This window comes from Phlebotomus papatasi, chromosome 1, assembly GCF_024763615.1.
Source record: "Phlebotomus papatasi isolate M1 chromosome 1, Ppap_2.1, whole genome shotgun sequence".
NCBI lineage: Eukaryota > Metazoa > Arthropoda > Insecta > Diptera > Psychodidae > Phlebotomus > Phlebotomus papatasi.
In genome coordinates, this window is record NC_077222.1 from 107662383 (window position 1) to 107946186 (window position 283804).

Here is a 283804-nt window from a genome sequence, read left to right on the forward strand (position 1 = left end):
TAACATTTTTGATTAATGTGTCTTAAATCAAATTCTTTTTTTCTTTCATAAAATTGCACGTCAATGAAATCATGAACTCTTTGAGAAGTTTTCCGTTTTTCTTTGTGCTGTGATTTACGCTCCCTGAAACTCAAGAAAAACCACAAAAATATAGGAGAGAATTGCGGAGAGAGAACTTGTTTCAATTGTTTAAAACTTGTTGATTGATAAATAATTAGTGTTGATATTGAAAAGATATATTAGAGGTCATAAATTTAATACATGCGGATAATTCCAATGAAGAAGCTCTGAAATTTGCATAGAAGATTGAGGTGGATCAGCAAAAAAAAAACGATCATGGGAATTGTGTGGTGACCCTTTAGACAAAATGTCAAGATTTTCTTTTGGGCTCTGGTAAAGCCTCTCCTGCGGAAAAAAAATTAAATAATGTGTGAGCTTTTTCTTAAAAGCTTATAACGCCAGCAATAAAAAAAGATCAACAATTGTGGATAGCTCAAATGCCTTTTTTTCTGTTTTTCATTCAAATCCAATCCGGAGACATCTCAAGGTTCCTCTCCATGGAGCAAAATTAAATTCATAAAGTCTGAGCAATTTGTCAAGTATTCCCCATTATAAAGTAATTTTCTGCCCTCCCTCACATAAGAAATCTTTTCTTTTCACTCTCTGTTAGCTGACTTTAGGCCAGAGCTTTTAAAATAAAATTAATAAAAAAAATACAGGCTTCACCAGAAACACATGTACCTTATTAGCGGGCAGGAAAAAAACGAGCAATCTTAATTGAATTAAATTGTAGAGAGGAAGGAATACAAAAAAAATGCAGAAAATATTTAAACCATTGTATGACACAATTTTAAAGAGACCTTCTGCTATTGTTTTGCAAAACTCCCGGAAAATCTCATTAATTCAAAAACCCATCTGTCCAATAATTTATATTTTGTGGCATTTTGAGCGTCATATTAATCCACTCAGTCTTCCTCCTCTCCGCCCATCGAATCCTCCCCCGAAAAGTACTCCTCCTCTGCCCTAACCCTCTCTCCATGGCCCATCATCATGGCACAAAACTAACTCTGGAAAAGTTTCTCGGGGAAGTTGTGATAAAAACCGCGCGTCGGCAGATAGTAAGACATAAAAGGTGTTGTTTTTTTTTATTGCAAGAAAACTCATCATAAAGTTATAGTAAATTTGTGCGATAAGAATATTATTCACGATGAGTGTGTGTCTCCATTTGGCGGTAAACATTTTTGTCCCATGAGAGACAGAGAGGAGGATTTTGTGGGCGCAAAAATGATCTCCCGCCATGTGAAAACGTGGCACGCGACCTACAATTTTAACCTCTTTCGTAATTGCGATGAATTGGACATTGAAAATCTCATAAACTGATAAAAGCACTGACTTAATTGGGATTCCTCATATCTCTTAGCCCCTTGCTATTTTCTAAATGCTAAATTGTTGCTTTTTTCTGTGAATAATTCACATACCAATTGCAGTACTACGAAATCTTTAACGGTTCCCAAATTGAAACTGATTCCTTGCATTCGGATTTTGCTTTTCGAAGTTAAAAACCATTCGAAATTCCAGTCGAAAATCTATCGAAAATTCAAAATGAACTTCACGTATCTGCCGCTTGAGCGTTTTTATTATTTTATTGCCAATAAGCCCAGTAAGGTAACATTTCTAATTGGTAAAATCAATTGGAACGGGAGACAGGAAAAATGTCTGCCTCCACCCAGATTTTAACAGAGAACGATGCGATGAAAATTGGAGATTGGGTGTTCACTTTTTCTCTCCGAAACCAATAACAAAGTACTTATACCGAAAATAGACACAGGCTGATCCTCTACAATACTAAGTTTTATAAAAGTCGATCGGTGTTCAAAGTCGAACTATGAAAGATAGCTTCATCAAACAAACACATGTAAAGTTGATCTGATTCTTAAATGTCTACTAATATAAAATTCCTTTACTGTAAATGGCTCTGTTCAGTAATAATCTTTGGAAGAGAGAAAACCACTCCAAAACCAAGCCAAACTTATTCAAAAATCGACCGGAATTCTTAAGTTCAAGGTCACATATTCGCCGCTTTAGCGCTGGCTGTTCTTCCATTTCTTCTTCTTCTTCTTCTTCTGTTTTATGTAAGGCTGTCGGACTCACTCGGGTCCATATAGCCAATTCTTCCATTTCAAATTTTCGATATTCTTGACTTGACAGTTCAATCAACATCATTGACAACGGTGCTAAAAAGGCTAACACTATTATAGTGTGTAATCTTTCACACCACTATTGTAGTGCTAAATTTGGAAAAAGTGTTTAATTTATGACTTTTGCCCAATGAAAAGCATCTCGACTGAAATATAAGTCTTAAATGGAAATTCAACAATTCTTACACAATTTAAACAACATTGTTGAAAATTTTTCAACTATAATAGTGGTTATTTTCAATCACGTGACAAAAAATTACCAAAATCTTGTGTATTTTTAAATTTATAAACAACTAAAATGGTCGATTTTGCACTATTATAGTAGTAAAATTTTACACATTTTTTACTGTGATTTTCTGCTAAATGTGAATTTTTGAGTAAATTTGTGATATTTCAGGATTACAGAAGTTTGAATTTCAATTTCAATAAATGTCCTTCTCGTGAATTTATTCACTTTTGTGCAGCTAGTCGGTTTAAATTTTCTACCTTCCTACGAGGTTTCAGATGAGTTCTTTCTGATGTACAAACCTAAACCGGAGAGAGCGCACTCAAATCGGGAAGTTTATTACTGAATCCTCTCGTTCAGTGATAACCTTCCCGATTTGAGAGCTCTCTGCTGTTGCAATTTTTCTTTTACCGATCCGAATGTATATCAGAAAGAATTTACCTAAAAATCCGTTGGAAGTTCGTACATTTAAACCGAGCAGTGCCACAAAAGTGAGCACGTTCATCAAAAGGATATCTTAATAAAATTGCAATTAAAACGTTGTGCAATCCTGAAATTCCACAAAACTACGTAAAAATAAACCTTTTGCAGCAAAATTTTACACACTATTGTTGAATTTGTTGACGATTGAAGTGTGAAGAATATCGAAATTATAAATAGCAGAACAATCAGCACTAAAGCGGTGAGTACGTGAATTTGCACTTTAGGCTTCCGGTAGATTTTCGAATAGGTTTGGCTTCGCTTTGAAGTGGCTTTGTCTCTTCGAAAGGTTATTCTTATTACTGAACGGAACCAATGTAAGGAATATTTCATAATTTATCGTTTATTGCCAGTAAAATAGTTCAAATTTGACGAATGGACATTTGGCAAAATAATATTGACCGAAAACTGCGAAAGCCATTTAATATAATCGAGAAATTATAAACTCAAGTTCATATTATCTGACACCTGAACGCTACTAGCACTTTTTGTTCAAATATTCATTATTTTTTAATAAGTAAACAAATACTTATGGTGATAGATTTTACACTCTTGTGGCATTTTCTTAGCTTTTTCATGAAATATCGCATTCTTTTTTATTAAAAGAGACTATAGGAGCACATATTGCTGCATCATAATTTGATGTTTTGATAGAATTGAGCAAAAAAGTGTGTCTTTTTAGCTGCTGATGTTCGTTTAAGTGTACTACATCAATTCAAATAATTCAAATTTTCGAACTTTCAATGGTTTTTTTTTTACTCAATCTGAATTTCTTTTAAAAGGTGTGAGGAAAAGCCTCAAGCGAAGAAAAGACATTCAATCTTTTCATTCCATCTTCTTTAATTTCGAAACATATTCTTCCCATTCTGAATTGGGGTTTTTTCGCGAGAAAAGGATATTCGAAGATTAGTCTCGAAGAGCTAAAGAAGACATTTTTACTTCTCGCTTTGTCCTCGTGATGCCTGTAGCATTTTCTATATGAATTTTAAAGTGTCACGAGTGTAAATCATCATTTTGTTTTAAGCAAAACGAAATTAATGAGGCTCGTAATATTTTCTTTCTTAATTCCCCGTAAAATCAAATTATTATTAGCGTGGCATTTCATAAGCTTTTACAACTTTTGAGAAAATTTAGTTCGAACGGTTCAAATTCCATTTTGTTTTTAGCCAATACACTATAAAAAAGCTCTTTTTGGTTTCGAAACTGATCTTCGTACGTCTTGTGGAAACTCTTATTGTGAACACTTGGATAATGCAGAAGAGGTTTGCCTTGATCTTTCGCATTAATTTAAATGTGAGTCGATAGAGCACCAGAAAATAGTGTAAAACTAACCCTGTTTTTTTTTAAAAGCAAATTTTGTGAAGATTTAAGAAAATGTAATAGAAAATCCATACCTTGAACTTTCTGAATTATCCAGAATTCGATTATCGAATACCAGCAGCGCTCAAGCGGCAGATTTTTGAGTTCACGTTAGTAATTCCGAAAGCTCTTCGAAAAAACTTTCGAAAAACAAATGTAATTTCGAATGGTTTTCTTCTGAAGAAGATTCCTAATGGCTCCGTTCAGTAATAACCTTTCGAAGAGACAAAGCCACTCCAAACCCAAGCCAAATCCATTAGAAAATCTACCGGAAGCCTAAAGTGCAAGTTCACGTACTCGCCGCTTTAGCGCTGATTGTTCTGCCATTTCGAATTTCGATATTCTTGAATATTCTTGAAAAGTGAATTTTTGTGGAATTTCAGGATGGCAGAACGTTTGAATCTCAATTTTATTAAGATAAATGTCCTTTTCATGAACTTGTTCAGTTTTGTGTAACTCGTCGATTTAAACGTTCGAACTTCCAACGGGTTTTTAGGTAAGTTTTCTCTAATTTACCTTTGAATCGGTAAAGGAAAAACCTTTACCGGAAAGAACTCTCAAATCGGGAAGGTTATTACTGAACGAGAGGAATGAATCCTTAGACTCAATCTTAATTTTCTCAAAATTGACTTGGGGGAGCTTAAAAGATTTTATAGCACTTTTTTTAAAAATAAACTTAAACTCGATTGGCATAAGATTTTCATTTCCAATATAATCAAATCATTCTTCAAAGCCTAGCATGAATAGTTTTTCAGAAACTCTTATCTTCTGTTTTAAAAAGGAATTGCAAGGAACAGATGTACCATAAAGTGATTCAATTAATTTTTTTTAATAATTAAATTCCTCCGACCAATAGGAAACGATTTTTTTCAAAATGGCTGACACCTTCTAGATTTCTATTGGTTCTTTTCGTTGTGGTTCTGTTTTTAAGGTCAAAGAAGACTTATCTCGTAGAATTCAATCTGCTTTCTATTGACTAATTGGTTTTCAAGAAACCAGAAACTTGTTTGAATGAAACAGAGGGATATTGTGGGAAATCTTCTTGCTTATTGGAGCTTCAAAAGACCTCAAATATATTCCTGCTAGTCTTTCAAAGCTTCTCAGGTGAAATTTTCCAACAAACCTCATTATTACTTTAATAAGACACTTGTGGATGTTCTCTCCCTCATTTTTCCTTCCCTTTCTCTCCATTCTCGTGGTTTTCTTCTCAATAGCGTATATAAAAAAAAACAATTAATTGATAAAATTAGAAAAAAAAATATTTTTAGAGGAATGTTAAAGACATAAAATAAGACATTCTTAGTATACAAAAAAACTTGAGAAATACATATGGCTGCAAGAAGATTTTGTTAAGGTGTCTCTGAGTTTTGTCACCTCCGGGCACTCTTGTGAGGTTCATCCTCATTGGCGAGATGGAGGCTGTTTCAGCATCCACCGCCAGTGGAATTGGGCGGAAGGGTGGTGTAGGTGGTGATTCCACTGTCGAGATCGGTGAATTGGGTCTCAGTGCCATCGGCCAGATTGATAAATTCGGACGTGGCACTGAGGAAGTCCGCCTTGAGGAGGGTGTTTTCCACAAAAGTCCCACAACTTCCTGTGTAGTCATTGTTGTTGTCTCCGCGGATGATGTCCGGCACCCGGTCAGCATCGAAGTTTTCGGTGTTTTCAAACAGGAAACGATCTGCACTCTGAACAGATGTGTACGGACTGGAGTCTGTGAGTTCTGTCTTGAGCATGAATTGCGAACAGCCAAGAACAGCTTCCTCGCCACTCTCGCAATTGGGAATGTATTCATTCTTCATGCCCGGCGAATTGTACGTCACTAGATCCAGATCCACGGGAGATTTGAGGGCATTGCACCCACTTTCTGGACTGCTGTAGCATGTGGTATTGGAATCACTCGTGGCAGATTTGCAGGCGTACGTGTGCGTAGTGTCAATTTCCAGACCCTGAGACTGTCCATCGTTTTTTATCATTCGGCAATTACTGCCAAATTTGCACTGACTCTGTTGGTAGCAACTACTTGGCGGAGAATACCCACCAGGACGAATGCAGGAGGAACTATGCGACTGTAGGGCTTCGAGGAGCTTCCGTCGCTGTGTCTCCAGTGCACGCTCCTGCGTCTTCAGTTCAATATTCTGCTGCTCAAGTACCTCAGACTCCGAAACGAGATTGAGTGTCCTCTCTCTCTTCTTCATCCGACACTTGGTAGCAGCTATTTTATTCCTCTCTCGCCTCCGTCGGCGCCTATCCTCATCCTCAGGTGTCAACTGCTTTTGGAAAGACTAAATTTTACAATATTGCACCCCTTATTATCCCATCAAATCCACAATCGCACACCCAGACACACTTCAACCGGAAATGGTGGGCAACTCACCCCATTTTTTCCCATACTCTTCTCCTCGGTATCTTCATCACTGGTATTCTCCTCCTTCTTAGCCATCTTCCCGCCATGCTCCATGCCACTGTTGGAGTCACCAGCACTGCCGCCACTCATCTTCCTCTTGCTCTGAATCGACAACTTGAGACCAGCCTTTATGAGAAGTGAGCACGTCTGTTGAGTTAAGATAATTATCAATTTCTCTGGGACACCTTCTCCGGCCACCTCGCCACATCCATTTCGCAATAAGCACCCCGGTCAAAGTGAACATGCTCTTTCAGGCCACACTCAATCCACCCACTCTCACCCATTCTCCATTTCCATATACAATTTAAATTCATTATCACTCCTCCACTTTTCAATATCTCATCTCGCGAACTCTCAAGCGAGCCAAGAATCTTTTTTTCCGCTACGTTTGTCCACTGCCGTGATGGAATTTTGCAAACCATCAATACCCTGCCTGATCATTTCTTACAATGTATTTATATTTTATTGAAATTAATGAATAATTCATGCATGAAAGATCTTAAAGTGCAGCTTTTAATACTCTTCGCAATGAGGTTCTTGAAAGAATGGTTACAAGATTACAGTGGTTTTTTTGTTAGGAAGTTATATTTATGGCCATCGCCGTCTTAATCATAATCAACTCTTAAAACAAAAATAATTATCGGTTATTACCGGTTCAAATTTCCTTCAATTGAGACCGGTTTAGATTTAGGGTAAATTAAGCTAATTCAAAACCTGCTCCAAATGGAAATTTTTCGTTACTCCAAATGGAAACATCATTGTTTTCACGATAAATATAGTACTAAATTATTATATTCATATATTTTCTATACCACAGTTTCATTATTTAGTTAATTTCGTTCCAAATAAAGCAAAAATCCATTCATATTCACAAATTTTAATTTGTTAATTTCTCAGAAAAATTAAAAGTGTATCTCTTCACCATTGAATTTTTCATCGATCGACCATGTTTTTCTAATGAAAAACGCAATAAAGTGACTGTTGTTTATTCGTTTTGTTTAACATTTAAGTCATATTTGTGGATAATTTTAGTTAAATTAAGTGCTAATCTTTATTGTTAATGGTACCTGAAGTTTTCAAATGAAATAATTACCTATTTCGTGAACAAAAAGGGTTTTCCTGAAGTGTCTGCAAATGCTTCAATAGGAAACCCTGGAAATATGATTTTTTTGGAGAGATTTTCTTATTGTTTTAGATGGGAAAGGAGAAAAGATCAGGAACAAAAACAAATCTTGCACTCAAGAGCAACTCAACAAGGTTTTGGAAGCCTTTCGTCGCGGTTTCAATTACACTGTTTGTCTCCAATTAGAAACTGTCCCTTGTCTCCATTTGGATTAATATGTTTCCAATAGAAGCATTTAACGCTCGCGTATTTTTCTTGTATTTAAGAAGTTTTCAAATTATATTGGATGTTTGCAAAAGTTCGTAGGACTCCCAAATGTAAATTTCAACAGATAATTTCTTTTAGAATTATTATTTGTATAATATAGGATATAGTCTCCATTGATCTTAACATTTGTCCTCGAAAGATGTGTAAGCTTATCAATTCCATTTTTTAAGGAAGAGCCTGTTTTTTCTTGAAGAAAGCTCGCAAGGTCGTTTTTGATAGCTTGAGCAGAATCCATATTTTTGTACACCAAACTATTCTGCAGAGATTGGAACAACCTGAAGGGTCAATATCTGAAGAATATTCCAACTTCTGGAGAATTTCCTATTGCAACTCCTGTAATTTTGGCAGCGTTTGTTATATTAGTCGCACAATTTAGTGTTGTCATTTTAGAAGATCATGCCTTTTCTTTTGACCAAAATCGGATGTATTGTCTGTGACAACTCAAGCTTCGAACGATATTTTTTTCAATATGTTTTCAATTAATTTGAACCCAATTAATTTCAGCAACATAGAAAAGATATGAGTTGTCTAAAGCTTAAATCGTCCGAAGGTAGCGCGCTTTCCCCTAACACTAAGAGCTTCTTAGTGAGATGTTTCATAAATTTATCCCAACGCGTGCAAAAATTTTGTTTGAAAATTCTAAAGTGATTTTGAATTTTTCGAACATCAAAGACTTTTTTGTAAAAATATGGTTCTGTTCATTAATAATAACCTTTCGAAGAGACAAAGTCACTTTAATATCGGGCCAAACTTATTCGAAAACCTACCGGAAGCCTAAAGTGTAAGTTCACATATTCGCCGCTTTAACGCTGGCTGTTGTTCTATTTCGAATTTTCGATATTCTGCAGAAGTAAATATTTGGAAATTTTTGTGAAATTTTAGGATGATAAATCATTTGAGTTTTATGCCCAACGCACAATAACTTTTATTTTGTAAACATGTTTGTGACATTTCAGTGAGAGCGAATGAAAAGTAAATCTAGTCATCTCGCTCACTCTCATAGAAAATTTTGAAAACATATTTGTAAACAAAAGTTATTGTGCGTTGGGTATTAATTTCAAATAAATAAATTCTCGTGAACTTATACAAATTTGTGCAACTTGTCGGTTAATTAAAACGTTCGAACTTCGAACAAGTTTTTAGGTGAGTTCTCTCTGATATACCTTCGAATCGGTAAAGTATAAACATAAACGTTCTCCGAGGAAAGCACTGAAATCAGGTTTGATCACCTTAAAATTTTACTTTAATTAAAATTTTGCCAAAATTAAGAAGTAATTTCGATGTTAATTTAAATATGGAATAATAGTTCAGTACTTATATCTTTAAAAGACATTCTACAGAAGTTGCGGAGAATTGTAAAAAAGTTTTATTTGAGTCAAAACAGAAAAAACGCCAAAGACGTCTTTTATCTCCTGTTTAATGTTAATTTTCTCGCAATTTGCATATAAACTAAAGAGGAGGAAAACATTTTTAATTTTGCTATGTATTCTTTTTCTGTTTTTGATTATTTTGATAATCCTTAAATATTTATTTCCATGTATATTAAGAGACGAAAATCCGAGTTTTTGTTAGAATGTTCAGGGCTCTTTTAATATTTGCATAATTAAATTAATTTCGCTCTATAAATTGTGTTGAATGAAGCTTTATTTTTACTCAAAAAAAGTTTTGCGGATTTTCTAAAATGAAGTTAAGAATATTTTCGTATTAAATGGACCTAATTCTCTTATTTGGCCAAGAGGTTAGTTTGTTAATTCAGGTTATATTAATCATAACCTTAAAATCCTAAGTGGATATAGTTATGTTTCAATTTTCGTAAATGGCCTCATTGCAAAAATTGTTCGGGAAAAGATTCGGCAAATTTTTATGGTTAGAAGTGAAATTTATTACATATAATTTATCCTCAGTTGTTCAAATTTTTGAAGTCCTTCAGGTTTCCCAATATAAAAAAAACAGAATCGATTATATCCTGTTTATCGATCAAATGTTTAAAATAGTGATAAAGTCGATAAAGTCGCGTTTAGACTAAAACTTTGGAATTTTCCTTACAATCTAGCTAGGCCAAACATAACCTCAAATTTATTTTACTGAACAAGAGAATATGGCCTAATATCTATTATTTTTAGGTTTTGCAAAATAACTCTAGTATATGCTTGATATATTTAGATCTCCTCCTTCTCTTCAAATTAAATTTCGACTGATCTTTTCAAAATTATTTAGAAAAACTATATCGATACAATTAAACCTAAAAAAATCTACTGATTTTTCAAAAAAGCTTGCCAAATTTTTCAGATATTTATACAAAGATATTATATTAGACAAGTTATCGAATGAAATGTCTTTTTAGATATAAGCTAATAAGATTCTGCATTTTATATGCATCTTTCCTCTACGAAAAACCACTGCATTCAAATGAAAGTCGACATTTTTCAAGAAAAAAAACTAATCTCACAAAATTGCTTCTGTTTTTTTTTCTCTAAATACAATAAAAATTATCTTAAAATAAACTACTTAGCCACAACGATCCAATACATTTGAATGTGATTTCAAATTTATTGGAAATAAATTTTTCATTTGGTTATAAAGTCAAATCTTTCTGCATTAATCAATTTATATCTACGGAGTGATAATATCACTAAAAGTTTAAACCTTGAAATAAACAAAACCATTTAATCCCATCATATATCAAAGTAATAAAACTGAGATTGGAATCACAAAAATTTAATTTTATATCTGTTTTCCTAATCCATCACTTTTTTTTTTAGGGAAAATATTATTCGACTGAGTAAAACACTATTGGACAAACTTTTCAAAACTTGCGGCTTTCTTAAGAAAAACATGTGTGTCATGTTATCAAACAGACAAATCGAATTGATTTTCGAGCATTTTGCGGTTGTACTGATAGTGTTTGGACAAAGAATTACTCAACCCATCAATTCCGCTTTTAAGCTATTTTTTTTTTTTTTTGAGAATTGAACCAAAGTCCGAAAAGGAGTGATAATAAATCACTTTTTGAGCATATTGAATCACATTTCTTTTAACTGCTTACTACTGGAATTTTGCATAGAGGTTAGAAAACGATATCGCGTCTCCTAGCGGTAATTACGAGAACTTAGGATGTTCCAAAAAGTTCCAAATAATTGCTGTATCTTTCGATTTCACCCTAAACGAAATGAAATAGTCAATAAAATGGTTGACATTTGTGAAAAGCTTATAATTAAATCAAAATCCAAATTGGAAGGAGTGATAATGGAGTGCCGATTGATTGAATCACAATTCTTGTACGATAATTTGCTACTCGTCTAAAAAAGTCAATTAACGACACGCACAGTGAATTCACGTAATCGACGTAATCAATGGGTTTGTGTATGCTTCTCTCAATGAATCTCAATCTCGAGTGTTTTTTCTTCATTCACCCAAAAACACACAATGAGAAATCCTCGACATTTTTACCTTTTGTACACTCGGAGGCGTTGTTTGTCCGGCTGGAGAGTCAAGTGTTGAATCCGAACAGCAACTATCAACATTCGACACCTGAAACAGAACATCAAAAATCAGGGTTTAAATCCAATTGAGATGAAAAGAGAGAAAAACTAAAAGAAGCATGATGATTTTGGTGGATTTTGTGACTGTCGTACCCAAGAAGCAAAAGCGCAACATTATGTAAAATGACTACTTTTTAAAATGATATCTTATTGGTCTCTCAAAAAGCCTACTGTAAGAATTTCAAGCATTTGCAATTATTTTGACAATTTGACGAATTTGCATGATTGATTTCTGTGCAATTGATATTATCCAAATTGTTGTCGAGAAAGGATTTTTAGTTATTTTTCTTCAATGGCATGAAAAAAATAGTCCGTCACGGATAACCTTTTGTTTTCCTTTTCTCGCTTTACGGAAATTCATGCTATTTTTGCACAAAGCGATGTACGGAAAATTTGACATCGCGCCGATTTTGATGATATTTTCCTTCATTCTCTTTCCTGATTTTAATTCTGATTGACAAATACACTTCTTAGATAGTTACACAATTTAAATAAATGGTGTTTAAAAAAATTAATGTTGAGAATTTTAATTCGGTGATTAGGAAGGGTTCGGTATCATCTATTAGCGACGAAGAATTTATTCCAAAATACGAAAATTTTATCACTTGAAACTTTTTGAAGAAGAGATTTTCTATTATTAATATTTTAATTATATAAGTCTTCAGTAATACACATAGATAAAGAAATATAAACAACAATATTCTAAAGAACAACACAGAATAAATAATTTTGTAAACTTTAAATCAGAGGTGTGCAAGAAACCGTTGAAACTGAATTAACGTCAAATGAAACATGTACGTCAATGGTCAAAACGCTACTATACAAACTTATTTTGACGTTAATTCGGTTTCAACGGTTTCTTGCACACCTCTGCTTTAAATAAACTCAATCGTAGATAAAAATTGACTATAATTCGAGTAAAAGAAAATACTTAAAAGTACTATAGAAATCTTGCGTAAATATGTGTACTAGTTATCTAAAAATCTAGCAGTTTTCTATCAGTAAAACTTCATTTACTTCTAGGACTGCTTCCTTGGTCACAGTAACCCTTACATCAAAAACAAAAACAGTACACTCTTTTGTGATTTATATTATTTATTATTTTCTTTATTTATTTTGATGTACCAGGCTTTATATGCCATTTTGTATTAGAAATATGTCTCTTCAGACGGTTCAATTATTTACACCGGGCGGGACGAACTCACAACTGTGATAATCGAGTCGGGGTTACAGGATAAAAACGCTCTAGAGATCGTATTTATCAACCGAATGGGGTCATACTTGGGATGATTGGAAAGGTTTTGGAATTCCTGACAAGTCTGAACTGGTTTCAATCGGATAAGCAATTTGTATTACGAAGATCACAAAATCAACAGTATTACCCCTAAACTATTTCTGGTGATCTTTTGAGTGATTCAATCAATTAACTAACGCCTAAGTCACGACATGAGTTCGAGCATTATTCGACCGCAGTTCGAGCGAATATTTAGGGTGGCCTCAACAGAACATTTATTGCTAAAAGGCGGTAAATTTAAACTCTACAAAGCGGTCTATGTTTCAGGTTCTTCGAAAATACATATGAGTTCCCAAGAATTTTTCAAAAAGTTCCCAATCGTTCTCTTGTGTTCCCAACTTTTTACAAAATATTTTTGAAAGTTGCTCATGTGTTCCTGATAAATCCGTGGTGGTCGAGTGGATTTGTCAGCCGATAATATCTAAAAAGACTCAATTTTTAGGGAAAAATGTTATACTTTATTTCAGAGACATACTTCTGAGATGTTGACTCTTCAACAGTTCAGCTACAAGTGGACTTTCTAACTCTTTCACTCTACACTAGTTACACTATGTACAATATTCAGAAATTTAGTACATTTTTAGTACGTTAGCGGTTACCGTACTTTGCTAATTTCAATACAGAACAGTTCCAAAGTGTTCCCCCGGTAAGGTTCCGATCGTTCTTGAATTTCCAATGAATTCGAATTTAAAGTTGTCTAGGACAGTTTGCAAGTGTTCTCCGGAATTCTCGCGACCTCCCAAATATTCCCTCTATTCCCAAAATATTCCCCCTATTCAATTTGACATTTTTGACCGAATTTTGACGTTTCCGCCTACAGGCGATTTCCTTAAAAAAACATTTTCTGACAAAAACTGCTTCCAATATGTAGGCCTTTAGGTTCCTAACCTTATTATTATTGTCTTTATTTGACGGGACGTCATCCTATATGAATGGTTTCCCGTAGTTCCCAACCTTATCTGTCTGTTCTCAAGGGTTCCCAGTCCCGGGATCCTCATAAGTTCTCAATTCTCATGCATGTAAGAATTTCATGATATCCCTAACATTCCCAAGGTTATCAGTGAACTCCCAAGTGTTCCCACACTGAGAAAAAAACGGGGGTGCGATTAACTTTTTTTCCTCATAACTTTAACACTTTTTAGGTGTAAAAATATATCAACATTTTTTAATGTTAATTTTACACCTTTTTAAGTGTAAAATTAACATGAAAATGGGTACCTTTAACCCCTAATACACCTAAAAAGGGTAATATTTACACCGATTTCGGATCAATAATGCAAGGTAAAATTATCATTTTCGGAATGTTATTTTAACTTCTTCGGATTTCTCTCAGTGACGGGTTTTTGGATTTTGGTACCCAAGTTTCTCAAGTTTCTATTTTATTATTGTTCTTAAACCTGAATAGTTCGAGTTACCCTTGATCCCATTGAGTTTTTAAATTAGTTAGAGCTTTAAGGAGTTAAAATATTCAATGTTTTAACTAGTCAGACAACGCATTGGGGCTGAAATACATGTTTTATGAGACTAAATGTTTAATAACTTATGGAAAATGCTTTATTTACCAAGTTCATTAATCATTGATCAAAAGAAATGGGATAACAATTTTAATGTCCATTCCTTCAAATTACATTTAAGATTTCTCTAAACATTTCTATAATGAAATTTATAGAAAAGTATAAAGTTTCATTCTAAGCACTTCAACAAATCCCTGATTTTTTTATTAGTTCTTCTATAAATACTTAATAACTTAATTAATTACAACTTAATATTATAAACGTACAAGTACGTTTCAAGAAAACCACAAAAACTATATTGACTTTGACTTTTCTAAAAAAAAAGAAATGATACGGTTAAGAAAATGTTACTTGGGTATTAATTCGATTTTCAATTCATGCTTCTTAAGTGCGAATTTGTGCTTAGAGGAGCGTCAAATTAATTTCAATGAATTTTCGTAGCAGAATTAATTTGACTACATTAGCATGGGAGAAAAGTGAAGAGGACATAGAGGTATGAAAAAAAATCGATAACAATGGCAATTTCGGGATGGAGGAAGCTCATGTGTGAAAGAATTGTTGGTGGGACAGACAAATTTATGATTATTGCGTGTCTTCCGGTGCTGTAAGTGCCCCAAGGACCAACTATTTAGGTGTGCATAGTGCGCACAAAATGTACACACTTTGTACCAGGCCGCCTAGAAAAGAGCTTTAAATTGCCAAAAATTACCCAGGAAGGTCTCAAAAGTTAGCAAAAGACAAGGCAAAATGAATTTAAAAAAAAGCCAGTCAAACAATTTCAAATGGACAGAGAAAAATGGTGAAAAATATCTATTTGCAAGTGATATGAGAAAAATTCTCTATATAATGTCGTGTGTGTGCTGAATGCATTAAACCATGAAACACTTTACAATATTTTGCCATTGATTATGCAGAATAAACACTGTGGAGCGGCAAAAGAACAAAAAAGCCCCCTCATTGATGGGGATTTGATGTGAAAGACTGCGATAGATGAATGTGTAAGTTGAGTTGGAAGGTCACTTGAGAGATCTTATTTGTTCAACACTGAAAATTACACGATAATTCATCATAAGATCAATTATAAATGGGAAAATGCTGTCTTTTGTGCGGTAGCCAAAAATTCCACTTTAAATATCCCTCCCACAATAATGTTCACTTTAAAATCAACACCATGATCAATGGTTTCAGCATGATGTTTGGAAATGCTTTTTTACGATGGAAAATCTCCTAATTCACCTTTACTGAATGAGAGGGAATCCTTTTGCTGCCAATTTTTCGCGAAAAAAAATCATGAACAAAGCGTCCCAGCTTTGCAGAATACTCGTGCTCATACCTTCAATGTTATGCCAATAAAATTAGTTTAACGATAATTTTTTGAATCAATAAAGTTATTTAGCGTCCAATACCCGTGGAGTGAATTATCGAGTACACGAGTTTCAGTATTTCACAAAATTTCTAACACTGTGACGTAGGGGAAGCTGGGGCACCACCAAACACGGGGTACCACCAAACACTGCGATTTTTTAATCGGATATTCGACTTCAGAGGATAAGACCTATAGGAATTTATAGGCACTTTAGGGATGCTTGTCCACTGAAGGAATGATCGAGATAGTCCAAGTAGTTTAGAAATAAAAATTAGTGTTTGGTGGTATCCCGTGTTTGGTGGTGCCCCAGTTTCCCCTATAGAGTTGTCGCAGTGTATCCTCAGAAATAACACCCAAGTTTCCTTACCAAAAGTTCAAGGGAAAGACACCAAATATGAGATTTTCATTCAAAGATAAACTTCATGTGAGAAACACCATTGAAAGCGATCCACCCTCAGATTCAGCAGAGTTGTATACAAATTTGTAGAATCCGTTTTTCCGAAAAGACGCCAACGTCCCTCAATGAGAAAAGCATCAATTGAGAGTGAAAAGTGAAACTCCTCAGTTCTCCAGATTTTGCGGCGTAGGGGAAATTGAGGCACCACCGAACACTGCGGTTTTTTAATTAGATAAATCGTGTATACGAAAAATTTTGGCCAACACTTGATATAGTCAATCGCAGTAGGCTTTGGACTTTGTTTTTTTTTTCTTCAGTTTTGTTTTAAGAGATTTTAATGAGCTTTCTTTTGGTGAAAATCTTGTTAAAAAATATTAAGTTTTGGCTGAGTAATTGCCAAACGATGGAGACCATGCGAAGATTAAAAGTTGACAATTATCTCAGGAATCCAAAAGCGAGCTATGCTGAAATCGCGAAATTGATCGAGAAGTGAGCCACTCTACTATTCGGAAAATTATAATTCGGTTCTAGAAACTCAAGACTGGTCCTTAGAATTCAGGAGGAAGTAGCCGAAAGCCTGGAATTCAGGACAAGATGATGGAAAAGAAAGTGCTAGAGCTTTTCGAGAAGCAAGTCAATCTTTCCGTGTAAGATGTTGGCAAGAAGATGGGAATACATTGGAGCTTAGTCCATAAAATCAAGATGAGGTTTGAAGATGATGGTTTGAAAACCTGCAAAGCTCAGGTTGCTCGCCATCGAACCGATAAAGAGCGTTAAAGTGCTAAAACACGGTCACAGAAACTCAACGATCATCTTTTCAAAGGATTCCAGGGCTATGAGAAATATGTTTAACCCGTCCTGCACTCCAGAAGATTGAGAAATACTGGAAAATTTTGAAGACAATTGAGACGGGTTTGTCAAGTCCCTAATGAAGGGAATTAAGTAAAAGGTTCGAGCATTCGGCAAGCAGCCATTGGATTTAAAAAAAAACCAAAATCCTATAAAAATCCCAATAAAAATATCTTTCAGAAAATACATTTGTTTTTTTCCATTACTGTCCTTAACATGTGAGAGCAATTTTTCAATGGCCAAAATTTATCGTATGCACGCTTCATTAGACTTCAGAGGACATGTCCTACATGAATTCATAGGTACTTTAGGGATACTTGTCCACTAAAAAAAGTGTTCGTCATGGTTCAAATAGTTTAGAAATAAAAATCACTGTTCGGTGCTACCCCATGTTCGGTCAGTGGTGCCCCAATTTGCCCTACTGCACGCCTTAGTCAGTGGCTACAGAGGAGCAATTTTTATTGGATTATTTACATTCTATAGGGGAAAGTACTCTCCTTTCGAATATTCATGCCTTCGAATAATATGTGACTTTTCTTTTGTTTTTCATAAGAGACTTACACATTTCCATTACATAATTAGATTATTATCAATTAATGATAATTTTGTGATAATTATGTGTAAATCTCTTAGGAAAAATAAAAGAATTTCACATTATTCGAAGGCATGAACGTTCGAAGGGAGAGAACTTTCCCCTACTAAGGAGCAATAGAGGAAGGCTTTCAGGCTTCGCACAGACTGTGGCTTTGAACACTTCATATTTTTTCTCTATTCCTTTAATAAATCTTACCTAATTTTTCCAGGAAATTGTATGTGACTTAATATGAGAAAAATATCAAGTGTTCTACGCCAGAGTGTGTACGAAGCTTGAAAGCCTTCCCCTACGCCGAAAACTTGATAACTGAAGAGTTTCACTCTGAATTGATTCTTATCTCACTGACGCTTCCATAAGCAACATTTGTGTCCTGTATTCATCTTACAGTTTACTACATCTGTTCCAAACTAACTTCTAGACAATTATATTGCTCAAAAGTGTTGCTCGGATGAAGTTTAGCTTCGTTTAAAAATGTCTTGCTCGGGTGCTTTTTTCTCACATTTTAAATAGAGGATTTTAAGTGTCTTCGCAGGGGGTGTTCTGGTACAAAATTAATGTGAATCGATTCACAAATTACATCAATTCCTTCCCAATTGCTTAGAAGTAGTACAGCATAACCTCTTCATCTCTAGCTTGTAACTGTCTGGAGCTGATTTAGATTTCGTCTGTTGCGTCTACCTCTGTCGTATCTGCATTTGTCTTGTATCTGCATTCGGTGCAAGCTACAATACAGACGTCCCCTCTTGCGTGAAATGCTGACACAAAAGAAATGCAGATACGACAGAGGTAGACGCAACCGAGGATTTATCCGGGATTCAAAGACCTTTCAAATAAGCCTCAAGTTATCACAATCGGTTAAGAAATACGGTCTCCAAAACCTTTATGATCCTTGATTTTGAAAAATCGTTAACATGAAGTCGCTTAACCCTTTAAGGCCTCTACATATTGGGAGAAATTTTCGTCAAATCGTCTACACTGCTGTAGGAAGAACCGTCAAAATTCTGTCAAAAATGCAATTTTTGACAAAAAAATGCTTCCAATGTGTGGAGGTCTTTAAGGACGAGAGGGCAGAAAATTGGGGATCAGAGAAATCGCTTTTCTGACTTCTTAGAACAAACCATAACTTAAGAATGCCGGAAAAAAAACCTTTTTTGGACACCGGTGTTCCGATTGTCCTTTAAGAGTTAAGCTCTTTTAAGATACACCCCAAAATATGGTTTTAGAGGGCAAACGAAAGTAAAGGAAACAGTTAAAATTGATTTATGGATGGGTCCCTCGAATCGTGCAAGTTACTATCTCTAACCATTTGGGCTAAAGCTTTAATAGCCAACAGACTCCCTATACGGTCGCGAATAGAAACTTAAAGATATCAAAATCGTACAGTTCGAGCAGAAAAGCGCATTTTGTGAAATCTGATACCAACCGATCCCACCTGAATATTATCTCCATCTCGATAAAGTGCATATTTTATTAATATTCTAAGCGCACAGAAAGGAGTGTTGAAATATCATTTTCATTGAAAATACAGTGCAACTGTATTTATTGCTAAAATAAACTCTCTTCAATTGGAGGATGTCACATGACACTTCAAGAGCTTTCGTACATCAGCAGCTTTGGGTTAAAATCTCACGATAGAGACATACATAAATAACATATCGTTTGTATAATATTTGCATCTAAACAAACTTTGCTGCCTTTTGAATCACTTTGAACCCAATACATGAAGCATAATATTATTCTGCAAATATTTTCAAAGAACAAACTGACATCAAGAAGGATTTTACTTTATAAGTTTTCCTGAAATTCAATAGTTCGTTTGAGTCATTTCATACTGTCGATGTTGAAGAGATCGTTGAAATTTAAAGAGTTAATTGGCGTACGATTTAGGCGCCATCGTACATAATTATAAGAACTTTTCATGTACTTTGAAAAAAGTTGTGCAAAAAATGGTTAATTTTCTTCTTTTTGGGCCTCAAATTGAAAAATCTGTACATTTACAGGAACGTAAAATTCAATATTCCCCTGTTCAATGTATTGAAAATATAAACAAAACTTGATCGATAGAAAATGAATCCAAGCTTTGGATTTCAAAAGTAGCAGCTAAATGGTTTTTTTTTGGTATATGTAGGTCGATAATAGACCTAGTTCTCTTAATTGCTATAGAGATTAAGGCATCTACACACTTGGGAACAAAATAAAAAATCGTTAGGAAGGAACGTCAATTTTTTTTTTTTTTTGACAAAAACTGCTTCCAATGTGTAGAGGCCTTTGTTCTAGAACTTGAGGTTATGTGTGATCCAACTTTGAAAGAGAAAGTCGTATCAAAACAAGAAGTTTTCAATACGAAATTTTTAATCTGTTTTCTAAATATGGTCCTTAGGAAAAAATCAATTTTGACCAACTTTAGGCAATATACACATTTGTTTAATTATTAGTTAGCGTCTCCCGAATATTTTAGATCCGCTGAGCACGAGTCCGTTGCCCATTTTATGATATTCTGAATAGTTTTCTCTCATTTGACCAGCTTAGTTTGTGTCCAATTCGCCTTTTCTGTATCTTCTAAGTCACTTTGATTTGAGAAGAACATTCCTCGTTTAGATAGTGAAACATGATCTTTAACAAAGTTGTGAAAGAATATATTCCTTATAAAAATACATCAACTATAGATGAGCCTCATTCTTTTGTTTAGCCAACAAGTTAGTTCGAGTAGTTTGAGGTTATATTAAGCCTAACCTCAAAAATGCAGGACATTTGCTTTGTAGAGAAATTTTTGAGCAATATGTTCAGAAACGAAAGAAAGCACTTCCAAAACATTAAAAACTCTTAAACAAAAATATTCAATCAAATGGGAAACTTCGACTTTAAATTTAAACCTTTAAATTTAAAGGTTAGGTCATACATAACCTCAAATTCTACAATAACTTATTCGCCAAATAAGAGAAAAATATTGGAGTTGAAATTATCAGGTAGACTAAGGGGCTCTAAAGAGCCTAGGTGTCTGATATCCTTCTAACTCTGGTACACTTCGTTTTTTATTTATATCTAAAGGCAATTGATCTAACAAATTCTGAAAAATCACTAAAATTGGTTGTATATTAGAAATTCTAGAACTCAGGGAACTGGGTTAAAGGGACTCCGGTATTTCTTTTATATAAAAGAAGCTGTAATAGAGCATTTTTGAAAGATCAAAACGAACATTTTCCATAGGCGCATAATCTAAGGCAAAGTTATGGAGAAAAAAATATCCTAGAAGAATGTATTGATAAGAAATCACTCAGGTCTACATTTAGTGCGAGAATGCAAATTTCTCTCACTCATAAGCGTAACACATTTGGAAATTCGTTAAATATCGATTGATGGTTCCATTTTAATGAAAAATTAACATTTTTTTTAGCACCTTACTGTTCTCAATTGCTTCTGCATTATCGACTTTTCTTTATATTAGTTTCTGTCTCGACTGTTTGGTAGTTTAAGAACAAGGCGAGGACTGAGGAGAACATTCTAGACAGGCATCAATACAAAAAAAAGTAATTAATGTAGAAGCACTTTAGAACAGTAAAGTGCTAAAAGATACATGAAAAGGGAGAAGTCTTTCTCCTGAACATATTTTAGAACATGACTGTTCTCAAGTGCTTCTGCACTATTGACTTTTCTTTGTGTTAGTTCCTGTCTTAATTGTTTTCCCAATCGTCGTCATGATTCAAAACCGCCAAACTGTCATGACAGAAACCAATAAAAAGAAATGTCGATTAAGCAGAAGTATTTGAGAACAGTTAAATTCTAAAAAATTAGAAAGGGGAAATCTTTCTCCAGAAATTTTTTTAACACGTAACTGTTCTGAAGTGCTTCTGCATAATTGACTTTTCTTTGTGTTAGTTCCTGTGTTAATTTTTTCCCAATCGTCGTCATGATTTAAAACCGCCAAACTGTCATGACAGGAACCAATACAAAGAAATGTCGATTAAGCAGAAGTATTTGAGAACAGTTGAATTCTAAAAAATTAGAAAGGGGAAATCTTTCTCCAGAAATTTTTTAACACGTAACTGTTCTGAAGTGCTTCTGCATAATTGACTTTTCTTTGTGTTAGTTCCTGTGTTAATTTTTTCCCAATCGTCGTCATGATTTAAAACCGCCAAACTGTCATGACAGGAACCAATACAAAGAAATGTCGATTAAGCAGAAGTATTTAAGAACAGTTGAATTCTAAAAAATTAGAAAGGGGAAATCTTTCTCCAGAAATTTTTTTATCACGTAACTGTTCTGAAGTGCTTCTGCATAATTGACTTTTCTTTGTGTTAGTTCCTGTTTTAATTTTTTCCCAATCGTCGTCATGATTTAAAACCGCCAAACTGTCATGACAGGAACCAATACAAAGAAATGTCGATTAAGCAGAAGTATTTGAGAACAGTTGAATTCTAAAAAATTAGAAAGGGGAAATCTTTCTCCAGAAATTTTTTTAACACGTAACTGTTCTGAAGTGCTTCTGCATAAATGACTTTTCTTTGTGTTAGTTCCTGTGTTAATTTTTTCCCAATCGTCGTCATGATTCAAAACCGCCAAACAGTCATGACAGGAACCAATACAAAGAAATGTCGATTAAACAGAAGTATTTGAGAACAGTAAAGTTCTAAAAAACACATGAAAGGGGAAATCTTTCTCCTTAACATTTTTAGCACAGGACTGTTTTCAAGCTTTCCTGCTTTCAAGCTTCTGTGTTAGTTCCTGTCTTGACTGTTTTCTGAATCGTTGTCGTGGTTAAAAACTGTCAAACAGTCATGACAGGAACCAATACAAAGAAAAGTCGATTATGCAGAAGCACTTGAGAACAGTAAAGTTCTAAAAAAACAAGAAAGGGGAAATTTTTCTCCAGAAAATTTTTTAGCACATAACTGTTCTTAAGTGCTTCTGCATTATTGACTTTTCTTTCTTGGTTTCTGTTTCGACTGCTTTCCTCAGCCCTCGTAATGAGTTTAAAGACCACCAAACAGTCGTGGCAGGAACCAATACGAAGGAAAGTCGATACTGCAGAAGGTTTTGAGAACAGTAAAGTGCTAAAAAACGCGAAAACAGCGAAATCTTTCTCCTGATTTTTTTTAGCACACGACTGTTGTCAACTGCTTCTGCATTATTAAATTTTCCCTGTTGGTTCCTGTCTCGACTGTTTTCCACAGTCCTCGTCACGTCGCTAAATAGTCATGACAAGAACCAATACCAAGAAGAAAATGTTTAAAAGAAAGATTTCCCCTTTTCATTTGTCGGATAAATGCTACTGAGGCGCCACTAGCGGATATCATAAGAATGTACTGTATTCTAGAATGTTGTAGGTCGATATTGCGTCTAATATTTGAAGGATGAGACCAATTGAGGCTAAAGAGTCTATATAACGATTTTACCATAAAACCGAATGAACAAGTAAATTAAATTGAAGATTAATCTATACTCATAAATTAATTTAATTAGTGTAATCAAAGACATTTACTATAGTAACAATTTAACGAGACACAAATTAATGATAATTCTCTCTAGCAACATAGAATAGAACCATTGACTTTGAGGTGAAAAAAAAATTGAATCAAAAGAAAAAAAAACTATCAACCCACAATTTTGCAACATCCTCTTTTATGCTCAGCCAACGTGGAAAAGACAGTTTGCAATTGATCGTTTGATGAATATTTAATGATAATGAGAATCAGCAATTAATGCATGATGATTAATAGTGAATTCGATGGAATCTTCTCTATGCCATTTATGGCAAATCTTCTAAATACCTCCCAAGTGTCCTTTCTCACGAGTAATCAAGAAAGAGCAGTTGTGACAGAAAAAAAAGCATAACTTTGTAAATAATATTCTGCAGTAAATGTGCTTTTGTCGTGAATGGAGAGATGGAAAAAAAAATTGCAAATATTATTCTGTTGCTGCCAATGAATGAAACTAATGATCAGAGTATTTAATGATTAAATACAGCCAATGGGTCGGACGGTTAAATTAAATGACAAAGACAATTATTTAGTCATTAGGGTGAAAAAAAGGAGAGTGTCCAATAAAATTTTTTGCAATAAAAAAGTTTGCATGACAAATTTGCATTCAATTGGACAATTGAGTGTGAAATTCGATGGAGAAAATTGATTAAAACAAACCTGCGATGGACGTGCCGAAGAATATGAATACTCGAGGGGATTCGTGATGTCAATGAGTGAATTGAGAATTTCTGGTGTTCTCGGTGTTGTACACACTCCACTCCCGTCAACTCCAAGGAGTGGAGCTCCTGCCAATCCCATATTCAGGTCGAACATTTTCACAAATCTCTATGCCTTATTCACTTGCAGATACACTTATAAATTCTCCCGAAGAATGATTCTTTTTGCACAAACACTGAATGTCTTTTAAAATCACAGTTTTTAGGAGATACTTTCTTCCTCCTTCTTTTTTTTCAAGTCCCTTCTTGTCTTAAATAACACTTACAACAAAGTTACAAAAAAAAAATTTCACAGAACATTTAGAAAAAGAATTGGAAGTAATAAAATACTTTCAAATTATATCACGAAATAGTTGTGGTGTATAAAAAAAACTCTTGTTGAGTCCTCTCTCTCCTCTTCGAATTAATTCTTCACTGTCACTTGGCTTTTTTTATGTGCTGCCTATTCTAACACAGCAGAAAATCTCTTTAGCAAAAAAAAGTTGTTCTCATTCACAAGAAAATAAAATATTAAAGCAGACACATTAAATTGATAATATCATTTAAGAGGTGTAAAAAAAATAGACACGAACAATATATAAGGCTCTCTCACTTTAAATAAACACAGATATTTCTTTTTTTTCTTCACTTAAACGATAAGGCAACAAAGTGCTACAAGTTCATTTGATTCTTGAATGCACTCCCCAACAGCAACTCTATCTTGCCGATATTTTCCACTTTTCGCTAATTTCACTGGAAAATTTCAATCGTTGTGACTCATTGGAGTCAAAATGTCCAAGTCCAACTGACAAATTGCTAATTGCTTGCTCCTCTCGGCAATCCAATTCAATGGTGAAGCCTGTAAAAAATAAAAAAAAAAAAACAAAATTGATAAGAAGAACCTCTAATTAGTGTGATTAAATAATCCCTATAATAACAGATAAGAACCAAAGAAACATTAAATAGGGGAGAGTGGAGCAATACTAAACAAAAATTTTTTTTCGCTGTGCTCAAGAGAGGATCAAAGAACTGATAGAATAGAAGAACTGAGATAGTGGGAAGTGCCCATGCTTCGTACTATCCCAAAAGCTTTGTAATGACTAATTTTTTTCTATGTTTCTCAATGAATGTACATCATCGCAGGCATATTTTGAAAACTAGGGGAAATTGCCGATACACATTTACTAATAAACATAGGAAAAAATGGAAGAAATAGTCATTACGAAGCTTGAGATTGTAGAAAGCTTTCACCTAGCTGTAGAACACTTTCTCCTAGCTGTAGAACACTTTCTCCTAGCTTTTTGAAGTTCATAGAAGGAAAGGAAATAATGAGCCTTGTGAGATTATTGTAAAAAGTGTGGTTATGCTAATTAAGGAGCTCACAAGGCAAGTCCTCCAACTCGAAATCGAGTTAGTCAATGAAACTTGGTATATTCCCTAATTTGGACTCAAGGAATTCATTGATGATAGTCTTAGATTTCAGAGATTTTTTGCTCACCTTATGTTGAAAGGTCAAAAAGGTCAAAAATGCGTTTTTCGTGTGAAGACGCTAAATGGAGAGAGACAGTAGCTTGGAATATTCTTCATATCCCCCCACAAGGTGACCCTGGGAATCCAAATACGATCTTAATTTTCCTCCCACACCCTCCTTTCCTCTAAAAACGTACATTACTATCTAACATATCTCAAAATAAACAGAATCCTATGCATCGTTCAAAAGATATCACGAAAAAAAACATATTTTTATCATAAAATTTATCAGAACCTCAGAAATTGTTTTCATAAATTTACCTGCTTGAGGAACGAATAGAATAATTTTAAGTTTAAATTGAAAGTTTCCTCTATTAATTGAATAATTTTGTTTAAGGATCTTTAATGTTTTTAATGTGTTTTCTTTTTCTAATGTGTTTTTGTGTAGGTAGGTATAATGCCCAACCCACAATTTTGTTGGTAAACATGTTTTTGACATTTCAGTGAGAGTGAGTGAGATCTAAATCTAGTCATCTCGCTCACTCTTATAGGCAGTTCCGAAAACATGTTTACAAAACAAATGTTATTATGCGTTGGGCATAACTCAGACCAGAAAACTGCTTTTTAATTTTCGCATTAGGGCTTTATACTGTGAGCCATAAAGATATTACTGGTAAGACATTTTGCGGTTGCCAGTAATGTGCATTACTGTGAGTAGTAAACTTCCAGCTAGAAATTCTGTTATGAATTTAACTGGGATCGAAAGACTTATCCGCCCTGAAAGGGAATTCTGTAACAGTATGACAATGTCATATGACAATTTTTTGTGGTAAAATTCGGGAGCACGACAACATAAAAGCCCAGTGAGCATCGAAGTTTCAACTTTGCTCACTACTTCAATCACTTCTTCAATTTGTATGGAGAACTCCTTATATTTTCGGAATTTCGGAAGTGTTTTCAAATCGAACATTTTCGACATTCCTTGCACTTTCTTTATATCAAAAAGCTTTATTTCTTTTAAATGTTTACATTCATATGCTAAAAAATCGTAAACACTAAACTTTACAATATTATGTGTTAATACAAATGTGTATACCGAAATGAAAGAATGTCCGATAGCGCTATATTTAAATAAAAACCATAGTACAATGTAATCTATAAATAACCCCCTCAATTCTGAGATAGGGAAAGCTTAAAGAATTAAGTCACAGCTTTAGTATGAAAATTAAAGATTTCCTATTCTGAGTTTAAGTCTAATGATACGTTATCTATTCAAATTATCTGTCAAAATTTTCTATTACTTGAAGGTTCAAAAGGCCAAAACTTTTCAGCTTTGTTATTGTACAATTAGATCACTGAATTTAGATTAATTTATTACAAACTCTATTGATTTAGATAGAGTAAGTGTCCAAGAAAACAAATTGTCAACCAGAACTTAGATCAGAAAAGGGAATGAAAGAAATTATTATCAAAATTAACGCAATGTCAAACTTTCTGTAAGACAACCAAATGTATCCTTATCTCTGTCGGGCTTTCAAAGCTGCTAAAGTTCAAAGGTGCAGCACTTACCCCCCCCCCCCTCCCAGTAATTATTTCTTGATTTCACTTAAATTTTTTTTTAAATATTTAAAATAAATAGTAAAATTTATGTTGAATTTTCCAAAGCATGGCACTGCGAATAGATCTTAAAGCCAAGTTAAGAACAGTCACGGTGAAAATGGGAACAGTCACGGCGAAAATGGGAACAGTCGTGGCGAAAATGAGAACAGTCGAAGAAGGATGTTCTTAAATTATTCATTATTTTCTAATAAATCCGGGATATTTAAACTTTTCCACTAAAGAGTTTGTGTAAAGAATATAATCTGTGTCAAATGTAGCTCCTCTCTCCCCTATCATAATGCTCGTGAAAAGTTGAAATCGCTGGTGAAGTGAAGATATATAAACTTGACCAATAAATTCAATCAGAAACCTTCCAAAAAGAAGGAAAAAAATCAATTTAAATTGAGTGAAAAAAGTCTTTAAATATTCATCGTTCTCTCTCCTTCACCCCATATGAACCAAAACATTTTATTGTGTCAATTTTATTTATTGTTGAAAGAAGAAGCAAAAGGCGCGAGAGAGAGAAGACGAAAAATGCTAAAGAGCACTCAAAAAGACAATTTTTTTTTCTTCTTTGGATTTTGTGAAGAAAAAGTTGAATAGTTATAAAATAAAAATTCAATGCCAAATATTATTATAGCGTGTAAATTTATTTTATATTAAATTATCGTCAATTTGTCCATATTATGGGGATTGTAGAGAAGCATATAAAATTTTCTTCGGTTCTTCTCTATGGACGCAGAAACAGTTTTAAAAAAAAAACTATTTAATATGAAAATAAAATGTCAAATTTGGTAAAAAAGTGCTAATTGTGACAAATATTTCGCAAAAACATCAAAATTAAATAATAGCAACACCCTCGGGTGAAAATGAACTAGGAGACCGAGAAGGTTTTCTTGGCTCAAATCTTCATTTTCACACTTTGTGTGCGGGGTTGAGCTCCGAAATGACGCTCTTTTCATCCTTCTACATCTCAATTCACATTGTTGGACTACCCGCGGGGGGACAGGGGGACAGGGGGAATGGGAGAGAAGCATCATGTGGTGCGATGTGATGAGGAAAACTTGGAAAATCTACAATAGAAATTTTGGCACAAAATCACACTAAAAACACACACACAAGATGTGAACAAGAAAAATGTTTATAGTTTGCATGAAGCAATTCTAAATAACATAATAGCATACAGAGAAAACGTGCTAAAATATAGATTGAGGGAGAGAAGTTTATTAGAAAAAGAACCATTATGTATAAAATTATTACACATATTTCAAACAGATGTTGCAATAATTTTTTTTGCTGTCCTCTCACTCTCTTTCATCTCAACTTTTTTTTTTAAATATCTTTTTACTAGTTCTTCGGGGGACTTTAAAATCATTTTGCTCTATTTTATTATTTATTTATTTATTCAATGGCACAAACATTCATTCACAAGTGTTATTTGAGACACTATTTACACCCATTTCATAAGCATATACACTATCGGTGAACTACATACATTTGGGAATAAAATTATTTTAGATCTAGAGAATCTTTGGCTCCATATAGACTTTCGCCCATAGTGTATCATATTAAAGTGAAATAAATTATCCGCTATGAACCCATCAATATTAAAAGATGCTATTCCAACAAAAAATAATCATCTGTTTTTAGCACATAATTGTTCTAAAATGCTTCTGTTTTATCGACTGTGTTGGTTCCTGTCTCAACTGTTTTTCTCAGTCCTCGCCGTGTTCTCTACCGAGCAGTTGTAACAGACTCTAACGGCGTTATCACACTTGAACATTAAAATTTTAATGTGATTCACATTAATTGTCGCTTGTGAGCGTCCAAATATGTTATTTGTGTCTTTGAGTCACTTAATATTTGGGGTTTTTCTATTTATTGATAAAGAAGTGGACTTGACCTGCAAAAATAAGTTTAAATTTACCTAAAGCATAAATATTTTTCACATTAAAAAATTAAAGAGAAAATCGCATTAATGCTATAAATCAATTTATATCAAATTTTGCGGGCCAAGTCTACCTTTTTATCAACAAATAGATCAAATTTTGAATATAAAATGATTCAAACACACAAATTACATATTTGGACTGTCACCAGCGACAATTAATGTGAATCATATTAAAATTTTAATGTGCAAGTGTGATAACACAGTAATACAAAAAAGCACTTGAGAACAATAGTGCTAAAAAACGTGTTCATTTTTCATCGGACTAGCACAATAAATTAGTAGGGGCTGCAAGATTTTTAGCATTTTTAATAAATTCCGTCAGGGAAAATCAAATTTGGTAGACTATTACATTTGGATTATAGCTTCAGCATACCTTTTAGATCAGAAAAGTTTCATGAAATCGAAATTCGCGTCCTTTTATTTCTCAAATGTAAATAACCCACAATCCTATTCCACAATCCCACTCTCTTTCACACTCAACTTCTTCTTTTTTTTAACATCACAACAAATTTAATTTAGTTAAATTCAATTTAAGGTTGATCGAATCGGACAGACATACGTAATATATTTGTAAAAAGGATCTGTATGTATTATACGGGCTTCAGACCTCAGGCTTAGCCATGGCTTGACCCTCTAACAGTTTCCAAGTGTCAAGGCACACATCGAAAACACATTTTACTGCATTTAAATTTAAATTTACTCCATTTATTTACATTTTCTTTCAGGAGAAATGACTGTAAGATTATAACTAAATGGACAAAAACAACTTTAAATCAATAGAAAATTTGTAATCGCAGTAAATGTGAATTTTTTGATGATCGTCTTGAGACAATCTTACCTGATAGTCATAGTCAAGATATTTTAAAAAATTTAACTTAGGATTGGATTATTAAAGACAAATGACCTAATAGATTCTGAAAGAGCAATAAAATTGGTTGCCATTTAGGATTCTGAGACCTTCCGGAACTGGGCTAAATCTCTATTCTGAAAACCACTTTAGGGTAAGGCATTTTAAAAAGGTTCAGAGTATTAATTTTCGGTTAGAGACTGAAGGAAGAGGGGATCTTGGCGATTTGAACTATATTTCTCAGACTTTGACGGACGAGGATTTGTGATGATGCGATGGTTAGGTCGTCACAAAAAGCTCGGAAGAGCGAACATTTTACTTGTTAACGGACAGCCCCGAAGGTAGCTCAACGACCCTCTTTGTATTGTAAAATTTGTATTTCGATTTAATAACATTTTTCTAATCTAAATGGTGTGCTGAAAACATTATAAAATTTATGTCAACTGGTCGTCACAGCAAAAAATGCTGCTTTTTTTAGCTAGCTAGAAATTTGTATCTGCAATCGTAGCAAACAATACGTCTTGACGAGTCGTTAACAATAAATGTTGATACAAAGGAAATGCATTTAGAACAGTTTCATTTTGAGAAGACATTGCGTGTGTATCCTACTGTTTTCACTCTTATTCTTCTTTTAGGCGTCACTCCAAATTCAATTTAGCTCAATTCAAATTTAGATTTTGAAAGAATGCGACAGACATATTATGGAAAATGTTTGAGAAAAGGGTGTTAATTTTATTTTCATGCAATTTTCCAAAAGGTATTCCGCATGCATAAAGATTTTCTTGATTTAAAGAAGTTGAGGATGTACAAGTAAAATTTTCCTCTGATAAAAATGCAAGAAAGTACCTCGGATGGCACAGTGTACTTGCTAAAATGGGTTGTTTTCAGTAATTAAATTTCATGATAACAACTAGAAAATCTCGAGAACAGTGTTACGAATTTATTTATTATTTGTAAACTGAAATTTATAATTAAAAACAGTCAATTCGATAATGGAAACAGTTTGAATAGAGAAGTTTAGATGTAAAATATTCAATATGAATATTTAATTTGAGTCAGAATAATTTAATCTAAATCATTATTTCTATATAAATGCAGGAATTATCTATCGTACTAATGAAATCTATGTAGTACGTTGACGCAAGAAAATTCTGATTCATCCTTATACACCAGATGTCAATCTAATAATTTTAATTAAAGTTTCTGTTATGAACAAATTCTTAGTCAGATTCGCAATTTACTGTATGAGTGATGAGTTTCGTTTAATTGTGAATAATTTAAATAAGAATAAAATTTTGCAACGATTTACGACTAAATCTATTTAATTTTTAATTTTATACAAAATTACTGTCAAGCAATATTGATTTCTAATATTTTATACATGAGGTAATGTTCTCAAATTTAGTATCTCTCTTCAAAAACTTGTCGTATTTATATTTTTTTCTTTAAGAAAGTTTTTATTGACTTACTGCTTTTAAAAATAATCCTTCAAAGTCCCATATACGATGGGATTTTATGTGACTTTCTCCGCAATAAATATTTTACACTAATATGCGCTCGTACATTCTGGAATAATTCTCAAAGCCATTTCGCCTTTCCTGAAGAATCCGTTACAGAATAAATTTTGCAGTAACAAAAAGAGTCTCCTCCTCAATGGAAACTATACAATAATTCTTTTTCTTCCTTTTCCAATAAATTGCAATTAAAATGCCCAAAAGAGACAAATTTGGCACTCACGGATTTGTGTGGGGAGCAAGAAATCGTCGTTACAATATCGAAGCATTTTCACATCTACAAATACCAATTCACCCACAAATTGCTCAATAACATTTTATGAGTGTGCAAATGAAGATTAGGGGGAGGCTTTGATGTTTCGCACATACGCTACCATCGGACACTTCGAATTTCTCCGGTATTACTTTATAACTTTCACTGATGGCTATATATTTTAGTAGCTAGTCTTAAATCACACCTTTCCTGAAAAAATTGGGAGTCTAATCCTTTTCCCCTAGTTTTAGGAAACAAAAATTAAAAACAGGTCCAAAACTGTAATTTTGCTGTGCAATATTTCATACGATTGTGCACAATTAATATCACTTTTCTGAAAAACTACTATCACACAGGGTAGAAGGGTTATTAGGAATCAGATTTAAGTAAAAATCTTTTAGGCTGAACAGGCACTTTTTGTGGGTGGAACAAAATTCACAAACTTGACTCAGATTCATCGATCGCACATAGAAGACATGGCTTCTCTCACATTTTCCAAGAAACTTCATTTTAGATGCGATCCCTCATATTCACATCTATTGTAATCTACCGATTTGATCCACCACTAAAAAGGAAAACTTAAAAATCGTAAAGTTGATAAACAAGAAGTAATTTGACTCAAATAGGTTGCAGTTGAGTAATTATTAAGCAATTTTGCATTTCTTTGATATAAAAATATTTTTCAAGCTTGCACAAACTGAATGTGCAATGAAAGAATCACATCTACAATAAGCTCACACAGTTTACAACTGGTTTTTGACAATCTTTGACATAACCTCACTATTGTGTTGTTTTTCATGTCAAAGAAAAGAAATTGTCCGTGAGAAGCTGTTTTGTGAAAATTTTAGCTTGTTCACCTGCTGAAGCTCAATATCTGTGCTAAATCCCGATTCCTGCAGCTGCAGGAACAGGGAAATCTTCAATGATGCGCATTCAAAGGTTTTTGTGCATATCCGGCTCCGTGGAGGAATGGTGGAATCTTGTGTGGTCTTCTCGCTTGCAAAGTTTTAGTCAATTTTTAGCTTTAAAAACTTATTGATTCGTGTAAATTTGGTGATATTTGGACTTTTCAAGAAAGTATTCATCAGATTTAACCGTTTCCGGAGTGAAATTCTCGTAGAATCAAGCAAAAAAATGGTTTTTAATGTCAATAAAACATCTCTCATAAAAGTTCCAAAAAAGTGATATTAAAATGTTTTATTCCTTATAAAAATGGTTTAATCAAGTAGATTAGAGTTCCCTTTAAACAATGATGTGCAACTTTTAGTGTCCGGTGCAAAATTTACGGTGAAAATGGGGTGTTCAATGATGGCGTGAATCGTGTGCGATAATAGAAACTTGATTCATCTATCGGACAAATCGCCATTCAATTTTCATTTTCCTCTGGAGGAAAATCTAAGGATTTCCTGGGATTTTGTTTGGTGGGATTATGAACCTTATAAGTAAGACATTTTTTTGGCATAGTTGGAGAATCCATACGGTTTGCATGGTAGTCAGAAAAAATCACTGAACTTGAACATCATTTTTGTGTGCGAAAGTTCAAAGCCTCCCCCTATATCCCGCTGGAATAAAAATTTTATTGCATTCTCCAGTCTATTGATGGAATTCTCCAGTGATATTTTGCATTTTTTCTGCAGAAAACATCCGGAAAATCTTCATATGGCCGCAAAATTTTAAACGCAGAAAAAAAATATTTGTCTTTTTGGAGCTTTCGCTCTTTTTTTCTTCAATAACTTTAAATGCTCTTTCGCCGTTGTATATTTTTCCATTGAGCCCTCGCACATTTTTTGGGATTGTGTGTGTGTTTTGGAAAATAATATTTATTTTTCAACATCTCCATTGACTCCCAATCTTGGAGAAGTTTTTTTTCTCTCTCTAAGCCACATCCCCAAAAAGGAAGTTGCAATATATGGAAGAATCATATTTACAAGAGATTCATGGGCTTTAAACGTTAAGCTGCAATGAAAATTGCGAAATCTGCTGAAAAATTCGTGGTAGAGGGTGTGCTAAATGAGTAAACTTTTGTCTCTTTTTTTTTTAATTATTTGTAATTAAATTAACTATGAATGAACAAAAGATTTTTTCATTGTATTTGGTACAGAACTGAAAGTTTAAAGATACACCAATTACAATGATAAATCTATGCCTTGTTAACTTTAACAGAATTATTTTTGTGAAGTTACACAAATGTGTACTTCAAGTAAATGTGTAAATTTGCAAAAATGTGTAATTTTTGTGTACTTCTATACGTAATGTCTATATACATTTGGTGTAAAATTCGTGTAATTTTTCTAAAATTGTGTAGTACAATTTTAGAAAAAAATAGCAACTGATTACACAATTGTGTACATTCTGTTACACAAATTACAAAAATATTATACAAAATGTGTAGACATTGCGTAAATGTGTAGTAATACACAAAAATTAGACATTCATTCAATTTTAAGACGAAAGTTATGATATAATAACCAATATTTTTTTTTACTGTGAGTCATATGAATGTATTTTTTTACTTGTGCTTTTATTTATTGTGAGTCATTTTGTGGCTTAAACTTAACCCTCTATCAGGTAAGACCGTCTCCAAACGGTCATCACCAAAATCACATTTACTGCGATTACAAAATTTTTATTCACTTAAAATTGTTTTAGTGCATCTAGTCTTAGTCTTACTGACATTTCTTCTGAAGTTAAATGTGAATAAACACAGTGTATAGCCAATTTTAAATGCTGTAAAAGTGTGTTTTTGATGCGTGCCTTGACACGTAGTAACTGTTAGAGGGTTAATAACTAATGATTTTTTTTTAATTAGAAGTAATCACATTGCTAAAAAAATATCACATTCACAATACTGAGAGGTTAAGTGTTACAGCAGCAACACGAAATGAGGGTTGTCACAAGTAAAGTCCAACACTCGAATCAACCGAGCCAAGCAACTCTCAGATGAGGCTTGGGGTTACGCCCGTGGCTTGTTTCAACACTCATGAGGTTATTTTCAAGCCTCATCGAGTGTGAGGATGATTGTTTTAAACCTTATTGAGTATATATGAAAGCCTTACGTTTCTGTCATTATTTTTTGACAACACCATAAATTTAAAAAAAAATGAACAATTTTCTATTTTGTTTTCTTTTCGTTATTTTCAATTTCTTTATATTGCCTTATAATCTCTTTACTTTAATTAACTTTTTTAATTTACTTTATGTTTTATTCTTTCTCTTTGAACTCAAGGACCTTAATTGCGAGACTCTCAATGAAACATTCCTAAGCACATTTCTATTTGATTAAGTGTTTTGATACTGTGGAAACGTATGTGAAAACGGGATTGAGATGGACAAGTTGTACCTTTTGGAAATTAAATGCATATTCTGTATTAATTTTTCCAACGGAAATTATCTCGACTGAAGTATATCGAAATTAAATGGAATCTTTTAGTGAAAAAATAAATAATTTGAATACGTAAATAAAAGAAATAAACTTATCGTATGTGTCTTGAATTATCATAAAAAAGAGGTGACAAAGCGACCGAGATTTTGCAGGCTGTTCGAACTCCCGAGAAATAGATTTGTCTTATATTCTTTTTCACATTTTTAGGATGCATCTAAGATTAATGGCGATTTAAATTTCCTAATTTCTTAAAACTGCCTTGTTGATACTTAAAAAATCATTATCATTTTAATTTTAATTAGATAATCGACCAAATTGGGTGGAAATTATAGGTTTTTTGACCTCGAAGAATTGAAGATGGCGATTTTTCCGGTGAAAGGTGTCGCAGGGCGAAATCTTCAGCTGGACTACCTCCAGAACCTCCAGAACGTATCGAAAAATTTTGAAATAAGTCAAAAAATCATGTTTTAAGTCGGGACAGAAAGGATAGGGGTAATTTGGGAAAAAAGACAGAAAGGGTAGGGGTAATTTGGGGAAAAAGACAGAAAGGGTAGGGGGGTTTCCGAAGATCGAAAGTCATTATCTCCTTCCGTTTGGAATCCAAGGGGGGGAATTCTGTAACCCTGTGAAGTGATCACCTGTCAAAATGGGTGAACGCTTCACTAAAGTGATCGCAAAAGAGATTCTGTAACTGCGATACCTTCACGTGAAGGGATCACTTTTAGGTTATGTTTTTCACTTGTCAATTTTTCGGTGAAGATGATGTTATCACTCGGTGAAGCCAATGAAATTTTTTTTCATAATCAGCTTGAAAAACAGCACTACATCATTTCTAATACTCAATTCTAGTGTTTTCCATTGTTATTTAGTTCAAATATTGATGAAAATCTTAAATTTAATAAAATTTTCAACACATTTCCCCTCTCTGCTTCACGCAAAGTTACAGAATAACTTTTCTAGCAGTCGTGAAGAGAAGCCTGTGAACCTTTCACTAGTGAATCGTTCACTAGTGAAGCGTTCATCGAGTTACAGAATTCCCTCCCAGGATCGTGTGAAGTTGAAACAAAAATGGGATGATGGAAACTACTCTCACGTGGAGTTCGAGCAGTTAAAAAAAATCTCTCTAAAAAAATTACGATTACTCTTTTTTTGTCGAATTTCCTCATTTTACGATATTTTTCCTAACAAAGTACTTAAAAATTTTGCCATGTAGGGTAGTGGTACAAGTTGGACAATGATGGTACAATTTGGACAAGGCTTTTCGTCTTGATAAATTTAGTACTTCATTTTTATTTGTATATTTTTAATGCTTTAGTTTTATAATTTGGTTCCTTGAGCTTTAAAACAAATTTTGTACTGTATTTATCAAGAAAAAAAGCCATGTCCAAATTGTACCGGCGAATTGTCCAACTTGTAACACTAATTCCAAATTATATCACTTTACCCTAGGCGATTGTTATATCCCTCTGACAAACAATTACCTATTAGTGTTATAAATCTATCCTTTTAGAATTTAGACTAATACTACGCAGTAGAAATTAGTTGAATTTTCCTGAGTTAAATTCCTAAAAATGCAAGGATAATCGTAGTAATCGTTCACAGTGAATATAAAAAATTACTAAGGTTATCTTAGATAATAGACGTAACACTTATAGTAATAGTATTTACAAGAATGATTGTAGCAAAAAAAATATTTTTTTTTAATGTGAACATTTATTTTACAACGATTCTCTATTGAAATTTCAACTCTTCGGTTCAACATTACAACGATTGATCGTTGTATTTTTAACATTTCACTTTGTATTTACTATGTCAACTGATTTCAAACAAGTAGAATATATTTTATAAGATTCCACTGTCAGTTAAGAAACTTATTCTTTTTTACGATATTCGTGTTACTTCCATTATACAGGATAATCGTAGTATTTTCACTCACATGTTACTGTGTTAAAAGGTTTCCAACGAGTATGTATAGTTAGACTCTACTTTCGGCTGAGAAATGAATACTTTTCTTCGATAATTGTGTTATTTCTATTACATAAGATAATCGTAGTACATTTTACAATGAATATTAACTCACATCGTACTATGTGTAACATACAATTAAAATTTAATTGAGTTTTTCTAAAAGTTCTTTCGTTCTATTTTAATTATGATTCAATTTTTTACAAGCAATTAAAGTACCTCAATTAAAAGAACCCAGAAGAAAACTAATTAAATGTTTAGCGAAATTTTGAATTCTAAACTTAAAGAAAACACCAAAGATTCACGACGTAATATTGGGTGCTAAAAAGACGAAGAATAAATTGTGCAATGCACCAAAATTTAATATTTGGCATTCAATTTGAGAAGTTTTGTGGGCATTTGAGCATTTACGCGAATCTTTCCATCTTCTTTCCTCCTTTTAGCAATTGGTAGAAAATCCTACACCACATGGTCACAAAAAAAAATTGAAGATGGAACCAGAAAAAAAATCAACAAAAACACATAAATTAATGGTGAAGCTTTATGTTTGCACATTTTTTTTTGGGGGCCTCTTCTTTCTGCTTTTTTTTTTTGGTTTCGTATCTCCTCCTTTAATCCACACACTCCCAGTTGAAGAAAAAAAAAACGTAGCGCGTTTTTCTTGCGCTTTTGGTACGAATTGAAGGAAAGAAAAAACTTTATTATTTATTTCCTCCTCCTTTTTGGCTTAATCTCCTTCCTTCGTTTTGGCATTATACGGTGAGAATGGTAAAAGAAGCCATTGGGATTTCGGGTGGCGGTGTCACGGAATCTACGGAATCTTTTCCTTGAGTCTCTTCATTTTTTTCCCTAAAGAACGCACACCGACGCACTGGGTGGGATATTTATTTGGAAAAACTAAACACTGTGTGGTGAATTATTATTTAAGAGCGACCTTGATGATATTAATGGAATGCGCGTCTCTGCGTCTCGTTGGCTTTTTTTTCTAGTACGAGTATCACCCCAGTGTTTTGTCCCAAAAAACTATTTTTTCTTATTTTTTGGGTCAATTTTCTGAGAAATAGCCACAAAATTCAAGAGAGAAGCTGTGGCTTGTGAAGATTCTCTTGAATATCAAAAAGGAGCACGTTTAGTGCCAAAATGCCATGTCTTAATTCTAAAGTAATCTTGAAGATTTATCTCTGAAAATCCACAGTGAGAAGTGGATAAAAGTGTGGATGGAACTGGTTAAAAAAAAAGTGTGGAATATTTAATTTAGAATTTCAATATTGATTATATAACACTTGAACCGACGGTTTTGTCTCTCTTCGCTACTTCATTCTATTTGTGCAGATTTTCTTTTTATTTTCCTACATTTTTTTTATTTTATATATATTTGCTGCTGTTTATAATGGACATCCGTTTCACATTTTTATTTTTCTATTTTTTTGTCTTTTCGCATTTTGTATTTTTTCATTGAGTTTCCTTCACCACCCAATTGGGTGGATATATTAAAAAAGAAAAATAGTGTGTGTTTGCCAGGAAGGAAGAAAAAAAAAGTTGTATAAAGAATAAAAATAACTCAACAAGTTTTCTCATCTAATCTTCATCATCTTGTTCATCATCTCTGGGTGGAAAATTGCAAAACAACTCTCTACGGAGTATTTTTCTATTTTCCCACCTCATACTTCTTTGGCTATTGGGAGTGACACCTGTTGGTCCTCCTCATTGACCCACACACCCAGAGAGTGCTTGAATACACAATTTCAGAAGTGGGATCACCATATTAATCAGTGTCATATTTCCCACTTTAAATTTACCCTCGAATTAATTGATAAAATCTTTCATCCACCCTCAAGGGGATGGATTTTATTCACTCTCTACCTCGCACTCTCTCTCTCTGTAAAAGCACCCATATTCCACATGTTACGTGAGGACAGAATTAACCGCCTGGTAGAAAACGTGCCGCAAAAAAATATGGTTACAACAAAAAAAAAGGCACAGAGAATAAAAAGAATCAACTTATAAATCACAAGTCACACCTTTTTTCGCGACAGTCACAGGAATGAAATACAAAAAAAAATCAATTTAAATGTGTGCTAAAAGAAAGAGTAGCGGGCGTTAAATTCCAGTATCGAACTCTTTTTTTTTGCGCTCTGAGGAGCGGTTTTGTCAAAAAATAAAAATTATATTTATAAAATATATGGGTGGGAAAATTGAAAAATAACCCACGGCAATGATGTATACATAGGGGAACATGTGATTTGAGATTAGAGGAGCAAAATTTTCACCATGGTACATTTTCCTCAATCCCTTTTTACCACCCCGCTCTTGGCACCAAAACAGCACCTTATCAAACAACACACATTCACCCAGCACACACCTGCAAAAACTCTTTTTTCATCCGTTCAGAAAAAATTTTCGCACCTTGTGTAAATTTTGGCTGTTTGCTCAATTTTGGCGCTGTCCTTGTGACAATTGTTGAGTGATATTTTGTAGAATTCTTCATAATACACAAATTTGCACAGTATCCTGATTTTCTGGGCACCAACACTATCAATAATCTCTTATTAATCCTTTTTGTGCTCTTTTCAATCAAAAGTCAGAGATACTCCTATGTTAATGCTTCAAACTCTGTTGTTCTTTTTTTTTCTACCAGGACTATCTCTTTGATGTCCGTACCACTCAAAGTGCGCCAATATACTGAGCGGCGAGTGTCGAATGTAAAAAGTTTGAGCGGCGATATTTGCCGTGTTGTTTTTTCATCTCCCTCATTCTCACACCAAATCATCCACAAACTTAAGTATTCGCAAATGTTGGTGCCCCATGTGGCTAAAAATAGAAATGTACTCATGCTTTGGACCCCATTCATTGGTCAACTATGATGACATTCACTTAATAACGTGTCCTCATTGGTTGATGCGGCATTTAGTGTGTAAAAAAGCTCTCGCACCATCTCATTCACTCTTACACATGAGACTTCTTTCAAATGGCCCAGTGTCGTGACTTCTAAACTCCTCAATATTTTAATACCCACAAATTCCACACAGAGAATCATATATATTTAATTTGATGTGGTCGGCACTGGTTCCTCGACGCCACTGAGAGTCCAGTATCTCTTTCACTCTCATCGACATGGAGTCTCTTCCATTGAATATATCTTTCAATCTTCTGCCCTGACGATTGCTAGCGAATTAGCATTAAATAGCCAAGCACTTTAAATTCAAATAAGCTAAGTGGGTGTGGGGTATGAGGTTCCATCTGGTAAGGAGCTTTCTCACTAGACACCACTAATCCATCTCCCTCTCACTTAATCACTCTCTCGATGCCATTTTCACCGATAAGAGATAAGATTGTCTTGTCAGATGATACCAAGACCACAATCAACTATCTCACTTTATCTCCTTTGACATTTGAAGATATTTATTACTCTCACTTTAGGTATAGCTATCAATAGAATAAACTTCTTCGGCAATGCCGCTTGGTGTTTTATCTCTCTCACACCACTTCGCAAAAAAAGCTTCCAAATGATCGAGAGTTAAAAAAGTTTACTTGCTTATGTCACATGTGCCACTGTTATCTGTATTTGTGAATTTTGTTGTCAAAAGAAGCACGGCTTATCATTAACGTGTATTTCGTTGTATCATTCTCATTGTGCCATTGCCAATAGCTCGAGATATTTCGGTTGCTTCCGACAATTTTCCCAGTTCAGTAAGAAAAGTGAAAATGATCCAACGATGTGTTCAGCACTCAACAAGGATATTCATGCGATCGAGGATACTTCTGCAATTATCTAAACAGCAGGTTGAACCCAGCTCGTTTTTCTGACCACATTGACATTGACACCCTTACATAATCTTTCAAATTGCAGAGAAGTCTCACGACGCAACTCGATAAGAATGATGTCAAAGGTGCTGATGGGAAGAGTCCAAGATTTCCAGGAGCAACTGCACCATTCACATCCAATCCCCAACTTACGCATGCCGAAAATGTAGCACCCATTCCCATCTATCGTATTATGGATGCTGATGGCATTATTGAAGACAAGACACAGGAGCCCCAACTTGGGCAGGAAACTATCCAAAAAATGTTCCGTGACATGGTGCTTCTCAATACAATGGATAAGATTCTCTATGAATCTCAGCGACAGGGTAGAATATCCTTCTATATGACGAACTTTGGTGAAGAAGCCTCTCACATTGGAAGTGCAGCAGCCCTCACGCCGGATGATCTTGTCTATGGGCAGTACCGTGAAGCTGGAGTCTTGGTGTGGCGAGGTTTCACCATATCCGAGTTTATTGATCAATGTTATGGTAATGTTGATGACGAAGGCAAAGGCAGACAAATGCCAGTCCACTACGGATCCAAGAAACTCAACTTTGTAACAATATCCAGTCCCTTGGGTAAGTTGGAGGGCTAATAGAATGGAATCCTTTATCCATCCTGTATTGTGTATTCATAATTCGAATACATCTCCTATTCCTGGTCTTACTAGAACTATACATAACATCTAGATCGTGCTTAATAGTTTGGCGTAGATAGCCACAGTTAATTTCCCATTTATGTCATATCCTCATTTTTGGAGTAGATCTATCTATTCCATATACAATCACTCTAAATCTTTTTCCGGATAGTTCATTCTTTTTTTAGGGGTCCATCTGGAAGATGATTGTCCCGAGTTAATTATTACTAATTATTATCCTTCTCGTGCAGCCAGTTGGCGTTGTATGACAATTGGTGGCAGTGAGTCCTTATTTTGAATTCACCAAACGTTTTTCCGCGTTCTGTTATTTTAAATCCCTAAAGACCGATTTGGTGCACAATGTACCTCATCATGTGCATCTTTAAGAAAACCTATTAGTGAACATGCCTTCCGATGAGCAGAGAGCTAGTGTGTTTTCTTTTAGCTGTACTCCTCTTCCTGCTTTCCAAGTCATAGGTTATTTGAATTTCACAATTCATTCTTTCTTTCATTCGCTTATCCGTTTTTAAGTTTGCGTTCACAATTTGTCAAATATGCTGACCACACATCTTCATCTGCCTCTGTCTAATGGAATTGGCCTGGGTTCTATATTTGGTCCCTTACGGTTTCCTCTCTTCATAAACGAAAATAACCTGCCAGGTACACAGCATGGCTGCTCTTATCATTTATATGCGAATGATCTGCAAGTGTATTTGAGGAGTGATCCTTTCAATCCAATCCTTCCTTGGCATTTGAATTTATGAATGAAAATCCAGCACGCATCGAGCACTGATCGTCCATGAATGGACTTCTGCTAAATCCCAAAAAGTTCCAAACCAATTGGTATCTTTAAAAAGAAATCAGCCAATCCTCATCCATGCCCTTTCCTCCTTCACAGAGAAATGATTCCGTATGCTGATCAGGTGATGAACCTTGGTATTCTTTTTTAACAAAATTTTATCTTGATCTGATCATGCTACTTCGATATATCCGTAGGTATTTCCTTGTATACGACTTTGATTATAAGACTTCTTGGCTGATTGTGAGCCTATAAATAATAAAATACTGGTCGCACAACGTTAGAGAAAAGAACTTAGGCCTTTCCGCAAGCGAAGTTCGGGACATCCATTATTATTTTTTCATATACAGGGTTGGGGTTGTCAGTCCCATACCCTGTGGAATCAAGTGCAATGAAGCTGATTGGATCCAGTTCAAACACCTTTAACGCCAGAAAAATTCCTGGTGACCTGGTGACAGGAACGTTTTCTGTTGGTTGTGATTTACCATCCTTTCTTCAGATGCGTGCCGTAGTTTATCTGTAGCGTCTGTAGCGTTTGATAACGCGTGGTTGTCCTGAATTTCCTAGCTTCCCTTTTGACAAAGGGGGATTGCGTTACTGTTCGAGGATTTATAGCTCTAATAGCTTCACAGGTCACTTTTAAACGCACACTCTTTGTCAAAGGTATTTCCAGCCTGGACTTCGTCATTAAACGTTATAAATATTTACTTAACCGGCGCTACAACCAATTGCTGGTCTAGGCCTGACTCAGGACTCGTCGCCACTTGAACTTGTTACGCACCACTGTTCTCCAATTCCGCATCCTTAATAAGATGGTGTTCTGGTCCACTCCGTCGGTCTATCGGAGGTTGAGTTGAGTCAGCCTAGTTCCCTCAAAGCATAGAATCCGCTCCCAAAGACTTTTCAGGCTGTCATCCTCATCCTTGAAAACCAGATGACAAGCCTACCGGAGTCTATTGAGGCGTATTTGCTTGACGACAGTTACCTCTCGGTAGCGCTCATACACCTCATGGTTGTATAGGCTCCGGAATCGTCCCTACACACATACGGGACCAAAAATCCGTCGTATTATCATCCTCTCAAACGCGACTAAGAGTTCGCAATTCTGTTTGCTGAGGACCCACGTCTCAGACGAATACGTGAGGCTGGAAGGATCACAGTCCCATACAGTAATAGTTTAATCTTTATGCTGAAGGTTCTAGACTGGAAAACTCTTGATGGACTGAAATAGGCCCTGTTAGCTTTCAGCAGCCGTGCGCCGACTTTAGTTGATATGATGATTGTTGACCGAAGATAAACGACGGCGTCAACAACTTCAAAGTCGTAGTCCCCCATTGAGAACTTAGTTTGACCGGCGACTATGATGATCTTTAAAGATATTGGGCGTTTTCACAGGCCATAAGAAACCTGTGTTAGAGGTTCTTATTGGTTTCAGTATGAAAAGCCTTCATCATCATTTTTAATCGCTTATCCCTATTGGGGTCGCGGGCCTATGACCTAGGCAACCTAGGATTGTTGAAGATGTTTGGGTTCGATCTCAAGGCGGTTCAAGGCAAGATTTTGAATTTGATCCAACCACTTTGTCCTAGAAGTCTGCGTCGAGGTCGACGCCTCACAATGGCTTGCATGCCTTACTGTGTTATCACACTTGCACATTAAAATTTTAATATGATTCACATTAATTGTCGTTGGTGAGAGTCCAAATGTGTAATTTGTGTGTTTGAATCATTTTATATTCAAAATTTGATCTATTTGTTGATAATAAGGTAGACTTGGCCTGCAAAATTTGATATAAATTGATTTATAGCATTAATGCGAAAATTGATGCGATTTTCTCTTTATTTTTTTACTGTGAAAAATATTTATCCTTTAGGTAAATTTAAACTTATTTTTGCAGGCCAAGTCCACTTCTTTATCAATAAATAGAAAAACCCCAAATATTAAGTGACTCAAAGACACAAATAACATATTTGGACGCTCACAAGTGACAATTAATGTGAATCACATTAAAATTTTAATGTGCAAGTGTGATAACGCCGAATAGCTTTTCTAGGGAATCTATGAAAGGCTTTAATGATGAATCTAATTAATTTTCTCTATTTCAGCTACGCAGATTCCTCAGGCAGTTGGAGCTGCATATGCACTGAAACTCAAGGAAGGAAACGATCGCTGTGTGATTGTCTACTTCGGCGAAGGCGCGGCATCCGAGGGTGATTGCCATGCTGCCTTTAACTTTGCCGCTACTCTAGATGCCCCGGTTATATTCTTCTGCCGCAACAACGGTTTTGCCATCAGTACACCATCTTCAGAGCAATACCGTGGAGATGGAATAGCAGGAAGAGCATCTGGATATGGAATGGCAGCCCTTCGTGTGGATGGAACAGATGTCCTGTCAGTTTACAATGCCACAAAGGCAGCTAGAGAATACGTAATGAAGACAAATAAGCCCATTATCTTAGAAGCAATGTCCTACAGAATTGGCCACCATTCAACATCTGACGACAGCAGTGCTTATCGGAAACCTGAAGAACTCGAAGTTTGGAATACTGTTGAGCATCCGATCAATAAATTGAAGAACTTTATGCGGTCCAAGGGATGGTGGAATGAAGAAGATGAAAATGCCTTTGTGAAATCTATTCGTAAGCAGGTTCTCTCGCAAATTTCGCTGTCGGAGAAGAAACCCAAGCCAGACTGGAGGGAAATGTTTAATGATGTGTACTATGATCTTCCTGCACACCTTCGGTGAGTTATTTGATGGAATTTAGTGTGAAAATTTTCCTGCTCAGGAAGGACGCTTTGTAATTTCTCCATTTTGATTTTTTGACAGAGAGCAACTCAAGCAGATGGAAGAACATGTTGAAAAGTACAAGGAGCACTATCCACTGAAGGGATTTAAGCACTGACCAGAAGGACCAGAAAGATGAGGTGTCAAGAGAATGAAGAGAGAACTTGTTACCAAGGGAAAAAGTGCATTTACTAGATTTTAATGGGCAAAAAAAATTGTAAGAGAAATACAATTTGAACGCAACGACAGATGAATTTTTATTTTATCCAAGAAGTTCCTAATATTTCCGCCAGAGGCATTAGTGCAGTTTCTTGCGAAAGTCAGCCGTGTTTACGCTTTTCTGCAACGTACTCTCTGCAAATTTTCTCAATTTTCACAATGTCCAAGCTAGAAATTCCCCATGTAGATAAGGAATTGGATCTATCGAATGCAGGACGGGGAGTTTGGTTGGTAAAAGTGCCAAAGTACATAGCTAATAAGTGGGAAAAGGCACCGGGAAATATTGAAGTGGGTAAATTGAAGATATCCAAAGTTCCTGGCCAGAAGGCTCAAGTATCCCTGGCTCTATCAGAAGCTGTGATCAATTTGGATCCTGCTGAGAAGATCCCCAAAGACCACAGACTCGATGTGTCCGTGGTCACGAAGCAGACCCTTGGGGTTTTCTCACATGTTGTCCGTGAGTTTTTGTCTCTGGGAATTTTTGAAGGGCAACCTGTAAATTGTCCCAATTTTCCTTGCAGCCGGAAAGTCAGATGAAGTTGTGCCAGAATCCGAGAAACTCTTCATGGAGGGAAGGATAGTGCAGAAGCTGGAATGTCGTCCATATGCGGATAATTGCTACATGAAACTCAAACTCGAGTCAATCAAAAAGGCTTCGCAGCCTGTCCGGAGAGTTCAATCCCTCGAGAAAATTGTCCACAATTACAAACCCGTCTCAGATCACAAACACAATGTGAGTCATTGGGAATATTCCTCAAGTTTTCTCGATAATCCTGGCATTCATTTTTGCCTTTCAGATTGAGTACAAGGAGCGAAAGAAGACAGAAGGCAAGAAAGCTCGAGATGACAAGAATGCTGTTCAGGATATGCTTTTCAATGCCTTTGAAAAGCATCAATATTACAACATTAAAGATCTCGTCAAGATTACAAGGCAGCCAATTGGATACCTTAAGGAGATTCTCAAGGAAGTGTGTGACTACAACATGAAGAATCCCCATAAAAATATGTGGGAGCTGAAGAAGGAATATCGTCACTACAAGACAGAGGAAAAGAAGGAAGAAGTTCCCCTCTCAGACTCCGATAGCAATTAATTTTGATAAATTTCCTTCTAGTGTATATTTTTCCATGTACAATAAATATAATTGTGCCTCATTGCTACTCACCATTGTCTACCACATTGCCCTCTGGACACCCGAGAGTTTGTTGTAGTCCGCCTGTAGTCTCCAAACAATCCGGCTCATCCTCCAACGGAAAACTATTCCTCTTGGCCTTGAAGTTATGCAGCAACGCTCTCGTGCTCGATTCAAACAAGAATCTCTGGGGAAGGCATTGATCTCTGCGTCTGCAATTTCGCGAATTTCAATGGGCAGGATATCATTCTTCCTCAGGGAATTCACTCTCAATCTCTCCACTGCATGTGCAGCAATAACCTGACGACGTTTTACATCTTTTCGCATCCGATTGTCCGTGTATTTCGTCCTGATGGACAAAACCTGTAATTTTAAATCATTAATTAGTCCCTGTACTATCTGGGAGGATGAAAAAACTCACTCTGGGCAAGAGATTATTCAGAGAAAACAAAGAAAATTGAGAAGAAAACAATCTGAGAGCCATTTTTAGGAAAAGTGAGGTTATGTCGCACTTGGATAAAAAAAAATTTCCGCCAGATGGCGCGGGGTGTCGATGTGGAAGCCAGTGATAAGCCTAGATCAGCTTATAGAGGTGTGATTCCTTCGTTGCAAAATCGGATTGTGGCAAACTCGAACGATATTTATACATAAAATTGTATGAGAAATGCATAAAAGTGTCTGAAAATCTTTAAAGTCGATTATCTCGGAAACTATGAGAGATAGAGGCCTCAAACTTTACATCCGTTTGAAGCCTCTTTCAGGCTTGATATGTGCAAAATTTCACTGGAAAATTAAGAAAATTGGACGAGAAATGTATAAAAGTGTCTGAAAATCTTTAAAGTCGATTATCTCGGAAACTATGAGAGATAGAGGCCTCAAACTTTACATCCATTTAGAGCCTCTTTCAGGCTTGATATGTGCAAAATTTCACTGGAAAATTAAGAAAATTGGACGAGAAATGCATAAAAGTGTCTGAAAATCTTTAATGTTGATTATCTCGGAAACTATGAGAGATAGAGGCCTCAAGCTTTACATCCATTTAGAGCCTCTTTCAGGCTTGATATGTGCAAAATTTCACTGGAAAATTAAGAAAATTGGACGAGAAATGCATAAGTGTCTGAAAATCTTTAATGTTGATTATCTCGGAAACTATGAGAGATAGAGGCCTCAAACTTTACATCCATTTAGAGCCTCTTTCAGGCTTGATATGTGCAAAATTTCACTGGAAAATTAAGAAAATTGGACGAGAAATGCATAAGTGTCTGAAAATCTTTAATGTTGATTATCTCGGAAACTATGAGAGATAGAGGCCTCAAACTTTACATCCATTTAGAGCCTCTTTCAGGCTTGATATGTGCAAAATTTCACTGGAAAATTAAGAAAATTGGACGAGAAATGCATAAAAGTGTCTGAAATTTCGCGATCCGCGAAAATCCACGAAAAATTTTGCGACCCGCGAAAATCCGCGAGAAAATTCGCGCCTCGTGATGATCCGCGAAAGACATCGCGGATCGTGAAATGTATATGCCACCTTTCAAATCTTCGGATATAGACTCACCAAGTTGAGAGGGGGATAGAGAGAAAGGGAGAGTGAGAGAGTGCTATATATATGGGGATAGCTTGTCCGACGCCGTTTCTCCCGCTTTTTTTCCCGCCTGACGCTAATAGCAAATTTTCTTAAAAGTGAAATGTTCAAAATGAAATATCTCGAGAACCGCTAGACGAATGTCCTTAAATTTTTTTTTTAAATTGGTCTAAATTTCCCGTCTGACACAAGGTAAGGGGGACCCAGCGTTTAGTCATTAATTAACACCCAGCTTTAGGCACTATTTTAGCCCTCTTAGGCAAGATCCGAGTGGTAGGCCCAAATTAAGGACTGGATTTTGCCACGTACATCAATGGCGGTGGAATGAAACTGTCAATTGCACATCCTGATTTCACCTTCGAATTTTATACAAATGATAGGAGCTACAAAGATAGTGATATGTTTTATTTAACCAGTATGAACGATTTAACACTTTAGAAAAGCAAAAACCATTCTGAAAAAAAATTGTCTCCTAAAAATACCCCCGAAAGAAAATAAAAACACGTATTTCAGGGTTGGAAATTTGTTTATCGTTACCACGACACCTTTCCCTACACGACACGCACTCACGCACATTTATTATTATTAAATAAACACTAAAAGCACTGAGAATCTTTGTGAGAATTTTAAAAACAAATAAAATGTTTTGGAAAATATTCTATCTTGTCACTGACAACTGAGCAACACGGCCGGCAACATAATTTTCGTAGTTCCGCTCTTCACCACCATGAACGCAAAACAGTGTCCTTCACATATATTTGGTAAGGGGTATTTTGTATGAAAGCTTCTTAAAAGTAAGGTATGAAAGATTGGGGTTAATTGAGGCTATAATCCACGCTTATCTGGTCAGACGGGTTTCTGGGCTACAAAACATAAAAAAATTCAAAATTGCATAATAGGATTTCGAGATAAACAACAAAACGTGATTTTTAACCGGTTTAGAACCGGTTTTTCAAAAAACTAATAGGACAGAAATCGTCGTACGCGCGCGTAGATATATTAAAAAAAAATTTATGAAGATATCTCTATCCAATCCAGAGATAATTGCGTACTACGGACGGCCAGACGGCCGGCCGGACCCAAAATTGCCGGCTTATGATTTTCGGCATCAGGGATGTTCAAAACATATACCCTGTGAATTTCAGCTCGATCGGAGCACTTTTAGAAAATCCGAGGATTACAATAGCTGTGATTAGAAGGAATCACACCTAAAAATGGCACCGGCTCGACAGAGAATCCTCAGTCGGAATTCAAGTGAAAATACTCAGGGAAGAAAACCACCAGCAAAGCTAAGAGTAGGCGGAAAAGGTAGTAAGGATGATACAGGAAAGTCCAAGAGTAAATCCTTCTGGAATTCTTCGAAAAAGAAGTGAGTTTGAAGCAGTGGAAGTTTTTGTTGTCCACGTCAGGAGATGTTTTTCATGGTTTTTTCGCCCAGGGATGCCCCTCCCGTCTCATCAACCAAGTTCCTGATCTTCGGTCATGATTCTGCCATCAAATTGCTTTTTACTACTCGCCTCTTTGCCGCAATTTGGTCACACATCAGTGATTGCGATGAGACTTTCAACTACTGGGATCCCCTTCACTACATGATCTACGGAAAGGGCCTCCAGACATGGGAATACAGCCCGGAATATGCCCTAAGGTCGTACACGTATCTCATGATGTGTGGCCTACCTGCCTGGTTCTACAACAGCATCTACATTCCAAATCCCATGCTGATGTTTTACTTTGTTCGATGCATCCTGGGAATTGTTTGTGCCATTGTGGAGTTCCATTTCTACAAGTGAGTTCCTGGACATTTTCTTGAAGAAAACTTCGGTAAGTCATGAGTTTTGTGGTTTTCAGGGCTGTTTGCAGAGAATTTGGCATACATGTTGGACATGTCTGGCTTATCTTCCAATTTTTCTGTGCCGGAATGTTCATCTCCTCAACAGCCTTCCTGCCCAGTTCTTTCTCCATGTACCTGGGCAGTGCAGCTCTGGCTGAATGGTGGTTCCAGCGATACAATTCCGCAGTGTTCCTTACAGCAATTTCAGCCCTTCTAGGCTGGCCCTTTGCCGGTGCTATAGGACTTCCAATAGCCCTGGACATGATCTTCAGGCAGAAAATGCTGAAGAATTTCATCGTATGGACAGGGATATCAGCTGCGACAATTCTCATTCCCATGACCCTCATAGATTCCACATTTTTCGGACGAGTCGTTGTAGCTCCAATCAATCTCATCATCTACAATGTCTTCTCTTCTCATGGCCCAAATCTCTATGGAATTGAATCCTTCAAGTATTACTTGGTCAATGGATTCCTCAACTTCAATATCGTGTGGTTTCTAGCCTTGGGAACTCCCTTTCTCTTGACTATTTGTCACTATTTCGTCCCGGCCAAGTCCAAAAGTACCCTCTACTTACCCCATTGGCTCAGCCTAGCCCCTTTCTATCTCTGGCTCTTGATCTTCTGGCCCCAACCCCACAAAGAAGAGAGATTCCTCTTCCCAGTGTACCTCCTGATAAATCTCTGCGGAGCAATATCCCTGGATGTCATCCAGAAGGTCTACTTTCGCATCAAAGGACTCCTCCGGGGATTCCGTCCAGGAAGCCACTACTGGGACGAATCCACTGTCATCGCGGGCATTTTTATCGCAATAGCCACCCTCCTGGGAGTGTCCAGGATCTTCACTCTCTACCGCAATTACCATGCTCCCATAAATCTCATGATAGAGTTCAACAATCTGGCCAAAGACAAAACCCTCCAAGTCGAGGGACCTGTTAATGTCTGCTTCGGGAAGGACTGGTACCGTTTCCCCAGCAGTTTCTTCCTGCCCACAAATTACCGGGTTCGATTCATCGAATCAGAATTCAAAGGGATGCTCCCAGCCTACTTCGATGAGACTGCCAATGGAACCCAAATAATTCATCCTTACTTCAATGATCGCAACGAAGGGAATGATTTTATGCTGTTCAACTACACAAAATGCCACTTTCTCATCGACCTGGATGTCGGCAGGTACTCAGACCTCGAGCCAAACTTCCTGGAGAGAGACAAGGAATGGAGTCTACTCAAGCAATTACCCTTTGTGAATGCTGAGGAATCCCACAACATCTTCAGGGCTTTCTACATTCCCTACTTCAGTGACAAATACGTCGAATTTGGCTCTCTGAATCTCCTCAAGAGACGAAAGCTGAAATTCGAATGAATCTGGAAGCAATTGTGGTTTCATCTCTCTAGTCTCAGTGTCGTGTGAATTTTTTGAGTTGTACAAGTGAATCTTTTTTATGAGTAGCAAATATATAAATATATTAAACCGAATTTAAAAACTGGCTTTTACAAAAACCTAATGGATTAATATAACATCTTGATTTTGAGATATGAAATATGAACCGTATGGACCCTTACGCTGCGCAGAGGTACAAAAAAAAACCTGTTTCTCTAACCATAAGAAACCAAAAACTCAAAAACCTTTGCTAATTCTGGAAAGGACATAGAAGACAACCGAAGATGAATCGGTAATTAACAAAAAAAAAACTGGAAAAAGCCTGTAGAGGAAAGTACCCTCCCTTCGAACGTTCATGTTTCCGAATAATGTGAATTTTCTTTTAGTTTTCCTAGAGACTTAGGGTAAGTGTGCCAAATTCCGGCCAGCTTGCAATTTCGGCCACCTTTTTTGTTCCTCAAATTTCCATGAACTTTTAGATTTTACGTACTCTAGAGATTATACAATGCAAAAGAATAACAAAAAATGTAGCTTCGACAAACGAGATGACGTGAAAAAGATATTGGAAGAATTCCCGAAGGGCAAGGAACTATGAGAATGAAGGTGGCCGAAATAGGGCACCAAAGCTATGTGTATATTTTTATTCATTTTAAAATGTATTAAGAATGATTTTAGAGTAAATAAAGACGGTAAACTCTTTACAAGGTTCCAAGCAACACTCTTATAAAGAAAGATTAAAAAAAACAATTTTTATTTTAAATATTACATTTCAAACTTGAGACTTTGACGCTTGCATGCAACTATGCCGAAATTTGGCACACTTACCCTATACATTTCTATTAAATATTAGTTGGTTTATCATCAGCTGTTGATAATTCCGTGAAAAATTAATGTAAATCTCTTACGAAAAACAAAAAAAATCACATTATTCGAAGGCATGAACGTTCGAAGGGAGAGCATTTTCCCCTAGTGCCTGCAAAGTAATAAAGATAGTAGTAAAGATTTGAACGAATTGATTCAAATGATTCAAATCGTTTAAAATTAAAATTAATTCAAAATTATCCAAATCGGCTGAGAAATATGCATTTTACATTTTACGTAAGCGCCAGCTGGCGGAATATATTTGAAAATTTTATTATGTAATGCGGTAATGCCCTCTTCCGGCAAATTTATCAGTCTTTTTGTAGTATGGCGTGATGTACAGTTGTGAAATACTTTTAGGAAAGGAATTTGCTTAAACAAGGATATTTTCTCGCGTTAAAAATCATTTAATTTAGTAAAATTTATTGAATAGTTTTGCCTGAATTCCTTAGGAGACGATCAAGCTAAGTTCTGAGTCAGAATAAGGTGCTATTTTACTTAGTAGATTGATATAAAATTGAGAGTTTCAATATGGCGACGGGGTGAAAATTTTAGCTAAGATTCTTTGCAATCTTAATTTGATTAAGCAAATTGTAAAAATTCGTGAATTAGATTGAGGTGGGTGGAAGCAGTTGAAGCCAATGGAGTCCGGTAGGTCCTGGTACACTTGTTGAGTGATAGAAGATTGAGAGGATAACCAACCCCAGTGGGAAGTCACGAACCTGAGGCTAACGAACAAGAGATATGGTCCTTCTAGAGACGATGAGGCAAGAGCCTAATAATCCCTCCCCGTAAAAGCAATATTGTTACGAAAACTCGCAAGGAGCCTCCGATAGGACAGACTTCGACACCTATCTTTTCTAATAGGGAACCGCGGGCAGATTTAGGATACCTTTATCAGAATTTGTTTACTAGTGAGAGAGCTTTGACAGGGCAATTTATTCGAAAAGAAATCGTGACGTAAACTAGACGTGGCATAACTCAATCACGTTACCCAGAAGTTTTAACAATTTTTCCAGACAGCGGATAGAATTCTATGTTTTTAATAAGGACCAAAAGCATATCACAAGTCGCAAAAGAACAGATCTTCCAAGCGAACGCGGCTTTATTTAACTATTCATTTGCCCAAGATTTTCCAGTGATCCATTCCCAGTGAGTGTGGCATTTGGCATTATTTAATTACGGCTTTGATCCTTATGTGACTACCACCGGATAATTAGAACCGGAGATATAAATTTTTGAATTTTAGAAAACAGCAAAAAAAATAAATGCATATTTATAAAAAAAATCTAGACGTGACCCGGACAAAGGGACTTCAGATTTAAGACAGTTAAATGACCCTCTAACAAGTTTTGGCACTTTCGTCAAAGACGCCCACAACGTGTCGCACAGTGTATCAGATAACATAACTATACAGTCAAAGTTAAGCCTTTGTGGTCTTTGCTGTCCGTCCGCAACAAGTGGAATCCGTTGATAAAAATACAGTCTGCTATATCTTGAATTTATATGACCTATTTGACCCGGGACGCAGCGGTTCCCCAAAAGCAAGAATTTTTCAAGGTCATTGGCATGTATCAACGGAAATTCATCCTTTATGATGTTTATGATCCTTAAAGCACGAAACAAAAATGTACATTAATTTCCAAAAAGAAAATCACGAAAAAGAAGGCCGAACATCTTTCCTGTTTTATTTCTAAAAATTTTTTTTTTGTGAGGGGTGTAAGGGCGTCTAACAGAGCAGCATACTTAAGGTCGTAGGGCTTTGGGAGCAATACGTACTAAATTTAACAGCAGCGACACGATCAAATCATATCACAGGGCATTAGCCATCCTATCATTTTTTTTTATCTTTTTAACTTTCTGGCTCTCGATTTATCGGAATCAATCATGGGTAGCAGTTAAGGCAATGACATTGAAGCGAACCTCCTCAGGATCGCGCTGCATGAAGATCTTGCATACCTTAGCAGCATCCTGAAGAAAAGTCTCAGCTGACGTTGGTCCATGTTTCACTGGGAATTCCTTCTTGCTGCCATCCAGCTCAAATAACTCATCATTTTTGTTGACAAAAGCCACGAAATGATGGTTAATCTTCTCTCCGAGATTCGGAGCTTCAGTTTGTCCCTCTTGAGCCACTTCTTCATGAATCCTTATGAACTCTTTGTCTTCCTCAAGAATTCTACCACGCTCCTCTGGTGTCATTCCTCGGGTTTTCTTGAGATATTCCGTGAGGACTCCGCCGTCCTCTAACGCAACATCTGGGCTGTTAGCAATGCTGTGGATTAGAGCAATTGTCCCACAGGCATTCCGAACTGTCTGTTTCATGTAGAACAAATCACTTGGGATTGTCTGGGGATTGGTCTTTAATTCAGCGTTCTCCTGGCTACGATGAACCTCATTCTGTCAAGAAATAGAATAATAAGATTATCTTATATGCAAAAGGGAACGAAACAAAAATATCTTTTACCGCATCTGAGCAGGGGAAGAGAAGGATAACAGCCTGCACTGGTTGTGGAACCCATTCTAGCATTTCAGGGTCCAGGCTTAACACATCAACGATACTCCATTTTTTAGATACTCCCAGGGCATAAATGTATTTATTCAGAACCTATAACCATTAGAAGGATTAATAACGAGGAATCCTTCTAGGAGTCTTCCCTTCTAAAGCAAAATTGATGTGTCACCCGGGTTAACCTTCCTTATTAAAATTCATTAAATTACGCAATTTTAATCAATAGAGGATAAAACAAATTTATCAATAGAACCTTCTTTTTCATCACAAATTAAAATTAATTTATTACAAATTATAGAAAATGTAGAAAATAATGATTAATTATAAAAAATGTTTGACCGGAACAGCTGATTCAAATCAACAGAAATAATGCTGAGGATTTAAAAAACAATCAAGCAATCCCTTACCTCAGGGTTCGATTCCAACGGTACAACCCAGACTGTCATTCTAACAACTTTCACTAGAAAATTATAAAGATAATTAAATATTTTCCACTGTATAAAAAATCAACTGTGTCTTTGGCTTCGCACTCCGCCTCGTAAACAAAACCAAAAATATGTTTGCTTGAATTTAATACGAAATTATTCCGCAAAGTGGCAGCATTTTCGCCTCTGAGAATTTGTATCCGAATCCGAGGTATCCAGGAACGTTTTGGCGCTTCCGGATAAGATTTTGAAAACGCTGAGAGTACAAGACGGCTTCAAAAGGAAACCAAACAACCAAACTGTTTCCGTAAATAAAAAAAAATGGAAAGGAACTAATATCTTCTATTCTAATAGGTACAATTTTGTTCCAAAAAAAATTTCTTCCAATAATTTGGTCATACAGTAGCCGTATGATTTTACCGTGTATTGTATGTTGCTGGTATACTGGTATACAGTGGGTAATTACGATGCTTTGGGATTGGAATTGCAGTCGGGCAAAGAAAAATGCAGGATGATGTTTTCTTCAAATGACGACGTTTCGATTTAGTTTTAAATATTCCAATTAAAAAAAAATAATGTGCTTCAAAAGAGTGACTTATATTATGAGCAAACTTTTACACCTATTCAGGTCACCATATTGCAGAAGGAATAAAACCCGCCATAAGCAACAAATGATCTGCTTTGGCAAAATTCCTGCTCTTTCGGGACAATAGTCTTCTTCCCGGAACCAGAACCAGGATGGCGAAGACGACTGTCAAGCGAGTATCTTATAGGACTATTAGCAAGGATTAGGTATATGAGTAGAGAAAGGGAGAACTCTCTCCTTGGTGGACCATCGCCCGTCGTGCAGTGCAGACGTGTTTAGGAATAGTTCCTCGTGGACAGTCTGGGGCTCACCCGGTATTTGTTCATAAGCAGGTCCATTATAATTATAATAATAATGCTGTCACAACATTCCATAAAGGAACAAGGCCTTCCCGCAAGGGGATTTCTAGACATTCATTATTATTTTTTCTTGTACGGGATGAGGTTGTTAGTCCTATGCCCGTGGAATCAAGTGCAGTGGATGGAGTGGATGCAATCCGAACACCTTTAACGCCAGACTGTTTATAGACATTGATTCCACAATATTTAAAAAATCTCTCGGCAAAAAGCATCGGACAACACAGAATCACAAATATCACAAAAACTTTAACTGTTTAGGATATTGTTTCCTCGCCGTCTCCCAGATGGCTAGAGTAGTAGCCACAGAGTTGGAAACCCTCTACTCCCTGATTCACACAACCAGAATCCCGGACCCGGAGCCGGTTACGCCGTTGCATGTAAGCTATCTCCATCCAGTCCAAATGGCGGGAAATTTTGACGCAATCGAGAATCTGAATCTCCTCGAACTTGAATGTGTGATCATGATCATGCTCTCTCACATACCGCACGAGAGGTAGACTCCTTAGCAGAGACATCTTTCAGAGATAGTCTGTGCTGCCTGATTCTATTGATGAGCTTCTGAGAGGAGTGTCTCAGATAATGCCCACATTGACAGGGAATTCCGTAGATCCCATTAGATCTATTCATCTTGTCTGTCGTTTCCTGTAGGGGAATTCTTTAACAGTATGACAATATCATATGACAACTTTTTGTAGTAAATTCAGGAGTAGGACAACATTAAAGCCCAGTGAGCATCGAATGATCATTCCAAGTACATGAAACTTATAGTAACTGATATCAATCGGATTTACGATTAGTTCTTCCTAATTTACCACAAAAAAAAATTAAATTTGTCATATGACATTGTCATACTGTTACAGGAATTCCCCTACTGGAGCTTGGAGTATAGGAATTTCGCTGTAAGGAATAGAATACGAAGTCACAAGCCAGAAAGCGGAGAAAATTCCTCTCTGGAAATCAAACCCTAGTCACTTCGTATAGCCCTGGAATAGCGACTTAACACTACGGCCACGAAGGGTCTTTGGTCAATTTCGTCAACTTCAGTTTCAACTTCCGGAACCTCAGCAAAACATTTTATTTAGTAGGCTATTCAATAATGATTTGTTGCTTTTTACATGATTTTCAACCTTTTCAACGCTTACTTTTTTATAGCATATGGAAGTTTAGCAATAATTCGCAGATCGATTAGATTAGATTTCTCAGTCAGATAACTCTTCCTGGACCCAAACATCCTGCCTTTTCGTGTATCCGGCGGCTTTTAAATGCCTGTGAACGGTTCCAGTACTCAACTGGAGCTCCATTGCGATAGTTTTGATGCTCAAATGTGGGTCTTCCTGGATTTTTTGAATTATTTTACTTACATCAGTAGATCTAGGCCGTCCACTAGGGACAGGATCTGATGTGTCGTTTCTACCGATCCTAAACCGACGGAACCATTCTTCTGTGGTTCTAATCGATACTGTACCATCTCCCAAAACAGCGTTAATCTTACGATGTGCTTCCCTTGCAGTCTCTCCTTGCACGAAGAAAAATTTCAAAATTGCGCGAACTTCTGCGTGACTAAATTCAAGATTAAACTCCATTGAGCGAATTTGTGTGAACAAAACGTCAGAAAATGTACGCCATCGAGACTTTAAACTCCCTCTAGCGAAAAAGCAGCAAGTCATTACTGAACAACCTTACTACGATGTGGTAGCTGTGTAGTAAATATATTATTAAATGAAATTTCAGCACTGGCTTTTACAAAAATTCACATGGAAATGTATCAGGATCTTCTGGATATAGTGCCATTTCCTCAAAGCAATTCAAATGACGCATAATTTAGATTTAAAGCAAAATAAAGAACCATAAACGGATGAGACTCTCCCAGAAGGAGTTAATTCTGAGTTGCAGTTAAGGCAATGACATTGAAGCGAACCTCCTCAGGATCGCGCTGCATAAAGATCTTGCATACCTTAGCTGCGTCCTGAAGGAGAGTTTCAGCTGATGTTGGTCCATGCTTCACTGGGAATTCCTTGCGACCGTCGAGCTCAAGGAGTTCACCGTCTTTGTTGACAAAAGCCACAAAGTGATGGATGATCTTCTCATCTGGATTTGGAGCTTCAGTCTGTCCTTCTTGAGCCACTTCCTGGTGGGTTCCGATGAACTCTTTGTTCTCCTCGAGAATTCTACCACGTTCCTCCGGTGTCAACTCACGAGTTTCCTTGAGATACTTCGTGAGAACTCCACCATCCTCCAGCTCAACATCGGGATTGTTAGCGATGCTGTGGACAAGAGCAATTGTGCCACAGGCATTTGGAATTGTCTGTCGCATGTAGAACAAATCACTTGGATATGTCTGAGGAGTAGCCTTAAGTTCAGCATTCTCCTTGGCACGGTGGGCTTCATACTGCAATAAAAGACAACCAGGGAGATTTATTGACTTATCCTTAAGGCAATACACTGCAGCTTCCTTACAGCATCTGAGCAGGGAAAGAGCAGGATCACAGCCCTTACTGGTTGGGGAACCCATTCCAGCATTTCAGGTTCTAGCCCAAAGATATCAACAATGTTCCATTTCTTCGACACTCCCAGCGTATAGATATACTTGTTGAGAACCTATAAATCCCAAAAAGGATTACACTATGAGGCTTCTTTCCGGAAAATTCAAACAAAATTGATGCGTCACCCGGCTTAACCTCAATGTTTTATTGAAAATCGATACCAAGTGAATTATGCATAATTTCTCGATAAGAAGCAAAGTTAATGCTTTATCTGAACATTATCTAGAGACCCAGATAAATATTTCACTGTGTAAAAGTGGTGAAAAAGCAAATATTTGCAGCATTTTTCAGTGCAAACAAAAAATGGGGGAGCCCCTCTGAAAAGTTTTCCAACAGATTGCAAAGGGGAATAACTCACCTCAGGATTTGATTCCAATGGTACAAGCCAGGGAGTCATTTTTGCAGCAATTTCCTTTGGCAAACACACAGAGATTAAGGGTATTAACACTGAAAAATGCAAATTATATTTTTTCCAGACAAAATGCAATCTCTCTCCCTTGAATTTTTTCGTTGCTTTTCTGTTTGCTGAGTTTTTCCGCGAGGTGGCTCTAGCATCGCCGTCGCCATTTCTTTTGGATTATTTCCCCACAATGACGAGTGTTACAGCAAAGGTAAATCTTACGTTTTCTCTGGATTTTTCATCCCTAGATTAGTAAAAATAGTCCAGGAATATTCCTAGATTGTCCAGGAAGTAGAGTGATGTGAAGGATTTGTGAATAAGTGTGCCAGAAAACAGTGGAGGGATGTTTTCATTCGAGGGCAGTACACGTGTGAAAAGTTAACCACTCTCTGTAGATTTTCTTGGAAATCTCTGAAAATATTGATTATTCTAGAGGAATTTATAGATAATCTCTCATTGAATATAGGCAGGAGAGTGTAGGATCCGATATCAAGTAGAAAATAGATAAACTTCCTCTTCTGGGAATCAAAATGCAAATAGATGCAACATAACCTCAATTAATGTTGATTTCTTTGGTTTTTTTTTGCAGCCCGCTGCAGCGCCTGCGGGCGGTAAGACGCAGGGAAAGAAGATCAAGAGGGACAAGACGAAGAATCCCATGCGAGAGCTTCACATCAGGAAACTCTGCCTCAACATCTGCGTGGGAGAATCTGGTGATAGGCTTACGCGTGCCGCCAAGGTGAGTGCATTTCATTCCATTGCGAAATTCTTCTTTAGGGCACTACCGGTTGCACTATTTAGAGCTGGAATAGTATCCCCGACCTGTGGGTATTCCAGTTGTACCATAGTGCCAGAGAAAATATCTTCTTATTTGCAACAGTTGCCTACTAATTCTTTAGCCAAACTAGGCGACTTACTTCGAGTTGAGACAGTTTTTCCTTTCCGGAAAGGCGTTTTTCTTGGATTTTCCACTGAGCTGATTGGGTATTGGGTTTGTTGTAGGTGCTGGAACAGCTGACTGGTCAGCAGCCCGTCTTCTCAAAAGCCCGCTACACCGTGAGGAGCTTCGGTATTCGTAGGAATGAAAAAATTGCCGTGCACTGCACAGTGCGAGGTGCCAAGGCTGAGGAGATCCTCGAGCGTGGCCTCAAGGTGCGTGAGTACGAGTTGAGACGCGACAATTTCTCCGCCACCGGAAACTTTGGCTTCGGTATTCAGGAGCACATTGACTTGGGCATCAAGTACGATCCCTCCATCGGAATCTACGGTCTCGACTTCTACGTCGTACTCGGACGGCCAGGTAAATCCCCCATCTCCCTCAAAATTCCTCACGAAATCTTTCGCATACAATTAAGTGTTGAGGATTTAAATAAATGTCCTCGGTACTCAGTCACTGTGCGGAGAGCAAAGTTTAATTTCCCAGCCAACAGAGAAATACATGTTTTTTTGCAAAGAGATTTCCGTGGCTGGAGATTTACACTTCCCAAAAAAAATACTCAGGTTTTTCGATCTCTAATCTCCCGACTGTTTTTTTTTCAGGATTCAACGTTGCTCACAAGAGACGCAAGATGGGAAAGATTGGCTTCCAGCATCGTCTCACGAAGGAGGACGCGATGAAGTGGTTCCAGCAGAAGTACGACGGTATCATCCTCAACAGCAAAAAGTGAAAGAGTGCGTGAGCCAATTTTTCAATAAATCACTTACACTCCTTAAAAGTTCTTTTAGATAGAATCACTTAGAATTAAATCCCATTTTATTCCCTGCCAAAAATTGAATCAACTGAATTTGAAACTTGAATTAGGGTAAGTGTGCCAAATTTCGGCATAGCTGCATGCAGGCGCCAAAGTCACAAATTCAAAATGTAATATTTTATATATAAATTGATTTTTTTTTGTTAATTTTTCTTAAGGAGTGTTACTTGGAACCTTGTAGACAGTTTGTCGTCTTCATTTCCTCCAAAATCATTTTAAATCTATTTTAAAATGAATAAAAATATAGACATAGCTTTGGTGCCCTATTTCGGCCACCTTCATTCTCATAGTTGCTTGCCCTTCCGGAATCCTTCCAAAGTCTTTTTAACATCTTCTCGTTTATCGAAGCTACATTTTTTGTTAATTTATTGCATAGTATAATCTCTATAATATGCAAAAACTAAAAATTCATGGAAATTTGAGGAATAAAAATGTGGCCGGAATTGCAAGCTGGCCGGAATTTGGTACACTTACCCTATTTCCCGGATTTATTAATTTTTGATACCATTGCATTGGAGAAAAACTGAAGCAGATTGGGCAGTATTTTAGTGAAAATTAAATTTCTGTTCTGTTTATTTCTTGAAGAAATATTCTCAAAAAAATACAATAATTAGGTTGCTGAAAAATTTGGCATGCAAAAATTACGAAAGCTCGACTAGAACAAGTCCTTTCCGAATATCTAGCTAAATAAAATATCTTGATTTCCCTACGGAATAATGATTCGCAAAAAAGAGACATGGATTTAAATAAGGCCTAGGGTAAGTGTGCCAAATTTCGGCATAGTTGCATGCAAGCGTCAAAGTCGCAAGTTTGAAATTTAATATTTTAAATTCAAATTGATTTTTTTTATTCTTTCTTCTGAAAGAGTGTTTCTTGGAACCTTGTAAAGAGTTTACCGTCTTTATTTACTCTAAAATCATTCTTAATACATTTTAAAATGAATAAAAATATAGATATAGCTTTGGTGCCCTATTTCGGCCACCTTCATTCTCATACTTCCTTGCCCTTCGGGAATTCTTCCAATTTCCTTTTCACGTTATCTCGTTTGTCGAAGCTACATTTTTTGTTATTGTTTTGCATTGTATAATCTCTAGAGTACGTAAAATTTAAAAGTTCATGGAAATTCGAGGAACAAAAAAGTTGGCCGAAATTGCAAGTTGGCCGGAATTTGGCACAATAATTATTTTAAAACTTTTATTTTCAAGAAAACCGATCTTTTTTAAATTATTTCCCTGAGTTTTCTAGATTTCAGATGCTATAATAAAATTATAACTGCACGAAGGACAATTTTAGGTGAAATTCGTTCAAAATCATAGCTTCTGTAATCTTCCTATTTTGTCGACCATCTCCGATCGGTCTTATATTAATAGGGTAGATGTTTTGAACATCAAAGAATGAGCAGACACCTCGGGTTCGACCGAGAGGAAATCGCCATAAAAAAGCGTACCAGGGTATGAATTCTGACATACGTGAGTTTTTCACGTGAGAAACTCACGACTTTTGGATCGTCTTTTGTAAGAGTTTCGTTAAGTTTTCATGTTAAGTATCATCATGTGAAACACTTAATGCACCTAAGAATTACACTTTACAGTAGTTCTTACAAAAGCTTTACAAAACGCTAACTAAAGGTGATCTCAGAGTCGTGAATTTCTCACGTGAGTAACTCACGCATCTCAGAATTCATACATAGGAGGAATTTCCCTACTGATTCTTTAGAAAAATTTCACCATGTTCTCAGTGAATTTTCACTCTATATTCTCGTTCACTTCTCATATTGGGAATATTTTAAGAAATTACCTGTATAGAGCTGTGGAAATTTCCCATGGAAATCACAAGGAATTCTTTATGAATTTTCAGCCGAGGAAAATTCGTTAGTCTCCTAGGAAATTCCCAGAAAAATTTTTATGGGTTATTTCCTCTGGAATTCCTTGGGATTTGCCCCAGAAATGTCAATGTTTGAGTGGTGGATTTCCCTCCAAAAGTCTGCAAGAATTCCCTTATTGGAAAATTGTGGGGAATTTTTGGAGAAATTACCCTTCCGGGATGTGGAGATTTCCCAACGAGATCACAGAAAATTCCGTTAGAATTTTCATAATTAGAATTCCCACGAAATTCCCAAAGAATTTCTTGAGAATTTTGCATTGATTGTTTCCTCTGGTATTCCTTAGGATTTTCAACAGAATTTTCGTTATTAATGGAATTCTGTCATAGAAAACCCCGAAAATTCCACACATAGAAATAGAAATTTCCTATGGAGATCCCAGGTATTTCCCAAGAGAAATTTTGATGATTTCTTGTGCAAATTTCCTCAGGTAATTTTCTAAAGAATTCTCTGGACTTTCCTTCAGAACATTCTATGTTGACTTTAAGAATTTTTCCTTAGTATTCTCCCATGTATATAGAAAAAAAATAAGAATTTCGTTAAAAGATTCATAGGAAATAATTTTTCACTTAAGAATATACTTCAGTCGAGATGTTTTTATTAGAGAAAAATCATATAGAACATCGAATACTCAAGTGAAAATACTAAAGTTTGTAGAGAAAAGTGTGGGAAGATTCATAGAAAATTTCCAGCAGAGACAGGGAAAATTCAATAGGTTTTCTCCGATAAATCTGTATGAAATCTATTTTCACTCAAGGATATACATCCAGTCGCGATCTTTTTATTGGTAAAAATTCATATAGAACATCGAATACTCTCGTGAGAATAGTATAATTGGGAAAGACCTCTTCTTTTTTCCTACATTTGGACCTAATTTTTCGGGAAAATTTGGGAAATTTTGAGAAGCAGATGGAAATAATTAATCAGGCTTTTCCAGGTATATCCGTGGAACAAATCTCCCTGTTTTCCGAGAATTTTACTAAGATTGTTTCTAGAAAATCTATGGGAAATTTCCCTAGAAAAGCGGGAAGAAGTTTATTAACCTTTCCTAGGAATCACCACGGAAAAAAATTCACCACCCGTCAAAAAAATTATCAATATTTCTAAAAATTTGCTCAAATTGTATGAAGATTATGTGCGTAAATATAAAATCAATTTTGTTAAGACAAAAAATTCATTTTTGTCTTAAGAAAAGCAGCATACTTTTAGGTCAGGAAAATTTCGTATAATTAAAATTCACATCTTTTTCACTCTCAAACGTTTTGCATTATGTCCATCTTATTTTTTTCCACTCAAAATTGGATGGAACTAAATTAAATTTGGTGTGATGATCAAAAGAAGAGGAAGAGTGCGAAAGAGTAGGATAGACTTACGCAGATCTTTTTAGAAAGGGTTGTAAATTTTGACTTTTGAAAATTTTCCATTATGCCATTATGCCTTTGGCACACCTTTTAGCTTAGTATAATTTCATAAAATCAAAATTCGCATCCCTTTCTCTCTCAAAAGATTTGTAATCTGAAATTCGTCTGAACTAAATTTAATTTGGTGTGATGTTCAAATAAAGAAGAAGAGTATGAAAGAGTAGGACAGACACATGCAAAGCTTTTAAGAAAGAAAGGAATGTGAATTTTGACTTCATGAAATTTTCCTGATCTAAAAGTTGTGCCGGAGCCACCGAATTTTTGCAATAAAGGATCACACCATAAGCCGGTTTAAGCTTATTTCTAGTTAACATTAGCTTGATGACTAAAACGGCTTATTCCATCTCTTCCTTGACCCTGTTGCTCTGACATCCCAATTTTATTTTTCGATTTCATTCCTTTTGCTCTCTCTGATTTACTTACGAAATTTTTCAAATTAATATTTACCTTTTGTGAAGGTTTCACGAAATTTTTCGAGCAACTTTTCCTTTTTCTTTCAATAACTCACCCCTTTGATTTGAGGCAATCCAAGACATCTCCAAACTAAACTGGCTCCCCTGGCTCCCCTAGATCCTCGCAGTTGCATTAAAACCCCAAAAGCGATTTTTTCTTTAAATTCTCTTTATTAGTACAAAAAATAATTTGAATGAGAAAACATCGATGTGAAAAATGCGCAAGATGAAGAGGATGAGACATTTTCCAAAAAAAAAATTCTTACAATTACATAAAAGATGAACAAAAAAATTGCTTTGGCACTACAAAGATGCGCGCGAGAACATTTAAGAGATAAGTTTTGTTAAGTGTTCAAGATTGCATTCTCAGGAGGAATTGTAATCCACTGGGATTTGAGTTGAATGGCGCGAGATTCCTCGGTTTCTTTTAGTAGAGAGGCTACGGCGGCCAGGGTACATTCAGAATTCATCGTGACGTGTTAGGGCTTCACCGAAATCTGTCGCCTGGGAACCCACAAAGAGATCGTACTTTTCCAGAATCTCATCTTTGGTCAATTTCTCGTCGGCATCTGTGTCAGCTTCGTAGATCAGGTGACGAGCTTCGGCTTCGGCATGATCGAAGTCTGATGGGATGATCCAGTCACGGACTTCTTCGTTGTTGAGGAAGCCATCGGCATCTTTGTCGCGGTACTTTGCGAAGGTTTCTCGTTCATTCTTCACCCAGTCGGGTTCTTCCTCGCCATCTTCGCTGGTTCTGTACATGTCACCGATGTACTCATCCACGGATACCTTTCCATCGCCATTTTTGTCGATGTCTTCAATGGTTTCTGTGATGACGACGTCTCTCATTCTGACACTGTCTTCGGGATGCAGGAAGTCGGTGAATTCTTTCCGGGAGAGATGATCATCACCGTCTTTGTCTGCAAAACTCCATCGCCTGCGATCTCGCGTGAGCATGGCTTTGTAGGAGAAGCCTTCATCCTCTTTGTCCAGATCTCGGGGATCCATGTCATCCATAAAGCCATAAACGGCTTTTCTGTAGGCTTCCCAGGGGATTGTCTCATTCCCCGTGGGATTGTGCTGCTTCCACTGACGCTCCACGTCATCCTCAATGTACCGCCTCTGCGTGAATTGGATCCAATTCTTCAGTTCACCCAAATCCACCAGACCATCACTGTCGGCATCAATTTTCCCAACAATTACCCTAAATTCGAGAGAGAAATGCATGACTATTGCAATTATCCCGGCCCACGCGTAGCTGACATCACTGCAATTTCTGGAATGTGCAACTGCCACTCACCCCAATCTCCTTCTGCTCTCCTCCGGAGGCAACTGATCGAACGTTTTGGCTTCCTCCTTGCCCAGGAAAGCCTCATGATCGTACTGTGTATTGTGCTGCTCATTCTGGAAGTGCTGTGCATCTGACAGATCATAGTCCACCACGCGCTTCTCTTCTGGCTTGGGAATTGCCGAAGCAGCCAGAATGGTCACCATGAAGAATGTTACACAAATTTGTAGCATCATTTCTTTTTTTTTTGCTATCTCCCGCGTACAAAAAATAGTCCACCTAGATAGCAGAGAATTTTCTAGATCAGCCCCACTGGGACAGCACAAAAAAATTATCAGGCTTCCGGACTAGCGTCTTCAACGGCTGCACAGATACTGTGCCGAAAAATTTTGCCTCTCCCAATCTCTAGCCTCAGGGAATTATGCTAGAGTGGTGGGAGGATTTTTAATAAGACCACCAGTGACATATACTCCACAGCAGAAATTCCGGAAGCTGGGACGCAAGAATTGAATTGCAAACGCGCAATTTGCATTTATTTGCAATGCGGAAAATTAGGATTTTATTGGTTTAAACTCTAAAGATCGAGGGGGATTAACACACTAGATAGAAGCAAGAAAATCTAGGAGATTTTTAAGAATTTCAGCAAAAAACTCCCCCGCAATGCCCGCAATGATGCCTGGATTGAGGGAACTTCCTCATCTGACGATTTTACACACGATTTAATGGGATTTCTACTCACCCAGTGGTTGAAATGCTGGAGGAGGACACTCTGGATACTAAATATGTCTTTACTATCACACGGTTTGGTCAAAACTAGGAATATTCTGGAAGAACTTGAGGGATCTTCTTGAATTAGGCTCCAACAACTTCTTGAATGAGTTGGAACCCTTTAAATTCAGTCCCTGGAGAGGAGTATTTTTGGACAAATCCACGATTATCCAGTGGAGAATTCAGTAAATAAATATTTTTCTCCATATTTCCCCCAGCGCCTCTGGCGGAAAACTCAGCAAACCTTCTTTCCATTTGACGTTTTCAGTGAAAACCACGAAGGTAGTAAATATTCCATATTTTTCCACTTTTCTCCTATTTATCTGCATTTTTCCGCATGAAAATCTCCTTTTACTTGATTTTAAGTATCCTGGGGATATTTTAAAAGTATTAGACAGAGTTCAAAAGCGCGAAATTGGCAGAAAATGGGATGAAAATTCTGGGAGTTCTGCACGTGGCACATAACCTCAAAAACTAATGGCTTTCTTGTGTTTATCCGGCTATTTCTAGGTCTCAAGATGACAAATTCAAAGGGATATCGCCGTGGCACCAGGGACATGTTCTCCCGTCCCTTCCGGAAACGCGGAGTCATCCCCCTGTCCACATATCTAAAAGTCTACAAGATCGGGGACATTGTTGACATCAAGGTAAGTTCCTGAGAATCTCCTTACCAAAACACATCATCAATCCCATCCTTCTTCCGGATTTCAGGGCAACGGTGCTGTCCAGAAGGGTATGCCCTACAAGGCTTACCACGGCAAAACCGGCCGGGTGTTCAATGTGACAGAACACGCTCTGGGCGTGATTGTGAACAAGCGCGTGAGGCATCGTATCATCCCCAAGAGAATCAACGTGCGAATTGAGCATGTGAGTCACTCCAAGTGCCGTGAGGACTTCCTCAGGCGCGTGAAGGACAACGAGAAGAAGATCAAGGAGGCCAAATCCACCGGCGTCTACGTCAACCTGAAGCGTCAGCCAGCTCAGCCTCGTGGTGCCACAATCCTCAAGGACGCCCCCGAACCCATTGTCCTGGCGCCAATCCCATATGAATTCATAGCTTAAAGTTTGGCCCCAAATAAAACTCCGTGAAATATGGCTAAGTGGCTTTTGTTTTCTTCATTGCTGCATGTGATCAACATAATTTTACAAACATGTCTAGTAACAGGCTTATTTCACTCTCTACAAAATGCTCTTCATTAACAGAAAAGGAATCACCATCTAAACGCGTGAAGACAATAAATTAGAGGATACTTTCTTTTGCAATAAATATTAGAGATAGGAGGGGGAAAGGGATTTGAGGCTGGGCAGAAGGGACTTTCAGAGGCAATCCCGTGACTGGTAGAAGAGAATGTAGCCAGTCTCGGATGATTTCTGAATGTCTGAAGTGGGCAATCCATAAAAATCTTCAATGGTACACGCCTCGATTTTCTGCAAAAGAAAAAAAGATGCTGCAATTATTCCTTGTGAAATATCAAAAGAAATTAAAATAATTAAGAATCAATTCATAAAACAAATCGATAAATTCTCGTTGAAATCACTTTTAATTTCCTTCTCTTAATTATTTAAAGTAAAAATAAAAGAATCTTAAATCACTTATCAAATTCCAGTATAAAAATTTATATTTTTGCGATTAAAAAAAAGTCTAGAATGAGAAAAATAATTCTGTATAAGAAAATCGAAGAGTAAACTTGAAAACTAAGGCCGGCTTCAGACTAGAGGTTTAGTCCAGTTCCCGAAGGTCTCAAAAATCTAAATAACAAGCAATTTTATTGATTTTTCAAAATCTAATGGATCATTTGCCCTAAATATCCAATCCTAAACAACGATTTCCTAAAAAAAAAATAATGCCCGATAAGGAATTAGAAGAGTTAACCCAGATGGCTAATGCCCTAGACACACTTACGACTTAAGCCGAGAGACGACTTAGTGGAAAATAATGGAAATGTACTTTAATCATTATTTCGAATATAATTACGCTAAGCCGTCTCTCGGCTAATCTTCAGGTGTGTCGAGGCCCTAAGTCTTAGGTCTGAAACCCGTATAAGAGATGTAAAATCAAAAAAGGGTGGCAAAGCGTCCCATTTGTTCAGAAGTGCTTGAATTCGTGACTTAGGTCCTTGACACACTTGAGACTTAAGCCGAGAGACGGCTTAGTGGAAAATGCTAGAAATGTGGTTTAACCATTATTTCGAATATCATTACACTAAGCCGTCTCTCGGTTAATCCTCAAGTCTGTCAAGACCCTTAGATGCTCTCCCTCAAAGCCCTCGAAAGTACTTTCACATAATGTACCGGTTCTCAACCGATTTATCCCGATTTGTAAATCACTCAAAAGATCCCACAGAATAATTAAAGCTAGGCAGATTTCTTGTAAGCCGAGAAAATATCGGAAACTTTCGGGATATTCTCGTTAATTTTCGCAGATTCTAGGGAACTTTCGTTAATTCTCTCGATCCTGCGTCTTGCCGCGCAGTTTAGAGGCTGATCAAAAGTATGCAAATACAAATAAATATTGAATAACTAATTCTGTCAAACACACCCGAAAATGTTTGTGTCCAGGCTCACCCGAAAGCCTAAAAGCCGACAAATGGTTTTGGACTTGGCTAGCACAAAAAGCGCACCAGTCGAAAAATGGTGGGTGTGTTGGCTAATGAATAGGCCTTTTCGTAATATTTTTCATGCAAAATAAACACAAATCGCACAAAAACATATTTCAACTTAAAGAATACTCTAAAAAAATTCTTATACACAAAATTACAGTGAGTGTCAATAGTTTGTTGCCTAATGGATGTTCGAGAAATCAAGTGAAAAAAATGATAGAAAAAAATACTTTTCCAAATTTTTCTTTTTGCAGATGAGTTCCTTGTAATCCGTAGATATTATTTATAATTTCAAAAAAAAATAATTAATTTTATTTCATATCAAAAATAATTGTTTTCCAAAAGTTGGTCATTTTTGAAAAATCAAAAGTTTGTTGCCTCATTAAAAAAACTAATTTAAAATGGTGAAAACGTACAACCAACTTTATGTAAACCGGTTACATTTTGAGCTTATGTCATTTGATAGGCAAATGGTGGATTTGTACATTTTTAAGGCTGTCAATGTTAAATATATAGGTGTAAAAGTGATGATAAATAACAAGAAATAATCAGTTTTTTGATAATTCATAATTTAGGTTATAATGGCAAATTACAAAAAGTTGAAAGGTGGGATATTGTCCAGAGATACTGCTGAAAGGAATCGGCGTCGCTTAATTGTCAAATTTTATGGAAATTCATGAAAAGTTATACATAAAATGGTCAAATATTATAGTTATGAGGCACGAGTACATCTGAAAAACGCTACTGGTAGACCCAGGGTTTCGACTCAAAAAGTCGATAACCGCATTCTAGGTATCTCTGATAGTAACCCCATGATGTTTGCTTCAAAAATTCAAAGTCGGCTGGTTACAGAAGGCATACAGGCTTCAAATGCTTCGAAAATCAAACTCAAAATGAAAGAAAATATAAGAATAGGTACTTGACTCGCAAGATTCCATTGGTAAGCAAAACCAAACTGCGTAAGAGGTTGTATTTTTACGTTTTTAGCATGCTCCAAGTGAATTTACAACCTTTTAACCAGATTGGTTTTGTTTACCAATGGAAACCTGCAAACCAAGTAATTATTCTTACCACTTTCATTAAATTGCGGTTGGTTTTGAAGCCTGTATGCCTTCTGTAACCAGCCGACTCTGAATTTTTGAAGCAAACATCATGGGGTTACTATCAGAGATACCTAGAATGCGGTTATCGACTTTCTGAGTCGAAACCCTGGGTCTACCAGTAGCGTTTTTCAGATGTACTCGTGCCTCATAACTATAATATTTGACCATTTTATGTATAACTTTTCATGAATTTCCATAAAATTTGACAATTAAGCGACGCCGATTCCTTCCAGCAGTATCTCTGGACAATATCCCACCTTTCAACTTTTTGTAATTTGCCATTATAACCTAAATTATGAATTATCAAAAAACTGATTATTTCTTGTTATTTATCATCACTCTTACAACTATATATTTAACATTGAAAGCCTTAAAAATGTACAAATCCACCATTTGCCTATCAAATGACATAAGCTCAAAATGTAACCGGTTTACATAAAGTTGGTTGCACGTTTTCACCATTTTGAATTAGTTTTTTTAATGAGGCAACAAACTTTTGATTTTTCAAAAATGACCAACTTTTGGAAAACAATTATTTTTGATATGAAATAAAATTAATTATTTTTTTTGAAAACTATAAATAATATCTACGGATTACAAGGAACTCATCTGCAAAAAGAAAAATTTGGAAAAGTATTTTTTTCTATCATTTTTTTCACTTGATTTCTCAAACATCCATTAGGCAACAAACTATTGACACTCACTGTACATTAGAATTTTTTATTTAAAACATGAATTTCTCTATTCACTGAGAAAAAAAACGGGGTTGCGAGTTGCGATTAACTTTTTCCTCATAACTTTAACATTTTTTGGGTGTAAAATTTTTTTTTTTTCAATTTTCAATTTATATATTTTCTCCTCAATTAATGCTTGGTTGCGTCTGCCGCCGACTTACCACGACCGATCTCATCAGGTAAACGGCAGAAACCCTGAATCATAGATCGTATATGCCATATATCAATATATGATATATATCAATATTTTTTAATGTTAATTTTACACCTTTTTAAAAGTAAAATTAATATGAAAAAGGGTAACTTTAACCCATAATACACCAAAAAAGCATAATATTTACACCGATTTTGGATCAATACTGCAGGATAAAATAAACTTTTCTGAATTAAATAACATTTAAAATTTTTTTGGATTTCTCTGTGTTTAATTCAAGCGCGTTTTCATGTTTATTTCTTGAAATTATTACTTTATCGCTGATCCCAACGAAACGCGAAAAATTCTATGGCTGATCACAGCGACTGAGCCGAAAAAGGTTGCTGCCTTGGCTACCTGTCGCTGATCACAGCGACGCGTTCGAAAAAATTATTTTAATGCATTTTTCCACAAGGAAATACATTAAAATTAATTCTTTTGATTAAAAATATCACTAACCTAATTAATTTCTGTCCGATTTAAATACGTTTGCGTTTTCAATTCATAATAATCACTTTGTCGCTGATTCCGGCGACAAAGTGAGCCAAGACACACACCTTTTTTTCGAGTGGATTTCGGCTAAGTTCAACTAGGGTCTTTATTGCTGATCCCAATGGCACCCGAAAAATTCTGTCGCTGATCACAGAGACTGAGCCGAAAAAAGGTTGCTGTCTTGGCTATCTGTCGCTGATAGCAGCAACACGCTCGAAAAAAAATATTTTAACTGAAAAAAATATTCTAATGCGATCTTCTAAACAAAATTATACATTAAAATTAATTCCTTTGATCACAAATAGCTTTACCTAATTAATTTCTTTCTAATTCAAGTCCGTTTGCGTTTTTATTTCATGAAAATTCACTTTTCCGTTAATCTCAGTGACACCCAAAAAATTTCGGGCGCCGATCTCACCGACACACCCGAAAAATAATCATTTCCAATAAAGAAAATATTCCAATGGGGTTTTCTTCGTGGAATTACATTTAAATTAATTCCTTTGAAAATATCATTTTCTAATTACAGTAGACTCTCTCAAATTCGGGCATATGGGGTCGAAATATCAGCCGAATAAGGCAGAAATTCGGGCGACAAACTTTTTGAAATGCAACGATTTTTTATTCATGTGCATATAGATATTGAGTTTAGGTACTCATATATAACGTAAATTGCAATTGATCTCAGCGACACACCCGAAAAAAGGTTGTTGTCTTGGCTGTTGTCGCTAATCACAGCGACTCGTCCGGAAAAATTATTTTTCCAATGAAAAAACGTCCCACTTTGAATATTTTAGAATTCTAAAGGTCTTTTTCTTATTTACCCTACAAAATTTTGTTAATTTTAAAGAGCAGACGAATTTCAGGAAGGCTTCCAATTATCAAAATTATTATTATCATTATAGCAGGGGCCTCTCGACATTTCATTTTTCCATACGTTTTTGCATAGAGTCACTGAAGACTATTGGCAAGTTTTTTCCTAAAGAGTATTGACTTATCACTCTGATATATTTCGAAAGCGTGCATTAAAAGCTATCCCAAAAGATATATTTTATAATGTTCGCCGAAATAATACAAGAACTACGAGCAAATTTGTTTAAATCGCAGTGCAATATTTGCAAAATTTTTAAAAGGAATAAGCTAAAAATAGCTTCAGTTTTTATTAGGCTTGATGGGCCCCTGCATTATAGGCTTTACGGGCGCGCGACGGCCAGGGTCATATATGCAATTATCAAAAATTAACAGGGATCATTGTCTTTTAACTTTTTTTTAAGATTGTCTAATAGGATTCTAGCTTGAAGAAAATAAAAGTTTTTGTACTCACATCGACCATGTCGTCGTCAAAGAGCAGCCAGAATCCGTGGCTCTTGACGATGGAAATGTAGTGACCGCGATTTGGTCCGGATCCACAGTGAATGACAACAGCCATGAGATCGTAGAGTCGATCAGGATTGAGGGCATCATCGGACTAAAAAAAATCTCATCAATCGCAGGAACCTTGCTAAACAAATTAAAAGAAAGTGAAAGTAAAGAAAAAACACTCACCGTGTTGAAGAGTCTGAGTTCGAGTGGAAAGACCACCCGATGGGATACTTTGATGTGTCTGTTGTATTGCTCCATGTACTTGAAACGCTTGAGATGCAGCGCCAGGATCATCGGCAGCTTCTTTACGCGCATCCTCTTCTGAGCTTCCTGGTAGCTGCAGCAATTGTCACATTTGAACTTGTTGTCACTGCAGAGGGTTTCTGTATTGCTGAAGCACTTGAGGCAGTGCGTGATACTGGTATTCTGATCCACATCCACCTGCAGATCGAAGAAATTCTCATCTTTGCTGCTGACTGTCTCGCAATTGAGGCAGCGCGTCTCACTGGTGAGTATCCCCTGAAATATCTCATGGACCCACGTTGGCTCTGGCGGAGACTCCGTATTCCCCCCTCCCTTGCCCTTCCCGTGCTGATTCCTCTCCGCCAGGATGATCTCATTGATGTGATTGATGAGAAAATTGAGAAATTCATGAGCATCCTGCTGCATGTAATTGTCAAATTCCTCCTTCTCCTTCCGCAGCCTCGCGATGAACTTCTTCGGTGCTATTGAGCCCACTTTCTTCTTCTGGGTGGCAATGCTGTAGAACAAATCCGCCAGGCAGGACAGCAGTGTCTCCTTGGTGCGTTTGTTCTTGGCCTTGTACTCCAGCACCTTCTCACGGAAGGGACGACAGAAGTAGAGGGCCTGTAGCACAGAATTGCTGTAGCATGTATTGCCAAACTGTTCCGGAAATGGAAATGCACAATTAGTTTTCCGGTGACCTTCAAAGTTACACACAAATAATCTTCCGGCCTCTCTGCACTTACGTTAACTAGCCCAAAGTAGTGCTCATTGGGTGGAAATTGATCAGATCCGATATCACGCTCAAGCTGGGAGATATTTGCACCCTAAATACCACGGAAAAAAATCCATGAAAATGAAGAAAATACGGAAAATTTGGTAAGGAAAACAATACCATTTTTGATTCCTATTAGAACATCCATCAACAATCAACAAAACATCCCTATCTAGCCTATTTATTTGTTAATTGACTAATGATACTATTTGGGAATTTCTTCAAGAGGGTTTTCAGCGGATTTTTTACACTTTTCCGCACCCCTATCACTGAAAAAATCGGGAAATGCAAGGGAAAACACAGAATCAGAATGCGAAAAATAAGATTCTATTTTGGTAGAGTGACGTCGTCTAATTTGTTGATAGATGGCGCTACTGTTGATTGTTTTTGTACGCGTAGAAAATACATGTCGCCTTTTGAGAGGGTATTTTTTCTTCAATTTTCCTGCAAAGTAAGAAGAGTTTATTATCGGTTTTCATGTTGAATACCCTATGGAGTGCCTAGAATTCATAGAAGTATGAAATTAGGAGATGACATTGCGGAAAAGTGGGAAAATTCTGCGAAAAATCTAATGCAAAACAGTTCGCAGCGCCACCTTCGAAGGGACACTTGGAGCTTTGTTTACAATTTTACCTTGCTCGTTTCTGTAGAAATCGTTCACAGCTTTTGGATTTTTGCAGAAAGTTTTTATACTCTTGATTATTCAGATTATCTGTGCCGTTCATTTGTAAAAGGTTTATTAATAATAATAATAATAATAATAATAATAATAATAATAATAATAATGTATTTATTCACAATAATAGGATCATCCCTTTTACAATTGTGAAAGAAAAAAAAGATAATAATAAAAAAAATAAAATAAAAAAGGATAAAAATGAAAATTAAGAGAAATAAAGAGAGAAAAGAAGAGAAAAAAAGAAAAGATTTTCCACATCCCAAGCTTCTCAGGCTTCAATTTGAAAAAATTGGCAAATGGCTGCAGCAGAAGTGCGCTTATCATTCGGTATACTATTGTAAGCAGTAACGCCTTTAACAAACAAAGTTTTATAAAGGCAGTCACTGCCCACTCTAGGCACCAAGAGCCCCCGAACTCTGGTTCGGCCAGGGTTATAAAACTTTGTTTGTTAAAGGCGTTACTTAAAGGCGTTTATTAATGAAAAGGAATCCTCAAATTCCAGAGCAACTCAGTAAAATCCTCAGTTTGTACTTTAAAACTCCCTATTCAGTAATAAAATTTTGACATCAAACTTTAAGGTGTCTACACATTGGACCTGATTACATCAAGAATTATTTTAAAAAATTTTGAAAGAAAAATTCATATTTTTGAAGGAATTTTTGAAAAAAAATCCCTCCACACTGGGTTTTTTATTTTCCATCAAAAATTTTTGACAGATTGCCATCATTTCCAAGTCTCTTACTCTTCTGACTGTTTTTCACGAAAATTTGTTGTTTCACTGCTGAAAAAAGTGAGAAAAGCGTTTGGTGAAGTTCCTTGGGGTAGTATTTAGTGAATTTCTGAAGAAAATCTTCTAAATATGCAAGGGAATAGTGTTTTTCTGGAGATGTTGGATTTTACTTTAGATTTTTTTTTATTTCTCATCACCTTTTCATGCACTACTACTCAAACTGGGAGTCCCACGGAGGAATCGAAGGCCTGTGGCTATCCAGTTCTGGTGTTCTCGAAAGGAAGCAATCCCACATAGTTCCTAGTGGTTGAGAAAGTGAATGATATAAAAGATTATTCTGATGTTCTTCTGGGGGTTCAAGTAATGGCTTCTGGTAGCTCCGGACAGCTCTCGTTTGCATTGAGATCACATCGGTGGCTCTGGTTAGCTCTTGTTTTAATTGGTAACCAAGGCATATAGAGATTCCAAAGTGCCCGTAAATTTTCTCCTTTCCATCCATTTTGCAATCCATGGAGTACGAGGCCACTGTACCGTGGAACACCTCAAGAATACACAGATGGATTAACTTCCGGGAATTTCCGGAGGAAAATCACAGGAAATGTTCCTTCAAAGGCAGGGTTGGATTCCACCAGGAACGACATCTCCAGAAAAAACACTATTCCCTTGCATATTAAGAAGATTTTCTTCAGAAATTCACTAAATACTACCCCACGGAACTTCACCAAACGTTTTTCTCACTTTTTCCAGCAGAAAATAACAAATTTTCGTGATGGTATCCTTCAAGAATTCAGTCAAGAATGACTGATGAAATTTATTCCAATGTGTAGCGGATAGTTTCTTTCAAAAATTTTTGATGGAAATTACCTTCAATTGGATATGATTTTTGAAGAAATTTGTCTACACATTAGACAAATTTTTTTCAAAAACCCATCTTTTTGTCAAAAATTCTCACCAATGTGTAGGCAATTTTCTTGAAGAACACTTCTGGAAGCTCTTTTTTGATAGAAATTTCTTATAATGTGTAGACACCTTTAGAATCATTTTCCAAGTAACAAGCTTAGCCTTCATAACTAGTTTTTCATTCAGCGTGATCCACCCACTATTTCGGTGAAGGAAAACAAGAAATAAAGAGTTTGCTGAATGAGCATTTACACCTTGATCAAAGCTGTAAAGATGCTCTATCAACTTGCTTGGTATATTTTCTCATTTATCTGTCACATCTGCCACATCCTCTGGATACTGTACAATGTTACTCTGGCGGGCATCCCATGGCTCACGTTTGTCATCTTGTGTCTCTGTGTGGCCTCCTTCTTTGCCAGACTTCCAAGTCCAAGTCCCAAGGTGCTGGCTTCGATTCTGGGCGAAAAGACTGGACAGCTGTACTATCCAGTTGTTCACCGTGGAGGAGCCTTCGATACACCAGAAAATTCCCTGGCAGCTCTCAAGAAAGTGAGTCTCCTTTAGGCATAATTCCCAGCAAATTCTGCAGTAATATTCTGTTTTCCAGTGCGCCTCCCTCAACTGCCCTCAAGTTCTCCTCAATCTGGAGATGACGGAGTGCGGAGAATTGGTGATTCTGCACAAATCCACTCTCCAGAAGGCTGGACATTTTGCCCAAATCGACAAGATAAAATTTGAATCCCTTCAGAACTTCAATATTTCCGAGCATCATCCACTAGCGTAAGTCTCCCTCTATTCTTCAGCTTCATGGAAAATATTCAACATCCCCTTTATACTTTCAGAAGCCAATTCCCTCCCGAAAGGATCCTCACCCTAGCGAACCTCATTCCCCAAGTTGAGAGGCTCAACTTGACAGTTTTCCTCCTCCTCTCGGGCAATTCTTCCATCGTTTCTGCCCTCAAGCAGATCATTGCGAAGAATGAGAATTTTCCTCGCCACCGCATCATCTTCTGCAGCAAGTCCCCTCTGGATATCTACCAGGTAAGTTTCCTCCAAGGTCTCCCTCTTGGAAGCATAAACAAATTCTTGACGATCCTTTGCAGCTGAGGAAGCAATTTTCCGATTTGATCTGCGGCCTGTGGCTGATGAAAATCGAACCTCCAAAGGTGGTTCCGGCTTTCTTCTCTGCCCTCTTTACTGCGATCTTTGGTGCTATTCTGCGGAATGTGATTGTCCCGATGATTGGAATATCAGTGGCTTTCATCGACAAGAACGAGTTCAATCAGTGAGTACAATTTCTTTTGTTAAATATAGTTTGTCTCATATTTAGGGGGAGATAACCACGGTTCGCCAATGCCAATTTAATTTATTTGCTGAATGCTGCAATTAATCCTTAAAGATGAATTTAAAAAACGATGTCAAAGCGTCCCATGCTTTGCGAGATGCTCGAACGCGTGACTTAGACGCTATAGGGGGAAATGGGGCACTTTTGAAATTGGGATATTTCACCTATTTTTAAATAATTAAGTCTTATCGTGATACAATTTAGCTTCTCATTTTTTTTGTGCAGCTAAATTATATCACGATAATGCTCAATTTTATTTAAAATTAGATGAAAAATCTTAATTTCAAAGGTGCCCTACTTTCAAAAGTACCCCACTTCCCCTCAAAAGTACTTTCGCATCATTTTCCGTTTACCGGTTCACAGACGATTTATTGAACAGATGGGTTATGAATCAGTTAATTACCGGTTCAGAACCGATTGGAACCGCTTTAGGCTTGACATCATTTCTAAGACAGTTCTAATTGCGAAAAAATAAATGATCAATATAAAAAGTTAAAAGTGGTCAGTAAAAAATTAAATTTGATCAGCAAATAATTCGAAATGATCAGTAAAAATATTCAATTTTGTCAGCAAAAAGTAAAATTTGGTCAGCAAAAACTTCAAATCGATCAGTAGAAAAATTCGAGTTGATCAGTAAAAAATTAAAAATTATAGATAATTGTTTATTTTATGTCATAAGAAATAGAATTCTCTGAAAGAAATGGACAGTAAAAAGAAAATATGGTCAGTAAAAAAATTAAAAATGAGCAGTAAAAAATTAAAAAAGTGCAGTAAAAAATTAAAACTGATCAGTAGAAATATTGGAATTGATCAGTGAAAAATTAAAAAGCGATGGGCAAAAAATTAAAATTGAGCAGTAAAATATTAAAAGTGATCAGCAAAAAGTTAAAAATTAGCTGTAGAAATATTCGAGTCGATCAGCAAAAAAATAAAATGAGCAGTAAAAAATTAAAACTGATCAGTAAAAATATTGGAATTGATCAGTGAAAAATTAAAAAGCGATGGGCAAAAAATTAAAATTGAGCAGTAAAAAATTAAAAGTGGCCAGCAAAAAGTTAAAAATTAGCTTATAGAAATATTCGAGTCGATCAGCAAAAAAATAAAAATGAGCAGTAAAAAATAAAAATTGATCAGAAATAACTTAAAAAGAAGCAGTAAAAACTAAAAAGTGGTCAGTAAAAAATAAAAATTGGTCAGAAAAGGATTAAAAAGAAGCAGTAAAAAATAAAAACAGGACATTGTTTTTTACTGCTCATTTTTAATTCTTTGCTGATCACTTTTTATTTTTTACTGATCATTTCGAATATTTCTACTGCTCGTTTTTAGTTTTTACTGACCACTTTTTTTTTTACTGCTAATTTTTAATTTTTGCTGCTAATTTTTAATTTCTAACTACTCATTTTTAATTTTTTACTTGTCAGAAATTCCAAGACCTTTCGAACGAATCCAAATTAGATACTACTTGGTTGAGGAATACGCTCTCTAGAGCCTTTTAAACTGTTTACATTGGAAAATCGTTATTAGGAATGATTTAACGGAATTTTCGTATAAGGGCAAATGGGACGAAATGTCCTTCTCTGGGCAATCTCTTGAAGGGTTGGGAAAAATGAGGAACATGTTGCCGGTCTCTATGACTGTGAGGTCTCGGGTTCAAAGCTGAGCAGCAGCAGAAAAGATTTCTCATGCCATATTGGCTTTGAATTCGTCCAGTGAATGAATGAATGGTGCAATAGACTCTCGCTAATTCGGCTCTTTTAAGATCGGGCTACTCTTTAATTCGGGCGGCAATTAAATTCGAAAAATGTTTGTTAACATTTTCAGATTTGATTATGATTATCTAATGAAGCAAATATCCTTAAATTTGCCATGGTTTGTCTTAGTTATGATGTCATTTTGCAATATTAAGGGATTTTCATGAAATTTACAATAATTTATTGTTATATCTTTTGCAAATATGGCGAAAAGTGGTTAATCCGCCCAAAAAATGAAGAAAAAACACGCGAAATGACCTATGAGACAATATTTCCGGGTCAAATTGTGAGATTTTCCATGTGATTTCTCTTTGAGGCAAGTGCTGGACTTGTGGCGAAATGTAGGAGTTCAGCCAATTGTGTACACTGTAAATTCGCCAAATGAGAAGAGATACTTCCAGAGAGCCATGAAAGTGCAATATCTTACGGATTCTCTGCGATCTGAGCCTGATCTGTTGATCAGACAGGAAATCTCATAAATTCTACAGACTCTCCTTGTCTCTATCTTCAGCTTGATGCAATCTTCTCACGCATTTATAAACTTAAAGATCTCTTTCCTATCGACAACAGGATATTTCTTAGCAATAATTCGTCAGTAATAATTTTTATTTCAGCTGAGATTTTATATAAGTATGATTATATATAATGAGAGATTATAAATTAATTGAGGTCAGTGTTTCAAACACCAAAGAATTCGAACAGATTTTGTTTAAATTTAATACAGAGAATTTTTTAATTTATTACAAAGATTTTTTTTTACGAATTTTCCATCCGTGAAAGTACGAGTATTATTATCTAGTTTCTGTGTTTTTTTTAAAGTAGATTTAACAGTAGATGCAGTTCTCACCGAATAATTTTAGAATTAAGCTTAGCATTAAATGTAAGAAGTGAAATATACAAACTTTTGTTCAATGCAATAAACCTCTATTTCTATGCTTAAGTAGGTTCCTGACTTCGTTTAGCCCTTGTTCTTCAGACCGAAGGCTTAACCATATGCGCCATAGGTTAAGATGGGGTAATTTGTTTTTGGAATCATGTCTAATTTAGAACTTTAAGATTTCCTAACTATGATGGCAAAAGAGAAAAACAACGAAGAAGTACTCTCGAATCTAAAGACTTGTACTTCTTCGTGATTTTTTTCTTGGACCATCTGAAACAGTGAGAAAATCACAAAATTCCAAAACAGTCATGATTCCGAATTACCCCATGTTACCCTACTTTACCCTACGACGCTTAGCGTCGTTCACAAATTACTGTGTTTTTGGCTTCCACACAAAAAGAATAAGAAAGAAATAAGGAATAAGAAATAAGGAAAACCTCATTGGCACAGATTAAATTTGTCTATGCTGTAATGAAAACGAAAAAGATAATATTCACATCCTGTGCTACTCTCTGGCATTTGGAATAGAGCGGAGGACATTTCTGGCAACTGTTTGTCCCGCCTCCGTCATTAAAACGTCCCAACCTGGAGCTCTATTATCTTCTCTCTTAAGGACGTCAAACATATGGAATCAGTACAGAAAGCTGACCAGTCAAGGTACCTGGGCCACTTTTTGGAACTACATCTCGAGATGTTATAATAACTGTTGAAGGACAAGTCCAGGGACAGTTCTGAGGAGAGTCACGTATCAAATTGCTATGGGGTTGGTTTTGCAGCCAACTTCACGCGCTATCTGTCAAATCGAAAAAATCTTGTCACGTTTTGCTCATCCTAAATCTCTCAAAAAATCTTTAAAATCTCATTTGTTATTCGTTGTATTCTCATTATTGTTTGAAGGTAAATATATTTTGTTTTGAATTGACACTTTGAGATTTACGCTGCAGTGGTAAAAACGACGCAAGTGAAAGATCGAAAATTGTCCTTCGGAGCCGAATGATTAGATCTTTGCGTCTTTCAGGTAAAAGTCAAGGAAGAGTGCCCAGCCATCAGGAAGTAGAGCAAATCTAATCCAATTTCATATAATCCTCAGGTAAATTCACACCAATAACAATAATAGTATTTGTTAATATCAGTAACGGTTTTCCTCACAAGGTGATATTCTCGTATTCTCTCTACACAAATTTTCTAAATCATCTCTTAAAATATTCGTAATTTCTGCTGAGCTTTAGAACTATTAACAATTGTTTCAATTGCAAATTTATTTAACATCGCAATTAGAAAGGACATTGACAAAATTAGTGGCTTAGACACGTTTTGGTGGTCAAATGTGATCATTTAGACGCCGGTAACATTATTGATCCAGTCGCGAATAATAGGAGCTCCAACACGAGCGTACACGCCGGGGAAGAGGGAGTCAGCACACCCGTAACCAAAGGAGACAATGCCATGTTGGACATGATCCATGGTAGTCAATGGACCACCAGAATCACCTAAAAAACACGAAAAGAAATGAAGAATGATTATTGATTCTGAATTCTGGACAAGAAAAGTTGATTTTTCGATCAAAATAAAATTAAAAAAATATATGTCACCTTGACATGCATCGCGTCCTGGATAAGCGGCGCATAACATGCTGTCTGTGATGGAGCCGTATGCAAAGTCACAAATTTCACGGGAGATCACATTAACTTCAGCCCACCTGAGTTCAGTAGTCGAAGGTCCCTGATACGAGGTGGCGCCCCACCCTTTGATAAGGGCACGATCACCGTTATCCATGTCACCACCGCTTACAGCCAGAGCGACTGCTTGAATGCCGTTTACGATAAAAGAACTAGTCACATGTACAACAGCAACATCATTGTTGTAGTCGCTCGGGATATAATACTCTGGGTGGATGTAAATTTCGTCGGCTTGGAAGGTGTCACCTCCATCATAGAGGTAGGCAGTACCACCAAGAAAGCTAATCTCATCCGAGGAGGCGTATTGGACACAGTGGGCAGCAGTCAAAGCCCAACGATCAGCTATTACAGAAGCACCACAGATGTGTTGAGAGTAGGCCCTCAAAGACAGCATATACGGGAAATCCTCAATGTTAGCTTCCTGACCACCAACGATAAATCCGTCGATGTCACGGTAGAACTTGGGGTATGCATCTGTTCATAATACAAGAAATAGTTAACGCCAGAATCACTTTTACGAAGGTACAGAACGATCTCCTCACCAGCCGAAGCAAACACCAGAGTCAACAGAATGATCAACTTCATGATTACTTTGTGTATTCACGTATGTGCCACTTCCTTCAGCACCTTCATGTTTTATACTATTTGTTTCCTAAGTGCGCACATTGTCTCGGAAGAATCTCTTATCATTTTTAATTGTGGAAAAGAAGAAAACTGATTAATTGGGATTTGTGTCACTATCGATGTAAGGAAGGGGTTTCAACTTAAGTAAGATACGTGTAGCTTGGTTAGCAACCTCAAAAGCAGTGAGATTTCGCTGTCTGTGCATTGGTTCAACGAACTGGTATTGTAATCTGTTAGGTAAGCAGAGCAGTGAGGTAAGCAACGATTCGTCGGAGCAAGATTTTGCGAATGATTTTCATGAAGACAAATTTGATTAGTTGAATTCAGTGATAGTTGATTATGTGAAGGATTACATATATTTGCAAACTGTCGTTCGAATTGGAGAGATTCAGTTTTAAAAGGCTCGACTTAAAGAAGACTTAAAGCAGAGTAAGAATTCTGAAGGAATAAAGGAAAAGGAATGGATTGTGATTACTGCGGTTTCAAGTAGTGGAGGAATATTAGTTTTCTCGATACACCTAAACGACCTAAACCAACAGGACCAATAATTTTAGAGAGATCTGTTAAGTTTCTGGATGAAGGCGGGGGTTTGTGGAGCCTGTTGGACTGCGGCCGTCCGAAACGGCTGCCCACAGGGCGCGGTACTATTTCCCTGACTTTGGTCCATTGTTGTCAACAGCCTATTGGTAGAATGGAGTGGCTGGTTTCACTCACAGGACTAGCAACATATCACAGATCGTCAGAGGTTGGCTACCACAGCCATTGGTTACGGATAAGTGCGAGGTTTCTGCCACAGTGTTTGGAGTGCTTGAGGCCGGCGTAAGAGGAAGGAAAATGCAAATCTTTCCTGATAACAAAGCCGTGATTCTTTTTATATTTCGATGGAACACGCAATCTGCTCTTGTTTCCAAAAACCAGGACCATTCGGAAATCGACCTCGCAGATATGTAAGGTCCGATTACACTGGGTGGACACAGCGGAATTCCATAAAATGAGGAAAAAGACATGCTTTTTTGTTACGGGAGCCACGATTGATTACATTGGTACCTGAACCAGTATTACGGCTCTCCTCACAAGTAAGGAACACTATAATAACAGAAGACATGTGCAAGGCCCTTCAAGCGAATTGAACCGGGAAAACTATCTGTCGTATGTTCAGACTGTTTATGATCAATATTGACAAAAATGGTCGGATTGTGTTGTGGGTGGCAGGATGTCGACTACATCAGATTCTTCACCGACCGAATATCACAGTCGATAACTTAATAGCACACATAAGTGCAATAAATTAATTCAACAATCAGCACGGCTGATAAGAAAGCTTGGACATGCGTATCTCTAGTTGTTCTTCATAAGCAAAACGTCTCAAGTTCATGCCATCTTAGGCCTGATACTGTGATTGAGAGACGGTCATTTTCACCAACCTCATGGGATTTGTAAGAATGCTGAGCTTCTTTTCATCTGCACTCTGGTTGTGTTAAGTCTGTTTATCGGTAACAAACAACTGATACACCAGTGATTTTATTTTCTCAGCATTGCTACACTTGTAGAACCTTAAATAGATGATCTGTACTGCATCTTCTAAGCTGAAAACTCACCTAGTACTCCATGTTCACTTTCTAGGCGTACCATTTTAGCCCTGTAATAGTACGCCCATCACTCTGTAATTGTTACAAATCCAGTATGTTTGCTTTCCTGTGTTTCGAAACAACAGCAACCATCCTCTCCGACTGCCAGACGTTACGGATAAGACCGTGAATGCTGTTGTACAACTTCTCTACCCCATATAATCAACTCTATCGAAATGCGTAATTCCCCCGAAACTGGAATAGGGCTTACCAATAAAAAGAGTCTCAAGATAAGTGTAAATCAATTCTCCAGTCTTGTGTAAGATTTCATGGAAATCAACAAATCATAAAAGAACATTATACTCTAACGTTTATCAGGGCAATTGTGTTGCATATCAGAAGGGGTTTTTCCCTCTGAAAACTCTCAATGTCTTGGTATTTCTATCAAATGAGCTTTCATTCAATGAAATTTGATTGATGACCACAGGAGACCCTGTTCTCTGATAAAACCTTCGTCGTTTTTTTGAAACTATTAAAAATATATGAAATGCAAATTTATCAAACAGCGCAGTTAGAGAGGATATTGTAAAAATTGGTGGAAATTTATTGAAGGTATTTTGGTAGTAAGCATTCGTTTTTAGCCTAGACGCCTGTAATATAAGCAATATAAGTGATCCAGCTGCGGATAATAGGAGCTCTGATAAGGGTATACACTAGGGCGTTTCAACAAGGAAAAAAAATTTTTGGCACTATTCTCACGGTGCTGTATTTGATGAGACAAGAAAATTTTTCTTCGACGACCATTTGATCAGACGCCGTTTAGAGGTGGCTGAATGACCCTCTCTGTAGAACATTTTTCTGATTTTACACTACAGAGAGGGACGTTCAGCCACCTCTAAACGGCGTCTGATCATATGGTCGTAGAAGAAAAACTTTCTTGTCTCATCATGTAGAGCACCCTGAGAATAGTGCCAAAAAATTTTTTACCTTGTTGAAACACCCTAGTATACACTTCGGGGAAGTTTGGATGAGCACACTGGTAACCAAAGGAAAATAATACCAGGTTGGACCATTGCCATGTTTACCAATGGCCCGCCAGAATCACCTAGAAAGCAGGAAAAAAAGTTAACGAAATAATTTTTCCGATTCGTTCAGAACATGGTGTGGTCAACTGTCAATTTAAAAAAAATATATAGTTAGGAGAATTTCCGCAAAACGGCGCTCTCGATAGATTAGGACGAACGAACAGACAGACAACGACATATTGAGACAGATCGTCGAAGAATGAAGACCGAATAAAGAGTGAAAAACCATCAGGGAGTGTCTTATTGAGTGAAAAATGGAATCTGAAATGAAAAATGTTTTCCATTTTTACACATAATTCTAATCTTGGGAAGTGTCGCGTCCGGGATGAGTAGCACATAGCGATCTATGACTACATTGCCGATCGTTGCATAGGCGCATTGGCAGGAAATGCGGGAGATAACACCAACTTTAGCATACGTTACCGCATGGGACAGAGATACCTGACACTGAGTGTATCCCTAACCGCTGATAAGAATGCGGGTACCTACAGCTAAGTACGGCTTCCTGTCAGATTTGATGATATTAACCATGAACTCCTTGTGCAAGGAAAAGTGTCTAAAGAAAATCTTGAAACTATGATAGAACGATCGACAGCTATGAGTCTTTACTACAATATTGAAGGATCATACATAAAAAGTCAAGTACAGGATTTCTACGTTCTAATGGACTACATAACGCTAGAGAAACGTAGGAATGAATCTCACGTAGTGAGCATTCAAGCGAGGCGAATGTACTTTTTGTTTGCAAAGAGTTGGTTGGTCATTTCTCATCTTGAGAACCAGCTAAAGAGGATATTCACGTCATTGCGTGCGAACCGTGACTACATTTCCCAAACGCGTTGTCTTCTGCAAGGTGATTGATGAATGGTGATGGTTTGCTATTTGTTTGTTGTACATAGAATTGAGCTGAAGAATAATATACATTGGTTGCATCAGCAACTGTGCTAACTGAATTTGCCTTTGTAACAGTATTCGAGGATATCTGGCGACGAAAAGTCTTTTACTTAGTTTTCTTGTTCCTCCCAGATCACCACGTAAACTTATCACAGGGAAACTATGTAAGTATAATCGCGAGATTTAGCGAGTGTAGTACCTCCTGAAGGGCGGCACTGGCCGCACTGGCAAATTTTAACAAAAACAATCATGTATCACTGATGGAAACCGATTTGGATAAGGACTAGTGCAGAGTTAACTCTTTCGTCTCCTTTGGGACACTGGGTACCCATGGAAACAATAATTTTTTTAGACTATCTAGAATCGATAAAAATCCGATTCTTCTGGATAATTACAAACTATAAGGATGTCCAAATCTAGGATATTTTTTGCAGGATCCCAATTAACTCCTGAGCTAAGATATTCTTGGTCAAAAATCGTGAATTTTCGATTTTCTGCTTCCTTGCACATATTGTGACTTTTTTCATATTTCTAGACCCGAATAAGGAAAAACCTCTCGGGGCCAATAAGTATGATAACTAACAATTACAGATTACATATATTCGAAAAACAATTTTTTCATAAATTTTCAAAAAACTTGTTCAAAGTTGATGGGTACTCTCGTCCCCAAAAATCTAGAGGTCAAATGTAAGGTTATCCCGCCAGTGCCCGCCATTTGCTTTTTCCCAGCAACGAAAGTTCCCTGTTTGAACATCGTTCAGCAAACGCGTTCGGAACAGGGTTCGGTCCAATGTAAATCCTTACGGGCTGGCAAAAAGCGAACGCGGTTGAAGCAATAGTTCTCTTTGATGGCCACCACTTTCTGAACATTTGGGAGGCCGCCACCGTCGCGACAGGTCGAACAGGGAACTCTTTCGTTGCTGGGTTGACACCAACCTTGTAAGAAAATTCAAGCGGGAGCGAAATTTTTGTCAATATGGCCGATAATTTTGACATTTGGCAGCGAAGGAGATTGCTTTCGGGGAAGTTTTTCCTATTCTTCCAGATTTTGGTGAATTCTGATTGTCCAGGAAGTGTTTTTTTGGCTCTTGAGAAAGCTTAATGTGTCTGCAATAACATCGTGTTGGGGGAAATGTGTATTAAAGTGTTATTGTGTGAAATATTTTGAGGGATCTGTTGGCAAGCAGGAATTTGGTGTCCTTTTTAGCACTTCCTGGACATCCCACAAGATACTGATCAATAATTCTTCTTGTTTTAGTGATCAACATTGTAAAGGAGTCATTTGACATGCAAAAATAATTCACAAAATTGATATTATTGGCTTTTGGAAAATTGAAGTTTGTCTAAGTTTCTATCTTTTGCGTTCTTTAGGGGACGAGAGTTCCCATGCGTTTTCCAATTTCCCAGAGGCGGAGAAAATTCTTTCTCTACAAAAGTATCATATTTGACCAGTAAGACTTACAATAAAGTGAGTTTTACTGAAATTCGTTCGCTGGATATGTTGTGGTCCGGAAAGAGTTAAGGAGATGTTTTATGCAAGAAGTCCCAGTTGTCACGGATTTTATTGTGAAGTAGTCGTGAAAAACAGAAAGCCCATGCAGATTGGAGAGCACAGAAATTTAATTAAATAATTATCAAAGCAAAATGAAAATTCAAAAGGCAGATGGCTTGTAGTCTTCTGGAGTGGTAAAACAAGAAACCTAGTCCACAGAACCAATAATTTCAGAGAGATTTGTCAAGTCCCAGGACCTTGTAGGAGATACAAGGACAATAGATTGGTTTGAACCGTTTGAACTTTGTTAACAGGATTTGTGGATGTCCTGAAATGTCCGACTTGTCTTGTAAACTAAAGACACTAAAGAATAGGAAAAGAGATGTCTGTAAAGACACTAAAGTACAAACCAATATATATCTTCACTGGAGTTTCCGTGATGAAGAAAGAACCACCTACTAGACCATTCACATAGCACTTTGTGCTTCCTAGTCGATACCCGCTTTGGATCTTCCTGAATCTATAAAACACTTTTTACGATCTATCTCTATCACTCTCAACACTTCCTCTATGTTCAGTAATCATCGTTCTCAATAATACTTTCTTAGCACCTTCAGTAAATCGAGTTGATTTTATGCTGCAAACATTTTTAAAATGACCGACTTTTCCACGTTTTGCACATATCTTAACTGAACTTAGGACATTCTATGATGCTTCTACACTGCCATGCGTATGTTTTCAATCTCAATTGATAGTTCAACGGGTTCGACGCTAATGATGAACGAACTTGCTTGGATTGTTATTCGCTTTCAATAAACTGCTTCTCAGAGGATCTTTGAATTAAATCACAGAAAAATTAGAGAGTTAAATTGCAAATTTATTAAACATCGCAGTTAGAGAGGACATTGTAAAAACTAGTGGAATTTGTTTTGGAGATATTTTAGTTGTCAAATATGGACATTCGTTTAGACGCCGGAAACACTGTTGATCCAGCTGCGGATAACAGGAGCTCCAACACGGGCATACACTCCGGGGAAGTTGGGGTGAGCGCACTGGTGACCGAAGGAGACAACACCATGCTGAACGTGTCCCAAAGTGGTCAATGGGCCGCCAGAATCACCTAGAACGAAGGAAACAAAAAGTTAATGATATGATCCTTAGTATGATAGTTGAGTCGCCTTTTTGAAAAGTGGAGTTCATTCTCACCTTGGCAGGCATCGCGTCCGGGATGAGCAGCGCACAACATACTGGCTGTGATGATGCTTCCGTAGGCAGACTGGCAAGCAGCACGGGAGACAACGCCAACTTCGGCCCATTGTAGATTTGTAGCAAGAGATCCCTGCCACTGGGTGTGTCCCCAGCCGTTGATGAGAGCGCGGGCACCAGCACCCATATCACCACCGCTTCCGGCCAGAGGGACAGAGCGAATGTTGGTTCCGGCAAGATTGGCAGTCACACGGAGGACAGCAACGTCATTGTTGAGCTGGGATGGGCTGTTGTACTGTGGATGGCTGTGGACCTGATCGGCCTGGAAGAGGGTACCTCCGGACAGGCGGTTGGAGCTACCACCACGGAAGGTCATCTGGCTAGCAGGGGCACCGGGGACACAGTGGGCAGCGGTCAGAGCCCAGCGAGCAGCAATCACAGAAGCACCACAAATGTGGCCACCATTGCGCCTCATAGACAGGGAATAGGGGAAGTCAGCGATGTTGGCATTCTGGCCACCGACGATGAATCCATCGATGTCACGGAAATACTTGGGGTAGGCGGCTGTTCACAAATTAGAAACAGAAAAAGAACCAAACACTTAGCACCAGAATCACTTTTAAAAGAAGATGATCTCACCTGCCGAAGCAAAGACCAGAGCCAACAGAATGAACAGCTTCATGATTACTTTGTGCACTCACGAATGTGCCACCTTCGCCAACCATTCCATCTTTTATACCACCTGTACTTTTGGCATTTCGCGGGGGCGCACGAATTGTTTCGAAGAAATCTCTTATCATTTTTTTTTTGTTCAAAAGAAAAAAACTGATTAATTGGGATTTGAGCCACTGTCGATAATTTTTAACAACACACATAAGTGCAATAAATTCATTCGGCAATCTGCGCGGATGATAAGAAAGCACAAGTCTCTCTAATTGTTCTCCATTTTCAATGAACTGCCCGGGGATGACTTGTTGTATATCGGAGGACTTTGAAGTGCGCGAAAATTTACTAGGTGGGATTCCAATTGGGTTTTCCCAAAGTCATCCGAAATGCTGGTCAATGAGTTTGATTTTTGGGATATCTAGAACGTCTATTAATCAAACTCTGATATCTTCACAGGATCTTTTATAATTTCACTGCATTCTTCAAGTCTCTCAATGAAACATTTTTAGTTGGATGAACCTTCGGGAGGTTAAGGGAATCAATCGTCGGATCAAGTGAGAAACGAAGCCGTTTGTGAGGATCTAAGAGTCTCGTGTTGAGAGATCACAGCTTCGATAGTGATCATGTTCAACGAATGAATGAAGGAAGATTCCCCAGAAAAGCTTTGAAAGCCGTTGTAAGGAAGCGTCGACTTCGAGGCAGCCCTGGGACAAGGTGGCTGAAGCAAATTCAGTGTCTTGCATTGGATCGTCTTGGGATTTATCGCGAAAATCTTCCTAAAGTGACGAAGGATCAACAGGCGTGGGTTATGCTAGCCTGAGTGTCCTAAGCCAGCGACGCCGATTGGAACGAACATTAGGTACAAACGATTTTGCGGGCGCCAAGAGATTTTGGCGCCCGGGGTGAGTATCTTGTCCAGCGTCCCTTAATCTCCCGCACAAGATGATCAAAGCTTGGAACTTTTTAGGGTTCAAGAGCAGTTCATTAGAACTAGCCCAGCAACTTACTCAGCTTTAGGAGGCATTTCCTCTCGGAGAAGCAGACGTCCGGAGCATTATTATTGCCAAAACAATAAATTTGCAATTCATCTTACGTAGAAATAAAATTTATGATTCCCAAGGATATTGGCTAGATCGTTAATATAAAAAGGGAAAAAACAGTGGTTCGAGAACGGACCCTTGTTCAATTCCTTTGGAGGGAGGTGCATGTGAAGAAACAGAATCTTCCCTTCCAAATTAACTGATTGTGTCCTAGTTACCAACATAGTAAGATTCGATTAATTTAATGCTGAGTGAAGAGAAAACAGATTGAGAAAATAGAGTCTGGCCTCTTCCGGAGATTTGTCAATTGGTTTGATAGAGTGACAAATGGTCTTGCGAAACTTCAGCCTTGCTCTTGTTTTTTTTGTACCAAATGTAGAAGATGCTTTTAGACATGTCTCTACACTACATCGACCAATGACTTAGAAAAGGTCGGTCAGCAAAGTGTAAGATCCCGGTATCCAGAGAATTCCGAGCCATTGAGCAGTACAGCACATCAAGCCTTACAGGTTACCGGAGTCAAACGCCTTTGACAAATCCACAAAAAGGACATTAAACGTTCATTTCAGGTCGGTGGTGTAAGAGATCATTAAGCCTTCCAGAAAGCCTCCTAATGCCGGTTCAGACTGGAGGTTTAGCCCAGTTCCCGAAGGTCTCAAAAATCTAAATAACAAGCAATTTTACTGATTTTTCAAAATCTATTGGAACATTTGCCTTTAATATTTAATTCTAAACAACAATTTCTTAAAAAATCGTGTCTGATAAGGAATTATAGGAGTTAAGCTAGATGGCTAAGTCTTAGGTCTGAAGCCCGTATAACGTCGACGAAATCAAATTGTGTAGTAGAGAGAGTATCGGTCAAAAGTTTCTTGTCAAAGCAATGTTCGAGAAATTAGATGAAAAAAATATGATAGAAAAAATTACTTTTTCAAATTTTTCTCTTTGTAAATGAGTTATAAATAAATTTTGACGATTTTATGTATATTTTGTGGGTTTTTTTCATAAAATAAACAAATAGGGTAAATTAAGCTAATTCAAAATTTGCTCCAAATGGAAATTTTTCGCTACTCCAAAGCAATTTTGAGTTGACTGAGTTAGAAGTAATTTTAATTACATAAATATTACGTTTTACTCACGTTAAGTTTTAAATTTGGCAAGAGGGGCAAGAGATATTACTTGGCTGAGACAAGTTGACCTGATTAAGCGCGGCTTTATCCAAAGTATTCCATGTAGCAAACCGAAATATATTTTGCAATTCATCAACTAGGGTAAATTAAGCTAATTCAAAACCTGCTCCAAATGGAAACGTCATATTTTTCATGATAAATACAGCACTAAATTATTATATTTATATATTTTCTATACCACAGTTTCATTATTTAGTTAATTTTGCTCCAAATAAAGCGAAAATCCATTCATATTCACAAATTTTGGTTTGTTAATTTCTCAGAAAAATTTCGCTTTATTTGGAGCAAAATTAACTAAATAATGAAACTGTGGTATAGAAAATATATAAATATAATAATTTAGTGCTGTATTTATCATGAAAAATATGACGTTTCCATTTGGAGCAGGTTTTGAATTAGCTTAATTTACCCTAGTTGATGAATTGCAAAATATATTTCGGTTTGCTACATGGAATACTTTGGATAAAGCCGCGCTTAATCAGGTCAACTTGTCTCAGCCAAGTAATATCTCTTGCCCCTCTTGCCAAATTTAAAACTTAACGTGAGTAAAACGTAATATTTATGTAATTAAAATTACTTCTAACTCAGTCAACTCAAAATTGCTTTTGAGTAGCGAAAAATTTGCTCCAAATGGAAATTTTTCGCTACTCCAAAGCAATTTTGAGTTGACTGAGTTAGAAGTAATTTTAATTACATAAATATTACGTTTTACTCACGTTAAGTTTTAAATTTGGCAAGAGGGGCAAGAGATATTACTTGGCTGAGACAAAAAAGTGTTTCACCATCGAATTTTTCATCGATCGACCATGTTTACCAATGAAAAACACAATAAATTGACTGTTGTTTATTCGTTTTGTTTAACATTTATGTCATATTTGTGGATAATTTTAGTTAAATTAAGTGCTAATCCTTATTGTTAACGGTACGTGAAGTTTTCAAATGAAATAATTGCTTATTTCGTGAGCAAAAAGGGTTTTTCTGAAGTGTCTGCAAATGCTTCAATAGGAAACCTTGAAAATATGATTTTTTTGGAGAGATTTTCTTATTGTTTTAGATGGGAAAGGAGAAAAGACCAGGAATGAGAACAAATCCTGCACTGATGAGCAACTCAACAAGGTTTTGGAAGCCTTTCGTCACGGTTTCACTTACACTTCCCGTCAAATCATTGCTCTACCTGCCGATTTTACTCGGAGGTTTTTTGAATTGTAACGGTATATTCTAGTACATTCAGAGAAAATCTGTAGATTTTCGGCAGAATCTCTACCTAAAAAATCTGTAATTTTCGACAGAAATTCTGCCGAAAATCTGCAGATTCTCGGCAGAATTTCTGCATAGGAAGTCTGCATAGTCTCCATTGTCTCAACAAAAATATTGTTGATTTATCAAGAAACTGTAGAAGCTACAAAGAAAATGGTATGCTCTGCTTAACAAGCATTACCGATTAAACATTTTAGATAACTAAAAAGATGCGAGCAAAAATACTAATTTCTTAAAAATCGCCAATCGAATGATACAAAAACATGAAATTTAGGTCGACACTGTGTTTAAAGTTATCACTTCACTATTCTCTACTTATAACATGACGTCGCAGAATTCTTTAACACTGTGATATATCACCAAGAATCACTCTATGAATTTTGCAAACTCCAGTGAAAAATATTCCATATTTTCAGACACAGCTGTCTGGAATGTAGAAAAAATCTACAGAAAATCGGCAAAATATCTACAGAAATTCGTCAGAGTGTGCACCAGGCTTTGTCAGAAAATCTGCAAAAATTTCTGACGAATTTTGTCGCAAGCTCAAATAAAATTCGTAGGAATATCTACAGATTTCTCGGCAGATTTTTGGCAGAGGTGTGGATATTTTCTGTTAAAGATATCTGACGAAATTATTTGACGGGTTTGTCTCCAATTAGAAACTTTCCCTTGACTCCATTTGGATTAATATGTTTCCAATAGAAGCATTTTACGCTCGCGTATTTTTCTTATATTTAAGAAGTTTTCAAATTATATCTAAAGAATTTTCACTAAACAGTAACATTATAGAAGAGTTAGCGAACAAATTTATGTAATTCTCTTCAGAAAAAATATGAACTTAATGTGTTGAATCTTCTGTCAAAGTTAAAGCGTGTGGAAATGGTTTTGAATTAGGACATTTACCCTAATTCAATTTAATTCAGATTCATTCCGGAAATATTTTTGGAAGATTTCCTTTCTTTTAACTTCTTGTAACTCTCCATTTTAATCTTAATTATAAATTAACAATAAATACATTATTTATCATTACTTTTACATGCATATATTGACCACGGATAACTTTAGAAATGTGCAAACCGGCCATTTGTCTCTCAAATAACATAATTTGATAATAACAACTGGTAGCAGAATGTTGATTGAACGTATTTGACCATTTTGAGCCACTTTTTCAAATTTGTCAAGAAACTTTTGGCCGATGAAAAATATTCAACATTTGGCAAAGAGTTATTTTTGATATGAAATAAAATTATTTAATATTTTTAAAACACATAAATAACATCTATGGATCAAAGGCAATTCATTTACGAAAAGGAAAATTTAGAAAAGTAATTTTTTCTATCATATTTTTTTCATCTGATTTCTCGAACATTGATTTGTCAACAAACTTTTGACCGATACTGTATTTTGTCAGTTCAAGAAAAGACATCATCCTTGCGTAAACAATGCGCTCTATTGTCTTGGAGATCGAAGATACCAGAGTAATATTCCGGTAATTATTTGGCAATCTTCTATTACCCTTCTGGAAGCTAGGGACCACAGAAGAACAGTTTAATACTGCAGAAAAAATTCCAGGTTCGACTCTTATAATTGTGAGTTCAAGTCCCGCCCGGTGCAAACGACTGACTGAACTTTACCCCAGTTTCTGTTTATATTTTTTATTATTCAAAATTTGTCAAATTATTTCTGAAGGCAATGAAGGGTTAATTTATTAAGCTCAAATCTTAGAATTGTCAAAAATCTCTAACTTTATCGTATCAGAAGATAAATTTGGAAGAAAATGAGAAACATAAAACATTAAACCATCTCCCATCTAAAGTTTGGGAAATACGCTGCGGGCCTTGATCTAATGAAGGCCTAAAGGTATTACCATTGATATTTGATAAGGCAAATACGTCTTTGGAACGCTCAAAAAGTCATCAATCATTTTATTCGAAATTCCCCAACTCGTCTGGATGCTGATGTCTCACAAAACTCCATACATTTCCTCTTTGAAAAAAAAATGAAAAGCATATTTTCTTTGTCACTGTGTTTATTAGAAAAGAAGACAGAAGGGAAACACCATTCGGTGAGGGTTTGATGTACAAAAAAAAAGACATTTCTTGTGCAGAAGAAAAATCCTCATTGGTTTCTCACCAATTTTTGCAATAAAAAGAAATAAATCTCTCGATGTGTCCACTAAATAAAATCTATCTAATCTTTAAAAAAAAAACAGAGACTTGCATAAATAAGACTCTACTGTAGAAAATAAAAATAATTTTACTTAAGATTCTAATATAGATTTGTAAATAAAGTTATGCTTTCATCAGTTGTACACACTGAAAAAAATTAACGCTTCAAGAGAAATGCTCGAATTAAGTTGATTTTTTTTTTAAGTTTACAATCGCTGTTCCGGCTTAAAGTTGCTCTTGAGAAGTTTATCTTGGTCAATTTGGGTTTTTCCTTACGAATTTCCTACATTTTCTCTCTCTCGATCTCATTAAAAAACCATCCCCTTTATTATACAGATTTTTTTCTTAAATTCATTATTGCGCCCTTGATACGTTTTTTTTTTCTTTCTTTCATTCGACCTTTAAGTTTTTTTTTTTGTTCTATCCGGCAGATAAATTATTTTTTGCAAGATTTTTCTTTCCTTTACAACTTTTTAAGGTGTATATTCTGTAGACGTTTTTTTTGGATTACATTTTTCTTGTTAGACTTCTTTTATCCTTGTTTTAATTACACTAGATTATTTTTAAAATTTATTAAAAAGTCCTCCATCCGGGCAGCAACTCAGGATATTAGGCAACTACTTTTTTCCTGTGGATTTCCATTGCTGCGGTCTATTTGTTGCAAGAGGGAATGAAAGATATCGGCCACAGACTGAGGTAAAAGAAGAAAAGATGTGATTCAGCAAGCGGAAATGGTGACACGCAAAATATAAATTAGGATCATGGACTAGAAAAGAAAAAAGAGAGCTCAACTGACCTCATTTTGTTTAGCAGAAGTCTCCAAGAATGTGGCTTTCCATGCTTCAGCCATTTTTTTGCCCTCATCCGTACTCACAGCGCGTTCCTGGTGCAAATCAGTCTTGTTCCCAACGAGAACAACCGGTACGCTAGAAAGGAATTGCCATGTTCTCAGTAGATTTACAGAAGAGTAGCTCTAAATTTAAACGTATTAACATAAATTGAGAATGATATGACATTTTTTGTGATTTTTTCGAATATTTTTTATTATTATTTAATCGTCTCGAGGGATAAAATTTACTCCGCAGGGGACAACGGACAAACAATCAAGTGTGGAGTACAGTAGACTCTCGCTAATTCGGCTCTTTTAAGATCGGGCTACTTTTTAATTCGTGCAGCGGTTTCATTTGAAAAAAGTTTGTTGTCATTTTTCAAGTTTGATTATGATTATCAAATGAATCAAATGTGCTCAAATTTGGCATGGTTTGTCTTAGTTTTGATGTGATTTTGCATTATTGAGGGATTTTCATGCAATTTACGTTATATATGAGTGTGTAAACTCAATATCTCACTGGTAAAAAAAGGTGGATCATTTTGATTCATTCGCGATCCATTTGGTGAATCAAATATGATCCATCATTTCAAATGTATCATTTCGATCCTTTTTTGAAAGATCGTTTTGATCCATTGCAAAAGAATCAAATTTTGATACTTTGAATGGTTCACTTTGAGGAGCTTTTCAATGGATCAGTGAGCGATACTCTAAAATTGATCAAATGGAACTTTTGAAATGACAATTTTAAAACCCTAATAACAACATTTTAAATAAAAACTATCGTAGGGGGAAGAAGTGGGGCACCTTTGAAATTGGCATTTTTGACCTATTTTTAAATAAAATCGAATCTTATCGTGATATACTTTAGGTGCACAAACAGATTGAGAAGCTAAATTACATTATAATATGGCTCAGTTCCACTTAAACATACACAGTAAAAAAAAATTACAAAGATAATCATTGGTTTGCTTTTTTACTACGATTATTCTTGTAAAGTTACACAAATTATGTATTTCAACAAAACGTGTAAGCTGAAAATGTGTAATTTAAATTTTATGTAATTGTAAACCGTGTAATCAACTGGGAATGATTACACAGTTTTGTATATTCTCTTACATATTTCGTGTAAAATTACACAGTTTTCAAACAAAAAGGTGACAAATTACAGAGTTTTCAGACAAAATGTGTACATATTACACAAATGTGTATTAGTACACACGATACAACGTTTAATGTAAAATTTACAATGAAAATCATGGTAAAGCCGCCAAAAATTTTTTACTGTGTAGGAGAAAAATCCCAGTGCTATCAATTAATAAAATTTATCAGTATTAAGGAAAAGCGCGCTACCTTCAAACGACTCATGTTTCGGACGATTAATTTTTTTTTCAATGTTCCTGATGGATTTGACTCATGGTTTGTATGAGGAAATTTGAGGTATTCGACTAGTTATTAAAATATAATATGTTAATGGGTCAAATTCATTTATAACGTGTTGAAAAAATGAATTGTTCGAAGCTTGAGTCGTCCGAAGGTAGCACGTTCTACCCTAGTTATCATTTTATTTTTTTGGTAAAATTACGACAAATTTCCATAGAAAATTTTCTCTAATCAGCATTTGCCGTAACTTTTTTTAGCTCACTTGTTTTACTTTTGTAGCAATATTGAAATATTTTTCAATTAGGCAGTGTTAATAATGTGCTGATAACATTTAACGTTAACATTCCAATTTAAAACATTTTTATTAAATAATAATTTGTAAGATTTATTTAATTAAACTTTAGTTAATAAAAGTTTGTAGGAATGAGAGCATGGATAGTCTGGTTAATTTAGTCAAATTATCGCTATCATCGCTAGAATAATTCAAATTGATATACTGTGTTTTGTCAAATCGTCGTAACTTTTAAAATCTCCATACTAAAGTTTATAAATGATAGAAGGAGCGATGGAAGTTACGGTAGAATCTTATTAAATTTCTTCACGCATTTCTATAGCGAAATGTAGGTATTGTGCGCACACAGTCAATCAAAAGATGCGAATTTTCTCTTTTATTGCAATAAGCTAGTTAGTCATTTTTAGCCATAAGATAGATAATTATTTTCCTCATAAAACGAGATGAGAAATGGTAAAATAGCTCTTTAGAAAGAGAAAATTCACATCGTTTGAAGGTTCACTCTGTGCGGACTATGCTTACATTCCCCTATCTCAGCTCTTAAATTTTTTTAAATATTTTCTTCAGTTTACTTATTAGCACTATTTTTTCATTTTGATTCAAAACTAATATTTCACTAAAGGCTTAATTTGAAGAAAAATAAAGCTTAGCTGAAAATTTCGATTCCTTAAAAGTTGTCAAAAGGAAGTTACGACAAATGCTGATTTAACTGACGATAGTAGTATAATTGATTCGGGTTGTGTGTAATTGATAAACATCCTCCTCTTTATTCCTTGAAACACTTATCAGATTGCTCCGGTCTCCCCTAAGCTGGGTTCTATGCGTAGATTCCCTTGTTTATTAAATTGAATAAAAGTTCATAAAGATTTGAAGAAACAGTCTTAAGAAAAAATTGGCTGGATTACCCCATTCTCCCCTATAGAATAAACTAAGCTTTTTTCTTCTGTCTTTATATAGATAACAAAATTTCTAATTTATGCAAAATCAATGATTTTATAGCCTCATGATCAAAAAGTTCTATTTTGCCAAGAAGTGGACATCCCACCCTAAATGATCTGCAGTGCAGTGTCTGTAGTTTGCAATTTTTTCACCTTCAAGGTGAGCAATCTCACGTCAGAGATACTCAAAACTGCCTTACTTAAAAATGTCGTGGTGTAAAAAAATTCTATTTGAACCGACTTTCGGTAATTATTTATTTATGCTCTGTAAAAAGCATAAAAAAGAAACAAGTCAATGTCCCAAAAATAAACCATTCAAATGTTCACGGGACTTTAGTTCAAATAGAATTCAGAGGTTCTTCGAGCCCGGGTAGCTCAGTCGGTAGAGCATTGGACTTTTAATCCAAGGGTCCAGGGTTCAAGTCCCTGCTCGGGCGGACTTTTTTTTACTTTTTCTTTTTTATTTATGTTTTTTTCACAGGATTTAAATATAATGACAATATTCTTTAACCTTTTGCTATATATTTTAAGTCTACTCGGGAAGAGAGAATATGAGTTTTTAGTCTGGAATTGTGATTCTCCTGTTGTGCCGTTCAAAGTTAATGGGTTAATGCTGACTGGAGCAGTGTGGAAATTTAGTCTGAAGTACTTGGAGGTACTTAATAGGGGTTTCCTGGGTGGAAAAGACGTGAAATCTTCCCTCCTAAATGGCAATAACATTCCTTTTATGCTCCTATGCTAATGTGTTTGCCACGTTATGCTTGAAAATTTGACCTCGGATAGAAGGGTGAAGGTCAATGACCCAGTTTGAAGCGTAGATTATTTTTAATCACTTCTTTTTGGGTTAAGTGATGCTTGTGATATGATTGGGGACATCTCTTTGGGAGTTTTCTTGGAATGAGTCGCAAATTCGGGAAAAACTAGGACATGCTTCTGGGAAAGTGGGTCAAGCAGGCGGTGAAAATTCTGCTTTTTCAGGTAGGACTTTTGTTTTTGGGTGAGAAATAGTTTGAGAGGCATACTTACTGAGCACTTCCCATGACATCACTGAGCTTTTCGTAGATGATTTGAATGACTTCAAAGGACTTCCGGCTGGTGATGGAATAGACAAGGACGTATCCGTGGAAATCCATGCTGTACTGAGCTGGGAATATGCTGTATTCGTCCTGTCCGGCCGTGTCCACAAGTTTCACCTCGTAATCAGTCGAATTGACCCTGGTGAGCTTTGTGAATGCTAAAAAAAAGTAAATTGAAATATTGATGAGATGCCTGGTGATGCCATCCTTCAGGCTAGACACGCAAAAGTTCATCCCATGTGGGTTAAACTTCTGTGGAGTTTGATTTATTGCGTAGTTTCTCTAAAAGCTAATTTCTCAACTAAATTCAATGGATATTTCAGCGAGAGAGAGAGTCAATGAGATTTGCATTTGGGGAGGTATTGGAGGCCAGAGAGACATCGCAATAAAATGAGCATAAGGCGAGACACTAAAATTCGCAGATAAGATTTTCCCACTTACTATTTTCAATTGTTGGATCATAAGAATCGACAAATTGACCTTGTACAAACTGGATGCTAAGCGAGGATTTCCCTACAAAAAAAAGAGAGAAACGCATTAAATTTCCAAAGGATACAAGGTATCAGCGTGAAAACTCGAGGAAAATCCCCGTGTCCTCAATTGATCTTGTGACAGCTGATTTTTCATGCCCAAAGATTTTTCCTTCAAACACTTACCAACACTTCTGTAGCCCATCATGGCAATATTTCTCTCCTTGGCTGGCATTGTGGCTATTCAAATGATCCTCCTAATCGCTACAGTGTAAATTGTTCAGTGTAAATTAATGTGGAAGATGGGAGAGCACTTTGGAATTCACAGTGAAAACACTTGGGCAAAATTTCTCAATATCCTCCGCACAATTTTCCAAATACGCCATTTGTTTGGCATTTCTTCGTTAAGTTTCCCACACGAGGTCGTTCACTTTTTTTTTCATTTTGGGACACTCAATAGAAAAGATTGCTTTTCTACGCGTAGTAAAATGTAACGACATTTCATCACGTGTAATAATTTTGAAACTGGAAATTGTTACACCGGTCATTGGAGTATAAAAAGTTTTATTTATTTTTTAAATTAATTTAGATTTAATTTTTTCTTCAATAATTCAAATAGATTGTTGTAACGATCTGAGGGGTGTTTAAAGATGGGAGAAAATAGCGTAAATTTACACAGTATCCTCAAGAATCAATACTATACGTATTATCTTGAATAACTATTATTATTCAATATGAATCTTTTCGAAAATCTTTCTTAGATTTTAAATTTACCTTAAAATACTTATAAGGATTTTTAAAAAAATCCCATTAAAAAATCTACATATTTAAATGCTAATATAGCTCTATTTTAGTGAAAAAAAATCATAATATTATGCTCTGCTCCCAAAACTCAAATTAACATCAGCATTTCGTTCTAGAATCAGAATTAAATGTCTCATAAAAGAGGATATACAGCAGAGGTGTGCAAGAAACCGTTGAAACCGAATTAACTTCAAATGAAACATGTACGTCAATGGTCAAAACGCTACTATAACAAACTTATTTTGACGTTAATTCGGTTTCAACGGTTTCTTGCACACCTCTGATATACAGCATTAGCCAATTTGGACTGCAACTAAATTCAGATCGCTATAACTTTGATGTCGCTAGTGACAGAAAACTTATATTTTCGGCATAATGAGAGTAAATTTTATTGGCTACAAGCGCTCATAAAAGCATTTTCGAACATATTTTGATTTTTTTTATCAGTAAAGGAGTTCATAAACCATGACGGATGGAGTGATTCCGCTGTACTTGAGTGAAAAAGAACAAGTGTTAATATTAAAGCCTTTCAGCACTCCTAGTCGTTTTGCGAAAAAATCAGCGACATAGCTGAGACTAATGGTCCCTGAGATGCTCATTTCGGAAACTACAATAATACTAAGTTTGGTAAAAATCTTTATATGAAGTCTAGAAGATCCCAAAAAGGACAAGACTAAGGGGCTTGACAAACCTGAGGATTAGCCGAGACACGGCTTAGCGTAATTATATTAGAAATAGTGGTTAAACTACAATTCTATCATTTTCCACTAAGTCGTCTCTCGGCTTAAGTCGTATATATGGTTATGGCATAAGGCTCGAAAAAAAAGTTAGGCTTGATAGAGCGGAGGAGTTCCTTTGCTTGTATTAGAAATGAGTTTCCAAATATTGTCTTCTTTACTGAATTTTTTTTACATCTGAACAATTCGTTAATAAATAAAAAGATCATTTCTTCTTTAGGAAAAGGGCATACGATAGGACTTTGTGAGAGATAAGAACTGTATTTTATTAATATATCAATAATATAACAGAATTAATCTTAGAAATAAAGACACAAATAAAATTGAATAAAAACATTGAATTGAATTGAACTGATTGTATGGGGATTCACCTTAAAAGAAGGTCAATGAACGGGATTAAGTATATGATGCAACTACGTGCGTGAGTCTGGTTGGAGTTACCTTAAAAGTTAATGATTGGGCGTTAGAAATGTACTTCTCCTGCCTCTCTTTCTCTCCTTTTGTCAATCACTGAATTACCTGCAATGATTCTTGGGTTATCCACTTGAAAAGGGCGAAGAAAAATCTCCTCCCCTGTCAAATTAAACTTTTTTCCTCACTTTTTTTTTGCACTGTAGATGATCTCTTTATCAATCCTACATAAGAAAAGTGGAAGGAAGTTCATCTCCAGTGTTCGCTGAGAGTTTTGGTTTTGGCCTTTGCCCACCGAGTGACCAACAATTTAACAAATTGTATATATTCTAAAATATTATACATTTTGAAATATTGTGTGTAAGACTAATCGGTTCAGCGACTAAAGTCCCTGCCTGATTGAGTACATAATGTGCCTTGTCCCTAAAACTAATCCTCAAAATGGGAAGTGAAAGGTGTAGCATTTTTAACACGGAGAAAGAATGTGATTTTCGGTGATATTAAACTCTATCTGGGCTGACAGTTCATCCTGAGTGTTTTCTAATTATGTACCCTTTACAAGAGTTTTCGTTGATCGGTTACCCCCATCAATTTTGCTTTTGACCCACTCCAAGTTTTATTAGCTTTCTTCTTACATGTGGAAGTCTTGGGCGAAAATAAAGAATATAGAAAAAAAACAAAAACAGAGGATAAGAAAACAAAAAGCAACTAATCAGCTAGGGAACAAAAAAGTTCAGAAGAAGTCTGTCTCTCATCATTACTTGGGAGACTATTCCAAATTGTTCATTTCACCTATTATTTTTCAGTTTTTTTCATCTTACTTTCCGCCTGATAGCGAAATAAACTCCAGCCTAGGCCTTCTTTTTTCTATTCGACGTATGCGACCGTCACCCTATCCCTTAAGCTTTTCTTTTAATCCTACAGCAACTCTATCTTTGCCATATGGGAGTTCTTTAAGGGCCTTATCAGATCTTTCGCCAGGGAGCTCTTCGATCATGGAAATTTACATTTTTGAACTTGTTAAATTTCTTTTCTTCTCCTTCTGAGGATTAAAAAATTACACTTTTATTTTCAATTGAAGGGATTTAGAATAGATTTCTTTTAGTCAAGGAGTAAAAAAGTCCTACATTCGTAATGTTTTTTTTAATCTTGTTTAGCTTACAAATCCGGCATGTTAAAAAACCGAAATTTAATTTATATTGATTCATTTGCGGTCCGATATTACGATATCTTCCTAATATCGGTTGGTAAAGAAGCTGAAATTACCATAGTATACTTCAAGTGAATTTAGATGCTATTTAATCTACCATTAAAACAATAAAAATTAAAATAATCATCTTGAAAATTTCCAAGAGGTAAAAAACTGGCTTCTTTTTGATCATTTTTAGAACAAAAATATTGTTTTAATTAATTTCAATATTTTTAGGTAAAAATATTTTTAACAAAATGGAAATAAAGTTTAATTACCATTCAATACATTATTGTACAAATAAATTACATTTTATACACTTACGCATTATTTGTCCCAAAAAAAAGCCGCCGGTGGTGAAAACTTAACGAAGGCCGAGAAAGTTTGACAATTGTGTCGCCGCGCTTGTTGCCGGAATTACCGAGTGTTTGCAAGTGATTGTGATTTTCCTGGAAAACTAGGAAAATTTTCCATCCAATCTCTCCCACTTGATAAAGGTGGTGTGCCTGGGAAGAGATTGAGTGTGCAGAAGGCTTTCCAGGAGTGCTGAGTGACACGCTAGAAGGCAGCAAATTATGGCTTCGTCCCCGAAAAAGGCCAAAACTGAGGATGGCAATAGTCGGCAAGAGATGAATGAGGAGGAATCTGAGGCTCTGGAGCACATAGATGCATGTCAGAATGAGATTGATGCCCTGAATGAGAAGGCCAGCGAGGAGATACTCAAAGTGGAACAGAAATACAACAAGCTGAGGAAGCCATTGTTTGAGAAGAGAAACCAAATCATTAAACGCATTCCAAGCTTTTGGGTCACAGCTATTGTCAATCATCCGCAAATATCGTCAATCCTGGAGGAGGAGGAAGAAGAATGCCTCCATTATCTTGAGAAATTGGTTGTGGAGGAGTTTGATGACATTAAATCAGGCTATCGCCTCAAGTTTTTCTTCGAGAAGAATCCTTTCTTCGAGAATGAACTCATCACCAAGGAGTTCTGCCTTGGATCAAGTGGTGGGTATCACTTCTGGTCAGACCCTAAATTGAGGCTGTTTTAACTGAGATTGATTGGGATTTTCAGATGGGCCAACATCCACAAGTACCACAATCACCTGGCGCGAGGGACGAGATCTGCTGAAGGCTCTTCAGTTTAAGCCGGCTGGGAACAGGAGAAAGAGGAATCTGGAGTTCAAATCATTCTTTGACTGGTTCACCGACAACTCAGATCCCATCAACGATGAAATTGCTGAGGTAAGTCACTTTATTCTTTGGTAAATTGTAAGACAAAAATAATTACAAAATTTCGCATTGGAACTCTAAAGTTTTTTAAAAGGGAATTTTTATAATAAACTTTTTGAACTATATTTCAAGTTCTTACTCAGTAAACAAACTCGTAGGAATTGGATAGAATTTGATAATGTTGGGATAGTGCTCAGTTTCATTAGAAGACTACATAACACTGATTACACTAGAGGAAACGAAATGCAGAATATCTTATCACTTTTCTTCCTGTATTTTTCTAAGGAATTATTCTACATATTAAGAAAAATTCTTTGCATTGGATATTTCAATATTTAACATTTTATTAATTAATAAATTATAATAGGATCGTATTATTTATTTCTTGACTAAAATAATTTTTGTTAATATTCCTTTTGTTACAAGTCCTGAGAGTAAAAACTTCCAGAAAGAAATTAATTCAATATTCAATTGAATAAAAATATTTTTATTTACAACAATTTTACGAATTTGTAGATTGATTTTACCAGATTTTATTAAAAAGAATTATATTTTTTAATACAATTAAACTTTGTCGTATTTGCGAAGTTCTTTCGTCAGTCACAAGGGGTCTTCTTCGTCATATTTTTAGGCACAATTACGGTGGAATGATCACTGTCTGGTTATATGCAGGCGTCTACACATTGAGAGCAGTTTTCGTAAAAAATTGCGTTTTTGACAGAAATTTGACGTTTCCCCCTACAACGCTACAGGGAATTTCCTTCAAAAAAGCAATTTTTGACAAAAATTGCTCCCAATGTGTAGAGGCCATTCTTTCCAGTCATTTTTTTATTTGAAATAAAAAAAACTTTTTAATTAATTAAAAAAGAGCAAGAAGAAGAGTCCTAAAGGATCGGTTAAACATTTAGTTAATTCGTTTAATTATTGTAAAGTCTACGAAAACCCTTTAGTTATGATAAATTACAACTCAACTAAAAAAAGCATATCCACAAACTTGAACACATTTGCTTCTTTCGATAATCATGCTTTAACTCGAAAAATGTCAATAAACTTTTTCCAAATTTAAACTGTAACTCGAATAAAAAAGTAGCCCGATTGTAAAAGAACCTACTTACCCGTGAGGGGCATGACATTTCCTATGTTTCCCATATGTTTCTAGCGAGCCGAAAAAACTTTTGAGTTTATTAGCTGTTTTCTGTCATTGTAGAATGAATTAGAAAAAAAATACTAATACAAAATAAAAGTCAATTTAATAACGAAGAGGCAACCGAAAACCCCAAATTGGCAACCTACGTAGTTTTGAAGATATCTCGTGAAATGTGTACGAAAACAGGAAAAAAATTACACTAAAACTGGTCGCATTTTTCAGAGCTAATGTCGCCCCCCTGTATTTAGTATAGCTATTAAAAAAAATAATTTGAAGTTGTAATTATTTTGGTTAATAATTGTTGTTTGGTTCATTATTGTTTCTTACGTCTTAAAAAATCGGTATTTTTAAAACTAAATATTTTTCTGGGAAAATATGAATAAAGAGAATAATTGAAAAAGATTTAAGGCGTTTACACATTAGGAGCAATTTTCGTAAAAAATGCATTTTTGACAGAATTTTGACGTTTCCACCTACAGCGCAGCGCCAAGAATTTCGTTCAAAAGAGCAATTTTTGACAAAAATGCCTCCCAATGTGTAGAGGCCTTTATCCAGACGAATATTTCGCCTATTCTTACTATAGGAAGGCCAACAACCACCGTTCATTCCTTCTAAGCTTTCTAATAATTCAATTTCAAAGGATTCTATAATTTACTTAATCCATAATCCAATACTATGATAAAGATAGGCAGCTTGCAGCTTTAAGTTTAATATTCAGTTTAGTTAAATTTTTAAAATAGAAATAATTTTTAAGTTTTAATTATTTAGCTAATCATTTTTAACTGCTCGAATTCCAAGAGAGAGCAGTTTTAACAATCGTGTTTTTTTTTCAACTTCTCTCCATCCTGGCTGACAAACGGTAAGAGATATTACCTTCCGGTCTTCGATGACCCCCCCATTGTTATCATTATTTAATTTTTATTAGATTTCTGTCCTGAGTTAAGTTTTTCGCATCTTTTGAGACGCTGAGTACTCAATGGATGTTCTGGCAAAAACTTTCTTTTTTGTATTACCCCCAATGGCAGGTAAACTTGCATAATTGTATGTGCATAATCTCGTCAGGTGCATAATGCCGGGACTGAGTGTACAAGTTCACACCTTTTTAGCCACTGAGGAAGTCACGTTGAGGTACCGAAAGCTTTGGCAAAGAATTTAGTATTTTCCTGTCTTGAAAGTATTGCATCACCTGACGCATCTGAATCCGGAGGGCGTTTATCTCCTTAATTTTTTTTTGTGCTAATTGTTGCCATTTATATTTTACCAAAAAAATTGTCGTATCCAAGGTCCTAAAGATCTCATAGAATTGAATTGAATTTATTTCATCTCATTCTTGATCTTTCCCATCTCTCAATGCGTCCACCACCGTCTTAGCGTTGATTTCAACCTCCAGAACTAAACGGTGGAAATGTCCTTTCACTGGTTGTATGTTTCGGTTTAACAATATGTTTACATTTGATTGGGGCTAGGTTAGTCATAAAGAGAGAGCAAGTTTGCCAAGCTAATCTAATCAGCTGTATGGCAATTTATGAGAATAATTTATAGGAATAATTTAAAGATTTAAAGATTAAAGCATAGTGTGAAGTAGGGCTACATTGACAAAAGATTTCTTTCGCATATTTTCTAAAGGAAACGATTTTCTGAATATTTCTTCTACCTAGTTGAGTTCAGTGGCAACAGCACGTGCGTCTCTGAAGTCCGTTGTCACTCAATCCCATATCTTGTGCTTTGCTCTTCCCCCACTTTCCTTACCATGCCAAATGAGTCTACTCAAACTGAACATCTAAGTTATAATTAATTTGTAATTTCGTCGGTTGCGGCTACCTCTGCCGTATCTGCATTCGGAGCAACTACAATACAGACGTCCCCTCTTGCGTGAAATGCTGACACAAAAGAAATGCAGATACGACAGAGGTTGCCGCAACCGACGATTTATTGAGCTGATTTAGTTTGAGTTGGCTTAAACGGTTACTGAACCAGGGTTTCTGCATTTTACCTGGGGAGGCCGGGGAGGCCGGTAATGGTAAGTCGGAGGCAGACACAACTTAAGCACACTTTTGAGAAGTAAATAAATAAATAAATAGAACTAGGTTTTAACGTGATCTAACTCTGAAAAACAATTGTGGAACTAAATAAAATCACTGTAGGTTCAGCTTCCTTTAGAAATATGCGAAAAAAATCGTATAGGGGAAAGTGGCCTGCCTTTGAATGCGGCAGACTTTGAATATTTCAATTTTTCTCTTATTTTCCAAAGTAAAACCCCAAAGTCAATACAACTAATTATTTTCTATTAATTTCGATTAACTCTTTCGTCTCTTTTGGGACTCTGAGTACCCAAAGCAGCATATGAATATTCAGTGAAAAACAATGTTTTTTAATTATTCAGGACTGATAAAAATCCTATTCTTGTGGATGATTACAAACTATAAGGATGTCCAAATATAAGATATTTTTTGTAGAACCTCAATTAATTCCTGAGCTTTTAGATATTTTTGATTAAAAAAAGATGAAATTGGCTTGCAGCATATGCTGCGGTCCGGAAAGAGTTAACGAAATAGAATATTTCCTTTGGGAAATAAGAGAAAAAAATAAATGTTCAAAGGCAGACCACTTTCCGCTATCAATGAGAGCCCTACAATCCCGTTTTAATTAACTTGAATATTTCTGGGTTTGAGAAAATTAATTTATTAAAAAATCCATATGAACGTTTTAGAAGTCGATCTCCATCAAAGAATTTTATTAATCCATTAGAGAATTTGAATGAAGCATATGCATCATGCGTCAATCCTATTACAAGATGGTTTTGAAGAATATCTCATTTTCAGTCAATTTTAATTAAATGCTCGCCTTACAAATTCATTTGAATCATTCGGTTTAACAAGCGAAAAATTGCAATTTATTGACTTCTCAATATCAGTCACAACTGAAGAAGCTTTTCCCCATAAAATCCAGTCAAAACTGCAAATCATTTGCTTTCGCGTATTGTAGCAAAATCAAAAGCAACATTTCTGGTAAATTCCGGTTACAAAACATGCTCATTCCACTAATTTCTTATTTACTTACAGCTCATCAAGGACGATTTGTGGCCAAATCCTCTTCAGTACTACCTGGTTCCTGACATTGAGGTTGAACCGGAGGAAAATGATGAGAACAGCGAAGAGTATGGGGAGGAAGAGAATTTTGACGAGGACGAGGAGTCCACTGAACAGAAGTAGAGAGAGAGATGACACATCAATTGGGGAGGGCGCGGCAGTATTTCAGCATTTTCTGTGTGTTTTTAGTGACAAAAGCAAAGTTGAATTTTTAAAAGGGTTACAAAAAAAAACATTTTTTTTGTTTTTGCAAAAAAAAAACCCAAAAATCTATCCATTCTCTCTTCCTTCCAAAGTCCTTTTATTTTTTTTTGCGTCACAAAAAGGAAATGAAATCAAAAATAAAAGGAGAATGGGAGGCAATATTCCTCTTGAATCCATTTCAGGTGATTCTTCAAAAAAAAAAAAAAAATAGAATTGATCAGTGGAACAATAAATAAAATTCTCTGTGTCCAAGAAAAAATTACTGTTTTTTTTCTTTCTTCAATCACCTCAGCTACATTTTGAGCAACATCTTGGCTTTTTACACTGATACAGAGGTTCAGAGGGAAGGGAAAGAGCGGAAAGGGTTTAGGGAAGGATTGAAAGGCGTTGGGAGTCGAAAAGTTGTAAGGATAGGGTTAGAAGAAGATGATCTTCTTTGGTCAGTTTCATGAGATTCGACTAGAATGCAAGGGATGCCGCGGCATTCAATCTTGCCGACAGTAGCAGTACTTTCGCAGTTCAGGCTGGGTCTCCATGATGCACCTGGCCTGATTCCCATACTGATTCACTCGAGATATGTCTGACATCCTCACGGAGAATGCATGCATGGTGAGATCATGCGTGACACTGGCCTCGTAAATTGCTCCTCCGGGGCTCGTGGTCAGCTTTATCTGGTACATCTCCGTAAAGACTTGCGTTGTCGAGGACAGATCCGCCAGGAAGCCATCAAAGTCTTTGTTCTGCTTGAAGCGCAGCAAATTGTCATGAGGAGCCAATTTGGCTGCCCAATTGATTTCACTGAGTGTCAGCAAACTGCAGAGATTCCGATGTTCATGAGTAAAGAGATTGATCGTGTCCACGATGGAGACAGCTGCCCGGACGACAATGTCCAGGGAAGTGTCATTGATCTGGCGCCAGTTCAAGCAGGCACACCAATGGGGCTCGATATAGGCATCAGCACACGATCGCGTCTCCGGAATGCGATCAAACAGGGAAATAGCCCGAGAATGCTCCTGTCGGGAATCTCTAGTGCCTCCAGATTGCAATTCTGCAAATTAAACAAAATGAAATATTTTCTTTTAAAGGTGAGCTCTTCACCAAAAAATATCCTCATTAAAATTGATAGCTTCCGCGTGAAAATTTGGGGGCGTATTTGAGTCTGAAAATAACTTCTTAACATTATTTATTCATTCTAAGAAGTAGAAAAGGAAGGAGAAGCTATTTAGCGGTCTTTATTATCTACGTGTTAAGAAACTTTATTCAATGCCTAGCCAATCAATATCACTTACAGATTCTTGCAACACAAATTACCATATTAGAAGGAGCAATCAAGGGTCATGGGGAAATATCCCCTACACGATACTTAATAAATTAAAAAAAGTATAACTCTAAATTTCATTCAAAAACACTTAAAATTAAGTTCACTTTAAGGCCATTTCCATCCAAGAAAAGCTCCTTTACTGGCATCTTGAGTTTTATAAATTTTCCAAAATTCCTAAATAATTCAATTTGAATTAAAAATGGATTTATTGTGATTTATTCTTAAAGATATATTGTACAAAATGTTCATTTTAAAAACTCCCTACAATTCTTTTATGAGAACTCTTGGGAAACTTTTGGTTCCGGTCAACTTTTCTAAAAAAAAACTACAATTTTGTTAGAAGAGATTCTTGAAATTTTTTAAGCTTTCCAAAATGTTTCTAAAATAATCAAAATCGGTTTGGTGAATTTTTTGAAAAAAAAACTGCAGAAAAAATTTCGTGAAAAGTAAAGAACATTTTTCATTCAATTTTTGACTAATTTCCTGGCATTTTCTTCAAGAAATTATATTTTTAGGGTCTTTAGTAAGCTTTTAGCTTCAGAAATCCACCAAGTTCACCAAGACTGGGTTTTAAAATTAAATTTTTAAACTTATATTTCTTTATTGTAATTTCCACCAAAGAAAAGTCCCTTTAGAGATTTTTTGGAAATGTTTTTATCTTTAAAAATTTTAATTTGAGATCGTAAAAATAGAAGTAGAAATAGATTTATGGTGAAATTTTAAATAGAAAAGGCTTGTTAGATTAGGCGAGACTGGGGCAAGACTTATCAAAACGCATATTTAATTCATTCACGAGCTCTGAGAAAACTTAAACGTTCTATAATGAGCATATTCTTATAGTAAATTTACTGCTCTACAACATTGCAGAAGACTATTTTCCTCTATCTCGAAAGAAATGTGATTTTCGAATCATTTTCTAAAAGTAGATTTTATGGAGAATCTCAAAATTGCTGGGGCAAATTTTGTCAGTCTTCGGATAATTTGCGACGTTTCACTCTCGCAAACGTTAAAAGTATCAAATAGACATATTTCTATAGGAAATTCATTCTTCTACAACTTTGTCGAAGATAATTTTTGTCTATCTTAACGAGAAATGTGCTTAAATTGAGCTAATCAGTAGGGGAAAGTACTCTCCTTTCAAACGTTCATGCCTTCGAATAATGTGAGTTAATTTTATGTTTCCTTAGAGATTTACACATAATTATCACGTAATTACGAATAATTAATAATAAGCTAACTAATATTTAATAGAATTGTGCAGGGGTCTTAGGAAAATTAAAAGAAAATTCATATTATTCGAAGGCATGAACGTTCGAAGGGAGAGTACTTTCCCCTATTGATATTTTCTATAAGCCAAATATTCCAAAAACAGGTCTCAAAATTTCATTATTTTTTATTTTACAAAATCCTTCCTCGAATCCCGTGAAACTTTGTAAGTTTAGGAAGGTTCATAGAGGCTATCTATAATAAAAATTTCAAGCCTCAGTCTCTTTTATTTTAGAAAATAGTGAATATTGAAATTTTCATTTTGACAAACTTTGCCCCAGTCTCCCCTACTTTTCTTTAAAACAAAAAAAAATAAATAAAGATAAAATTCCCTTTTTCAAATTCAATAAAAAATTTATTTTGAATATAGTACCACTTAAAACTATCTAAATCGGATTTAAATAAGCTTTATGATAATTTTTCAAGAAAACCTTTATTATTTAGGGGAAACTGGGGCAGAAATAAACAGGGGGTAGTTGTAAAATTTAAACACTGCATTTTTTTTCAATTCAGATATTAGAATTCAGAAGACGATATCTATATCAATTTATAGATATTTTAGAGAACGTAGACCACTGAAGAAATGGTCGACATTACTTTTCGCCAAAGCTTTCGGTTCGGTGCTGTATAGTGCGCCCTTCTTGCCAAAAAGTAATTTAGTCTCTGAAAATTGTCTCAATTTCCTCCACTGTTCCTATTGAGGATACACAAGGGAATTTTGGGATTCTTCTGCAAGAGCACTTCTTTGGTCAGGAGGTTAGTTGATCTAAATTTTCAGAGATAAAATTAATGTGGCAAAAACAAAAACGTTAGATAGGGGGAGGTTGGGTTACTTTAGGCTGTAAGGCAACATTGATATCCAACTTTTCCGTATATTTGTAAAGGAAACTGGCTTTTATCGGAAAGTAATAGAAATCTACAAAAAAAAAGTCGTGAAACTAAATAAAATAATTAGAAGACCCAGCTATCTTTAAAAATTGACAGATATGCCTAGACTAGATCATTGTAGGTGAGATTCTTAACGTAAGCAAACAAATTTGGAACTAAGATGAGAGATATTATACAGCAACATGGGATCAAATTTTTGAAAAATTGCAAACTTTTTATTTAAATCAAAATATCTAAGGTGTAAATGAACTGACAGATAGAGTAAGTGTGCCAAATTCCGGCCAGCTTGAATTCCGGTCATCTTTTTGTTCCTTAAATTTCCATAAATTTTTAGTTTTTGCATACTCTAGTAAATTTAGAAGGGTGATTTAGAATCTAAATACCCAACCCCCTGGCAAGTTGACCATTTTATATTGAGCTAATTTGAAGCCAATTTCCAAAATTGATCCCGGACTCAGCTCACAGTGCTCCGAGGAAAAAATGTTATATTTTTTCCTCCGCCTCTTGGCTTAAGTCGTAAGTGTGTCTTGGACATTGAAATCTTTGGGATATAACAATTTTTGGCGAACAAAAAGTTCAATCTCAATGTCATTTACTTACTCAAGAGATCCTTGAGGGTAGCGTGAACATCAAAAGGAGTTACCAGCCTCTGAGTGTTCTCCTTGAAATTGCTATAGGCCTCCGGATATTTCTTCTTCCACCATTCGGGAAAGACAAAAGCGAAGAAGGGCAATCGCTCTTCTTGCTTTCCCTGCAGCGTATTCCTGACTTCGGCAAAGCGATTGCCGTGATCAGACATCACCACGAGAAGAGTATTGTTGAGGACACTGCGTGAATGCAACTCCTTCAGCCACGCCGTAAAGTCCCCATCAGCCACTCCCACCAAATTGATGGAATCATGAGACAACTCCCCATGGAAGCTGAACACGAACCTTGGAGTTTTTGTGTACTTCAGCATGAACTTTGGGAGAGTAATTCAGATTATGGGAGTAATTGAAAATTAAAGGATTAGCAAATTTTGTACCTCTTTTGTGTACTCCAGCATGGTCTTGTGACGAGGTTGATGGCCAACACAGAGCTTTCTGTACTGATTGAGTTCACCCTTGATGGCCAGATAGTAGGTTCGCATGTAGTGATGCGTTGGTTGTTCATCGAAACCATTGAGACGATAGGAAAAAGTGCCAATGTCTGGAACATCTTCATTGAAAGCCGTCACATATCCTTCTTCTTCGTAATCCTTCCAGATCATTGGGTAGACATTGACAAAATTGGAGTTTCTCATTCTCTTTCGCGTCTCTGGAAGTTCCAATTCTGTCAGCCCTGTAAGAAGTGGGATGAGTGCTTGAGGAGTTCCATCCCCAACAACATTGTATCCCATCAGAACATCCCCCTGGAGTTCTTCTGTGAGATATGCAAAGGACTTTGGCAGTTTTCTCATGAAGGCATTTCGACTGAGTGAATCATAGCCATAGATGAGGACATTTAGCTTCCCATCCATCTTCCCACCCTCAATATTTACTGAATCCCTCACACCTAAGACAGTTCCATGCCATCTCTCGCTCCTGTCCACTTTGTGGCACTTGACTCGTGCAAAGTCTGACTTTGAGAGTTTGTAGGTCTCTTCCGTGGTTACTGAATCAGCCAGTTCGATGCGGAAGTCATCGATGCGCAGAATATCAGCAAAATCACAGTGTATCCGGCCTTTTCGCACCATCACAGCCGGCCGGATGAAGCATGTGGATCTCTCACACTTCACCCAGTCGTCACCTTCCTCCCCGCAGTCAATGAGAGGCTCATCATGGAGGAAATTCATCATTTCCGACGGATACAGTGGGAGATCTGGCATTCGACATTGTCCCTGATTCTCATCCGACTGTATACCCTCCTCAATGAGCTCCCTACAAGAGATTTTCCCTTAAAACTTTCCGACGATAACCGTACCATAAACAATTTACTCACAATTTCTGACGATTATCCCCAAAATTGTCCCGATTGCCAAAAATGTGCACAAGCAGGAAGTAAATTCCACAAACGATAATCACAGAGATAATATGGCGCTTCGAAAGTTTCCTCAATTTGTTCATCTTCTCCACATTCAATAAATGCAAATTTGAGGATAATAGAAACTCAGTCAAAATTCAATTTTCTTCTCTCAATTACTCATCCTTATTCACCCTTTCAGCCCTTTGGAACCAAGCTCCTCCTGTCCCACCTCCTGCAATGAGACAATTGGGGATTAGACACAGGACTTGTGTTCCTCATTCCCAGAAATTCTCTCAGCCTGGTGTTAATTCTCAAAACCACTCGTCACGGGGAAGGAGATTTGCATATTTTAGCACCATAACATGAAATTCCTCAATGCTAAGAGGAATGATGTTCCTATCTACGAAACATATCTCTCAACATTGCAGATTTCTGGCCTACATTTTCCATAAGTAATTTCCATTTAGAAAGCCATCATTTTAAGTGACTTCCTAATTTCCTGATGTGTCGAAGCTTTCTCGCATCAAAGGGAGACTATAAAAGTTTGAAATTGCGATTTTATTGAATCGTCATGGCGAGATTTCCATGCCACTTCAGCAAATTGGACAAACAGCTCCCATTCAGAACGGATTTCAAAAGGATTATAGGAAAATCAGGCGGTTGGGGCATTTTATTGAAGGGGTAGTGCAAATAAAAAAAAAACAGCAAAACAGTAGAAAGCTTATTGCATCTTGTACAGAGAGGGATTCTAAAGCAGATCGTAGATGTGGGTTACTTTGCCCCATGATTTTCGTAAGCTTTTCCTTAATAGCACTTAAGAAAATGGTCTTCACCGATCCGATCTCTTATGTCCGGTCAGTCAAGACCATTCCTTTGAATGCTAGAAGATAGGACAAAAAGCCCAGTTCAAAGGTTCCTCAATTCAAAGGTGCCCCACTTACCCTGTGCATATTCTGTGGAACGATTTCACTCTTGACCTTGAAAATACGTTATTACGAATGATTCAAGGTCAATTTATTAACCCCCAGTTAGCTGAAAAAGACAGCGTTTTCAGCATATTTTTTCTGGGTCGATCAGCAAATATATGCTGATCGGTCATAAGTTCTTGAACAAAAACTGCTAACCAATATATGGAAATGGAACTGTCTCCCGAAAGTCCTTTTAAGGTTAACAAACTTCAGCTGAAAATACATGTCTTCAGATGAATTAAAATCGGTGACTTAGATCACGCATTATTTACTGTTTACCGGTTCTCACCCGATTTAAACCGATTCATAAATCATTCAAACGATCACCCAAAATAATTTTAAGAGTAATAAAATTTACTTTTGGTTCATAACTGGTTCATTACCGGTTCACAATCTATTTAAACCGATTTATAAATCACTCAAAATATTTCTTAAAATACACCTCAGGGGTAATTTAATTGAATTTTGTATAAAAAAATAATTATCGGTTATGAACCGGTCCATTACCGGTTCAAAGCCGATTGGAATCCATTCAGTTCTGTTGAAAATTCCAAGACCTTTCCAACGAACCCAAATATGACTCCATTCGGTTGATAAATGCGCTCTCCAGAGACTTTTTAACCTTTGATCTTGAAAAATCATTATTAGGAATGATTCAACGGGATTCTCACACATGGTCAAAAATAAATTGATTAAAGTTATGAAATTTTCTTCCAATATTTGATGAATAATATTTTCCATCTTCGCAAGCTCTCTGCACCAAGTCCTATCACTTGTACGACTCAATACGAACTCATGCCTGTATTCCCTGAGATTGCACGATTGACTAAACTCCTGGTTTAAACTCATTCACAAAGTGCCTATAGATGTAATTTCTCTCAAATCCTAAGTAAAAATTTTTCCAAAATACTCGCCATTTCGTAATCATACAAGTTAAGCTATGTAAGCTATACCTTAGGTCTGAATTCTGAATCTCGTATAAAACGGTATTCAGACTAGTCGTTTAGCCCAGTTCTTGATGTTGCTAAGTTTCATTACATTTTCAGAATGGATCATTTTCCCCCTTTTCCCTAATTCAACATTTCCCAAAAACTTCACTGATAAGAATTTAAATAAGTTAAGTCAATGGCTAGGCTTTAGGTCTGAAGCCCGTATTGCCCTAGACACAATTACGACTGAAGCCGAGAGACGGCTTAACTTAATTATAATTAAAATAATGATTATATTACATTTTCCTCAGTCTATGACTAATCCGTCTCTCAAGTTAAGTCGTAAGTGTGTTTACGGCATAAGGGTAACGCGACTTGAGGTTAGGCCGGTTAGGCCCAGATTTGAAAGTTCTGAATTTTGTAAAAAGTCAGATCTATTTCTCTTAAGTCACAATTCTGAACAATTAAAATTTACAAAAGCGTTCATGATAAGAATTTTGAGAATTTGCACTGTGTGGATAAGGGCCTTGACAGACCTGAGGATTAGCCGAGAGACGGCTTAGTGTAATTATATTAGAAATAATGGTCAAACTACATTTCCATCATTTTCTACTAAGTCGTCTTTCGGCTTAAGTCGTAAATGTGTCTAGGGCATAAGCCTTGGGTTTAAAGCAAGGTTTAAAGTGTAAAGCCTAAAAGCCATTTACGGATAAATATATCCAGACGCGATTTTCTCTGTTTAAAGGTCTTTAATGTTAGTAACAAGATCTAGAAATTTTTCCAAATTCAAGATGTCTTATTTTCAAATTTAGATTTAGAAAGATATTTTGTCGACTTCAGAGCCACAAGCGGTACTCAAATGAAACTGAAATGTTTCGTAGAGTTGTAGTTTTTTATAGGAACCATTGTCTTTGGATCTAGATCCAAAGACAATCATAGGAACTTTGATTTGTACCATTGATAATTAAATTCTGGAACATAGAACGCTTGAAGCAGTACAAAAATAATCGAAAGCGCCATATTTTTGTGTTTTTTAACTTCAGTTTTCTTTTTCAAACTCTATTTTAGGGCTCACTGGATAACTTCATGTTTTGTAGCAATTACAATATATGTGAGATATAAAAATCTGATCTAAAATCGTACGAGCGTCTGGAAATAGCTTTTTCATTCAGTGTAAAATCCAATAAAGTCGGATGTTTGATGAAAAACATATAGAAGAGGTAACTCAAAGGCAAAATATATCAATATTATATTCATTTTTTAAGTAGAGACCGGCCCCCTTTTTTCCTCCAATTATAGGCTCGAGCTTTCTGTTGCATGAATTTTCCCGCCACTTTTCCTAACCCATCCCACAGTTTCCTCCCCCATTTTATGCTTCGGCCCTTTCCTGTCGCACCCCTTTTCAGGTTTTTTTCTCCTTGGGCACAAAACTCACGGAAAAATAGTATTTCAGTTACGGCACGGTTTTTTTTTGTGCTGATGCACAAGTTGAAAGTCATTCAAATGAAAATTGAAAATTTCACAATTCAGAGAATTCCTGAGTGAACTCGTGACCTTTTGCAACAAACAGCATCATCATTCTCCAAATGAAATAATAGCTAAGAGCATACTATTCAGTCTACTTGCAAAATATTTTGTGCAATTAGCACTAATTAAAGAATTGCTGGCACTTTTAAAACCCAACATTATATCACTGTCTGAATAGAACTCTTGCAGAAGTAGTTTAATCCAGAAATTATATTATAAAGTCCGATAAGACAATAGAAACATCATGACAAATACTATTATAAAACCAGAAACTATATCCAAGTTAATGCAGAATAATGATAACGATGAATTAAATTAAGCTTAAATGGGAGTTATGGTTCTCTTATACTTATGTCATTATATCAACAATGTTCTGCCTGCATTTTGATTATTTTCCAAGAAGCGGATAATTTTCATTTCAAACAAAATTTAGCCTTGAGCAATAAACCAAGTATCTCTTGTCTAAACAAAAAAAAAAAAATTGTACTTTTATATCGAAATTGAATTATTTTTAATTCTAGATGTATTAGAACAATTACAATGTAATAGTTCTGATTGTGTATCTGCTATCTCTGTGATGCTTTTTGGACTTAGGACAACTACTGATGCATGTGACATCAAAACACTTGAATTTCTCAACTAAAAACCTATTAAATGTTGTGGGTGCTTTAAAAAGTATTAAAGAGGCGAATAAAAAATTTTATTATCCAAAGAATAATTAGTTACGTAACCCGGAAATTTGATTTTCACGAAAATACTAAAGATATCTGTTTTACTGCTTTTACACAGAGAGAGAGAGAGCAGTTTATAATACGTTTTTTTCAACTTGTTACAAGCTAGAGGTCAAACCGTTAGAGATATCAACTTCCGATCTTCGGTGACCCCCTCTAAAAATACATTAATTTTAGACGTGTTAGGTCCGTTAAACGGTCTTCAGACTAGAGGTTTAACCCAGTTCCCGTAGGTCTCGAAATCCTAAATAGCGTGCAATTTAATTGCTTTTTGAGAGCCTAATAGCTTATCTATCTTTAATGATCCAATCCTAAGTTAAATTTTCCCAAAAAATCATGATTGATAAGAAATTAGAGCAGTTAAGCCATTTGGCTAATTCGGATTAATTTTATCCGAATTTTTTATGTATCGTATATATTTTTAGACCTAGAGGTTAAACGGTAAGAGATATCGACCTTCGATCTTCAGTGACCCCCCTAAAAATACATTATCTTTAGACGTTTCCTTTTTTGGTCCCGTTATCCTCCCTCCTTTCAATACCTTGCTTTTTGGGTTTCTGTTTTTTACAAAAACAGGTTCTGCGATTTCCTTTAGATAGATAGATTGTATCTGGAGCATGGTACGATCTCTGGATGTGGACTGTAGACATCTAGGCTCTATTTGAGCTTATGTCTACCCAACAAGCCTTAGGGGAAGTGCTTATAATTTTGGACAGTCTGCTTATAAGCATCGAAGTTCCAAGTTTGAAGTGCGATATTTTCTATACTAATTGGCATTTCTTGTTACTCTCTTTTCAGAAGAGTTGTTTAAATACTTGGCAAGCTTTTAATCGTCTTATTTTTACTAAAATTAGTTTTAATACGTTTAAAAATGAATTGATATGTAGAGATGAACTTGGCTCTTATTTTGGACAACTTGGTTATTAATTTGGACAACTTGGCTGTAAATTTGGACAGCTAATCCGCCTCAATAGGGTGCCCATTGTTCTTCATTTGATGAACCAATCTTACCAAGTCCTCTTCCTGTTCATGTAAGGGAAACGTAGAATGTCACAGAAGCCCGGAAACTTTCCATATCATTCATTAAAGTGAGTTGACTTCTATACTCCAAGTACGTGCGGATTCGCTCATTCCCTGACCTTTCCGGGAGCCTTTCAAGGCATTTCTCGCTACATCTCTTTCGTAGAGATGATGCTCCTTTGTTTCTCCAGGCATTTGTCCAACCTAGTCATCACAAAAGCTAAAACTTCATGAAATTTCGTGAGAAAAACACCTGTCCAAAATAAGAATCATCACCTCACTGGTGAATGTCTTAAAAAATTTCCCATTTTTCACACGAAAAATATAATTCACAAGGCAAATCTCACTTCAGGTCAAATGTACAAATCATCAGTAACGTGAATCAACACAATATTCAATGAATGTTCAATAATATCACTCAAAAACAGCGAACAAACTTTGTTAGTACTTCACCAAAACTAAATAAGACTGAAGTAAGCCACGAAGTTCTGTCATATTTCTCGTAAGCAATTGCTCACACTGAATTTTCAACAAAGCAATTTCAACTCAAATCATATTCAAATTTTAACGTATTTAGTGTTAAAATCTTCCAAAAAGAACAAATATTTAGATAGAATTCATTATTCATCAAATATTAGAATAAAAATCCATCATTTTAATCAATTTATTTTTAGTGTCCAATGTTATCCTCAAAGTGTCCAAAATAAGAAACTGGACAAAATTATGAGCATTTCCCCTACTCCATTTCTTTTAAAAACTGTATGAACTGCAGAACATTCTGAGCTGTCGTCGCTCTTTTGACATTCTCCAGTTTCAGCACTTCTTTCTCAAATTTCAGATCTTAATTCTCAGTCTTGAGAATTTGAAACAATAACATAAAATGTGTTGTACTGTTTCCAGACTCTCTTCACAACCCCGCAAGTTGAGGTAACATCCACAACACACCCAACTTTGCAAGATGTGAATTTAGCCAGTGTTCTGTGTAAATTCCTATAATTACTCTCAAGTTCACCCTTTCTTTTACTTTTGGATATGTTTTGGAGGTAGTCGTTAAATCGTTCCAGGAGACCTATTTTTCAATCGATTAAATTTCGATCTTTTGGAAAGGTCTTGAAATTTTGGACACGTCTGTTGCGACCGGTAGGTTTCATCGGTAAAGTACATGTAAATGATTTATTTTGTCCGAAAATTTCCATTTATTTGTCGTAGGGGAAACTGGGGCACCACCAAACATGGGATAGCACTGAACACTAATTTTTATTTCTAAGCTACTTAGACTATGATGACTATTTCTTCAATGGACAAGCATCCTTCCCTATAACAAGGGTCAGCAAGAGCCGTTTCAAACCGAATAAATGTTAAAATAAGTTTGCCTAGGTAGCGTTTTGGTTTTGACCAACCCCCTGGCAAGTTGGCCTTTTTATATGGACCTGAAGCCAATTCCTAAATTGATCTCGGACTCAGCTCACAGTGCTCCGAGGAAAAAAATTATTTAAACAAAAATTGAGTATATTTATCCCTCCATACGAAAAGGTATCTTATAATACGGAAAAACTTCTCACTTTTTAAATATTTAGCATAACGGTAGCGAGTGCAAAAAAAATCCCATATAAATTTAAATCGAAGTATGAGAAAGTGACTTCAAATTTTAGGCAATTTTCCAGGGAGTTGGTTTTGACCATTGACGTGCAATTTTCATTTGACGTTTGTTCGGTTTTAAACGGTTCTTGCTCACCTCTGCCCTATAGTACGAGAATCGTGAATTCGTACGAGTATCGTCCTCTGAAGTCTATTATCTAATTAAAAAAATGCAGTGTTCGATGTTACTCCGTGTTTGATGGTGCCTCAGTATCACCTATATATTTTTCGATCTAGCGGCCAAACGGTAAGAGATATCAACTTTCGGTGTTCGGTGTTCCCTGATCCCACCATAGCTTCACCATAATTTAATTTTCGCATATGAGTTTTAAAATACTTAGGCGCTGATTTCGTCCAGGTATGCCAACGCCCCCAATAATATGCACTTCCATATTAATTTTTAAACTAATTTAAATCAATACTAAACCGGTATGTACACAAAAAGCCTGCAAAAGGACTATTCGGAGAGTGCTCTATTTCATGAGTGTCGTCATTCCGTAAAGCTAGGTCGCTTTGTCTATTCTTTTCATTAAGAAAGTGTGTAACATTCAAATCGATCGAAGAAGAAGTTACATTACAATTATGGAAAAATCACAGTCCAATTATTTCTTTCACCACGAAAGTATTTTGTCACTAAAAGTCCATAATTGAAGATGAATGTCACACCGGTAATTTTCTAAGTGCTTTTTCAATAAAAGAGTTTTACGAACATTTTTTAATTACTGTTTCTATTTATAATCACTTTACTTTGTATTTTCTGTGAAAAGATTTGCCTTCGATGTTCTGGGAATTCTTCAATAAATATTTTAGCATGAAGTATTTCGAGTAGAACTTCATGGTCTTTCCTCCAATATTAGCAATTCCAATCTATTTGATGATAATTCACGCTCGTGGTGAGAAGTTCTGCCAATAACTTCTCAATAAAAAAAAATATTTGTAAACAGAAAACCCAAAAAGAGAGTGAAGAACGGGAAAATGATTAAAAATTCACGCTTCAATCCAAAGACTTTTAGACTTCTCTATTCTGTTTAGTAATCACTGTAAATCGGTATTAAACATTTAAATAGAAACAGGGCAGAAGAATACAATTGAAATGTCTTAATGGATGGAATGTTTGTGGGGAATTTACAAGAGAATCCTCCAGTTTAGAAAAGAACTTTTTATTGGTAAAAATTCTGATGGCTATATCATTTAAACCGCTTTTTTTTAGAGGCGATGATGAGGGATTCACCATGTGTTTGCAACGTTTAAGATCAGAGGAAATTAGAGATAAAAAAACTGCACCAATGAGTCATTTATCATCATGAACTCCGCTGATAATTGTGTGCTTATAAAATACTCTCTTTCTAATTTGAATGTCAGAGCAATTTGTTATGAAGATCATTGTGATCCTTACATATAATCAAGACACGCTGTTTACATGTTTCAATCAATCAATTAAAGTGTTAAAATACCTCCTTGTTTTTACTAATTTTTTAGCTGATTAAAGCAAAAGCAATTAAGTTGTTTTGATGAACACTAAAAGACTTTATATTTATGTAAATACACAATTCCGTAAAAAGTGCATAAAATTATTATTAAGCACCTATGTCTTTTGCAGATAAGACAAATAAAGACAAAACGTTGTCTTTGTCTGGTGGCTTTTATAATTATTTTTTAAAGCGGCACTGTACTTACAGAGTAAAGGATTATACACTGATATTAATCGTTCGTTTATTTTTGTATCAGGGTGATCATTGTACCTTGGAATAAGTGTATACAAGGAGTACAAACTTATTATAATTAGTGTTTAAATGAATTTTCCCTTTGGAAATGTGTTGTAGGGGGAAGTGGGGGACCTTTGAATTGGGGCAGTTTTGAAATTGGGCTTTTTTCTCTTATTTTAAAATGGAAATGAGCCTTATCATTATGCAATTTAGCTTCTCAGCTGGAAAAACTAATTTTCAAAATATTTTTCAGCGTGTTTAAAGTCAATATTTCGTCTTAAAATATGTATTTTTTAAAAGCCTTTTAAGGAACTTCCTACTTCACAACTTTCTATGTTTTTTTTTGGTTTAACTACGAACATTCACTAAATTGAAAATCTTTTTATTAGGAAAATCAAAGAAAATTCACATTATTCCAAGGTATGAACGTTCGAAGTGAGAGTACTTTCCCCTAGTCTAATAATTTAATTTCTCAAACAAAGGTGAAGAAAAATCATTTAAAGTGAGTAATAATAAGGTGATCATGAGGAAAAACAAATGATGAATGTAGGGTAAAGTGGTACAAGTTGGACAGTGGTACAAGTTGGACAGTGGTACAAGTTGGACAAAGGTACAATTTGGACAGGGCTTTTTGTCTTGATAAATTTAGTATACTTCACTTTTATTTGTGTATTTTTAATGCTTTAGTTTTATAATTTGGTTCCTTGTGCTTAAAAACAAATTTTGTACTGTATTTATCAAGAAAAAAGCCATGTTCATCTTGTACCGGCGAATTGTCCAACTTGTAACACTAATTCCAAATTATATCACTTTACCCTACTCTCTTATAACATTTCCTAAAAGAATCGAGTTTGGACCTTTTCGAGTGAGTGGCGAGAAGTGGTTACAAAACTGGCGAAAAGTGGTAAAAAATGTCGGCGAAGTGGCTATTTTTGCATTATTAATTAAAATTAGTTTTTAAGTATAGTCCAGTGTTAAATTAGAGGACTGTTATTTTGACGAATCTAGAGCCAATACATCTAAGTAATTTTGTATCAAATTATGATAAGAAGTCAAAAGTTATGATAAAGATTAGGGGAATGTAGGCAGGCTTTGCACGTGTGAGGTTTCAAACGATGCAAATTTTCTCTTTATTTTCAAAGAGTTGGTTCCACTAGCCATTTGGTTCATCATTTGGTTTATCATCATTGTAAAAATAGGCAGCCAAGCCCTTCTTTCCTAGGTGCTAGGATCACAAATAGAAAATTGGCCCAAAATAGGTAATTTTGATCGCGCACATTTTATTTGATTTCTCGTAGTTAAACTCATTTCTAAAAAAAATCACTTACACAGTGGATGAAGAGTATACTTGAGCTTATATTTGCGTAATAATTTTTTGCATCGGAGGGAAATTATTTTCACGGTGGCGGAAAATTCGCAAGTACTACACTGTGTGTGGTTTCAAACACTAAATGTGTGAGCTTTTGCACATCCATCAGACAACTCCAGCTTGAAAATCATAACCTCACTAAAGCCTCATAAGCCACAGTGACCTCATAACCCAAACCCCCATCGTGTGGACGCTGCCCCCGGAGGCAAGAATCGCACAAATCGTCATATTTTTTTCACTTTCCTGTCCAGGAAAAACAATTCTGTGATAGTGAACTAGGCATGCATAGAAGCCTAAAAGATCAGAGAACTTGTTGGTGTAGTGCAATTCACTGACCATTTTACAGTTTAGTCAGAAAAAATTCCTGGGGTGAAATGATAACTTTGACTCGCTAGTATCGATTCGATACTATCGAATCTCTAGTATCGTTAAATTCAAATGATGAGATGAAACGAATGTCGGCTCTTCACGCATTGTCGGTTCGTTATTGTGACACTTTGGGACAGTGAAACATAACCTAATTTTATTAATTTTAAGTTAAAATAGTCAACCCATAAATTATATATTTATGGAAATTGGGCTATTGAGGAAACCCCGGAAGCTCAACTTTCATTTGGAGCGTGGATTAGAAAATTGCGGTATAAAAACAACTCTGGAGCTTCCGGAAGAAATGCAAGTAAAAAAAATCATCTATACATAATAATTTCTGCCTTACGCAGATCTTTTCACTTTGTCTTTTACATTCTCACACAATAATTGACACTCAAAGACTTGCTGCGGTCGCGGTGATTTCTGGTGGTTTGTAGTGTTTTAAATTTGGCAAGGAGGAGCAAAAGATCTGAAGGAAACACAAGCAGGAAATGAGACCATTTCCTACTCTGTGAAATTATATCTCACGAGAACGAATCCATGAGAAACATCTCCATCAACTTCCTGGGCACAGTGTGTCAAACACAATCACTGAGTATAAATAAGATCATCCTCTGATAAGCCTTTCATGGATGGTCCAAAAATATTTTGTGGTTGTACAGAATCAACAGGACATAAATTTTCGTATCCAATTTGCACGAGGCTATTCCGTGCAGAACAAACAAAATTTCACAAGAATTATACTTATAATATTAATAAAATTTAATAAATATAAAATAAATGAGGGCTTTCACTTACTAAAAACATGTAAAATCTTCTTTAAATTTCACTTCGAGGGTACAAATCGACAGCTCTAGTGGTGTCGATAAATTAGTGGCGAGAATTATCGACACTAGCGACAAAAATGCGGGTTATTATCTCGATCGCCCATAATCGCTACTCGACAGCGATGGGACAATTAGAGAGAGTTATCATGTCACCCCTGAATATGAAGCACGAAAAAATGTGCGAAGGCTGCCTACATTCCCTTACTGTACTTTTTCCTAAAAGTGGCGATAAGTGATTACTCCACCCTATAAATACTAAAATTTATTTTTACTAGCAGAAATATTGTTTATTATGCTGCAGGCTATATAAATTACAATGTTTTGTGCAACATTACCATGATTAACGTGTAAAAAAACGTTTGGTATTATTTATTCCAAATTGGTAAGCCCGTTAAATTAATTTTTGGTGGTTATGCTGTGCTTTAATTGCGAATAATATTTTTCGTTACAGTTATAATTTCATCATTGAAATATTTATTTTTTTTAGCTATACATAAATTACATTTTAATTAAGAATTTGACCATCAATTGCGCTCTTCTGTGTAAATTATGAAAAATGGGATTATTGATAATGATATTAAATTAAATTGCTGGCAATTAATTGAGATTCTATTTCGGGGATTTACCTATGCACACATTAATTTACGAAAAATGAAATAAAATATAATATTTAAAAAGCATCCCATTTCATTTAATTAAGATAAAATATTTGCTTTTTGCATTGTAACTCAATACCACGTGTTCTCGTTTTTTTTTTCTTTATGTAGTCATGTTCTCTCTACCTATCTAAAAGAGAGGTGCGTGTTTCACTTGAAAATTCATAAATTGCAACATCGTCCCGCTTTTCAACATATGCCATTGGGTTTTACAAAAAGAAAATCAATATCATACGTGACATTCATTGAAAATTTAATAACACGTTATCATAAAGAGACGATTTAGCTGGTTCTTATTGAGCAGGAAAAGCATATTTGTATGCAAATTCTTTATTTGTTGGCTGTGACGGTGGTAAGAAATCATTACTTCTTTTGAGAACTTTAGGGTAAGTGTGCCAAATTTCGGCATAGTTGCATGCAAGCGTCAAAGTCTCAAGTTTGAAATGTAATATTTTAAATACAAATTGAGTTTTTTTATTCTTTTTTCTGAAAGAGTGTTGCTTGGAACCTTGTAAAGAGTTTACCGTCTTTATTTACTCTAAAATCATTCTTAATACATTTTAAAATGAATAAAAATATAGATATACAGTAGAGTCTTCTAAATTCGAACGCTCGGGGGGTATTTTTGACATTTCTCACCTCTCAAATTCGAACGATTTTTTCAAAACTAACGAAATTTGTGTGAGATTATATTGTACTTTGAATCAAATTCTCGTACTTTCTCGCAAGTTACATACTTCCTTTTCATTTTACACGACTATAATGTATGTAAACATTCAGGAAGAAGCACATAAATATGATTTTCATTCACCTACAATACGGACCTTCTAACATAACCTGACAATTGACATTTTGAATCCCAACGGCGTTCGAATTTGAGAGATTCAGATTTGAGAGACTCTACTGTAGCTTTGGTGCCTTATTTCGGCCACCTTCATTCTCATAGTTCCTTGCCCTTCAGGAATTCTTCCAAAGCCTTTTTTACGTCATCTCCTTTGTCGAAGCTACATTTTTTGTTATTCTTTTGTATTGTATAATCTCTAGAGTACGTAAAATCTAAAAGTTCATGGAAATTCGAGGAACAAAAAAGGTGGCCGAAATTGCAAGCTGGCCGGAATTTGGCACAATTACCCTATCTAGCCAGGAAAGTGCTAATGGCTGAGTCTTTGTGGGTTATTATGGGTAGAAAACCGCGTGACAAGGGCGCGTTTTCAACAGGAGGGTGAATATTATATATAATTGTTATATTGTGGCTGAGAGAATTTTCTGCAAATGCTGCGTGCGCAAAATTTTCCTTTTGGCAGGTGTTTTAACTTCCTGGCAAAAATATAAATTTTTTTCTAGGTAAAAAAAATATTGTACTCACCTCTATCCTCCTAAAGAATTGAACGATTGAGCTAATTCCTAAGAAATCAAGCCACTAATTTTCCAGGGAATAATCCTCAAGAATTGCTCTATACTCCATTGAATCTTAAGCAATTTCTACTGATATTTCCTCTTCACAGTTTTCTCACAATCATTCCTGGCCATTTCACTCAAAAATCCAACCAGTTAACACCTTTAATCACATTTTCGTTACCATGTGCTCTGCACATTCAGCAATTTATCAAACTTTATACCACAGAATTTTTCTGGTTGATTTATTTTCACTAAAATCTACTGACTTTTCACACAATTTTCCTCCTTTTCTTCACTCGCGGAATCCCTGTGTGGGCTTCTGGGCGCGCGATTCATTGCGAATGAACGACAAGACTGGGTGGAAATGCTCCAAAATTGCCCCTTTTTCACTCTCTCTCTCTTACACTTCACCAGAAATCTCTCACTTTGATTCTCCTCTCCGGCTCTCTGCGCACAGACACACATTTAGCCGGCAATCCAAGAGGAATCAAGCCAGCTGATTCCCCATCAAGACGCTAGTCAAGTCATTTCTTGCGCAAAATCTCCCCAACTGGGAGTCTCTGCTCTCCCCACAAAAAAAAACAAGAATTCGCACAAAATCGGTGCCAAGATTCTTCCTCCCGTTTCCTTCACTTTCCCGACTTTCCCGCCTAAATTACAATCCTACAAAAAAACAAATGAAAACAGAAAACATACAGATTTAGACTTATGGATCATCAAAATAAACACCTCGCACTTACTAATATTCTCTATAGCCCAGTCTTCTTCTAAAATCCCTCTATGAGATTATTCCAGGGTAATTTTGGGCACTGTGCACAAATCCCAAATGTAGATGCAAAAATAAACTAATCCCAGTGCAATAAAATACGATGCATACACGTAGAATTGCTGGAAAATACTCAGATGGATTCCAGTCACGACAATCATCGTGAGGATTGTCTGCAGGATCAGGCTGAGGAAGGTATTGAACCCAAATACAAGTCCAAAGCTATCTTCCTCGAGATGCTTCGCAATTTCAGCACTGCAATGGACATAGAATTGACCATAAATAAAATTGCAACTTTATTGCTACCCTCAATGTGTCAGCAGATTGCGAAAGCAGAGATTCTATTTCATGTGGAAAATGCCATTGTTATATTTATTGCATTCAGGGGCATGACTTTTCCTATGTTTCCCATATGTTTCTAGCGTGCCGAAAAAACTTTTGAGTTTATTAGCTGTTTTCTGTCATTGTAGAATGAATTATCAAAAAATACAAATACAAAATAAAAGCCAATTTAATATAGAATAGGCAACCGAAGACCCCAAATTGTCAACCTACGTAGTTTTGGAGATATCTCGTGAAATGTGTAATAAAACAGGTAAAAATTTACACTAAAACTGGTCGCAGTTTTCAGAGCTAATGTCACCCCCCTGATTGCATTTTAGCTTTGTAAGATTTATTTTACATCAGTATTCGAAGAACTTGGAATTGGAATAACATGAATAAGGTAACATTTTATAGGTAAGTCAGACATTTTGTCCATAGATCTAAAGTTAAATCGTTTTAAAGTGTTTATTTCTCAACCGATTTGATCGAATTTTGATTTATTTGAAAGGTCTTGAAATTTCCAATCTAATTACACCTAATCTAATTTACAAAATAAATCAATTAGGGTAGGTGTGCCAAATTCCGGTCAGCTTGCAATTTCGGCCACCTTTTTTGTTCCTCGAATTTCCATGAACTTTTAGATTTTACGTACTCTAGAGATTATACAATGCAAAAGAATAACAAAAAATGTAGCTTCGACAAACGAGATGACGTGAAAAAGATTTTGGAAGAATTCCTGAAGGGCAAGGAACTATGAGAATGAAGGCGGCCGAAATAGGGCACCAAAGCTATGTGGTTAAGAATGATTTTAGAGTAAATAAAGACGGTAAACTCTTTACAAGGTCCCAAGCCCAGAAGAAATAATTTAAAAAAATCAATTTGTATTTAAAATATTACATTTCAAACTTGAGACTTTGACGCTTGCATGCAACTATGCCAAAATTTGGCACACTTACCCTATACTTTTTGAATTTTCTACCAATTTGAGAAGTCTGAAACTTTTTGGACACTTTGTAATTCAATTTGAAGGATAAAATGTTAGCAAAGACATTATGGTCATTAAAATATTCTCTTTTTGTTAGTAAAACTGCGAAACATATCAAAAGTTACTCTAAATATCTGAGAGATATCAAGTTTTTCTTATACAGTAGACTCTCGCTCAATCGGCTCTTTTTCAATCGGGCGAAAAATTTTGTTGACAATTTTCACGTTGAATTATGAAACAAATTTGCTCAAATTCGCTGTACTTCTTCCTATTTTATCGTGATTCTTTATAATTGAGCGCTTTTTGTGGGATTTACAAAGGCTTTGATGTCTAAATCTATCGATAAACCGGATGACATTTTGCCCCAAATGCCCAATTGAGAGAGAGTCTACTGTAACTAGTTATTTTTCCTCTTTTCAACAATATTTCACTATTTTCCTGCCTTGAAAACATTACTTAACATTTGAAAATTTACTGACTATTTAAATTTACGAATAAAAATTCCCTATCCGTTTTTTGGTTCAATTCGAAAAGGACTCGTAGATTTTTTTTCATTTTCGAATATATTTATTTTGAAGGTAGACAATGTGAATATTATAGCACCTCTAAATCCTGATTTCGAGCACTTCGCAAAGCATGAGACGTACGTTCTGCTAGTCCAATCCATTTTTGAGAAAATGAATAAAAGAATTCTCAAAAATTTTGATTTTTACTGTTGATCAGTAACATTGAGTATTATACATTCCTCGAAAAGGAGAGCTTCCACTTTCGCATTTAACTTTTTTTTAATAATTAAAATTTTATAACATTTTTAAAAATTAAATAAAACCAGTTAAATTCTAAATTGAAAGATCAACTTTTCAGGGAATTATAACTACTCTTAATACCTATGAACAGTTAAAAAATCAAAATTTTTGTATCTCGAGTTTTTGAAATATCGAAATGTTTTTCTGTCATAGTAGTCTAAAGACCTAGGTACCTCAAAAGTACTTTTGCATCCTTTACCGTTAACTGGCTTACAACCGATTTGAACCGATTCATAAATCACTAAAAAAATCGCCTAAAACAGCAATTTATTTTCTTACCAAAAATTACTTATCTATTTATAACCGGTTTATTCCGAATAGAACCGGTACAGACTTGCCAGAAAGTTCATGACCTATCCAAAACACCCAAGCATTATCCTCTTCTGGTCAAAAATACTTCCTCTAAAGCTTTTTGAACATTTGGCCTAGAGAAACCATTATTAAGAATGATTCAACGATATTTTTGTATATAGACGAAAAATGTCCTCCTAAAGGTAAATTGAAGAAGTGATTTTATGTGTTACCTGATGTACTGTGACATCCACATATAGCTTTGACTAGGCCTATGCAAATTTTGAATTCTTACTACCTCTTGACTGTTCCGAATTTCGCCGTGCAACTCTTCCTAAATCGCCAATCTAGCTGCCCACGGCATAAGCTTAAAAACTTGGATACAAATTTCCGTCTTTTCATCCTATTTTAATCATGTTTTAAAAGCTTTAAAAAAAATTTGAAAATTTTCCGAAATGTTTATTTTTATAAAATATTTTTTATTTTGCTAAATAGGGAAACTGGGGCACCACCAAACACGGGGTTGCAATTTTTTAATAGGATATTCGATTTCAGAGGACAAGACTTATATAAATTTTTACTGAACTGAAGAAATGGTCGAGATAGTCTAAATAGTTTAGAAATAAAAATTAGTGTTTGGTGCTACCCCGTGTTTGGTGGTGCCCCAGTTTCCCCTAAGTAAATAAATAGAGGAAACTGGGGCAAAATTAGTCAGCTAATAAAATTTTTCACTACGTATAATTCACAAAAAAATGTTAGTATCATGCTTATAACTTACTTGCTTATACACTTCGATAAAATTATAGTTTTTTCAATATTCCTTGTAAGGCAAACTATTATATAATATCCCAATATCTAATAAGTAATCCCCTAAGTAATATTGTTTCGTAAATTAGAATACAAACTTACTAAATTACTCACATCTTTTTAAAAAGTATTTTGCGTCTTCCTGGAGTTTTTTTTTTTTAATTATTAAGAGTCTAAATTACTGCAGAAGTTGTTTTTTAATTATCGTGACGCATAATTAATTCTGACGCATATGCTGCAAGCCATAATTTCACCTGGAATTAATATTGCAGTCTATAAAAAATATCTTACATTTGGACATCCTTATAGTTTGTAATCATCCACAAGAATAGGATTTTTATCAGTTCTTAAGAATTAAAAAACATTGTTTTTCATTGAATATTCATATGCTGCTTTGGGTAAGTCCCAAAAGAGACGAAAGAGTTAACAGAATTTAATTTCCTGTAATTAAATATTTAAAGGAAGGGCAAGAAGTGTCGAAAATATGAACTCGAAAGAGCTGGAAGAGGGATTCCCTTTATAAATTGTGATAATCCTGGAAAAGGTGCACAGATTTCTAAGCAAAATTATTTCCCCCTTGACCGAATAATTCCATGATGCATATGCTTCATATGCTTTAAGAGAGATCAAAAGGAAATCTGGGATTAAATTCCAAATGTTCTGAAAAATATTCTTAATCAGAGAGTCCAAAGCACTGCAGCTTTACTTGTTAATCATTATAATGCTATTTTATTTATTTCAGAATTTATTTCCAAAAAATATTGCATCAAAAGTTCATCTCTTAAGTTAAGAGACTTAAAATGTAAATTTTTTCTTCAACGTCTTTCTGGAAAAAGTTCTATTGCGATAATTATTTTGGAATTGCTTACTTGACAAATATTTAATTACGATGCAAAAAAAATCATTTACGTTAGCATATTTCTCCATTTACCGCGGGAATGGGAGAAAATAAAAAAAAAATGTTCGTGATTTTTACGATTCCATTGATTGAATGAAATCTTTCTGGAGAAACTGCGATAAGAAAATGAGAAAAAATAGGTAATTGCGGCTTTTCAAGTGTGACCTTGCAGGGAATAATAGTTTACAAATTACTCCAAATGTTTCCTCAAATACCTTGATAACTGATAGTCATGGCTAGGAGAGAAGTTTGCGCAATTCTCACCTCAAATCGCTAACCAAATAAATGGCGAGACATTGCATCTTGACTTTTTATGAAGATTGCACCTTTATCTCCGTGGCGTCCGTGGCAGATGGGGAATGATTTGTAAAAGAGATCTCACTTACCTGGCAATCGTGGAGGCAAATGAGTAGAGTACGCCGAAAATGAGATAAGCTGCATACGATACGAAGAGATTGCTTGTATGAGATCCCAGAAAAATTGCCAATCCCTCTGCCAGTGAGACAATCACGAGAATGAAGATACTCCGTCGATCACTGAGGAAGCTGCTGTGAGAGTATCCTGCGATGAGAGCAGAAATTGCTCCGAGAATGGTCATTGCTGCTTCCACAGCACCATTCCAGATCTCTTCCTTGTCCACATTGATGGCCGTCCAGAGGATTTGGACGTAGGAAATAAATTGCAGATAGCCACACATTCCGAAGATGAACCAGAAGCTTCCAATTAGGACTTTCCGGTTTGTGTATGCTCTCCGGAATTGCCTCCAAATGAGTATTGCTGCGTTCTTCCTCTTTTTGATCACCAGTTCATGTTCAGATGACATGAATTCATTGTTGTTCCTCTGGACAGATGCCTTGCGATGGAAGTAGACACTGGTGAGGACAGGCGGGATGAAGAGAGCCCAAACTGTGGCTAGAATCTGTGCAGCTAAAGTGATGTAGTTCAGCTGTCGGTAATCCAGCCATTTTAGGAAGATTAGCAGCTGTCCAGAGGATCCAGCAATAAATCTTCCACAGAGAATAGCAGCTTTTGTGTGAGATGTGACCTTTGAATAGTGCTCCCGCTCCACTTTTGCGTAGATGTAAGTAAAATATGCAACTTCTGTGGCCAGGTACGTTCCATAGAAGACTTCTGCCAATTGCAGAGCTCCTAGAGATTCAGTCCAAAGCAGAAGACTCCATGTTACAATCCCAGACAGTCCTAGCACTACGATCAGGGGCTTGTACCTGAAAAGAAGGAAGAATCTCTTCAGAATCTCTGGCAAGACATGGATTATGCAATTCCTGTTTACCTGAGGAAATCCGTAATTAGGAACACTATTATCAGCTGCGCTGCATAGGAATAGGTTCCCACGGGGTAGACATCCCTATTGACCTGAATGACAAAGTGGAAATTGGTGAACTAGGGGCAGAAAAACATGTTTAGATGAAACTAACCTGTTCCTCTGTGATATTTCTCCATTCTCCAAGAAGAAAATCCGTCACAAACGGTTCAGAGGGTCGAATCTCCTTCAGGAAGCCAAAGATGCACAAGAGAAGGGAGATCCGGAACCATTTCTGCATTGCTTCTTGGAGAACTGGACGCGAGAACTTTCACCAGCATACTGGACAAAATTCCTCGGCTTACTGGTTTTTTGTGAGGTTATGACCAATTGCGCCATCAAAAATTTACAACCAACTTCACACCATACAATTTTGAACTCAACGTCATCTCCCATACCAAAAAACTCTTGAACAAACTCCATCCAAAAATAAAGTAAAATAAAAAAGGCCCTAAAACTGATCCTAACAACTATAGACCAATTTCACTTCTTTCTGTGTTCACAAAAATATTTGAAAAAAATCTAAAGAATAGACTCCAAGGCTTCTTAAATGATTTAAATTATTTTCATCAAGATCAATTTGGTTTTACTCCGGGTTCTAGTACGGAAGATGCGCTATTACTACTTTTGTCAATGAGATCAATCTTTCAGTTAATGATGAGTATTGTGTCGGTGCGATATTCCTTGATTTAACAAAAGCCTTTGATACCGTGTCTCATGAAATCTTGGTGAATAAACTTTCCAATCTGGGTATTAGGGGTCTGGGTCTTTCTATTTTTGAATCTTACCTATCCCTTAGGAAACAATGTGTTCGCCTTGGGAGCAGCCACAGTGCCTTTGGTATAATTAAATGTGGAGTACCTCAAGGAACAGTCTTGGGTCCATTATTTTTTATAATTTATTTAAATGAGCTCTTGGGGCTTCATCTCAATGGTAGGGTAATAGCGTACGCGAACGATTTGACTATAATTTTTAAGGCAAGGTCTTGGGCGGAAGTTCACAATATGATGAATGAAGACTTGCGTGATATCAGAATATGGCTCAACACTAACTCGTTAGTACTTAGTAAGAAATCCAGAGCAATGCGCTTTTTTAGCCCCTCTTCCAGTGGTCTCACCTCTATCTCTTGTCATGCTCCTGGATGCTTGGCGATGTGTGGTGATGCCTGTATTGAAATCCCTTTCACAGAGGAGATTATATATCTGGGAGTCACTATCGATAGTGGTTTATCCTGGAAGCTTCATATCCAACGATTATCTAATTCTCTTGCCCCTATTACCGCTAAAGCGTTCCAGATTGGGAAGTATTGTCCTACAGATGTAGCGCGTGCTTTCTATTTTGCATGTATTGACTCACGCTTGCAATATGGTATTTCTGTTTGGGGTGCTGCTCCCCATTACTGTCTGAAATCTGCAGAAATGGCACAAAGAACGAGTCTTCGAGCTCTTTTTCGAAAACGGAAGTATGAATCTCTTTGGGAAACGTTTATGACATGTCGAGTGCTTCCTATTTCCTATGCCTTTAAATACAGAACGCTTAGAATTTTCTTCATAAGAGGTGGGTTCCTTAATTCCAGACGCATTCGTCTCCTTAGATGTGGTCCTAGAGTGGAAGTCCCCCATCCACGAACTGAATGGTTTAAGAGGACTTTTACATATCTCGGACCAACTCTCTACAATTCTTTTCCGGTATTTATGAAGAAACGTACAATCAATAGAAGTAGCTTTCTTGGCAAATTGTCTTCTCTTATATATGGAAGGAATGTCGATCTTCACGCAACTGAGTTCCTAATTTTCGGAGAATTTAACTCGTGTCTTGTGGTTTGTTGCGGACTGGTGCGGTGGCTAGTATAGCATTTCATTCTCTCTTTCATATGTTGTTATTCTTTGCCGATTTGGTAGTTTCTTGGTAGGCGTTTCTCCTACTTTGTCCTACTTTGTCTTTTACTACACGATTCTATTAGTCAATTTTCTTAAGTTTTACTCAGTGCAACTGATAGATTTTATAGTGCTGTTATGCATGTCCACCGTCCCAGAATTGAATTGAATTGAATTGAATAAAACCACAAAACTCTTCAGAAATATTCTCAAATTTATTGTTTCCTAAGCGCTAGATTAAGTTGTTAGATCAATAATTCTTAAAATAGTAACCTAAGGATCTATCAATCTATTTAAATATTTATTTCTTTAAAAAATAGCAAAAACTTGTTTAATTTGTCTCGATTTCACAATCGTCCAATTGTACAAAAAAAATTCTAAGATGAAATTAAAAATAATTCTCGATTTTCTTTTAACCTTGATCAATTAACATTAACAAAAATAATTCAGTGCTTAAATTGAGAGAAATAAAAGTAGTCATTGTGAGAAAATATAAGTCATTTTCCATTTTACTCTGAAGCAACATCAAATTTATTCACAAGCCCTTTGCACATCACTTTTTTGTCAAGTAGGTGTCGGGAGTGATGAGGACTCCGTCAATGATGGCACTGGAGCCAGTGACATGGGGCGAGGCAGTTGAAGGGGCCACAGAACCCGACATCATGCTGGAAGTCTGCTGATTGAGCACCATCGACGACGGCAGCAGAGAATTTGAGATGTTCGCCTGCGATCCACTCACCATCTCCCATCCATGGCCATGTCGATTGGGCACGAGAGCATAGCAGGGAGAAGAACTAGTCGCTGGAACCTGGAATACATCCCAAAACCGGAAAAGTTTGAAAAACCGACACAAATAGTGAATAACGACACGTCGGGTTTTAGAACCCGACGAGGACTGCAACAAACAGTCAAGACAGAAACCAAAACAAATAAAAGTCGATAATACAGAAGCACTTGAGAACAGTCATGTGTGCAAAAAACATGAAAAAGGGGAAATCTTTCTCCTGAACATTTTTTTAAGTACATGTCTCTTCTCAAGTGCTTCTGCATTATCGACTTTTCTTCGTGTTGGTTCCTGCTATGACTGTTTGGTGGTTCTAGAACACGACGAGGACTGTGCAAAACAGTCGAGACTGGAACCAACAAAGAAAATTCAATAATGCAGAGGCATTTGAGAACAGTTATGTGCTAAAAAAAAAATGTTCAGGAGAAAGACTTCGCCCTTTCCATGTTTTTTTTAGCACATGACTGCTCTCAAGTGATTCTGCATTATCGACTTTTCTATATGTTCATTCCCTTCTCGACTGTTTTTCTCAGTCCTCGCCTTGCTCTAAACCCACCAGTCATAGCAGGAAGCAACACAGAGAAAAGTTGATAATGCAGAAGCACTTGAGAACAGTCATGTACTAAAAAAAAATTCAGGAGAAAGATATACCTCTATTCATGTTTCTTTTTAGCACATGACTGTTCTCAAGTGCTTCTGTATTATTGCTTTCCTTTGTGTTGGTTCTTGTCCTGACTGTTGACACCCATCCTAATTTCGTGACAGCAATCAACACAAAGTCGATTGTGCAGAAGCATTTAAGAACAGTCATGTGCTAAAAAATGTTCAGGGGAAAAATTTCTACTTTTCTTTTTCATTGACATTGTACCATTATCGACATTTATTTGTTTGTTTCTGACTCGACTGTTTTCCCCAGTCCTCGCCTTGTTCCAGAAACACCAGTTATGGCAGAGGCCACCACAAAAACGCCGATAATACAGAAGCACTTGAGAACAGTAAAGTGCTAAATGTTCAGGAAAAAGATTTCCCTTTGCACCATTATTTTTCTGAGATGTTACAGGATTGATGGGAAATGTTTCAAAATTTCGGACAGCTTGCAATATCGGACACTTCCTATCAATTCTATTTTAAATGTACATAAGAATCATTTTGAAGAAAACCAATATAATAATTTGCCTTTTAAATTTTTCCGTTAAAATACTCATTAAGAGACAGTAAGGTAAAGTGCCCTCAAGTCGACCGGTTCCTCAATTCGACCGGTAGAGTTATTTATTCAATTTATTTATATTTGCACTAATATTTGGCGTATGATCTAACATTAATAGGTCAATTCTTTCATAAATAAATACGAATCAGTGACAATTTTATAGAAAGTCACCATTAAAACATTTAAATATTGACCTTCTGTCGAGTCGAGGAACCGGTCGACTCGAGGGTACTTTACCTTACTAAAAATTAAATTTGTTATAAAAATAATGCATTTCAAACTTAGGACTCTATATTTTTTGTTTTATATTTTTTTAACTATGGATTTCTTTTGACAATCCTTGTAAATTCACCTAGAGGATATGCTTCACGTTAAGTTTACAAAACGTTTGAGATGCAGTAAATACTTTTCATGGTGCTATTCTAATGGAAATTGATAAGTTTTATTCCTGAACATTTTCTTTAGTCTTTTTATCACATGACTGTTCTCAAATTATTCTGCATTATCGACTTTTCTTTGTGTTGCTTCCTGTCATGACTGATAGTTTTTGAAGACGATGGGGAATGGCGAAAACAGCCGTAGCAAAAACCCAGACAAATAAAAGTCGATAACGCAGAAGCACTTGAGAACAGTCACGTACTTAAGTCAGTGATAAGCCTAAATCAGCTCATAAAGGTGCGATTTTTACATTACAAATTCGGTTTGTGGACAAACTTCAAGGGATTTTCACTTGGAACTAATGGTAAATTTGGTTCAATTTGCACAAAAGTGTATGAAAACTTTAAAGTCGATATTCTCAGAAACTATAAGAGATAGAGGCCTCAAACGCTCAAACTTTACACCACATTAGTGTTTTCTTTAGGCTTGATAAGTGCAAAATTTCACTTGAAAATGAAGAAAAGTTGGTGAGCAATGCAAGAAAATGCAGTCCGCGAATATACGCGAAACATTTCGCAGCCCGCGAAAATCCGCGAAAAATTGTGTGGTCCGCGAAAAATCCGTGATCTGCGAAAATCGGCGAAAAATTCCACGGCACGCGAAACTACGCGAAAAATTCCGCGATCCGCGAAATATTTCGCGTTCATGAAAAATTCACGAAAAAATACGACTATACGACTAAAAAAGAGGGTGCGATTAACTTTTTTTCCTCAGAACTGTAACTTTTAAGGTGTAAAAATATATCAACATTTTTTAATGTTAATTTTACACCTTTTTAAGTGTGAAATTAACATGAAAAAGGGTTACTTTAACCCCTAATATACCTAAAAAGGGTAATATTTACACCGATTTTGGAGCAATACTGCACGGTTAAATTAACATTTCCGGAATGTCATTTTAACTTTTTCGGATTTCTCTTATAATCAACCATTTGGATTCTAGATCTGGTAACGGACGGAAGGAATAACAATCGGCGTGATTTTATCACTTTAAATGATTGTCTCATTCGCGAAGTTGTAGAAAGAAGTAAGTCCTTAAGGAGTGGAAATTTTGGGGCATTCAAATATCGAAGGTTTATACATTATCGAGCATTCACTGAGAGAAATCCGAAGAAATTAAAATTACATTCCGGAAATGTTAATTTTACCCTGCAGTATTGATCCTAAATTGGTATAAATATTACCCTTTTCAGGTGTAAAATTAACATTAAAAAATGTTGATATATTTTTACATCTAAAAATCGTTAAAGTTATGAGGAAAAAAAGTTAATCGCACCCTCTTTTTTTCTCAGTATTAAAAATTGATAATTACTGTTGCGAAGAAAATTGAGAAAAACGCAAAATGTCCTGAATTTTCACTCAAAGGATACAACAAAATCTATAAATTGACATTTTAATTAGTCAATTTTTATTTAAGAAATAAAAAAGTAATATTGTAAAAAAGTATTGCTTTATATAATTTGGTTTGGGGCACCTACTTAAAAAATACTTAATCGAAAGTCCTTAATTAAGTACTCAATAAAAATACTATTCAAGATCCTAATACGAATTACTTAATTTAGGACTTTAATAAAGGCCTTAATTAAGTACTTAATATTAAGGATAAGTCATTCCAAATTAATTTCGCTCCAACTCCTTAAAATAAAGTAATTGTGTTAAGAACTTTTAAATGTGTTAGCCTGCTAATTAGGAATTTTGACTGCAGCGCCCCCATGGCGTCAGTCCAGCAATATCGTAGACGTCGTAGACTGTAGAGAATTTATACCGAAATCAATTTCCCATCAAATTAATCCCAATAATCCCAACAATCCCTCAAAATCAATTGAAATTCAATGTAAAAAAATCGCATTATACATTTATCAGTGCAATGCAACAAAAACAACTTTTACTAATTGGCTTTTGAACAATTCAGTATTGTTCGCTTTTTATCACGAACGTGATAAAATGAAAGTCAACAGAGCACTGAAAGGCAATTGTTTTTCTTTTTTCTTGTGAAGAGAAAAATAAGTTTCACTCACCGTTCTCTGTGCTGCACTCGGATTCTTCACCAGGGAATTTCGATTGCTGGCCGGATTGCTATTCTTCGTGTTGCCCTCCTTTCCCTTTGAAGATCCTCCCGTTTGGCTTGTGGACCGAGTATGATTCTTCTGAGGTTTCTGGAAAAGACAATTTTGAGATTATGAATGAAAGATTCAATGATTTTGACTGGGGCAATCTCACAGGATCTGCCGCCGATGTAGCCTCATTCTGGGCACACGAACTCATGTGTCGTGACCAGTGTTGCTGTTGACATGGATAGTCGCAGTAGGAGGTGTTCCAGCAGCAGTAGAATTGTGCCTCCTTGCCACAATTCACACACCATTGCTTCTTCTTTGTCTCCTCCACAGCCCGAATCCGTTCAATTTCGCATTGTTTCCTCGTCTCATTTATCACACGTGTCTTCTCCAGCTCAATGCTGTTCTTCATCTCGCACAGGATCAAATCTATTCCAGAACGGGATTATTTAGCAAGAGTCCTGTGGAATTTATAGTGGACCTTCTTACCCGTGTTATTCTTGAGCTGCGTAATCTCTTTGTTGTGAGCAAATTTCAGCTTTTCAATCTCCAACTCCAGCATCTTTACCTTCGCATCCAAACATCCATTGCTCGCCAAATCTCCCAGCGTATCCTCTATCACAGACCTAAAGAAGTCAGTCATCTGGAAAGGGTCCAGAAGGATTAACCGCTAGTTCTCGGGCGATATTTACTGCTTAGGTCTTATCACATACAAAATTGTTCAATATTTTGCCAGCAATAAAATTTTGCGCCTGAAATCTCGGCAAAACGGGCAAAACAATTTACATCAAATTTTGGTAATTAAAAGGCTGTATCTCCGGTTCTGCTGAATCGATATCCATCTGCTTAATAAAAACCGAAAGGTCCTGAAACGATCAACAACTTTCTAGAACTTGATAAGTATGTGATGCCATCGTCAGAGGCGCTGAAGTTGCTTTACAGCGCCTCTGGTGTTGGTTTCACAAACCTCACTAATTCCAGAAAGTTGTTGACTACTCAAAGACCTTTTATTTTCTCTTTACAAAGATTCACGTTGATTCAGTGGAAACCAAGCTAAAACCATTTGAATATAAAAATCAGTGAAATTGGTTTTTAAACAATTTTGTCAGTGATTCAACCCAACAAAAAGAAAAATCTAGGTTGAGAACCCAGGGGTAAATATCATTGCAGCTCACAGTTGATTACTGTGCCGATCTGTCAATTTACCGATTTTTTTTACAAAGATTGTGCCGATTTGACGACTTATCGTCAAGATCGTATTGACCAACTAATTGTTTGAAAACATCGTGACGATTTTTCGATTGTTTGCAAAGTTTTAGTCTATCTCTCGATCATTTGCAAAGACATCGCCGATCTGCCGACCATTTTCAAAAGACATTATCGATCTGTCAATCTTCTGCACAGAACATCTTGTTGATCTACTGATATTTAGTAAATATCATGCCGTTCTGCTGGTCTTTTGTAAAAAAAAAAAGATCTTGTTGATCTTTCGTGAAGATCGTGCCGATCTGCTGAAATTTTAAAAAGATCTTACCGATCTGTCGATATTTTGCAAATATCTCGCCTATCTATCAGCTTTTCAAAAAAAAATCATACCAATTTGCTGATCATTTGAAAAGAAAATCTTGTCGATCTGTTGATATTTTGTAAAGAACGCCCCGATCTGCTGAATTTTTGCAAAGAAAGATCTTGTAGATTTGTCAAACTTCCGTAAAGATTATACCGATCTGCTGATCTTTTGAAGAGAAGATCCTGCAGATTTGTTGATTTTCCGTAAAAAGCGTACCGATCTGCTGATCTTTTGCAAAGAAGATCTTGGAGATCTGTAGATTTCTCGTAAAGATCGTACAGATCTGCTAAACTTTTGCAAAGATCTAGTCGATCTTACAATCTTTTGCAAAGAAGATCTTGAAGATCTGTCGGTCTTCCGTAAGGACCGTAACGATCTGCTGATCTTTTGCAAACAAAATCTTGCAGATCTGTCAATATTCCGTAATGATCGTACTGATCTGCTAAATCTATAAAAAGATCTTGCCAATCTGCTGATCTTTTGAAAAGAACATCTTGCAGGTCTGCAGATCTTTCGTAAAGATCTGCTGATCTTTTACAAAGAAGATCTTGAAGATCTGTCGGTCTTCCGTAAGGACCGTAATGATCTGCTGATCTTTCGCAAACAAGATCTTGCAGATCTGTCAATGTTCCGTAAAGATCGTACTGATCTGCTAAATCTATAAAAAGATCTTGCCAATCTGCTGATCTTTTGAAAAGAAGATCTTGCAGGTCTGCAAATCTTTCGTAAAGATCTGCTGATCTTTTACAAAGAAGATCTTGAAGATATGTCTATCTTCCGTAAGGACCGTAACGACCTGCTGATCTTTTGCAAATAAGATCTTGCAGATCTGCAGATTTTTCGTAAAGATAATAGCGATCTGCTTTTCTTTTACAAAGAAGATCTTGAAGATCTGTTGATCTTCCCTAGGGACCGTAACGATCTGCTGATCTTTTGCAAAGAAGATCCGTAGCGATCTGCTAATCTTTTGCAAAGAAGAACTTGCAGATCTGTCGATCTTCCGTGAAGATGATACCAAATTGCTAATCTCTTGCAAAGAAGATCATTCGGATCTGTCAATCTTCCGTGAAGATGATACCAATCTTCTGACCTTTTGCAAAGATGTTGTAGATCTGTCGATCTTCCGTAAAGATTGTACTGATCTGCTGAACTTTTGCAAAGATTTCATCAATCAGCCAATCTTTTGTAAAAAAGATCTTGCAGATCTGAAGTTTTTTCGTGAAGATGATACCGATTTGCTAATCTTCTGCAAAGAAGATCTTGCAGATCTTCCGTGAAGATGATACCGATCTTCTGAACTTTTGCAAAGAAGACCTTTAAGATTTGTCAATCGTTCGTAAAGATCGTACTGAACTGCTGAACTTTTGCAAAGAAGATCCTGCAGATCTGTTGATCTTCCATGAAAATGATACCGATCTGCTGATCTTTTGCAAAGAAGATCTTACAGATCTGTTGATCTTCCGTGAAGATGATACCGATCTGCTAATCTTTTGCAAAGAAGATCTTGCAGATCTGTTGATCTTCCGTGAAGATGATACCGATTTGCTACTTTTTTTGCAAAGAAGATGTTGCAGATCTGTCCATCTTCCGTGAAGATGATACCGATCTGCTAATTTTTTTGCAAAGATCTTGCGGAACTGTAGATCTTCCGTAAAGATTGTACTGATCTGCTGAACTTTTGGAAAGAAGATCTCACAGATCCGCAAGTCATTCGTAAAGATCTTTTCCAAAGATCTTGCAGATCTGTTGATCTTCCGTAAAGATCTTTCCGACCCACTACTCTTTTACAAAGATCGTTCCGATTTACGGATTTTTTAATTCGTCGATCTCTGGGAAACATTATGCCGATCTGCTGGTCTTATGGAACGATTTGATAACGCTAAGATCTCGTTGATCTTCCGTTTTCACTACGAGTGGCACTTTTTACCCCTCAATGACAACCCAAATACATATAAAAGAAAAATCAAAAAAGATTAACTCACTTTGTGGGCATTGTCGATGAGCAGCTGACAAGCCGGACCGGCTTCTGATGGGAAAATGGTATCTCCGTCGGATCGCAGAGTTCCCGTGGGTTTTGCCATTAGTTTCGGCGGTCCCTTGACAATAGTATCCGTGATGGCATTGGCCAGACTCGGCGTTACAATTCCCGACAGCATATGCTGGGATTGCTGCGTTGCTGGAATCTTGGTGGTAGGAACGAGTGGTGGAATTGGCAAACTGGAAGAATTTGTCCCTCCATGCGATGTCACTGAGCTTGAACTGCTGGCGGATGTCTTCACAACGGCTGCAAGTGGAGGAATCAACGTTGGACTGGAATCCCGATCCAGTCTCTTGAGATTTGAATCCATCGGGATGTACACCATACTATTCATATTCTGGAGATTATTGGCACCCACACTCAGGCTGGTTGGAAAGGTTTTCCTAGCCCTTGGAATATTCCTCTCTTGCTTCCTCAGTCCTACTCTGCGGCTTCGTTCTGACTGTCCGGAAAAACCCGATCGAAAGACAAAAGGTCTGTGTTGGAGTTTACCTTTTGTTGTCTTTCCTGCTATATCTCTTGGGATGGTTTCTGTACGAGATTCATGAGAATTCGATGGTGGTGTCTCTTCAGTGTCAGACAGTGGTTCAGATTTTATCCGAATCTCCTCTACTTCGAGATCTATCACGTTACTGGGCGGGGAAACAGATTCTGGAGGTTCCCTTGAATTTTTTCTCGAGGTACTTCCTACGACTTCGGGACTATTTTTTTCTTGAGGTTCCTGATGGGAATTCATGCGAGAAGCTTTGGAACGTGTCACTGCAGGTTCTCGCTTATCCTCCTCGATTACCTTGATGCCGTTCTCTTGAGTTGTTGATAGAGTTTCCTTGGCATTTTCATTGGGTGGTTTTTTGCTGATGGAAGAATTCGAGGAGCAATTGCTACTTCTTGTCCTTCGACGAATTTCCTGGAGGGTTTCCTTGAGCGGGGGCACATCCTTTTTCGCCTCAGTCGTTGTCACCTCATTCTGCTGCCCTCGATCTGGGGTATCTTTTGTCGCGGGAGCCGTAGGGCAGGAAGATGATGAAGATGGTGTATTGGAATCCTGAGTTGACTTCTTCTCGTCCCCATTGGCAAGTCCTGCCGATTTATTCCGGATAATGCTGATTTGAGGAAGGGATATCAAAGCTGTATCCATGATGGATTTCTCACTTTCCGGAAGTGCCTTTGTGGGTGATTGTTCAAAGCGAATCTCTTCATTGTCAAACAAATTTCCCGTACTGATGACAATGGGCTTTTTTGTGATGGAGGATGAGGAGGAAGATGTTGAGGAACTGCAATCACTGCTCGGTGGTGTGGAAGATTGTGACGAATTGACATCAGATTCTGAGGATTCATCCTTCCTCTCAGGCAATTTCTTCTTGGCCTTTGTCTTGTTCTCTGGAGGCTCTTTCTCTTCTGGCCTCTTCTGCTTCGTTGAATCTGGCGGCATTTTTACTCTCGATGGTCCAGCTACTGGATCTGCCGCTGCTACTTCTGGTATCTTCTTACCTAAACTACTACTACTACTGCTGCTACTGCTACTACTACTATTGCTCTGGCTATTGCTTTCTTTCATCTTCACCAAATCATCCGAACTGGACACTTGATGCTCAGCTCCATCTTTCTGCTTGCCCTCATCCACTTCATCGCACGATGGCCGGGATTTTTTCGATGGCACTGCATTCCAATTGGAAGATTTCCTCTTGATAATCACACTGTCCACCTTTCGTTGTTCATTCCCTTGCGTCAACGTCGTCGTCGTCGTCGTCGGGGGCTTCTTTACTGCCTGATATGACTTACTCTCGAGAATTGTTTTGGGTGGAGGAGTTGCCTGAGAAGCCATAACATCGAGATATTTCTTCCTACTGATAACAATTTTGGTGGGTTTAACTTCCGGAATAGGTGCTTTTTCCTCCTTCACCTCCTTCACATCCTCCTCCTCCTCTTCCTTCTCTGCCTTCGTCTCCTTCTTCACAACCCCATTCACTGGCTCGGATTTCTTCACAACTGGCGCTATTGACAAATTATTGTCCGCCGTCTTGATGATCCTGTACGTAAGATTATTCTTAGGACTCGTACTCGATGCCGATGTTGTTGGTTGAATTTTCGTATTGAGTATCTTGGCTAGAGATTTTTTCTCAGCCAAATAGGCTGGAATCATCATTTGCAGCTGCTTCAGCTCATTCTGCGGATCGTACGGTGTCCGGAAATCCGGATAATTGAATGTTCCAAATTTATCCTTAATCTTAGCAATATGTACATCAATTTCCTTAATACACCGTTCAATATTATTCCTCTTTGTCTTCCCCTGACTCGGATTCTTCTCCGAATAGAGGAAGCACTCCTTAATGGGCACCCAGGCACGATCATGAGCCCCAAAAAATCTCACATCGACCGACGTCGTACCATTAACAGCCATCCCCTTGGCCGGCCAATAGGGAAACCCCTTCAATTTAGCCCAAAGCAAAATATGTGGCTTCGTACAGACTTCTACAAACCAATCAGCCTGTGTATTGGCATTGTAGTAGCACTCTGAGCACGTTTCAATCTCATTCATTTCCTGCTTGCACACCCTCACCAGACTCTTCACCACCTTCAGCAAATTCATATCAAAGGGCCTAACACAGGTATAATAGACATAGCAATTGTGCTGAATCCACTTGACATCCATCATAAACTCATGAGTTGCATTGTACTTCTTCTGCCGTATGTTGGACTTGAGATCAGCCAATGTGACATTATTCTTAATGTATGACTCACACTTCTTCAGACTCGCCACATTGAAATTCTCCACAACTTCGGTTGTCTGCAAAAAAAATTAGACAACATTTGTGGTGTCCTCTTTAGCTTCCCCCTCCCGGACTCAATTGATAACTCAATATTCTCTCTCTCTTTCTCCCTCGTTCTTCCTCTTCCGCTCATTTAAAGCATTTTTGTGGCACATTGACTCATATTAAAAGCGATTGAGTAAATTCTGTTTACACATTTCAAATTGTGATTAGGCAAAAATAGATATGAGGATTAAATTATATCGTGACCTTCTTCCGTTTTGCTTTAAAAAAAAAAATATAGTGACAAATAGCAAAGCGTCGCAACAATAAAGCCAGCCTAATAACTTTCCAATTAAGATTGACTTTAGTTTTCAAGATCTCTCAAATGAATCCATACATACTTGAATTTTGACCTTGAAAACTGTTAGAAGGAATAATTAAAGGTCACGAAATGTCAGCCTACATAACCCTCGAAATTGAGAAAAAATCGCATGACAAATTTCAAGGTTATATGAATGACGTTAACCCTTTAAGGACGATTGGGTCATCGGTGACCCAAAAATGAAATTTTTCCTACAGTCATCTAAAATTATGTCTTGCTCTAAAGTCAGAAAAAATGATTTTCTGACCCCCGAATTTTGACCTTCTAACCTAGACCTTAAAGGATCAAAGTTGACTTGTAGAAGGCTCCCCTGAAAACCCAGAGACGCCATCTCTAACCGTTTAGGCCTTAGTTCTAGAAACGTCCAGATTAACTAACAGATTATTTATCGTTTTTATCCCTGTGGAATTCCAGCAATAGAAATACCTCTTTCTATTACTCGATAGAAAGATGTATAGCCGCTTTAGGTTGGACTCTCTTTAGGCTTGTTTTGAGCCGCTTTAGGCTGGGCACTACATTCTAGTTTGAGATTGAAATAGCAAGAAAAAATTACTTATAGTTAATAGTATTGCGTTTCCTAATTAATTATTAAAAATAAAATAAAAAATACAAAAGGGGTGACAAAGTGTCCCAGACTTTACGAAGTTCAAGTTAATAGAATTGATTTTCGGTTATGAATCGGCTCAAAACCGGTTCAGAACCGATTATGAATCGTTTTAATTTTATCGGAAATTCCAAGACCTTTCCAACGAGCCCAAACATGATACCATTTGGATGAGAAATATGCTCTCTAGAGCCTTTTAACCTTTTGACCTTGAAAAACCGTTATTAGGAATTATTAAACGGTATTTTCGTATAAGGACGAAATGTTTGTCTGGGTCATCACGAAAGAAAGATCGCATGACCCGTTTTCGAGCAATCCCAAAAAAAACACAGTTATTGAGGAATAGGGGAGGGGCGGTTGGATATGAGGGGCATGTTAACGATCTTTGAGTCGACTTATGGGGGGGTTCCGCGAAGGTCTCAAGTCTCTATCTTTAACCGTTTGGGCTCTAGCGTGGTAACAGCCAGATGGACAGACGCATAGACGGACGAACAGCGTGACAATCATTTCTCAGAAATCATTTAAAACAGGATCATTTTAAACAGGAGATACAGTGAGTGTCAATAGTTTGTTGCCTAATGCATGTTTGAGAAAACAAGTGAAAAAAATGATAGAAAAAAATATTTTTCAACATTTTTCTTTTTGCAGATGAATTCCCTGTAATCCGTAGATATTATTTATTTTTCAAAAAAAAAAATTAATTTTATTTCATATCATAAATAATTGTTTTCCAAAAGTTGGTCATTTTTGAGAAATCAAAAGTTTGTTGCCTCATTTAAAAAACTAATTTAAAATGATCAAAACATTCAACCAACTTAATGCAAACCGATTACATTTTGAGTTTATGTCATTTGAGAGGCAAATGGTGGATTTGTACATTTTTAAAGTTGTCAATGGTAAATATACGTATATAAAAATTATGATAAATAATAAGAAATAATCTGTTTTTTTGATAATTTATAATTTAGGTTAAAAATGGCAAATTACAAAAATTTTTCAATAACTTAAACTTAAACTTAAAAAAAAAACTTAAAAAATCCAAAGGTGGGAAATCGTCCAGAGATACTGTAGGAATGAATCGGCGTCGCTTAATTGCCAAATTTTATGGAATTTATTGGTTCAGGCGAATATTTCGTCCAAACATACCATGATCTAAAAATATCGCCATCATGAATTTTCGAAAGTCAAAGTTTAACCTCTCCAAAGGGCTTACTTTTCAAGTGATTTGATTAAATTTGGATTTTTTGGAAAGGTCTTGAAATCAATAATAAATAGGTTAAATATTAAATAATATCCATAATTGACTTATCTTTCTTGTATTACATTTTTTGTTTGTCCGTATCCTTGTGACTCATACCAGAACAATCTAAAATGATCATTTATTTACTAATTTTCGATTTTGAAACGCTTTTGTGATTTATGAATCAATTTAGTCGCTAGTAGACTAGTAAGCATCAAAAACCCATTCGAAAAACTGAATCACGTAAAGCTGTATCTCGTGATTTCGAGCATTCCGCAAACCTGAGACGCTTTGCCATGTCTTTTTTTCTCAATTTTTAAAACAGGAACTTCTCCTCAAGAGAAATAAACCAAAAGTTGAATGTTTTGTGCTTTAGATTTCCAAAAATACTACTTTTTAATATGACGCGACCTTGGATTTTAGCAGTGTTTCAATTGCCCCAATTAGAAAAGAATTTCAAAGCATTCAATCAGAAATGGTACCACGATTACGATTGAATCTCTTTCATTCAATTCCACCCGCTTCGCGTTTCTATATTTGAAATCTTTCGAAGGCCACGTCCCAAAAATTATTATTTACTCATACAGCAATTTTTGCTGGTCACCCTGTGCCACACTGCTCTAAATCTGAAGGATTTCTTTCCATTAAAAAAAAATGATTTAAAAAAAATCCAACCCTGGGAAAGTGCAAGGAGGTCAACAATAAGATATACTATTGATTGTAACGTAAAACCTCTGGGAAAAAAAAGCACATCAAGCGCCTTATCAGTTCTCCAATCGATTAGCACAAAAAAATTGTTCATTTCCGTTAAACGAGACAATGCAGTTAAATGAGATATAACTCTCTCATTTTAGAAGAGTCCATTGATCCAGCAAATAAGCCTCCGTTTCAGCCCAAGGAGCATGAACGTGGCATCAAAAGAAGTCACGAGAAAGAGAGACACGGAGCAGAAAAAAACCCTCTCTGTGAGTGGTTTTGTGTAGGAGTTTGAGAAAAAAAATGCACATGGACAAGGTATATTATTAAAAGAAAAAAAAAGATATCATTCCACCTACTACAGCAGCTAGACAGAATAAAAAAAAATAAAAGAGAAATCTCACCTTCGGCAGCTGCGTCATTCGATTCCAGGCAAACATGAGGAGTGTCGACAATTGATCCACAGATAAATTGCTACTGGAAGACATTTCAGTCAATTGTACACACTCTGGACATACCCAGGCTTCCGGACTCGGAGCACCCGTCTGGGCTACTTTCACGCATTTGCTGTGATACGATCTGACACACTGGCAGCACGACAGATTAACTGTGTCACCGTGGCATCGCCAGCAGAAGTAGTCTGCATTCTCCTACAAAGCAAATCCACAAAATACCCACGGTTTAGGTCAGATAAGCCACTGGAAGTTGTGATTCTCTCAAGTTTTTTTTAGTTCCATTTTTAGTGGAACTTTGAGGGACAGGGGAATTTTATCTGACCATATCTAGGCGAAAATTTTGAAGAGTCGGATGATAGAATTATCCTATCACACGATCTTCTTTATTATGTTTTTTTAAATTAATTTGAATTTGACGAAAAGTTCCATTATAAGAAATGTGAGGTACAGAACTAGCATGAAAAGCCTAGATCAGCTCATTTCAGGCGATATTACTATCGTAAACGTAAATGTTTCGTATCAGGAAAGTTATGTTTTGTGGATACCAGTGAATGTTAATCCTCATTTGTAGTGTGTCAGGAACTGACTAGGCTTGAACTAGCTTAGTCGTCTCTGGACTTTAGTCGTAAGTGTGTCTAGGGCATAAGGCTTATGCTCTAGACACACTTACGACTTAAGCCGAGAGACAATTTAGTGGAAAATAATGGAAATGAAGTTTAACCACTATTTGAATTATAATTATGTTAAGCCGTCTCTCGGCTAATCCTCAGGTCTGTCAAGGTCCTTAGATATATATGGCTTAACTGCTCTAATTATTTATCAATCACGATTTTTTGGAAAAATTTGACTCAGGATTGGATTATTAAAGATAAATTATCTATCAGGTTCTCAAAAAGCAATGAATTACTAGCTATTCATGACTTAAGACATTCGGGAACTGGGTTAAGCCTCTAGTCCAGGCCTGAGCTAAAAGAAGAGCCGAAGTGAATTTGGTGGTGCCTGTTGGCATTCTTCGAAATGCCGCAAAAATTCACGTAGAGAAAATGAGAGGTTTTTTAATGTGAAAATTGTTTAATTCCTTACAGTTAAGTCATTTTCACAAGAAAATCCTTTTAATAATTTTGTTGAATACAGTTATTTGAGTTAATTGTGAATAATTGCCGATATTACAACAAAAATATTGGGATGAAATTTTAAGCTGGAAGACTCATATTCTTTTGAGCTGTCCCAAAATTCAGGATAAGTTTGAGAAAAACCCTTTTGCACAACTCTATTTTGGTTAATAAGGAATGCAAAAGTACATATTACAAGAAAGGACACGACCTGCTAATAAGGATAAAATAGAGAAGAAAATATTTTGTCGCATTTCAGAGATTTTTTGCAACCGCAGCGCCGCCAGACGTTTGTCAAGTGAGTTATTTGTGTCTCTATTTCTCTCTCTCACAGTTGAATTTCGCGCGATTTAAGAACTTTCCATTTGAAGTGATATTTGCATCTAATTTCTTTGTATTTCTGCAAGATTCAAGTAAAAGGATGTGTACTGAACAGCTATCCGTCGTCCGACAAAGATATCATGAAGAAAATTTCTTTCTTTATGAGTTTTTATGTCTGTTATGTCTTTTGGGCGCAAAAATATTTATCATGGCACCGTGAATGAGCGGGATTAGTGTTACAAGTATGGCTATCTGTAATTTCCATTAAAATTATCAACACAAAATTTCCGATATTACACGACTTTTAACGAGCACAGGTCTGCTCTAGTCTGAAGACCGCTTAAGGTAAAATGGGGTAATTTGGAATTCTATAAGATGTCTTCACTATTTTAGATGGGCAAAGAGAAAAAGAAGACGACGAAATAGAAGGAAAAGAAGAGCAAGAAGAAAATGAACAGCTTTTCTTGGCGCTTTTTTTTCTTTTGCACATCTAAAACTTCTAAAACAGAGTGGTGAAATTTAATTTCAAATTAGAAATGGTTCTTTTAATTTTCTTTTTAGAATAGACAAAAATCCTGTTCGTTCGGATGATTACAAAGTAAAAGGATGGTTAAATCTAGGATATATTTTTGCAGGGGTCCGAAAAATTTCTGAACTATGATATTTTCTTATTATTGGATTACGTAGGTCACACAGACTAATAAAAACACCATATTTTTTTGACATAGGGTAAGTGTATCAAATTTCGGACTGCTTGTAATTCTAGGCACTTTTTTGTTCCTTAAATTTCCGAAAATTTTTGGGTTTTGCATACTCTAGGGATTGTACAATGAAAAAAAAACAACAAAAAAATGCCGCTTTGACAAACGAGATGATGTGAAAAAGACATTCGAAGAATGCCGGAAGGGCAAAGAACTATGAGAACGAAGATGGCCGAAATAGGCCACCAAAGCTATCGGTCTAGTCGATAATAGAAATGTGTAAGTCGCTTAAGAAAAATAGTAGAAAATTCACATTATTCGAAGGCATGAACGTTCGAATGGAGAGTACTTTCCCCTATATGCCATCTGCATCATAAACAAAAGAAATGCTTCCTGCTTTAAATAAAAAATAAAAAAAGAAAACTATCAAGAAGACTAATGGCCTCTACACATTGGGAACAATTTTCGTCAAAAATTGCATTTTTGACAGAATTTCGACGTTTCTGCTTACAGCGCTGCAGGCAATTTCCTTCAAAAAAGCAATTTTTGACAAGAATTGTTCCCAATGTGTAGACACCTTAAGGTGTCATAAATTTAATTTTCAAATGGTCATGTCTCCGGTTCTAATTGTCAAAGTTTGAAAAAAATGGTGTTTTCGAAAGGAGACATCCCGATGTCGTGAAAGCACAAGGAATTACAAAAATTAAATTGAATGCTGGCACGTTTGGAAGCAGAACACTTTTCCCTATTTTCCCTTCTATTTTTTTTTGAAGTTTGCTTTAAAAAGAATTGGTAAAAATTGTTTATCGCAAATTTGTGAAAAAAAAAATTGGCAAGTAAATGTGCCTTTTTTAGTTCTTTTTAGACCATTTAAGACTTTATTGTGATTTTTTGCAAGTGTTTTAATTTATTTGGAATGTGTCTTGGTTTAACTCTTTTTACGTTTTTGAACCAAATCGGTTAATTCTGATGATAGTTCAAGAAATTTACTAAAATTAGTATTTTTAAAAATAATAACAGTGACCAGAAAGCACTGTAGAATAGTTTAGTTGTTGTAATCTTTACTTTAAATTAAAACCAAATACGAGCTTGAGACCTAATGGTGTCTACAGACTAGAATCGGGTTTCGTCAAAAATGCCTTTTTAAAAAAAAATTGACGTTTTTGCTTGGTAGAGAAAATTTTTTAAAAAAAAAAAATTTTTTTTAATTGCTTCAAGTGTAGCGACCTTGGAGTTATCGTATCACACTAGAAAATTTCACATTAAAGTGAAAAGTTGCTCATTAAAACTTCTAGAACCACTCGAAATCGCTGATTTAGTTAGGACACATTGCTAGGACATATTGTGCGCGATAAATAGTAGGTATAGCATTACTTTTTATCACAATTTGATTACGAATAAATTGATGAGAAAATTGTGGCACAGAAACAACCCGAATGACTGCAATAAAGTAGTTACCTAATGAAAATGTAATGAGCAAATTTTGCTCATTTTGCTCAATTCTCATTAATTTGCTCATTTATTATCAACCGTATTTATGCTATTTTAATCTATTTAAAACAATTTTTGTGACTCGAGTCCACTTTTTTATCACTAAATAAATCGATTTCTAAAAGCTCTTGACGAAAATTGCACATTAGGACACATATCTGCAAGAATTAATGTGAAGCACATTAAAATTTTAATGTGAAATTCTCTAGTGTGATACCACGGTAATGTTTAGCAATGTGACTTTACTTCTCTAAATTCTCACTAAACAAGATTTTGGGGAAGAATTGAACTTAGAACTGGTTATTAGGGACAAATGATCAAATAAGATATTGAAAAAAACATTAAAATTTTATTTTTAGGATATCATGATCTTCATGAACTGGGCTAATCCATCTAAAATCCATGTAATACTGGTTTCAGACTGAAGGTTTAACCGTGTTCCCGAAGGAATTTAAACCTTTGATCTCAATCCTGTAAAATCCGCTATAAATTACTGGTTCTATTTTGCAATGTCAATATTTCACAAAATTCACCAATTAAAATTTTATTTAAAATACGCATTAAATGGTTCCAAATCTCAAATTAAATATTCCGATGGAAATAGAGAACAGTTCAAGAATTTTTTTTGTGATCAATGAATATGAACATTATGCAACCTTGATAATTAAATCTGAAACTGTTTATGTTTCAAGTGTTGCAAATATAGAATGAATATTTTTAGATTTCTCGATTTCAGGATGAAACCTTAAGATTACGCTTTCAGAAGCTGTGATTTTTTTGTGTGGTCAAATTTCAGAAGGGGAATAAAAAAGAAATTGAAGAAAATGAGATTGTTTTACCTTTGGGGGCTTCTGCAGGTTGGAAATCTTGACAAAGGGAATTGAATCGGCACTTTCACTGGTACTCTTGAGACTCTTTGTTTCATTGCTCTCATTCTCGGAATTGTCCGACATTTCGTCCATTTCCTTCTCATCTTCCTCCATTTCTTCATCTTCCTCTGCCTCTTCGTCTTCCTGCTGCTCTCGCTGAATGCGATTGAGAAATTTCTGCTGCTTCAGGGTGAATTCGGCATTTTGTGATCGCATGTTGGATCTTTTGTGCGTAGTCACGTCTTCTGTGGCATTGCTCGTGGACTTTCGGAGGAAGTTTAGTCGGAGTTCTGAAGAAGTATCTCCCATTACGGACATACTACGGCCACGTTGTTGCCTCTGGGCCCCCCGGGGGCTATGGGACTTACGGGACTTTCGTGCCCGGGCATGATTGCCGTCTGTCATGAAGTCTGAGAGGACTTTGGATGCCTTCATCATCTTCTGCAGCTGCTTCATTTCACGCTTGATTTTTGTCTTGGAGGCGGCATTTTCACCATCTGCCCCTTCTTCGGGGGTCTCCTCGTCATCCTCCTCCTCTGGCTCTTGCTTCTCCGTCTTGGCTGCTGCGCATTTGTCGACAGGTGGTGCGACAGGTGCATCTGTAGCCTCAAATTTCGGCAGTAACTTTACAAGCACCATTTTATTGTTCTTAGCCGAAGTGGCATTCTCACTAGTGGCTACTCCTCTATCACTAGCCACTTCCCGCCTCTTGATGGCATACGTTTTGACCTCCATGGGAGTCTTTACGGCAAATTTCTTTGACACTTTGTCATCATCTTCGTTGTCAACTTTCACCTTAATCTCACTCGGATACTCAATATCCATATCCTCAATGACTGAGGCCTCTTCGACCACCTCATTCGCCCCCATATCCTCAGTGATGACCTCCTGCTCCATGTCCACTATATCGTGGCCGGAAATAAGGGAGTGTATGGTGCCATCGCTGAGTAATTGTGCTACTCCGTCCGGATGGGACATTTATGTTGAAATATCACACCCTGAAACCCCAAAAGAGAAAAGAATACACCCATGAAGCACATCGCAGAGTCGCAGACGACAAAGACCGTTTTTGCGTTCTTCTCTTGGCCATAACGCTCGGGGCCAATGACCAATGGACCTAAAGGAATCATCGCGCGTTTGGAATTTTTGCGGAATTTATGCATTTACAGTTTATCTAGGGCTATGGAATGAACTTCCCAGTTAGCTGCCATTGTGACTGGGACAAGACAACGCCAAAAATTCCACTCGTGAATTGCATGAAGCACAAAATCCCAGACCCAGCCAGATCCCAGCTTTCACTCAATCACACATGACTTTTCCCCCGTTTATGCCCCAAGTATCCATTCCAGTTGGCCCTGTAGCTGACCTCTGTGATATCTCCCGTTGATTTCACCCAAAATTCCCCACCATGGATGATGCTGGAACTGAGAAAATCCATCTGTCGGGGCACATACTTCAACGGAGGACACCTCATTGTTCCCCTCGATTCCTACCCATCTCACACACAATCCACGCACTCCAGACGCCCATGGCATGCACTAAAACAATCTGAACATATTAGGGATGCGATTGCAATCAACAACTGGACTCACCTGTTTGCGAGAAACACAGAAATTAGCTCAAATTGTGCACCAAACCGATAAACTTGCCCAAAACGACCCGACATCGCCATTAATGTTGCATTTTTTGTCTCACGCCACCCAGCGCCATCTACAATTGCGCACCTCGCGCCATCTCGATGGAATCCTCGAAGGCTGCTCCAGCTTCCTCCAAATCTCCCTCAAACCTCTCAAAAAACCCTCACCAAACAAAAAAAACCAAAACTAATAATTCTTAAGAAGCAATTTTACTCTCTAACAGAAATTGGTAATGTGTTGAATCCAAAAAGTGGTGAAATACTAAAAAAAAAAATAGTTTTACAGAACGCTCTCTGGCCAACTTCAAAGCCTCCAAAGAAACTTCCAAAAACTCTCCATCCAACTTCTTCCTTTTTTCTTTTTTACTTCAGGAGCGTTCAGGACATTGAAAATAAACTAAAAAAAACAATACAATATAAACTAAACTTCACCATTTGAATTTAGTGTTGATTCATCTGGCTACAATTTTTTTTTTTCAGTCATCTTCGGGCTCGAGATCACCTCCCTTCTCCTTCAACTTCTTAATGCATTCCTGGACAAGATTCTCAAACCTCGTGGCTATGTCAGTGTTCTTGAAACGCACTGCCAAATTTTCCGTCTGAGGTGTCTCTTCGGCATAATTCATCGCTGCCCAGCAAAAGGATTTGCCCGTCTTATTCATCGGGGCAATCTTGAAATCAGACGTGATGGCATGATTCAGCACCAATTTATGGATCTGCTCACGACGCAGCACAAAGCGGTAAGTGCCCTTGACCGGATGATGCAGCAGTTTGAATTCCCCGACACCTGCATTGTACAAATAAAAATAACAAATAAATACGATTTTCCTGGAAAATGAGGAAAATATTAAAAAAAAAATTGCGACGAAGAATTTGTAGATTTTAGTTTTTCTTATCGTATCCTAGAACCAGAGAAACTACAATTTCCGTCTGACAAAAATATCCGTTACATTTGAAAGGTTTTTTCTGTTGAAATTGAAGTGTTTCCAAGTTTCTGAATCTAAAGTTTCTAATTCTAAAATTATTTTCAAAGAAAAAAAAATAAAACTGATTATTTCGCTCCTTGGAAATTACAAGGGGCCAACTCACGTTTTGGCGATTTTGAGGTTTTAATGCACTCAGACAGAGAATTTAATAAAATTTCAGATGATATGACTCAATAAATTTCGTTATTAGAAAAGTTTTTCAAAATTTTCCTGTTTATGATTTCTTGCGGAGTTTTGTTTGAAGTCAAGGGGCACAAAATAGATTTATCGTTCAATTTTTTGTGAAACAAGGGACTAACTCAAGCAATTTGATCCCGTGTCATTCTATTTTCATGAAAATTTGCACATCATTTAGAATGACAAAGAGCTAACTCATAAAAAAACTTATTTTGAAAGGTAAAAATATGTATGTTTCGATGTTTATAATAATGCTCATACAAATAGAAAAGAATTAAATTGTTTTTATTAACATACTTAATTGAGATAATTATTTATACAAAGTTGAATCTTTCATGCTGTCTCCTGAAAAATGGCTCAGATTGAGTTGGCCCCTTGTAATTTCCAAGGAGCGATTTGATAAAAAATACCGATTTTTTTAAGAGACCAAACGGTTTGAGATACCGAATCCGGGTTTTAGGTGACCTCTCACAGTTGACATTGACTTCTCTTTGTTTTATGGGTTATACCCTCTAAAAAGGTTTTTCACTGACATTTTTTTTTAATTTTCAAGGGGAATCCTTCGTTTTCTACTAGAAAGTATTTCTTTTATATTTTTTTTAATAAATAAAAAACAATGGCATTTAAAAACAAATCAATGTGGATTTTTCACAAAAAATACGAAAAACTTTTAGTTGCCTTCAGGAAAACATTTCTTTACGAAAATTATTTTTTTTTGCAAAAAAAGCTTTAAAAAACTGCAAGAAAATGACCTTTTGCACGAGGATTTTTAATTTTCTGCTAGAAAATGTTGTATTTTTCCAAAAAGATCTTTAATATTCTGCATTAAAGTATCATTTATCAGGGAATTTAATTTTCTGCTAGAAAATGCCATTTCCCAAGGGGATTTCTATTTTTTTTAGATAGAAATTTAATGTATTTTTTGACAAGCATCTTCATTAATCTGCAAGAAATTACTGTTCAGCAGTGTAGCCTAATTTTCTGCTGGAAAATATAATTTCTTGGGAGGACTTCTATATTTTACCTAGAAATTGAACGTATTTTAACGAGGAAATTTAATAATCTGCAAGAAAACATCGTATTTGTCACGAATCTCTTAAATATTTTGCAAGAATATCGTATTTGTCAAGGTTAGATTTCTGCAAGAAAATATCGTTTACAAGGTAGACTATAATTTTCTGCTAGAAAATATAATACTTTCGCAAGAATCTTATATATTCTACAACGAGTTATCGTTAATCAAGAGAAGTTTTAATTTTCTGTTAGAAAATGTATTCTTTCACAAGGATTTTTATTATTCTGCAAGAAAATATCGTTAATCAGGTGAGCTTAATTTTTTATTAGAAATTTGCATTTTTTGGTTAGGATCTTAAATATTCTGTAATATCGTATTTTTCACAAATGACAGATTTCAGCTGGAAAATGTCGTAGCTTTATACGAGAATTCTGCAAGAAAATACCATTTATCAGGAGAATCTAATTTTCTGCTAGAAAATACAATTTCTTAGAAGGACTTCTATTTTCTAGTTAGAAATTTAGAGTATTTTCATGAGGATTTTCGACAGTGATGGATTTCTGCTAGAATATATAGTAGTTTCTTACAAGGATCTTAAATACTCCTCAAGAAAATATCGTTTATTCAGAGAACATTTAATTTTCTGCTAGAAAACATCGTATCTTCACGAAGATTGCGAATCTTCTGCAAGAAAATATTGTCTTTCAGGAAGATTTTTAATTTTCTACAAGAAAACATAGTTTCTGAGTAGGATTTCTATTTTTTTTTGCTAGAAATTTAACGTATTTTCACGAAGATCTTTAATAATTTGCAAGAAAATTTTCATATTTTTTGCTCAAAAATATCGAGGATCTTAAATATTCCGCTATCATGCAAGAAAATATCGTTGATCAGGAGAGCTTAATTTTCTGCTAGAAAATTGCGTATTTTCAAGAGGATTTTAAATATTCTGCAAATATCGCATTTCTCAATAGGGATAAATTTCTGCTTGGAAATATTATGATGATACTATTCTGCAAGAAAATATCGTTTATTGGACGACATTTAATTTTCTGCTAGAAAATATATTCATAAAGATTTAATATTTTCTGCAAGAAAATCCTGTTCATCAGAATTTTTTATCTGCTAGAAAATATCGTTTATAGGATAACATTTAATTTTCTGCTAGAAAATATCATTCTTCATAAAGATTTCATATTTTTTTTACTAGAAAATAGTTCTTAGGACATTTTATTTTCTGTTAGAAAAAAAAATGCTAGCAAATGTTGTTTCTGATCGTTCTCCGTGATGACCTCAAATTTTCCCCAAAAAATAGTTTTTTTTCAAGTCTTTAATCTACTGCTAGAAGATATATCTCAAGATTTTTAATTTTTTGCTAGAAAAAAATATTTTTTTTACGGAGATTTCAATTTTCTGCTAGAAAATATCATTAATATCATCTCAAGTTATTTTTTTAGAAAGAATTTCAAATTTTTCTGCAAGAAAACCATTTTTGAGGATTTTCTAACTTCTGCGAGAAATATTTTACGAATTTTTCAAAAAAGGCTCAAAAAGTTTTCAAAGAAAAACAATTTCAGGGATTTTTTTCTTACCTCTTTCCTTCCATTCCTTGGCTGTGGAATCAAAGCGATAGAGATGAGATCTCTCGCTGAACATAATAGTCTCTTCTTCCTCTCCCGTTGACACCTTTATCTCATCCGGAAGGGCAATGACTGGTTCATAGTGAGGATCATATGAAGCATCATCGTGTCCTGTGCCATTTTCTTCACCCTCCTTCGCTGCAGGCTTCCCGAAATGGCTGAAATCCTCCGTGTGGGACAATCCGAAGAAGCCCATCTTCCCTCCGGTCGACTCGGCTGTCTTGAAAGCATTCCCGCCTTCCTTTGCGAGAGTTGCAAAAGACAGATTTTCATCCATCTTCAGAATATCCTTTCCCACTTCAGGCTCCTTCTTGTCCGGACTCTGAATTGTGCTAGCCAGCTGAGCAAAACTGAATCCTGTGGCTGGTGAATCAGTTTTTGCCGCCGTTGTTGAATCATTTTTCTGATCAGATTTCTCATCAGTTTTCTGCCCAAACACCGTTGCTCCTCCGAAAATGCTCATTCCTGTGCCCAGTTTTGCCTCAAATGGCTTCTCTAGGGTCTTAGCAGCTGCTGCAAAGCTGAATGTTGACTTTGATCCTGTTCCTCCAAAAATACTTCCACTCTCCGTGGACACTGTCACAGTTGGCGTTTGGAAGGTGAAAGGAGTTTCGGCTGAAGTTGTAGAATTCCCACCAAATATCGAAGATCCCTTGTCACTTCCAAATGAAAATGTTGATCCTCCAAAAATATTCTCTCCAGACACTCCAAAGATATTCTTCTGTGTCTCAATTGTTGGAGCTGCGAAGGGAGAAGCTGTTGTTGTGGCAGTGACCACAGTACTTGGAGTTGAAGTTGTTGTCTTGGTATCGGCAAATGTTAGAGCAAATATCGATGATCCCGTTCCAAAGGAAAAACTCTTAGCTCCGCCAAAGAAGAAAGATTGTGTTGTAACTGGAACTTTTTCAGCACTCTTCGATTCAAACAGATTCTTAGTCACGGCATCTCGGGACTTCTCAAAGAAACTCTTGGACTTCATCAAACCCGATGGAATGTCGGGCATTTTGAGTGGAATGGGCTTATCATCAACTAAATCCCCATTGATATTCTCAACAGAAGCAAAGACAAAATCATCAGAATTGCATCCACGACATCCACTGCAATCTGCCTTGGTCTTGTAATCAAAGAATCTCTCCGGAAGCTTCAATTTAACCCTCAATTTCTCATCCGCCTCACTTTCCCCAGACAATCTCCCATTGACCTTAACTTCTGAATTTTTCACATCTCCACCTGAAATCCCCCCGCAAAGGAAAATCACATCCAAAAAACTGTTCAAAAGAAAACAATTAAATCTCTCACTTACCATTTGGCAGAGTTCCCGCAGAACTTCCACTGAGAGCCTCATGAACAGCTTCCAAAAATTCTTTAGCAATATCAGACGTCTTGAATCTCAGGCAGAACTGCGTAAGTTCCAATTCTCCCTCACTGAAATCTTTCACAACAAAATGCCACGATTTATCGTCCTTCTTCTCATAATTGACATCCTCAGTCAAACGGTGATTGAGGCAAATCTTAAGAATGGGCTCACGACGCATCAGCACCCTGAGCACTTTCGTTGTCTTATCTCTGAGAATCTTCACATCTCCCGTACCACGTTCCTTCCACTCCTTCTCGGCAAATCTGTACAACTTTGCCCGATGACAATACACAACATCCTCATTCTCCTCGCCAGTCTTCACTTCGACCTACAAACAAGTTTATTTACTAAAACTCCTTCATACCGAGAGGGTGGAAAAGAGTCTTATCCTTGTGTAAAATAATAGATTAGTTCTATAACTGTTTTGAATCACTCAGGCATGTCACAGAACTCAAGACCTTTCCAACAAACCCAAAGTTACTTAAATCGGTTGAGAAATACACTCTTTAGAACTGTTTAACATTTGACCTTGAAGGTCAAAAAAATTATTTTCCAAAAAGAAAGTGTGATGGAAACTTCATAAAACAGAAAGCCCAAAGTCACCTCTGATTCTGATAATAGACAAACACAAAATTGATTTAATATTGGGACCTAGCGGACCTAGTTTATATTTTAGTACGTTATGTAGCAGTTGGGCCGTAAATAAATATATAGTCATTCGAGGAGAGATGGAACACCTTTTTTATATTCAATATTGCGGATACGTTTTGAATGCGAGACCAAGACGAATCTCACTGCTTTATCATTTGAAGACTCTAAATTTAAGATATCAATATTAGAAATACCTAGATGAAAATAGTCACTTCGAAAAATAGGATTTAAAAGAAAGTTGCATTTTGAGGCATTCAAAAAAAGTAAGGGTGAGATGGAACACCCTTAATTTTAGCAAAATATTTATAGTTTATTTTATTAATTTAGAACAGGAGGGAAGTGATTTTAGACATGAACACTATTTCATTGAATTTATTGGAGTTTATTTTATTTTTTCAATATAAATGATTTATTTTGTGAAATATGTGGTTTATATACTTCGATGGCAATTTCGCTAAGTGTATCAAGTCAGTCTTACCAGAAATTTAGGGAAAATAATTTTTAAGATTTACTTGAAAAGATTTTGAAGAACATTGACCAAAATTCACACCGGAAGTGTTGCCAAAACTATTAAGTTCCATCTCTCCTCAACCCCCAAAAACACGTATTCTTATGGCGAAATAAAAATTTTTGCTAATTTTTCAGACATCCAAAAAATTCAATTTAAATTTTCTCGTACAATTTTAAAGGTAGAAAGCTGTAACTTGGGGGTTTTCATTAGAATGTTGAAGGGCACAAATAGACCTAATGAGGTTGAGATCGTGCATAGGGTGTAGGCAGGAGGCAAAGTGTTCCATCTTTCCCACTGTTCCAACTCTCCTTGAATGACTATAATTGAAGTTTGACTTCAATTATTGGTAAAAAAAAGCAATAAAATGCCAAGTCCAAAAAAATATTGTAGACGTACGATAACGTTTCCAAACTTCGTAACTTCGAGAATGATCGATTGAAGTGCTTAGTGCAATTGGTTAAAATCGTATGGAAAGTCAAACGATAATTTTGTTAAAATTTAAATATTTTCTTAAACATCTTTAAAAAAATAAAAGAGAATTATATCCATCAATTTGGCATTATTATTAATGAGATGATATTACAATTATTTGATTATTATTATTTGAGGTCTTGATTTTTAAAAGGCCCTTGAATAAATTAAACATATTGTGGGGCAATAAAAATTAATGGCTAACGCCATTATAAAATTTTGTAAAAAAAACATTGTAAATATTGCTAACAGTGTAAGATGGTCGTGTATGTGAAATATTGTATTATGTCCATTCAGCACATACGTGATCAACTTTCCATACAGCCATTTAGCTCTGCCACTAAAGTTAGTTCGACAGCAAACACCGTTGAGACAAGTTCTGAATTCGGACTCCACAATTCAATTAACAATTTATATAAATAAGTTATAGGCCGGCTTATGAATGAAAAACTGGGGTGGACCCAAAACTATCCGCGAGGAGCTAATCCTAAAGAAGTGTTCAATGCACGACGGTTCGATAAGAAAGGAGAGTTCTTCTTTTTACTGATCGAACTGAAAGAGAGAGCAGTTATATAATTCACTTTTTAAAACTTGTGACACGGCTAGATGCTAAACGGTAAGAGATATCGACTTCCGGTCTTCGACAACCCCCCTTCCCATTATTATTATTAATCGTATCGAGATATTTATTACAAGGTAATCATTTTTACAATGTCATATCCCGTGTTGGAAGAATCTGCGAAGTCCATTGTAGACCGCCCAGGAGCGCCTTCCCGTGTGGTGAATGTTTCTTCCATGCTCCCGGAGTTGTTGGGCGAGGCGGTGCATTTTTATTACGTTATATCACAGTGAAAATATCTTTTTCTAAACATTCAGATCTTTGCACCGGGCGGAACTCGAACTCACAACAGTGAATCGAACCGGGGAATCGATCCGTCCAAGAGCCAACGGTCTTACCTATTGCGCCACTGATTCCCCTCCCCTCCCCATAAGTCAACATTATCTAGCACAGTCTTTTTTTATTTTTTCCCCGACTCAGTCCTATCCATAAAAAAAACATGTTTTTTTTGTTTATTTCGAAAACGGCTCCTACAATTTCTTTCATTTCCGAATATTCGTCCTTGGGTTTAATTGGTCATGTGTCGGTCATAGTACCCGTAAATGATTTACCCTTTTCAGTTTTTTTTTATTTGTTCGAATTTTAAATTTATCAATATTTTAATGGGTAGTAAAGCATGTATACTTGTACTTACACATAGTATGCGAAAAGTTAATATATAGCTCTTTCTCGTGAGTTCGAGCACTCCGCAAAACTGAGACGCTTTGCGATTTATTTATTTCGCGCAGACCTATTCGTTATCGCCTACCCCTATGGGGATAGTACGATTCTGAACCAATTCAGAATTAATATGAAATGGGACCGTTGATATACTGTAACTCTTGAAAATATAAAAACTTCACACGATCACTTCTACGACGATTTAAACGTGAAATCGATTGTCGAAAATTCGGTGTCGAATATTTTGAAATCTCCATTTTCGATTTTGAAGAAATTTTCTGAAGTTGCAAGTAGGAATTTCGGTACATTCATTTTTCTTCTTATACGGGAATGGGATTGCCAGCATCTTTTCATACCCTGTAAAATCAAGGTGCAGAAAGATTCTCACCAGAACACAATTCGAACACTCGATACGCGGATACTCTACTGCTCAATTAATTCGGCCACCATCTCATTTGACCACAAAATCCTAGAAGTTTATGGAGAAATATAAAATGTAGATCGAACACATTTTTGTTTATCTTTTTTCCTTACTTATACTCTTCACTGATCTTTTTCAATTTCAATGTCTTTTGTCCTTTCTCCATCTAGTTCGCGATAAATAGTAGGTATTAGCACTACTTTTTATTACAATTTAATCACGAATAAATTGGTGTGGCGCAGAAACTATACCTGAATGATTACAATATAGTAGTACCTGATGAAAATGTAATGAGCAAATTTTGCTCAATTCTCATTAATTTGCTCATTAATTATCAACCGTATTTATGCTATTTTAAACGATTTAAAATAAACTAAATAAACTAAACGGGAAGACTTTTAACATTACCTGATATAATAAAAGCCCAACAAATTACTCAAATATTTAAAATGAAAAATAAATTAATACGCTCACAAAACAATCTAGAAGAAGTTACGCATAATAGACGTAGAAAAGGAGATATTACAAATATTAAAATTAAAACAACAAAATATGGACAAAAATCAATTAAATACAATTCAATTAAACATTATAATAAATTAATTTCACAATTAAAAAAAGATGAAACATTGTACAATCAGAATATTAAACAAATTTTATTGGATATCCAAGAACGCTAAGGATGTATCTCGTACGGATTGGTCGCACTCAATTTAGAATTAAGGGAAAACTAAAATTTATATAGTCAGTTATAGAATGTATATTCTTTTGACATGAAATAAACATATCTATCTATCTATCTAACTAAATAAAATCTTTTGTGATAAACCAATTGATTTTTAATGTCACATATCAAATTTTAATGTGAAATCCTCTAGTATGATACCACGGTTACTCTTTCGGTCACCACGGACATTTCAAGGTCAAAGGATAAAAAGGCTCTAGAGAGCGTATTTCTCAACCGAATGAGTCTTATTTAGGCTTGTTGGAAAGGTCTTGGAGTTCCTGACAAGCCTGAACCGGTTTCAATAGGTTATGAACCTATTAAGCCCTGGAATTTGCTGAAAGAGAATGCAAGATTCACTTACCTTTTCCGGGAGTGGAATAACTGGTGTGAAGTAGGTGTTATTCTCCTCTTCAACTTCTCCCTCCTCATCTGATCCATCCTTGCCAGGAGTTGTCTTAGTAGGACTCTTGACTTTCCCCGGACTCTTGGGCGTAAACTTGAAATTGAACGTTTCCTTCCCCTGCAGCGACAAATCCGGCTTTTCTGGTGTCTTCTGCACAATTTCCTGATTTGTCGTGGTGCTTTGTGGTGAGTTAAACCCAAATGATGGGACATTGGTGAAAATACCCGTTGCTGCTGGAGGTTTGAAGCCAAAACTGAATGTTGCCGATGGAGCATCAGATGCAGTTGTCGTGGCAGCAACTGTTGCAGCTGGAGTGATTGTGGTAGCTGGCATGCCAAAAGTGAATTTGGTCTGTGTTGTCAGATTTAGTGATTGATTCTTCTTGGGCACTGTATCATCCTTGGGATTGTCACAGGCCACACAGTACAGTGCATCTGCTTGATTGGAAATTAAGCATGCTCTGCACTCCCACGATCCGGCTTTTGGCTTGAATTGGTCTCCAAAGCCCGAAGGGGGATCTGCAGTTGGTTTTGATGGTGTTGGATTGGATGGTGGCATGCCAAAGGAGAATTTTCCATTAGCTGAAAAATCCAGGGCGCCCTTGGAGGGTTCCTTTTTGGCTGCTGTGGGGTCCTTGGGACCTTTGCAAGCGACGCATTCTGTCACATTGGCTGCATTGACTACACAGCATCCTTGACACTCCCACTGACCATCTTTCTTCTTGAAGGCATCGCCAAAGCCTGTCTTGGCTGCAGCTGTTGGTTCTTCGGGTTTCTTTTGTTCGCGGGGACTCTTGATATTGGCCTGAGCCTTGAGGACAGCATTGTGGAAATCACTGCAGATGTCAGCTGTTTTGAATCTGATGGCCAACATTTCGACTTTCACTTCGTTTTCCGAATAATCCTGACCATACCAGGTCAGAGCTGTATCTAGACCTTGCATCTTGGTGAATTTGAGATCTTCAGTGATCAATTGATTGCAGCAGAGTTTGAGAACTTGTTCACGTCTCATCAGAAGTCTCACCTTACTCGAATCATCTTTATTCACAAGCACCTTCATATTCCCAATTCCTCTCTCCTTCCATTCCTTGGTTTCCTTGTCAAATCTCAGGAGTTTAGCTCGATGCTCAAACAGTACAGTCTCATTCTCTTCGCCAGTTTTCACATCAACCAACTTTGGCAGAGGGATAACTGGTTGGAATTGAGCTGTTGACACATACTCATCCTCCTCTCCATCACCAGTTGATCTGTTGAGGGAAGTGTCTCCGTGGGAATCATTGAGGACACTAGGCACCTTCTCACTTCCGCTGGTATTGAAGCCGGTGAACAAATTGCTGAAAGTCTTCTCTGTTTCGCCTCCCTCCTTGGGTTTTCCAAAGGTGAAACCACTGAATGGATTTGGAAGGACTTTCTTATCGCCATCATCTGCCTTCTTGCCCAATCCCGCGCTCGCAGTTGTTGGTATTTGAGGATTTGTCGGGAAACCGGTAAAAGAGAATGAAACAGCCTTTGCTGGAACATTCTTCTGGGAATCTGCAGTTGGCAGCGGTGCATCCTTTACCTTCATTTCAGCCTTGATCTTCTCAAAAATTGCCTTAAATTCCGTCGATGATTCTGTTGTCTTGAATCTCACGTAGAACTTCACGAGACGCAGTATTCCCTGAACCAGATCCGTTGCTGTCCAGCTGTATGATTTATCCTTGTGCTTAATGACACTCATCTCCATTTCTGGAACAATTGCATGATTGGCACAGATTTTATTGCCCTGATCGCGCCTCATGAAGATCCTATACTTCTTCGGATCCTTCTTACTCTGAAAAATCTTCAGATCGCCCAATCCACACTCAATGAGTTCCTTCTCGACGGCATGGAAGAGTTTAGCAGCTCCGGAAAACCGTACAATTTCACCCTCTTCATCTGCTGCCTTCAGGGCTTTCAATTCTGCCTCATCGGAAGCTGCAGCATCCAACTGTGCATCCTCCTGTCCCTTCTGCTGAATGTTTTCCGTATTCGGTGGTGTTATAGCTGACAATTCTGGAACAACTGAACTCTGCTTGATATGCTGCGGAGGAATTGTGACACTGAGAAGAGGAGGAGCTGCAGAGATTGTTGTATGTGTTGGCAGTGGATCAGAACTGGTGATAACTACATTAACCGGAGGAAGTTTCTCCACGGGTGCATTATTGAAGGTGGAATTCCAGGTTTTAACCACAGAATTATTCATATTGTACTGATACTGATCAGCTGTTGTTGTTCCCGTAATAGACGATACTGCTGCAGTTGTCGGCAGTTTTCCCACTCCTCCTGCCAAACTAGCCGTTGGATAGAGGAGTGGAGTTGATTCACTGGCCATCTGTTGTAGCCTCATTGTATCATAGAGCTGAGCCTGCCTCTGCAGAATCTGTGGACTCTGCGGATTCAATCCCAAACTCGCAGCGGCAGTCAATGAAGCCGAATCGGGATACATTGGAACGGTTCCCGGAACTGTCGTTTGGATCTGATGCAGAGACATTGCAGCAGATCGCTGGAGTTGCTGCTGAAGCAGTTGAGCAGCAGTTCCACTGACAGTCGGGCAGTATCCGTACATGGGATAGGGCGTATTGTAGAGTTGCCCGAAATAATCTGTCGGCACGGCTGAGGACATCTCCTGCTGCCTACGAGTCTCCTCATCATCCAGCCGATAGATATCCTCCAGGACACTTGCTGCAGACTCCTTCTGCAACACCTTCGTCTCAACGGTGTCCTGGAGTGTGGCCAGATGTCCCTTTACATCACTCAGCTCCTTCTTCACCTCACTGAAATCCAACTGCAGATTGCTCAGCAGAGTTGTCATTTGCTGTATCAGCTGCAGCTGTTGCGTATTGTCCGTCAGCACTGACCGTCGATGTCGATGGAAACTACTCTCACTTCCATGCAGAGCATCTTCATCCGACAGAAAATCATATTCTGACTCATCGTGCGCACGATTTGAAAACTCTAAAAAAAAGAATATCTAGTCAAGAATGGCTTCTCGCACAGTGTGAAATTGCGATTCAAAAGCAGATTCGATCACGTTCGAAGGTACACAACGCATCCTGCCTGAAGATGTGAATGGAAAATGGGGTAATACGGAGTTCAATCTATCACCCTAAGCCAAATTTCTCCATAACACTGCTTTTTTTGAAATTATAGAACCTGTTCCTTGTTCCTTGTTCAAGATGCCGCGACGGTCGCGGCCTCCCAAAGCTCCCAAATGTTCAGAAAGTGGTGGCCATCAAAGAGAACTATTGCTTCAACCGCGTTCGCTTTTTCCCAGCCCGTAAGGATTTACATTGGACCGAACCCTGTTCCGAACGCGTTTGCTGAACGGTGTTCAAACAGGGAACTTTCGTTGCTAGGTAAATAAAATGACAAACTTTGAGGAAAATTGGAGAACTGAAGGTGCCATCAATTCTTCATTTCATGAGAGTAAACCGTCCACGGCGACTGATGCTCCTTTCAGCACCCATAAAGCCCAAAATAGACACAGGGATTGGCTTAGGAATCAGCCCGAAAATGACTATTAGTGTCGATACACTCACGGATCAGCCGGATCAGCCCAAAATTTGGAAGATCAGGCTGATCTTCTAAATTCACCAGAAGTTTCACGAGTTCCCCTGGTATACAAGCACATAGTAAACAGCACGAGTCTCTAGGTAAGGAAAAAATGGAACACCCAGAATTGAGTCCTGATACGAGACGAATTCAAAGTCATGAGAAATCTTTTTCTGTTTCTGCTCAGCTTTGAACCTGAGACCTCACAGTCATAGAGACACTACTCTATCCCACTCATCCACTTGAGGCTCTAACTAATAAAAGTCTTGTACCCTGGGACGTGAACGACTGAAGGCGTCGTAAAGTACGCAGAGTGAGGAAAACTTTCCTGCAAATCTAAGCCACATGAACTGACCAAGTCATGGATTCCTTGAAAATGATGCCAAGGTTCTAATAGCCTTGGAAGTTATTATTAATCGTGCCGACACTCGTTCTCGTACCAGCCTAGGCGGTACGAGACGAATTCAAAACCGATATGGCATGAGAAATCTTATTCTGCTGCCTTGGAAGTAAAAGGAATAATCCCTAGAAGTGCACTCTTAGAAGGAATCCCTAGCATATTTTTGCTAATCGACTCAGCAAAAATATACAGAAAAAACGCTGTATTTTTTATCTGACTGTGCTCGCTGGGCCTTGTCTGAATGAAAGCAGAGGGCTATTCACCTCTAGAATCATATCTACCGAAAATACGAGGAGCCTAGGGACGACCTAGATCCTCGGGGCTTCCTTGAAAGAGGCTACTGAGTTTTCCCAATCTATATGGAGATATTTCCTGTACTTCTTGCTAAGTTCTCTGCTTGAAATGTTATATCCATATATCACTCTTCGATGTTCTATATAAACTTTTTCCAAAAAAAAAAAAACATCTCGACTGAAGTATGTCCTTAAGTGAAAATTAATTTCATAAGGATTTCTTGGAGAAGACCTATTGAATTTTCCCTCTCTTTGTTGGGAATTCTCTATGAATCTTCAAAGACTTTTCTCTACAAATTTTACCACTTTTACAGGAGTACCCGATGTTCTATATGATTTTTTTTCTAATAAAACATCTCGACTGAAGTAAAGTCTTAAGCGAAAAACTATTTCCTATGATTTTTTCTGATATTTTTAAGAAAATTTTTTTCTATATAACTTTTCTTTAATAAATTCATCTCGACTGCCGTATTAGTTAATTTTTCATACCTGCTCCGCAGGAAATTTGTTAAATATTTCCCCAAGAAATCTTGAGGGAACTTTGGAAAATACGGAAAAACGATTCAAATCCCCAAGGACCTTCTTAAGAAATTTCCACATTTTACCAAGAACATTTCAATACTGATTCCACTTAAATTCCTAGAAAATATTTGGAGAATACTAAGGGAAAATTCTCAAAGTCAACATAGAATGTTCTGTAGAAAAGTTCAGGGAATTCTTTAGAAAATTATCTGAAGAAATTTGCACAAGAAATAATAAAAATTTCTCTAAGAAGTTATTGATCTTTTCGAAGCTGAAAATGGTTTTGGGAAACACCTGCGATCTTCATAGGAAATTTCTACCTCTGAACAAGGCAATTTCTCCAGCGATTTAATCCGTATTCCCATGTGTGGAATCTTCGGGGATTTTTAGGACAAATTTCCATACATAAATAACGAAATGTCTGTCGAAAATCCTAAGGATAATCCGAGGAAACAATCAATGGAAAATTCTCAAGAAATTCTTTGGGAATTTCGTGGGAATTCTAATCAGGAAAATTCGAATGGAATTTTCTGTGATCTCGTTGGGAAATTTCCAGATCCCAGAAGGGTAATTTTCTTCAGCTATTTCCCGCAAATTTCCAATAAGGAAATTCTTTCAGATTTTTGGGGGGAAATTCACCACACAAACATTGATATTTCTGAAGCAAATTCTAAGGAATTCCAGAGGAAATAATCCACAGAAATTTCTCTAGGAATTCCCTAGGAGACTAACGAATTTTCCTCGGCTGAAAATTCATAAAGAATTCCTTGTGATTTACATGGGAAGTGTACGAGAATTTTGGGTGAAAATTCACTGGGACGCTTTTTTTATGAGGAATATTTTGTCAAATATTTGCTGAAAATTGACCTCTTTGTGGCAGTTATGACAAAACTTTGCAAACTTTCACTCACCTCGTTTATCAGAGTAGGACAGCTGCATCTTCCGGACTTCCTCCTGCACCAGTCGCTTGATGTACTTGCTGTCAATTCTGCCACTGTCCACAGATGTCACGGGAGTTGCATCCCTCTGCGGAGTTTTTGCCATTGCCAACTTCTTATTGGCTTCTGACACAAAAAATGCCGCTCCCTCAATTTTTGATTCACTCAGTTCCTCAACGCACTCCTCATAGCGCTCCCGATCCATGTACAGTCTCCCCAGGAAGGTCACTGCATTCGTGGCGAGAACTTCCATCTCTGCATCGTCACTGGGAGTCACCTCAGGCGATGGGGGGTACTTGAAGAGCTTCCTGGTGGACACAACCGTCCCATTTGGGTATCTTTTGAGCTGACGCACGGCATATTTATTGAAGAGTTCCACACGATTCTCTAGGTAATTCCTTTCGGCGGATTTCTTCGTATGGTGTCCCTCGAGGCGATCCTGAAGGGTTTGACCAATTTTCAGGGCAACCATTGCATCCATCCGGGGATTTCCTACGCAACGTAGGACTTCCAGGCCATCCTGGACAGTTGATCGGATTTTTGCTACATCTTCAACGGCCCCATTTGTTGTTATCTTGTATGCAGCACTCCACCAATTGCTCTGTTCGGCTGAGCACATCTTCCAGAGGATATTGGCATATGGGAGAATCCCAGGGAGTCCGGATGGATTCCTCTGGGTGCTGAGTTCCAATTCTCGCCTGGTCTGGATCACAGTGGCATAGAGGAATGTCTCAATGTCCAGTTGATTGAGCGTGGAGGGGGCACAATTGATGAGATTGGACATGGAGAAATTGAGGCAGTCGAATCCAGTGAAGTCACATTCGGAGAGAGTTCTGGACTTCAGTCTCACATAGACTTGATGCTGAAGGGAGGCGGGATTGAGGAGTCCGGAAGTTTTCTCATAGGCTTCAATCTGATTGGTTGTAGGCAGTTCGTAGAGGGGTTCCGTTAGGGAGGCGCAAGTGGTTAGGTAGGATGTGCCAATGGCACCAATTTGATCGCTTCCTTTGAAGAGAAGCTTGAACAAACCCTGCCTCCAGGAGGAATTTGAGCATTTGCCACGGATTTGCATGAGGAGTTCCTCTCTGTCGGCATAGGGAAGCTGTGGGGATTTTTCTGTGGGTTTCTGACGTGCTCGGGGCTCCTGGCAGGCGGAAAGGAGTGTCCGTCCGGCCTGGAGGCACCTGAAGGCACTTCGCATCTGCCACTGATCCAGCAGATGCTTCATCACTTCAGGCACCTGTCGCATGGAATTATCCGGAATCTCAAGGCTCCCACACTGATAGGCATGCAGAAGGAGCACCAAGCTACTCTTCACTGCATCCTGCCACTCGGCATTCCCCGTGAAATCTCGCTTAAACAGCAGCGTGGCTGCGTGCAAACACACCTGACCACGGAAATAGTTCACGAGCTGAATGGCCACTTCAGCCCTCAAATCGATATTTACTTGGGAGAATTGATAGAGAAACTGATCCAATTCAAAGAGAACCCGAGCACATTCACTAACATTTCCCCCCCTGACAGATGCCAGAGCTGAATCAGCTTCGAGATTGAGATAGATCTGCCTCTCGAGGGCATTCAAGTACAGACAGCAGAAGTCTTTGTTCGTGACAGCGGAAGTGGTCTCTGTCTTTTTGTACGTGGACAGAACCATCGCTACGGTATTGTACCACTCCAGGGAATGCAAAAATTGCCCATGGTACTTCACTTCAATATCACTAACATACCTGAATGCCTCGGATACCTTCTTCTTGTCCAGGAATTGCTTCAGCAAACTAATCCGGAGATTCACATCATTCGGCTTCTTTGCAATCTCCTTGATGATGACATCCTCAACCACATGGCTGGAACTGCTCTTGGACATCAATTTGAAGCGCAAATTCATCACAGCGTCATCCTGGATGGATTCATCACGAAGCACGAGATCTTTCCAGAATTTCAATTTGCTGGAAGTGAGGTTAGAATCGTCTGACAGCAGAATTTTGCTCACTGAAAAGAAAATCACAGAAAAACCGTCAAATTCCTGGCCATATTCTCCCTCTATTAGCCCAAAAGTACCTTCCACGACAAGATCTGGCTGATGGGCATCCACCTGAAGGGATTTCTGGTAGGCTTCAAGGGCATTTTCAACTTTTTTCTGCAACATGCAGCACTTTCCCAGAAGTCTATAGGCCGCAGCATTGTCCTTCTTTACGGAAATGTAAGCCGAAACATAGTGCTGGGCACTTGGATATTCTCCAATTTTGTAGTACATCTTTGCCACAGTGTAGCCTCGGAGATTTTTCTGAAAAATTCAATTTTTCTCAGTGATGACTTTCGCAAAAACCACGCCATTTTCCCACTCAGTTGGGGGCAAAAAATCTCACCTCATTGTCAGTGCGTAATTTTGCAAAGGCCGACCGTACATGACGGTCAATATCGTGCTTGGTTGTGAACATTTTCACCAACCCCACTCACTCAACAACAATTTTAGTCACAGAAATTGGTATTTTTCACAGTTCTTGCGCAAATTTGCCAAATAAATTTTCTCCACTGAACTTTTTTCACGGCGTTGCTGCGCTTTTCAATGCGAAGTTAGCTGCGATTGACATGCTAGCATATCGAATGCCGCCAACTGGCATGCCAACTCAACGCTGATTGGCCAATTTTTTTTGCCTTTGGCTCAGTGCGGTGTTGTGTTTGCAAAGCGAATTTTTGTTTTGAAAAAATTGCCCCAGAATTTGATAATATTGTACAGAGAATTACGTAAATAGGTACTCAATGGGACTAGTGAGGCGTGATAAACTTGAAAAAATCACCAAATAGACGAAGTAAGGCATGCTACGGGGGCATTTGGTGAAAAGTGTTCGACTGAGTTGGCCATTGCTCTCAAGAACTTGTTCGACATCTTCAAGCAGGTGCTTTTCAGGTAATTAATTCACTAATTAATCATCAACCACCTTTCCAACATTCGAGAACTTACTCATCCTCTTCTGCGTGAACAAGTGCAGCATTTAGTTGAGATTTCTCTCACGTTCAGCGAGTACAGGGCGCGTTTTTTAGAGAAACTTCCAAAGGGAAAATAGAAGAAATCCCCGAAGGAAGTGGGAAATGTCTGGAAAAGTGTGAGAAAATCAATGGGAAACTCTGTGGGAATCAGTGCAGTGTGAAGGCAACAATGCCTTAAGTCATCGCGAAAGAAATAGCACGTTGAGGAAGTTTGAGTGGGTTTATTTTTGGGAATTTATAAGACGCTGCTCGTGTGATCCCAAGTAACATTTTTATTTTTTTATACGAAATTACTGTTATAAGAGATTCGTAAGACAATTATTTGCGTACTCCTTATTTAGTAACAATTACTACTTATAAATGGTCGTTTTTGTTTTATTTTTTTGAAGAGGTTATTTAAATGATTTTGAGGTTAATGAATTTGAAGTTATGCATAACCTAACATCCAAAAATCATTTTCAGATATTCAGTAATCTCCAAACTTCATTCCGTCGGCTCCAAACAAAAGTATTACAAATCTACTAGTTTATTAGATACAAAAACCTTAAAACTTCATCAAAAAATAATTTGATATTTAGTTACTCCCACAAAAATTATGACAAAAAAACTGATAATACACGGCAATAGAACCATGTTACAATAATTTCAAAAATTAAAAATATACTAATTGAAGAGAAATTAATAAAAATCAATACAAGATAGCTGCCGAACAGACCATTAGAACCGACTTTTTGAAAATGTACTTAGATATACTTTCGAAAAATTTTAATGAATGAAAAAAAAAACAAATATACAAAACTAGAATTTTTTATTTAAACGAACTTAAAACTAAATTAAAGAAAAATTAAAGGCCAAATTTAACCTAAAGTTTTTAAAATTAACCTTTTATCCAAATAAAATAATTAGACTCTGAATGACACCAGTGATGAATTTGTTTAAGCTTAATAGATGTCAAATTTTTGTAAAGGCTCAAATTAGAATCCGATTAGAATATGTAAAATTATTATAAGAACTTGATGTGACTTTTAGAGACAAATATAGGGGAAAGTGCCCATGCTTTGCACGGTTGCAAGCCTTACAATGACTAAATTTTTTCTATATTTTTAAATAAATACGACTCCGCAATATACATAACTGAAAGACTTTAAAAAAATATGTTTTTTTTTAATTTTTTACTTCCACTTTATTTTTAAAATGTTGGTGCACCTTCTGTATCACGAAAATTTCATGAAATCAAAATTTTATATGCTTTCCTTTTTCAAATCAGTTTCATGTATAAGAGTTCGAAAGAATGAGATAGACGTTTGAGAAAAGAAGGGATAATGAATTTTGATTTCATGAAATTTTCCTGATCTAAAAGGTGTGCCGGAGTATATCCCACTCATTCTCACTCTTCTTTTTCTTCGAAGCATTGCAAAAAAAAATCAATTTAAGTCCACTCTAATTTCGAGTGCGATAAAATAGCATATTGAATTTAGATTTCATAAAATTTTACTGATTTAAAAGTGGTGCTGGAGCCAGAACATTCCGTTCTTAAACATTTTGCATACATCTCTCTTATTCTTTCACACTTAAATCTAAATTGAATTTGTTGTGATGTTCAAGAGAAGAAGAAGAAGAGTTCGAAAAAATAGAACAAATTTATGCAAAACGTTTGAGATGGAACGGAATGTGATGATGGCTCCGACAAACCTTTTAGATCAAGAAAATTTCATGAAATAAAAATTCAGTATCCCTTCACTGAGAAAAAAAGAGGCTACGACTAACTTTTTTTCCTCATAACTTTAACACTTTTTAAGTGTAAACATTTATCAACTATAGAATCAAAGTCTTATTTTCTTCCTCTTGATCACTTTATTCAACTCATGCTTACACCTTGTTGGTTACACCTCCAATTATACCATGACACTGACTCCCCGAATATATTGCAATGAGCAATATATTCAATTTAGGGCAGAGTGCAATACTTGCACTCAGCACTTCATAATATTGTATACTACACAACATTTTTTAATGTTAATTTTACACTTTTTTAAGGGTAAAATTAACATGAAAAAGGGTAATTTTAACCCCTAATACACCTAAAAAGGGTAATATTTACACCGATTTCTGATCAATTCTGCAGGGTAAAATTAACTTTTTTGAAATGCTGTTTTGACTTTTTCGGATTTCTCTTATAGTGCTCCTTTCTCAAATGTTTTTTCCGTTTTTTCATATATCTATCTCATTTTTTTGCACTCGTAATTGGATTGAACCAAACCGATTTTATTGTAACGCCTGGAAGAAGAAGAAGAGTGAGAAAGAGTGGAATAGACATACGAAAAACACTCGAGAAAGGAAGAGATAGTGGAATTAGATTTTATGAAATTATCTTTTGATATGCTGTACCGTCTTATTCTTTTGCACTGAAATCTAAATTGAATTTCTTGTGATGTTCAAGAGAAGAAGAAGAAAAATAGTGTGAAAGAGTGAGAAATAGAATGCGAAACGTTTGAGAAAGAGATGTGAATTTTGATTTAAGATTATTTTTATTAAGATTATCTTTTTGCTTCTTGGGTTGCCTCATCTTTAGTGAGGCAACCTCGACGGAAGCAGCCGATTTTCACTCGCAAACTGAACAGTAATCATCCACTGTGCTCCAGATCAGCACCATAAAAGTAAAAACGTCTCGAGATTCTGCATTTGGAAGTGGTTTTTTTTTTGGTCAGTGTCAGACACTGAAATTCAATTGAATTGAACACGCTTCGTTATCGGGTCACTCGAGGTGAAATTGGCCTGAAAATTCCTTCTTAAATTCTCAATTGTAGATCAGAGGAAGTTCAGAGGAGGTGCTGAGATGGAATCCAAAGAAGCTCTGCGGGCGCGGTTGACCCCATTGCAGTACCAGGTGACGCAGGAAGCAGGCACGGAGCGTCCTTTCTCAGGTAAGAATGGGTTTTTTTTTCTTTGGGTGGAAGATTCCTCTGGAAGATGTTCCTTCTCTCAAGTGGCCCTGTCTCTCTTGATACAGGATGCTACGATAAGCACTACGAGAAGGGAATGTACGTGTGCATTGTGTGTAGGCAGGAACTGTTTAGTTCCAATACAAAATACGATTCCGGGTGCGGCTGGCCGGCATTCAATGATGTACTCGATCAGGGAAAGATTACTTTGCACAAGGACACAAGTATAGCAGGTACGTAAATTACTGGATCTCGTGCTCATACTCTCTCAATTAAGTCAATTCCTAACCAACCACGATGAGGCCCAAGATAGAATCAAAAAAAATTCACAGTGACTGGGGAGAATTGTTGACGCAGCAAATAAATAAACACAATTAAGAATTTTCATCAATATTTCATGTGGGAAATTAGCCTGGGGTGCTGCTCTCGGTGCTCTCTGTCTCGAGATGTTCTCAGTGAAATTTAGCAAAGATTTATGGATTTTAATAATTCAGCTCGGAAGCGTAAAAAAGTATCAAATGAGATTTTTTTTCTCTTGTAATTTGCTCAATTATGTTTGTTCACAGAGGAGAACGATATTTCTCTTTTGAGTTACAAAGTGTACAAAATTTTAACAGTGTTATCTGATTCAGGAAATCTGTTCTTATTACATTTTATGACTTCCCAAAAAAGTAATTGTAAAAATGATTTATTTCTTGAGGTGAAACTTGCCTCTAAAATAATTTTTAACGGGCTTTTGCACTAAAAGTGCTATAAAGTAATAAAAAAAAGTTGAAAGCAAAGCGATATAAAGTTTAATTAAACAAAGATTGCAGAATTTTTAATAATAATTCTCTTAATTTGAATATTTTACAATGTGAGGTTATGTTGGACTTAACCTCAAAGATTTGAAATATGTTTTTTGGCTTTTAAAATAAAATAATTTATTTCTTTTGCAAATTTGTCCAAATTCTGTCAAATTTACTACAGACAGACTATTATTTATTTGATTTTTAAAAGCATAATACACTGAGAGAGAAATCCGAAAAAGTTAAAATAACATTCCGGAAATGTTAATTTTACCCTACAGTTTTGATCCAAAATCGGTGTAAATACCCTTTTTAGGTGTATTAGGGGTTAAAGTTACCCTTTTTCATGTTAATTTTACCCTGAAAAAGGTGTAAACTTTAAAAAATGTTGATATATTTTTACACCTAAAAAGTGTTTAATTTCTGAGGAAAAAATGTTAATCTCAGTGTAGGATTAAGTGCGCTGCCTTCGGACAACTCAAGCTTCGGACAACTCCATTTTTTCTCCATGTACTTAATGGATTTGACCCATGGTCCTTTTCAGGAAATGTGAGGCATTGGACTAGCTCAAATTTCCTCGTTTTTACATATTGTAAAAAATGAGTTGTTCAAAGCTTCAATCGTCCGAAGGCAGCGAACTTTCCCCTACAAACTTATTAAGATTCAAAATAACTTCACTAATTTCACATTCTTTTTAATTATTTTTAAACATTTTTGTACTCAAACAAAAAATACATGTCCTTGAAAAAATCAAAACTTCGCAAGGACGGAGCAAAGTATACAAAGTAGTCTTTAGAACATGCGTGTACTAAAATTTGAACGTTCACGGAAGGTGAAAAATTAAGAACAAAATACAAAAAGAGACTTTATATTGCATATTTTCGATAAAAAAAATAATTGTATACATTTCACGATATTTTGGTGGTACAAATTTAGTACAGGCGTTAGAACACGCCTTTTCCTGATCTAAAATTAAGCCTATTTTGATTTTTAGTTCAAGTCTAGTGAACCGCAAAATATGCAAATGATGCAAATTACCGGGAAAAAAAGGAGATGAAATTGAATTCCTGCTTCCTAATTCTTTTTCAAATGTGTTTGTGTTGTAATTTAATTCTCTTGTACTAAAAATAAGCAAATTTTGATTTTTAGTACAAGTCTAGAGTATCACAAAATATGCAAATTATTAGAAAAGAAAGGGATAAAAATAAATTTCTGATGCAGAATTCTTTTTTCAGTGTGATTCTGTTACAATTCTCTTGTGTTAAAAGTAAACCAACTTTGATTTTTAGTACGAGTCTAGAGAGTTTCAACATATCCAAATTATTAGGAAAGAATGAGATGAAATCAAATTCCTGATTGTAAATTATTTTTTCCGTGTGATTATGTCCTAATTTTCTTTGCACTAAAAGTAAGCAAACTTTTATTTTTAGTTCAAGTCTTAACAGAAATTTACAAATTTTTGGCAAATTATGGGATGAATTCGAATTTCTGAAGCCGATTTTTTCGGTATGTTTTTTTCTCGTTCTCTGGTACTAAAAAAGAGCAGACTTTGGCTTTTAGTACAAGTCTAGAGATCTTCAAAAAATTAAATTATCAGGAAATAAGGAGATGAATTGAATTCTGAATGCTGAATTCTTTTTTCAATGTGATTATATTCTAATGCTCTTGTACTAAAAGTAAACCAACTTTCGTCTTTAGTACAAATCTAAAGAAAAATTTTAAATATGTATTTTTTTATAAACGCGGGGATGAAGTCAAATCCCTGATGATAAATTACTTTCTTCAATGGAATTATAATCAAATTTTCCTGTATTAAAACTAATTAAATTTTTAGTACAAGTCTAGTGAACTTAAAAAGAAATAAATTATTGGGAAGGAAGAGATTGATATCGATTTCCTGATATCAAATTCTTCTTTTTAATGTAATTATAATTATGTACTAATTCTCTTGTAATCTAAAAATAGACAAATATTTAATTTTAGTACATATCTAAAGAGGAATTCAAACTATGCAAATTTTCAGTGAAGAAGGATATAAAGTTAAATTCCTGTTGGCAAATTCTTTTCTTTTAATGGGATTGTGTTATAATTCTCTTGTACTAAAACTAATCAAACTTTGATTTTTAGTACAAGTTTAGTTGATAATACAAAATATGCAAGTTTACGGTAAATAAGGAGATAAAATTGTATCCCAAATGGTGAAGTCTTTTTTATTTGGTTCCGTTCTAATCTTCTTGTACTAAAAATAAGCAAACAGATTTTTAGTACATGTCTAGAGGGAGATACAAAACATGCAAAGTTTCAATAAAGAAAGGGGATAAAATGGAGTTCTTGACGTCGAATTCTTTTTTCAATGTGATTGGGTTTTAATCCTCTTGTACTAAAAAAAAAGAAAACTTTGATTTTGAGATCAAATCTAAGGAGAATTAAAAATATGCAAATTTTCTGTAAAGAAGGGAATGTCAAATTCTTGATGGTAAATTCTTCTTTTCAATGAGATATTGTGTACTAATTCTCTTGTACTAAAAATAATCAAACTGTTTTTAGTACAAGTCTATATTTTTTTTAACATTTCTTTATGTAATAGCTGCATAATATTCAATGCAATAAAACTTTTCTGAGATGAATTACGCAATAACCGCAATAATTTACCCAGTCACTGTGAATTTATCAAGGGATTAGAGCTATCTCGCGGTAATTCGAATGTTGGTTTTTTTGGCTTTGTGGCTCAATTTAAAACGATAATCAGGGAGCATTTTAGTATGATTTAACCTTGGTTATTTAGGAGAGAATCACTTTTGAATTAACAATTACCACTTTGTGTCACCCAACAGAAAACCGCATGAAGATAAAATGTGGGTTGGGTTGACAATGAAGAGAGAAGCACACTCTAAAATCACGTGTGAAGCATCAATAGCATTTAAAAACATAATTCTTTTTCATGTTGAACTTCTCAATTAAACCATTAGCTAGATTTTTTTTCCTACTCATCATGCTCATTGAGGCTTATCTCTTTTTATTTAATTTAACACAATTTGCGATTAGAGTAAAAAGGAGAATCATTCAAATGGCGCTTTTTAACCCAAACAAATCGCTTAACATTAATCCATGTTTATGCTTTATTGTGTTTCTGTTTTTTTTTTAATGTTTTGTGAAGAAGTGATAGGGAGAGTTTTCGGTTTTTTTTTTTTTTTTTAGTTGATTTGGGGAAAATCTTTTTAGTTGATAATTTTTTTTTCTTAGAAAGAGATTAATTTTAATTTTAGAAAAGAAATTTAAATATATTTGTGTGAGTTTAAGGTGAAGGTTCTAATTGTTATATTTTTCTTGTCTCTGCTGCCTGTTGCCTGTCTTCTCATGACAAACAAACAAACAAAAAAAACTCGCAACAAAATCTCATTCATGCAACATAAAACCACAAAAAAAATATCACCATCATTCTCTCCCCTCGATCCTCCGTGCGAATTTTTAATTTCTTCCACAATCTCATGTGTTTTTTTTTATTCCTCCGACTTTATGCGAAATCTTACAACTTCATTTGATGATTTTTTTTTTGTTTTGGTTATTTTACTTTTTTATTTTGCTGTGAAAAATTCTTCATTTCTAACTCTTGGTGATCATTCATCTGCAATTGGCACGATTGCATGCATTATTTCGTGTTCATTTTCGATCTTAATATCTTTGCTTCGGATCATTTTCATTTCTTTGGCTTCATTCGACTCATTTTTCTCATCTCCATCAAACCGGCACATCCTATATCTCTCGAAAACACTCTCACTTCTCATCTTTCCACACTGTTCAAAACCTCTCCAAACCTTGCATTGCATCATTGCTTGATCCTCATCCTTGCCACACGTGACAAATCATTTGTCCTTCTCCTGTCCTCCATCTCCTTTGCCCCTCAAAAAAAAAAAAAATCCCGCGAATTGCAAATTTATAGGCAGCAATCTATTAATCTTAATTGCACATCCAGAGAGGATTAGGACGGAGGTTCGTTGTGCCAAATGTGCCGCCCACATGGGACATGTTTTTGAAGATGGTCCACCACCAACTAGAAAACGATATTGCATCAACTCGGCATCCATCGATTTCATCGCATCGCCAAATGCTGATAAAAGTTAGAATTTTTGCTTCCCCCAAATCAATTCTCTTCTAATCCACTTCCTTCTCCTTTCTCTTTGTCCCAATAAAACCACTCAATGATAATTTTTGTTCCTCAAATGGGGAGGCTGTAGAATCTCACCTCCCACAGAAAAAAAACCCTTGGAAAGAATTTGTAAGAGATAACACAGAAGAAATTGTACAAAATGACAAATAAGTGTCAAATAAATGAAGGATATTGAAGGTCTTGTGGTATTTTTTTCTTATAAGGAGATAAAGTTGTGAAGCAACTAGCGCCCCTGGTGGCAATTCCTAAAGGTTGTATGTTGAGAAAAGTTGATCTGATGTGCTGGACATCTACGGTTTAAGCCGTGAGATGACTTATCGTAATTATAATCAAAATAAATGGATTACATTCTCATAAGTTTTCCACTAATCCGTCTCTCGGCTTAAGCCTTAAGTCTGCCTAGGGTATAATACGGGCTTCAGATCTAAGGCTTAGTCTTATGGCTTAAGGGGGCAACAACACTGCAGATTCTTTGGCTAACTCTAGTGCCAAGACACCCTTTATTGGTCCAATGCTTACTTGCGGTTATTCTGGGAGCCGTATCAAGCACCTTCTCAATGAGAAGGCGACCAATGAGCACAAAGTACACTGGGCTAAACAGCCTGGTCTCCGGCGTGCTAAGTTAATCCTGGAACCAGACGGCAAATGGAGAAAAGAAATTCAAAATCTCAACAAAATACAGCTAAGATTGCTAGTTGGCCTGCTCACGGGACACTGCGCTCTTGGCTCCCACTGGGACCCACTTAACCCATTCCTTACCATGGTATTATACATCATACGAAATTTGAGTGATTTTTGATGATTTATTTCTGGGCAATTTTTATCCGAATTGCTGTCGGGAATGGATTTTTAGTAACAATTGGATATTCAATTACTTGAGAAAAATAGTCTGACTGAGATGAAAAGACATTTTGTTATTGTTTTCTTGCTTCGCGGAAGGTCATGCAAAATTTTTGCTCAAAATGGCGGACGGGAAATACGACATCCCGTCGAATTTGTTAAAATTAGCCTCTTTCCTCTTTCCTGATTTGAATTCTAGTTGCCAATTGGTGTTCTTGGATAGTTACTCTATCTAAAGCAATAGAGTTTGTAATGAATTAATGCACAGAATTTAAATTCAGTGACCGTTAAGACGTGTGTTTGAGGGCGAATCCCCGCGCCCCCATAATAGATAAAAAAATTTCTTTTCAAAAAATCCATCTATTAATCTGTAGGAAACTAATCCCAAAATATGAACATTCTATCTCAAGTATTTCTGGTACATTGACTGAATGGGTTAAGCCTAGAAACGGCTTAGTTAGGGGGAAAGTGATGGGAATTTAGTCAAATCGTTAATTCGTCTCTCCGCTTAAGTCTTAAGTGTGTCTAGGGAATAATTTAGTTTCACAATTGGTTTGTTAAGTTAAGTTATATCATCAAGCCCAGTTCCGTTTAAAAATACTAGAGAAAAGTCCTTTTTCAAAAGTGCTCCAAATTAAATATGATACACTTTCCCCTATCCTTCATGAACCGCTTTATATGTTCAAAGTCTTAAGGGACTCGAGCAAGGAAAATCGAAAATTATAAAGAGAACGAAATTTAAAGCCGTCTTTTTAAAATTACTGGTATTTTGAGAATCTAAATAAACAAGTTTTTGTATTTCTCTAGAAATTTTTCGTATTTTACTGAACGAAAATAATTCATATATTAATTGAGGACCTAGTAAGTAAATACTGATTTTTTTTAATTCGCCTGCTTTAGCAAGTAGATAATTTGTTAAATTATGCAAAAGGATATAATTATTCATCGATTTAACCTTGGTTTTAGCTTTTATGTGTCTTTAAGTTTATTAAAAATATGTGGGATTGTATTTTACCACGGAATATTGTAGTGGGATTGGTATTTTCCATGTTATTTTTGTGAATTTCATTGCAAGAAACCAATCCCAATGCAGTATTTTATATGCACATGAATTTCAATCTGGGATTATCTATATGAATCCCAAAGAGTGTGCAAAACTCTAAAGGAAACGAAATACGCAACCAAATAGTCAAAGAGAACGAGGATTAACGAAAGATATCTGAGCCTCATTATTACTCTCCTTCTTACTAGATTTTAAATTTTTAACTCTTATTTATTTTCAAGATTATTGGAACTATGTGGGATTGTATTTCACCACGAAATGCTATATTGGGATTGCTATTTTCAATATTATTTTTGTGAATTTCGTTGTAAAAAACCAATCCCAATACAGTATCTCAGTGAAAATTCAATTATGGATTATCCAAAGAAATCCCAAGATTATGTGAAACTAAAAAGGATAAAAAATACAAAAAGGAGTCAAGGAAGATAATGAGGATTGACGAAAGAAATCTGAGCCTCATTCTCTTTTCTACTAGTAAGTTTTCAATGTTAATTCTTATCTAAGGTTATATTAGAAATATGTGGGATTGATTTTTTTTACTACGGGATCCTGTAGTGGGATTGATATTTTCAATATTATTTTTGTGAATTTCGTTGTAAAAAACCAATCCCAATACAGTATATCGAATCCCAAGAGCATGTAAAGTTTTAAAGGATAAAAAATACGCAAAATAGTCAAAGATAATGTGGATTGACGAAAGAAATCTGAGCCTCTCTCTCATTTCTACTATTAAATTTTGAATTTCTGAAGACTATTGCAAGTGGGATTGCATCTTAACAGGAAATACTTTATTGGGATTGGTACTTTCAGTTGTATATTTATAAATTAAGATGTAAAAAACCAATCCCATGCATTTAATGAGTAAAAACGCAATCCCAAAGCATTTAAAAAATTTTAAATTGCATCCAGTGAATAAATCATTTTCTGAAATTTAATAACACTTATTTGAAATTCTGGAGATTCCTTGGCCAATGATTAAATTTCCGTGTTTATGCTAACATTCTGCTGTAATTTATTTCATGCGATAAATTAAATTGTGTAGCAGCTAGAACGTCCCATTCTGTGATAATTACAAGATAATTATCTTGCACAAAATTCCCCAATTTCTCGCTAGACTAATAAATCATGAGAGGTTCGTTTTTTTTCTCAAAGTCACGAATGCTGAATCCCTTTTCTTGCACAAATGCCTCTCAAGTTTCGTGCAAGCAAAAGTATCGATTTCAAGCGGTAAAATGCATTGCGCCAAAATTGTTGGCACGAAACTGTGTCTTCCAAGACACATCGATTGTTGACCGTCTGCTGTTCCGTCTGAGGTATTTTCTCAAGTATTTCTAGACCTTGACAAAATTTTCGAGATTGATTGAAGTCGGAGATAGGAAGATTTGGCGATTTTTCCTGAGTGTTTTTAAGACTATAAATCAATCTGGGGTTTTTATCTGTTTGATTCCTAAGAAGATGCGATATGAGGCTCTCGAAACGAAAATTGCGTAATGAAAGACATGAAGTATTATTTCTCTTTTTATTAATTTTTCATCTCTCAATCGCTTTTTGAACTGCAATATTCTAAGAATACATTTTTAAGATGATTTTTTTCTCACATGTTTTTTCTCATTTACTTTCCTTACCATTTTAGAGTTTATTAGAAAATACACCAAAATTATTCTCTGTTTTCTCTCACTTTTCTCTCAAATATTTCATTCACTAATAAAAGATACTTACGCAATAATTCTACCTTTTTTATCTTTCTTTTTTTGCAAGAATACAGAACCACCAAAAATTACAAATTCAGTATTTTTTTGGGGTTCTCTATCTCGGTATTTTACACTCTTTCTTGCTCTATTTCAATGTTTCTTTTATTTATTTCTTCTTCATTGAATATGCAAATCCTGAGTCCACAGAAATTCTCTCTTTTAACCTTTTATTATCTACATATACTTGTGTGATTGAGAAAAATAGAAAAGAAATTGATTGAACCTTTTCTGAGTGCTTTATTTTTTGATATTTTTTCTCCATCTCTCTTCTAAGTATTGTTGATAATTTTTTTTTGGACACAGCCTAAATTCTAGAGATTTTTCTTCTTCCCATCACTTTTATCCGTGTTGAGAAAGTGAATTGATGTGCAGGAAATGCAGAAAATAAAAAGATAGAAGAGAATTTTATGAAAAAGAAAAAAAATAACTTTATTTTCATAGAAAAGAAAATTTTGAATAACAATAGATTAAAAGATTTTGCATAAATTGGCTAATTTTCTCATACTGCAAAAGGTTTAATAAAATGTTCAATAAAATATTAAAAAAAAAAAGAAAAAAATGATGTTTAAAAAAAATTAAAATAAAACTCAATTGGTATTTTTCTTTTCTTCTATTTTTTTTGTGTATTTTTTTGTCATTGGAAATTTATTTTAATATATCCTGTTGATTCTCCTTCACTTACTTTATAAAGAATACAATTATCTCATTGTAGAATAATGGCTATTTATTAAATGCAGGCAATTTTAATACCATATTTTGAATTTAAAAGTAAAATTTTCATCAATTCTACTCTACATAGTGATAAATAATTGTTTTTTTATCCTTTTAAAAAATTATATAACAAATTCTTTATCAGCGACAGAGTTCATTGCAATGAAGAGTGATTTCAGGATTTACTACACTTTAATGTGGCTTCTTTTGAATTATATATTTTGCTGGGGGTTTATTTTGAACTTTTTGAGAGACTTCCGGCCAAATAGAATTTTTGGCCACGCCCCTTTTGAAGCTGTGATCAATTTTATGAAATTTTAGGTGTTGTTCTTAAGGTAATTCAGTCAAGACGGATAGTTTCAATCGTATTCATCCGCTTCATACGATATTAATACGATACGGAGTCCAAGTATTTCTAGAATAAGGAAATTAGACCACGCCCCACGTTAGCGAAAGACAAAAACGTGACAACTATAATTATTGATAAGATTATTTGTTGCGAACCAGGTTTTTGTCTAGGAGTTGCTTCACGAGTCTCTTTAGGGGATGAGTGCCGTGCATTGAAGAAATTTATATCTCCCCGTATACTTCATGAGAGTAACGCATACACGCAACAAAGTAAATCGGGCAAATATGCTCTCGTATATTTCGGTTATGAGCTTGGGTATGAGAAAATGACATCAACTTTCAGGTTTGGCATGAGCTTTACATCAAAACCGTTTGAAATCCAACCATTTTATTTGTTTACGTAAGAAGTTTCTGAAGTAAATCCCGACCTTTCCGATGCGTAAGTCACAATGAGATAGAATCACACCAGATTTTGCACATTTTTTGTTTAACAAAAAATATAAACTCCAAAATGTATCCAAACAAAAATTAACTACTTTTTTTTTTAAATATAACTGGTATCTGGGTTGTTACAACATAGTCGATATGTCTCCTTTGCTCTGAGCGTCTCAAAGCAATTGAATTTGCAGTTGTTTTTTTTAACAATTTCTATTTTGTGACTTCTTGAGAGTGCAAGCCCATTAAAATCAGAGGACCCGGTGTCATAGGCAATGCTTGGCACCGAGGGACTATCACATTTCAAGTTGGACAAAGGGTACTGAAAACAATGGCGTATATTTAATCAAAATCGGATAATACAAACTACTTGTAGGGAACATTTACCTATTATGAAATTAGGAATGGTATTAGTTTACTCTTCCGGGACTCCGGCTTAAGACTCTGGGTTTTACCTGTTGAAGGTTAAAATGAATATTGGGTTTGAAGGACAAAAATTTTTGATTTCACAAGATTTATTGAATAAAATAACTTTAACAAATTCACATGTGGCTTTTCACTTGACGGTCGGAAGGGAAGTGAAAAAGAATTATGGTTGCCAAGATGGCGAAAATGAAAAAAATGAAGTTAGCACAAGTTGTGATTTTTAAACTCCGTGTCAGTTGGAGTCTGGGCTCCAACATCCTCCGGGGTCTCTTGCTCCATGGGCAAGAGAGCAATTTTCGTAACTGGCCGACGATAAACTCCACTCCTTGTGCGAATATCGACGACTCTGACATGATTGTCTGGTCCAGGACACACGTTGACAATTTCTCCTAATTGCCATTGAATGCTCGGAACGTTGTCTTTGGCAAGAAGAGCCAGATCTCCTACCTTCACGTTGGGCGAAATTGATTTCCACCTAGTACGTTCCTGGAGATAGTGAACGTAGTCTCTCTTCCACCTTGCAGCAAATTGCTGAGATAGGCGCTGACAGAGTTGCCATCTGGAGAGCCTGTTCATGGGAATGGACTCCAGGCTAGGATCCGGAAGAGCTATCAGGGGACCACCAGTTAAGAAGTGGCCAGGGGTGAGATGTGGAGGATCTGACGGGTCCGAAGACAGTGGCATAATAGGCCTACTATTAAGCACTGCTTCAATCTGTGTTAACACAGTCTGGAGTTCCTCAAATGTGAGTGGACAGGAACCCACAATCTTGGAAAGATGAATCTTCACTGATTTGACAGCGGCTTCTACGAGGCCATTGTGATGTGGACCCTCGGGAGGTTGAAAGTGGAACTGCACTCTTTGTCCCAGGAGACCATCATGAAGAGCACGCTGCGAAGACTCTTGTGCCAAAAGCCTCGAGAGCTCGTTGGATGTACCAGTGAAATTGGTCGCGTTGTCCAAATAGAGATGCTGAGGAGCAGATCTGCGTGCGACAAACCTTCTAAAGGCAGCCACAAAAGCCTCTGTTGAGAGATTGCTCACCAACTCTATGTGCATGGCCTTCGTGATGTGGCACACAAAGATGGCTATCCAGACCTTGGAAGTTGTGCCTCCTCGCTTCAAGTGTGGGCGCATCTGCAGGGGGCCTGCAAAATCCACAGATGTAGCAGTAAAGGGCTTGGAAAATGTAGTCCTATGTTCAGGTAGCTGGCCCATGATCTGCTGTTGGAGTCTTGGCTGGAACCTGAAGCACCGGATACATTTGCGGTAGATACCTCTGACGAGATGTCGTCCTCGGATTGGCCAAAATCTCTGTCGCATAGCTGCGAGAAGTGCTTGTGGACCACAATGGAGATTTCGCGAGTGCTCTCTCTCTGCAATCAACTTTGTAAGTGCACTGTTAGCCAGAAGTATCGGATGTTTTGCATCGTATGAGAAAGGTGAATGCTGAAGACGTCCTCCGACTCTGATGAGTCCGGTGGAATCCAGAAACGGTTGCAAGTTTGCAAAACTCTTGCAATGTTTGTTGGTGTGAAAATCACCTTTCTTGAGAGAATTGATAAGAACACCGAAATGTTCTTGCTGATCTAGACGGATAAGATGAAGTAGAGCTTTGTCAAGCTCGGAGACCGTGAGTGGACCCTTTGCTCGATGAGATGATGGAGCCAGGAATCGAAGACATTGAGCAATGATACCTTCCAATCGGAAAATCCTCGAACAACGGCCCAAAAGTCTCTGAAGAAGTGACTTTGGCTTTGGAACGGCAAGATTGACCGTGATTTCGGAGCTCTGCTCCGGGGCTGTGGTGTCTGATTGATGAAGATAGTGGCTGGGGTGGAGACCTAGCCATGAAGGTCCACAGAACCACAAATCAGACTGTAGAAGTGTCTCTGGCGTACATCCACGTGAAATAAGATCCGCAGGGTTGTCTTCGGAAGAGACATGAGCCCACTGAGAAGCTGATGAGACTTTACGAATCCTTTTCAGGCGATTGTTGACAAAGACTTCATGTTTTTGAGAAGGTGGTGACTCGATCCAAGCAAGAACAATTGTAGAATCGCTCCATAGAAAAGCTTGTGAGATGCTGAGGTCTCTCTGGACACGAGACACCAAATTTGCGCACAATTCTGCAGCACACAACTCCAGTTTCGGAATTGTAAGTGGATTTTTGGTGGGAGCGACACGGGACTTGGAGATCAGTAGATGAGACGAAAAGGATTGACCATCATCTGTCACCAGATAGACTGCTGCTCCGTATGCTGATTTGCTGGCATCAGCGAATCCATGGATAACTGCAGAAGTTGGATTTGGAATGTTTGAGGCCCATCTCGGAATGATAATCTCGTTGAGTTGTGGCAATGTATTAATGAACTTTGTCCACTTCTCCTGAAGTTCTGGTGGCAATGGTGTTGTCCAATCCAGGCCTTCAGTCCATGATGCTTGGATGAGAATCTTTCCTATCGTGATGATAGGTCCCAACAAACCAAGAGGATCGAATATGCGAGCCACTGCTGATGTGATGCTAGTTCGAGTGGCCAGGGGGACTGCAAAGTTTGGAGGAATCACAAACTGAAAAGAATCACCTTGTGGGTTCCACTTGAGTCCGAGTACAGAGACTGAATCATCACTGATGGAGATTTGCTTGGCCTCTGAAGATGGATTTGTGATGTTTTCCAACAAAGAGGGATGATTGGCGCTCCATTTTGCTAGAGAGAAACCACCACACTGCATGAGTTGAATCAGTTGATTCTGTGTTTGTTGAGCCACTTCGAGGGAATCGCAGGAGATAAGTCCGTCATCGATGTAGAAGCAATTCTTAACGACCTGTGATCCCAAGGGAAATTGGTTTTGCTCGACTGTGGCTAGTTCGTTGAGAACGCGGGTAGCCAGGAAAGGACTGGAAGCTACTCCGAAACACACCCTGTTGATTTTGTAATCTTGAAGAGGCATGTCACTTGAAGATCTCCACACAATTCTCTGGAAATCAGCATGGGGAGGATGAAGTTTTACTTGTAAGTACATCTTGGTCACGTCACAACTCATTGCATACGGATGCATGCGGAATCTGAGGAGGATAGTGACCAATTCAGGCTGCACAGTAGCACCAATCTTCAACACATCGTTCAGGCTGATACTACTGGAAGTCTTCGCGCTGGCGTTGAAGACGACCCTGAGTTTTGTTGTGGTGGAGGATGGTTTCCAAACACCATGATGAGGCAAGTAAAAATGATTTTCATCATCCTTCTTGTAGAAGACTTCATTCATGTACCCCTTGTCAAGATATTCCTGCATGGAATTATTGTAGAGAGTACGCATTTCTGGGTTTTTGTCGAGCTGCACCTCCAGCTGCTTCAATTGACGAATTGCACGTCCTCGAGAATAACCCAATTCAGTGTGAGTAGATTTGAGGGGCAAATGGACAATGAAACGGCCTTTTTCATCTCTGGAGTGAGTATCGACAAAATGCTGTTCAACCTCGGCACTCTCAATGGTTTGAGGTTTCACTGTTTCCACCTCTTCTACCTCCCAAAATTTCTTGAGAGTGTTCTCAAGAGAGGAGATAGTGGAAAGATTGCACTGCACCTGAGGTAGTGAAGTGTGAATTGGCTCGTGAAGTACTCCGGAAAGAATCCATCCGAACACAGTCTCCCGTAGCACTGGCTGCTGAGGGCCAAGACGGATAATTCCATCCTGAAGAACATCATTGAAATAGTCCATCCCAATGAGCAAATCCACTTGAGAACTTCTACACCAGTTTGGGTCAGAAAGCTGAATCTCAGGGGGAATGGGAATGGAAGATGGATTGACAGAGAAATTAGGAAGATTTCCCGTCACTTGGGGCATAATTAGGCAATTGAACTCGAAAATATCTTCTGCAGAAGCAGATTGTGCAAGAAGAGTCGTACGACCTTTCACCTTGGAACATTTTCCGCTGACACCCATAATCACAGTGTTGTCTTGACACCTCTGGAGCTGGAGACGATCCCTAAGAGATTCAGTGATCATAGATTGCTGTGCCCCATTGTCAAGGACAGCACGGCATCGGTGAACATTTCGATGAGCATCAAAAACATTCACAGAACAAGTGGCAAGAAAAACCTTCACCGAGGATTTTGCGGATGAAATGTTCACAGAGGTTGGAGCAACAATATTTGAAGATCTCTTGAAGAACTCAAAAGCAGGCTGAGGAGTATCAGAGGAGCTATTTGCTCCGGGGATGTCATCAGTGTTTTGACTCGCAGAGGAATTCGAGGTTATGTTGCTCCGGGTGACACATGCTGCATGCAAGAGAGTATTGTGACTGGCATGGCATTGTTTGCATGTGTGTGTGGAAGTGCAATTTGACGTCTCATGAGATGAGGACAAACAATTCCAGCACAATCCAGAATTCTTGACCACCTTGAGGCGATCTGAGGGAGACTTCTGGGTGAAAATCTGGCATTTGTAGAGTGGATGCTGAGATCCATTGCAACACTTGCATCGATTAGCTTCAGTGGCCACAAGTGCTGTTTTTTTCTTCGTGTTATTCCCAGGTCGTGAATCTGCCTTCGAAGAAGAGGGATTCTTGGAGCTGCTGCATTCATCTATGATGTCACAACGTTTTTCCAGGAAATCCAGATAATCCTGCCAAGTGGGATCCACCGAACTTCGCTTGTCAGCCCACTGATTGCGTGTCTCAGAGTCCATGCGTTCATTGAGGAGATGAATCAACCAAGGATCTTTGCTGGTGCATTTTAGAGCGTCCAAGGCTTGGGTGACTTCCGTAGCTATAGAGAATGCTTCTCTGACGTTAGTCTTGTCAGGATGAGTGATTTTTGGAATCGACAAGAACGTCTGGATGTGATCAGAGACGATGCAGTGACGTTTCTCAAATCTGTTTGTGAGAACAGCCCAAGCTTTCTCATAATTCGCATCAGAGACTGTGATATTGCGAATTGCGGAAGCTGCTTGTTTGGTAAGTAGCCCCTGAAGGTACTGAAGCTTTTGTGAGGGCTTCAGTGAATCGTTGTTGTGAATTGAAGCTGTGTACAAATCACGAAATGAAACCCATGTCCTGTAGGAACCATCGAATTTCGGAATGTCGAGGGAAGGCAACTTGTCATTGCTGGATGCTCGCTTAGACAAAACTTTCTCCATGAGCTCTGTCTGTTTTTGTACCATGTCGGCATGCTGAGACGAGAGCTTATCCACAAGAGACATGAGTGCTCCTACTTGATCCTGCTGCGGCTGTGCTGAAGTACCAGCTGATTGCGACTTGGGAGTAGTGACTGCATGAAGCTTCTTCTGGATTAATGTATGGAGTGTGGACATGAAATCCTTGTAATCGTCTAGCCAGTCGTCTTCCTCTGCTTTGCTCGCTTCATCTTTGAGAGATTCCACGATTTGGTTGTGGAGAGCAAGAATGTTCTTGTGACTCTCCTGAGCATATTTCAACTTTTCCCTGAGTTGAGCTTCGTCGAAATCATTCTGCTCTATTGCCTTCCAAGTCTTCGTGAGTGAAGCCTTGTATCGTCCTCTCTGCTGACGGAGAGACATGTTGAGGTTATGTCGTGTTGGTTACGACAAACCGGAAGCTACTTGGCTTCAAAAAGAATCTGTAGCGGAAGCTGCTGGGCTTCTGAGTGCTAAATTAGAAGCTGCTGGGCTTCCGGAAGTCTTGAAGTGCTGGCTCCAAAACTTGAGGTGGATTACTGTTGCTGGACAGTCAATCCTGATGAGCTCAGAAGGCTGCTTAACGCTGGCGCCTCAATGCGAAAGACCAAACGAAGGATGAAAATGAGGCGCTGTCGTAGGTCCAAAATGAGGCACCGTCGAAGGACCAAAATGTAGGGAACATTTACCTATTATGAAATTAGGAATGGTATTAGTTTACTCTTCCGGGACTCCGGCTTAAGACTCTGGGTTTTACCTGTTGAAGGTTAAAATGAATATTGGGTTTGAAGGACAAAAATGTAGGGAACATTTACCTATTATGAAATTAGGAATGGTATTAGTTTACTCTTCCGGGACTCCGGCTTAAGACTCTGGGTTTTACCTGTTGAAGGTTAAAATGAATATTGGGTTTGAAGGACAAAAATTTTTGATTTCACAAGATTTATTGAATAAAATAACTTTAACAAATTCACATGTGGCTTTTCACTTGACGGTCGGAAGGGAAGTGAAAAAGAATTATGGTTGCCAAGATGGCGAAAATGAAAAAAATGAAGTTAGCACAAGTTGTGATTTTTAAACTCCGTGTCAGTTGGAGTCTGGGCTCCAACACTACTGTAGAAACCATAAGTTTGTTACGGTGCTAATTTCTAATGAAAAATTCTTTAAAAAAAAGCTATTGGTAATATTTTTAAAAATTAAGTTTTTAATTCCATTGCAATTTATGATTATTACTTTTTCTAATTATTGGTTAGGAAGAAAATAATTTAAATTTTTCATTACTAATAACATTAAAAAAAAATACTATTACATTTCATCGATCAAAAGTTTGTTACGGTCTACATTATTATTTAATATATTCAACTGGTTTGCAAGATAATTCAGCAATTGATTCAGGTATGGAAATATAAAGCTTCCTACACCTTTCTTGTCTGAAAAGATTCCAGTTCTCAAGGATAGTGTACTTCAAATCCTTCAAACATTCAAGTTGTGAGAGACGATTTTGATTTTTAGCAAAAACTAAAGATTTGCGACGGGTGCAAGGTCTTGGTTTTGGGTTGGCCAGTTCATAACTTTAATGCCTTTACTCTGAACTTAGTTTTCTAGTAAAAATTATTTTTTTACCAAAAAAAATGCTTGAAAACATTCAGAAACTAGTGAGAAGATGTTTTTACACAAAATCCAATCATTTAGGTTTAACAGCGTTTTTTGGTCCTGCCGCTATTTTCATTGTTTCATACACCGTAACAAACTTTTGATTGATGAAATTTTGCGTTACATTTTTTAAATTTTATGTACTTAATAATGAAAGATTTAAATTATTATTTTTCAAACCTATAATTAGAAAGAGCAAATAACCATGGAATATAATGGAATATAAGACTTTTTTTTTAAAAATATTTACAATAGTTTTTGAAGTTTCTTTCACTAGGAATGATTAGAATCATTAGATCTATTCCATGTAAGTAATTTTGTGGAGAAATATGAGTATCCAGGATATTAATATTTCTTTTAAGTGTTAAGGGGCGTGGTCTAATTTTATAAAAGTGGTTCTAGCGTTCTAGGACTGCAAATAGCACAAAAAGATTGAATTTTATTTGTTAATAACGGGTTTTTTATTCACATTAAGCACTCAAATCCCGAAGAACTCAACTTCAATTGATCATTTTTGCTGCAAGGGGCGGTACCTAAAATAATTAATGGGCGGAGCTTCTTCAGGATGCTCCATACTAACCTCCCAGCAAAATAGGGCATTTCAGGAGCAAGGATAAAGTGTAGTAATCCTGCAGTTCCTTCTCAATCGCTTATTGTATACTTTTTAGGAAATATATAGTTTTTTTTTAATATTGTAAGTAGCAAGAAATATGTGCAAAAAATTAATTGAATTTTTTTATACCTTGTTTTTCTTCTGTCAAGTTTACCTTATCATTCATACAGTTGATTTCTTTTGCACATGCAAAATTTTATGCTGACTTCATCCTCTTTGAGTCCATTCATTCATGTTTCAGGCATTCAAAATTTGTTATACATTCCTATTAAATCTTATGTAGCTTCGGTGTACTGCCTAAATATTTTTTTTATTATGTACCTTAGTTTTTATTTCTTTTATTCTTTTTAAAGATTCACTTTTAGCATGAATCTTCATCTCTTTTTTTTGTGTGTGTTGTGTCTCCACTTCATCCTACTTAATATATTTTGTCGTTTTATCATCAACGCCTTCCATCTGAATTTATTTTTGTATATTTTATAAATAGGCACACTATACAAGAGATATTTTAATATACATATATTTTCATCAATTTTTCTTCTCTATTCCATTCATTTTCCCAAATCTCTATTTCATCTTCACTCCTTCCCATTAAGATTCACGTGGTTCTTCTTCTGCATGCTTTTTTTCTCTTTAGACTTTGCTATTTTTATATAGAATTGATACTTCAGTTGGATAACTTTTTTTTTCCTTCGTAGTTTCTCACTGGTAGAGAATGATTTTATGGGATTTTTTCACGGAAAATTAGCTGTTATTTGTGTGTGATATAGTTTTTTGTTCTTTCACTGCAAAACTGCCCTCAATCTCCTAATTTCTTTCACATTTTTTTCCCTCAAACCAGAAATTGTGCCCTCAAGAAATTGCGCAACTTTCAAAGCACTTTAGTGTAATATTTCTGCCTCCATTCACAAATTAGTTGTCCTATTTATTCACAATTTTATTTTTGTATATTTCTTGCTATTTCCCTTGTTGTCACACAATTTTCTTTCATTAAAATCGTCTACATGAAAATATTCCTTGTGCTCGGTTGTCATTTATTACAATTTTTAGGAAACATTTCTTGGTCTCGGTGAATAGTTCTTTTTGGGAAGCCTTTACAATGCCTTAACTATTTTTGAAAATTGTTCTTCATTTTGAAAAAAAGGTCGTGTTAGCTTTTCTGGTTTTTCTAAATAATCTCAGCTCAAAAGAAATTTTAGGCCACGCCCCTTTCTCACTATATAAAAGACTCTACACATTGGGAGCAATTTTCGTCAAAAATCCCATTTTTGACAGAATTTTGACGTTTCTACCTACAACAACGCGGACGATTTCCTTCAAAAGAGCAATTTTTGACGAAAAATGATTACAATGTGTAGACACCCTAAAAGAAAGGCTCTTGTAGCGTTGTTTGTCAAATTTTGTCGTTTTGTAACTTTTTTGGAAAAATTTTAGCAAACAACAAACCCTTTTGCTAAAAGTTTGTCAAAAGCGCTTTTTCCAATTTTAACTTTTCATTTATTTAATAAACATAATTTTACCAAACATTTAACAAAAACTTCTGTAAAGCTATTTGTCAAAAGTTTGACGTTTTGTTATTTTTTGGGGACTTTTTTAACAAACAACACACGCTTTTGCCTTAAGTTTTTAGTTTCTAACATTTGATTTATTTTTTGTTCAAATAATTTAACCAAACATTTAACAAAAAGGTTTGTAACACGGTTGGTTTGCCAAAAATTCGTGGTTTTGTAATTTTTTGAGGAATTTTAGCAAACAACCTTACAAACATTTTTGCTTAAAGTTTGTCAAAGCTTGTAGCGCTATTTGTCAAAAGTGTGACGTTTTGTCATTTTTTTTAGAAACTTATTTAACGCCCTCGGCCCTATTTAACAAAATTTTTGTACATTTAATATGAAAAAAGTCCGTTTGACAAAATTTAGGTAAAAAGGTTTGTAAATTTGTTTGGGCAGTTTTCCAAACAAAAAAAGGACAAACGACAAATTTATTTAGCAAAATTAACAAATTCCTAAAAGTTTGTCCAAATGACTTTTTCATATTAAACGTAAAACTGGTTTTGTTAAATCAATAAAAAAATCATTTTTCAGATAGTATGACAAAAAAAATTATTTTACCATACTTTTATGAAAAATATTTGAAGCGTTTGAAGCGCTGTGCGTCAAAAATTTGTCGTTTTGTCTCCTTTTTTGGTGAAATTTCAGTAAACAACAAATGCTTTTGCTAAAAGTTTGTCAAAAGAATATTTTTCATATAAAACATGGAAAAGTTATGTTAGGTTAGTGATCAAATACTTATTGCCAACTAATTTCAAATTTCACTGATTTTTTTCAGATTGTTATATGAAAATGACAAAATTTTACGAACATTTTTTGTGTGTTTACGAACATTTACGAACAAATGTTTGTAAAAGTACAAAAAATGTTCGTCAAATGATCATTTTACGGACAATGTTTGTGAAAAAAGTACAAAATTTTACGAACTTGTTTGTGGATTATGCGATTCACGAGCATTTCGTAAGTCTGCCATAGGATTTCACAAATATTTACTAACAATTTTACAAAATATTTTTTGTAAGTACCCAATACACTCAATTCGCACGAAAAAAAACAATGATGAGGAGAGAGTATTGGCTTTTACAGGCCTCAGGATTACCTGGTGCAAGGTCACAAGTAAAACTGGAAAGCGAATCATTGATAAATCCCTCCCATCAAAAAAAAAACTTCTTAGAGATACCCAGGAATTTCCATTTTTTTCGCAACAAAAATGTGATACTGCTTGTTTTTCCCTTAATAAACATTGCAAATTCAAGATTTTCCAGTTGAATTCGTTAAAACTCTGAAAAAGGGGCGTGGCCTAATATTTTAGAGGCGGGGCTTATCGTGAAAAAAACAGTAGTACCTCTGCAAAATACGATGTCAAAAAAAGTCATGGCATTGTAAAGTTTCCCCTTATTATTTTTCTTCTCATTCATCTCTAAATCCACTAAAGTTGCGAATAAAATTGTTTGACTCTGAAATAAAGTTGTTATGCCTCAGAAATTGAGACGGAAAAAATTTATACATTATAATTATTTGATTACAATAAGAATATTATCAATTTTTTTCGTAAAATATTTTGTTCACTTCTACACGTTTCAGCAGTCATTGTTTTTTATCAGCTTCTTCTTCATCCCTTTTTTTTTTGCTTAAAATCTCTCCGTTTCAATAAATTATTGTTACACAATTAATACAATTTTCGTTCATACAGTTCAATTATTTAAAAAAAAAACAATAAATACTTGCAAAATTGATTAAATATGCTTCTCTACGTATGATTTTCTTCAACTTTCTACTCACACTTTCCTATTAGTTAGACTTGTTGTTCTCGCTCTTTTGCACTCTCATTATTATACGGGATTTAGTGTCCTTTGGCTGCCTCCTTTGCCGCCATAATCAGAGGCGTCAGACTTGCCAGTGGACGTGCTAATTTCAGGAACGGATGCTGCAAAAAGAATTTCCGAAATTAAAAGAAATATCCTAGAAAAAAATAACTAAAAACAAAAGTAGCTCACTTTTAGTAGTTCGAAGGCGCTCGCTCGACGATCTACTTCCACTTCTAGACACTGATCGAGAAAGTCTTGGAATACTGTACTCAGTTTGTCCTTCTCCTTGATATCCGGCTTCCCATTGGTTGCAATCAAGTACAGAGCCCTCAGAGGATTCTCATTGAGATACGGTGGCTCTCCCTCAATCATTTCTATTGCCATTATTCCCAGTGACCACAAGTCCACCTGAAAAATATCCCATGATTCATTCCTCCTCACACTCTGAGCTGATTTCTCTTTCACTTTTCTTCGTTTTTAGAAGATCAAAACGTGTGGGTTTCCCCAAAACCAATAGAAATTTTCTCTCTGTCGCGAATGAACATTTTTGGGTCACACATCTTTCAAGCAAACACAATAAACATTAACGTCACTCGGGCAATAAATCAATGGGCGACAGGAAAGGCAATGTTCTTTGAAAATCCCACTTGAAAAATAAATATTCCTCTTTTGGAGCATTTCTCAATCGATATTGCTGATACTTCTCCCGCGAGAGTCAAAATTAGTTAAAGTTTGCATTTTGAGTGCTCGAACTCTTGAAATAACTTTAGAAAAGACCAGTACTACAATCCATCAAAACCAGAAGCGGAACGATTAAAGACAGCAACTTACAAGGGAGGTGTCATCGAGTCATCAAATTCTGATTGACTTCATATTAAGAACATAGACGCGGATAGGCATCATAAAGAACGTGTCATACTCAAAAAGTGCTAATTTTCTTTTCTTTTAAAATAAAACACTTTTAATGATTTTATAAAGGCTATAAAGGGCATAAGATAAAGCTGATTCCAGAACAAGCAGAAGCAGCGGTGGCGCAACGGGCTAGCGCATGGTGTTTATAACGCAAAGGTCTCGGGTTCGATTCTTGCTTTGACCTTTTATTGTTTATTTTTTTCATCGTGTTTTTTTAATTTACTTTTTTTATCGCGTTTTTATTTATTATTCAATTCAATTTGAAGTTTATTTCATGCCTAAAGATACAATGCTGTTCCTATTTAAGGCTATACAAAACTCATCATAAGTTTTAATTTTGTTTAGATTTGTGTGATATTTGATTTACATAAGTTCAATTACAGTTTTTTTTTTTAAATTTCTTTAGTGTGTATTCTTCAGAATTCCTTTTTAAGTTTATAGGAAGGCTATTGTAATTAGCTATTGAGTTGAATGAAATAGATTTAGTACCATATTTTGTAGTCCTAGGTCGAATATTTATTATATCTCCCTGTCTTCTACTATCTTGTGCAAGTTCTAGTAAATTAGATTGTGTGTGAATTAATTTGTGTTTTATTTTGTGAATGTGTAATATTTGTTGTACTTTGATTATTTTTTTTAATTGGAAGTAACTTTAGTACTTTATACAAAGTTTCAGATTAGTCACCGTAACTTTTCATTAATGTAGAAATATTTGCTGCTTTGTATTGTAATCAGGGACATGAAGTTTCCGATATGTTTGTAGCGTGCCAAAAAAACTTTAAAATTTATTAGCTGTTTCCTGTCATTGTAGAATGAATTACCAAAAAATATAAATGCAAAGTAAAAGCCAATTTAATAACAAAAAGGCAACCGAAAACCCCAAATTGGCAACCTACGTAGTTTTGGAGATATCTCGTGAAATGTGTTCGAAAACAGGAAAAAATTTACACTAAAACTGGTCACATCTTTTAGAGCTAATGTCACCCCCCTGTTCAAAATAATAGATTTTTTCCAACCTTTTTTTATATGTGACAATGACCTTGAAACATTTCCTCTAACGGTTTTGCAAGGGAAAAAATCAAAAGTACTTTAGTAGATCATGAATTGCACTACTTAATAATTGGCCGGGGATCTCAGTGGCGCAATAGGCAAGAAGACCGTTGGCTCTTTGGCGGTTAGATCTCTGACTCGACTCTCACAGCTGTGAGTTCGAGTCCAGCCCGGTGCAAGCAACTAAATGTTGAGAAGAAGCATTCATTACGGAGAAAGCGTTCCTGGGCGGTCTACGATCAGCAGATTCTTCCAACACGAGGCACCTTGTTATGATTACATTGTAATACCAAATAAAGTGTCTCGATACAAAAATTGGCAAAATCGCACTAAACATTTTCTAAACATTAACGATAAAAACGAAACTGGAAGGATTCAGAGCACCCAAACTATTTGGGCAGGAACTTGTCCATCACAAGAAATTTAAATGCCTTGGTATTTTGCTTGATCAAAAACTGGAAAGACCGTCTGAAAAACCTAATTAACGTGGCTACTAGATTTCTCTTTAGCTGTCGACGGTTTTTTGGCAAGACACGGGGTCTTTCTTTCGCTGAAAATTGTGTTATGGGTATACAAAGCCATCGTTAGACCGCTAATATCTTATGGAACTGTGATATGGTGGCCAGCTCCAAAGAATGACCTGTCTTGCGATAATCGAGGCCATAAGGATAGCGTCAAAATGCTGCTTTGTTCATGTTAAGCTTACCGCCACTATCGCTTTTCATAAAGTCGAAAGCGAGCATGGTTTTTTTTGGTTATGCTGGATTGTTACCCAGCAGGCCATACTGGAATACTCGATAAGCCTGTTGCTAGACATCCAGACCTTCTAATGTAAGACTGTAAGACATTTTCCGATGTTGCACTAGTTTAAACGAGTTATTTCTTAGTTTGCAAGAAACTTGCCGATATTATGCGAGTTTACACGAGCTCAATCATTGTCTGTTCGACATTTTTCGATGTTACCCGTGTTCGAAGAAGCTCAAACGATATTTCACGATGTCATACGAATTTAAGCGAGCTCATTTCTGATCTGCATGAAATTTTCCGATGTTACACGAGGTTAAACGAACTCAAACGTGGTCTGCAAGAAATTTTCCGATATTGCACGAGTTAAAATGAAGTCATTTTTCTCATACTCATACTTCGTCTGCGAGAAATTTTCCATGTTACCTGAATTAAAACGAGCTCAATTGTGGTTTGTGAGAAATTTTACGATGTTATACGAATTTAAACGAGCTCATTCCTGATCTACATGAGATTTTCCGATGTTACACGAGTTTAAACGAACTCAATTGTGGTCCATGAGGCATTTTCCAATGTAACATGACTTTTTTTATTCTCAGCGTCTTAAATCTTTGCGAATTCATGTTAACTATTCATAAATTGTCATATTTAGTTCGAAAGATTTAATGAATTTCAGCATTCCAGAAACTTAGGACGCTTGGTTCTTTTTGAAGCAAAAAAAAAACTGTTCAAGAATTCGAGCACTCTGCAAAATATTGTCTGCTTTGCATTTCTTTTTAATTCAATTCGAGCCAATCTTGTGAAATTGGTTGAACTTGTGACATTCTCAAATTGCTGGCAAAAGTCATTATGCGAATTCCTTTTGATTGAATGCCAAAAGAAAATGAAAGGGAAAGTTTCTTACCTTGGGTCCGTATTGTTTTCTCGTGACAACTTCGGGTGCCATCCAGTACGGAGTGCCCACCATGGTTGTACGTTTGGACTGTTCAGGGGAGATCTGGGCGCAGAAACCAAAGTCCGTAAGCTTGACACTTCCATCGAGGCCAAGCAGGATATTGTCACTCTTGATGTCTCTGTGTATCACTTGATTGCTGTGCAGGAATTCCAGGGCTTGCAGCACTTCTCGACACACCGCAGCTATTTGTCCCTCATCCATGCACGTCTCCGTGACGACGTCGGTCAGTGAGCCGCCCGGGAGGTATTCCATCACCACCCACAGTTCCTCGTTCACAAGGTAGCTGTCCAAATAATTGACAACATTGGGATGCTTATTCTCTCGCATCACCAGAATCTCATTGATGATTAACTCCTTCTTGGGCTGCTGACTGAGGTTCATCTGTTTGATGGCCACCTCCATGCCCGTGGAGCTCTCGATGGCCGTGTACACAGTTCCCGAGGCTCCCTGCCCAATCTTCTCCATCTTCGTGTACTTCCTATTGGGATCACCCACACTGACAATTGTGCGCAACTTCTCCAGAATCTCCTCATCTGTCATCTTCTTCTTCTTCACCGTGCCCCTGGAGCCCGTGGTGACGTCATTGGGTGTCTGCTGGGGAGACGTTGTGCCAATGGTGGGCACCTGAGGGGCCGCCTGCTGCACCGGAGACATGGAATTGTTTGTTGTAGGCGTGCTGCTGTTGTTGGCATTTGTCGTTACGCCAATTGTGGCATTATTCTTGTTCCTGTCCAACGTGGGACTCTTCACTGTCGGACTGAGATGGACTGATATTGGGGGCGTTATACTTGTCGGTGTATTCTCAATAGGCCTCGTGTACTGTGCATTTTGCAAAAAAGGGCAAACATTTGTTAATAATTTGTTGCATTTGGCACGCAATGAATTACAGGGATACTCATTATAATTGCAATTGATCATGATTTCAAAATTTTCACATTCAAAACACTTCCAAAATAAATTCTCGTGGAAGGTTTTGAAGCTTCGCACACAAAATATTATTTAAGTAATTTTTTTTAAATATCACACAAACTGTTTCAAGACTGCCTTAAGGTAAGAACATATTACTACTCTGATAAAAAACGCTCACAAGAATCTTGTAAAATCTTGTTACTCCATATAGAAAAGTAACAAGATGTTTTGCTACTGTTATCATAGGGATTCTGCTAAAAAGTTTTCATTTTTAACAAGATATTTTGTAAAACCGGATCCATCACAATGTTTACAATTAGGGTAAGATGGAGTGATTCGGAATCATGTCTATTTTGGAATTTTGAGATTTCCACATTGTTTTAGAAGGTCAAAGAGAAAAAGAAAACCACGAAGAAGTAGGGGAAACCTCGCTACCTTTGGACAACTCCAGCTTCGGACAATTAATTTTTTTCTCTATGTTCTTTATGGATTTCACCCATAGCTCTTTTTTGAAAATTTGAGACATTGAACTGGCTATTAAAATATAATATCATAATGGGCCAAATTCATTTATACCACATTGAAAAAAATGATTTGTGCGAAGCATAAATCGTCCGAAGGTAGCGCGCTTTCCCCTACAGACTTTATATTCGAGACTATTTCTTCGTTGTTTTTCTTTTCCTTTTAACATCTGAAACTGTTAGGAAATCTCAAAGCACCAAATTAGACATGATTACAAATTACCCCATCTTACTCTTTTACATAAGATCTTATAAGTCTTGTCCAAACTATTTTTTATTTACCAAAAAAATGACTATTTTCTATAGACTGGATACGGGGGCATAAATCATACAGTTATGAGCAAAAATAGAATTTTTTTTAGCCGTTTTTAAAATTGGAATGCTATTTGCACTTTTTGGTTTATAAATCTAGTGTAGAATTGTGCTGACAAGTATGTATTTTTTGGCAAAAGTGACAATATTTCAAATCGCTTTCTTTGTAAGATTAGCAAGTGATAAATTATTCATGGACATACAAATAGAAAATTTCTAGAATTCTTATTTGCAATTAAAGTTTTCCAAGAATTCTTTCATAATTTATTAATAAAGTTGCAATATTGATTGACATTCGGCGAGAAAAAAAAGCAAAAACAAGAAGTTGACAGATTACAGCCATTTGCCTGTCGGTTTAAATGATCAGAAAGGAAGATATGTTCACTGCATTAAAAACCAACGTCCCTCGTTAAAAAGAACGAGGAGAATCATCCAAATTGAGCACGCGTGACAAGCTTAATATTGTACGCAAAGCCAAAACAGATCCTTTGGCCACATCGAAAGACATTGTAAAGGTCGACTAGAGTCCATGCCTGTGATAGAACCGTTAGAAGAGTGCTGCGGAATGATAATCTGGGGTGACATGATAACTTATTTTCGATACTATCGACTGTCGATTCTGCAAAATTTAAACGATAGCAGGACTTACTGTAACTAATATAGATATTTATCAATAGTCACATTCTTTTAAGAATCTCACAGTAAATGATCCAACAATGCGTAAAAAGTCGACATGAACTTAATCTAACAGATATAGATTTATCGATACTATCGAGTCGATAGTATCGAAAAGTTATCATTCCACCCTTGTTCAGTTATAACCCCAGGAAAGTAGGGGAGACCGGGGTAGAATTAGCCACGTATAGTGTTGTGGACAGAACGTCATCTGACGGAAATTTTATGAATTAATATTTTCTGGCATTGTAGTTTAGGCCCTTCCGGCATTTTGTCTTTTCGTTTTGTGACTTTAACCCAATCCTTACCATGGTATTATACATCATACGCAAATTGGGTGATTTTAGATGATTTATTCCTGGGCAGTTTTTATCTAAATTGCTGTCGGGAATGGATTTTTAGTAACTTTAGTTCTTCAATTACTTGGAAAAAATAGTCCGACAGAGATTGGAATAAATTTTGTTGGTCTTTTCTCGCTTTGCGTGAAGTCATGCAAAAATTAAGGCACAGAATTTAAATTCAGTGACCGTTAAGGCGCGTGTTTGAGGGCGGCTCCCCGCGCCCCCATCAGAGTTAAATTTTTTATCTTTTCAAAAGATTCATCTATTAATCTGTAGGAAACTAATCACAAAATATGAACATTCTAACTCAAGTATTTCTGGTACATTGACTGAATGGGTTAATGGAGAGACACGCGTGACGACGACGACTATAGAATTTTGGTTATTTTCTCCAGTAAGTTGTGAAAATGGTGTAAAATTATGTTATCTATTGAATCTAAGAGTACTCCTTGACGCCCTCTGACTTCACTGTAAATATTATACCGGAAAGTTAATTATTCTCGAAGCTATAGTGAATTCAAATCTTAAAAATCCTAACTTAGCATGTAAAATCTGAACTTGAAAACGCTTTCCTGTAGTTGGCCATTTGCGCCATTACTTGATACAGGGTTAACAGGGTTGTATCAAGGTTAACGATACAAAATACAAAACATGATTAGGGTCGAAGGAACACCTCTTCGACAGGGAACCTCTATTGACGCTTTTGTCAAAATGTTGAAATTTATTTAGTGTATTTAATAAAATGTAAATATGGCGTTTTTTCATTAACGTACGTTTTTCGGTAAGGATGTGTTCAAATTTTCTTATTCCGAATGATACAGAGTAGGATGTGAATAGGTCCTAACACGACTTCTTAAAGTGTCAATAGGTGTTCCTTTCATCCTACTGGTTACTTTTCTATTTAGCGATTGTTTTGGTTTAATTTAGCCATGACGCAAACAATAATCTCGTACAACATCCCATTTCTCTTTAATCCGAGACACTTCGTTGAAATATGATAATAATTACCAAACAAGGAAGTGCCCAGTTACATTTGTCAATTGGCCCTTAGATTTCGTTGATCTCAATAGCGACAATCTCATAATCAATTTCGAATTATTCTTGACTACATTTTTACGAATAACCCTACATAATCTTTTTTCTTTTATTTTTAAAATCTATAATCCGGAGAAGAGTCTCTTCCTCCCACAAACCTTTGAATTTCAAAAGTAACAAATCCTTTATGAATTGAAACTGTTGTGGTTGCAGTTATTTGATACTCTATTCAGTGCAAAACTATTGTTTCTGCAAAATCCCTGTCGCCCAGGTGCAAATAATTCCCAATTGTGGTGTGAGAGAAGAGACTCTCTCCTCTGTAATAAGTAATAAGAAGACTAGACTTACGATGGATTTAGTACGCTCAGGACGACTGGCAATTGGTGGTGCCACATCCTCCTGGTCGCTCGAAAGGTGCGACTGCGGTGGCATCGGTATGAGGCTGGGAACGTGAGCTGGAAGATGATGATGTGTATTGTATTGTATCACCTGTGGTCCACCATGTGACTCAGAGTCCGTTGGTGTACTACTGGGACTACTGCTGCTCACACGACTCAATGATGACCCTAGTGATGATGCTAATTTTTAGAACAATTTTGTTTTTTTTTTGTTTTTGTTTACCCCAAAAGCAACATTTTTTTTTTGCAAATAGCGCGTCCAACAGCCAGGATGAAGAGAAGATGGAAGAAAAATATGTGTGTAAGTGGAAAATGAAAGCATCAACCGCTGAATAATTTTCTTTTAGCCAATAACAGTCAAATTTAGTTTAAATAAATATGCCCACATGAAGCAATAATATTGTTCAGTCCAGCCCCCAAAAGCAGTGCATTTCTAATCTCTTTTACAATAATGTTACAGAGAGCAAAGCAGAGAAGAATTTGCATAGAAATTAAGATTGAGAGCCCCTGCGTGGACAGAGTGTTGTTTTCTCTTCAATTAGAACAGATTAGAGGAACATTTTGTCAGTAATTGAGTCATTCAGAGACCTTTCAAATACTCACTGAGTCAAATAACAATTTAACTGTTGGGATAATTTAATGCAAAGACTTAATTTAATCCAAAAATTTTCATAGGCTAATTCTATCAATGGTTTGTTGACCAATTTAACTAATTCTACATCCATTGCAATTTTAAAGGTCATAACAAGGTCATTTAGTCAACTAATTAGCAAATTAAGGACCTAATTCTCTCATCTAAGACGTTATAGTTTGTGAGGTTATGTTAAACATAACCTCCAAAAACTTCATCAAATCTCGAATGAAACAAACTTAAAAGTTTTTCAAATTCTTTCAAGATTTTTTTGATTAAATAGATTAATACAAGAATTTATTATTTGATTTTTTTTAAAGATATTTCTTTATGTCTTCATTTTATTCTTAAAGTTATTCAATTCCAACCTACAATATCGTAAAAAATTGTCAAAAATGAGGCCCTAAAGAAATCGGCAGAATCGTCAAAATTTTTAAAAATGCAATTTTTGACGAAAATTGCTTCTAGTGTGTAGACGCCATAATACGACAATTAGTTTGTGCATTGTCTTATGTGTCTAAAATGGTTCAAAATTTGATATTATGTTGAATGGTTTCTACAGACTGAATATTCTTTTTATCAAAATGGCTAATTTTAATGTATCTTATAGCATGTTTTATTTGAATCTGTGCAAGAAATTCATTTAGAAATGCTTAATTTCGATGAAAATTTCTCGCAGCATGTAGAGGCCACTACGCCTAACCTAAAAAAGCTTCCAGCTTTAAGGCTTCTATACATATACATTGAGATCAATATTGTTTTTATCAAAAATTGTATTTTTGAAAAAACTTTGACATTCCCACCTAAAGGCCTCTTACATAATAGGAGCAATTTTCGTCAAAAATGCATTTTTAACAGAAGTTTGACGTTTCTACCTGCAAAAGTGCAGAATATTTCCTTTAAAAAAAGCAGTTTTTAACGAAAATTGCCTCCAATGTGTAAAGACCTTAAAGCACTGCAGGAAATTTCCTTAAAAAAATCATTTTCTGACGAAAATTGCTCCCAATGTGCAGAGGCCTTTAGTTACAGGGCTTCTCAAATATTTTTGTGACTACAGTAGAGTCTCTCAAATCTGAATCTCTTAAATTCGATCGCCGTTTGGATTCAAAATATCAATTGTGAGGTTATGTTAGAATGTTCGTATTCTAGGTGAATGAAAATAATATTTATGTGCTTCTTCCTGAATGTTTGCATACATTATTATTGTATAAAATGAAAAGGAAATATGTTAGCACTAAAACTTGAGAGAAAGTGCGAGAATTTGATTCAAAGTACAATTTAATCTTACACAAATTTCGTTAGTTTTGAAAAAATCGTTCGAATTTGGGAGGTGAGAAATGTCAAAAATACCCCCCGATCGTTCTAATTTAGGAGACTCTACTGTATTTTACTTACATTTACATTGTAAAACTTAAAAAGTCTCTTAGTTTGATTTATTAAGAACAAGAAAAATAAGGTAAAAGCGTAAAAAATTACTGAGTCTTTCTCTAATTTACTGACAAGGTAAAACAAAACCTCGTTGTAAAATGAGTTTCTCTAGTTTTTTTAATGGACAAATTTAATGACATTAGAAGCTTTTTCTATTGAAATTGTTATAAATATACATAACAAACAAAGAAAACATAATAGAAAATGGAAAGATTTGAATTTTATTCGAGACACACTTCGGAGATTATAACAGTAAGATTTTATCTCAGGAACGAACCATAATGAGAAAATTTCCAAGACTCATTTCAAAAAATTGCATTTTTAGCATTTTTAGACCAATTTGCATTTTTAGACCAAAAATGCTTTATACTTTATTTTAAAAATCAGCATAAAAGTTGATTTAATCCGATTTTGATGATTTTGGTTCAGATAGCTAATAAATTTTTTCATTTGTTTTTCAGAGAGTGAATATTGCCTTTATTAAGGACAAGGGCTCAAAGTTACATAGCTTGAATTTTTCTATAAAACTTTCTTCTCAAATTGTTTGTAAAGCAATAATATTTTCACAAAATTCACAAAACACATTTTCAAATGGGCTTTTCTTGGGTGGAAATTATAAAAAGAAAATGTTCTTTTATGCGTTTAAAAATTTAATTTTGACCCAATCTTGGTAAATCTGACGAATTTCTTAAGCTGAAAGTTTGCTAAAGACACCAAGAAGACTTTTATTGAAGAAAATGACGAGAAAATCTTAGTGTTTATTTCTAGTTTTATTGTTTTTTTTTTTTGAACATCGTATATACAGACGAGAACGACAGTCCCTTCCTTACTACGTTCTTGGTACAATAGGTGTATTTCGAAATACCTCTGTTTAAATAGGCCCTTCTAGAATAAAAATCCCTTTCTCTCTCCTTTTATCCATTTGAAACCATTTTTCGGGTGATAGTCCATCGAGTCGAGACACCAACCTTTTTTTCGAGTAGTCTTCGGCTAACTTCAGAACAGTGTTAAAAATCTCCGGATTGATCTTTACAACGTTTATGTTTAACCTATATTTCGTCGCAAAATTGAGGAGCTCAGAGCAAAAAAACGCTATTTTAATAGGGAAATGCAGACGACTTAAAGTTTTTTTTTGCTCCGAGCGCCTCAATTGCCCTTTGCGAAAGCTGCTTCAAATATGGTTTTAAAAAATGTAAACTTACTAGGACGTTTTCACAAGGTAACTAAAATGAAAAAGCTATAAGAATTTAGCATTTCCCGCCAAAAAGTGATTTTCGACGCTCAAAATTCGAACAGCTGGAACATTTAGAATTTAGAATATATTTTTGAGTTCATTAAGATTCTAAAAAGGAGATAAAAATATATTTCCCCATTTCCAGATTTCATTATTGGACATATTTTTTTCAGTATATCACTCATCGATTTTCACGATTTCTTTTTAAACAGTTTTTATTCAATTTTATTTCGGAATTTTTATAATTCTTGGGAACAGTTCTGTTTTAGTCGAGACACATTTTGAGGCATTATAACAGACTGTAGGGTGATTTTATCTCAGAAACTAACCACCAGGGAAAATTTTTTCGAGACACACTAATTCATAGCATAATCGAGTCTTTTGAAATATCCTCGTTTAAAATAGCCCTAAAGGAAGTAATTTACTAAAAATTGTAAAAAATTATGAGAGTAAAATGATTCGATTGACATTCAATTTCGTTCCATTTCCCTACTTTCTCTAAATTAATTTCACGAATTTGATAAAAGTTGCAAAGTGTGACTCATGGGAAAGGAGACATGATAAGATGACTATTTTTCGCAATCAGCAAATTTTTGCAAACTTTTTTCGTCAGTTTTATCAAATTCAAGAAGATAATGAATAAAAAAGTCCAATTCAAGTCGCCAAGAGAGAAATATTTAGAGAGATAAAATTTCCTATAACAGTAAATACATCAGTGGCAGAGCCTTTTTAGCCTCTTTAGAACGTGACCTAAGAAAACATCTCCTAAATTTCAGGATTTAGTCAATTCTGGCAAAAATCCCAAAAGAGAAAGAAATCCTTTTGTGGCAATCGATGAATTTCACAAAGGTTCTCTCTGTCCACGGGGAGCTTTTCCACTTTGATTCTGTTTTTTTTTTCTTTCTTATGTGAAAAGAATGAAAATGAAAAGCACCTCAAGCACTCTTTTTTTTTTGACTGTTAAAAGGTGATGTGAATCATGAATCTGCACTCACCTGAATGTGTTGTTGTTGCATTTGTCATGTACTTAGAGCTGGGACGTTGTTTACTGCTGTTATCGAACCAATTGAGCACATCTAGGACTGCCTGAGGATTATTCTTCTGCTCCTGCTTGCTGATATTCGAATTCATAAGGAGTCTCGCCCATGCCTCAGGCATTCCCTGAAAAGAAAAATTGCCAGAGAAAAATAGTTTTTATCGCGTGATTCTTTATGCTTTCTTTCATCGTCCCTTTTTTTTGTTCTTTTTTGCATTGACCCCTTCCGGCAATCAACGCTCTGACAAAACATGTACATACTAAATATTTTTCCTATAAAGGAAAATCTCATATACAACATCATTAGAAGATAGTGAGAAAACAGTGACGACAAGAATAATAATGATTAACATGCAACTGACAAAATAACCATGAATGAAAAAGTAAAAAGAGAGAAAAGGAATAATTGACAAAATGAAGAATCTACTTTGTAAAAGAAAACACATTGAGATATATTTGGAGAAATATTCAAAGTGTCTCTCTCTCTCGATGGCTCTTCCTTTCTTCTTTTCTTCTTTTTTTTGGGGCATAACGTTTACTTGTTGGGAAGAAGAAGAAGTGGCAAGAAATATTAGAAGAGGGAAATTAATTTTCACTCTCTCCTCAACACTAGATAAATTTAGAGTTTTGTTCCATTAAGAACTTCTTTCATATTTATTGTCTTCTCTTCTTCCTTTCGGTCTGTTCTTTCTTTTATGCCTTTGCCTTTTTTCGGGAATTTTCTTTATTTTCTTGTTTTTTTTTTTTCTCTTTGATTCTTTTTATTTTCATTCGGAAAGGGAGTGAGAGTTATGAAGAGTGAAATATTATGCATCCCACAGACTTGAGGAATTTGCCTGCAGACAATTTTTTGAATTTGAAACAGTTCCATTTCGAATTCTAAACTGCCGAATTCGAATTCTAAACTGTCAAAATCGAATTGTCAATTTTAGAAGAATTGACAGCTAAGGTAACTATACCAAATTTCGCCCAGTTTGCAATTTCGTCCACTTCTTTCTAGGAATTATACAGTTCAAAAAATAACAAAAAATGTCGTTTCGACGAACGAGATGATGTGAAAAAGACTTTGAAAGAATTCCGGAAGGCCAAGAAACTATGAGAATCAAGGTGTCCGAAATATTACGCAAAGTCATTTAGGATTCGAATCGGAAGAATTCCGAAGAATATTCTTTATTTCATTTTAAAATGTATTAAGAATAATTTTAGAGAAAACAAAGACGATATAAAGTATCTACAAATGTTTCAAGCAACAAGACTCCTTGAAAAAATCGAAAAAAAACAAATCAATTTAAAAATATCACATTTCGAACTTAAGAATGGCGCTTGCATGCAACTATGTAGAAGTTTGGTACAGTTATCCTATTCACCTAGGAAATTGTCTCAAAAATCGCATAATTCAATTCAATTTCGATGTTTACAATTATTGAAATTATTTTCTGGTCAAACCAGTTTTCTGAACAATTCGAAATTCCCTTCGAAAATCAACAGAAAGTTTTTAATATTCAATATATTCGTTAACAAATAACTGAGTCCTTATGTTTAAAATAGACAAATATATACATTTTGTTTTAGCACGCTTCTACGTAATCGATTTTCATCGGTTCCTGTCATGACTGTTTAGTGTTTTTAGAACACGGCGAGTTCTGGGGAAACAGTGAAGACAGCATGTTTCTGGGGAAACAGTGAAGACCAACATTTCAGAACAGTAAAAGTGCTAAAAGAAACATGTTCTTTATTCATTGAAATAGCATCATAAAGGCTTGTTCAAATGGGATTCTTTCAAAGTCTAACCTTATTATTGAATACACCGGTAAATCATCGAAACTCTCATCAATTGGTTCATGTCTAAGATAAAAGCACTTTGCCTTACGTAGTAATCTCCTGAAAATTTAAAAGCTATAAAGCTCAATAGAAGATTTTTATTCAATAAAGGAAGGGAAGAAAAAAAGATTGCTTCTTAATCTCTCAGTTAGCTGTTATAAAACTCCCATTTATGTCTCGACTGAAATAGAAAGTCTGATAGGCTGGGTGCAAAACACAAGTAGAATTTGATTCTTTAATAGTGTCTTGGCTAAAATGTAAAGGAAACTTTATTTGCACAAAAGTCGTTCATGTTCGATGAATTCAAATTCAGTTTCGAATTTTCTTACGAAATTTTAGCACAAGATGGAGAAATTTATGAAGCATCACACTAAAAAGTTTGCAAAAGAGTTACTCAGTGAATATAGAATTATTAAATAATGAGACAGAAGTAGTAAACGTCGTAGCTTTGTGTTTCCCCTCACAACAAACTGAAGACTTATACATTTTGACACTTAAGCACTTCGAAATTCGAACAGGATGTACTTGAGCCACTTTGCGGAACTATCAGGACGAAAGAATGTCTTTTATTTTGGCTTTTCAAATACATCTTCGAATTTTTCAAACTCCACTTGTGCTTTGTAAGAGACTTTCTGTTTTATTTCGAAACTTTTCGAACATGTGTTTTCTTTTCTGTACTTGGTTTTGGAAATTTCTTGAGAAACAATTAAAAAGAAACACGAGATGCGGAACGGGTCTTACTCATAGGTAATTCCTTAAGAGCTGGGGTGTTCGAAATATTCGAACATTGCTGATTGAGCTTTCGGAGTTATTTTTGCGCGCCAGAAGGCAGGCAATAGTCACAGAGAGAAAGCTCAGTGAGATATTTTTATTTCGAAAGGGTAGATTCGAATTAAAAGTCCCCCTTGTAAATGTCGCTAAAGAGCCTATATAAACAGGAATATTTCGAAATCTACTGTGCTGTCTGCCATAATCTTTCAAATGTGTCTTGAGTATAATAGAAATTGAAAGAAACCATAATTGAAAAACTAGTAAGGTATTTTACTGCTAGTTTTTGTGCTTACGTTGTAGAAATCGGGTTTTCTATTAAAATTGCAACGGTTTGTTACTTGAAAGGTGCCACTCATTTCTCCTCGTTAGATCGGGACCTCAAAGAGTATGTTCATGGACAGAGGAGTCAGTTTTGGTTCGACTGCGCGATCGAGAGCATCGAACTCCGTGTTTTGGGCTTTGAGGAGTCCATAATTGGTTATCCCAGGGTCCAGTAGGAGAATTCTGTAATATTTGTGGCCATGCAACACGTAAGTTCGAAACTTGACAATGTCAACCGTCTTGGCTTATTTGTTTAATAAAATTCTGTGTCATTTAAATTCTCAGAAATCTTAAATATGTGACTTCTGACAATGCCACATGGCGAGTAACGGTTACAGAATCACATTTTCGAAAAGTCTTTCCTGAGATTCGAACACAATTTCTCATATGGCATTGCCAGAGTGTTACAGAATTGCCCTACAAGACAACAACGTTATCAGTAGATCAGGGAAACACTGATTTCTCTCAATTAAAATAAAAAATTAAACGGACTTTCTATTTCGAAACATTGCAAATTGAGAAAAAATGACATGTATACTTCGAAAGGGAGATTTCGAATCAAAGTACCCTCGTCTGAATGGGCCTTGGGGCAAAAAAATACTTTCGAAACCCCTTCAAAGTACTGCATATATTTTATTTGACGTATAGATGGCGCATCACTCGACTGTCAATTTTTCGAACACCTTAGATTGCGTCAATTTAAATTTTCGAAATTGAGAACCACGTCAATCCCTTAAGTCTGTGAGACGTTCTAATTACAAAAAAAGAAGGGTCTGGGAGCGCAACAGCAAATAATAATCACGAAGCAAAAATACTTACTTTCATAGGCAGCTTGAAAATAAAGAGAACAACACCAAGTTAAATCAACAAAATAAAGCATTTTACATTGTGTTTTTCTTTCTATTTCATGGAGTGTCTCTCTTTGGGAACTTTTTCATTCTTGCGACACCGATCTCTTTTTTTTATTTAGTTTTCTCTTTTTTTTTGCCCATCGCTCCCTCATCAGTGTCGCGCGGGGACTTTATATTTATAGGACTAATTTCGTGATTTTCTCTCCAAACTCTTGGTGTCTTTTCTCCGTGAAATTTTCCAATCTAAATCTGCCACGCATTCTTTGGAGGGAAATTAATTAGTTTTTCTTCTCTTTTTTTTCTCTCTAAAGTGGGAAAGATATAAGAGAGAAAACGACTTGGAGAAAACAGAGGAAAAGTTTAAAAATCAAAAGTAAAAGAGACAAATAAAAGAAAAGATCATTCCAATAGAGAATTGGCGCGCCAAAAATCATCAAACTCAATTTCTTTTACCAGTCTTTTGAAGCAGAAGAAATGAAAATAAACTCAAAATGGTAAGATGCGGATGAAATTATTCCTTGCATTCACAAGTAACCATTCGAAATTATTAAATGATTCTATGCGATATTTGATTTTCGAATTTAGTTTTCGAAAATCAAGTTTGACAGGACTTTATTTGCAAAAAAAAAATGTTAACGTTCGAAAAACTTAAACTGGATTTAGAATTTTAAAACTAAATCTTTGCACAGAAATAACTAAATTTTAGAACAGGAATATTGTGAATATAAACCTTGTTATTTCGATTTTCCTCATAAGAAAATAATAACTGACATATATTGACAATCTAGACCATCTAGACATTTCGGAATTCGAACAGGATATCACGTAATAAATTTACAAATAAATGGATGTGCTCAAGGCTGGAATTTGATTATCTAAAATGTCCGGACTAAAAGGTAAAATGACTTCTATTTGCCCAAAATGTTGTTGATGTTCGAAAAATCAAAGTAGAATTTCGAATTTTTAAATAAAAGTTTCGCGCAATTATTACTGATTATGAGTTCCTTGCTAAAAAAAAAGAAATAAAGAAAGAAAGAGATGGGAAAGGAATTAAACAACATGAAGAGTGACACATGTTGACATTCGAAATTCGAACGAGAATTTATATGAGCAACCTGGAAGTTAAAAAGTATTAACTGCTCGAACTCCAAGAGAGAGCAGTTTTCACAATCCTTTTATTATTTTTGAAATAATTTTGCATTTTTAAATTGTTAAATCAAACTGTGAGAATACAGAGTACACAAAAGAGGGGACTAAATGTTCCATCTTTGATTTTCAAAATAAATATTCGATTTTTTTAAACTCCGACTGCCAAAAGCACGAATTATTTTGTTCAGTTATTAACCATCATATGGATTTTCGAAAAGGCAAAGTAACTGAAAAACCTAGTCGAAGATCTATATCGAAAGCCTGAAGTTAAAAATGTTTACTGCTTTGCTCTTGTACTTTTTCAATTCAAATTTTCGATATTGTGACAAGTGTCAAGGTGAGTAAGTAATAAATTTTTCACTTTTATATTTTTTTTCTTTCATTTTCATTTGTTTTTCATCCCCTTAAAAAACAAAAGTAGCACAGTTTATTCTCATTTTTGTGTCTGATTTTGAGCATTCACAGCTGCAGTGTGCCGAAAAGACATTCGAAAATCAATTCCGAAAACCAAAGAAAAGACATTTTCGAATGTCCAAATGTGCCTATCTTCATTTTTTTTTAAAGAAAAGTAAAAGCAAAAAGAAGTGTAATAATATTTCTATATGATTATAATTTCGAAAGCTCAATCAGCAATGTTCGAATGTTTCGAAAACCTCAGCTCTTAAGGAATCACCTATGAGGACCCATTGAGCCCGATCACAAGTAGATTTTGATTCTCTAATAGTGTCTTGGATGAAAGGTAAATGGAACTCTATTTGCACAAAAAGTCGTTGAAGTTCGAAGAATTCAAATTCAATTTCGAATTTTCATACTAAATTTTCGAACAAGTTGGGGAAAATTTATCAAATATCACACTAAAAAGCTCGCAAAAGAGTTACTCAGTGATTATGGAGTGATTAAATACAAGGGCAAGAACAGTAAACGTCGTTGTTCTGTCTTTTACCTCAGAACAATGTGAAGATCGTCACATTTTGACACTTGAGCACTTCGAAATTCGAACAGGATGTAACTTCCGCCACCTTGCTAAAGTATTAAGAAGTAAGAAAGTCTCTTTTTTGGATCTTCAAATAGATTTTCGAATTTTTCAAGATCTACTTCTGTACGGAAAGATTCTTATTTTCTGATAATTCCGCAAGCTGGCTAAAGTACATCATGTTCGAATTTCGAAGCGCTCAAGTGTCAAAATGTGTAAGTCTTCGCTTTGTTATGGGGCAGAACATAAAACAACGTCGTTTAGAGTTTCTGTCCTATTATTTAATCAATCCATAATCACTGAGTAATTCTTTTGCGAGCTTCTTAGTTGTTCGAAAATTTAGTATGAAAATTCGAAATTGAATTTGGATTCTTCGAACATCAACGACTTTTTGTGCATATAGAGTTCCATTTCCCTTTTATCCAAAACACTTTGTGGTTTTTCATGAATTTCCCTAAACTTGTGCGAAAATTTAGTTGAAAAGTTCGAAATTGAGTTTGAATTTTTCGAACATCAACGATTTTTTTGTGGAAATAGAAAGCATTTTGCCTTATACGGTGTCTACACACTAGGAGCAATTTAAAAAAAAATGCTTTTTAAAGAAGATTTTTCCTTGTAGGCACAAACGTCAAAAAATTTTAAAAGGTAATTTTTGAAGAAAATTGCTTCTAGTGTGTAGACACCATTAGCCGAGACACTTCTGGAAAATCAAATTCAGAAAAGTCTAGTCGAAAACCTAGTTGAATATTCATCGAAAATCTAAAGTTTCAGTTCGATTTTTCGACATTTTTGACAGAGTCAAAATTCTGATGTAAAAAATTTTCAACTTTCAGGATATTTTCTCTTTTAAATTCCGTTTTTATGACATTTCAAAAATCGAATATAAAACAAATTATTCCTACAGTAGACTCTCACTCAATCGGCTCTTTTTCAATCGGGCGACAAATTTTGTTGACAATTTTCACGTTTAATTATGAAGCTAATTTACTCAAATTATCTGTAGTTCTTCCTATTTTATTGTGATTCTTTACAATTGAGCGCTTTTTGTGGAATTTACAAAGGCTTTGACGCTCAATTCTATCGCTAAACCGGATGACATTTTGCCTCAAATGCCCAATTGAGAGAGAGTCTACTGTACTTTTCTGCCTTATTCTCGTCTCATTAATTCAAATTTTCGAACTAAATTGTAAAGAAAATCTACCGGAAAAATTATTAAACCGCGAACGTTTCTCGTGAATGCAAGAAATGTGAATCACTCTCAGTCTAAGAGCAGGTCAGGATAACTCCAACACACGCACACACGAAAAATAAATAAATTTCTTTCCGAACTCACCGTGAATTCTCCCGTGATGGCATCGAATCCCACGTGGACAGTATGTTCAAAATTTGTTGGATAGGAAATATTTGGCTTGGAGTCCGTGTGAGATGTCTTGGAACCTTTAATTTTGCTCTTGAGCGTCTTTTTCTTCCTATCAGCATCTTCAGGCTCTGCAAATTGACAAAGAAGGAACGCCATTTAGTACCCTTCTTTCAAACAGAGCAGAATTTGCACTGGAATTGACGAGAGAGTGTCACCTTTGGGAAGTGGACGCTCAACTGGTGGAACTCCATCTCCACGATCCCTATTGCTTGTCAATCGAACTGGTGGAGCCGGAGGTTTATCTTCTTCGCTGGACATTTTTCTCCACACAAATTCTCCTTTTTTAAATAATTTTTCACAATTTTCTCACACACTTTTCACTGTGGGCCTTTGTCCCTCCCCAAAAAAAAATCTTTAAAATGAAATTAAAGGAGAAAAAAACAAAGCAGAATTTCACGATTCAACTTTGCAGCCAATGTCACACTGGAAAGAATGCAAAAGAGAAGAGAAATGGGTGCCCTGTTAGTCATAGAGAACGTGCAAAATAGTGGCATTTAGACACAAGCGATTAGAATATGCCTTGAGGACAGAGAAAATGTGGGTGGGTGGGTAGACAAGAGAGAGAGAGAGATATTGTCCTCAATTTCCCATATCAACTTCCTGCCTTGGAAAATGTTGCTGGCGAAAAATGCACTTTTCATTGTGGAAAATGCTCCAAAGGTGGCTTTCATTGGGAAAAGTCTCTTGGGCCAAGTTTAGTGCCAAAACCAACAAATTACCATTCCCCTTGAATTTTCACACTGCAGATTTTTCGAGGCCATTCTTCATCCACGTGCTTCGGGTTGCGTGGGATTTTCTGTGGATTGTTTGGTAATTTTTTTTAGAAAGAGCATAAATTTTTCTAAGTGGGAATACAGAAAGAATTTAATGCTGCAAAATAATTGGTCGGAAGTAACCATTCGGTGTCTAAGGGTGACTCATATTGAGAAACTCATTCCCATTGACCGATAAATGTTTCGTTAAGGAAACCAAGAAACCTAGATAACGTTTGAGTCAGTTTCATGAAAACTAAAAAGATCACAAGTTTTTACGAATAAACACGGAAATAATTAACCGTAAAAAAATTCAAAACCCGGGTAAATTAAGCTAATTCAAAACCTGCTCTAAATGGAAATTTTTCACTACTCCAAATGGAAACGTCATTGTTTTCATGATAAATACAGTACTAAATTATTATATTTATATATTTTCTATACCACAGTTTCATTATTTAGTTAATTTTCCTCCAAACAATGCGAAAATCCATTTATATTCACAAATTTTAATTTGTTAATTTCTCAGAAAAATTAAAAGTGTACCTTTTCACCATCGAATTTTTCATCGATCGACCGTGTTTTCCAGTGAAAAACACAATGAGGTTAATGTTGTTTATTCGTTTTGTTTAACATTTATGTCATATTTCTGGCTAATTTTAGTTAAATTAAGTGATGAAAACTTTATAGCAGAGTTGAATTAACTCTATGAATATCGATGTAATTCTTACTCTTTTTCGTCGTAAATTTTATTAAATAGAGTTAAAACAACTCTTCGTGCGAGTTAAATAAATTCGTCAAATATCGATGTAATTATTATTCTTTTTCGATGTGAAATTTCATCTCGATTGAAGTATATGCTTAAGTGTTTTCGTTTTAAGAATATACTTCAGTCAAAAAGATTTTCGTGTGACAAAGTTCATATTTAACATCAACTAGATAGATATATGACTAACAATGTTTCATGAAGACATATATGTGTGCATCATAGTGATATTTCGCTCGGAACATAGGGAACATGAGGTCAAGAAAATATTGATAAAGAAAATGATAAAATAAAAAAAAAACATAAAATTGCAAAATCTATCCATTTTGGGATTTGAGAAGAGTTATTTTAACTATAAAAAAGATTTTTTTAACTCTTGAAACGAGTTATTTTAACTCTTAAAACAAGTTATTTTCAGTCTTAAAAAAGAGTTATTTACACTCTTTTGTCATGACAATTTTAGGAGAAACAGTTCCGAATATTACACCTAAATAGAAGTAAAATTAACTCTGAAATATAGTTAATCGAAAATCACAACGAAAAAGAGTTAATTCAACATCGATTCGAGTAAGTTTTACTCGATTATGTTTCTGAGTATACTGATGAAGACCAATGCAGCCGGGATCAAATCTCAATACCTTTTCCAATTTTTTTTTCCAAATTTAACCAAATCGGTTGAAAACGTTGAAAAATAGACATCCAAAATGGTGGAATTTTGACTTTCAATAATTCAAAATGGCGAATTTTCCGGTCATAGGTATGTTTGGACGAAATGTTCGCCTGGACTATCTCTAAAACATATCCAAAAATCAATGAAAAAGCTTGGGCCAATTCTGAGAAAAACTGAAAAAACTTTGTTTTTAGGGAATTTTACTTATAAGGGTTGTAAAATTATTCAAAAATCGGTACTTAACCGGTTCATTACCGATGAAGACCGATACAGCCGAGTTCAAAATCTCAATACCTTTCTTGAAAATTAAAATTTAACCAAATGGGTTAAAAAATGGGCCCTCCAAAGTACTTCACGTTTAATAATTCAAAATGGACTACCTCTACACATCCGAAAATCATTGAAAAAGCTTGGGCCATTTAGAGAAAAACTGAGAAAACATTGTTTTATCTTAGAAAATTATCTTAGATTTAGATGTCCCATTATCCACAAGAACGATTTTTATCAGGATTTTCATTAGCGTATAAATGTATTCAATGGAGAGATTTTGTAAAATAATAATTGGATGAACAGCAGAAACTCTTCAATTGAGAAAAGTTGAGAATCATTTGCAAAAATATTGCAATTCAATATTCAAAATAGTAATATTTTTTCTTGTCTATGAAATAAACATTTAAGGCAGTTATTATGACATTTTATTAATTAATTTTTATGTCGATTTTATTGCTTTGACCATTAAATTTAGCAATATTTTTCAATTTATATTACTTCGCACAAAAGAAAATTAAAGTGTTGAAAAAGTTTAAGACACATTGATCAAAAATTTAAAAATTTAAAGTATTTAAAAATTCAAAGTGATTTTCAATTAGCTGTACATTATTTACGGTTGTAATATCTTCTACTACATCTCAAAAATACAAGTCGCTCAAAGACAAGGGGTAAATCATAAGAAATCAGAGTGACTCAGACTCAAGTTTCCAGGTCCCCGAAACAAAATGTGGGATCAACGTGAGTTTCCTGTAAAATTCATGAGTACTTTAGGTTCTTTGAGTTAACCAGGTTCCTCGAAAAAAGTAAGGGTTTCTCGAGTTCCCTTAAAAATGTTTAGTTTCCATGTGAAGTATCTAAAAAATGTATGAGTTCCCCGGGATCCTCGAATTTTCCAGGTTCCCGAAACAATATACATAGGGTCCCCATGAGTTCTTTGAAATATGTCTGGGTTCCCCGGGAGTATACCATGAAAAACTATGGATTCCCTGAAAAATGCAAAGGTTCCCCAGGTTCCTGAAGTTTGACAAGTTTCTTGAAAAAATATGGGATCAAACGTGAGAACCTTAAAGAATGTTAAGGGTTCCAGTGTATTTCCTAAAAAAAAATGTAAGGGTTCCCTGGGTTTCACGTGAGTTTCCTGAAAAATGGGTCCTCCCTTGAGTACCATGAAAATATATGGGTTCCCTGAAATAATATGCATGGATTAGGTTCCTGGAAATTCCCAAGTTCCCTGAAAAAATGTATGGATTCCTCGTTAGTTTCCTAGAATATATGGGTGTCCCGGGGTCCTCGGGTTCCCTAAAAAATGTATGAGTTCCGCGGGGTCCCCGAGTTTTCCGGATTCCCTGAACGACGTATGAGTTTAACGCGGGTTCCTTGATAAAAATATATAAGTTCCCTCGATTCTAAAAAATCATATATGAGTACCCTTGATTTCCCTGAAAAATTCATGGGTCCCCGGGTTTCCTCGAGTTTCCCGAGTTCCCTTAAAAATGCATGAATTTTCCAGGATCCTCGAACTTCCCGGGTTCCTGAAAAACATATATGGGTTCCCCGGCTTCCCTGAAATATGTATTGGTTCACCGGGACTTCTTTGAAAAAATGTAAAAGGGTTCCTGCGATTTCCTAAAAACATCATGGATTCCCCGGGATCCTCGAGTTTCCCGGGTTCCCTTAAAAATGCGTGGACTCCTCAGTTCCCCGGGTTTTTCGGGTTCCCTGAAATGTGTATTGGGTCACCGGGACTTCCTTAAAAACATGTAACGTAACAGGGTTCCTGGGGTTGCCAAAAAAATGCATGGGTTCCCCGGGATCTTCGGATTTCCCGAGATCCCTAAAAAAAAATGCACGAGTTCCGCGGGATCTCCGAGTTTCCTGAGTCCCCTGAAAACTGTATGAGTTCCACGAAGTCCTTGAAAAAATGTCCAGGTGCCCTGTGTTCCCCGTAAGTTCCCTGAAAATTACATGGGTTTCCCGGAATCCTCGAGTTTCCCAAGTTTATTTTTTTTAGTTCAATTTGAAGATTATTTCAAGTCCCCTAAAAAATAATAGGTTCCCAGGATTTCCTTGTCAGATTGGTTTGAATTCCTCTAAATGAGTACCCCTTGCACAAAGACAAGAGTTTCGGAATGTTTCGCGATTGTAGCGCCATTAGCGGAATTAAAATTAAACTTAGAAGTTCTGAAGAGTTGCGAATGAGATTATATTTGCATCTGTAGCATACAAATAAGTTAGAATAAGTTTGTGTCCATCAAAGATAAGGGAAAGGGATCCCTCAAACTTTTCTTATAGAAAATTAATCCTTTCTTGAATGATAGCATAATGATTTTCAAGAAGACTTGGACAACTAATGTGAGCAATTCTCCCAAGTCCCAAGGATTACAGCTAATCCTACTTAATTGAAGGTTTCATTGAGAGATTCCTATCAACGCAGCACTTGGGAAATTCATCGTGAGGATAACCTTGAAAATTGTCAGGACAATAGATCCTGAAGTGAATCACTTGGAGCAGGATTAAGTGGGAATAAATGCAGTTATCTGGGCACGGGAAAGACTCAGGGACTGCTGTGGAGGTTTTATTAGATATCTCTAAGTATGTCGCCAATTTTGTCACTCAGGTGCCAAAAAAGCGTCTGAAGGACGCAGAGAAATGACGAGAGAGAGATACTGAGTTGATTTTGGCCCCTGATATTAAGTGATGGGGCGTGTGAATGGGTTCTTTTTTAATTCCTCCTCCTCGTTTTTCTCACAACACAAAACACCATGAATTAATATCTTCATCATTGTTCATTGAACTTGATGGAAATTGCTTCAATTAGAACATGTGAGTGTGTCTCCAGTGTCTGGAGAGTGGCTTTGTGGGTAGGAAATTCTAGATATAGAAAATCTGCTCATTGCTCTTTCTTTTTTTTTGCCCTTTTTTCTTCTGCCCTGTCTCTCTGCACCACCTCCTCGACGGATTATCTTCTGCGTGGAAATTTGTCATGAAAAGTGACTCAAAACACACAGACTTTTCCCCCCGTCCCACCGCGCGATGCGTCTCTACCTCCCCCCTTTTTATTCGCTTTTCCGGGAGTCAGGGAATTTTCTCACTCTCCCGCTTTGAGAGACATGTCTCATGCAATTTACCGTGGAAATGCGTGGAAGAGATGCAGATGCAATAAATAAGTGTAAGTGGATTCTTACTCTTTGACGATGATGATGGGGGGGAAATGGGAAGCAGAGGGGACAGGGAATTTTACCAATTTAAAGAAGTGGCATTAGTCATCTCCACCAAGATTCTCCCCCATTCACAATTTTCATCCACAAATTCACATTTTCCCTTTGGGTATCACTCACATGGCCTTTTTTGCACACACCACAGTCCCAGGAAGCTCAAAATATGCTCAAATAGACGGAGTTTTCCGACAAGGTGTGAGATTTTTGCATTTTCTTTTCCTTCCTCCTCGCCACTTCATCCAACACGCCGGAGGTGTCAAAGCCAGGAGAAAGAAGATGCAAATTGAGGACAAAATCTCTCTCTTTCGCAGACACTGAACTTACAATTGCTAACTCTAGTGCACGCAAAACACATTAAACATACTTAAAATTAATTTTCACTCAGGGTTTTTCCACAAAATACAAACGAATTTCACTATAATTTTTCTATGTCCACCATTCCACAACTTTCGTTGAGTCTGACAGCCGTAAATTAAGGGAAATAGAAGAAGAAGAAGACTTTTCGTTAAGAAAAACACGAAAATCCGCGGAATTTTCAATGGGTTTGTGGGAGATTCCAAGGAATTTTCAACAATTGTGGAATGAAAAACAGCGCACTCTATGGAAAACTAGCAAAAAATTGAATCTGGAAAAACGAAATATTAAAATTACCGGTTTTCATAAGAAAACGATTAAATTTTGATATCAGACAAAAATAATCAATTTCTAGGTTTTATTTTAAATTCCAAGAATAAAATCTCTTGCGGAGTGTGACTGATTGCTTATTGTATTTGGGTGTTGTTATAATCAGAAGTTTAGCCAGTTTAGCAAAGGTATATACCCAAGGAGCAACTATCGCTATAAACGAAGTAGAGATCTAATACGAATACAACGGCAAAGAGTCTTTACAAATTTCTTCTATTATAACCGTATAAAAGAGGCCCATCTTCGGGTGAATTATTACATCCGAAATACAACAATTTTTCATTTTATATAAAATCACGTCATCATGTACGGTAAAATGTATCGATTATGACTAAATAAAATATAATCACTCTGCAGTCTGTAATACCAATATTATACGACCTATCGACTGCAGAACTGTCCTCTCCTTTATATTTTTTCTAAGACATTGATCAAGTATTTTTCTCGAATGAGTAATTTATTATTTATCTTGACTAATTCAGTTAAATTTCCAGAGCCTCCGTGCACTTTTATAGTGTATGAAGTATATACTCAATTCTACTGCACACAACTGGCACACTTCAGAACTTTAATTTATGTTAAACACCACTTTTTCACACATTTTTACACATAATGATGCGTCGCACCGAATGCAGAAAGAAAATGCACTTAGAATAGAACACACGATTTGTTTCGGTCTGAAAGAGGCCTAGTGACCCCAACATGTTGCTAACGTTTTTCTTGTTATATGAGATTAATGGAGCAAGAGTACCCTTAAATCAATTGCACCTACGTATTTCTGATACAGAACAGAAGTGTGACAATTTTTATGAAGTTATTGCCCACGAGTATATTGCACTTGCACGTTCAGTATCACTTTAAGCACCTGGGTATTTTGCTGGGTATTTTGAAATAAAAGTCCTCAAACATTAATTAAACTATAGTTTTTTATATATTATATTATAATAATTATTATTTCAAGTGGAACTATCAATCCGCAAATAGCGATAACATTATTTACTTTATCACTCTTTCAAACACATGTTTTTAAACTTTTAGTTCTTGAAATAAAAGGGGCAGATAGTCCTAACCGGCTTATATAGGTGAGATTCTTAACGTGAGCTAACTCGGAATGCATGCAAATTCGATTTAGAGCTGAAGTTGGGGGATGATATGTAGTAATTTTTGAGTCAAATTCGTGAAATAATATAAATTTTGTATTTAAACCAAAATATCTAGGATTTGGATGGACTGACAGAAAAGTGATATATAGGTGAAATGTAGACTTGAATGTTCTCTATAATTTTGTCAAAGAACGTGATGTTATTGGTTGCTCAGAAGCCGAGATAATCGTGGTTTGTTTTGACTATAGCGTCCACTAGGGACCCTAGTCCATGATGAACTTCGATTATGTCAGAGAATTGTTGAATTTTGTGAAAGCTTTTATTTTAACCTCAGTTTTAATGAAATTGTCGAATAAAAGCGATCATATCAATCAGTACCTGCGTACTGGACGAAATATAGACACAAATGTCGTCTACAATTATGTCGAAGTAATCATCAAAATCGGTTCAGCGACAGTCGAGATAATTGAGGTTATGTGATATTAAAATTGTTTTTTTCAAATTCACAATTTTTTTAAATAACTTCGTAGAATTTCGAAATTATAGATTTTTTTATATTAGCCGAGACACACTTGGGAGTATTATAACAGTTGACTTAGTTATTTCCAAGACACGTCAGTGCAAAGTAGTGGAGTGAATTTTTAAAACATCCTAGTTTAGAAACTGCTTTTTGTGTTATAAATCTGCCTGGTCCATGAAAAATGAAACGTAAGAATTCCTTATTGGAATAGTGAAATGCTTATTGATAGCTGGATCAGCTGGATAGTCTAATTTTTCCAATACAACAATCAATCCTAATCAACAGAGAGGCTCAACTATGTCTAGTGAATTTCAGAAAAAATCAATTATTGGTTATTTACTGATTCAAATTGATTTAGAATTTAGACTTATACGGGCTTCACACCTAAGGCTTAGCCATATGCTTAACTGTTATAATTTTTTATCAGTCCAAACATTTTTGAAAATTTAGCTAAGAATTGGATTATTAAGGACAAAATGACCTAGGATTCTGAAAGAGGAATACAATTGGTTTACCATTTAGGATTTTGAGACCTTCGGCAACTAGGCTAAACCTCTAGTCTGAAGACCGCTTTATGCTCAATAATTTCACTTTTGATTAAAACTAAATGAAATACTGATAGAAATGTATTTATTTGTCTTTATTTTCCCATATTTTTCACTTTCTTGGGAGATTATATTGCACTCTTATTTAATATGGCAAGCTAGGGGCTCATACTTGAGTTGCTCACAGACGACTTTCCTGAAGTCCTTCAGGGATCTTTCGTGGAGTGTTTTATCGAAAACCTTCAAAAGAGAGAAATCGAATATTAAATCTTCTTTTTAAATTCTTCATAAAAGATCTTACGTTATTGTAGACGATTGTTGGAACGAAATTGGTCAGTGGCAGGACACCATTCGTCCTTACTTCAGCATCCAACTGCAATTGAGTTCCCAGGGAACTCTGGTAGCATTGCTGGACACTTTGCCAGTCAACATCTGAAGAAGTTGCACACTGAAAGTAAAAAAGTTTTTTTGTGATGAAATTCACCTGAAGAGCAGATCAAGATAAGATTAAACCGTATTCTTAATACTCGAATAACGTCAATAAACTTAAGAGGTAATTAACGTAATTTTAACGACTTTACCGCGATAAAACCACTTAAGAAGTTGGAATAAAATTACACTGAGGGGTCGATTTACTCTGAAATGGCGGAATTTCGAGAAGATCTTCTAAAAACTAGTTTTCAGTTAATTTCTTCTTAATTTTCCTCCTGATCGTGGGTGGTCTTTTTTCGCAGATATTGCAGTTCAGACGTCGCACAAGAAAAAAAAACTATTTAATTCACAAAACGATCGACAACTGGCAAATTTATACTTTTTAAAGTTCCTTTTGCCTCGGAAACTGAATAAATTATACAAAAAAAAAAGATCTTCTTCATTGATGCGTGATATAAAAGTTTTTTATGCAGTTAAAGTGTTGGAATTCTTAATTAAGAATTCACGGCAGAAAGTTTCTTTCTATATCTTCCGAGTTCGTTGTGTAGACTCTTGGAATAAATTTAATAAAATCGAAAGACTTTTTTTTTAGCAAACTGAGGGGACAAAAATTACAGAACAACTTTCGCCCCCGATTGCCTTCATTTTAATTCATTAAAAGAGCAATAAGAGAAATTGCGCAAATATTTTTAGGTATACATTTGCATAAATAATTTTTTTTGGCGCTGGAAAATTTAAAGTGATTGAAGAATGTCTCAGGGACGCAACAGATGTGCTCTTGATTTATTTACCAAGAATAATTGCCAAAAGAAATTCGCTGACTGCTCGAATTCAAAATTTTATTTCTCTTTTATGAAATACGGCTTCCCGCAACTATTTCTATTTTAGCCAAGACAAACTGGGGTATATTAGAACAGACGGCAGGGAGGCTTTATCTCAGAAACGAACCACTAGAGGAGATTTCTTAAGACTAACCGGGAGCCAAATATTTTAATGTTTAGAACAGGACCTCACTGATGTACAGCCAAGTTCTTCAAACACGAATTCTTTAAATATGAACGACGGACGATTGAATTCAAAATAAAAATTTGAGGTTATGTGAAGAAAGTTTTGCGTGGAGTCTGAATTAGAATCATTTTTCTCCGGAGTTTCCTCAATATTATCGTATTATATTAACTTCCTCAACAAATTCCATTTATTTAACAATAAATTATGTCGATGTATTCCCTATTTTTTCCTGATTTAGGAAAAATTCATTTTACGTAAGTTCCATTACGTTTTTGAAAATATTGCTCACATTTTGAGGAATAAGAAAAGTCATTCCCAAATGTTCATATTTGAGAAACTTGACTGTATAATTCCCCTACAATCAAATTGTAAAAGGGGCTTACAAGTTTCTGTCAAATTTTCGATGCAATTACTAAGGTGTTCCCGAAGAAATTCGAAAATCTTCAGGTCAAAATTATTAAGATGCCGGACCTTATGCATTTTTTAGGTTATATCAAACCTAACCTTAAAATTATATCTTTTGTGTAACAATATCTTTTACAGTAGACTCTCACTCAATTGGACTCTTTCTCAATTGGGCTACCTTGCATTCGGATGTCTTTTTTGTCTCGAAAAATTATGTTGATAACTTTCACGTTTGATTAAGTTTGTCTATATTGAAAGAAATATTCTCAAATTTGCTGTAGTTCCTCTTGTTTTATCGTGATTCTTTATAATTAAACGCTTTTTGTGGAATTTCCAATGACATTTTGTACCATATATGCCCAAATGAGAGAGAGTCTACTGTATCTGACGCCTAGAGCGTTATTTGATCAATGATTTAGCCACATCAAAAGCAAAATTATTAAAAAAAAAAGTTTTCCATTTAAATGAATCACATTTTAAACACCAAATAGAATATATTCTGTCTCTCTGTCTATTTAAAATGCTCTGGATCTTCTGGATTATTTTGCAAATTCTACCAAAAATCGAATTTTCGACTTATTGTGTAAATTTTACATCGAATTGAACTTATAAATTTGCTTTTATTCACGTATTTTTTAAGGTTATGTCATGTATAACCTCAAATGGAATAATCATATAATAAACAATATAATCAGGCCCTAAAATAATGAATAATTATCGTAAATTTAAAGAGTTAGAAAATGCAAGAAATGTTGAAAGAAAAATTATAGCTTAACTCTGATACACTGTAGCTGAGGCACAATCTCTACCTACTTATCACGGAATTTTGTTTCATCCAATTATTATTTTTTTAATATTTAACTTACATAATGGATCCTATTTTCTTTAGCAAGATGACATTGAAAAGTTTTAAGGTTACCATAAGTCTAACCTCACAATTTTACATTTTTAACATGGCCAGGTTTTCTAATATAGAATTTTAAAGTTAATCATTTAGCCCCGATAAAAACTGAATAAACATAACCTTTATTTTCGAGGTTGAATCGTATAATATAATACTCCATCGAGTACAATTAGCTGGAAAAAGCAGCGTTTTCAGCGTATTTTTGCTGAGTCGATCAGAAACAATATGCTGACTGGTCAGAAATTATCGAACAAAAATTGCTAAACAATGGACATGACACTGCCTCACCGAGTAACGTTTTAAGGTTAGCAGAATTCTATTGAAATCGATTAGAATTTGGTGTTCCCTGAGGTGTACAATATAAAACTTTACTATAACCTCTTTTTTTTTTAACTATAAGAGCTTCATGGATAAATTTTTTAGGACTTCTCAATTTATTTTAAGTTTCTTTTTTGAAAATATTAGCGACATATTAAGTATTTTACAATATTTTTCTTTTCTCTCTCACTCTCTCTTTAAAAATATTTCAAACTGAGAAATTTGTAGAATTCTAACCCTAAAAACATTTTTAGAGGTTAGAGAAACTTTCAAATGCAAAACAAATGCTTAATTTTTTTGTAAAACCTTACAATATTCTGTTTAAATTCCCAAAATTAGAAAATATCTCGACATAACCACAATTTACAATCAAATAGCTTTTTTATAAGGTTATATTTAGTATAACCTCACACTGAAAAGTTAATTTCTTGTCTCTAAATGAAAGAATTAGGTCTGATATCTCTGAATATATTATGCGCAATCATAGAATTGTGCATTGTCTGAGGATCAAGTTTTTTATTATTCGAAATTCACTATGTTTTGAAGAAATATTCTAGAATATTCTATTTTTTGGATATCGTTGTCCCATTAAGGACGTCGTCCAATTAAGGACGATTGGATCATTGGTGACACAAAAAGAAATTTTTCTTAGAGCTATCTGAAGTTATGTTTGCCTCTAAAATGGCCAGAAAAAGTGATTTTTCTGACCCCAAAAACTATTGACCCTCTCATCCTAAAAGGGTTAAATTCTCCACTTTCTACACCCGGGACTAATTTTTCGCAGGGGTTTTTTATTGTTAAAAGTTAAAAGGACTTCTAGTGAGCATATTTCTCCACCGATTTGGTCAAATTTGGGTTCGTTGGAAAGGTCTTGGAATCCCTGATAATCTGATCCGATCCCAATCGGTTATAGATTGGTAATAAACCGATTATAAACCGATAAGTAATCTGTTCTCGAAAGAATATGTGCAATGCTTTAAGCTTAAGGCCTCTACACATTGGGAGCAATTTTCGGTAAAAAATTCCTTTTTGAAAGAAAATCGTCTGTACAGGCGTAAGTAGAAACGTCAAAATTCTGTCAAAAATGCAAGTTTTGACGAAAATTGTTCAAAGTATGTAGAGACACTTAGTGGCGATCGTATACATCGGTTCAAAACAATTGTAAAAAATATTCAATATCGAAAAATTGTACTTGGAATCATTTATAGGGGGAACTGGGACATTTTTAAAATGGTGTATCTTTCTCCTATTTTAAAAAGAAATTAAGGCTTATCGTAATTGGTTTATGAAGCTAAATTACATCACGCTAAGGTCCAGTTCTATTAAAAAAATAGGAGAAAAAATCCAACTTCAAAGGTACCCCCGTTCAAAGCTGCCCCATTTCCTCTATATATCTTCTGTTTCTCTGCTATCGAGCACTAAAAAGCAATCATCCCAGTAATTCACCTCCGGAAAATTCAATTTCCTGTTCTAAAGTGCGTAATATGTTTTAATGTAATTTCCCAAAGTGTCTTTACCAAAAATAGCCCATCTCTATCGCAATTATCACCGGGCAATATCTTATACTCAAATCAGCAATTCACTTTCCCATCGTCGCGCCCACGTTTATTGGTCTTTTAGCACGCAATTGCACCGTTTTCTGGAGAATTATTTAAACAAATTTACAAATGCGATAAACATTTTTACAAAATAAATTTGCAGTGACTCACTAATTGATCGTTTTCCCTTTCACTGTGTCTTTGGACAAATAATTCTGTGTATTTGACCCCTTGGTTGTGCAATCCATTTTAAGTGAATATACTCACGACTTCGCCAGTTGGTTCAGCTTGGAAGTTCATCTGACACGCCACGAAGTTCAGCTGCTCAGCTGGCTGATTGGGAATTTGGTGGAGGACACATGACTGGAGTCTGTTTCCTTCACATTCTGCTGGTCCATGCTGGCACGTGAATTCTACGGTGTTTCCATTTGGGTGGGACTTTGGCGGGAAGGGGAGTGGGGTTAGTTAGGAGTAGATTTAGAGTAGAATTGACTTACACTGCTCTTTCCGAAGGGTATAAATTCCACATCAATGAAATCCCTCAGTCCTGGATCCTGGACATTGGGATAGAGTTGATTGCTGATGAAGCGGATGCTGTCAGGGCAGAGGGATTCGTAGTAGACGGAGACAAGGACCTGGCGGATGGTCAGAAATCATGAGATTATGGAGATTATGCAAATGAAGCCGCGAATGTGGCTAAAGCTGTCTACACATTCAGACAAATTATTGAAATAATAGCATTTCAAAGTGACATTGAAAAGAAACTTCAATATTGAAGCGAATATTGAAACCAATATTTCAATAATTGCCTACACATTGAACAAGTTGACTTCAATATTAAAACTTCAATATTAAAAACACCAGTCTAGTTAGGAATTCACATATCTTCTGGGATTTCTTCAGTATTTTGTCAAGAACACCCAAAAATAACCAAGTTGGTCAGAGGATTCCTGGAGCTTCCTCCAGGAAATCCCAGATGCTGACCAAGTTGGGTTCTTGAGGAGATTGAACAAAATATATAACCAAATTCCAAGAATCTGGGATTTTCTGGAGAAAGCAGAAGAGATGTGTCCTGACTTGGATTTTGATCTTGAATGTGTTTTCATTCATGAACAAGGAAAATCCAGCTGTTCTGTGATGTTCTGAAGGAAGAAGATTTCTGATCCTGACCATTAAAAAATATTGAAGGAAAAATCAAATCAATTTGATATTTAGAATTCCTTTGAAATTTTATTTCAATGTGACTTTGAAATTTTTTATGGACATAGTTTTGCCTAGTTTGTAGCCATTCAAAATAATGAAATAAAATGTTCCATATTGAAACAAATATTTCAATATTTGCCTACACACTGGACAATTTTCTTCAATATTGAAACATTTATCGTCAGTTAAATCAGCATTTGTCGTAACTTTCTTTTGACAACTTTTCAGGAGACGAAATTTTCAGTTCAATATTATTTTTCTTAAAAATGAGCCCCGAATGCGATACTTTTAAGTCAAAATAATAAAAGTGGCACTAATAAACTGTAAGTTAACTCGAGAAAATCTTTATAAAATTATTTCAAAGCTGCAATATTGAGAAATATGTTAGAAGAAACACAATAATATTTTATCGTAACTTCCATCGTTTATAAAGCCGTAACTTCCAATGTATGGAGATCTTGGAAGTTACGACAATTTTCTAAAATGCATTATATCAATTTGAATTATTCTAGTGATAATAAGCGCCTTTATTTGACTAAATTTTTCAATAATACTGTTATCCCTTTCCCTAAAAGCTTTTATTTCATAAGTTTTATTGAATAAATTTTGTTCGCGACGTCGCTTGTTTTGTTTTGAATTAATGACAGATGGGTAGTGACTTTTTCTCACTTTTTTCTCACAAATATCGAATTAAATGATTTAATGTTGCATTATTCGCACTGCCTTTGGATATTTGGAAGAGTTTGTGAACGTTTTAATGAGAAATATTAAATTTTTGCTGCAAATTACAAGCCACGCGAAAAAGCAGAAGAAGTTACGGCAAATTGCTGATTAGAGCAAATTTTGTATGAAAATTTGTCGTAACTTTCCCAAAAATGGAAGTTACGACAAATTCTGATAAATTTTTATTAATTAAGGGCACTTACGATAATTTTTGTTTAAAATAATTTTTTAATGGGTCTATAAATGTTTCTTTTTCTCAAGTGAGTTTAATAAACAAAATTACGCCGATTCTAAATATGTATATATCCCAAAATCGCAAAAATGAAGTTACGACAAATGCTGATTTAACTGACGATTTGATATTGAAAAGAAATATTTCAATAAATTATGTCTAATGGCCTCTACACACTAGAGAAATTTTTGTCCATATTGAAGACTTTTTCCTGCAAATTTGCTGTAAATTTCTCTAGTGTGTAGAGGCCATAAAGGCGTCTACACATTGGGAGCAATTTTCGTCAAAAATTGCGTTTTTGACAGAAATTTGACGTTTCCACCTACAAGGCTGCAGGGAATTACCTTCAAAAAAGCAATTTTTGACAAAAATTGCTCCCAATGTGTAGAGGCCATAATGTCTATAGCCAGCTTAAGTTTCTTCACCTTTCCCTCGCATGGAGACAATTTGTGGCCAATGACCAGTAGAATTGCCACAAACACAAAACTTTTCATTTTCACTGTGTGACCCACTTTACACTTGGACAAATTCTCTAGTGCTCTCTTCTCAGAGTCTCTCCAACCACTGCGAAATTCCTTGAGAAACTGAACAAGAAATTTGATGACCCAGGTAGAAAAGGCGCGAGATTTTTCCCTCTCCACTTTTGGGTTTTTTTGCTCCATGAATTGATAGATGGCGCTGATGGTGGAGAAGGGAATATTGTGGAAACGTCAGCTGAGAGAAAGAAGAAAAAAAGGGTGGAATTTTTATGTTGAAGAAAATTTGTGTTTTTTAGAGAAATAACATTATCATTTGACCAAAAGTGGCGTGAAAAAAGTGATGAATATGAAGAAGAAGGTGAGTGTGGGTGAAATTGGGAGAAACAATTGGGATTTCTTGGTGAAATCTTCACTGGAAGTTGCAGTTGTTTTGTCTCCCAGTAAACAAAGAGGTTATTTGGTAATTTTTTGGCTTTTTTGGGGCTTCCCGGGGGGTCTCTGTAGGTACTTCTGATGGGGAAGAGTGGATCTGGGAAGACAAGTATGCGATCCATCATCTTTGCCAACTACATCGCCAGAGACACGAGGCGTCTGGGAGCTACAAGTAAACAATTTTGTTCAGGGTTTTTTCTGGGTGATAATGACCTTTTTCTTGTTCACAGTTGACGTTGAACACTCTCACGTGAGATTCCTGGGCAATCTAGTGCTGAATCTGTGGGATTGCGGCGGTCAGGAGTCCTTCATGGAGCAGTACTTTGCATCGCAGAAGGAGAACATCTTCCGGAATGTGGCTGTTCTTATCTATGTGTTCGATGTTGAGAGTCGGGAATTGGACAAGGATATGCACTACTACCAGTCATGCCTGGAGGCTATTCTGCAGAATTCACAGGAGGCCAAGATCTTCTGCCTGGTTCACAAGATGGATCTCGTGGCGGAGGATCAGCGTGAGCAGATTTTTAAGGATCGTGAAGATGATCTCAAGAGGCTATCGAAGCCACTGGAGTGCACCTGCTATCGCACCAGTATCTGGGATGAGACACTCTACCGGGCCTGGTCAAATATTGTCTACATGCTGATACCCAATGTCAAGGCTCTCGAATATTCCCTGGGCGTCTTTGCCAAGATTATCGATGCAGACGAGGTACTGCTCTTCGAGAGGGCTACATTCCTCGTGATCTCGTCATTTGAGCGCAAGGAGCATCGGGATGCCCATCGATTTGAGAAGGTTTCCAACATCATCAAACAATTCAAGCTCTCTTGCTCGAAGCTTGGCGCCAAATTCCATTCCCTCGAGGTACCATCTTTCCCCAGACACTCCCAGCAATCTTTTTTATCAACAAAAATCTCACTTTCCAGGTCAGAAACAGCTGCTTCGCTGCCTTCATTGATACCTTCACGAGCAATACGTACGTGATGGTGATAATGTCGGATCCGGGAATGCCGAGTGAGGCTACTCTCGTCAATATTCGCAATGCCAGGAAGCACTTTGAGGAACTGGAGAGTCCAAATAGCAACAGTCTCAACATAAGCTATCAGAACTGAAGGACATCCTATTCAATGGGGAAATATTTTTGATGAATTTGTTTAAATGAATAATTAAAGTTTATTTTGTTGTCACAATACGCAAAACAAAAATGTTTCTTGGGTATCTTCAATTTAACTCTTGCTAGGTTTCCCCTCGAAAAAACCAATCAATTGCCCATTGCGTCACCGTTCAAATGTCAGTGTTTTGTCAGTCGCGAAAAAATGAGTGTGCCTGTGCCAAAAAGTGCCTAGTTTTCCAGTTAAATTATCATATTTCCCAACATACACCACCGTGTTCACATCCCTTAGTCTTCCCTCTACATCCCTAAGATTAATTTGAGTGCATTCCTGTTGAGAATCAGTGGGGGGAAATGGAGAAAATCTTAAGGGGAATTATTCGGTATAGGGCCACAACGAGGAAGCAAATGGTGAAGGAATTTGAGCAAGTCAGAGATAATCCCCATGTAAGTTTCTTCGTAATTCATCAAAGCCTCTTGGCCTGATAAGATTGCCCCTCTCTGATACCCGGATTTCATGACCTTGATTTGTGGGCTTTTGCTCTCTCGCTCCCACTTTGTTTATCAACAACAGTGACGTCACGAACCACGTGGTTTGAGTAAACAAATTGATGAGGATTTTTCTCTGGTTTTTCAGCCCAAAGCTGTGTTCTTTACGTGTATGGACAGTCGGATGATACCCACGAGATTTACAGAGACACATGTAGGGGACATGTTTATAGGTGAGTAGAGCTTTTCTGATAATTCCTTTCAGGTAAAAATCAAATTGGAATGTCACTTTTTCCTCGTAAAAGATTTACGATCCCAGTTTGAAATGCTCTAAAAACGCCAAATGCGGATTGTCCTCCTCTAAACCGGTTGCAAGTTAAATAAAAAATTTCAAGACCTTTCAGAAAAATCTAAATTTGACCAAATCGGTTGAGAAATAAGCCGTGTCTAGAAGGATTTAAATTTAACTTTGAAAAACTCGAAATGACAAATCGTGAAAGCTAGGATTTCTATAAAAACAAATAAAAAAAACGGATTTTGAAAGGGATAGAGAGGAATTAGGAAAAATACTAATTTCAAGATAATCTTGACTGTAAGTTTGAGCTCGAGCTTTGCGTTCTCACAATAAAAATTCTAAATTCTCGATTTAATTTGCTACATTACATCGCGGCTGCAGCAGTTTGGAGTGATTTCCTAAAAGCCGGATAGCGCTGAAAGTGGGACAATGAAAGGCGGCTTAAGTACACAAATCAATGAGAAATTGAGATGCTTTTTAAGTGTCCGTATTTCTAAAAATTATCCTAGACGAAATGCTCGTATAAGTTTAGCTTATCTTGAATATATATCCCGTCCCATATATCCCAACAGAGTTGAGCAAGAACCGTTTGAAACCGAACAAACGTCAAAAAAATTAATTTTGACGTTTATTCGGTTTCAAACGGTTCTTTCTCACTCCTGTATCACACAAATAAATGAAATTCTTTTTGAACGAATGAAACGGTTTTGGAGGGGATCAAAAGGGTCAATGAGAAAAATAAAAAACGACAGGAGATAATCTTGACTTTGGAGAGGAGGGGTCGCCGAAGATCGAGAATTGATACCTCTAATCTTCAAGTCTGTTGTAAAATGAAAAATTTACCCATTTTTGCCTTTGACAAAAAACTCTATCTTGAATTTTTCCTACAATAGTGCGACTCCAATGGTACTAATTTCCAGTAACGTTAAAGAATCATATATACATGGGATACATAGAGTTGTTGAACTCGTATTATTTTTATCAAAATGAAAATTCTTTTTTAAGTCTTTATCCACGTCATGCGGGCGGTTGGGATAATTTTACGCATACATAACTCTAAAAAATATAAAATTTTGAGAATTAAGATGAATATACTTGGAATGTGATGCGTGTTCTCAGATAGATAATATCCAAGAAAAATAATCGCACATTTGCTCTACGCCAAAAAAAAATTCTCTGATCTACGCGTGCCTCATTGACTGAGGCAGAATCCTTAATTTTTTTCTGCACAGGAAAAAGAAAAAAAAAAACAGTATGACGACTTGTGCAAACTTTGCTCCTATAAGGAAGGTTCGCACAATGGAGATTGTAGGTTCGTCGTTGCATAATTTCCTGGAATGTCTTACCTACAATTAAAGATTATACACCGCTTGTTGTTTTCAAGCCACATGAATCCGCGGAAATCATCACTGCACTAAGGTCTTTAAAACACTGTTTTTCTGTTTGGACCTATTATACAGTATAGGGAAAATTGCGCTACCTTCGGACAATTCAATTTTTTTCGATGTTCCTAATGCATTTCACCCATAGCTCTTTTCTGGGAATTTGAGGCATTGGACCAGCTAATAAAATTTAATATTATAATGGGGTAATTTCATTTGAAACACATTGAAAAAATGAATTGTTCGAAGCTTGAGTCGTCCGAAGGTAGTGCGCTTTTCCCTTGTTACTTGCGAATTTTCCGCCACCGCGAAAACAATTTCCCTCCGGTGCAAAACGTTATTACGTATCAACCCACTTAATACTTTCATCCACTGTGTTATTGATTTTTTTTGGGAAATGAATTTAACTGAGAGATTTTGGGACAATTTTGTATTATTTGTGATCCTAGAACCTGGAAAAGAAGGGCTACGCAACTTACTTTTGCAGTGATTATGGGATTTATGAATACCTTATGTTATGGTTAAGAATTGCTGAAACAACTCCCTGCAATCAAAGAGAAAATTCTTATCGTTCGAAGGCTGGAACAATGCATGCGAACCATGCCTACCTTCCCTTATAGATTCAAAAACGTGCAGCAAATGAATTTTTAAAAAAAAAACTTCAGTCACCGAAACTGCTCCACTCTTGTCTATTTGTAACATAAAGCGATTTTATTTATTGTTTAGCAATGTATCACTTCCATAACAAAATATTCCTAATTGCCAGTTTTTTTTTTTGCTCACCGTTTATCGCATTTTCGTTTTATTTCTTCAATTTTCTTATATTATTTTCACCGAGTATGAGATAAGGTAATACGAAATCAAGAATTTACGTAAGAATTGCCATAAAAATTCGTAAATTAACGAAATACGGTGAGCATTTTACTGTCAATGTGATTCTGCCCTTATTTCGAAATCGGCACTATAGATCTCTTTCAATTTCGGGTACGTGTTAGAGGTAGCCTAGGCGAACCTTTTCGTCCAAAGATGTTTTTTTTAAACTGCCGTAGCACATTACAAGATAACCGCAGGACACCAATGTTCTTTTCGGAAGCGTCAGTGAGAAGGTATCAATTCAGGAAACTCATCCTCAGTTCTCCAAAGTAAAATTTCGCCCAAACTTACCTAGGACAGGAAAATCTCCATTTTGAATTATTGAAGGTCAAAGATCAATAAGTCTGCAGGGCTCATTTGTTAATCGATTTGGTTAAATTTGGATTTTTTGGAAAGGTATATAAATTGCGAAACCTATTGCATTGGTCTTAATCGGTCATGAATCGGTTGCGTACCGCTAATTGAATAATTTTTTTCGGAAAGTATTTTTTTCTTGACCATAAGTTTGTTACCGAGCTAGAGGTCAAATGGTGAGAGATATCGACTTCCGGTCTTCAGTGATTCCCCCAATAAGTCAATGTTATCTCTACGTTGTTTCCTCTTTTTATCTCTCTACCCCTTCTTTCTCTAAAAGTCAGGGGCATGATGTTTTCTATGTTACCTATATGTTTCTAGCGAGCCGAAAAAACTTTTGAGTTTATTAGCTGTTTTCTGTCATTGTAGACTGAATTAGCAAATAATACAAATACAAAATAAAAGCCAATTTAATATAGAATAGGCCACCAAACATCCCAAATTAGCAACCTACGTAGTTTTGGAGATATCTCGTGAAATGTGTACGAAAACAGGAAAAAAAATACACTAAAACTGGTCGCATTTTCCAGAGCTAATGTCACCCCCTGCTAAAAGTTGTATTAAATCTTTTAATGCAGAGGTGAGCAAGAACCGGTTGAAACCGAATAAACGTCAAAATAAGTTTCTCGAGGTAGCGTTTTGACAATTGACGCATAATTTTCATTTGACGTTTATTCGGTTTCAAACGGTTCTTGCTCAACACTGTTTTAATCGTTTTAATAAAAAAGAATGATATGAAAACCTTTTAATTTTTTTTGAATAAAGGTCTATAGGGGAAAGTACTCTTCCTTCGAACGTTCATGCCTTCGAATAATGTGAATTTTCTTTAAATTTTCCTAAGAAACTTACACATTTCTTTTAAATATTAGTAAGGTTTTAATCAATTACTGATAATTATGTCAGAATCAGAAGTATGTGTAACTCATACTTCTGAGTATGAGTTAAATAAATGAATATAGCCGGTTTTTGCTTTGAGCATGATGTATAAGTTTATGTTTATGTTTATAACGTCGTAGCGCAGCAGTATGAGATGATGATATTTGGAATCTTTTCATTCTGATTTTAGCAAAAATAAAGTTAAATAATGTTAATTAGTGTTACTCAGCTGTTGATTTGGTTTTGTTTATCATCCTTCAGATAAATTAATAGTCTGAAGTTCATTGTCATTTTATTGTTTTTTGGGATTTGGGAAGAATTTGTAAAATGTAAAATTTAAATAATAAAAGAAAGACACATCGAAGGTTTTTCCATCAAATTTACATAAATTAAAATGCTTTTTATCTATCCATTATTTTATTCATTTCCCTTGGACTTTTTTCATGCTTCTCAGTGGAGAAAATTTGGGTTCTAAGGGTCAGTGTCCTTAGGCAAGAAGCAGGAAGTTAAGAGGAAGTAAGTTGTAATAAGAGAAAATTTCTTGTTGCAGTACGAAATGCTGGAAATCTCATTCCACATGCCCATAATTTCCAAGATGAGTATTTTACGTGTGAGCCAGCTGGACTTGAATTGGGATGCGTTGTCAATGACATCCGGCACATTGTGATTTGTGGGCATAGCGACTGCAAAGCCATGAATTTGCTGTATCAACTGAGAAATCCCGAATTTGCATCCCTGGATAATCGTCGGATTTCTCCGTTACGTGCTTGGCTGTATTCCCATGCGAATAGCAGTCTCCAGACTTTCCTCAAGTGGCATCAGTCTGGGGGCAAAGATCCTCTGATCTTCTCGTCAGAGACACCACTGCGAAAGGTTGTTGCGTACATTGATCCCGAGAATCACTTTGCAATTGAAGATAAGCTGAGTCAGGTGAACACTCTGCAGCAAATGGCTAATATTGCGTCCTATGGATTCCTCAAGAGGCGCCTGGAGACCCATGACTTGCATATCCATGCCCTTTGGTTTGATATCTACACCGGAGACATTTACTTCTTCAGTCGCGCTGCCAAGAGATTCCTGCAGGTTGATGAGGCGACTGTGGAGAGGTTGCTGGAGGAAGTTGATAGGTACTACTCCTGAGGATTGCTTCGTAGCTCCGCCAAATGCCAAAGCAAAAAAGCTCAATATCTGTGGTGCTTTAAAAATGTGCTTTCTCGAAGAGATGCTACTGCCCTAGTTACCAATATCTCTCTCAAATTGTTCCTAGGAGAGGCTTCTGCTGTATTTTTATACATTTGTACATTACATAACTTCATAATCTCACGATAAAACTATATTTTTGTATTTTCTAGGGGGTATAAATAGGTGAAATTGAACCTAACTTTGAAGTCAATTGGATGCATTTATAACCAAAAAAATTGTAGGAAAATTATTAGACATTACATGACACACGTATACGTTAATATAGCACTTTGGAGGAATTTTAATAAATATAATGTTGGAAATTATTATTATTTAATTGCTTTTATTTCTTTTTTGCTTTAGGATATTTTTTTGGCGGGAATGGCGGGAAGCTGATTGCTTACATTTGAAAGGTTTTCTCAGTGATCCTTGAATCGTGCGCGTTTTTGTTTGAAGACTTTTCAGTGCAGGAAAATTGAAGAATTTCGGTTAGAAAACTCGCGGAAAATTGTGAAAATAGTTACAAAGACAACCAGAGAAGTGCTTTCAAGTGTTTTTAGTGATAAATCTGGACAAAATCACCCGGAAATGCCAAAAGATCCCAACCAAGTAAGTTCCAACCTCAAATTCCAAAATGTCTTCCAAAAATTTAATTTCTTTGGAGAATTATCTTTATTCCTCACTCTCACTTACATTATCCTGTTTATTGTAAATGCAAAATGCAGTAATTAGTAAAATTAGATCTTAAAATTCTGGGAATGCAAAGCTAGTCGTATCGCTTCCTCTGCATCTTGTCCCTCCGAGCAATTTACTGACTTGAAGCGCCTGGATCCGGAAGTTGATCTCTTTGAAATTCCTCGTCCCTGTCATTGTCTTCTGGAACCGGCAGGTCAGCACCCAAAGTTCCTCTTCCCCTCGTCCATTCATGACAATTTTCAGTCCACTGGCAAACTGGAGGGTTTCATCATTCTGGGCCACAATCTTGATGTTCCTCTTGGTGTACTCGGTATTCGTGTCCCAGCAAGCAATAGCAATGGGATTCATCAGCCCAAAGAATAAATTCCCATTGGAATCTGTTGCTTGGGCTGCACTCTGGGTTCCTCTGTATCCAATTTCCTGCAATAAATAAAATACGCAGACAAATTAGTCTCGGGATCTTTCCATGATCTTTGAGATTTAGGAGATTCCTCCACAAATTTATTTATTTTTTGTCCAACTTTTTTAAGCTCTGATTTATGGGTTTGAGACTGGAAATTCTTCCTTTGCCAAAATTTGCATGATGCTGCTCAGTTGGAAATACCAAACAATTTTGAGACTCATCTTGGAAATTTTTATATTTTTTAGACACTCATAAAATCTCGCCCCACGTGCAAGAAATGCTTTACAATTTAAATTTAATCTATATTTTTCGTGAACAGAAACTTCACCCCAGAAATTTGAACAAATTTCAATTTTTTTCTAATTCTTTATTTTACTTAAAACGATTTAACCCTTTAACGACGAAACACTTTTTACGGACTGAAAATCAACAATAAAAATTAATCTGGGAAACATAATCAATGATAAGTCTTACATCTAACCTTGGAAAGTCCAACAGAGTCTGATTCGGTATATTTTATACTTCTATGAACGATAGGGACAAAAATAGCCCAAAAATTTAAGTAATTTTTCTGACAATACCAATGAATGATATTTTTCGATTTAATGAAAAATATTACGGATGATTGTAGTTTTTATTGCCAAAAGGGTTTTGCTTAAAAAAATTGGAAGTATAAAAAATAAATAAAATCAATTATGAATTTGAGAATTTAAAAATTCGCCCGGTGTTCCAACCGTCCTTAAAGGGTTAAAAAAGATCACCAACAAAATCAGAAAATCTTTTCAGAATAGCTCGAGAATTTCTTGGTAAGGTGGCGAAGCCTATAAGAGTAAAGCCCAGTTTCCAAAGATCTCAAGATCCTAAATAGCGACCAATTAAATTCGTTCTTCAAACTCTAATACATAATTTGCCCTTAGTAATCCAATCCTAATGCCCTAGACACATTTACGACTTAAGCCAAGAGACGGCTTAACGTAATCAAAATAACGATCAGATTACATTTTCATTAGTTTCTAACCAATCTGTCTCTCGGATTGAGCCGAGAAACGACTTAGTTAGTGGGAAACTAATGGGCATTTAGTAAAATTATTATGACGTTAATTACATTAAGTCATCGGTCGGATTAAGTCGTAAGTGTGTAAAAAAAATTGACTGGTTAGAAATTAGATAAGTTAAGCCATATGGGTAAGCCTTAAAGACTAAATAGACTCAGGCTGATCCTCGAGAATAGCCTGTAAAGCCAGCAGTAAATTTATCCCAAACTACACTGTGGGCTTAGGATCATCAATTAGAACTTCTTTGGATAAAATTTTTTACCGGATCCTTTACTGCCAGATTTTGTATACTAAATATTCTCAAGGATCAGCCTGAGTCTATTTGGACCCTTAGGCCCTCGACAGACCTAAGGATTAGCCGAGAGACGGCTTAGCGTAATTATATTCGAAATAATGGTTAAACTACATTTCCATCATTTTTCACTAAGTCGTCTCTCGACTTAAATCGTAAATGTGTCTAGGGCATTATACGGGCTTCAGATCCAAAGCTTATTAGCTATATGGCTTAACTGTTATAATTTCTTATGACTCAAGATTATTTTGGAAAGTTTAACTTAGAATTGGAAAATCCAAATTTAAGGCAAATTGGTTGAGAAATAGCTCCCCCAACAAATTGGTTAAATTTTGACCTTTAAAAAATTCGATATCGAAATGTTTTTCGGACATAAGGTGTCTTAACTAAAGATTGTAGGAGCCGTTTTGAAATAAACCAAAAAACATGATTTTGAAGGGGTAGGAGAGCGGTATGGGGAAGAAGAAAAAAGACTCCTAGTTAATGTTGACTTATGGTTGGGTAGGAGCGGGGGGTCGACAAAGACCGGAAGTCTATATCTTTTACCGTTTGACCACTAGCCTTGTGATAAGTTAAAAAAAAGTGGGTTCTGCTCTCTCTCTTTGAGCTCGAGCAGTAAAATTAGGGTACAGGTACAACAGGGCTATTTTGAACAGAATCTAATTTTAAATATTCAGATGCCTTCAACAATGTTGCAAATCAGACTTCAGAAATCTTCTTTTGGTCAAAATAGGGGGTTAAATTATAAACTATATCAATTGGTGAGAATATTTTTGAAAGGATTACCTTACAGAATGTTTTTCGAATCCGAAGAACAAGAATTTTCTTAGAAAAAAATGGCTTAATTCCAATTTTAATCCAATCTTTATAAATTTTAATTTATTTAAAAATCCAAAAAAATCCTTCACTAGGATCTTAAATCTTTATATTTTGGACTAAATGATCTACTTCGGAACTGTTCTTTCAAGAAATTGTCTTTTTATCCATTTATGCACCGATTTTAACGGATTTTTACAAAAGTAAAAAACCGTTCTAGATCTAAATAGTTTTTCTTTGTAGAAAATTCCGATTAAGCTTGAGAAGAGTATTCTTAGGCTAAAGGAACTCAGAAGAAAGAACGGGAAAATCAGCATAATTTATATTTTAATACGATTTTGATAATTTTAAGGTGGCGGATCGGATTTTTTATTGGCATTTTTTGTAAAGGAGTTGAAAGCAGTTTTGATTTTTCTTTGGAAGTTTCTACAAAGTTTTCTGTTTAAAATTCACCGTAACACCATTTCAAACACAAGGATATTTCTACAATAAATCTCAAAAACATTTTCAAATTTTTAGCCGATCTTGCTAAATCTGGCTAATTTCGTAGGCTGACAGATTCCTAAAGACACCAATAAGACTTTTCCTTGAAGAAAATTCCGAGGAATTTATCAAGAAATGGAAAGGAAAATGCTCTTTAGTTGGGCATTTTTCATCGGCCAAAAGTTTCTTTACACATTTGTGAAACTTAGCTTAACTTCTTTTAACCTTTGAATTTATATCATTTGAGAGACAAATGATGGGTTTGTACCTATAGAAAGTTTGCAATGGTCAATTTATAATATAATATAAAAATGGTGATAAAAAATATTAAAATAATGTGTTTTTTGTTACTTTATAATTTAAAATTATATGGAAAGTTAGAAGAAGTTAAAAGATGGATAATCGTCCAGAGATACTGCTTAAATCAGAGATTCTAGTGTAAACTGTGTATTTCCGTAATAAGTTACGAGAATTTCTCATTTACCGACCTAGCAAGTTTCGACAAATGCTGATCCAATTAACGGACAAATTTCGAATATTATAGAGAAATATGTAGTGTTTTGTAAAATCATTTATTTGCGCTTGAGATAATTAAAAACGGTCAGATTTACGGAAACATTTTTTTTGGTTCCGTATTTAAGGCAATGAAAAAACGGAATGCTCTCTATTAGACTCTTCTGATCTCTTAATTTCGACCATTATGAGTTAGATGGGTTTTTAGACTAGGAGAGGTTTAGTCCAGTTTTTGAAGTTCTCAAAATCCTAAATAACAATCAATTTCCTTAATTTTTCAAAATCGAATAGATCATTTATCTTTAATAATCTAATCCTTAGTAATTTTTTTTAAACTCTTCACTGAGAAGAAATTAGAGAAGTTAAGCCATATGGCTAAGCCTTAGGTCTAAAGCTCGTGTTAAGGTCCATCGATTTGGGTTCATTTGACCGATTTCAAATATATTTTGTTGTCAGATAACATCGCAAGAAGCCCCAGAAGTTCTATCACTGTCTTATTTCCTAGCAATCAATTTTATTAATTTAATTTAAAACTCTATCCCGCTATTTATATTTTCTTCCTTAGAAATTCTGATACATCGCAAAAAAAAGTAAGAGACAAAGACTTGATACTTAGACAGGTGTAATTGCGTTGGAGAAAGAAAAACAAATAATGAAGCCAAAAAATCTTCCAGTAAAGAACAAATAAGAAAGAATGTTGTTATGTGGACTTTGCCATCAAGTCGTTAAATATTTTAGAGCGTGTTTAAGATCTCATACGCACTAACGGTTAGAATGATAAATTACTCTGAGTGAGACAAGAGGTTTACTTACCCTGAAGCTTCGGGGCATGGCATCTGGATCATCTTCCCAAATTGTTGAGTTATCGAGTAGGGACAAGGGAACAGCATTTTCTGTTGCTGATGCCAAAGCATGGAAGAATAGAAGTCTGTTGGTAGTAGGAAGGATTGTGTTTTGAGTGTCATCTGCATAGGATGGGTAGAAAAGTCCATATCCTCCTCTCGCTGTCCTTGTCACTGGTGGGGAGATGGCTAATCCCAGAACCCCGTCCATGAGGTCAAAACTGTCTCCTTTAATTGAGAATGTTCCGTACTTGGGATGAGGGAAGGCGAGTTTGTTCTGAACTCTCCAGGATCTGTGGCGTTTGTAGTCGTATACGATTATTCCGAATCCTGTGACATCTGCAATGTAGACCATTGTTTGGTCACATCTTCCTGGAGGTGGATTTCGTACGTCCACGACTGAAGTGACGAGTAGGGAATTTGGTGAATTGAACTGGTCTATTGGGATGCGATAGCGATGAATCAGACGATCGGTGGTAAGATCAAAGACAAGAAGCTGTGGCTGACAGAGTTGGGAATCTCCAATCTTGCCCGTATCCAATACCCACAGTCTCTTACACTTGTCCACACTGACCCGAAAGACAGACGTGATACCATCGCAATCCTTTCCATGGCTACTCTGAGTTCGATAGTCCGGATATGCGGTTATCATGGGCCCATTTGTTGTTGCCATTCCGGAAATTGTTCCCAAAGTGATGGGAATTCCGGTGGTAAATCGGGGAATTGTCACAAAAATTAATGATCCACCCATACTTCGATAGGCAATATCCACATCAATTGGTACACCATTGCCTGGGACATATTTTCCCTGAATTAAGGCATTTTGTCTATCTGCTTGTGTTGGGAATTGAAACTCTAAATCTCGCCATTCTGCAACACTCTTTAAATTTTCACACAACACCGGGCCTATTATCAAGCTCAAGGCTAATAGTTTCTGCAAGATCATCCTCGTGTCGGCTGTGATTGAGATATTAGAAAATTAGTGATCGAATAAGAGGGTGGGTGTTTGAATATTAAAATTTTCAAGATCACAAATATTGGCAGACTGACTGGTTAGATTGGTGCTAAATCACTTTAATTTGCGGGATCTTCCAGAGTTGGAAAGGGAAAAATATCACCGATCACGAATACCCTTGCTCCCACACTTTTAATAACACTCAATTTAATGTGATCAGTTGCAATTAAGTTGATGACTTTTATACTTCAATCTTTGGTAAATATTTAATATGCAATTAATTTGCAAATGAGATAAAAACATCTGTTAACATGTGGCAGTTTATTGTTTTTTTTTAAGATCGTTTGAATAACCCATTAAGACCGGAACGAATATAGTAACTTTTTGAAATTTTTTTTAATTACTCAATTACTCTAAAATTAAAATTATTCTACTTCAATCGCTTCTTTTTCAAACGAGCTACTTTTTCATTTACATTACATAGATGGCGCCATTGGCGCTACTATAAAAAAAATTGACTGTATTTCAAATAACTTAATTCAAATGATAGGGGAAGTCTTTCAAGGCTTCGCACACACTCTGACTTCGAACACTTCATATTTATTCATATTAGGGTAAGTGTGCCTAATTCAGGCCAGCTTGTAATTTCGGCCACCTTTTTTGTTCCTCGAATTTCCTTGAACTGTTAGATTTTACGTACTCTAGAGATTATACAATGCAAAAGAATAACAAAAAATGTAGCTACGACAAACGAGATGACGTGAAAAAGATATTGGAAGAATTCCCGAAGGGCAAGGAACTATGAGAATGAAGGTGGCCGAAATAAGGTACCAAAGCTATGTCTATATTTTTATTCATTTTAAAATCTATTAAGAATGATTTTAGAGTAAATAAAGACGGTAAACTCTTTACAAAGTTCCATGCAACACTCTTTCAGAAGAAAGAATTAAAAAAATCAATTTTTATTTAAAATATTACATTTCAAACTTGAGACTTTGACGCTTGCATGCAACTATGCCGAAATTTGGCATACTTACACTATAAGCCACAGATTTCAAGAAAAAATAGTCTGTCAAATTTGTTACCCACTTTGCCCAAAACCGAAAACTAAAAAGGAAGCAAAATTGCACGAAATTCGTTTGATGAACTGTAGGGGAATTCTGTAATGATATGACAATGTCATACGGCAAATTTTTCTGGTAAAAATTCGGGTTAAGGACAACATTAAAGCCCAACCATTACAAGGGGTTCTATGAATAACTGATTTCACTCGGACTTCGATAAATTCCTGTGGATTTAACACATAACAAATTTTAAATTTGTCATACGACATTGTCATATTGTTACAGAATTCCCTTACTGGTCCTTCTTCCACTCGCAAGACTAGGAAGTTTTACCCCAAGAGATGACTCATCGGCTTGCGATTTTAGACATATTTTAGAGCGTTTTCGAAAGAGTTCTTTTTGACAGCCATTCCATTTGACAGCCCGTCAGAAAAGGTCTGAAAAGGGTTTTGGTTCATCCTAGCTCATCCTCAGTCAACAACAAAGCCATCGTAGTGAGGAACTGGCATTAGTAAGCCGCGCTTACTTGTTGAAAACGGTCTTCAGACTATAGGATGTTTAGCTCATTTCGAGAAGGTTTTAATTATTATTTGTCCTTAATATTTAAATCCTGTCACAATTTAAAAAAAAAAAGAAATTTGACTGATAAAAAATAGGAATGTTTGAACTTAGGGCCTTAGGGCCCTGACAGACTTGAGAATTAACCGAGATAGGGCTTAGCGCAATTATATTCGAAATATTGGTTAAACCACATGTCTATTTTCCACTAAGCCGTCTCTCGGCTTAAGTCGTAAGTGTGTCAAAGACCTTACGTCTGAAGTCCGTATAAGGGAAGACTTCTGGGAAACATATTTAGTTGATTTTATTCTCGTCAGAGCGTTTTATATTTAGAAAAGAATTGGTTTCTCTCCTGACGTATACGCTAAAGTGTTAATCTTTTTAAAATGATGAAATTGGTGAAACTTTGAACCGAGTTGTTTGACATAAATGATTTAAGATATTATTTAAAAAATACCCATTGAATATTTAACCCGGTATTAATGGGTTAACGCGTGGTTTAGTGCTTGAAGAGTTTGCCTATTTGCTTCTTAAATGCGTCAGGTTGATGTTGATAGAACAAAACCGGAAATTTAACGTGTAAATTGTGAAGATGATAAAAAAATAGCAAGTTTATACTGAAAATCTATCTCAAGAGTGGAATTTTCTTGTCTGATATTTCCGTAGAATATGCACAGATGGTTATCTTTGAAAATTTATCTCGCAATTTTGGTGTTTGTTTTTGCAAGAGAAAGAGTTTGTCAATAAGTGTGATATCACCCCATACTTTCAATGGTACACTAAAAGCCAATGTGCACTTGAAAGAAATGCACAGACAATTTTGTAGAAATTGCTGTTAACACTAAACTCCGGGACTTTCCACACAATCAATGCTTTTAAAAGTGTTGCGGCAAAATTTATGATAATGTTTATTTTTTGTTTAAGAAAAATACAAAGGATTGCACTTACACGTGATCTTGAAACAATTATTATTGTTTTTAGTCTTATCACTCTTTTGTCACTTCAATTTGCCAACTAATTGGTATTTAATGGACAACAACGGGGAAGTTCTCGCGATGTTCGTCAATTCTCCAACGCGATCAGAAGTAAACTGAATGATGAGTACAAGTTTGGCCAATGGTTTTGTGATTTTAGCGGAGAGCTGCTGAGGCAGAAATTCCGCGATGTTAATCAGGTGAATTCGTGGGTTGTTTGGCTATTTAGTTAAAGTCTGGCTTCAACACAAAGCTATGTTCTTCACAATGTAGTTGATGTATTTTTATGTATTAACCAGACGCTAAATTTATGATAATGTCAATAATACATCTCAAATGATCTCATATAATTACGAGTATGTTAAACAAACTCAAGTATGTCTAACAGTCTGCTGTATAGGATTTTTTCGTCTAATTCAGAGTCATCAAACAAGTATTGATGATCACTTTTCAATGGCATACGATTCATTGACCCTAAATTTGTGATAAAAGGAAGTAGTAAGTTAAATTTTGGACAGGTTTTCTTTTAACATTAATAACTTTAAATTTGACCTGGAGTAAAAGGTTTGCAGCAAATCTTCTAGGGTCAGTAATTGGGTTAAGCAAATGAAACTCTGTTGACACAGAAAATTATGTTAGTTCACCTGTTTTTCTTTATTGGAGCCTTCACCTTGAGTTGTAAGGCATTCTGTAAATTCTACAAGACAAATAGTTTCGATTTTAACTGTAGGAAGACTTTAAGATTAATTGGGCATAAAAGGAACTTGTAGGGAGGGTTTCTTTTACAAGGTAGTTTAACTATACGACACAGTGACTTTTCCGGGTCTTCGGAAAATACAACATTTGATATGAGATGGGATGTAAAACAACGGTCGAGCGAAATTCGCAGAGTGCTCGAGCACTAATTTTATGAGTGGTATTACATTGAAACCCGCCGATATATAAAATAAAAGTCAATCTAATGACCTAGGTACACTTACGACTTAAGCTGAGAGACTAAAAACCGCTGATACATTAGTTCAAAGACTAGTTTTTTGCAAATATAACGATAGAAACGTCGGCTCTTCCACCCGAGATAAAAAATAAATGCAGATACGACAATGGTTGATGAAACGATGAAACCGACGATATATCATTGAACCAGGCTATCGATAATTATTTCAGATCAATTACAATTTTTTAAAAACTGAAAGACTCTTCAAATAAAAATGATTTTTCTGTATTCGGTAGACAAAGAAACTACATAATTTTACTGCTTAAACTCAAAGGAAGAGCACTTTTTTTCAATTTGTGGCACGGCTAGAGGTCGAACGGTAAGAGATATTTACTTCCAGTCTTCGACGACTTCCCCCATAGCTTAACAATATTTAGGACAGTCTTTTCTTCCTTTTTCCCTTATCCTCTCCTGCCTATACAAGATTTTCTCTCATTTTCGAATATGTTTTGGAGGTTTTCGTCCTTAGACACCTATGTTCGAAAAACATTTCGATATCGAATTTTGGAAGGTCAGAGTTTAACAACTTTGAAGGGCCCATTTTTCAACCGATTTGCTTAAATTTGGATATTATGAAAAATTTTGAAATTTTTAATTCGAATGCATCGGACTTTATCGGTAATAAATCGGTAAAGTACCCATAATTTATTTATGTTTCTCGGATTTACTTTTTTATTTTTCCGTATGCTTGTTACTCATGCTAAAATATTCTAAAATGTGTTTTTTTAAAGAAATTTATTATTTTGGAATGGGATGCTACGAATGTTTGAAAATAGTGATAAATTTCATATTCAAGATCATTAGCGTATAATAAGAAAGACTGTCATCTGGTTATTCACTGGATCATAAAATCGTTTCAATTCGATTAAAACTTTTTAGGATGTAGAATACATATTAAACAAAATTGACTTCTCTTCATTTGACAGATAACTACGTCATCCACAGGCACATTATTTATGACCTTGAAAAACACGAAAAATGGCAGATCAAGGTCATTAGCGGTTAATACCGGTTAATAATTGTATCAACCTGATTATTTATCAATCGTAACGAGATATTTGTTACGATGTAATCATGTTATATAGTTGTTGATCCCTTGTTGGAAGAATCTACTAAGTTCGTAGACGGCCCAGGAGAGCCTTCCCTGCAATGTGGATGTTTCTTCTGTGCTCCTGAAGTTTTAGGGGAGAGTCAGTACATTTTAACGAAGCTTTATTCCATAGGACGGGACTTAAACTCACAATTGTAAGAGTCCAGTTAGAGATTTTATCCACTTGCGCCACTTGCCTATTGCGCCACTTATATCGACTTGTCAGAATATAAGTCGAATAACTCGATTTTTTGCAAAATTCGTTTTTTTTCGCTTTTCGGGTACCCCTTGACACCCGCAATATTATACAGTGAATATTATACCGGAATGTTAATTATTCCTAAAGTTATAGGGGTTTGAAATCTTAAAAATTCTATACTCAGCATATAGAATTTCAACTTGAAATCGCTCTCCTGTAAGGCTATTCGCGACTTATTCGTTTTATTCTCTCAACGATGAACTGGCGTAATTGATTTTAGAGGAATGTCTCTGGTGATTGCCAGTGAAAATGTTAGTCACCCTAAGATGAAAACACTTTTTTGGTTTTGCCCAGAGCTTTCGATCCTGATGGGGATCTTCTTCGGTGGTCAACTAAATTGTGTTTCCAGAGTGTTTCTTAGGGATCGTTTTATATTCTGAGCCGTCGATATTCCCTTTAACATAATGTAAACCTATTTCCAATGAATTATATGTTTGCAAAAATCCTGGCTGAAATACACGTTACTATTCAAATCCGTTCATGGGCCGCTTCTAGGCCGTTACGGTGTCATTGCCTTCTAGGTCTATGTTGCTGTACCTATAAGTTGGAGAACTATGAGAGTCAGTCCGGTTTAGAAGGCTTGACTCAAAAGAGTTCTTTCTTTATCAATCCTTCCAACCTAAGAATCCCAACGGTAGTGTATATTAATTAAAATTATATAAGAAATTAAAATTTTGTAAACAAAATTAATGTATATTCATTCGGTAAAAAAAACACTTTCCAGAGTTATAAATATTTTGACCTTGAAAAATGCAAGGAATGAGGGATCCAAGGTCATTAGCGTATATGAACAGTTTATTTTTCAAATGTGAACAAAGTTGTTGAATCCAGTTTTTGTATATCTCAAAAAGCAAGTTTTTAGATGAAGGAAGATGATAGATATAAAGGTCAATCATGGACTTCATTTGAAGAACTTTGTACATTGGTACTACCAAGCATCGTGATTCTATTTCCCTCCAAATTTAGATTGCAAAAAAATTATGAGAAAATACAATCTTACATACTAACAATCGATGGCTTACAATTATCTCTCCCGTAGTATTCGAGCATTGCAAAAAAGATCGATTAAAAGTATGTTTACTCACCACAGATCAAAGATAACAAAAGAGATATGTAAGATAAAATGTTTCATTCATGATGATCCTTTGCGTTTGATTGAAAAAATTTCGGGAATACCACATGGTATTACCATGATACATCTTGCAAATCACATGAAGATCTGTTTGCTTCCAACCTACGCCTTACCTTCAAAGATCACTGATCATTATTTTTTAATGTTTACCTTCTCAGCTTTTGTACATTCCCAATGATTCACTTTCTATCCTTAAATCTGTAAGAATTCCAGATGTTGATCTTGTTCAACGGCAAGTTTTTCATTGACTGTTGAGAAGATCCAACTGCGAGACGTGTTTGTATTGAGATCATATGGGTATATGTAATAAAAAAATTATGGGTAATTCCGGTAATTATATGTGTGACACTTTTCTTATCGCATTTTTAATGGGTTTCTGGTTCTGTGAATGATCACATATCTTTATACTAAATACTGCTTATTATTTGAGTATTTTTTCACAGGGGACGCGTAAATGCTATTTAGTCATTTGTTTTTGTTTTTATGATCTTATATTTATTTATTTGCTACACAAAATATGAACATTATGTACAAAAGTCGCCTAAATGTATACAAAATTTTTTGTGGTTTTATAGTATGATGCAAAATTATTGATATGTTTTATTTATTTTAAACTATACAAAATTATACAAAAAAAGAATACATCTAAAATGCGTTAACTATGGCAAAATAAACATTGGGAGAGTCAATTGGTATGTCTCTCAATTTGTGATGAGTCGATTAACACTCTCAAATCACTGGGTTATTGCTCATTCACATTTAAAATCTCAATAAATAGTATTAGCGTCTGAACACACGGATTTCAATGTCAACGACACCGATGACATTTTCGCGGGATACTCTTCTCATTATTTAGAACTATATACAAGGGTTTCTTTTTTGCTTAGAATGTTGTGCTGTTGTTGATGACTTGACGTGATGTGCGTCTGGTATATCTAAATCCACGATATTCCTTGGGAGGACCTCGATGGTGTTCAATTTTTGTGGTGTAGAGAACATTGCCACCGTCGAACTTGTGGAGTTCTTGGAGGGAACTGGGTGATGGAACTTGTAGGGGTTTCTCTCCCATATTGAGTCTGGCGAAAGGACTAGCCACTTGCTTATTGATCACACCTACATTTTCGTAGTTGTAGGGTGTTTCATGGTGAAAACTGCCAAAGTACCGCTCAATGTAGGACGTAGGTCGTCCAGAGTGAGCTGGCGTAAAGGGATGATTGAGGACGTAGGTGTTCTTTTGTCCAACTGCACGGGATTTGTAGGGGAGACTTGTTGAAGGAACGGTTGGGAAACTGTGTGTTCTGAAGGGAAGATTTGTTGGAAAGCTTTGATGGATTGCTGGAAGGAATTCAGAATCATCTGGAGATTCGTAGACGGCTCCTCTGATTCGGAGAAGCCTTGTGTTGACTTCTGATGGATCGAGATTCTTGAGGTAGAATCGGTGGAATTTGGACGAAAGAATGTAGAGAGATCCAGGATCACGGGATGGTGTCATGAGTTCGGCCACAAATTGAAGACGTTCAGCGTCATAGGCGATAGTACTGAAGAGATAAGAACGGTTAGAAACGGTTTTAGAATCAAGATACGAAAATTTGAACACAAACTCTTGATGATTGTTGTTCGGATTCCATTCTCCGATGGCTGTTGATGTGAAAGGACTGAAGAATATACTTCCGCCCTTTGGAGCACATGCCAGACCTAAGCCCTGTGAAGCCTTCCTCCCGACGAGTTTTACTGGGAGTTCGGCACCCCATGAAAGTGGTCCGTTTCGTAGGGCAGCCGTTGATACGGAGAACAGCCGATCAGTGGCCAGAGGTTGATAGTAGATCATATTGGCGTCACGATCAAAGGCAATGCCCACAATGCCGTCCATCAGGGTGAACCTATGTTCATGAATGGTGGATTCGGCGAAATCGGGATCAGGGTACATAGACGGATGGGAAAGCCTATACGTCACATCATTACCGCTATCGTACACGACAATAGCTGTTGGAAAACATCTCAAGTTAGTGAAAGCTTTTCGTAAGCTTTTCTTTAATTCTAATGTTTAAGAACGACTCTCACCGAAACGTTACGAAAAACGTTTGGAACTTACCCGGTTCCACAGTGTCTGTAATGTAGACGAAGACATCGTCACAGTTATTCTCAATCTTTGACGTGGTGTCATCGATAATGAGATTGGTGTAGAGGGATTCTCCGCGGATTACTTCCGAAGGGAAGTCAATTCGACGGACGACATTGTCAGTTTCGGTGTCGTAGATGAGAATCTTTGGTGGACAGGTGACTTCGAAGTCCTCCAGGGATCGTGAGACACCTGAATCTAGGGCCCAGAGTCGATTGCACCGATCGAGCTTTATTCGGTAGACCGAAACAAGGCCAATGTCACTGCAATTGTAGCTCTTGGTTCCAGCTGCATGGTGACTCCAATCGGGATAGGCGTTAAGGATAGGGGAGTCCCCATGATCAATACGAGAGATCGTACTGAGAGTAGCTGGAACACCAGAGAAGAGACGTGGTGTTGAGAAGAAGATTCTGTCGTAGGTCACCTCAAATCCTGTCGCTACAATTTGTTCAGGATTGAAGAATTCTCGATCATTGCTAGGCCAATGGGGTGGGAAGTTGTAGTAGAGCAAATTCCACATCTTGACGGTTTCCAAGGGGGGGAATTTGGTTAGATCTGACTGTACATGGTTGATAACACTCTCTACTCCCAGCAAGACCATCAAGAGGCTCAATGTAGCCAATAGATATCTCAGAGTCATCTTGGGTTAGTGTTTTTTTTTTTTGGAAATTTGTGTAATATCTGAAAAGGTATAAAGAAAGGATTTTAGTGTGATTTGCATGATTTGCCATTTCTTAAGCGATAAATACAGGTTGAGTAATAAATGCAACAAAAGAGTCCAAGGAAGTCTACTTGCAAGAAAAGAAAAATAGAAAGTGAGGCAAAAAGTTTCACGACCACCTGAAGGGACATTGTGGGTAAATTATATAAACAGAATCTATATTTAGCATGTACTTTAATTGTTGAGTTTAATTTTTGCAACATTGTTGATCGGTTGTATGTTTTTTTTTGCATGAAACCCGTGTTAAATGTATTTTCCCCAACTATCTTGTAATTCAATCTCACGTTTTGTGTAAAGAATTCAAAGAAAAAAAAAGCGAAGGCGAAATAAATTTATGAGAAGTTAGTGACATTTCACACATAATTTATTAGCACTTTGTTGGAATTAGAAAAAGAACTGTATCGTTTTCTCACATCCTATTTATTGACATTTATGAGTTACTAATTGATATGGTAAATCCCAGATAAAATATGTTGCTCTAAATCAAAGACAGAGAAATATAAATTCTTGATTGTCGTTGCATATCATCGCTGTTCCACTCTTTAGAAATTAATGTATTTATGTTTTGTCTGTATAAAGTTCAGAGGGAAATGACATCTCGTTGTTTGTTCATTCATACGCCTGTCCGTTATGATACTTAAGAGGCCAAACGGTAGTACATAGAAACTTAGGGTCTTCAAGAAAATCTTCCCAAATATATGAGTTTTAGAGGACGTCTACAAAAGATTTTCCTTCATATACTTTACTGACCTTGGCTCTGATTGTCTTTCCCACTGATCACAACCAATTGCCATGTGCACTTCAACTCGTTTTGACTCACTACGAGCCTAAGAAACGGTATCATGCGTACAATTGAATCAGTAACCCATGTTTTCCATGCACAATTAATTTATGATAACATTTCCGTACAAGTTTCTATCAGTTTTTGACTAATCCGTCTCTCGGTATAAACTTAGATCAAATCAACATGTTCTATTATGATAAATGTGCATTCAGAGTTTGTAATTTGATATATCCTTTGCAAAGGGATCAAATTTGAATCAATTTGATCCTTTATTTTTACCAGTGTCTGTGCGCTTTAACCTGCACGAAATTTCCCGAATATTTCTTGTCCTGCGTAAAGTAAATTAAAAGCTCTGAGCTAAATTCTTTGGCTTTATTTCAACTTTCTTCCCGCTGTCGTTTTTTGCGGTCTTATCAGTTACAATATAATTAGATTTTTTTTTAATTTCCGAAGGCTCAAAATGAACACCCGGTGGTTCATTTTAAACATTGAAATGACAATTTTGAAGAAAACAGGTTTATTTTGAACCTTCTGAAGGTTCAAAAAGAACGCTCCGTGGTTCATTTTGAACCTCAAAGAGTTAATTCTAAAGAAAACAAGTTTATTTTGAACCTTTCGAGGGCTCAAACTGAACGTTCAGTGCTCCATTTTGAACACTGATATGTTAGTTTTAAAAAGAAGTAGGCTTATTTTGAAACTTTCGAACGTTCAAAATGAACGCTCAGCGGTTCACTTTGAAAATTGAAAGGTTAATTTTGAAGAAAACATGTTCATTTTAAATCTTCTGAAAGTTCAAAATGAATCTTCAGTAGTCCATTTTGAACCCCGAAAGCTTAATTTTAAAGAAAATAGATTTATTTCAAACCTTCCGAAGATTCAAAATGAACACTTGGTGGTTCATTTTAAACATTTCGAAGGTTCAAAATAAATACTCAGTGGTTCATTTTGAACCTTGTAGGGTTAATTTTGAAGAAAGTAGATTTATTTTCAACCTTCAGAAAGTTCAAAGTGAACGCTGAGTGGTTCATTTTGAACCTTGTAATGTTAATTTTAAAGAAAATAGATTTACTTTGAACCTTCCGAAGGTTCAAAATGAACACTCGTTCATTGTGAACATTGAAATGTTAATTTTGAAGAAAACAGGTTTCTTTTGAATCTTCCAAAGGTTTAAAGTGAACATTCAGGGATTTATTTTGAACCTCGGAAGATTAATTTTGAAGAAAACAGTTTAATGGTGAACTTTTTATTTTTACTAATGATTTAAACAGCTGAAATATCAGTAATTTTTTGGTGTCCTAATAGGAGTTGAAAATAGAATATCTGGTATAACTCGTATAAAAATGAAACCGATTTTCAAGACAAAATATCTACCATAATGTATTTGAGTATTTAGCAAAGTCTCATTGACCACTTATTTATCTTTTTAATTTTATGTGAATGTTTAAAGAAAACTCTCCAATTTTCTCATGCAATTATTTAATTATCTGCAAAATCGAACTAGAAAAATATTGACTTATTATCTCTCTACCCTATTTTTCCAATGATCTTCATTATCGTTAATTATTTTTGAAAATCGTTTACTTTTGCACTCATTTGCACGAAAATTCATAAAAATGCTCAACATGATCGCAAAACATGTTTTGAATTAGTTAATAGAAATCGAAATACATTTAATCAATTTCCAGTTGTGGTTTATTTTAAACATAAAAGTGTTTTTTTTATTCGGTTCAACAACTGTGGGTGTCTGTGACAAAATTGTTTGTTATTTTGATATGCATTGATAAAAAATGTTGATGGCAATTGTGGTACAATTTGTTCCACTCCTGGGCAATTATACTGACAGTGCAAAATACACAATTTTCACCTAGTTTTAGGTGTATGAGCGCAAAAATGAAACATTTCTCAAGGTTATTACGTAAAGAATTCAATAGAAAAGTTGCAGAGAGCAAAATGACCAAAAAAAGGAGACTTAAAGTGTTGAATAACAAATGCTTCAGGTCACCAAATCAGCATGCATTTGAGGTGTTTTTGGCGGAAGTCACTCTTGGCAGCGTGTTTGAAGAAATACTTGCAGAAATGTAATTTAATAATGAAATAGATATGATGGAATGCCTATGATCTTGCGGATCTGGGTATTGTTCCGTCATTTTTCTTTCACAACATTCACCTCCACCTATTCGACCTCCAATGGGTAAAAGAGACAGAATATAGAGTCATTGCATTCAATTATGCACTCGTGCACCTCAAAAATGCAACGACTTAAAATCGAAAGTCGCTCCGAACAACATGAGATTAATAAGATATTTTGTTGCTAGTATACTGTACATTTTAAAAGAAAAAAATAGTCACGTTATATGGCAGTTTTAATGCATTGAGTAGTGTCAGACTTTAGACGGTTTTCTTGTTGTTTTCTTTCTAGAGTTGAATACAGGTGAAACTTTTTTCCCAGATGTAAGAATACATGGGAGTATGGTTTGGTAATTATGATAGCCGGGCTGATTCTGGAAACCATTTGTCGATATCTCTAGCCGTTTTCCTTCCAGAACACATTTTTGTATTTATTCCCCCAAAAAAAGTAAAATATTAGACATAGGGTAACTGTGCGAAATATCGGACATGTTGATTATAAAACCCAAAATCTTAAGTTTTAAATATAATATTTTTAATACTAGGGGAAATGCTTCTAATTTTGGACAGTTTCTAAATTTGGACACTTTGAGGATAACATTGGACACTAAAAATAAATTGATTAAAATGATGGATTTTTATTCCAATATTTGATGAATAATGAATTCTATCTAAATATTTGTTCTTTTTGGAATATTTTAACACTAAATACGTTAAATTTTGAATATGATTTGAGTTGAAATTGCTTTGTTGAAAATTCAGTGTGAGCAATTGCTTACGAGAAATATGACAGAACTTCGTGGCTTACTTCAGTCTTATTTAGTTTTGGTGAAGTACTAACAAAGTTTGTTCGCTGTTTTTGAGTGATATTATTGAATATTCATTGAATATTGTGTTGATTCGCGTTACTGATGATTTGTACATTTGACCTGAAGTGAGATTTGCCTTGTGAATTATATTTTTCGTGTGAAAAATGGGAAATTTTTTAAGACATTCACCAGTGAGGTGATGATTCTTATTTTGGACAAGTGTTTTTCTCACGAAATTTCGTGAAGTTTTAGCTTTTGTGATGATTAGGTTGGACAAATGCCTGGAGAAATGAAGGAGCATCATCTCTACGAAAGAGATGCAGTGAGAAATGCCTTGAAAGGCTCCCGGAAAGGGCAGGGAATGAGCGAATCCGCACGTACTTGGAGTACCGAAGTCAACTCACTTTAATGAATGATATGGAAAGTTTCTGGGCTTCTTGTGACATTCCACGTTTCCCTTACATGACCAGGAAGAGGACTTGGTAAGATTGGTTCATAAAATGAAGAACAATGGGCATCCTGTTGAGGCGGATTATCTGTCCAAATTTACAGACAAGTTGTAAAAATTAATAACCAAGTTGTCCAAAATAAGAGTCAAATTCACCTCTACATATCAATTCATTTTTAAACGTATTAAAACTAATTTTAGTAAAAATAAGATGATAAATAGCTTGCCAAGTTTCTAAACAATCCTTCTGAAAAGAGAGTAACAAGAAAAGTCAATTAGTATTGAAAATATGGCACTTCAAACTTAGGATATCGATGCTTATATGCAGACTGTCCAAAATTATAAGCACTTCCCCTAATTGAAATTCTGGGAAACAAGTGGAGTGAAGCTCACTGGATGCAATTCGAACACCTTTAACGCCAGAAGAATTTCTGGTGACCTAAAAGGGATTCGAACCCGGGACACTTGCGTCATAGAGCGAGTGCTCTACCACTTAACCCACTGAGTGCCCTATTATTATTATTATTAATTGAAACTGTTCGTTACTTTTTCAAAAGAAGTATTTTATCAAATTTGTTTTCTCTAAAATTGTTCTCAATACTTTTAAATTTGAATAAAAATATAAATATTGCTTTGTATGTTATTTCGGACAATAAGTTTCTGGAAGTCCCTTACTCTTCCGAAACTCTCCCAAAGATGTTTTCTACAGCATCATCTCATTCGTATAGAGCGACGTTCTTTTGTTTCTTTTCTTAAAATAGAAAAAATAAAAATTTATGGTATATTGAAGAACAGAAAAGTGTCCGATATTTTAAGCTGTCTGAGATTTAGCACAGCTTCAAAGATTGTATTGACCGTTATAACTCTAAAATTTCCTCAAATAAATTTCCACTTATAGCCATACCTAAATTCATTTTAATCATTCAAGAATACATGAGAAAGTGATAAAACTTGATTTTATTTATAAATGAAAAATATTTAAGGTAGTGTGGTAAATTTCGGACAGGGTTTTAGTATTTTCAACTTTCTAATACATTATTGACTTTCCATTAATTTTTTTTCATTGTTGAAATTAATTTTTATATTTTTTTTTATTTTATCCAGAATAAGATCTTACCAAAAATTAGTATAAAAGGTATCATTTTACTGCTCAAACTCAAAGAGAGAGCAGTTATATTATCGACTTTTTTCAATTTGTCACCGTTTTAGAGTTTAAACGGTAAGAGATATCGACTTCCGGTCTCCGGTGACCCCCAATAAAAAAAAACAATATCTCTAGACACATGACCCTCTAAAAACATGTTTTTTGGTTTTCTTTCGAAAACGGCTCCTACAATTTCTTTTAATTTGGAATATGTTTTGGAGGTGAACTAGGCGCAAATTCCGTGAAAACATACCTATGATCTAAAACAATCGCCATCTTGAATTTTCGAAAATCAAAGTTTGACTGATCTTGAGATCAGTAATGAATCGGTTAAATATCGGAGAATGACTTATCTTTCTCGTGTTTTCGTTTTTTGTTTGTTCGTATGCTTTTAACTCATACCAGATCATTGTAGCTAAAATGATCATTTCTTTACCATTTTTTGATTTTGAAATGCTTTTGTGGCTTATGAACTAATTTGATCTGTAGTAGACCAGTACGCGCCAAGAGATCATGCGAAAAATTAATTCACGGAGAACTATATCTCGTGTGTTCGGGCATTTCGTAAAGCTGTTACGCTTTGCCATCTCTTTATGCTGAACTATATTACATTAGAACTAACGAAAAGGCTAAACTCAGTCTTTCGAAAATTTGGTTTACAGGATTAGGTAAAATTTACGTCAGAAAAACGTAAGTTTTTGTGATTTTGTGCGATAACACTTTAAAATATATTTTCAACCTGCATTAGGTATACTTGGGTTGAAACATCCCACACTAGGTTCTAAAATGTACCTCGTTCCGAAATATACCACACTACCCTATTTTTTTTTTTATTTTAGCTGATTTAATATAGCATTTTCTATATTTTTACGTTTCCACAATAAACATAAGTTAACAAAATGTATCTAATTGCAATTCAACTCTGATTTCTTCATTACCACTGAAATTCAATAAAATGCAATTGCACTTGTCAGATACAATCGGACAAGTACCGGTAATGAGTAATTAGATTAATTAAATTGTGTGGAAAAAGAAATCAATTAGTAAATATTTTTCCAAGTGCACGTAAATTGGCAAATTTTGTGTGTTTTAAATTTGTATAACATTTACAAACAATTGGCAGACATTTCTTCAGTGTCCAGCTGTGAGACTTCCTCAGCGTAGATAATACGTGTAGCAGGTGTAGGTTGAACAATTTCACCTATTTTGGTGATGCAACAAACGTCTGGCTTTTGCTGCTTTTATTTCTTTTTTTTCTTTCTCATCTGTCTGCATCTAAAGGCAATTAATTAATAATATTATTACAATTTAGTTTTTATTGTAGATAATTAGATGTGTGATCGCGAAGATGAATGAAAAAAAATACGACAGTTCGTGCTCATCTAATTATGATTTACGCATAGTATTTTCACGGGGCTCCGAGTATCATGGGGATCGTTGCGAAATTTTGTCCTCAGGGGCACTTACATTAAATTGCGTAAAAAGTCATTCGGAATGGTGAGAGAGAGAAAGAGTATTAATAAAAAAAAGAAGCTAAAAAACTACGTGCAAATTGTAATATTTAGAAGTCAGTCGCAATGAAAGCGATCACCGCACTTAAGTAAATAATTTTCTCGACATTTTATAATCCCTACGGATAGTGCGTGACGATCATAAAATCTAGTAATGGACACTTTAAAAAATCGTAAATACTGGTTCATTTAGAAGGACATAAAAAGACTTATGGATTATCTCCTACAGGCAATTAAATGGCATTCAAATACATTCGAATGCTTAATTATTTGTGAAATTAAGCAATTATATTTGTTGTTTTCCAAAAATTGTATTGAGTTACTCAAAAAAAGAATTTATTCAATTTTGAATAGGATTACATTTATTTTCAAAATTACATTTTCAAAAATATAATTTTTGAGAAGGATTTAGAAAACTTAACATTTCGAGATAATGATGTGTTTGCTTGAGATAGCAACTTAGGGTTTTCGAAGGACCCCCCCCCCCAATTAAGATAGAATTAGGAAAAATATATTTTCCCTATTCCCGTAATTGGATCCAAATAAATATTTTAAGAAATGTTTTAGGATCTTTTAGGATCATCATGATATTTCATATATCACCCAGTGACCTCAACCGCTCTATCTTTCTTTCTACAGTTCTTACTTTCACAACTTTTGCTCCCTTGTGAGCGTTATATTTCTGCATTAATTTAGATGAACTTCGTTTTGTTTTTTGAAAGATTTTTGAGCTCTTGTATTAGGGGAATGTAGGCATGGTTCGCACAGAATGAACCTTCAAACGATGCGAATTTTCTCTTTGTTTGCAAAGAGCTGACCTACCATTTCTTATCTCGTTTCATGAGCTTAATAATGATCTTATGGCTAAGAAATGACGATCTAGCTCTTTGCAAATAAAGAGAAAATTTGCGTTGTTTGAAGGTTTACTCTGTGAGAACGATGCCAACATTCCCTACTGCACTACAGTAGAGTCTCTCAAACGCGAACGACCGTCGCACAGTTGTCCAATTGGTACTAGTAGGGTGGCGGCATTACTTGTGGCCTGTCTTTACTTATGGACATGTCGCAGTTTTTGTCAGAAAATGATTCCGAAAACCGAAAAAATGTGATTTGCTATTAAAACACATCAAATATTTTTAATTTTGAGGTTTTCCGAAATCATTTTTTGACATTGTAAAGTCTTTTGCGGGGAGGCCATAAGTAAAGACAGTAGCCACAAGTAATGCCGCCACCCTACATTTTCTATAGTTTGTTTCCCATAGACCACAATTACCGTGGACCAGGGGGTATTTGTCAATGAGCAACTGAGAGGTTTGATTGGCATTTTCACTGCACTTCTAACATCAACTTCTTCTATTCCTGAAATAACTTGTAGATGGCAAACCTTTCTATAATTTTGATATCCACTCCTATAATTTCTAATGAAAGAAGTGGATTATCGAAAAACTTTCGCGCAGTATTGTCAGTATTAGTGTTTCCAAATCCGGGTTTCGGTCAGTCGACTAATAATCCGATTTTTTTCCAGAAGTCATCCTAGATTTTTGTCTTGTTTTTTTTTCAGTATGTCTTTGCTATCCGCTCCTGTACACTGACTGCAACGATTTTAAGGGTAACTTTTGGGAAATGTGTAGTAGAAACTCAAAAATCTTATTCGAGCATGTAAAATAGAAAGCCGAAATTTGAACCTGAATAATAGTAAATTTAAATTAGAAAAATTTTTACATAAAATTAGGAGGGGGAACTAGGGCACCTTTTGAAAGTGAGGCACCTTTGAAATTGGGATTATTTTTTCACTTATGTTTACCTGGAACTGAGCCATATCATAATGTAATTTAGCTTCTCAATCTGTTTGTGCAGCTAAATTATATCACGATAAGGCTCAATTTTATTTAAAAATAGGTGAAAAATCCCAATTTCAAAGGTGCCCCACATTCAAAGGTGCTCCACTTCCCCGTATCGTATAATAAGGTCATTTCGAGTTTTTTTTTATTTAATAGTATTAAAATAGATATTAAATTTCTTAGAACAAAGGTACACAAAGAAATATTTGGATGGTGTTTTTTTGCGAGGTTGCGAATTTAGGAGTTGTTCGAATTTCGAATACAGAAGACTCTACTGTATTATTCTCATGTTTAGGGGACGGTGGGGCAAATTGATATGGACTGTATTCAAGAAGCTAACTCTATATTCCATTTGTTTTTCTTGAGTAGTGGATAAGTAAAGTTATATAGCACAGATCCCAAGCATTTAGGAAAATTGAAGCAACATTTTTTAAAACCTAAATTTAAATGTTTTTTAGACCATTATATTCCTACTTAAACGTTTGTCAGTCTAATCCAAGATTTTTTGCACAATATACGCAAAGGAAAGACATTATCTATAGTTAAACCAATTCGGATGTCCTCTACATCGATTTCATCAGGTAATATCGTAACTACTTGAAGTATTGAATTGACATTGAATACTTTTCATCAACTTGTTCAACTGGTCATTAACGTGTATCTCATTTTCTCCTTACTCCCTTACCATAAACCGATAAACCGATTAACTGATAAACAACTTTCGTTTGAAAATTAAATGTAATTACTTCTAAGCTATATTAAGCAATCTCCTGAATGATTTAAGGTAAAGTGCCTTCAGTCGACCGGTAGAGTTATTTATTCAATTTATTTATATTTGCTATTTAGTGTATCATCTAACATTAATAGGTCAATTATTCCATAAATAATACGAATCAGTGACAATTTAATAGAAATTGATCATCAAAAATTCAAAAATTGACCCATCGGTCGAGTCGAGGACACCGATCAAGTGAAAGGGCACTTTACCTTATAAATCGATTGTGAAACGTTAAATGGCACATATGCTCCAAAGCCTAGGACACCTTGTTATCACTTTTAACTTGCGTTCTTTTGATCATGTTTCACCTTATAATGACAGAGTTTTGAGGAGCACTTGACCACTTTTCCTACAATCGTGACCAGTAGAATTCATTTGTCGCGTTCTTTGATTTCGCCAACTTATAATTATCTAATGGAATTTGTTCAACGGGGTTCGTTCCCTAGGTCTTCGTGTCTCGTTGTTCCGGGATCGCAGAGCCGTATTCTACATTGCTCACTCCTCATTGAGGGAATAACTCTCTGGAATGAATTTCCTGCAGATAGGAAACGGTAGCTCACTCAAGCCTTTCTAGCGTCTTAGTCTTCTTTTTATTTATTTGTTTTTTTTTCTTATATAAACTTTCTTTGGATGATGTAGATGGCCCATACAATCTGAAAAAGAGCCTTCCACCATTTCACACTGGAGGCTGGTTACCAACGTGAACTAAGACGGCGGTAGCCGTTATTACACGAACACTGAATTTCTTAAAAATCTGTAAGGGAAAGCGCGCTACCTTCGGACGATTAAAGCTTCGGACAATTCAATTTTTTCTTTATGTTCCTTGTGGATTTTACCCATAGCTTTTTTTGAAAATTTAGAATTTAGAAAGCTATTAGAATATTATATTATATTGGGCCAAATTCATTTATAACGCATTGAAAAAAAGTGATTTATTTGAAGCATAAATTGTCCAAAGGTAGCGCGCTTTCCCCTATCAGTCAAATAAAATTGCTAATTTTTTTTCATTAAGTTAAAAAACAAAATTAGAATTGTGTATTTAATTTTGAAAACCAATCCGTTATTTTTCGCATTTTAGACAATTCTCGTTTTTTTTTATTCACATGTAGAGCGATGGCTCTGAAGCTTCGGATGATAAAGGTTTTGTGCCATTTCACTTTTTTGACCCATGACTTTTTCAGGAAATGTGAGGTGTAGATATTGCGATATTGCCATAGATCAAAATCATTGAAGTACATAGAAAAAGGTCAAGTGTTACAAAATTTGCGTCAGCTCAAGCTTCAAAACCTTCCTTTAATTAGATAATTTAAGAGTTTGAAAGCATTCCAAACTTAAGCCAATCAGAGAAGATGACTTTGTAAAATATTTTATATTTTTCTAGTTCTGAAATTATATGAATCTGGCCAGTTTGAGCATTCTGCGAAATCCATTTGACTTTTATGCCTTTTTGTGCTGAGAAAGTTTCCGTGAAAATATTTGGTCATTTCCAAATACGTCTACGCATTTATGAGCTATATCTAGGAAATTTGTAATATCTATTTTATGACCAAAATTTCCACTAATAAAATTAACTTTTTGGAACATGCCTAAGGTTAGTTTTTTTCTGTTAATCTGTCAAAAAGCTTAAGATAAACCATCAAACTTGTAAATGGTATAATTTACGTGATCTATCAAATTACGAGTAATTGTGGGTTTTATTAAAATGAGTTGCTTTTTGTGTGACTAGAGCCGAGAGATTTTCTTGCACACACTCCGTAAGTGTGATTTATTGAAATCTATCCGATGACATTAACAGCTCTTTTGCATTTAGTGCAGCATGCGAAATTGAAAGTGAATGCTTTCGCAGGATTGGCTGCACTTTTCAGATGAATTTAAATTGGACTTTTTTGACTTAGTGCAGTTGAAATTGGATATAAATAGGAGTGATGTGAGGTGGAGTCAATAGCCGTTGGATAAATTGACGGTAGAGTTGAATTTTTTGATTTATTGTTCCTGGTTATATGCAAAAAGATTGAATATTATTTGCATTAAGACTGTTTTGATAGGCTTTTTCCTGCGATTTTTTGAAAATCAGTCTATTAATGGAACCATATTTTCCATTTTTCCGAAAGTTAAGTTTCTCTTGGAGTAATCTTGCTTTGGAATCTGATTGTGATGCAATTCTTTTATTAGCAATGCAAATTTTATGTAATTTATTAAACTATTTTTTTGTTTATTGATTTTTTTCTCTTTTTTGTGTCTCTTGTTTGTTTTACATTTTTTCTTCCTCACCAATCACAATTTCTTTTGCATATTTCTCTCACGCATTGTCGGAGAGAAAATACATTTTTCCCCCATCATTAGATTTATTTACAATTGATAATGAGATCTATATGATTATGGGAAGATCAAGTAATATCTTAAGCGTATTATCTCAATCGTTTTTATTACATCTCGGTCTCTCTTTTGCTCTTCAATTGTTGCATAAGAAGCATAAGAAGTCTCAGTGCGATGTTTGATCTAAATTTCAATGCAGAGATTGTTCAATTGAATTGTGAGGTGAGATGGGAAGAAAAGGGGGCGAAAATGGAGAAAAATGTACAGACAAAATGACGAAAAGAAAAAAAAACTATTTGTATAGCTTTCGCCGTATTGACTGAGATAATCAATTGAGGTGAAATGGTTTTAAGTCACAATTGCTAAACACTTCTTTTTCAGCTTATTGTTTCTCAATGTACTTTAAAGTGGAGTTAAAAGCATTTAGTTTGTCGTGCTAATGCTGTGCATTTGCATATAATTTCATGTTCTAAAGACTCTTCATTCACATCTCATTCTCAAAATAAACCCATTTTAAATGTGTTCACTTTAGAGATTGTTAGCATCAACTCACGACTTTTCATTAGAGAGGGGACTTTAACTAGCATTTTTTAAAGTGTAGTACATTGACTGTAAATGTTAAATGCAAATTCTCTTTTCGAAAACCATGATTTTATGTCATCAGGGCATTTTATGGCATTTATATTGCAGTTTAATGATACAGAGATGTATTTTGATTCGATCATTGTAGCTGTAAGCACCTTCAATTTATTTTCCATCAACATTTACAAATAACTGACATTTCAATTCTTTTCTTGAAATTAGAATATAGGTTAACAATGAAGATTCTATTTTTTAAAGATCTCATAATTATGGCCAGGGTTCTTATAAGCATAAATATTCCAAGTTCGAAGTACGATATTTTCAATACAAATTGATTTTTTGTTACTCTCTTTTCAGAAGGGTTGTTTAGGAATTTAGCAAGTTGTTTATCGTCTTTGTTTTACTAAAATTAGTCTTAATACGTTTAAAAATGAATTGATATGTAGAGGTGAATTTGACTCAAATTTTGAACATTTTGGTTGTAAATTTGGACACTTTGGTTGTAATTTCGGACAGCTAAACCGCTTCAATAGAATGCCCATTTTCCTTAATTTCAGGAACCACTCTTACCATATCTTCTTCCTGGGGTGACATGATAACTTATTTTCGATACTATGACTGTCGATTCTGAAAAACTTAAACGATAGCAGGACTTCCTGTAACTGAAATAGATGTATGTATCTCACTCACAATGAATGGCCCAACAATGCGTAAGAAGTTGGCATACACTTAATCTTGTACGGGCTCTTCCCCTATAATGTATGTTTGCTTTGTAAACATGTTTTCAAAATTGTCTGTGAGAGTGAGCGAGATGACTCGATAAAGATCTCCGTCACTCTCATTGAAATGTCAAAAACATGTTTACAAAATAAAAATTTATTGTGTACTAGGAATAATGACTCAACTGAAAAATGTAAGGAGAATATAAGATATTTGTGCGTATATTTTATATACCCACTATATTTTTTCCATAAATTAGTCAAATTGTACAAAACTTGTGTTCTCTATGTATGACGTTGGCCAGATTGTCACATTCTACTTTACTTACTGATCAGAGGTTTATCTTTGAACAAGAATTTATGGAAAATGATTTGTCGCACAAATTGGAGCCCCACTGTGAATATATCATAAACACATAATTTTTCAGAATGTCTTACATATTCTGGTTATAATACCTTAATTTTATTTTATCGGAGATAAAAGAATTATGGCGTGCGAAATTACGCAAGAAACATTGACAAAATATGTAAAATCTTCAACGTCGTTTTGGTATAGATATAATAATAATTTCTATAAGTACAAGGGAAGGTAGGGGAAAACGCGCTACCTTCGGACGATTCAAGCTTCGAACAATTATTTTTTTAAATATGTTTTTAATGAATTTTGTCCATTTTGACATTATATTTTAATAGTCAGTTCAACGTCTGAAATTTCCAAAAATAAACCATATGGTATAAATCCAATAAGAACAAAGAAAAAATTGATTTGTCCGAAACTTGAGTCGTGCGAAGGTGGAGAGTTTTCCCCTAGGCAACGTTCAAACGAGGCGAATTTTCTCTTTGCAAAGAGCTGGTGCTCCATTTCTTACCTCGTCTAATGAGGTTAAAATTTATTTATCTTATGGCTGAGAAATAAAATAGATCTTTGCAAATAAAAAGAAAATTTGCAACGTTTGAAAGTTCACTGTGTGCGAACCATGCCTACAATTCCATATCCTTGATTGCATCAACCGTTGTCGTATTTGCATTTGTTTGCATTATAATGACTGAAGAATTCATAGATATATTCAATGTACAGAGAAGCCTCAATTGTTTAAATTGTTTAAATAAATAAAAAATAGAATTTAAAAAATATTTGAAAATTTAAATGCAAATTTATCGAATTCGGCTCGGCCATGCATTTGAGAATTAAAATTTGAGAACAGTCTTCATTGCAACTTAAGGCAGAAAACAATGCCCTCTTGCGGAGTAATAGATATCCAGTCTTGTTGGTCGGTTGGATCAACATTTGTCGTAAGTAGTCAGCAGCTATTTTAAGAAGAATTACAAAGAATTCCAGTGAATTCTGGATAATTCTTTAGTGATTTCCAAGAACTCGTATGAAACGCGAAGATATGTTGAGAAAAGTGGTCTCCGTGGGGTGGAAGGTGGAAATTTTGGGGAGTAAAAAATCAAGGGATTATATACTGCCCCCTCTGTGGAGTTCGAACAGCGAAATTAAATAGTTATAAACCTCTTCTTTCCTCGACTTTCACGGACCATCAAATGAATGCACTGTGTACTTTCTTAACGGATTAATTCGCAATGGGATGAACGATGGAGGAATTTATGAGAAAGGAACCGCTCATGGCTCATAAAGTCAAGGTGTTTTCTTATATGTTTGTGTCCCCATTCAGAGTGTCTTGTCACGCATCACACGTGCTGAAAATGGAAAGGAAAAAGCCTGTGTGCAGAATTTTCTTTGAAAATTGACACACATGACACAATGTCACTTGACCTTTTCCACTTTGTTCCAAAGTAAACCGCATGAATGAAGTCTATAGAGGCAAAGAAAATTTGGGTCTTAGAGTGGGTTGGATATAAATTGAAATGAGAAGTTTCATGGGACAATTAAAGTGATCGAACCACTGATCTTTACTTACGATCACTGTGCCAGACCACTCTTTGAGATCATGTAATGTGAGTGATTGTGAATTGCTGTTTTGGTCAAAAGTTCAGAGTCTTTTCGCATTTGGTATTATTCCACTTGGCTGATCCGATTACACAATCGATCTTCACTTTGATAACCTTTGGTAATTTTTTTAATTAAAAGGGGTACCTAAGGAGCATCATCTTTAGTCATGTTGGGTTTATTTTTACCACAATTCGTTCTTACTTCCGGTAAAATTGTATTATTTGAAATTTATGTGGAATCTATCCGATCCGATCCGATCTCATTCAAACTTTTTATAGAAACTACCATTAAATTTTCTATGATTTTTTTCCAAGAAAAATGGATATATTTGAGACAAGATTTCGACATAGAATGCTGTTTGGGTATAGCCTACAATTTGGGGGAGTTGGCTAATTTTCCGCCCACTGCGGCGCATTTTTTGGCGAGAATAAGATAGAGATTTCCATAAGTGCAATTCTGGCCTGATCGCGAATGTTATGTACAGTGACTATAGGAACTTTACTGCAAAAGATTTATGTAACACTGCATTTACTTCATTTATTTTCTAATGAACTTTTCTGGTTTCAGCTCTAATAATCACACCTCCTTCTTGGTCGAATTGAGGCGGACCATCAATAAAATTGTTATGTTACTTCCCTCTAATTCACCTTCAAAAATTTTTCTCTTGATTCTGTGCTTTTTTTTGCTACTCATGCATTATTTCTTCGGAAATTTGGCATAGCAAAAAGAGCAGAAAGTTTTTCTATTTCATTTTGTGTAGATAGGTTGTAGGTAAGCTGTCGGTTAGAGCTAACTGCCAGACTTTATTCACAAATTTTCACTTTTTATATAATTTGCCATGCACTCCCACTTTATGACACATATTGAATTTGGAGCAGTGGCATGACCTAAATTACATTCTTTGTTTTCACCTATATTCTTATGACATATTTTCAATTCTTGCTTACATAATTTAATTTAATTTAGTGCATTTTAACTTCCTAAATCTGTTCAGCTTCCGTGTGCTGAACATTTTGTTTGATCTTGCAAGTTAAATGAGGCAAAGCTAGAGATTTCCTCGAGGTATTCATGTGTCAATATCAAGTATATCTGTCACATTGTATATGACTCTTGTTCAATGATGTGTCTCCAGGCAGTGGAAATAATGTCTGGTTTGTCTACAAATCGTGGATATCATCAGTAGTAAATCACTTTTTGAAAAATGCATTTTATGTGATGTCTGAGTGGGAGGTGGAAGAGAAAATTGATTTTAATTGCATGAACGGTGGAACAAAAGTCGCTAATTAAAAAGAAATAAAAATAGTTTTCTGTAAAATATTTTAGTGCTCTCGGATACAATTGGGAAATTCTGCAAAAATAGTGTAATTTTTGCACTGAGAAAAATTCAAGTGTCAAATATGCATAAATGAGGGCTTATTTTAACACCGAATTCTAGCCCTGTTTCTAACATAGTTGGTTTTATGCGATGCATATTTTGTCATAAAGTAGGAGTCAACAGGAATGAAAGTGAGGAATCAAATCTTATCTAGTAGGGGAAGGCTTTCTGCATTTGAACACTTCATATTTTTTGAAATGTTATTAAATATTTATATTTAATTTCGCCATATTTGTTAAAATGGCGAGTTGCAAGAAGGTAAAAGATGGGTCATGACTTTACACCTGTCATATGCACAGAGCTCTTCGATATTCGGTTCTCCAATAATCGGGTGACATCTAAGGTGACAGCTGTCAAACACAGGAGGAAGTCAAAAAATCCCTATTCTTGCAGATTTTTATCTGTCGTTTTCGGTCCCAATCGGGTAGCTCAGTGTTAAGTCAGGATTAAATAACGCAGACCAAAGTTTCCACGTCACAATATTTCTAATACTGAAGTGCGACAAAGTTTTTATGTATACTTAGACTTTTCTTCGGGGCCTCGAGTGGGTCAGTGGATAGAGTAGTAGCTCTATGACTGCGAGGTCTGGGGTTCAAAGCTGAGCAGCAGCAGAAAAAGATTTCTCATGCCATATCGGCTTTGAATTCGTCCAGTGAATGAATGAATAGTAATGTCAATGGTGCATATTGGCAAAAAAGTGAACCGCCTAAACAATAGAGGCTGGTACGAGAACGAGTTTCGATGTGAAAGTGGTACTTCAATCGATACAAATATTCGCTGTCACTGATCCCAAACACACACCGAGAAGGGATGCTGTGATATAGTAACGGCACTGACTGCTCACAGAGCTGCGATATAGAGCGGCTACCCGTATCGGGGGATAAGATAGAATAGGAGTGGGGAAGCATAAGGGGCCCAATTGGTGGCCTGGATGCATCGGAATATCCGAAATGGAGAACTGACCCCTGGCAAAATCTTATCTAGACTTTTCTTCGAAAATCGTGATTGAAAAACGAAATCCTTAGAACTGTGATAATATTCAAGTGAAAATTACGTTATATTTACCCAGACAGCACCAAATGCTAACCGATTTCTATTCAGCTGAAAACATGTATTTTCAGCTGAAGTTTGTTGAAGCTGACTCAGCAAAAATATGCTTAAAACGCTGCTCTTTTCAGCTAACTATGCTCGCTGGGGTAATATTCTTAATGGCTGGTGATAACGCAGTTTCAATAATTTTGAGTATTTTCCGATGAATAATTTGAATCATAGAGGACCGGTTAGCGTCGGTTCTCAGAGAACGAAGGCTTGGAATCGTCTTTTTCTAAACTGCCCCATCCCCTCACGCTCACGTGCATATTAATGGTGTTAACGGATTAAGACATTTTTCGCTTATTTCGATACTATATTTCGGGAATATGACCCAAAATGTTGTAGGGTAAAGTACTCTCCCTTCAAACGTTCATGCCTTCGAATAATGTGAATTTCTGTCACGTTTTCTGGGAGATTTTCACATGATTGTCATATAATTATCAATAATTGATGATAAGCTAACTAATAGTTAATAAAAATGTGTATAAGTGTCTTAGGAAAAATAAAAGAAAATTCACATTATTCGAAGGTATGAACGGTCGAAGGGAGAGTACTTTCCCCTAGCAAATACAAATTCAAATAAGCGAAAAATGTCTTAATCAGTTGTCACCAGTCAGTGCACTCCATCAAACTATTTTAAGGTAACTGTACCAAATTTTGGTATAGTTGCATGTAAGCACCAAAGTCGCCAAAGTGTGTTACTTGAAACCTTGTAGAGTGGCGACATTACTTATGGCCTCCCCGCAAAAAACTTTACAATGTCACAAAATTATTTTGAAAAACCTCAAAATTAAAAATATTTTATGTGATTTTATTTAACAGCATATTGGTTGTTCTTTGGTTTTCGAAATCGTTTTCTGACAAAAAATGCGATGTGACCATAAGTAAAGACAGGCTACAAGTGATGCCGCCACCCTAGATAGTTTATCGTCTTTGTTTTCTCTAAAATCATTCTTAATGCATTTTAAAAATAAGAAAAATATAGACATAGCTTTGAGTAATATTTCGGCCACCTTGATTCTCATTATTCCTTATCCTTCCGGAATTTTTCTAAAGTCTTTTTCACATGATCTCTGTCGTCGAAGTGACAATTTTGCTGTTTTTTTTTAATTGTACAATCTCTAGAGTATGCAAAAAACTAAAACTTCATGGAAATTTGAAGAGCAAAAGAAGTGGACGAAATTGCAAACTGTCCAAAATTTGGCACAAGTAAGTTGAATATTCTTGACCATAAAATGTCGTCTCAATGAGGTAAATTTTAGGTAATGATGACTCATTTTGTGACATGATATAGTAGTTACGGAATGTTTATGTCTTTCTTGTGACCAAGCTCGGAGAGGTCAGAAAAAGAGTAAAAGTGACATCTTGATATAGTTTTCACGTCAGTCTGCTAGGTTTGTGTTACGTGGGTTGTTTTAAATCGAGTTAGTGTCAATTTCACTTTTCCTGCCCTTTTTGGTATAACCTCAAACCTCGAATGCCAAAGATGCATATTTTCAACACTTCTTTCTAACCCCGGCTTTTAGATTCCTTTCTCTCAGTGTGGAATATAGTCACTAAAGCCCTGATCCAATGTTGACGAGGTAAAACTCTTTTGCAATATTCCTTGGACAGCTAATGACCATTAATAATTTCTTCACAGATATTTTTTAATAAATCGAACTTTTGTGGTTAATTGTACTCACAGGTGAATTCAACTTTTTTTTTGTTGGTGGCTTCTGGGAAACGTGATAGGAAGTTAAGATGAAAAGATACGGAATTGGTTTTTGCACACAACAGCTTATAGTTTCATCTTTCACACTGGACGCGAAAGTAAAGTTTATAAGTGTGGAAATTTTCTATCAAAAAATATTCCGTAATTTTTTTTCTCCTGATCACACACTGCAGTAAATTCCTTGGGTTGAACTTCTCCTTTCACTATGTAAACACATAAATTTCTCTCTTCACTGTCTCCCTTTTGAGATGATTATGGCACTGAACATCTTCACAATAAAAAAACTTCTTCTGTTTTGTCTGTTGGATCTCTGTTAGAGGCACAACTGATGCATAAGGTGAGAATGAAAAGATCTTATGGCTAGAGCAACTGTAGGCCAGACATGTAGAGCACTCGCGAACAAACCGTTCCGTTTGAATATCAACCAACGACTGCGTGTCCGAAGTGAATGGTGGAATAAATTTATATAAAGTTGCACCTCTTACCCACTGCCGATTGCTTGATATAGTGGTATACCAGGCTGAAGAAGTTGAGGAGCTTGTTGTGTGGCCACTGACAAAATATTAAATGGTGTTTTCAAAGCACACGGCACCCAAAGAATGCCCAAGGGAGTCCGAAAAAATCGCAATTGTGGGGCACCTGGAAATTATGCTATATACATTTTTTCTTTTTGGAATAATTTATCTCTTCACTAACGGACTCGCGAGTGTCAAGGATCTTTAAGGCGTGGTGATAGTGAACAAAAAATAGACTTGTTTTCATTTCTTATTTTCGTCTATTGATCACTTTTTCACACTCTCAGAAAAACATTTTTTTGCCTAACCTCAAAGAATTCCATCGGATTTACGAGTACGGAAAATTTTCAAATGTTTTACCTTTATACCAATTACCAGACAATTTAATTTCTTTCAGGATATTATATTCCACGAATGACAAGAATTTATTGAAAAAAATAAGAAAATTTCACCCGTAAACATTTTTTTTCTACAGGTAATTGATTTATTGTTTCTTTGCAGGCCATTGCAACTGCAGGAAAAATGTGGTGAAGGAAAATTGCACCAAAGAGGTAAGATAACATTATACAACTTTAAGCCAAACAAAAATGGTAAATAAAATTTTCCATTCACAAAAATACACAAATTGGGAATAATTTTCATAAGCAAATAGAATTATTTATAAACTTTTTTATATACATTCTCTCAAGGAATAATCTATAGTTTAAAATTTAAAATGTCGCAATAATGAGGTAGGTGAATGCATTATTTAAATAAAGCGCGGCATTCAGAGAGGATGTGATAAAATTCAAATGTTTTTGCCAAAAACGGATATATCGTAATGTTTCGCTGCTTCAATTTTATTCATACTTTTATGCTTTTATTTGTCCAAATTCTAAAGATAGAGCAACAAATCAATAGATTTTGAAATATTGCGGTTATATCGGCTTGCCATGTATTATTGTATATTGAATATATTGATTAGGGGACTGTAGGGCAGTCTCATACAACGGAATTATGAAAAACAAATATGTACTTTCCATTATCTAAAGGTAAATTAAATGGTTACGTTCTTTGTCTGTTCATCTAAGGATTAGCATAGTTAGAAGCCAAACGGTTATAGATACCTGCATGGGGTTTTTAAAAGATCCCTCTCATAAGTCGACTCAAGAGATATTACCATAATCTTCACTTCTTTTCTATTCCTCCCCTTTTTCGTCGATATCTCGAAAACGTAAATCGGTCACACACGAATTAATGTCTAAATCCGATTTTAATTACTAAATTGTTCAAAGTTTCACAAATTAATTTTTACAACAAAAAAGAGACAAAATTCATGTATTTTATTTCTTGGCCAACATGTATCTTTTCATTAACCCCCATAACCATATGTCCATCACCGTCTCAGAGTTAGTGGTCAATCTCCAAAGCCAAAAGGTGGAAATACATCTTCTCAGGCTGAATAGACTTTTGTCATATTAAACGATCAATTTCTGTTCAATAAGTGGTTCACGACGGGTTATATGGAATGGAGAGAAACGGAAAAGTAATCCCGAATGGATCAAAATCCCAAAAATCCAAAATCCTAAAGTGTTCTAAATGTGAAGAATTTCGATACGCGATAAGGGGTAGCAGAAAATAGACGGGAAGATTAGGTCTTTCTTGATTTTCGCAATTTTATTCTCTAAGGCATTTTGAGGACAAATGTCCTTTTCATCAAGTATGAAATATTGTAAACAGCAAATGGTTACACCGCACTTGGACAGAAAATTCTCTGTCGATTAGTGAAATGATGAACTTGAAGATACGAGTAGTGATCAAAGTCCAAGTGCAGTGCCATTTTCCGCTTGTACATAATTTTCCCTGTTCGGAATAGGTCATTCATCCTCGGATCGTATAGAATAAAAATGTGAAAATCAAGAGAAGCCTAGTGTTTCCATTCATTTTTAAAAGTATCTGAATGCAGAATGGGGAAAATCTCAAAAGGGTTGAAAACCAGAATGGGTCATAATTCCTTTAACCCTTTAAGGACGAATGGGACACCGGTGTCCCAAAAATAAAAACTAATTTTTCTGATTATTTAGTGCATTTAGAGGACATAACAACTTTCTATAATTAAAAGAATTGTTTTTGATTTTGGGACACCGGTGTCCCACTCGTCCTTAAAGGGTTAAAACATAATTACTTGCCTCGGGATATGTGATCGTGATCTACTTCAATTGTCCTTTTTTACTCCGAAAATTAACAATCAATGTAAGTTAGCGAGAAATCTTAGGAAAGTGCATGTTTACTCTCTTCTCTTTGCTGCTGAGGAGATTGATTGGCGATTGATCAACTCACTACCGACTGTGGACGAGCATGCGGCGTCACTTGGTAGCTTACTTGGCTCCTTGTTTGATGCTCATGTCCCTCTAAGAAGAGTTCTATTGAGGAATCCGAGAACTCCTTACATGACTCCTTGCTCACATACTTAGAACTTAGGATAGTACATGCCTCTCAAATAACACAATTTCATACTATAACTAGATCATTTTAAGCCACTTTTTCAAATTTGTCAAGAAACTTTTGGACTATGAAAAATGATAAAAGAATTATTTTTATATGAAATGAAATTAATTATTTTTTTCTGAAATACTTAAATAACATTTTGTGGATTACAGGCAACTCATTTACGAAAAGAAAAATTTTAAAAAGTAATTTTTTCTATGATAGCTTTGTCAACAAACTTTTGGCCGATACTGTAGTATTAAAATTGTAATTAGTTTATATTCAGCAAAAATAACAATTCGTGACTAGATATCAAGTTTGCAAGAAGGCCAAATATTTTTATAAGATGTACTGTCCTCACTGTTTTAATAATTATACTAAAAGTTCGTGTTGCCCAAATCATATAAAAATGAATAAAGTTTTACACGAAATGTGTATAATTTTTATAATTACCCATCGATTATAACAATTAACCTTCAGTACAAAGAGTGTTCTAAAGATTATAAGTCTCATTTTGACAATTTTTTGGGTAATGTTGCAATAATTTTTGTTTCTATTATTTTGAAATTTATTTTTGTTCTTTTTTGTAATTTTTTGGAAGTTATATAGTCAAATTTCTTTTGGGGATTTTGGGGAAACTTGATATTGGTTAGGTTCATTACACTTCTTATGTTACTAGCGTTAATATCGCCTTATTTGACAGTTGGAAAAGCTTTCAACTAACTTTGTAAGTTACCTGAAATTCTTTACAATCTCATTTTACTGCTCGAACTCTACAGAGAAATCAGTATAATCCCTCAATTTTTAGTTATATATTTCGACTCCTTATCCCCCAAGGTGTCATATTTTGGTAGAATGTTGGAAAGCTAAAGTTTCGAATTCTTTGAAGTCACGCTTTTTGTCCGTATGTGCGTTTGTGTGTCCGGTCATTACTACGTCTAGAGCCCAAACGGTTAGAAAGTGTGACTTGGGATAATCGTGAGACCTTCCATAAGTCGACTAAAGGATCGTTAATATGCCCCTCATTTACCTCTCCACCCCTCCCTTTCCCTCAAAACCATATTTTTTGAGATTCTTCCAAAGTGCATCTTGCGATTTTTTTTTTCATTTTTTGTATGTGTTTTAGAGATTACCAATAATCATTCCAAATAAAGATTTTTCAAGGGCAAAGATTAAAAAGCCTTTAGAGAGCACATTTATCACCTGAATGGTTTCATATTTGGGCTCGTTGGAAAGGTCTTGGAATTTATGATGTGTCTAAATTGGTTCCAATCGGTTCTGAACAAGTAATGCACCAGTTCATAACCGGTAACTAATTTTAAGGATCGGATGAAAGCGGTTGAGAACTGGTAAACGGTAAATTATGCAAAAGTACTTTTAAGGTATAGCATCTGTATCACAAGTTCAGGCAAATTGACAAAACCTACACTGAGAAAAAAGAGGGTGCGATTAACATTTTTTCCTCAGAACTTTAACACTTTTTAGGTGTAAAAATATATCAACATTTTTTTATGTTAATTTTACACCTTTTTAAGGGTAAAATTAACATAAAAAAGGGTAACTTTAACCCTTAATACACCTAAAAAACATAATATTTACACCGATTTTGGATCAATACTGCAGGGTAAAATTAACATTTCCGGAATGTTATTTTAACTTTTTCGGATTTCTTTCAGTGTTGGACGCTTTGCCACCTTTTTTTTAACAAAAGCATTTTAATCATGCAAAATTGAAGATTTCAGTCTCCTGGCCAAAAAGTAGGATATGGTCGGAAAGTGGGAATTTCGCCCTAAGAGAATATCAATTATTATAGCTACGTGCTTCTATTAGGGGAAAGCGCGCTGTCTTCAGACGACTTAAGCTTCGAACAACTCATTTTTTCAATATGTTTTTAATAAATTTCTCCAATTATAATATTTTATTAGGTAGTCCAATGCCTCAAATTTCCAGAAAAGAACCATGGATCAAATCCATATTGAAGAAAATGAGTTGTCCGAAACGAACACGCTTTTCCCCTAAGGAGCAAAGCTTTCTGAATATCATTCAATGGACATTTAAGTTGTTCATTTTATGTATTAATAGGGCATTTTAATCTATTACAGACTCATAAACAATTTTTGAAGATTTGTGTGAAAAGACAATAATACAGAGCATACAAATATTCACACGGAATTTAAGTGCAAGTGAGACATTTAATTATGCGACACGCAAGAACAATTTGTGAGACATTGGAAACAATATACTATTTCGATAGATTTGCTAAATCATTCCCTGCATTTGCCACATTCCCATCACATAAATCTTTTTTAAGGAAATTTAGAGCAGAGATTTTCCATTTTAAAATTGGCTGAGCTAATAAATTTTCGGTGTCTATTGCATAAAAGAATCATTATTTTGGGTAGCTTCGAGTGAATTTTTTTTAGCATATACGAATTATTTAATTTTGTCACATTTCTTGAGTTACCCAAAATCCCATTGTATTCCAGTTGTTTTTCTTTTGTGGCTTCCGCCAAATGAGATAGAAAGTGAAAGTGTCTCAGAGTGATAAGGAATAAAAAAAAAGTTTTAAGTATTTTTCTCATCGTCGTGATTTAAGGTAGCAAGAGTCAAAATAAAAGTGCACATGAGAAAAGTGATCGGTTTGGTGAATTTGGGTCAAAAAGTGATGTTGTGTAAGAGAATAAAAAAATGTTCGAAAAAAAAATTGGGCATGAATGAATCTTTTGAACTTGAATGTTTCATGGGGGCATAAACAGAGAGAAAGAATTAGAGATTAATTGCAAATGATTTTTTAGAAAAAAAGAAAATCCACCCAATTTTTTGAAGTTCAAACGAGAAATTTTTGCGCTTTTGAACAGTGATCAATTGAGTGAGACTTTCACTTTTTGGGTGACGAGGAATTTTTGGGTGGTTTATGTGTTCAAGAACTTCCAAGATTGTCCAAGGAAGTTCAATGTGGGTTGGTTGACGTGCAAGAGCGGAGTGCTAAGAAATTGTTATGAAACAATCAATAAACATCAAGTATATAGTTCAAAAATTTTACGTTTTTTGCAGACGAGAGAGGAGCAAAAAAAAACAACATTAAATTCTGCCGATTGCACAAATAATTATATTTACCACCATCGTCAAGGTGAAGACTTTTCGTCAAGGAAAATTTCCTCCAATTGAATTTATTATGAAACTATAAATTCCGTCTGATGTTTTTTTTTGGAACTCATTCTTCGCGTCTGCACCATAAAGAGCACACGAATCTCAATTTCATACATGCGAGACTCATAGCATAGGATTTACCCTCGAAATTGTTAAAAATAAATTACAATGTGTTTAATAAATTGACTAATAATTGCCTGCTGAAAAAATCATTTGGGGATTTTTTTTTTCACCAACTTGCTGACTGGTGAATTGATTCTTTTGGTGGGTTAATAAATGTTTAAATGAACTCATATGAGAAAATTAATCTAATGGCATATGAGCATAGAAAAATGCCCCACAGAGACAATTTAATTGAAATATTGAACTTGAAATTAGGTTTAAGTAACACGAAAGTTCAATTTAAAATTAATTGTCTCAAATTACAGGATACTTTTTGCACGCCCGTTTCGATGACAGCAGATTTAATGGACTTTTGATATTGAAACATAAATTTAGAACACTCTCATTTCAACACGATTATTTTCTTGTCAAAATATTATGGACAATTTCAAGGGAAAATTGCACCCAAATTATACAAGAAAATTGTAAATAAATAATACAGAGATTGGATAGTTTCGTGACAAATTTCTTGACTTGGAAGAAAGAAGTAAAAGACTCTCCACGGCAGTCGCTTAAATCATCTTCAGATTGGTAGGTCAACTTCATCCAGTTATTTAGCTGTAACAAGTTCAAAAGATTCATAAATATTGCAAAATAAAAAGTAGAGGATTACGCACAAAAAAAAAACATAAAATAAAGCGCTGTCTACGGAGACCAATGACTTTGGCATACAAAACAACAGACGCACGGTCATCCTCCAATAAAAATTGTTAAACGTTATATCACAGAATAATTCCGCGAGAGAGGAAAAAATCATCAATTTCTTAGTGGGAAATAGAGGTTTTTATGCTTATGTGCTTTTTGGCGGAATAGAGATATAATTTCTTTCTCACCCATTTAAAATTATACACGCCACGTGAAAACAAAATTTCTTCAAAAGTAAGTTCCAGTTCCTCTTTGACTTCCTCCAAAAAAAAAAGCTGCAGTGGTTAAGTGAAATTAGGTTAGAAGAATGCTTTGGAGTTTGTCAGATAAATGTTAACACTTCCGGCACACCTTTTAGTTCGGTAAAATATCACGAAATCTAATTCGCAGTCCTTTGTTTCTCAAAAGATTTGCAAGGTCTGTTCTACTCTTCCGGATTTAAAATTGGACTGAACTAAATTCAATTTAGTGTGATGTTCAAAAGAAGAAGAAGAGTGCGAAAAAATAAGATTGACATACGCAAAACTTTAAGAAAGAAAGGGATGTGAATTTTGACTTTATGAAAAATTTTGATCTAAAAGATGTGTCGGAGCTATAAGAATTTTTAGGTGTTTATTTTAATATTCAAAATGAAAGAAATTCCGGTTTGAATTATGGTAAAAATTCACTTGGTTAGTAAATTAAAAAAAAATTGCCAATAAAAAATCATTTGGTAAGTAAGAAATTATCTCTGATCACATCAGTAAAATTTAATAATAGCAGGAAATTTATAATTTTGATCGATAAAAAATTCAATAAATGGTTTTTTATTTTTTATTTTTACGCCTCCGGTACACTTTTTAGATCGGTAAAATTTCGTGAAATCAAAATTCGGATCCCTTTCTTTCTTGAAACTCAACTTAGTTTGTCGTGACGTTAAAAAGAAAAAGAAGAAGAGTGCGAAAAAGTGGGATATGTATATGGAAAACGTTTAAAAAAATGAAAATTTTGACTTCACGAAATTTTTCTGATTTAAAAGGTTTACCGAAGCCACTACTAATCCAATTTAATTTTTTTATGCCTCGGGCATACTATTTAAGCCAGGAACAATGTTTGAGAAATTTTGCTGATGTTAAAGGTGTGCTGCATCTATTACTGAATAATGTCAATTTTTACTGACCAAAATGGTTTTCTTTATGGAGCTTGGCACATCTTTTCAATTTATTGAAATACAATCTATTGAAATTTTACCTTTTACTATTTCAAACTGAAATTAGATTAATTGTCTCTTTCTGTCAAATGAAAATTGAAATCAGTATATCTGATATTTTCTGTGAAACAGCAACAGGTAAAAGTTCAATCAATTGAATTTTACTAAACTAAAAATGTGTGCGAGCGCCATTACTTGCCAAATTTGAATTTTTACCGACCTAATTGTATTTCTACTGTTCATTTTGAATTAATAAGTGATCATTTTGAATTTTGTTTACTGATGATATTTCTAACCTATTTTTGTTGACCACATTTTAATTTTTTTGCTAACTCTTTTCACTAACAGTCAATGAAAATTATCAGAAGTGATAAAACAAATTTCACATGCAGATACTGTACCCAGAAAGTTCATTTATCGTTAAGTATTTTGTTGATTGAGGTCACTCTTAGAAAAGTGGTCTAGCTTCCAAGTTCCAATATTTTTTGAATCCACTTTACACAAAATTTTACATTAAACTTTAGAGATTCCGCATCGTTATTATCACAATTCTGAAATAGATCAGGCGATTAAATAGACTTTTTAAAATGATACAAGCATAATAACATCACAAGTTCCTGCTATTACCGCTTGTGGCGCTGTAGTTCTGAACACTTAGCTTTATGGCCTCTACACATTGGGAGCAATTTCTGTCAAAAATTGCTTTTTTGAAGGAAATTCCCTGCAGCGTTGTAGGGGGAAACGTCAAATTTCTGTCAAAAACGCAATTTTTGACGAAAATTGCTCCCAATGTGTAGACGCCTTTAACGACTTTGGCAAAAATTATTTGAAATTTGCAAATTCCAATGCTGGCCGTGTGTGATCTTTTTCACAAAAAAAGTGAATTATATCGTGACCTGATGTGTAAAAATATACGAAAAAGCGTCTCGGATGGTAAGTTGTACGTGCTAAAATGGAATGTTGTACGAGCTATAGCATGTCGTCCATGATTAAATTTTTGGATATA

The 283804-nt window shown here is 35.8% G+C and overlaps 27 protein-coding genes and 1 non-coding gene across 41 annotated transcripts; 11 read left to right on the forward strand and 17 right to left on the reverse strand.

Annotated features, from left to right (window-relative positions):
* Nucleotides 1–5500: 5500 nt before the first annotated feature.
* On the reverse strand, nt 5501–39840 carry LOC129799120 (activating transcription factor 3). 5 transcript variants are annotated; one of them, XM_055842769.1, is made up of 5 exons: nt 39180–39840; nt 23755–24651; nt 11511–11591; nt 6641–6817; nt 5501–6533 (listed from the first exon to the last, which is right to left on the reverse strand). In XM_055842769.1, exons 2-5 carry the CDS (start codon nt 23908–23910, stop codon nt 5688–5690), a joined length of 1260 nt encoding a protein of 419 aa, XP_055698744.1. In that variant the 5' UTR covers nt 23911–24651; nt 39180–39840; the 3' UTR covers nt 5501–5687. The 5 variants fall into 5 exon arrangements, with proteins under 5 accessions (XP_055698744.1, XP_055698743.1, XP_055698742.1 ...); XM_055842768.1 differs by having other exon boundaries at nt 5501–6536; XM_055842767.1 differs by having other exon boundaries at nt 5501–6548.
* Nucleotides 39841–39862: 22 nt separating this feature from the next.
* LOC129799119 (2-oxoisovalerate dehydrogenase subunit alpha, mitochondrial) lies at nt 39863–45041 on the forward strand. Of its 3 annotated transcripts, none has more exons than XM_055842765.1 (5): nt 39863–40016; nt 40423–40556; nt 40624–41155; nt 44119–44755; nt 44841–45041. In XM_055842765.1, the coding sequence occupies exons 2-5, from the start codon at nt 40479–40481 to the stop codon at nt 44914–44916; spliced, it is 1323 nt and encodes a 440-aa protein (XP_055698740.1). In that variant the 5' UTR covers nt 39863–40016; nt 40423–40478; the 3' UTR covers nt 44917–45041. The 3 variants fall into 3 exon arrangements, with proteins under 3 accessions (XP_055698740.1, XP_055698739.1, XP_055698738.1); XM_055842764.1 differs by having other exon boundaries at nt 39869–40016; nt 40194–40556; XM_055842763.1 differs by lacking the exon at nt 39863–40016 and having other exon boundaries at nt 40113–40556.
* A 46-nt stretch (nt 45042–45087) lies between these two features.
* LOC129799121 (general transcription factor IIF subunit 2) lies at nt 45088–46175 on the forward strand. Its single transcript, XM_055842771.1, has 3 exons — nt 45088–45474; nt 45539–45750; nt 45815–46175. Exons 1-3 carry the CDS (start codon nt 45177–45179, stop codon nt 46106–46108), a joined length of 804 nt encoding a protein of 267 aa, XP_055698746.1. The 5' UTR covers nt 45088–45176; the 3' UTR covers nt 46109–46175.
* Nucleotides 46109–46651, reverse strand: LOC129799125 (28S ribosomal protein S14, mitochondrial). Its single transcript, XM_055842774.1, has 2 exons — nt 46569–46651; nt 46109–46510 (listed from the first exon to the last, which is right to left on the reverse strand). The coding sequence occupies exons 1-2, from the start codon at nt 46629–46631 to the stop codon at nt 46187–46189; spliced, it is 387 nt and encodes a 128-aa protein (XP_055698749.1). The 5' UTR covers nt 46632–46651; the 3' UTR covers nt 46109–46186.
* Nucleotides 46652–48824: 2173 nt separating this feature from the next.
* LOC129799118 (alpha-1,2-mannosyltransferase ALG9) lies at nt 48825–51046 on the forward strand. The gene is made up of 3 exons (XM_055842761.1): nt 48825–49101; nt 49171–49518; nt 49581–51046. Exons 1-3 carry the CDS (start codon nt 48947–48949, stop codon nt 50923–50925), a joined length of 1848 nt encoding a protein of 615 aa, XP_055698736.1. The 5' UTR covers nt 48825–48946; the 3' UTR covers nt 50926–51046.
* A 2423-nt stretch (nt 51047–53469) lies between these two features.
* Nucleotides 53470–54898, reverse strand: LOC129799123 (ubiquitin carboxyl-terminal hydrolase-like). The gene is made up of 3 exons (XM_055842772.1): nt 54721–54898; nt 54269–54409; nt 53470–54201 (listed from the first exon to the last, which is right to left on the reverse strand). The coding sequence occupies exons 1-3, from the start codon at nt 54757–54759 to the stop codon at nt 53686–53688; spliced, it is 696 nt and encodes a 231-aa protein (XP_055698747.1). The 5' UTR covers nt 54760–54898; the 3' UTR covers nt 53470–53685.
* Nucleotides 54899–57373: 2475 nt separating this feature from the next.
* On the reverse strand, nt 57374–58765 carry LOC129799124 (ubiquitin carboxyl-terminal hydrolase-like). Its single transcript, XM_055842773.1, has 3 exons — nt 58585–58765; nt 58141–58281; nt 57374–58072 (listed from the first exon to the last, which is right to left on the reverse strand). Exons 1-3 carry the CDS (start codon nt 58621–58623, stop codon nt 57560–57562), a joined length of 693 nt encoding a protein of 230 aa, XP_055698748.1. The 5' UTR covers nt 58624–58765; the 3' UTR covers nt 57374–57559.
* Nucleotides 58753–60341, forward strand: LOC129799126 (60S ribosomal protein L11). The gene is made up of 4 exons (XM_055842776.1): nt 58753–58837; nt 59216–59365; nt 59629–59926; nt 60166–60341. The coding sequence occupies exons 1-4, from the start codon at nt 58817–58819 to the stop codon at nt 60291–60293; spliced, it is 597 nt and encodes a 198-aa protein (XP_055698751.1). The 5' UTR covers nt 58753–58816; the 3' UTR covers nt 60294–60341.
* Nucleotides 60342–64283: 3942 nt separating this feature from the next.
* On the reverse strand, nt 64284–66325 carry LOC129799155 (calumenin). The gene is made up of 3 exons (XM_055842832.1): nt 66160–66325; nt 65433–65699; nt 64284–65336 (listed from the first exon to the last, which is right to left on the reverse strand). The coding sequence occupies exons 2-3, from the start codon at nt 65654–65656 to the stop codon at nt 64592–64594; spliced, it is 969 nt and encodes a 322-aa protein (XP_055698807.1). The 5' UTR covers nt 65657–65699; nt 66160–66325; the 3' UTR covers nt 64284–64591.
* A 65-nt stretch (nt 66326–66390) lies between these two features.
* Nucleotides 66391–67283, forward strand: LOC129799171 (60S ribosomal protein L21). The gene is made up of 3 exons (XM_055842850.1): nt 66391–66470; nt 66699–66835; nt 66900–67283. The coding sequence occupies exons 2-3, from the start codon at nt 66707–66709 to the stop codon at nt 67248–67250; spliced, it is 480 nt and encodes a 159-aa protein (XP_055698825.1). The 5' UTR covers nt 66391–66470; nt 66699–66706; the 3' UTR covers nt 67251–67283.
* Nucleotides 67280–73995, reverse strand: LOC129799150 (ubiquitin carboxyl-terminal hydrolase 46). The gene is made up of 5 exons (XM_055842826.1): nt 73811–73995; nt 73662–73742; nt 72856–73575; nt 72635–72778; nt 67280–67616 (listed from the first exon to the last, which is right to left on the reverse strand). Exons 1-5 carry the CDS (start codon nt 73811–73813, stop codon nt 67506–67508), a joined length of 1059 nt encoding a protein of 352 aa, XP_055698801.1. The 5' UTR covers nt 73814–73995; the 3' UTR covers nt 67280–67505.
* Nucleotides 73996–76133: 2138 nt separating this feature from the next.
* On the forward strand, nt 76134–80016 carry LOC129799153 (glycerophosphodiester phosphodiesterase 1). The gene is made up of 5 exons (XM_055842830.1): nt 76134–76548; nt 76607–76779; nt 76842–77040; nt 77103–77284; nt 79412–80016. Exons 1-5 carry the CDS (start codon nt 76240–76242, stop codon nt 79572–79574), a joined length of 1026 nt encoding a protein of 341 aa, XP_055698805.1. The 5' UTR covers nt 76134–76239; the 3' UTR covers nt 79575–80016.
* A 1200-nt stretch (nt 80017–81216) lies between these two features.
* LOC129799162 (trypsin beta-like) lies at nt 81217–82267 on the reverse strand. Its single transcript, XM_055842839.1, has 3 exons — nt 82197–82267; nt 81568–82128; nt 81217–81465 (listed from the first exon to the last, which is right to left on the reverse strand). Exons 1-3 carry the CDS (start codon nt 82237–82239, stop codon nt 81311–81313), a joined length of 759 nt encoding a protein of 252 aa, XP_055698814.1. The 5' UTR covers nt 82240–82267; the 3' UTR covers nt 81217–81310.
* Nucleotides 82268–88173: 5906 nt separating this feature from the next.
* Nucleotides 88174–89437, reverse strand: LOC129799161 (uncharacterized). The gene is made up of 3 exons (XM_055842838.1): nt 89163–89437; nt 88524–89087; nt 88174–88437 (listed from the first exon to the last, which is right to left on the reverse strand). The coding sequence occupies exons 1-3, from the start codon at nt 89203–89205 to the stop codon at nt 88283–88285; spliced, it is 762 nt and encodes a 253-aa protein (XP_055698813.1). The 5' UTR covers nt 89206–89437; the 3' UTR covers nt 88174–88282.
* Nucleotides 89438–94684: 5247 nt separating this feature from the next.
* LOC129799170 (GTP-binding protein Rheb homolog) lies at nt 94685–100270 on the reverse strand. Its single transcript, XM_055842849.1, has 5 exons — nt 100016–100270; nt 99801–99872; nt 99310–99517; nt 95638–95767; nt 94685–95532 (listed from the first exon to the last, which is right to left on the reverse strand). The coding sequence occupies exons 1-5, from the start codon at nt 100062–100064 to the stop codon at nt 95443–95445; spliced, it is 549 nt and encodes a 182-aa protein (XP_055698824.1). The 5' UTR covers nt 100065–100270; the 3' UTR covers nt 94685–95442.
* Nucleotides 98648–98720, forward strand: Trnak-uuu (transfer RNA lysine (anticodon UUU)). Its single transcript has one exon. It is a non-coding gene; the product is annotated as a tRNA-Lys (tRNA).
* Nucleotides 100271–103325: 3055 nt separating the features above from the next.
* Nucleotides 103326–108899, forward strand: LOC129799163 (protein SET). Its single transcript, XM_055842840.1, has 3 exons — nt 103326–103975; nt 104043–104212; nt 108410–108899. Exons 1-3 carry the CDS (start codon nt 103546–103548, stop codon nt 108557–108559), a joined length of 750 nt encoding a protein of 249 aa, XP_055698815.1. The 5' UTR covers nt 103326–103545; the 3' UTR covers nt 108560–108899.
* LOC129799138 (uncharacterized) lies at nt 108888–127955 on the reverse strand. Its single transcript, XM_055842806.1, has 5 exons — nt 127205–127955; nt 114075–114330; nt 113140–114013; nt 112716–113076; nt 108888–109688 (listed from the first exon to the last, which is right to left on the reverse strand). Exons 2-5 carry the CDS (start codon nt 114197–114199, stop codon nt 109126–109128), a joined length of 1923 nt encoding a protein of 640 aa, XP_055698781.1. The 5' UTR covers nt 114200–114330; nt 127205–127955; the 3' UTR covers nt 108888–109125.
* A 67-nt stretch (nt 127956–128022) lies between these two features.
* On the reverse strand, nt 128023–133675 carry LOC129809937 (thiamine transporter 1-like). Its single transcript, XM_055860102.1, has 4 exons — nt 133550–133675; nt 133405–133487; nt 132500–133339; nt 128023–128257 (listed from the first exon to the last, which is right to left on the reverse strand). The coding sequence occupies exons 1-4, from the start codon at nt 133673–133675 to the stop codon at nt 128023–128025; spliced, it is 1284 nt and encodes a 427-aa protein (XP_055716077.1).
* A 1832-nt stretch (nt 133676–135507) lies between these two features.
* Nucleotides 135508–173609, reverse strand: LOC129809946 (E3 SUMO-protein ligase RanBP2-like). Its single transcript, XM_055860111.1, has 14 exons — nt 173391–173609; nt 173083–173308; nt 170998–173013; nt 165258–168274; nt 160783–161164; nt 159432–160709; nt 156140–156448; nt 153996–155002; nt 149481–149726; nt 143346–146189; nt 140283–140436; nt 139960–140222; nt 139758–139895; nt 135508–136119 (listed from the first exon to the last, which is right to left on the reverse strand). Exons 1-14 carry the CDS (start codon nt 173460–173462, stop codon nt 135865–135867), a joined length of 12207 nt encoding a protein of 4068 aa, XP_055716086.1. The 5' UTR covers nt 173463–173609; the 3' UTR covers nt 135508–135864.
* Nucleotides 173610–173670: 61 nt separating this feature from the next.
* On the forward strand, nt 173671–182086 carry LOC129799169 (methionine-R-sulfoxide reductase B1). 2 transcript variants are annotated; one of them, XM_055842847.1, is made up of 4 exons: nt 173671–173932; nt 176820–176936; nt 177023–177187; nt 181683–182086. In XM_055842847.1, the coding sequence occupies exons 1-4, from the start codon at nt 173842–173844 to the stop codon at nt 181862–181864; spliced, it is 555 nt and encodes a 184-aa protein (XP_055698822.1). In that variant the 5' UTR covers nt 173671–173841; the 3' UTR covers nt 181865–182086. The 2 variants fall into 2 exon arrangements, with proteins under 2 accessions (XP_055698822.1, XP_055698823.1); XM_055842848.1 differs by having other exon boundaries at nt 181716–182086.
* A 5599-nt stretch (nt 182087–187685) lies between these two features.
* On the reverse strand, nt 187686–193022 carry LOC129809951 (uncharacterized). Its single transcript, XM_055860125.1, has one exon. It carries the CDS (start codon nt 193020–193022, stop codon nt 187686–187688), a length of 5337 nt encoding a protein of 1778 aa, XP_055716100.1.
* A 4851-nt stretch (nt 193023–197873) lies between these two features.
* On the reverse strand, nt 197874–223902 carry LOC129799139 (serine/threonine-protein kinase Pak). Of its 2 annotated transcripts, XM_055842808.1 has the most exons (9): nt 223750–223896; nt 223546–223658; nt 217905–218172; nt 217663–217817; nt 210403–210568; nt 206065–206294; nt 201873–202742; nt 198452–198670; nt 197874–198381 (listed from the first exon to the last, which is right to left on the reverse strand). In XM_055842808.1, exons 3-9 carry the CDS (start codon nt 218005–218007, stop codon nt 198298–198300), a joined length of 1827 nt encoding a protein of 608 aa, XP_055698783.1. In that variant the 5' UTR covers nt 218008–218172; nt 223546–223658; nt 223750–223896; the 3' UTR covers nt 197874–198297. The 2 variants fall into 2 exon arrangements, with proteins under 2 accessions (XP_055698783.1, XP_055698782.1); XM_055842807.1 differs by lacking the exon at nt 223546–223658 and having other exon boundaries at nt 223750–223902.
* Nucleotides 223903–226345: 2443 nt separating this feature from the next.
* LOC129799164 (GILT-like protein 1) lies at nt 226346–233623 on the reverse strand. The gene is made up of 5 exons (XM_055842841.1): nt 233466–233623; nt 231380–231517; nt 231150–231320; nt 226579–226725; nt 226346–226517 (listed from the first exon to the last, which is right to left on the reverse strand). Exons 1-5 carry the CDS (start codon nt 233532–233534, stop codon nt 226419–226421), a joined length of 624 nt encoding a protein of 207 aa, XP_055698816.1. The 5' UTR covers nt 233535–233623; the 3' UTR covers nt 226346–226418.
* On the forward strand, nt 233596–235154 carry LOC129799156 (ras-related GTP-binding protein A). The gene is made up of 4 exons (XM_055842833.1): nt 233596–233877; nt 234024–234123; nt 234182–234813; nt 234876–235154. The coding sequence occupies exons 1-4, from the start codon at nt 233860–233862 to the stop codon at nt 235059–235061; spliced, it is 936 nt and encodes a 311-aa protein (XP_055698808.1). The 5' UTR covers nt 233596–233859; the 3' UTR covers nt 235062–235154.
* An 82-nt stretch (nt 235155–235236) lies between these two features.
* LOC129799157 (beta carbonic anhydrase 1) lies at nt 235237–240837 on the forward strand. The gene is made up of 3 exons (XM_055842834.1): nt 235237–235507; nt 235698–235782; nt 239880–240837. The coding sequence occupies exons 1-3, from the start codon at nt 235415–235417 to the stop codon at nt 240467–240469; spliced, it is 768 nt and encodes a 255-aa protein (XP_055698809.1). The 5' UTR covers nt 235237–235414; the 3' UTR covers nt 240470–240837.
* A 327-nt stretch (nt 240838–241164) lies between these two features.
* LOC129799146 (major royal jelly protein 1-like) lies at nt 241165–252850 on the reverse strand. Of its 6 annotated transcripts, none has more exons than XM_055842823.1 (3): nt 252788–252850; nt 245583–246568; nt 241165–241627 (listed from the first exon to the last, which is right to left on the reverse strand). In XM_055842823.1, the coding sequence occupies exons 2-3, from the start codon at nt 246555–246557 to the stop codon at nt 241256–241258; spliced, it is 1347 nt and encodes a 448-aa protein (XP_055698798.1). In that variant the 5' UTR covers nt 246558–246568; nt 252788–252850; the 3' UTR covers nt 241165–241255. The 6 variants fall into 6 exon arrangements, with proteins under 6 accessions (XP_055698798.1, XP_055698797.1, XP_055698793.1 ...); XM_055842822.1 differs by lacking the exon at nt 252788–252850 and adding an exon at nt 249137–249280; XM_055842818.1 differs by lacking the exon at nt 252788–252850 and adding an exon at nt 248948–249066.
* Nucleotides 252851–253105: 255 nt separating this feature from the next.
* LOC129799142 (major royal jelly protein 1-like) lies at nt 253106–275112 on the reverse strand. Its single transcript, XM_055842810.1, has 4 exons — nt 274643–275112; nt 254730–255437; nt 254239–254620; nt 253106–254175 (listed from the first exon to the last, which is right to left on the reverse strand). Exons 2-4 carry the CDS (start codon nt 255394–255396, stop codon nt 253521–253523), a joined length of 1704 nt encoding a protein of 567 aa, XP_055698785.1. The 5' UTR covers nt 255397–255437; nt 274643–275112; the 3' UTR covers nt 253106–253520.
* Between the last annotated feature and the right edge of the window lie 8692 nt (nt 275113–283804).

Coding starts and splice junctions, on each gene's coding strand:
- LOC129799120 (XM_055842767.1), bottom strand. CDS start 23,910: ATGTTCGACCTGAATATGGGATTGGCAGGAGCTCCACTCCTTGGAGTT. Junction 11,592..23,754: donor CTTCGGCACGTCCATCGCAG/GTTTGTTTTAAT, acceptor GTTCTGTTTCAG/GTGTCGAATGTTGATAGTTG. Junction 6,549..6,640: donor AGAGTATGGGAAAAAATGGG/GTGAGTTGCCCA, acceptor TGTAAAATTTAG/TCTTTCCAAAAGCAGTTGAC.
- LOC129799119 (XM_055842765.1), top strand. CDS start 40,479: ATGATCCAACGATGTGTTCAGCACTCAACAAGGATATTCATGCGATCG. Junction 40,557..40,623: donor TGCAATTATCTAAACAGCAG/GTTGAACCCAGC, acceptor TTCAAATTGCAG/AGAAGTCTCACGACGCAACT. Junction 41,156..44,118: donor AACAATATCCAGTCCCTTGG/GTAAGTTGGAGG, acceptor TCTCTATTTCAG/CTACGCAGATTCCTCAGGCA.
- LOC129799121 (XM_055842771.1), top strand. CDS start 45,177: ATGTCCAAGCTAGAAATTCCCCATGTAGATAAGGAATTGGATCTATCG. Junction 45,475..45,538: donor GGTTTTCTCACATGTTGTCC/GTGAGTTTTTGT, acceptor TTTTCCTTGCAG/CCGGAAAGTCAGATGAAGTT. Junction 45,751..45,814: donor TCTCAGATCACAAACACAAT/GTGAGTCATTGG, acceptor TTTGCCTTTCAG/ATTGAGTACAAGGAGCGAAA.
- LOC129799125 (XM_055842774.1), bottom strand. CDS start 46,631: ATGGCTCTCAGATTGTTTTCTTCTCAATTTTCTTTGTTTTCTCTGAAT. Junction 46,511..46,568: donor TGAATAATCTCTTGCCCAGA/GTGAGTTTTTTC, acceptor TTAAAATTACAG/GTTTTGTCCATCAGGACGAA.
- LOC129799118 (XM_055842761.1), top strand. CDS start 48,947: ATGGCACCGGCTCGACAGAGAATCCTCAGTCGGAATTCAAGTGAAAAT. Junction 49,102..49,170: donor TGGAATTCTTCGAAAAAGAA/GTGAGTTTGAAG, acceptor TTTTTCGCCCAG/GGATGCCCCTCCCGTCTCAT. Junction 49,519..49,580: donor GTGGAGTTCCATTTCTACAA/GTGAGTTCCTGG, acceptor TGTGGTTTTCAG/GGCTGTTTGCAGAGAATTTG.
- LOC129799123 (XM_055842772.1), bottom strand. CDS start 54,759: ATGACAGTCTGGGTTGTACCGTTGGAATCGAACCCTGAG. Junction 54,410..54,720: donor CGTTGGAATCGAACCCTGAG/GTAAGGGATTGC, acceptor TAATGGTTATAG/GTTCTGAATAAATACATTTA. Junction 54,202..54,268: donor TCTTCCCCTGCTCAGATGCG/GTAAAAGATATT, acceptor ATTTCTTGACAG/AATGAGGTTCATCGTAGCCA.
- LOC129799124 (XM_055842773.1), bottom strand. CDS start 58,623: ATGACTCCCTGGCTTGTACCATTGGAATCAAATCCTGAG. Junction 58,282..58,584: donor CATTGGAATCAAATCCTGAG/GTGAGTTATTCC, acceptor TGGGATTTATAG/GTTCTCAACAAGTATATCTA. Junction 58,073..58,140: donor TCTTTCCCTGCTCAGATGCT/GTAAGGAAGCTG, acceptor CTTTTATTGCAG/TATGAAGCCCACCGTGCCAA.
- LOC129799126 (XM_055842776.1), top strand. CDS start 58,817: ATGACGAGTGTTACAGCAAAG. Junction 58,838..59,215: donor TGACGAGTGTTACAGCAAAG/GTAAATCTTACG, acceptor TTTTTTTTGCAG/CCCGCTGCAGCGCCTGCGGG. Junction 59,366..59,628: donor GGCTTACGCGTGCCGCCAAG/GTGAGTGCATTT, acceptor GGTTTGTTGTAG/GTGCTGGAACAGCTGACTGG.
- LOC129799155 (XM_055842832.1), bottom strand. CDS start 65,656: ATGATGCTACAAATTTGTGTAACATTCTTCATGGTGACCATTCTGGCT. Junction 65,337..65,432: donor GAGAGCAGAAGGAGATTGGG/GTGAGTGGCAGT, acceptor TCTCGAATTTAG/GGTAATTGTTGGGAAAATTG.
- LOC129799171 (XM_055842850.1), top strand. CDS start 66,707: ATGACAAATTCAAAGGGATATCGCCGTGGCACCAGGGACATGTTCTCC. Junction 66,836..66,899: donor GGGACATTGTTGACATCAAG/GTAAGTTCCTGA, acceptor TCCGGATTTCAG/GGCAACGGTGCTGTCCAGAA.
- LOC129799150 (XM_055842826.1), bottom strand. Junction 73,576..73,661: donor ACTACTTTGGGCTAGTTAAC/GTAAGTGCAGAG, acceptor TTTCCGGAACAG/TTTGGCAATACATGCTACAG. Junction 72,779..72,855: donor AACTCAGACTCTTCAACACG/GTGAGTGTTTTT, acceptor GATTTTTTTTAG/TCCGATGATGCCCTCAATCC.
- LOC129799153 (XM_055842830.1), top strand. CDS start 76,240: ATGAGCATTTACACCTTGATCAAAGCTGTAAAGATGCTCTATCAACTT. Junction 76,549..76,606: donor CCCTGGCAGCTCTCAAGAAA/GTGAGTCTCCTT, acceptor TCTGTTTTCCAG/TGCGCCTCCCTCAACTGCCC. Junction 76,780..76,841: donor TCCGAGCATCATCCACTAGC/GTAAGTCTCCCT, acceptor TTATACTTTCAG/AAGCCAATTCCCTCCCGAAA.
- LOC129799162 (XM_055842839.1), bottom strand. CDS start 82,239: ATGAAGTTGATCATTCTGTTGACTCTGGTGTTTGCTTCGGCTG. Junction 82,129..82,196: donor TCTGGTGTTTGCTTCGGCTG/GTGAGGAGATCG, acceptor TATTATGAACAG/ATGCATACCCCAAGTTCTAC. Junction 81,466..81,567: donor AGGACGCGATGCATGTCAAG/GTGACATATATT, acceptor CGTGTTTTTTAG/GTGATTCTGGTGGTCCATTG.
- LOC129799161 (XM_055842838.1), bottom strand. CDS start 89,205: ATGAAGCTGTTCATTCTGTTGGCTCTGGTCTTTGCTTCGGCAG. Junction 89,088..89,162: donor TCTGGTCTTTGCTTCGGCAG/GTGAGATCATCT, acceptor ATTTGTGAACAG/CCGCCTACCCCAAGTATTTC. Junction 88,438..88,523: donor CGGACGCGATGCCTGCCAAG/GTGAGAATGAAC, acceptor CCTTCGTTCTAG/GTGATTCTGGCGGCCCATTG.
- LOC129799170 (XM_055842849.1), bottom strand. CDS start 100,064: ATGCCAGCCAAGGAGAGAAATATTGCCATGATGGGCTACAGAAGTGTT. Junction 99,873..100,015: donor GATGGGCTACAGAAGTGTTG/GTAAGTGTTTGA, acceptor TTTTTTTTGTAG/GGAAATCCTCGCTTAGCATC. Junction 95,533..95,637: donor CTTCTGCTAAACAAAATGAG/GTCAGTTGAGCT, acceptor CTTTTACCTCAG/TCTGTGGCCGATATCTTTCA.
- LOC129799163 (XM_055842840.1), top strand. CDS start 103,546: ATGGCTTCGTCCCCGAAAAAGGCCAAAACTGAGGATGGCAATAGTCGG. Junction 103,976..104,042: donor GTTCTGCCTTGGATCAAGTG/GTGGGTATCACT, acceptor TGGGATTTTCAG/ATGGGCCAACATCCACAAGT. Junction 104,213..108,409: donor TCAACGATGAAATTGCTGAG/GTAAGTCACTTT, acceptor ATTTACTTACAG/CTCATCAAGGACGATTTGTG.
- LOC129799138 (XM_055842806.1), bottom strand. CDS start 114,199: ATGAACAAATTGAGGAAACTTTCGAAGCGCCATATTATCTCTGTGATT. Junction 114,014..114,074: donor GGGGATAATCGTCAGAAATT/GTGAGTAAATTG, acceptor AATCTCTTGTAG/GGAGCTCATTGAGGAGGGTA. Junction 113,077..113,139: donor TGCTGGAGTACACAAAAGAG/GTACAAAATTTG, acceptor ACTCTCCCAAAG/TTCATGCTGAAGTACACAAA.
- LOC129809937 (XM_055860102.1), bottom strand. CDS start 133,675: ATGCAGAAATGGTTCCGGATCTCCCTTCTCTTGTGCATCTTTGGCTTC. Junction 133,340..133,404: donor CTAATTACGGATTTCCTCAG/GTAAACAGGAAT, acceptor CCTTCTTTTCAG/GTACAAGCCCCTGATCGTAG. Junction 128,258..132,499: donor TTTGCCTCCACGATTGCCAG/GTAAGTGAGATC, acceptor TGTCCATTGCAG/TGCTGAAATTGCGAAGCATC.
- LOC129809946 (XM_055860111.1), bottom strand. CDS start 173,462: ATGTTCACAACCAAGCACGATATTGACCGTCATGTACGGTCGGCCTTT. Junction 168,275..170,997: donor GTCCTACTCTGATAAACGAG/GTGAGTGAAAGT, acceptor TCTTTTTTTTAG/AGTTTTCAAATCGTGCGCAC. Junction 155,003..156,139: donor TCTCGAGCCCGAAGATGACT/GAAAAAAAAAAA, acceptor TTTCAACATAAA/TGTCCCATCCGGACGGAGTA.
- LOC129799169 (XM_055842847.1), top strand. CDS start 173,842: ATGCTACGGGGGCATTTGGTGAAAAGTGTTCGACTGAGTTGGCCATTG. Junction 173,933..176,819: donor TTCAAGCAGGTGCTTTTCAG/GTAATTAATTCA, acceptor TCTCAATTGTAG/ATCAGAGGAAGTTCAGAGGA. Junction 177,188..181,682: donor CAAGGACACAAGTATAGCAG/GTACGTAAATTA, acceptor GCAAATTTATAG/GCAGCAATCTATTAATCTTA.
- LOC129809951 (XM_055860125.1), bottom strand. CDS start 193,022: ATGTCTCTCCGTCAGCAGAGAGGACGATACAAGGCTTCACTCACGAAG.
- LOC129799139 (XM_055842807.1), bottom strand. CDS start 218,007: ATGTCCAGCGAAGAAGATAAACCTCCGGCTCCACCAGTTCGATTGACA. Junction 206,295..210,402: donor TGCAACAACAACACATTCAG/GTGAGTGCAGAT, acceptor TCTAAAAATTAG/CATCATCACTAGGGTCATCA. Junction 198,671..201,872: donor GAAAACAATACGGACCCAAG/GTAAGAAACTTT, acceptor GATATTTTTCAG/GTGGACTTGTGGTCACTGGG.
- LOC129799164 (XM_055842841.1), bottom strand. CDS start 233,534: ATGAAAAGTTTTGTGTTTGTGGCAATTCTACTGGTCATTGGCCACAAA. Junction 231,321..231,379: donor TACCCTTCGGAAAGAGCAGT/GTAAGTCAATTC, acceptor TTCCCGCCAAAG/TCCCACCCAAATGGAAACAC. Junction 226,518..226,578: donor CAACAATCGTCTACAATAAC/GTAAGATCTTTT, acceptor TCTCTTTTGAAG/GTTTTCGATAAAACACTCCA.
- LOC129799156 (XM_055842833.1), top strand. Junction 234,124..234,181: donor GAGGCGTCTGGGAGCTACAA/GTAAACAATTTT, acceptor TCTTGTTCACAG/TTGACGTTGAACACTCTCAC. Junction 234,814..234,875: donor CCAAATTCCATTCCCTCGAG/GTACCATCTTTC, acceptor CTCACTTTCCAG/GTCAGAAACAGCTGCTTCGC.
- LOC129799157 (XM_055842834.1), top strand. CDS start 235,415: ATGGAGAAAATCTTAAGGGGAATTATTCGGTATAGGGCCACAACGAGG. Junction 235,508..235,697: donor AAGTCAGAGATAATCCCCAT/GTAAGTTTCTTC, acceptor CTGGTTTTTCAG/CCCAAAGCTGTGTTCTTTAC. Junction 235,783..239,879: donor TGTAGGGGACATGTTTATAG/GTGAGTAGAGCT, acceptor TTCTTGTTGCAG/TACGAAATGCTGGAAATCTC.
- LOC129799146 (XM_055842823.1), bottom strand. CDS start 246,557: ATGATCTTGCAGAAACTATTAGCCTTGAGCTTGATAATAGGCCCGGTG. Junction 241,628..245,582: donor CCATGCCCCGAAGCTTCAGG/GTAAGTAAACCT, acceptor TATTTATTGCAG/GAAATTGGATACAGAGGAAC.
- LOC129799142 (XM_055842810.1), bottom strand. CDS start 255,396: ATGACTCTGAGATATCTATTGGCTACATTGAGCCTCTTGATGGTCTTG. Junction 254,621..254,729: donor TACAGACACTGTGGAACCGG/GTAAGTTCCAAA, acceptor GTTTTCCAACAG/CTATTGTCGTGTACGATAGC. Junction 254,176..254,238: donor CCGAACAACAATCATCAAGA/GTTTGTGTTCAA, acceptor TTATCTCTTCAG/TACTATCGCCTATGACGCTG.